The sequence below is a fragment of the Seriola dumerili genome, unplaced genomic scaffold (assembly GCF_002260705.1).
Source record: "Seriola dumerili isolate Sdu_G_001 unplaced genomic scaffold, Sdu_1.0 BDQW01000052.1, whole genome shotgun sequence".
NCBI lineage: Eukaryota > Metazoa > Chordata > Actinopteri > Carangiformes > Carangidae > Seriola > Seriola dumerili.
The window spans coordinates 3,855,507-4,081,986 of NW_019174307.1; the positions used below are offsets into that span (position 1 = coordinate 3,855,507).

A 226,480-nucleotide genomic window follows, 5' to 3' on the forward strand; every position below is an offset into this window, starting at 1 on the left:
AGAAAAACAAAAGTGTCATTTTGCTGCTGACTTTATTTGTACTTGTTTTTGAGTTTTGAATTTAGGATACAGTAATAATTAAGTTATCTTTAAGATGTGCATCCTTCTATTATATTAATTATCAAACACACAGCAAATATCAAACCTTGTCACAACAGTTACTGATAAAAATCTTTTTAAAGCACAGCCCCTGAACCTATTGATTCCTACACAAATCATCATATTTAAGCCTCAATTTAGCCAACCAATACCACTGGGAGGTCACAGGGGTCAGTGAGGGTCACAAAGGTCACTTGCCATTGGGCGATCATCACTATCAGAAGACCAATGGTTTATACAGAACTTTTAATGGTCCATGTTGTATTCTTCTTTTTCTTCTTCTTTTTTTTTTTTCTTTTTTAAATCAAATCGTGTTCCTCAGCATAGCCACATAAACCTTTTCACACATAATTCAGGGTCTCTGGTGTGCATTTACATCAGACAGGTGTACAGTATGTAGAAGAGTCATGGCAACATCTGTGACACCTGTAAGAGCAGTGAAACACTAAAGTGCCTGCCTTGAATACACACAGGGGGACAACATAGAACTGGTTGAAGTATTTCCAAAGAGGACAGGTTTTCTCCCCGAGAATCTGTCTGTTCGATTTAATTCTACCCCACCATTGCTGAGTACTAATACATCTTTGATGCTTTTTTCTTCCTATCTTAGATGGAAACGATGTACCACCACATAACTGACATTAAAAAGTAGAAAATGTTACATCTCATTAATTTGGTCTCCAGAAAAAACGAGAAAACTGAGTAATTTTTAATTTACTGTGACCAAAACTCCCATACCAGGAATTCATCAGCTATACATCACCCATGAACTATGTCCTAAGTGGAATTCTCATTACTGAATTGTTTCCTAAGGGCTCCATTAGTGGCACTAAAATTGCATGTGCTAAAGAAGAATGGGTATGTTGTTGACTCCCCTCGCCTGTTTTACACATCTGACTGGTACACCTGGAGCAGCATGCACACCGCTGAGACGAAAGCTCCGGCTATGAGAAACAACACTGTTGGAAAAACTCAGCCATGGCATGTGGTGTCACCATCTTTGCATGTTGTGTTATATTGACTGATAATGACACTAACAGTCATTTGAAATGACAGAATAATAATTTTGAGGTAGCTGATTAACTGATCATTTACCCACTGATACACCTGATCGATATTTGAAGTTTACATTATGTTACAGCCTAATTACATGGCTTTATGGATGGTTATGTTGGCCTCAACGACTATTAAACACACATAGTGCCCACACAGGATGAAGCCTGTGACTTTGGTGATTCCCTGTGAGGTTGTGAGGGACTGACGAGTGAGGTTGACATGTGAGTGAAATGTCTCAACAATTATTTTTGCCATAGAATCTGATATATGATATAAAGGGAAATATTGTACTTTTTACTTCACTACATTTATTTAACAGCATTAATCCCCAGTTTCTATGCAGATCAAGTTATATACAAAACCTATGATGAACTTATAGATTTAATACAGTTACAGCTTAACCCAAACCCAACAGTAATCAGCTCCATCTCTACCAGCTGTGACATAAAATTCTGCTTACACATTAATGCATAGCTAAAAATAATCCAGTAATACTCTATATGTATGTAGATAATAATTATATCACACTGACAAGTGCCATCTTTCTGCATAACAATAGTTTTACTTTTGATACTTGAAGCTCATTTTACTGCTGATACTTTCACTTAAGTAACACATATTTCATTTGTTAATCAATGCAGTAATTGCTACTTTTAGTTAAGTAAGTCATCGGAATACTTCTTCTAGCACTCGTTATCTATCGAGTTCCTATAGCTCCATGATGACACCGGTTGTAGTTGTTGGGACATGTGGTTGCCTGTGAAAAGACGTAGGGATTCCACGTGTCTTTTGTCCTGTTCAACAGCGACTTCGATGGTTGGCTCGACTAGCACCAGCACTCCATCCATCATGCAATTAGGCACAGCAGCAGTTTAAGACTGGGAATAAAGCTTACGCTGAAGACCTGTACACATGTTATACCCTTCACCGACCCTGGTAATGTGATGAGCACAGCTCTCCAGCCGCACTCACCGTCCTAAAGTAAATTCATGGGGTGTGTGTTGTGAGACACTGGATAAACTTAGTCTCCTGGTATGAATAGAAATATATCCATATCTAAAAGTGATTTTGAGTCATCTAACAGGCAAATAAATTAGGGGAGGGGATTCAGTCCAAAAGTGACATGATGTGTAGGTAAGGGACTGACCCCTTAAAGACCTCACCAGAAAAAACATTGAGGAATTCACCACAAATGAAACCGCAGTGGGAAAGATATAGGTGGTCTTTATGTGACGTTGCCTTTGAGTAGAGAACAGTGATTACAAATACACACAATCCCTCCTCTATGGTGCTGTGTGAGATTATTTGTGGTGAATGACATTTCCACACTAGCTTAAAATGTACAGTAAAATCTGAGTTACAGAACAATTGATAATCACACTTTGTTGTAACACAAGTCCCAAAAAGCAGCACAATAATTTATTTACCATAAATAAGCAATAATTTAAAATAAATAAGTAAATAAATAGATAAATAATAGAGTAGATAGATAGAGGTTGCACTTGAAACAAGCAGTACACAATTAACCTTGCTGCCGTGATTGGAGACAGCACCTGACATGCTAAAACACATTGCACCGATCTGCTTCTCACGCCCATCGTCTCATTTACATGATTAAGGCTCTTTTTAACACATCGACTCGCAGCCTAATGAGCGGGGAGCCCAGAAAACACTTCAGCGCTGCGTGCAGAAGTATGAGTCCTTAGGAAGTCCATTCAGTCTCATGCCAGTGTGCCCCTCTCTCTCTGTTACAAGTGCCATCCATTTGGACAAACAAAGCCAACCCTCTGTCCCTCCCCAGCCCCAGAAACAGCGGCTCTCAATTACCAGTCGACAATAAATTACAATATTAAAAGCCACGGGGGAAGAGGGAGTGGATGGGGTTGAGAAAGCCTGAGGTGTGTGACCCGGTGAGAAGTCTGCAGATGTCGATCGGCTGGCTCTGTCGCGCCCGGCCGCCTGTCTTTGACATGTAGAGAGAGAGACAGAGAGAGAGAGAGAGAGGGACGAAGGAGGAACAAACCTGAACCACCTCCACGCCGACATCTCCGCACTCAGGGTGCCCCATGTTCTTCAGTTAATCCCACTTTATCCAAGAGAGGCGGGCCGTCAGATCTGGGGAGGGGGAGCATGGGGGCAGAGGGAAACAAAAGCAGGACAAACACATAAGTTTTGATACATTTTAATGACTGTTTAACAAGTGCTGAAGGTCTGGGCCTAAAGACTGGGGGCACACTTACCCCTGAAAAGCCCCATAAAGAGGCTTCAGAGCAGATTCCCACAGAATTAGTTAAGTGCAAGGAGGGAGTAAGATGAGGCTTATGGTAAAATGAGGCTTATTTAAGAACAAATGTCTGAAGGAAACACACCTGGGGATGAAAGTCTGCTTAAACTGACATTTGCTCTATGGGATTACTGCGAATAACAATTCATTCTCTCTGTCCACTGAAAACTGATTAGATTGTAATGAACCATTAAAAGCTTTCCTGTAAGTATAAGTTGCAGACTGAAAATGGGTCATTTCACAGTTTCATGGTATAAATGTAAGTCTGTACTTTGTTTTCTATCACAGCATGTTAATAATGCCCATACCTAGCTCATCAGCAGAAACTTTATTATTTTATGTTTTGATGTGTTTATGACCAATGTTTCCTTTAGGGCTTCTTTTCATGTAGACGAGGACTAAATGTGGAATAAAGGTAAAGCACTGAAGCTTGCAGTTTACTATGTTAATGATATTTTAATCAAATAGCATTTATAATATTCTAAATCTGTTATCCATCCCATTGATTTTAAAACACTGTCCTTTCAAACAGTTTACAAAACCCCGCATGAGCTTCAGCAGTAATGAACAATTAATTGATCAGTGATAATATCATAATTAGTGTTCATGTCAGCACATTTTTCTAGTTAGGCCTAATATGATGATTTGTCATTACTCTGATCTCATCTGCATCTAAAGACTCAAACATCAGTTAATGACATTTTAATTATGGGCTATTTAGAGTGATCAGCTCACCACTTGTGTTCCAGATGGCGTTGGTTTGGTTCTTGTAGCCATTCTTCATGCACTCGTCCACATAGGATTTGGGGTCGCAGCCTGACATGAGGATCTCTCTCAGCAGGGCGATGTAGGCTATGGCCAGCCTCAGAGTGTCGATCTTTGACAGCCGCTTCTCGTAGGGAAACGTTGGTACGTGGCAGCGCAGCTCCTCGAAGGCGGAATTGATGCTGAGCATCCTCTTCCTCTCCCGGATGTTGGCGGCGTGCCGCTGCACCTTGTAGGGCTGATGGGACACCAGCCGTCGGGCTCTGCGCTTGGTCACCTCCAGGGGTTCGTCCACGGAGGAGCTCTCCCCCTCAGCGCAAGCGCCCGCCCCCGGAGACTGCACGTCGAGGTCGGTGAACGTCAGCTGTGCGTCCGGGAACATGGACTGACAGCCGAAAGAGGACCAGGGGGACAGCTGGCCTGTGGCTGCAGTGCAGTCCAGCAGGAAGGTGTCCAGCTGCGTCTGAAACTGGAAGTTTTGGTCCATCTGTCCCCAAAATGCAAAATCCGTTGAACCATCGTGGTCGAAGTCAAAGAGTATGTCCTCCATGTTTTAAAAAATAAAATGAAATGATTCTGTATTGACCAGACAGAGAAAATAAACTGTGCTGGAGTGATGGACTTAGTCTATAAAGGCCTCGCTTTTCCCTAATAAACTGGTGACTGCCTACCTGCACGTGCCTGAGTCTCCTCTGTGTGACAGCCTCAGAGACACATCTCCTGGATTAAATACTTCCAGGGCCTCCATGTTTCTCGGCGGGTCGCTCAGGCCAATTCTAAAGACTGAAAGGGAGCTCTTAAGAACACTTTACCCCTCCTTGTGGATCGTTCAATGCTTTAAAAACGAATCACAAAGGAATCAGTTGATCTCCAAACGACAAAAAAGCGGGGGAAACACGTGTCCAATTATAAACTTCCCCCCCAAGTAGTCCCGCTAATATTGACAAAAAACACTCAGTGTTTAGCAGCCATTGGAGGGCTTGCGCCGACCATTATGGCGCAGCAGGCCATGCAAACCCGACGGCCCCTGAATGGGACTGTTTTATCTATTAAAGCTCAGCTGACAACAAACACCACTGTCAGAAACACATGAAAGCTTTTTGTTACTGCAAAATGTAACGAGATTTTAATGGAGACGGAGCATTTTTAATGTTTTTGCCTTTGGGTTTATTCTGGTGTAGACATATTTTTACGCACTGAAGTCAGATACTAAACAGACCTAGAAGATGTAAAATATTCCAGCAGTATCGCCACAACTCGTCCCACATAATGTGGGTCTAGTAGCCACATTAATACGCTCCTAATTTGCAAATGATATGACTGACTAAATGGCAAACCGTGGAGAGGACGCACGCTGTAATTACTCTGGGGTTAATCAAATAGCCAGAGGGAGTTCTTTTCTTCGAGGTTGGATGGAGGGCAGCTCGGGGATGAACTTTAATTCAAGAAGGCTGTATGTTTGCTAACACGTGGTTTTGATTTGACAAAGTCCTTTAGGATGCTAATTTAAAGGTAATCTGTTTGTTGCAGCAAACAGACGGCTGCAGAAGGAGCCTTTATCAGGAGGCAGCAGCTGATTTCACCAGATTTATCCAGAGGATCAACAATGAGACAGGTGAAGCTCGTGGCTGACAGTTAGTGACAAAACCAAACATTCTGTCCTCACAGGTGTTGGAGAGAATCGTACTTTAATTAATTCTAATGCACTTCGAAAGGTAGCACTGTGTGCTGTTGCCAGAAATAAGGTAAATGTTTAATTATTTTTTCTTCTATCATAATCAGATCAGGATCTTGATATAAAGGCACCTCTCCTGGCATGTTGGTCCTATTTCACGCTCATTTCATCGAGGTGTCCAAGTTTAATAAGGCGTTGAAATAATTTATTCCCCCTAAATCGTTGCAGATGTGATTTCTATTGAAAAAACAATTTTTGATGATGACGCACAGACAAGTTAATTGCTTACACTGAATATAAAGGCCACAATCCTGTCGGCATTCTTCTTCGGTGAGTTTGATTTCCCTGTTGAGACTTTAGTATTTGTTTCAGGAAACACATCAAAGTTGTGCCTATTTTCCAGCGGATTGAGTTACAACAGTTAATGAACCTGCAGTTCCAGTGTTGCTCTAACCCTCTCCATCCCACCCTGCAGTTCAATTAACCAGAGGGACTGCTTGAAAGGACGACACCCTGATCAACTGATGCATTGTTATGAAGCATATGAGTAAACTCTGCTGTGTATGTTCAGTTCAAAATGACTGATTTCAAATCAACTTCACTTTCTTTACATTTCTAATCCCGGAAGCCCTCTAATGTCACAGGCCCCATAGTCTAATGAGAGGAAACCAATTAAATTCAATTTATTGAAGCACTACTTTCTGTGCCAAAGAGCTGTTTCCACTATATGAACCAGGTATAAATCCACATGCTTGGTCTAAATAAAGTGTGATATTCTGTTTGAGATCAAAGTTAAAAAAAAAAACTAAAAAAAAAGAACAACACAAAAAGTAGAATTTAAATAATATTGTTATAAAAAAGAAAAGGTTTCTAAGGATCAGCCTTTATAAAATAAGGTAGCTTTCAGTCAGAGTCTCAATGCTGGAAAATGAAAATAATTCAGAAACAAGTGAAATTATCTCATTCCATAAAAACGAGTTTAAGACTCAGGAGCTGCTTTACAGGCTCAGTAGCTCGATGGACAGCTTTTACAGCCCGTCATAGTAAAACCAAATCAGATTGGCTCAGCAGTGCGACCACAGTGTGTTTGCTCGGGCTCTCTAAATAATGAAGAAAAGCAGACAGCCTGTATTGAGAGGTGCGGTCCCTGTCAAGACCTTCTGCCAGTCCTGCCAGTGGCATCTCCCTCCCAGCTGACGGTGTGGGTTTGGTCTGGTCCGGGCTGAAGAGACGCGCCTGTCACATTCAGATCCGCCGTATTGTTTACACAACAATCCAAGAGGGCTGAAGGGTTTAAAAAGAACGGATGACATAATGAATAGGGAGGATAAACTCACTATAAACAGCACTGAGCTGGTTGGTAACGAACTGCGTAGCAGGAAAATGTGCAGTTTTAGCTTTTATATCTCCAGATTGAGAAGTGAAATCTCTTTCTTTCTTTTTTTTTTTTTTTGCTCATGAAAAACTGTTAAATGCCTTATTGTGTGTGATGCTTTAATCCACTGACATGCAGCCTACACTGCGGCTCAAATGTGCTCCTCCGATGGACGTGAAGTAAAATCCCGTCCAGGGCTTCCAGCCCAGAGGACCGGACAGCATGGAAAAGTCAAGTGCGCCTTGGACGCTGCGCAAGGCCACATGCTCGCAATTAGGACTGTGGTTTTGAAGCTGTTTCCCACCTGGGAATTACTGTGTGGAAAACAAGGAAGTTAATGAAACTGTAAATCAAACGCACATCAGAATTGATCCACACCTGCTCTTTCATGTCCTTTATTCTATTATGGTTTTTAATCAGTGACATACTTTTGAGGTTACTGTGGACACTGTATAGGCCCAGCTCATATAGAGCTTGTGTCATTTCCTACAAATTACTGAGCTGTGCTGCTAAGCTCTGATGGAGTTCTCAGAATCAGTGCCAAAATGCATTGCAATACAAACTGCTGCTATGTCCAAGCCTCTCCCTCTCAGTCTCTTTATTTCTCTTTCTGTTTCTGTCTCTTTTTTTTACTTTCTTTCTCTTTGACACGTTCACAATGTCTGTCTCTATTTCTGCCTTATTTTCTGGAACACACACACACACACACACACACACACACACACACACACACACACACACACACACACACACACACACACACACAAACACACACCGTGAAAGTTGTGAACAGCAGACATGAGATAGTCCACTCGCCATCACTGCAACAACAAAAAGAAAGATTAACATTTCAGGGTTCTGTTCAATGGCGCGCATCTTGTTTGTTTGGCTACAGGGCAGATAAACATCTTGGTTCTGAAGGCCTCTGGGATCAGTCTTTGGCTGCTATGAGAGAATGGCATAGCAGCCATAGCAGCCAAGTGTAATCTTCAGCATTGGCCACAAACAGCTCTTTGATCCGCGCTGGGACTGAGCCCATTAGAGTGTCACGGCACATTGAAGCGATATCTCAGAGCAGAAGTTACCCTTGACCACAGATTCGGATTCAGATAGCCCCGGGCCTTTACCTTTAAAGGTAAGCTACAATCAGCATTAATGCAATGAACAGTATGTGCTCAGCATCAAAGGGCACGCCAGTCAACTGAGTGAAAATAATGCAGGAAATGCCTCGACTGATTGCATGTAAATCTCTCTTGAATGTGAAAAAAAAAAAAAAAAAAAAATCATGGATTTGGGGTAACATTAATTTTCTGCATGAAAAAAGTTACTGCACATGCTTAATATGTGTTCTCCTGGATTAAAGTCATTTGTGAGATGTGTATGAAGTGTGCCATCAAGTCAAACTCAGCTATACTTCTACTGGACCTGCCAAAGAAATGAATCTGACTCTAATTCTTTAAGTTAAGAAGCAGCTTACTGGCTCCGTGCCCATTCCTGTCTGCATTTCAGGCCCAGGTCTGGTCTGGAAAAAGCATCATGGTCATAAAGTGGGCCTCAAGCAAACACCCCTCCAGGGGTACCACCCCTCTCACTGGACTTGCTCGACCCTGAGGCTGGATCTCAGCCCTCAGCTTGATAAAAACACATCGGTTTAGTGGTGCGTATATACTGTATGACAACAGGTGGTATTTAGATAATGTGACTTTATGTGCGTGCACGTGTGTATAGCACATCATGGGCTTCCCCTTTACCCCAGGATTATGTTCTTTAATCCCAACCTGTGTGTCTATTAGACAGAGAATTTAGGTGGTTGTCTTTGGGGAATGTGTGAAAGGCCTTTCGGTGGTGAAACCTGTGGAGTACCAGATGACAACATGACCCCCCCGTCCCCCAACTCTAAAAATCACCTGACTGTAAAACATGGAGATTTGTCAGTTTTGTGAAGAGTCATTTTCTTCATCTGAAATGATAAACTTTTAGCATATTTCCAGATCTCCAGGACAATGAAACTCACTCAACTTGTAATAAAAGGCCATTTAAACATTCAGCTCCAATAAGAAAAACGAAAAGAAAAGGGTCAAGGAGTCACATGTTAGATCTATGACATCAGCAACATACTGGAGGCACTGGAGAGCTTAAATAGGCCTTTTCCAACTGTGTGGGCCGCTCTAATATCAACAATGTTGAACCTAATTTCTCTAGTGTAAGAATCGACTCAGCGTGGGGGATCCTGTCATGTTCACATGCATTTTTGAAACGAGTGAAAACATTTTATACCCAAATAAAATTTGAGGTAGTCACTATCAAAACTATACTGGTAATAGTTGGCAATCATAGTCAAGTATGATGTAAGCGCGCCAGCCATAAATCTTTTTCTACCTATGGAAAACGGTGGAAAGAAGACATACTCTGTGATCATGCTTTTAAAGGAGCACTCCAGCAATTTAGTTTTTTACTTCTAAGAAGTTGGGACTTTTAAGAAGCAGCATTTGAAAAAGAACCGTCAAAATCGAAGCAGCAGAGGTTCAGATATCCTGACTTTTAGCCCGAACTATGTGTCATGAGAACAAAACCCTAGATCCTACACTTCCCATGATGCAACTTGATATCTTTCACTAGCGGCTCCCTGCTTTATGCCCACATCTTTTAAACTGTACATCTCAGGTTTTTCATACAGACTTCCTGATATAAGCTTTAAATCTCAAACCTAAACTAAGATAACCCTGATGACATCATCAAGGTTACTGATCTCGGTAAAACGATCACCGTCCAGATGAGCGTTTTAGCTTCGTATCAGAAATAATCTACATCTATACTAACACGCTTGAAAACGCACATCACATGATTATTCTGTTTGATGCCGTTTGTTTTCTTCCGGAGGAGAGTCACGCGATAGGAGCGGTGACCAATCACAGAAGGATATATTGTGATTGATAAGACCCAATCTGCAAACGTGGGCGTCTGCGTCATTGTTTCCAAAAGTCTCAGTTTCTGCCCGTCCAGACTAAAACGGAAGACCAGAGTTTTTTTAAACTAAAACGAGGCCAGCAGCATTTCCAAAAGTCTCTGTTTTGGGGGCCTGATAACTCCGGCCAGGCGTAAACATAGCCAAAGTGATGCTTTTTAAAACTAAAACACATTAGTGTGGATGTAGCCAAAGACTGAGTAGTATCTCTACTGACATTTATGTAGAAAATCAGTGGAATGCCCCTTTAAATCTTTGAGAGGAAGATGAAATCTAAGAACAAAGTAAATGGAGCTGTAATTCAAACATTTTTGTCACAGAGACTCAATCTGTTATCTAACATCTGTCACATGAGGCCTGACAATTACTCACAATCGGTAGCTGTTTATTGGAGGGTTATTTATTTATTATCCACTCATGAAGCTCTGCCTTTTCAATTGTATCTAAATATGTAACTCTGACAGGGATGGACTAGCCAGTGGTGATTTTGTTGTGGAGACTGAGGGTATCTTTTATGGAGACACTCTTGCTGAAACCAGATGTGAATATGCTCCTATTGCGACTCCACTTCCTTGGCGCAAAGAACTATCAGGTCCGTTGAGATACACACACACACACACACACACACACACGCGCGCACACACACGCACACACACACACACACACACACACACACACATGGATGATACTCAGGAGATGGTCTTAACAGGCACGGGGGCGTCTTAGGTCACTGCAGAGACATGCCGGTGGACACACTGCCTCTAAAGACCAGCTGCTAGCTTTGTTCTTCACACCAGTTGTCTTCATCTCTCTTTGTCCTGACCCTGTTGTTCAGGTCAGCAAGGTGTTGCACGTTTTCCCATCTTAATTAAGAGAAAACGACAGAAACCTTTTTTTTTTCCTGTTCAGTCTCAGTGTTTGAGTGGATTTGATTTAGAGCTGAAAAGGAACTGTGTCACTTAGGACATTCACACTTGGGACAATCCTCGGAGAGCATTCACAGGTCGAGTGGTGGGAAGGATATAGTGACCAAAGCAGGCATGAACGAAAATAGCCATGTTAGAGAACAGTGAAGACAAAAGGTGAATAAGTTGTTGAATGCTCAGAGACCAGAGAGACAAAACAAAGAATGCAAACAGGGAGCATCTCTAATGTCACTCTATAGTGAACTGGGTGATTATCTGATAATCCAATTGTCTCTTTTCTCCTGTTCAGATGAATGCCTCCCCTCTGGTGACAGATGCTCCACGCCGACGACTGGACTGCTCCTTCTCTTAATGAAAAGGGAACATAACAAGTGAACTTGTTGTTTACATCTATCTATTACCTTGATATTAAGTGCACATACATCATAGTTGCAGCCATAGTTTAAAACATAACTATCCATAACCATAAACTATTAACTCTGTAAGTTTAAATGCAAATAAAAAACGTAAAAGAGGGAAAAAGGTTTTTCCTCTTGAGTTTGTTTGAATATTATAGTGGCTTTCTATTTTATTATAAAATTAAAATTTGGAATTAAATTAGTTACACAGATGAAATTTTTTGTTGCTTTACAGCTCAACCCGAACCCAGACCTTTAGTTGTGTCGGAAGTAAAACAAATGCGAGACCAACATCAGAGAACGTGTTGCTGTCTAAATACTTGATGAACATGAGCGAGAAGTAATTGCCCTTAAATTAAATCAAGCTTTGCAGGTTGTTGCCACCACCAGAACATTCTTTGTGATAAAACCCCAATACCACTTTAATATTTTGAGATTTTTTTGAAAGAAAATTACTTCCAGTAAAAAAATAAAAAAAATAAAAATGAATTGGCAACAAGATGTTTGTTATATTATGATTCTTGTGATTTCTTTGAGATATCATGGATCACGGCAGCCTCCACGGCAACTCACTCCTGCTATTGAGAGTTTGTATTCACTCACAAGAAGGGTATTCTGATTCCATGTCCTGGACAACATAATAAACATCCCACAATTTTTTAAAATATTCTTTTCCTTTTGACAAATAATCCAGCAATATGGCATTAAAAATATATAGTCCAGGAAGCTGTATTCAGTGCCACAGAGGCAGAGGGTTGCAGATAATGTACAGCTCAACTGGCATATGACAAAAACATCTCAACCAGGAGGAAATTTCAGCTCTTGCCAAGGATATACAGAGAGGAAAGAGAGTGGGTGCGTAACGGAGGAAGGTTAGGCTGTTAAACATATAGAGCTTTTTCAAACATGGCCCATCTGAAAGAGTAATGACGGCTCTATTATTTTCCCCCCAAGTTGTTGGCACGGTCGAGCCAAACCTGCATAACAGGAAGGAATCACAACTGCACCAAGGCGCTCTGGAGAACAAAACTGGTCACTCAGTGGTCAGAGTGTGTAACATTAGAGGTCCACAGCAGCTTGATCAGAGTGGTGACGAGCTTACAGGTAGAGCTAGAAACTGACTAGGGAACAATCACAAAATGATTGACTTGAATTTTTTGAATCATTCACCAAATGCTGGAGAGATGCAGAGGTGGTGATAGAGTTTCCTCATCACAGCAGAAAACGAGACGCGATTCTCCTCTGATTGATTTTCATTCGACTCATTATATGTCTAAATCTGGTTGCTTTCGGCTGAGGCTTACATGATCTACAGCAGGCTTCAGTGTCAGATGGAGTGCACGGTGAGCATTTTTTACATGACCATATAAAAAAAGCTGGTGAATGGAAACTTTTCTAAAACACAAAACACCAGTTTTCTGTGGAGATTATTACCTAATCATCTGTTCATTAGTCAGTGTCTCTACGCACTGTGGATCCAAGTGTTAACAACATACTTAATAACAAAGCTGGAACTGTGGAAATTATGAACTGTGGAAATGATGGAAGACTAGGTGTTTTCAGGTTGGTGATTTTATTTATTGGTGTATCCCGCAGGCTTTCAGCTCTATACAATACAACATTTAACTGAGCATCTGCTACAGTCATTTTCCAAATAGTGCTTACAGTGTCTTTTATTCTACAGAGTGAAATTTGCTTCATAATAACATACAAATATTTGAAAGTCCTTTAAGCATAATTTTATAGATTGACAGCTTATCAAACACCGTGCTATGCAAATGAGGTAAAGCCAGCTCATCTCGTTACTGCTCAAAGGTACAAATGATTCAAAATAATCCCTCCCTAACTTTGCCATGACTGTTTGACCTCAGCCCGATCTACCCCACATTCACTCAGACCTCAAGCCTGCAAGGCACGCAAACATTTCTAATCAACGGCAGTGAATTAATCCAACCTTAAAACAGAGCAAAGTCACACATTGCGGCTCACACCAAAAGCTTCAGCATCTGAAAACAATTTAACGTCTGGTTTCCATGAGAGGCTGATTTGCCAGTTGACAGTTGCAGGGGGGCTGGGGGGGGGCGCCCTACTGCCTGTACCAAATCATACCACCAGACAACACGCATTAGCAATGAGGCATGAGTGATTTTAAATCACAAATTCAAAGGAAACAGGATTGGAAATAAGAGCAGTAACACTGCAAATATTTAGATCCATTTACAGACGTAAGAGGCACATTCCTTGCTGCTACACTACGCTCCCTCCCAAGTGGCCCTACCTCAAAGACCCCATGGGTGTTTCAAAATGGCACCCAAAGAATAAGCTTTGACACTGTCTAAGAGTTTATGTTTGCTCTCCCTGGTCTTGAAATACAGGGCTCATTCTCTTATTTGTTTAAAATTTTTGGGAAATACACTTAGCTTTCTTGCGAAAGCTGGATGTGAAGACAGATACCTCTCTCAAGTTTGTACAGTGAATATGAAGCTACAGCCAACTAGCATAGCTTAGTGCCAAGAATTGAAACAGAGGAAATAGCCTTGGCTCTTTATGAAGCTTACAAAACCAACCCACCAACACCCCAAAAGCTAGCTAATTACCTCATATCTTGTTTGTTCAACCTGTATAAAAACAAGTGTAAACTGAAAATTCATCATTTCACAAGGGGTTATGACAGACTTTTTTTCTTGGCTGAACACACCAATTTCTTAAAGTCTGGTTGCGTCACCAGTTGTGTTAAGTAGTGAGTTTTAGCAGCAGTGGGTGGTGGATAAGATGTTATATTACGCCCTCTAGGCAGCGCTACATCTTCAGGGCTGATTGGAGGCTACAGTGGGTCGCTATCGGAAAGTAACCAGTCGGGCTGGGGGCTAGCTGGTTAGCATGCTAACTTCACTATAAGTAAAGATGTTAACATTAGTGTTGCTTTCCACCTCTGGAGACAGCTCTTGCATTGATAGCAAAACTTACAAACAGCTCCATCAGGATGAAGCTGCCAATTGAACAATGCTCATCATATTGTCGCACCTCTTAGACATAGTAAATACAAGTCTTGAGTACTGTAGGATGTAATATGCCAGTATACCTTTAATGTGGTTATCCGGTTGGGAAAGTTTCTAGATCTTTTCAAAGTTTTCAAATCTCAGACCAGCTTTAGTTAAAATCTGTTTTGTAATTCACATGACTTTCTCTTCCCTAAGCAGCCACCATGCAGGGTCTGTTGAGCAAGGCACTTAACCTCCAACTTTCCACGTGGAGCTGCCCAGGTGTGAACGTCTGCTGTAAAAACTTTAAGCAGGGCGTTACCGATAAGGAGCACATGTGCACAGGGAAGCCCCCGCAGATAAATAAAGTATAATAAAGAAAATGTTAGCTTTGTTAAGGTTTACCTGGATTATGGTACAGATCCAAGTTTCAAATGATTCCACAGAGGTCAGATATAGTCTTCATCCACAGAAAGCCTCCACTCTGTGAGAAGAACAAAGGAAAGTCTCCCATAGAGGTTGTGCAACCACAGTTGACCTCTAACCTCATAGTGCTTGTGGCATGATGCTCTAATTTTACACTGTAAGAAAGAAGGGAGGAACCAGCACATTATGAGCTGAGGACAGTTCTGTTTTATGTCTCATTAAAATCGATTTCTTAAGTGTTTTTACCAGATTTCTCCATTAATGCTGGCACACTATTAGTCCAATGTCAAATGGGGATAAATGGCACTGTGTAGGGATTTTTGTTACATCTTAATTAACAACACTTCATCTAGCAAATCTTACAATCTCCAGTGTGAGGAGTGCAAGAAGAAGGTCTCTCTCCATCCGGGAGTAATGTGCTTTTTCCATTTCAGACAACCCCACCTCCAACACATACACACCCCTTCCCCAGTATAAACGCTTGGATCGCATTGAATGGCTCATGTTGTAGGTGTTGCTATTTTCTAACTGGTTTAACTTCTGCCAAGGACTGAAACCCCCTCATCCTTGAGTAGGCCTAATCTTGGAACATTTCATATAGACAATAGCGAACAAAACTGGAAAAAAAAAAAAAAAAGACACAGAAAACGTGGTCGGTTGGAGCAGAGAAGGAATAAAGACCGGAAAACGAAAAGGTTATAAGAAACAGATTTCTTAACATAAACACCAATCAGTTGACAGGAGCAGAAACAGGAAATTAGATTCCCAGGAGCTGGAAAATGCATCCATGAGAGAAAAATGAGTATCAATGATTCATTGTATTTCGACTGCCACAGTTGGACAAGGAAAGGGGGGAGAGGGAAGAATGAGAAAAATATGAAATAGAGAGGGAAACAAAGTGAGACAGAGACAGAAAAGGAAGACACAGAGAGTAAGGAAACAGGAAAGGAAGAAAGAGTGGGTCAGAAAAGACAATCCAAGGCAACAGGAGTATCAGTATCAACCACCCTCTTTCCCTTCATCTCCTCAGCCACCACCCTCTCTTCATACAGTATGTCCTCCAATCTCTCTTCAAGGACACTGCCAAGAGTCCGAAATCCGAAGTTTGACTTTCCATAGTAGCTAGAGAAGACATAAAAACAAAAAAACAAAAAAAATATTCCAAGGGTAAGTGCCAGTATGGCTTGGCTCAAGCTCACAATTTTTGTTTTTATTTTCTTGTTAATGAAGTTTCTTAATTAATTATTGTACATTAGTGATTCTGATACGACATCCTCTGAGTGATAACACGACTCCGAGAAATCATTAGTTCCAGCACATAAACCTCCTGTAGAACCACAAGTTGTCGTTTTTACACTTTGTACCATTATTGTCCAGATTAAACAAACACGATATAATGTGTTAACTATTGAGCTTTACAGGTGTTTGTAGGTGGCTTTTACTTCGGACAAGCCAGGGCAGCTGTTTCACCCATCAAAAAGCAATAAAACTATATTTTAAAAAGTACTTGAAAACTACTTGAAACGTTTTGATGCTGTTTTGACAGAAGCTCCTTCTCCCTGCTCCCCTCATTTGTCTCCGCTGTCTTGTGGGAGAAATGTTCTTCTGTCTTGTGGAAATGAGCAAAACATTTTTGAAAATACACACATAGCCACTGTAATCGATAGTGTCAGTGGATTTCCTGCTGAGTCACCTGAATCACTGGAGCCATCTAGCCAATTTGATGAGTCACTGCATTCTCGAGGCCAGAGTCATGACATGTCACACAGTGAATTAGAGCGGATACCCAAACCTCCAAATTACTGAATTAACATCAAACGGAATATAAGTGAGCTACAGCAAAAATGGTCAAAAACAAACTTTTTAAATGTTCACTGTGGCTCCTAAGTGAAGCCACAACAACAACAAAAAATGTATTTTCAGTCACTTCACATTATTTGAAGTGAAATATTTTTGGTAAGGGTTTCCCAGTCGCAAAAGCTAACCACTGAAAACACAAAGTTTAATAATAAAACATGAAACCTTTGTTTGACAATAAAACCACCGTGTCTCCTGCTTGAAATGAAACGAAACCAACATCAAGCTTGACAAGAGTTCCTGCAGGGACCCAGTGATGATGGACTGGATGCTCCTACTGTTTTAAAGAACCTAGTCTTGGGGATGTGGAGGGAACAAAGGCACGGGAGCCACAGGGTGGTGGAAGACTGAAGCTCAGGTTGTGACCTGCTTTTCTTGAAGGCCTGACCCCACAGCTGCCCCCTCATAGGCAGGAGGAAGCTCAGCCTTATAACCTGAAGACTTAGCACGAGGTAGACTGGGCCAAACTGGCAAGAATCACAGTGTTTTGGGGGCAATGAAAAATAATTTCCTCCTGAAGATGGGCCTCAGGGGATCCGGCTTGGCCCAAAGTGAAGGAGTGTGAGCTATGCAGGAGGAATTCCAAGGCGGGGTGACTGAGAACGTCAGAGGGAAATGTCAAAGACAGACAGCGGCGTCAGGCTGCTGTATCCCAGACCTGTTTACTCAATACCTGATTAAACTGCACTATGAAGGAATTCAACATCCAGAGTGGAGCATGAGTCAAACAACAGGCACATAAGTCACTAATGTGCAGCACAGAAAGGTCAAATGGGACAATCTTATTTGAAAACCACCTTTTGGAATATATTATGTAAGAGAACTTACTTTTTAATTTCTATGTTATTGATAGAATGCACATTTTCCTCTCTGACCAGCATCATTTATGTATATTTATGGGTAATATGATACTGTTTAAGAGTTTATTAGTTTATGGAAATGTTGTTAGGGAATGGAGTTGATATAAAAAATAAACTCAAAAACAGCGAACACCAATGAGTGGAAACATCATCCTGATTAGTTTGTGAAATCTTCTCTTGAACGGATGATGCCCAGCAGACTTTAATGTCCACAGAGCAACTTCTTATTTTTACAATTCAGTTAGAGACACTTTCGTCGAGGAATCAACCATTTATCGTGAATGGTGGTACAGTTAGAGAAAAGGCTCCTCTCTTTAAATAAGCTCTCAATAATCTGACCAGCAGAGATTAATCCATTACTTAAATCTTAATTAAATTAACAACATCATGAAACTAGAGACCATCTTGTGAAAAACAGGCACGAGCCGTGAAGCCCGTCAACATGCTGATGTTCTGACTCATGAGTACTCATTAGTCATTACTACATTATTACTTGAGTACTCAGTAGTTATTATGGAATTATTACATGAATACTCATAGATTGGACCACACCCATTTTCATTTTCATCTCAGCTATGCACCTGTAAAGTTTCAACTGCATCTTGCACAGTTGTGATGCTATTGCAGTAAAAAAAAAAATGTCTACAGACAGACAGACAGACAGACAGACAGACAGACAGACAGACAGACATGTAACCACCTGCCAAACTACTCAAAACTGCCTCTGTGGTACTTCCCGCTACAGTAAGTGTCTCCATTTTACCATGATGACATACACACACAATGTGACGGCTGGTAATTATCACATAAGGAGGTGTCAGGTTATAATGGCCATGCTGTACACTGTATTAAAATGTTGGGTCATTATTAATCAGCTGGTAGCCAACCAGCTGATGACTGAACCAGTGATTATAAAGCATGAATGGTGCAGCCGATCAAGCACAAAGTCAGTGCTTCACCCAAACTAACGCTGTGCTCCATTTCTATCAGTTTTTAAACACAAATAAATGCACTGAAGAAACAATCATCACAAGACAAACATTTTGGTGTATAACGATAGAATGTTTGAATGTTGAATTTTTGTGATTTTGGGATTGAGCTCATGCGAATTGCACATAGTTTCCATTTTAATATCTTGTATAAGGTCTCTTAAACTGTCACTGACATAACATTATCAAATAGTAAAGGCATGCACCCAACTGTGTATCTCAGCCGTTCCCATTCTTATATTTGTCCCACAGGTTTAAACCACCCCCATTTTCCCAGTTGTATCTGTCTAGATATAGAAAGCTATTGCAAAATTTTTTTAAACAATAGTCAGTGAGGGGTTTCAAGGTACCATATTTGATATAGCTCTATTTTTAAATTCAAGTTATAAAAGGAAAATACCCAAATCACAGTTCTGTGCAGCACCACCATGGCAAAAATTAGACAAAGTGACTTTGGCAGATTCCATCGTCTCCACTGACGTGCTGTTCCGGTATTCTCCTCTTGTTAAATCAGCCGGACATTTGAAGCTTGGAAAAAAGACCATGATGGAAAATCCTCCTTCTTCTTCTGAGAGTCCATCCCTTTGTTTTATGAGGAGACGATGATTGGTATTTTTACAGGGCATCTGATGCCGTTCCCTGAGGTCAGTGATTTCAGCTGTATGGCTTAAAACAAAACTAAAGAAAGACGACAAGGAAAAGAAGATCTGACCTGAAAATGTAGCCGCAAAATGTATTCACAGCTGTTTTCACACAGGAACAGATACATTACCTACATTAGCTGAATTCACACCATCCACTCGACTGACTTTTTTTTCAGACAGGGAGACAAGAAAAACAGCTAAGGTCATGACCTTTACAGAAGCCAGCACTCTACTGTACTTATGTATGAAGTTTTCCACTTTCCCAGGCGTTTGTTTCAAGGTCCAGACTTCAAAGAGCACTTGAAAAGGTAGCGATATCAACCCCAACCCCACATCCACTCCCCATTTACACAGGGGAAAAGTGGAGCAATGTGGTTCATATTATTTGATAAGCATCCCATATTCTCAAAGGTATTTTAATGACCTGCGGTCAGTGCTTTCATGGACCTGGCGCTAACTCTCCAATGACACTTAGGGAGCGTGCACGTGGAAGAGTCTTGACTGAGAAGGGCAAACGAGATCTTTATTACACAGTGACACCCTGGGTGTAGACATGGTTCTGTACGATGGAGAAGAAGAAGATCGGCTTTCCTTTCTCCCTGACCACTGGTATTCATTATGTATCTTCTTTTTCCATCTGTCCGTTTATTTTTCGCTGTCTGGAGATGTCAGGGCGAGCGTGTGTTCTTCCCCTGCCGTGACTGTACAAGTGTGTACTGATGGCTGTCAGGAGGGACAGATTGTGTATTGTTTTAGGCCGTGTGGCATGCCAGCTGTCAGGGATGGCCTTGGCCAAGGTTTTTTTCTTTTCCTCAGACCTCTGTGTTTCTCAGTCATTACAAGTGCAGTCTGTGAGGTCTTTGGCAGTCACGTCAAACCATACACTGATAAGTTTAGGGGTCCCACCATGGAGGGTTTTTCACAACATAAGTGTAAAGATTCATCTGCGCCCCGGTGTCGGCCACCCAAGCTCTGCTGTCAGTACGTGAGGAGTGAGCAGTCAATGACACAACAAGAGGAAAGAGGCTTTAAAAGTCTATTTGTCTCATCTGTCTCACATGCAGATAAAAACTATTCATTGTAATCATGACAATTAAATTTATGCAGATACTGAAGTTCTTTGCCCAACAACAGACAGTTTTTTTTAATAGAGATTTTACATCATGATTGTTAACAGATTGTTCCTATAGACAGTGCATGATGAAGCCAAGCGATCTGAAATAACATCCAGCAGCTTTCAATCTCTTCAAATCATCCCAAACGTTTGTCATCACCGTCATGATGCACCAAAGTGATTGCACAAACACGCAGCGGCACAAATGGGATATGACCAGTAAATTTTTACCATAAAATAAAAGTAAAATAGACATTGACCATCTATGGTGCATTGATTGGAAGTTTCACACCAGCATTTACGCAGCCTTTCATGAAACATTTTGCCACTTTCCACTCTCCCGTCCCGTCCTCTCGCCGGCATACAGCTGCATTGTTTGCCTTCATCAAGCTACACCGCAAAAGCCGAGTCTCACCCTTCAGGGGTTGGAGTTCGGCCTCATTTACCGACATCAGAGTTTGTTTGTGTGGATGAGTTATGGACTTACTCTGCTGGTATGTTCTTTTGTGGTGATTACAAAGGCCTATACAGCGACTGGGAAGCCTCCACTGAACTGTCACACAGCGACTTCTTTGTTTCAGAGAGACTTTCAGGAGGTGGCTCTTTACACAGCAAACACCCCAATCTCCCAACAGCCCCGCTTACCCCCAAACTGTAAACCTGCCAATCCCTGCGGACCCCCTGGCAGCTCAGCAGAATCAAACAAAAAGGCCTGGACCTAAACATGAGGGTTTTGCAGAGATCTGGAACATGTATTTCTCACTCTTGTTCATAGTGTGTATATTTTTTTGGTATAATACTTCTGCAATTCCACATTTTCCTTTCCTCTTGGGAACTGCAAGGCTTGTGGGTGGGGGTGGGGGGTGGAGGGGGTCATGCAAAATCCTAATTTTCTTTTATGTCTTTCAAAACGGAGCGCAGAGTCAGAGCGACAGTGCCCGCTGCTTTCTGTCCTCCGCCTGTCCATAATTTTCTTTCTTCTTTTATGTCAGAGAAAATGTGTTGTGGATTCCCAAGCTGTAACATATTGTAAATTGAGTGTAAAATGACAGAACCATGTGAATTATGAGGATCAATGCATCATGATAAAAATATGCAGTTCGTGCGGAGTGCAGATTTTTTTTTTTTTTTTTTTAAACGCAGAAATCTCAGTTCCAGCCTGAGGGAGATGAAACAGAGGGAGTTCAGGGAAAGAATAGCAGCGCTGGAGCGTTTACCACAACATTTCAACTTTATACTATCAGACCAGATGGTCAGTGTGCCCGCTGCTGAAAGTTTGTGTGTCTTTAATTTTTTTTTTTAATTTTACTTAAATTCAGTATCAATATCACCAGACACTGATTTGACTTTTCAGTGAGGCCAGAGACTTTCTGAGTGACAGACAGACAAGAAGACTACATAAAGGAAGATAATGTTAAAAAGCTTTAACAATAGATCTTAAACAAGAATTTCCTGCCTTCTTACCACAGTCGTAGTTGCAAATACTTATCGTTTGGTTAATCCTACTTCAGATAACAACACAGCAGGTGCCTCAAGGAGTTACCACAGGAAAGTATCTGCAAATCCAAACAGTTTCATGTTTATTTTTCTAGACTGTCCTGAAAGCATCAACCCCATTTATCTGGCATCTGGAGTCTGTATATACATTGGTGAACACACTGAGCATGAATTCGTTTTAGTAACATCAGTTTATTTATATATCATTTGAAGACAAGCTAAGAAAAAAAAGTTTCCGATGTGATGATTAATGCCAGTACATCATAAAAGATTTGATCCTTAAAACTTTGAGGTATTAATATTTTCAGTCAGTTTATTTTCAGTCAGTTTATTAAGGAACCGAGCTAAAACTGAGTCTAATACAACAGTCCTGCAACAAATCACTGTGCTGTCGCTGAACTGAACTGCATCACACAAAGTCTGGTGTTTACCCTCATTTATTTGAATGGGGCGGGAAAAAAAATAGGAACACCTGTCAACATCACATGGTGCAGTTCAATACACCACAGACTACATTCTCCAAAATGATCATACAGTTGAATCAACACCTCTTTGACACAACTGTCTCAACACAAAGTGAACATTTTAACCTTCATGAGGGAGGATTTACTGAAGGACTGTTGTATTAGTTTTAGCTACATGTTCCTAATAAACTGACGACTGAGTGTACACTTGAAATGCAATGAAGCGAGCTAAAACAACTTTACTTATAAATCGGCTGTATAATAGTTTTATTTCTTACTTTTTTCTGCTGTGTTTTTGTATAAAAAGTTAAACAATATATTTTTTACATTCTTGGTCTGTTCTGTTCTGCCTTTTTGTGCACTTTTTCTTGTATTTTGAGTTTCTGGCAGCTTTATACTTAGTTGAATTGATAAAGTGATAAGTCAGCCTAAAAGATAAAAGTTTGGGTTGATAAAAACAGATCATGCATATGCAGTAAGGACGGAATCACAGGTACTGAACAAAAACAAAAATTAATGCATTTTAACTAGAATTAAAATAAAAGTTTCAATCTAATTACTTAGTACATCTTACATACGTGGACACGTGCAGACGCATGAATGTGTACACAAAGGAAAAGACATTTTGAGAATCTAAGTTTATTGTTACTGCTATTTAAAGAAAAAACAGACAAAAACTCCAGTATGTATAACTGTAAGATTGTGACAGCTCATCAGTCATGAGCAGAATTGTACTTGTGCATCTATTATGATACAAACATGAAAATAAACTCACTGCACCGACATTAAATGTTCATGATTTGGTGCTGCAACATATTTTGCATGTTTGAGGCCAGCTGGTTTTCTTTGTTTTCTCTTTTCAGCCTTCCATCAAAAAGAAAACCAGTAAATTAACATGTGAAGTATTAAGTTAAGAATATAAAAGGAAGCGTGACTGGTCAGAGTTATGGATAAGTCTTGACACAGATGTTTGGTGGAAAGCACAGAGAGAGACTGATCAACACTCAGAAGAGTGAGAGACGCACATAAAGAAGCTGGAATATCAGAGCGGGGCATCAATCAAACAGCAGCACGCGCTGACGATGACCCTCTCCATGAGATACAGAGTTCAGCACTCAGCCTTTCTTCCCCTCCGCTCGCCTTTTCTTTTCTTTGATCCCTTCCTTCCCTTTCTGTGCATCGCCCTGTCTGTCTTGTCTTTGACTTTCTTTGTTTCATGCAAAAGCCGCCATGTCCAGAAGGAATAGATTTGCAGGACTGCTTTGATCCTGTTGTTATGATTCTTTTATTTGCCTCAGCCACATCCTTCTCTTCAAGGCAGTCGCCCCACAAGATGCTTTGAATTAGGCCAGAGGATGGGACGCTAGGAGAGGGGAGGAGGTGGGGGTGAGGAGCGAAGGGGTGAGTGATGCTCAGGTCGAGTCCTGGAGGTCCTTAATGTGACCTCGAATGGCCTGTAAGATACAGGAGCAAAAACCATCTTCTGCCTTCTCTTCTTTGTTCTCTTTGTGTAACCACGTGTTTGTACGTACTGGAAGCATCAAGTCATTATTTTGTGAATTTTTGATGATCCACTGATATAATACCTATTTGATTTCTGATTAAAAGCGTTTCTAACTGAAGCTATGTGGACATCCGGAGGATGGGACGGACGTCAAAGCTGACGAATTTACCATCTCCATCGGTAAATGAGCGAAGGGAAATAACATGCTGTGGTGATGAGACTTAGTCATTGTATTGTTTGGATCAAAGATGTCTGAGCCAAAAGGTTTAAATCAGTGAAGTAAACTCCTCTTTTGTGGTCAGTCTTCTCTTCTATCTGCCTCTGGGAGTCAAAGAGGGATGAGGTTGCAACTTTGTTGTGTGTCTGTACCTGTTCCTGTCTCTGTGAGATCCCCAGTGACTTTTGAGCCTTCGTCGTTCATATTTTTTAAAGGGTCCTGTGTTTGTATTCATGCTGTATGTAAGTAATGTTTACTGATAGGGTCACTTCAAGCATGTACACAGTGTATATTTATCCCTCATGTGCACGGAGATTATGAGGGGACTTTTTTATTCTTCCTGTGTGTATTACAGGACACTACAGTTCTTACTCCTGAGGCGCTGTTACGTTTTTAATGAGTTTCTGCGAGACCATCTATGTAGCTGTTCATTTTCTCTTTAAACAGATGTTGAATTAGTGCTTTGTAGACAACATCAGATAATAATGTGTGTGTGTGTGTGTGTGTGTGTGTGTGTGGGGGGGGGGGGGGGGGGATTTGGGGTATCGGTATAAAATGAAGCAGTACAAATCTTGTTAGACTCACCTGCTGTGCGCTGAATCTCTCATGACACATGACGCTATACAATACAAGAGCGCTGGACCGTTCAGTGCCTTGGTTCAACAAGAATCATTTAGACTGGCTTTGGCTAATACAGTATGTGTCTGCCCTGGTCTTCAGGTCAAAAGATGAGATATTAGACGACATACTTGCACCGATACAAACAACAGGCCTCTGACACGGCAAACACTGTATTTTACTATGCAGATACGGATTACAGTGACAGCATTAACACAGATTAAGAGGCCTACTCTGCAATGACATACATTGTGAAACATCTGGAACATCAGGACATTTTCTGAGCTTGCTTGGTCACAGCACTGACCGGACACTCCAGCATTAATTTGACATCGCACATTTATTTTATCCACGTTGTGCTTGCATCCAAACGACAAAGAGAAGAAGAGCTCAGTGCGTCACTCGATCACATGTGAGAGGCGGCGGTCCCGACTCTGAGAAAATCTCTCCGTACAAAGGGGCCCCGGGGATAAAAGATTAGATTTTTGTCAACAAAGACCCCAAATATGTTTGTTGAAATGAGGTGGTTGCTTGATTCTCTCTCTGGTGAAGTGGGCTGGGGTGAGCACAGACAGGGCAGTAAATATAAAACAAAAAGCCGCAGCTAGATGAGGCTTTACAGCCGTGGTGAGTGATGATGAGTGTTTTGCCATGCTATGTGGTGTAGACCTTTTTAAGAAAATCTGCCTCTGGTGCTGTGAAGAATTACATTTTATTTTGTTGTTGTTCTTTTTTTTTTTTTTTTATTTGCAGAGGACCTTGTGTGTATGTTTTGTATTTAGTGGTGTGTTTGTATTTGTTTTATCCCAGCAGGAATATAAATACTCCCAGAGGGATCTCAGACTCAATTTATCAGTTTCACTTTTTAGTCTGGAAAACCAAGTTTGGAACCAAAGGCACACAAAGCATAATGCAGACAAAAATCTCTAATCACACCATCATTTCTCAACAAGTTTGTTTGCACTTCAAACAGGCGTTTCACCATTGTGAGACATTCATTAGCAATTAGTTTGTACTGAAATTCATGTTTGCATCACACACCTCCAATCAGGATTACAATGTCTTACAAGAACCATCCATTTATTTAGAGTTCTATGTAGCTTATAATGTTACTATTATAATACAAGTACACACTTTTAATTTTTTTAAATAAACTACAACATAGTGCTACTGATTGTTACACACAGACAAATACGCTGACCTATCACTCTCCATGTCAGAACAAAATTATTTCATAAAATTTTACTTTATCGTTTTAATTCAAAAATATTGAAAATGTTATTGTAATTTTGGGGATGGTGGTGCCATCCATCTGGAACCACAGTCATTTCAAAATGCCACACACATGTACTGGACGAGCAGTATTTGTGGTGGTGGCAGACGTTAGTGGAGAGGAGAGGAAGTGTGTATGGGCTCAGACCTGCATCCACATGTGGGACACATTTGACAGAGTAAACACACACACACACATGCACACACATGTACATACACATGCTCGAAAAGACTACTGTCCATCAAACACACTGACAGAATAAAAGGAGTTTGCCAAGTTGCTTGTGAACCACCCACACAAATATATACAAACACACACAAGCACACACACACACACACACACACACACACAAACTCCACACCCCAATACTCTTCATATTATATACACATACAGACGTGTTCATCCCATCAACAACTTCCCGGCACACGCAAACACATCGTACCCTTTCATCCTAGAAATGTGGCGGCCATTACCATAGGATGTGGATGTGAGCTGTGATAAACAAAACAGAATCCGCATCTGAAATGTTTATGTGGTGCATTATAAAAAAAACAAAAAACCAAACAAGAGCAGGCCTGTTTCCTACCTCCCTCTTCCTTTCATCACACACCAAATTAAATACACAGAAACAATCAGCAGCAAACCATATTATTGAAGGCCGATTTCTCCAACAAATACACACATCTGAACACCTGCAGCAGACCCACACAGGATACCTTATCCTTTGACTTTAGTTCAATATTTTTTTTTTTTTTTCTGGTAAATTCAGAATCTTAGTCATTTTATAATGAAGTACAAATGAAACATACAAAGATACAGAAATAATGTGCTGCTGCAGGTAAATTGCCTAAACAGTGTTAAATGTGCTTACACTGCTGTTTTCCAGCGTTTGTATGATCTAACCCAGTTCAGTTGGCAATCGGGGCTGATTCTTGATAGAAGCCGCGCTGCAGTTCATTCTTGTAAGAATGAAAATCCTCTCCGACAGTTCATATGCAGACACAGCCTCGATAATCATCGCAGCAAAAACAAAATTAGTTTTGTCCAAACTGTGGCCCAATCAGACAGCCGTCGAGGTCAGACAAATTGTACTGTTGAGTCTTTATTTTATAGGCAAAGATACCAATAAAAATTATGAAATAATAATCAAATAATATTGAATATTAAGATAAAGCCATTTTGCTGTTTGCTGATATTTTTTTGGTTTGTTTGTCTTCTGAGCAAACTGTGAGAACAAAAACATTTCCTCTGGAAATCAAACTCCCTCAACACCTTGTAAGCATTTGTTTTAATGTGTGTTTGAGTTTATAAACCAGCTGCACTTCTTAGGAATTTTCTACTGCTAATTTTGTAATTTCTGACTGGACTTCGATGGTCAAACAAAATAAAACAAAATAAAACAAAACAAAACAAAACAGAACAAAACAAAAATACTGTTGTCCTTGGATGGTAATACTGTAATGTTGATCATGCCTCACTATGGTTCCCAACTATGTTCCCTACAAATGGAAGCTGCCCTACGGTGGAAGCTGTCTCTCTGCTGACACAGTATGTAGTCAAGGCAGATTAGTGTTTTTCTATTTTTAAATGCACGCAGCATTTTGGGAGATGAAGTCACTGTCTGGAAAATAACTAGATAAAGCAACAGAAAAAAGAGTGAGGGTTCATGAACACTAAGAGGTGGTGAGGCAGCATCAGGACCCCTGTGCTCTCCTCTGTTGATGGTTGGTTGTGATTGACAAAGCATCACCAGGGAAGAACAGTCAGCTGTTGTTTTTTGACTCGTCTCAACATTTGCTGTGAATATTGTAACCTCTGGCTCTGACTGGAGGGTCTATGATTCAGGCTAAAGAGCAGGCCCAAAAAATGAAGTGATCTTGGAATTTATTGCTGCACATTTTTTGATATCTTGACATCTGTAATCCTCTTTTATTATGACTCGGAACAACTTGGAACATTCACTTATTGTTTGTTTGTATGAAGTTGGCGCTCTTGAACTATTCTTTGGTGAGATTTTCTGTGGTGTTTTATGTTCTGTTTAGAGTTTAGAGCTCCATGGGTGTCACATGTATGTTTATTTGACATGGGCTGTGCATGCTTATGTACATTGTGTAAGGGTTTTCATTATTTACACGAGGTTTTTGATTTTGTGAGTTTTTTCTCTTGGGCTTTTTGTCAAATTTGTTGTTGTGCAATAGGCCTGAAAAAGCACTTTCACGTTCTCACATTTGACTGTTTATCTAGAAGCGGCTTCCACAACCAGTGTTTCCCACAAGCGCTGGAAAAAACCAGAGGGAAAATGTCAACGCAAAAACATTGTAATGTAAAGATTACAAATGCAAGTGTTGTTTAGTCACATGACCGCAGCACATATTTACATTTTCATCCACTGAGTGTTTCTATTTACACTGGAGGTGGTTCCCTTCATACTGTATTTCCAGCTGCACGGCAGCCGCGAGGCCCCTCGGCTCCCACTTGTGCTCTTGAACTACCACCTGTTCACCTGTTACTGACTCTCTGAGGCTTTTACAGACCTCAGGACTTTTCCACAGAGCAGGCGTGCCGGTGGGTGAGAAAATAAGAGAGGAGGCGTACTGCGGTCAACAACGCGTCCCTCGGTACCTCCTCCAGTGGGCTGATTAAAGAGATGGGGTTGTGCTAATGGCTGCCTGGCTCTCAGACCACAGGAGAGGACACATCACAGATAACTCAACCCAGAGAGGAGCAGAGCAGGACAGATTCTTCCTGTCTAAACCTCCAATTTTAAAGGTCTCCAGTAATAATAATATCAGCAGTGCATCTGCTTTCATATTTGTAGGGGTTAATTGATCTTATTGAAAGATCAAAACTTTTAATGCTATAATTAAAAGGTTTTCATTTTGAATTCAGTGAAACAACTGCAACCATGCAACTAATTGTCAAAGTATGATAAAGTGTCCTGCATGAACCTGTTAATTTAATAAATTACATTATCCAATTAGATGCCATTCTATTAAATGTCTATTTTCAATAGTTGCTTATTTGATTAAATTCTCATTTCATACATTATTGCACTCAAGATAAAACTTTCATTTGGGTGTATTCCTAAACAAACTATAATGAGCCGTCCCAACAGAGGAGGACACACTGAAAGAAAAGAAAATAGAAAGATTCGGGTTCTGCTACACTGAGCACTTACTGATCACGTTAACGCTGGCTCAGTTCACAGTAAGTGTGTTTCCATTTACCAGTTTTTACGCACATTTTCAGTTTGAACAAAAGAACACAAAAACAAAACCTGAGTGGAACAAAAGTCCAGTCCAATTATTGCAATGTTTTTTTTAATGCTTGGCTGCAATTGAGAAGTTGACGTATCGTTAAAAAACGAAATATGACCAAATGTGACGGAAACAGACTTAGTGAATACATCATGATGTACATGAAGCACGTGAGTTAAATGTTCACTGAAGTGTGGCTGGAAACACAGGTCAGTGTGGATCTTCTTTTGCTGATTTTGATCTGTGGTACATTTGGGTAGAAACCTACTGAGCCGGCATGTGTAGCACCAGAACTCTGAAAGTGACGCAGCTAAATGGAATTCGGCAATCATTATTTTTTTTTATTATTTACATGTGTACTTCTGCTACTGTGACATATCAAAGTGTCTGTCCTGAAAATGGCCCATTTTATCTGACAAATACTGATTTGTCAGTGCTGTAAACGACTCTGTGCATCCATTAGCAACGGTCCAGACACATGGTCCACTGTCAGCATTAATTTCAAGTAGTGATTTTAAACATCATTGGAGTTGAAGTGAAATATGTCTTAAGTGTGTGTAGGTGACTGAAATTTGCTGTTTAGCTTTTTGGAGATGTTTTTGAGTCTAATTCAAATGAATATGGGCCGGACGGGCTTGGTAATCTTACTGCAATGCTTTTACCCACCCACCTTTCTAATAACATCCAAATATCATTCCAGACAAACCCTAGTTTAATAGCAGGGTAGATAATTACATCAGTTCCTGTGTATCAGTAAAAACACTGCCCCTGCTTTCTCTTTAATGCCAGACACTTAAATATCCTCTGACTTTAGTCTCAGTGGAAAGTCACAGTACAAAAGATGACTTCTAGAAACATAAATCAAGTTGCTCTCCTCTACACACACACACACACACACACACACACACACACACACACACACATCCACACACCCACACACACACACCACTCGCTGGGACTCTAGAAAAAGCATAGGAAACCAAAAGAGCCGCACACTCCTCCATGGAATTCACTGAGGACAGGATGTTGGCTTCACGGTCACGCAATGCTGCACTCATCCCTACACTCTTTATTCCCAGTACACATTATATCATCATGTAGCTGTATCAAGACCTGAATACTGCCAGAATGGATCAAGACCTTGTTATTTCAATCTGCGTTATGAGTGTGGGTAATAATATGTTCTCTGAGCAGCCATGTTTGTGTCTGCAGAATTATTATCTGACAGACAACACTTTTCCATATTCTGTAAGTAGCAATGCAATTTTCACTTAGTTTAATGCAAAGTGTTTTTCACCTCATGCAATTGTGCATCTGAAGTTATTTTCTTATTCAGGGACATTTAATGCATTAAAAAGACAGCAGGAGAATCAACAGGTTGATGAGTGTGTTTAGAGAGTGCTGAATGTAGTTATGTGTGTGAGTCTGTGTCTGTGTGCTACTCTCTGGTATACTGAGAATAGCCTCAGCTCAAAGAGAAATGCCGATTCATTGTTTTTGACATTACAGTACACACAGACAGACACACACACACACACACACACACACAGCAGTTATTCCAGCCACATTTCTTTCAAGATATAGTCATTTGCTTAAAGACAGTTTCTGATACAGAGGTGCACGCACTGGAAACAAGAGAAAATGTCTCAGACCATATGAAGAATGTTTCACATATTTAAGTAAAACCAGACTTTATGTTTCAGTGTGCAGAGCTCTGTTTTTTTTCTGTTTTCAAAATCGTTTCCCTAAATGTCTTTTTAACTCTTCTTGCTGTTTCCAGCAGATCTGGGAAGCTGCTTATCAGTGGAGGAAATGGTTGATTTGATGTGGTGTTCCACTGAGGCCTTGCAGCTGAACCTGCACAGTGGGACAAACATGCATGCACACACTGTTGGCAGGCTTCTGTTTGAGTATCAGCATCGTATCATTTTTCATTTTCCTTATAGTTTTCACAATGTTTGTTTTTTGCTGGTTGATTTTCAGTCAACATTTTTAGATTTCAATAACTCTCCTTTCAACAAATATTATGATGGCCTCCAGTCACAGACAGATTTTATGAGCATAATTTGTCATAATATGATCAATTATTATTTTGTTATCGGTTGCTTGATAATGGTATTACTATATAGAATACATTCTAATCAATATGTATTATTTCCAAAATACAGATGCAAATGTTTGCGGTATCTGTGTTCCTCTTGTCAGCTGTATGTCTATAATAATGGCAAGCAGTGCAATCAGTATTATGAAAAACTGCAGGTAAAGAAGACGGTAAAGGGAGAGTGAGAGAGAGTAAGAGACAGAGACATGTGTACATGTTCCTGAAACAATAAAGAATTATAGCAAGAAATATAGAGAGAGAAGAGAGTGTAGAGGTGTCAGAGTCTGAAACCACCTTGCCGACAGAATTGTGTCCAAAAAGTTTTGTAAATAAAAACATAATACATCAATAATGCCGAATTCACTCAGCAACTAGTCTGGTGTAAAAGTAAAGGCCTCTAGAAATGTACATTGACAATCATAAGTGAAACATGGTAAAATCTTTGTTGTTTAATCCAAAATGATGGTTCCAGTTCGCACTGTGAGACACATCCACCAGATCTGATGAGGCAGATCAGGAGCTGCTGTTTATTTACTGAACTACTGAAAAGCTCTGACATCATGTAACATCACGTGACTCCGATCAGCACAGCGGCAGGCTTTAATAGACTTACATGGTCATCCGCTGTGGTGGCAAAAGACATCCTGCGGCAAAGTTATGACAGTGCCAGAAACTGACCAAATTCTCAAACTGCTCTACAAAACCAACCAAGTATTAAATCAGGCAGAAGACACTGACTTGCAAAACATTTTGTAAGGGCTATTTCTGAACAAATCTGAGGGGGAAAAACTCACTCACAACAAAACAATGTAGACAAACTAAGTTTTATGGGACACTGCAGCACCGCAAGGTTTGCCCTGCCAACAAATGTGGCCATTTGGAACTTCAAGCACACTGAGACTTTTACTTTGTGCTTCCATGGCCAAGTTAACTACTCCAGCATCTGGATCAGTGTAAAGTATCATTTGGTCCAAGCAGGTTTGGATCAACCATCTGGGGACCTTAGGGCAAAGTTCTTCCCACTCTATGCATTGCATTGGGATCCTGTTGCCTTAGAAGTATGAGAAAGTACAGTGCACACAGAGAACTACATATTGTAGATTTGCCCAGAACCCTAGCTTTGAGGTTTCACTCACCACAATTTTATTAGTGATTATGGACCCTGTGAGCATGGTATTAACAAATAATGATGACATTAAACTAGATTTTGAAGCAGGGTTCCTCCATGCTCCACAAGACAGGGCCTCAGGATTAGATACCACATAAAGGCCCTTATCATTTCCACTTGTATTGTGCTGTGGTGTATACTACCAAACAAATCTCCAGCCGACTAAATTGCTACACCTTGAATCTTAGGGACTCCAGGGGTCCCGGGTGGGCTTCGGGGCAGTTGCCCACTTTGTCAGGTTGATTACTCCAATCCGTGTCTTGGAGAGTACCTCTGTACCTCACACAAAACAAACCTTTTGTTCTTATAGTTTTGTATTATTTAGATGTTCTGTTCTGTCAAACTGCCCCCCTGATGCACAGTAGAGAAAGTGCGTCACTGCCAGCTCCCCCACACCAAGTGATCAACTGATGTTGTTCTCCATCTGACATCTCCTCTCTCAGGGGAGGCAGGCCCCATTTTCCATGCCCACAGGTTCCAGCTCTGGTTTGGGATTCCCAAGGCCTCAGGAAAGCACAGTTTCCAACATTCCCACAGTGGTGGCCACCGAATGACTCTCTTCCTCTTCTCCTCTCTTCTGTTTAACTGGGATTTCTTCTCGCCCATGTTGTTGTCAGTCAGTGGTTTGGGAAGCTGCCCAATGGTTGCTGGTTCGTTTTGTGAGGGGGGGCAAGAAGGAGAGGGAAGATGAGGAGGAGGAAGGGGAGTGGACCCCCCAACCCACCGGCTCCCCACCCCCAACCCACAGCCCCTCAAACCCTACTGTCCACGACAGCTCCACGGCTTTGTTCACCATCCAAGACACCCCCTCCCACTCTTAACCGCAGGATCTTCTCAGTGGCGGAAAATCCTTCCCATGAGCGATTCGGCTCTACGGAAGCAATTAAACATGGGTAGTTTGGTGTAATGGACATTGTCATGTTGCCATTAACTGATCCCCAGTCTCTACGATTCAGATACACAGTATAATTTCAGTACAGTACAATACAAGAAAAAAAAAAGACTCACTTTCTGCTTTGGTGTGTAGCAGAGTAACAGTCTTTTGATTTTTCATGTTCCTTCCAGTTCGGCATGGGAAGACTGCGTTTAGATTGTTAGCAGGTTCATCACATCTGTGAATTTCCATGGTAGAGAGGCAGAAAGTCTTGTGTCATTGTTTAGATCCTCATATAAAACAGTGACTCAGACTGACATGAATAATAACACTGAACACGAACATGGAACTAAAAGCTTATTTCGACACATTGAAATATCAAGAACAGGGTCTACATAGTAGCTCTGTGAGAGCAAGCATAGCAGTGCTTAAAGCTAATGCCCACATGCTAGCATATTGACAATCACAGTAACATGTTTAGCATGTAAGATGTTTCCAGTGTTGACCACTGTAGTGTAGCTTGTTAACAAGTAAACATTTGGTAATTACCACTAAACTCAAAGTACAGTTGGGGCTCATGGGAAAAGTAAACAAAATGAAGTTTTGAATAATGGTGGCGATAGGTGAAAAGTAAGAGACTCACCAAAGTTATTCTAATTTATCCTTAGGGGGATATGAATGTGTGAACCAAGCAGCAACCTTAGGGGCTGAAAAAAGAAGTCAACATAGAAGTGCTAAATACTGCAGTTCCTCAAATGGCCACTTGAGGCTGGCTCCAAATGTGAGTCAATCCCCATAGACTCCAATGTTAAAATGCCCAACTTTACAGCAGAAATAAACATTCTTTACAGCCTGGAACACTAAATATTTTTGTCTCTTTAGCTAATTTACTCCTTCATGACAACTGTGCGGGATGAAATTAAATGATTAAATGTTGATTAAATCGGCATCTAGCACCGAAGTCTCGTCTCCAAACACACCCCACCTCTTCTCCCAATGGTGGTTTAATCAGGAGTTTGGCAGAGTCAGGCACTGCCAAGATGGTGATGGCGGAGCAGCCCACTCTGAGCTTCAATACCACTCTTCAGAAGGCTATATTATTTACAGTTCATGGTGTGGACCAAATTCCGTGGCTGTCCGGTTGTTGATATGGACCAAAGTTGTGGACCAGTGATTATTGACAGAACGACATTACCATATAGTGCCATGCCACTGTCATGGCTAAAACTACACTTTATAAGCATAAATGAACTTTTTTCCAAATATGAAATATCTTAGTGTCATGTTACATGTACAGCTGCTTGATTAAGTGTTGAACTAGCACATTTTTCATCATGCTCTTATTCCAGTGAACATAGCTGTGCTCATAATGAGCTGATGATGCTCCATAAAGCCTAATTAGCAGTACCTGAAGTAAAGTACTATAACAGAAAGAAGCAAGAACAGAACCAGCCATTCATAATGGATCTGTTTTCCACACCAGCTCCACAGTCCACTGCTCATTTCCGATCATCACTGCTAATGAGTGAATATGGATAATATTTGTCCCTTTAAACTTCACACTGGCTGCAGCTGCTTTGAGACTTTTCCTCTCAGTTTCTACAGCCACATTGCTCATGAAAGGCAGACCATACAAGACAAGCTGTAGTACACACGTAATAACTAAACCTCACTCAAATGAGAGGGAACTAATTAAGTATAAGAGCCAAGTTACAGACTGTGACAGCAATTACAGGAGCAATCACTTCACATCCTTCCTGCCCTCGCCACATTTCATGACTACCGGCTCCTTTGGAAAACAGTCAAATTAAGACTCATTAAGCCCCTCTGAGGTTTTTAATTAAGACACACTTTTATAAGTAAAGATTTGTTCAATATTTCCTACTATATACTCCTTAATTATATCAATAAAGCTGAAGGAATTCCTTGTGAGTGTTGCGCCTAAGCACTGATTGAGTAGTTTATAGAGTGAGACGGCCTTAATAGAGGAAAAGTGCTTCCGGACGTGCAGTTGTAATCCACATGTGTTAGGTTAAAGTATGACACAAAAATGAAAAATGATCGATATTTACAGACTCAGCCATCCACACCCATGCTTTCCTGTTCAATTGATCTGTCATGAACTCAGATGGAAAAGGCTGCTTTTCTTGGACCACGAAACGACAAACTCAGCTTCATGTCATGTCTGTGAGTCACGTTAAACGGCTTTATGTTTGAACTAATTCTACGCTTGCTGTGTGGCAATAATGAGAGCTTGAACCTGATCAAGCTCCAATTACACCGGGTGAGAGGCAGAATACCTGTGTGTGCGTGTGTGTGTGTGTGTGTGTGTGTGTGTGTTTGTGTGTGGCAGTGGTAAACACACAGTGATGTAGTCATTGGAGGAAACTAAGAGTTCCGGAAAGCCTCAGGAATGAGATCATTCAAATTAAAGCGCGTGGCAATTACTGAACAGGCTACTCGCCAGTGCAAGTGCAGGAGAGCAGGCAGCCTGATAAAGAGGTAGACACAAAGTGATTGTGGTGGAACTACTTAACAACTTACAGGTGAGTTTTCATCCAAACAAACACAAATTCTACCCTCTCTTTTACTGAAACAGAGTTCATTTATGCTAAACAAACAAAACTAATGCGTTCATGACACTAATACGCACACACATACACACATACACACATACACACACACACCAAGAAAGGTTTATGTGAAAACACCAGATCCACGGAAACAACTTTAATCCACGTCTAAAAGGCTGTGGTCCCATCATGAAGCGAGCTGCACAGCATTTAACATCCCATTGCATGCTGGTCCCCAGTTGAGGCGGAACACTGTGGTGATATTAGCAGAGGTTGTTGAGACTTTGATTGCAGTTTGTGGTGCAAATAAACTTAGGAATGAACAACACCATTCAGCTTTTCCAGGCTCTTCTGAGGAAATAAACCATTTACCATCTCTGTTTCTCTTTTGTTGCAAACGCAAGACCAAAGGAAATCGCTTTGGTGTTTAAATACTGTTAATGTTCATCATGTTTTTGAAGTTTTCAAGTCAAAAGCATTCACCAATAATATATAATTTCCTGATGTTTGGCATTTAGCCTTCAAAAGAGGATTGTGAAAGTGAACCTTATGTGCTTTAAAAAGTGAAAACGTGTCTTGATCCTGTTTTGCTATGAATTTTGTAAGAGTTGGTTTATCTTCTGTATTGATATTTCTCTTTGGAATAAGACTCTCTTTGAAATATCTTTAATAACTTTATAATAAATCTATACACAACAAACACAGCAGGGTGACTTTCTGAATAAACTGTAACATAAAATAAGTTTGACTTGAAAGAGAGGCCTCTCGCAGTGGAAACTCCCCACAGGAAGATAGTGGTTTACCAAACTGTCCAATCTCTGCTTCACTCTGCACTGATGCAAAGGGATTCATACTGTGTTTCTGTGTGTGTTCTGTTAATGAAAGAGTTGCTTTAATGAGATCTGAAGGGATGAGGCTCTTGAGGACACATGCTGAGGTCCACAGCTGGATCCTCTGCACCAAACTGACGGGGGGATAGAAAGAGAGAGAAAGAAAGAAAGAAAGAAAGAAAAGAAGGGAACCAACAAAAAAGACAGACAAAGGCAGAGATGGGAAAGAAAGAGAGAAATGAAAGACAGAGTAAGGGAATGAGAGATACTGGAAGACAGTGAGATGTCTGCCATGCTTGAAAGGAAGACAGTGCCATCTAGAGCCCTCATGTGACAGTTGTGCATTTTGTGCACAAACATTGCACACAAACATGTTACTGTCATTCGCATACACATATTGGATTACAGCGTATCCCATCTCTGACAGGGTAAAGATATATAATTTGGTTGGATGTTTTCATTTATTCAGTATTTAACTCTCAGTAAGTTGTGGGTTTTAATAGAGATTTCAACTGTCAAATAGCAGCCGGAATGCTGTTTCAGAAGCTTCCCCACTTTGAAAAGAAAATAATTTTTTAAACATGTTTGCAGAAAATCTTTATTTCCACCAAGGCTTTTTCAGAAAGCATCCCAGTGCATCTTCTCAGGTCTATGCCAGAACTTTTTTGGATTGAGAGCCCTTATCTCTCCCTGCTGATGTGCCCCCTGCTGCTTCCACTTGGGGTTCCCAGGCTCTGCATTTTCCACGGGGCCAGTTGGGTTTTCACCAAAATGTGGTTTTCTCAACCATCATGACATCTTGGCTCATTTATCAGCTTCACAGCAATAATAAATGTCCTCATCTAGAGCTTCAACAAGATTCTATGTTATTTTATTACTTCCTCTGGAGGATGTCACATGTTCTGGGACAATAAGGAGGATCAGACAGCAGTAAGGCAGCAGGCATACGAGAGGAAATAGACATTTTGCCCTATCAATAAATTTAGTTATTAACTTAGTTAGCAAAACATTAGTGAGTGGTCGGCAAGCGACAATATCAGCTGGATTACAAGATGACTATGAATCTACAGCCATGCTAGTGGTTCTGTGAGACACAGCAGCGCTTTGAGCACAATGCTAAAATCTGCATGCTAACATGTCCACAGTGGTAATATCAATATGCTGATGTTTACCAGGGAGGTATAATGTTCACCATGTTCACCATCTTAGTTTACTATAGCATGCTAGTATTTGCTAATTATCACTAAACACGAAGTACAGCTGAGGCTGATGGGGCCTGGGTATTTGTACCAGATTACATGGCAATCTATCCAATCACTGGTGAGACATTTCATGATGAACCCAAAATATCAACCTTTATGGTTGCAATGATTGTACCAAATGTCTGAAATCCATCCAGTAGTTGTCGAAAATATTTCAGTCTGGACTGAAATGGTGACCCGCTTACCATCAGACCGACATTGCCAACCCTGGAGCGGTGCTGCCAGTGTGACTGAAAAACACATGTAGGCCTACACAGAATTTACTCATGGATATGAAAAAGATTAATCACATTTTATTTCATTGCTTATACTTGGACCTCCCTTCTCACTTGTCTAAGCAATGCCTCCTTGGATCAATTGAAAGTGGTCCAGAATGCTGCTGCAAGGTTTTTGTCCAAATCCTCTAAAAGGTCAGATTAGCATGTGTTGGTTGTTCCTCATTTCAGGCTTAAAACTAAAGGAGACGGCTTTTGAAAATGGCTCTTATATTGTGTCCTTTTTCTGTATTTTATGTCTTGTCTTTTCTTGTGAAGCATTTTGTGATGTCTCATGAACAGGGCCATATCAATAAACTTAATTCACGTGTTTGCTTAGGATGCCATGTTGCTTGTTCAGGACCTGTTGCATAATAAATGACAAAGTGCCATCAGGAAAAAGCAGCTGTCTTTTATGTTGTCTCTGCAAAAGGGTCTTGTACAATGAAAAAACCTTGACCTTGAGATCCTATGCATGAAAAATTCAAAGTTATTTTTAAATATTCAGAAAGGCCACTCTGCTCACCTTTACTGTGCCTGTTTTATTTAGACACCGAGAGAGGAGAAACACATTTTTGGAAACAGAAAGGAAAGCTCTGTTGGGATTCCATCCTCGGTCCAATTGGCAGCTGATGTGTGGATCCAGCATCAGGGCACATTAATCACTTAACTATCCCATGGTATGAACCTGTTAAAGGGAGACATAATGTACTGTATCTGAGGAGATTTCCCCCTTAAGAGCTGATAAACTAATAAAACTAAAGTTTGCTGATGCTTTGCTGGATCAAAAGCCTGCACCATCTGCACGTTATGTTGCCCTGATACAGACAGAGGGGGGACTTTGTCTCACTGGATTTAACCAAACTTAAACTCCAGAGATTCTGTCAATGACATTGCCTGGGATGTTTTGGACTAAAGCAGATCTGGAAGGGGCTGAGAGGAAAGGGGAAAGAATAATGTGCTCATGTTCACTCCAGGAGATGGCTAACAGAACAGGAAGCATGGAAAGTGACCTTGCTTTTGAATAATCTCGCTGTTTTGATGTGGTGCGGGAGTTTTTAATTGATTAAAAAACAACCAGGAGAGAACACATACTGTAAGTATTTACATTTACTGTAAGCAAATAAGGACATTTCAACAGGTTGAACAGTAAAAATATATAAGAAAAAAAAGCTGTGCAACAGATTGCACAATAGAGAACAGACTCACGGAGAGGGCACCTTTCTAACTGATAAATACAAACTTGGTCTATTCATCACGAATAGATTTCATTCACTTTTCAACAGATTGTGAGCATTACAGAGAAAGTTCCCTTAAATGTGCTATAACAGTGTAAGTTTTCTACAAAGTCTCCTTTGTTGTTTTTGATGTTAACACGTACATTAACAGTTCTAACTTGCTGCTTTTGTCTTAGTCAGGATCCAGGACCTTAAAGGTGGGGTAGGCAGAACTCTAGAAAAAAAAAAAAAAAAAAAAAAAAAAAAAAAAAAACAAAACACAAAAACCCAGAATTTGAAAATACAGCCACCCTCCACGTATACACGCGTTTCATACACACAAGCAACACAGTGGTAGCCGTGAGCCTTAGGATACGGTTAGCAGAAGGCTAAACTATTAGTAACATTCGACATAGCCACTCATCATTTGCTTTCATGGTAAATCTATCTTCACAACCAACCACGACCACACATTTAGATATTACAGGAAAATGAAGCTACCAGCCTGTTACCTATCCTGGAGAAGTGCAGCAAGGTCTCTCCCTCTCTGAAACGCTTCACTGATATTGACACATATCCATCTGAAGGGATATGCACACGCATTTGCAACAGGAACTCTCTCTGAGAAGACCTGTGATTGGCCAAAGTCTCAGGTCACGGGCTAGATTTCCTAAGGCCTGAAACCAGAGCCAAGAGGAGATGCAGACATATAGTTTGCCCTCACATCTCTTGAGTTACAATATACTGAAATTAAATTTTTGCCCATTGACGCCAGAAAATTACTGCCCACCCCAGTTTTAAATTGCTCCTTTTACGGCTTTAATAATAAATCTTCACATTTTATTATTTAGGTTTATCGTTAGTATTTCTGGTTTGATCAATCTTGAGGCCATTTTTCCAAAACTCAATGTTAAGGCACACGGCTAAATAATAATCTATCACAACCCAGCATTCAATGTAAACAGAGCAGAGCCCAGCCCTTACATTGCCAGCCTCATCTGTGTGGTTAACGCATCCAAAGAAGTAGAAATAAAATAGCAACAAACTGCGGTACAAACTTAGGAATTCTGGGTTGCACATTTTGCCATCCACTCTGGCTGAGAGTTGGTAAAAGGCTTTAAATTCAGCTTTACATAAAACATATAAATGAGCAATCCAAGGAGCTGGATCTGAATACTGTTCCTCTGCCTCTGAATGAGTCATTTACTACATGGCGTGTTTTTATAGCAAATAAAATGAGATTCTCACTGTGGCTGTTAAGCTGAAACATGCTACTTGAAGTAGGACCAGGACATATCCTGGCGATTTGGGAAGTCACAAGGCAATCATCTACGATATACATGTAGTTTCCACAAGTCAGGACACATTAAAGCTTCTCTCATAAGTTAAGAAGCATTTCAATAAATGATTACAGTTAACCGGAAGATAGAAGTCTTACAGAATTGTTGACTTTAAAGTGCTTAATAAGTGTTTATTATTAGAAAATAATAAGCAATTAGCAAATTTGGTTCACTATCGTGGGGCCTGTCAGTGAGATTGACTGAGGTTTTCTGGATCGGGTCGGATGAGCTCTGTAGAAGATGAGAAGGTGGGTGGTTGTCAGTTCTGGTGAAGCAGGAAGTTCTTGATGGGCTCTGGTAGAGGTAATGAGGGTATGTGGTTTAGACGATTTTTCCCCATCGCTTTGCGGATCCTGATGCGACACAAGTGTGTCAGCCTACGAGGGCATCCTGACAAGAGAGAAAGCAGAGGAAGGATCTCCTTAGCAGCTGCAACAGAGGAGCAGGCTCAGGTAGGCCATGATAACACGGTATCACTTAATTGACTCCGTTTTCCTTTGTCAGCCGTGTTGTTGGTGGTATCAGCTCCTCAGCTTGTATAGTCTTAGCAACGGTGAGAAAATAATGAACTCTATAATGTATGAAATAATCTTACTCTAACATGCGTGCGGGTGCATGAAGTTTCAAATTGAGAAACAGTGTTACTGTTACTATGAGTTACTATGAAAATGTATTTGAGTTGAAATCCTAAAACCAAATGGCAATGAACTGGGAAAGTCTTTGAACAGCTACTGACAATGTGGCAATAGGGCCTTTTTCACAGCAAACATGTCCCCGTCAGTTACAACAGTGTGACAGCCAGCCAACATTCACAATAGCAGCTCTGTGTCTGAAATGACTCCCTTCTTCACTCATTTGCTATCCCCTGTATAATAGACACTCAGCAGTTTACTCTATGATGGGCAGTTAATTCAGATTTTGGACATGTATTATTGAATGCAATATATATATAATGGAGACTCATCCCATTTCTTTTGAGTTACTACATAAATTTACACACAGAATCCAGACACTAAAATAAAATGGCTGACACTAAACACTGGGCACAACGGTGTATAGTAAAGAGGGAGTAAGTTTGGATGCAACCCAGGACCGTGAAACTGAAGCAGCTAAATGGAACTCAGCCAATATTCATTTAATTATTTATCATTTAGTGGCTAGAAAGCTGTGGATGGACAGTTCCTAGGTGTGAATGTTAAGTGGGGCATCACTCAGACAGATTATTTCCTCTGTGCAGTGGCAGAGTGAGACTCAATATCGCCACAGGAGTCAGAAAATGAAGGGGGGCCCACTGATGTACGGTGGTCTAAAGATGGACGGAGGGTGCTCCTGGCTGCTGACTAACCTGTTGCAGAGGCAGTCAAGGGAACTGCATTTAGGGCCACTACGCTCATAAATTCTACTTTCATTAATGGATTTATTTAAAAGCTGTTTAAAAGCTGTTAAAAATGCTTTACTGTATAGTGGAGAGGAGACATTATGGGGTGGTTGAAAAGCAACAATAATACCATCAGGAACTTACTGTATCCGTCCTCACTGATGATTGCATACTCACAGATTTTTTTTTTCCCCATACATTATTTTTTTTTACTCACTCCTCGCCTCCAGGAAGACCCTGAGCGCCTCGGGATCCACCTTCCTACGGTTGGGAGCCTCCAGCTCTGACTCATCCCAGGGAACAAGAGCCGGGTTGGCCCCGTGGTCCAGCAGCAGGTGGATGAAGGCTTCCTCACATCCATGACGCAGCACCGCATCCAGCAGGCAGGAAGCCAGGCCGCGGGTCAGGGCCTCGTGGCAGACAGGCCCGGTGTAGTTGAAGTCAGGCTGCGCGCCGGCCTGGAGCAGCAGCTGGAAACAGTGGAGGTGGTGGTAGGCAGCGCTGATGTAGAGAGGACACACTACCAAAGTGTTGAGGGTGCGGGCACTTAAGAGGAGCCGGGGACCCAGCTGGTGGTCCATGTCTACATCAGCATTGAACCTGGACAGAGAGAGAACCATGGATACAGTTTCACTTCCTTTTTAAAACCTTGATGCCTCCTGGAGAAAACATACTAGTTGATTGTAGAGAAAATGATCTTGAAATAAATACTTTAGAGGGCATTTTTCATTACAAATTGGTGTTTGTGGCAAGAGCCAATATACTGTACAAATGAGTTATGTGTCTTGATAAAAAAAAAAAATAAAAAAATGGGTAAAATTGACATTGTATGTCCCCTCTTGTCAAATATTCAGCATCAGTGTGATTACTGTCCTCTGTGGGTTGCTGATGTTGACTGAAAAGATTTGTTATTGTGCATTCTTTTTTTAAGCCAGGAAATGACCTAACTTCTGCCTGGAGCAATGGAAAACCTTGCATCACACAGCTAGCAGCAGATCAAATGCTGACCTTTACACAATCCACTGCATAAACAATAAAAAAAAAAATATATATATATATATAGTAAAAAAGAAAATAGGATGGGGTGGTTTGGCATGGAGGGCACCAGCCTTCTCAGTAAGAGCTGTCATCAGTTTCTGTCAGTAGTGCGATAGAAGATAAAACAAATCTGATTGATATAAATCACATACTTTCCAGTTGACTGTGTGAAGCTACTCAAGCAACCCATTTATGAGAAGTAACAAAATTCCATTTGAAAGTGCTTGTTTAACACAGCTGCTGATCACCAGTCCAGTACAGCCGGCTCCCTAACCTCACCTGATGAGCTCCCGCAGTACGTCCAGCCGCCCCACCCGTGCAGCGTGGTACAGGGGGGTGCTGCGGTGGTGTCGGCTTCCGTTGGGATCAGCCCCGGCTTCAAGGAGGATCCGGACACACTCCAGGTGACCGTTGACCACGGCTACGTAGAGGGCTGTCTGGCCTTTGACATCAACTAGGTCCACCTCGGCTCCCTGGCCGATCAGATAGGCCACGCAGGCAGCGTGTCCTGCTGTGGCTGCGATCCGCAGAGGGGTGCAGGGCAGACAGCCACAGCACCACACAGACTTCTCATTGATACGCCTGGCACCAAGGGGGCGAAGGGAGTGGTTATTAGCTGTAGCATTGGATCCAGAAATTTTCTATGTTTTTTTTTTTTTTTTTTTTTTTAATAAAATGACCAGACAAAACACAGACAAAAGCAATACCAAAATCTTAAAAATATCATTGCTGTGCAGTCAGTACATATAAAATACTTACTAAAACTACCAGCTAAAATAAACTGCCTTCAGCACTACTGCTTCAGCCGTGTTGAGACAGGCAGGGCAGGGCAAACCCAGTGAGGTACAGCTATCTGACTGGATTAACAGCATGTTGGAAACCATGTGGAAGAGAGATGAGCTAGTGTAATGTGCTGGCTGGGTGTGTGGAGATTGGAAACAATTATGACCTCTGCAAACAGCCACTGTTTGGATGGGGTTTAATGTGAGTGCTGTACTGGGCTCATCCAGACTCTGACTCTGCATCACAGGTTCTAGTACCTTGATGTGGATGGTAGGATGCCACTAACTCAAGTGAAGTGTTTGTGTTTGATTTGAGCTGCAGACACCAACTAAAAGCAGTGAGGACCCAACTGACAGAGTAAGGTGATCGACGCAGAATAAAACCCACGCAGCACAGAAACCTCAAACAACTTAGTGCCACACATGAACACTCTGGATAAAAAGCTGCCACTTCTGCAGTACCACGGATCACACAATGAGCCCCCGAAGGGACAAACACCCCGAGGTCTGGATCTCTTTGTCTACCTAAGGTCCCATCCCTTCATCTGCATCTCTCTTCTGTGTTCCACTGCCTCACCGTCTGAAGTCGTCTTCCTGCAGCAGGTTCCTCAGCGTGTCCAAATCTCCCACATAGGCTGCATTGTGGAGCCGCATGTCGTCCTGCTCCAGAGGTTTGTCGCAGAACTGCTCCTGAAGCCATTCCTTCAGGTTACGGCCTGGTGAGGACACAGATTTAGGAATAGTAATTGCCATTAACATTTTTAATAACGCCTGTACTTTTTTAACAGGAACAAAGATTCAGAAAATGACTTGTGCAGAAAGCAACGACTCATCCTTAAAGAAGCTGATGTCTGCTACATTATTAATGTTTTCCATTTAATGCCTCTAAACTGATACTCCAGCTGCCTCAGCAGAGATCCCCTAAGTGTTGTCAAGTTACAGAGTGCATAAACAAAATCACATTAGGCCTGTATGCTGGTCGAGGATCCTGCAATTGAGGACTATTCTCACTGCATATCATTGTGTTACATAACTGTGAGTGTCCCTGCTGAATGTGGGAAGAAGCAGTAATTCTGGAGTGAATTTATCCCTCATGTTTCTACGAAGCTCCTGGATTCGTCTCATGGACTGCTGGCAGTCCCTGGGCTCCTACTGGGTCCCACAAATAGACAGGAGCTGTACACAGTAACCAAGCAGCTCCTCGTGTGATTGTTGCAGGGCTATAGTGTAAAGTTGCATTATATTTTGCAGTTGTTCCTACAATTGTCTCCACCCTTTGAAAAACAACACATTCATATGGACCACTTCTTGGTTAAAATCAACCAATTATGACACTATAATTTGTTTAAAAATCAGATGAGGTGCTGGAGAGACTGGGACCATGTTACACCTCTGGAACTTGAGATATACATGTTTACTGGATCTACTGGCCACACCTTATTACACCTCATGTAACATTGTTGCTGTGCTCTGGATTTCTATCTGCTGTCCTCGTCCACACTGTGCAGCCTTTGTAAGGACTGATGACTCATCATTGTTGACAGTTCACTCAGACACAGTTACCTGCAGCAGTAGCACTGGGCAGATCAGAAACTGTGATGAGCGGAGGGAAATTGATACTGGGCGGGTCGTCACCATCAGCCTGTGCCTCTGGACCGTCGGCCATGCTCCTGAAATGTCACACCGTCCACCTGAAACTGGTGCTCCGGCTGCAGACCGACACCGTTTCGGGAAACGCGACGATCCAGAAAAGGATGAATCAAAATAAACAAACGTGACTGTGTTGACGACGGCGTCTGCGTCTGCGTCTGCCCCGCCCACTGCGCTACTTCCTGACTGCGACCAGCTGGACGGATTTAAAGGGGAAACGCAGCTTTTAAAGCCTGAGTCTGAACTGAAGCACAGTTCAACAGTTCTGTGGATGCTAACACCTGGTAAAAGACAGAAATATGACAAAAGAATGTATTATTACTGAAAATGTAATATTTCGATTTTTGATGTTTATAACATCATGTTGATCATTATTCTCTGTGACTTTTATTTTGATGTTGTGTCACAGTCTTCTCCACCTGAATACAATTTTGATGGAAAAATACTATAAAAAATTATATGTTTTGATGGCCAAAGGGAAGTCTTTTTTTTTCTCCCGATGCTACAACCCTCAATAAAAAATACAGATGGTCTCACTCAGTGACCTCGGTCCTAATCCTAATAGTAATAACATGCAGTAAGAGGTTATAGGTCATTGTAATTTAAAAACTGATAAGCACAGACAGAAAAAAAATGGAATATTACATAATTTAGAGAAAGTTGCACTCAAAATACCTATTCTAACTCTGTAGCACAATATGATAAGTGTGTGTATATGTGATACTTGAATCAAGCCCTCCTCCTGGGAGGTTATGTTTGAGTCATGAACCCTTTTTGTATTTTGACCTCTAAGGAAGAAGTTCGGACTTAGCACATACTGTGTTTCTATGCTGCTGGTTGCATGAAGACAGTCTGTGTATAGTGTATACCTATAATGAAGTGTGATCCGTCTTTTTGCTGTGGTGAGTCATTTTGGGGGGGGGGGGGGGAAACGTACACCAGAGAGGCATGCAGCCATGGATCTATGCTGCCGGATGACAGATGAATCATAGACACTGAGGGCCTGGTGGTGCTCTAAAAATAAATGGACAGGTCAGCAGTGCCATGTGTCCCCATGTGAACAGGTTGCCTACAGGCCAGCTTGGAAAACACAAGATTGTCTCATGCTGGAGCAGGAAATACACACAATAAATTCCATCTTCGCTGTATTGATAGAACAGATCCCAGTTCTGTGAAGAGTGATTTGCATGTGTAATTTTGAGAGACAAAGTATTACTTATTGTATATTTGTAGCCGGATTACCTTCTTAAGACCTGAGAATACAATATGCAGCTTAGCCGACTGACTGCAACACTCAATAATGACCATGTAATAATTTAATTAAAGGAGAAACTCTGGTGATGTGTTTTATCCACACAAAGTGTAATTAATTTTCAAGATTCAAGTCACACTCATGAATGGACCTTTCACTTTGGCCTAGCGTGAGGATTAGTGGTTGACTGCAGAACACAAAGGTGAAAGTCAAAGGTGTAGTCATTAATTAGCTGCATGAACTACTGTGAAATTCAAAGGCCAAAACCAACTGAGCTTTTTTAATAATATAGAGGCAGTGAGGACCTAAGTCACTTCTTCTTTGTGGAACCCTGTGGTTAGAAGGTAAATGCAGATGAATAATAGAGGACTGTGCTAAAGTCCTTTCTTGATCCACCTGTTGAAACTGGGGCCAGCGTCTTTGCTGGGAAGCAGGTGTCCATGCACTTCTGCAAGGGGCCTTCAGCTAAATCTCCAACTTGCATCACAAATGCTCTGTCCAAATCTCGCTTAATAGCTGTTTAAAGGGGACTAATACGTTTTGTGTGTGTGTTGCAGCTGTTTCGTGGCTTGCCAGGGAAACGTTGCTGCTAATGTTACTTGAGAGCCTTAAAGAAGAAAGTTAAATGTTTTACTTCTGTTCTGTCGGACTGGGCTTCAAAAGAAACGAGTCTCCTTGAGAGTGTGACTTGGCCGCACCAGACGCCACAAGGATATTACATGAAGTTGTCAAAATCACAAAACAGGGTGATTCATCATTTTGCTCATAATGTAACTCAAGCAATGCAGACCTCTCATTAAGTTTCCATTATGAGGCTGACTTCACTGAGTCTGTAACGCTCTCTTTAACTGCTCTCAGCAACGGTCACTTCTTTCAACTGACTCTTAAAAATAAGAAAAGGCAAATATGTATTGCAATGTAACCATTTATTTCACTCCACTACAAAATTATATAATTATTTGAACTATGATACAGTTTCCACATATACATAATGTACAGTTTAAAGAGAAAGTGAGGATATGATACAAGTAGTGTACAGTGAAAATAATCCTTTCATATAACATTTGAACATATTTTCCATGAGTTTTGCTTGTAACATTTTTGAATTCTTTCAACAGGTTAATGTTCTTTGTTTATATGTGACAGACTAAATATAATACTGATATGAACATGGAGTAAAATCAGACTAAATGAAAGTACATTTTGACTGTTGAACCCTTACAGTGAATAGCTCTCAAATGAATAGCATTAATGAAGATATTTCCCACTGAAGAAATCCAGTCCGTCCCTTTTTAAAGATATTTGAGTAAGTTATATTTTTTCCTGTAACCACTAATTCCCACCAACAGTCTAAAATGACAACTTTTTCCAGTTAGAATTTTCCTACATTTCAGACTACTGGCTGTTTGTACTACGCACCATATCTAGCTTTATCTTTTCATTGTTGTCAAAAATGAATAAGGTTTTTACGATCCATTTACAAATTGTTTTTCCCTTAAATATACCAAGCCATGACATTACTAGTATCACATAGCTAACTCATGTTCTTAGCACAGATGTTGTGTCATCTATTCTATTGATAATCCATTGATTTGATGAGGCAATGGAAGTGGAAACATCAGTCTGGGCAGAAAGTAAATATTTTGGTGGTCTATGCAGAGAAGAGAGCAGTCACGGCACAGTATGTTTGATCATCACTTCACATCCAAACAAATGTAACTGGTTTTGATAACTGCAATCGCTGATCATTATTGAAAAAAAAAAAAAAAGTTGATTACATTCATCAATCCAACCAGGATGTCACAGGAAGTGTTTGTTTTTTTAAATTATAAACACTGGCAGTCTGGATCCTCTGGGAGGCAATTCTGCAGTAGAACTAACAGAGGTAGCAACTGCATGTGTACAAGTATTAACAACAATGTAAAATGACATTTGTACTGTTACTTAAATATGGTAACTGCATTTTCATTCAGGGTGAGATAGGCCACTATGGACGGAAACATTTGTATTTGTGTTTCATTCTTTCATTCACAAAACACTGAGATGTTTCCATTCTCTGAGTTTTGAGGAAAACTAGGACAATGGCTACTTTCACTCTCTGCTAATGCAATTATCAGCCTCGTATTGCTTCATATTTTCATATTAGCTACATGTATAAAGCAAATTTTTTAAGCCACAAAATAAACTTGTAAAATAATATATATTTTTTAAAATTTATAAAGATTTGAAAGTTCACACAAAAATTGCCATCTAACCAAACAGTATGTCAAACCCCAAAAACTATGTGTTTGGCAAATTCTACAGTACAAATAAAGAGGACGGACCTCTATGATGGTGGCTATCCTGCATGCTCACTGCACGGAGAATGGATCTATGATTTTTTGTTCCTCAAAGTACATTCAATTAGTGTGTCTATGTCATGTTTTATAAGGTAGGTATACGAGAAAAAATCTAACACTACTTTGCTGCCAGAAAGCTTTTCTAAGAAATCCTAAGGTTCCTCCTCTAATCTAATCAAAGTGCCACGGTGCTTCAAAAATGTAAGAGTGACTGAAATAACATGTACGTCGACTGTGAGTATTGGTTTCTACAAGATGGGATAAAGTTGTTGTTGTAAGCAAAGGAAAAGGTTGCTGAAAACGGAACCCTTTGTTAGGGAGAGTAGCTGGAGGGAAGCAGCTTGAAAACAAAGGTTTGGAAGAAAAACAAAAGATCATTATGAAAAGAAAAAGGTTCCTGGACAAATTCAGACCAAGGTACCACAGTCATGTAACAACCATATCAGTCCACTAAGCCACACAGGACCCTCCACATGAATCCTAAATTTTTCCAGGCAAGACAAAGATAATGTATTCTAACTTTCCTCCTATTTTCAACCAATTGAATGTGCAGCAATTATATTTAATTGCTGTTGTGGAGCTAGTCCAATAGCACTACAGCAGATGTAATAATCATTATAGAAAAGAGCAAATGAACCAGAACACAAGCCTGCTTCTTACTCCATGCAAACTGCTCCTCCTGTGTACAACAGTAACAGTAACAAGTCTTCGTAACTGGGAAATTTCATGTTAGGTATACCACACTCTTTAATTACTAGTTACTTAAAAGAACAAGAAAATACATGACAACTGAGTGTGTGGAATAATCAAGCATTAAAACACAACTATCTAGTCTAACTATCATGAGCTGCGCACTGGCTCATTCCAAAGGCACCATTACCGAACAGGGGTGAAGGATGGGGTTAGGTTAGTGTACAGAGCAGGAAGATCAATTTCATTTATTCATTTATTTATCTGTCAGTCTTAGCAGCTGGTACATCTCCAACTTCACCATCCACTTTATACATTTTATTACCGACTTATGTTAGAATAGAGTCAGACCTCTAAAGCATCGCATGGTGCTTTTATTCACCAACAAATGACAGATGATCCCCCCCTGTTTGTGAAGGACTATGTCTGGGACTATCTCCTGTTCTGACAGGAAAACCTAAAAGTGCAATGTTTGGTCGCATCCCACATTATCTCCAAGGAAAATGGTCTTGCCATTATTCTGAATGGAGATACTGTCTTCAGTGCATTTTTAGAAGTATTTCTCTGTGGACCTTGTTTCTCACTTCAGGTTCTGGAAGAGAAGTTGATTCCTGTCACCATCTTCTGGATCTTCTCTTCATTCTTCAGTATGTTGGACCTCACAGCACAAATCTTGTCCTGCTGGTCCTTGATCAGCTGCTCCAGCTCAGCTAGTTCAACTTTGAGAGGCTCCACTGCCCGGTCTGTCGCTCTGCATGCACACATAAAAACAAAAAGGGAATCATTAACTACTTACATGAATTACCTCAGAATGAGTTGAGACACCGCCCATGGTGACCAGCAAATACAGTGATGGAACACTCATATGTTGTTGATAAGATGTTTTTCTCAAGCAGCACCTCAGAGTTGCTCATCACTTTCAGTTTAAGTATGACAACAAATCAGACAAAATGTAAAATGACATTGTGAAACGAAGAGTTGATATTCCATCCTTCCACCATAGCAAGATAAGACAATTATTTTGCCTTATTTTGAAGGCAGCACTGAATAGAAGTACTGGAATCAGCAAATGTGATAGAAAGTTAGCACCCCTGCATGAGAGTCTGTATACGAACCAATGCTGGAAATAAAAAGACTATATTCAATAACACATTAAAGGACATTGTGTAGGTGCCAACACACCTCTGCTCTTGCAGCAAGGCCTGTGCGTGCTCCTTGTTCTCCCGTCGCCAGGTGTGCAGTTCAGCCTGCATGGCGTCCATGTCTTCCTGGATGTAGTCCATGATCTTACCCAGAGGCAAGGAGCTGCGGCACACCGTTTGGATGGATGAGCGCAGCCGTTCAATCTCCCTCGTCACCATGTCCTGCTCTTTCTTCCGCGCTGCTTCAGAGACCAAGTTCTGGAAGGTGGTATGATGGGCGAGTTGTGGGGGATAAAAACAATGCCATCAACTTACAAAGCATACAAACATCAAATATAATTCTGGGAGGGGAACTACTCATTAATTTCATGAGCATGTTATAGTACATCAAAGTCTTATTGGGTAAAGAAAGCAGCTAAAATGTGTTCTTATAATCTGCTTGTTTTATCACTCAGCACTGTATCTTACAGCTGTAAGAATACACACAAAATCACTTGTGTGTCCCTAGAGCAAACATAATAAACCCTCTTTAGGAATTCTACCTTTGCCAGCAACTAGAGCAAGGCTGCATTTAGTGGTTTAGGATTTCAAGGCTAAAAATGTTAGGCAGGAATTCTACCAACCTAGCTGTATATATAAAGATCAAACGTGTGGCTGAATTGTGTCGGCCAAAGTAGGGGGACTGGCTGACGGGCTGGTGAAGGCTTCCAGTGTATGGTGTGTGGTTGAGGAGGGGTTTGCTGTATCCCAATTACACTCAGTCCCTTGATGGAGAAAAGGAGGGGAAGGTATCAGGGAAGGACCTCCCTTGGCAGGGAGCAAACCGAAGGATGTTTGCTCAGCTGGGATTCGCAAGGCCTCTGAGTGTGTGTGTGTGTGTGTGTGTGTGTGTGTGTGTGTGTGTGTGTGTGTGTGTGTGTGTGTGTAATGCAAAAGCACTCAGTACTGCAACCCCAAAGCCACACACACAAACACCAAGCAGAGGATCAGGCGAAGCATACAGTGGACACACACAGCCCCCACCCGCACTCCTGGTCTTAAAGTCTTGTTTATTTTAGTAACAGGCTGTGGCAGTGGGGTTATTTTACTACAGTATTGAGTAACAACTACTACACTTATTCATCCTTTCAAGTCTTGGCCCAATTTATGCCATTTGGCTCCACAGATGGGAGCACCTGCCTTCATCAGGCAGCAGAAATCATAATTGCGACAGTGTGTAAACTAAATGACAGCTTCCTCTTCAAAACACACAATCTGTCATACAGCCCGCTCCGGTAGGTGCATATAGCATTTTCCTTATCAAGCCATCTCTTAAAACAAACTAAACGACTCAGTAATTACAATTTTAAAAGACAGCTTGACTAGACCAGACCACACTGCAGAAATGACATCAAACACCATTGTTTGCCATCATTTCTTTTCAGGAAGCAAGTACAAATTTCTGACAACCTCACTCTTTGTTACCCGTCTGTGGTGGCTCACGAGTGTGAGGGTTGAAATGCCTTGGCTCAGCGGTCCCCCCACAAGGTGGGTGGCTTTCCACTGGGTGCCGTGAACCCTGCAGCTAGACAAACACTCTACGGCTCATTCGGCCTGCCTGGCTGCGGTTTGCTCTACATAGCCCAGACAGGACCCATGGCTTCGTTCTATTTGCCGTCCTCTTGCTACCTTAGCCCCCCCCCCCTCCTTCTCTGTTGGAAAATAAAAAACTTGGCGTGAAAACATGACCCCTGGTTCGTGTGCACTCTGTCCGGCTGGATATAAATCACTGCTTTATGGAGGTCTCTGTCGGGGTCTACAAGACCTATGTGCTCCTAGTTTTCCTTTTTCTCACCCAGATCACAGAACAATATTTAGATGTGGTGACCACAGAGGAGTAGGAGGTGAGCGAGGAGGAAGGGGGGGCAGGTTTTCCCATTATCTCAGACATGATGAAAGCTCCAGGCAATGGAGAAGACAGAGCCTCTCGCTGATGCTAGACAGGGCAGGTGGACTAACAGGAGGTAGCTAGGTCTGGTGTTTCATACCTACAGTATCATATCGTAGTCTGAGCTATGTCTATCTTCTAAAAGTCCATAAATAAATATTCTAATCTTGTTTTGATCAGCGTTGAAAGATAAAATGTTGGTTCAGTTGAATCTCATGCTTTAACTAAAAACTCAGTGCTTGGCTCTCCTTCAAAGGAGGGACAACAGAATGAAATACTCATGGGCTATAACACTGCAAGGTACACTACAATGTGAAATTCACCCTGTCATCACATGCTTAATTAGCTTAATTAGGAAATACGTGCAAAAATGTGCTTTATGGACTGCTTATAGGGATTTTCTGTGGCAAGAGAAAAACATTCTTCAAAGTATCCTCTGACATGAAAAATAGCTTGCAAGCATGGGACCTGTCAGGGGTGGAGGAACCTCTAGGGTATCATTAACTAGAAAAACAAAAATGTAAACACTAGTTTTACAGATGATAATGAGAAATCAGCTTCTAATAGAGGGCAGCAAGCCTCACTCAGTACTGTTCATTTATCAGCTTCTGGTTGGAATAAGAGGATGAGAGACAAATGTAATGTAAAAACCTCTCACTGGAGCTTTGCCCATAATCAAGACGAATCAATTTAAGATTTGTTAAAGTTAAAGTTGTGATGGCTCAAATGTCAGTTGCTGACGACCATCAAGGTTTATGAACGCACGTGGATTCCTCTCACATCACCACCAACTCAAATGTGAAAAAACAAGTTTTGTCAAAGTATGTTATAGATCAGCGAAGACCACATATAACAACTGCAGAGCTTCTGGGAACAATTCCCTTAGCTACTGGTGCCCATTTGGACACTGACACACACTCTGATGGTTTTTACAGTGTGTTCCTCTGGCAGATCTGAGAGGTGAGCCAGGGAGCGAAGCTTAGGATGAGAATTGGCTCTGGACGTTGTTTATGGGCTTCCTAGCCATTTTTCATAGAAAGCCATTTAAAAGTCTAGCTAGATCATAAAAATAGCTTGGAGTCGGTGAGGTGAGGAGAAAAGCTTATAGCCAATGAGGTTACAGGATGTTGTTGCAAGGTCACTGTAGTCCCTTGGGGAGACAACTGAGAACACCATCCTGGGCTATGGGGTGAACTGAAAGGAAACTTCCTAAGGGACCAATGGCTTTAGTAACTAACAATCTAGAGCTATATTTAAATAAGGTGGCTTGCCATTCAAACATTCTCAGGGAGGGAATAGGTAGCTTTAAGGTTTTTGAAGGCCTCTGATCATGATTTAAATATGTTGTCAAGGTTGAGGTTTGTGGCAGCTTCAGGTAGGTACTCCTCAAAAACTTAACCAAATTCCTAACAAGTCAATATGACCTCTACAAAAGTAATATAACTAATGGAATGCCACAGGGTCATTTCCTTGTGTTTCCACAAAAAACGCTGAATGTTTATGAAGACACAGAGGTCTGCAGAGAGGAGTATTTATTTTCTTGACAATTCTGCAGAGGGAATTCTGGCCCTTCTCCTCCGTGCCTCTCACTCAACAGCCATCCATTTGTGCGCCACAGGGTTTATTTATACATTACAAACGTTCATCAAGGCTAATTTGATGGGGGTAAAGAAAAGGGGGAAAAGAGTACACAAAAATTCTTATGAAAACGCAGCTGCTGCAAGGGGCAGATTCTGTCTAAATAAAAGGAGAAGTATCTTGGAATAATATACAATGCTGCCGAGGGGTCACAAGGAAGGTCATCCCCATAAATATACAGCAAAGGCTTTGGTTGCACACACAGTGGCGGTAAATGGCAAAATACAATCATTTGATTGTTGAAGTATTTCCTTTATTTACATCGGTACAGAAACGGAGCGGTTGCATTAACAATATCAAAATTAATTTAGGAATGACAAAACACAGAAACAACATAAAGGCTGCATTTCCAGAAAATGTACTAAAAGAACATGATGTTGAGTATTAACGTAAGGGAATTTGTGACTTATTCAGAAACTGTGTTTTGATAAACATCAGCGTTTTGAAAAATGAATTTCAGCAGCTGAAATTTCAGACCTGTCATACCACATAGAATGAGGAAGCTCAATATTTACATTTTTGTCCCTGCGTGTTTTACCGTGATTACAAGAAAAAAAACGACTCCATTAAGCTGACCTCTCCACCCTTTCATGTCAGGAAGGAAGTCATTATAGTTCTTTATACAGCTGACGATGCGAAGGCCAGTAATGATGGAGGGGTGGACTGAACTAGTGCTATGTGCAGACATACCTGCTCTAAGCTGCCCCTGCAGACCATACAGGATACCATGAAATGAAGGTTTGAAACCCCTGAAAGCTGAGGAGGCTGCATTAAGAAAATTAGGATAAACTCTACAAGGCTCTGCTCATGTTACACAAAGAGCTCTGCTATTCTGGATGTTTTGCCTGTGTGTGTCGGTGTGTGTATGTTTGGCTGGAACTGAATTAACTTTTGACATAAATTCTTCTTAAGAGAAGTGTTAAGGTGGGTAGAGATATGTAAAAACTATATTTAACACATGTATGTAAAAGGTGGATAAATGCCAGGCCTTTAAATTCCTGTTGAGCTATTTCAGTTTACTGGTGGCGCAGCTACAACGTCAGGTGTGAGTTATGAGGGATGATGTCTGAGACCGCAGTTAGGGAGGGAATAGATGAGGAGCCTTTGTGCATGAGTGACAGTCCAAAATAGTGCATCTATTGGAGTCAGGGTGGTCAGCTAAGAAGGGATGCAGGGAGAGTATGCTTCAGTGGGGAGGACCACCCAAAGCAGACAGTGTACACCACCTCACACCATAGAGTACAGACAAAACTGTAAGCTTCACACTGATTCACATTCCAAATAACGATGAAAGAGCACTGCTCTCTCTGGCTAATAAATAAGCTGACAGAAGGGAATGAGTAATGGCAGCAATGCGTCACCTTGACAAAGCTGGTCTATCATGTCTAATATGAAGTCTACCCCAAAGAGGAGATGAGAAGAAAGGTCTTACTAGAACATCTCAGCCTGTGTGCAATGAAGTTTTTAGTGAAAGCGTCAAAATACAACAAGACTGAAAACCCGAATGACTGAAAAATTGGTTGTGCAGTGTCTGTTTTCTGCAATAACCTGTACACATGTAAGAAAAGAGTGAGAAAAGAAAGATTCCCCTAAAAGTTCCCAAGATGACTGATATTCTGAAACTGTACACAGCACAGAGAAGTCTGCAACAAAAACAAAATCAAGCATACCTAAAACATTGAGCAACCCCAGAAAACAAGCCCATTTTGCTCCAGACATCTTGATGTGTGTATCAGTTGTGTGTGGTCTGTTAGAGGCCATACTTGCCCTGCCTGGTTATCAGCCCTTCAGCTTCATTGAAGGGGAACATTTTTGTGGTTTCAAGGCAGTGCAATTACACCTTTCCACTTCATTTGTTTATATATTTCTTTTGATAATAACCAGTGTTGCACTGGGCATGGTCAAAATGCTTACCCTGGGAAGCTACATTTCCAGAAACAATGGCTGGTAGAACTGATGGGGAGGTTTAACATGGTCTCTTGTGTCAATGAGCTGGAGAGAACTAGGCTGGTACTGCCCTCTAGTGGAGATGGAAAAGATCTACTACTATAAGAGTACCTACCTGGTCTTTAGATTTGGAGGAAGATGGCGATAATTCATAGTCTTTCTTGGTTTCAAGGATCTTTTTCACAAGGCCACCTAAGGTGAGAGAAACAGCAAGAGGAGAAGTGAAAGATCTACTTCATCAAACCACCAGGTGTGAGAGACATCAAAAGGCATTATTATGACTTTCAAAATAAGGGCGAACTAGAAGGAAATGTGACTGCGTACCGTGTTTCTCTTCACTGTCTATTTCTTGTGGACGATCCTGTAAAAGAAAAAAAATGTTCGATAACTATCCCAGACTTACGTTTATCGATGGCATTTAAACAACTCACTGTTCAAGTCACTCACCACCTCCATCTCAGGAGCATCTGAGGGCGGAGGGACAGCCTCCTCCACGAGAAATTGTTCATCTTCATCCTCCTCATCCTCAGATAGCTTCTTCCCTTCCATGATGACAGGTGCTGAGGGCTTGGCACTTGACAGTCTGGAAGAAAGACAAAGATTTTAAAGTAATATGGTTTGTACTGTATGACATATGTCGTCTTGTGGCTAACCGGTTAGACTTGCTCCACTTACTCCATTATTAAACAATTACAAACATTATCTTCATTCAGTGTGCTGATTCCATTTGGTTTAAAAATCTAAGAGATCAATCTGTCCCACTGTCAGGAACCGTCCTGGCCACTATAAATGAGACTTATGACATCAGTGAATATGTGTGGTGAAGTTACCTCTCAGCTGAGTTCACATCAGTGTAACTCTCCTGTCTCTTGACTCGAGGAGGTGCTGGGCGAGCACTGCCAGGCCGTGCTATTCGTCTGTTGCTTTGGGATTAAAGGATTGTACATATTACTGAAAAAAACTGTTAAACTATCAATTTTAAAACTAAATATGTTCACATTTATACAAGTCATTTTTGTTTAGTTTCACAAGCTATGTTATTTCTCTTACAGGACTAATTCTCTGTTAACAGCTCTGTGGGATTTTCCAAATGTCTATTTTGCGACGGCTACGCTGAGTCATTCAGATTTTGGGATAAGAACCATTGCTTGGAACAATAAACTCTCACAGTATTAATAAAACTGCTATAACACAGCTGCCTAACCAATTTTAGCCAATTAGTCAGTTAAATATCAGAACAGTCTCAATTATCCAAATTAAGGCAATTATTCAACTGTGAATTCTACTGGAATTGATCCTGGATTGGTTTGAGAAGCAAAACTACAACAACTTTAAATAAATAAATGCAATAGTATGCAATGCAATAACACTCAAATTAGATTCACTATAATTACTTCATTATTATAATTATACAAATCAACATCGCTCTGACACAGTCTCATCAAAACACTCTGAGCTTCATCAATGTAATATTTATTGCATGAAAACTGTGCAGCATTGCATTATATTGAATATCGTTCAGGTATTGGTCATAGTGTGCACATGTTTATATACATGTTTGACAGTCGAATTAGTTGAAACCACATTTATTTGTATAGTATTTTATGATGATCATATTGTCAACTAGAAATTCATTATGCTTGTTCTTCAAGATTACTCCTAACTATATAGATTTGAAAGAGAAGAAAACTATATCATGCATTTAGCTCTCAGTCAATCATGCAAAGATTTCCATAAGTTTTGGATCCTGTCACAAAAATTAAATAGGTGCTAAGTTGTTTCTACATTTACGAGGGTCTTCCTTGGTGAAACTACAATGGTGCAATGCTTTAAATGTTGCTGTTGCAAAGACTTGTGGGACATTATCTCCTTTCCTTTGGTAAAGGATGGTCCAATGTATCCTATGCTAAAGGAGATAAAAAAGGAAGCACTGAGGCTCCTTTCCTCAGTATTTAGAGAATTCGACCAGTTGTTGTCATGGCTGCCATTTAGATACCTCCGGGTCATTTCACTCAGTTAGGAACCTTCCTAAGCAAAAAAGACTATTATAACCGCAGCCCTTGTCTCCTGCTACTCCTCCATCTGACCACCAGATGTCCTCCCTGTCACTTCTCTAACACGAGGCTTTCCCCACCCACCTACACACCTGTTCCCATTCCCCTCATTAGCTCCCTGCATATGCACCAGCCCTTTTCCACAGTCATGTTCTTTGTAGACTGCTGTCTAGCCATCCTGCCAGTTTGGGTCCTCCCTACCTCTGCTTTGTAAACCAACTGTAACAAACTCATAGTGTTTGCTAAGTGAGTGAAGGTGTTGACTGTACAGACCTGGAAGTCATGTCAGATGGCACCGAGGAGCCTGCAGCATCTCCATTATCCTGAGGGACAGGTCTCTGGGCTAACTGAGCATCTCCATCTGTGAAAGGATCACAATGTCTTGTAGTTAGATCAGTACAATATAGCAAGGATTAGGGCTATCCATAGCATTGTGGATTGTGAGAGTTAAGTGCACTCCTTTGTAACAAATGTATACTAATCTTCTTTTCTCTGGCTTAAATGCTACCACTCTAAAAAAAAAAAAAAAAAACAGCTCCAGCTACTAACACTGGCATGATTTAGCTATATAAGCTTAGCCTTTGCGTCTTTACACTGACCTCCACCTCACACTAAGGATGAATTTGAGTGCTCTGTTGGAAAACCTCCTGCCTTCCTTCATATCCTTGGAAAAGTAACTTAAAACCCACTGAAAGTTGTATCTTTGCTGACCTTCAATACTTTAATTTCACACCTGGATGCAATGATGTACAGCTGTACTTGTGGATCATGTGATATCGCTGTTGGGTGTGGTTACAGGTTCAACAAAGCAAATTTCTGATCACACCAAAGGAAGCTTTTAACCAGAAAGGGCAATAGAGCAGCTTTTTAGCCTGGTGTTTAGTTACACTCCAAGATGTGCTGCTTAGTTGTCAACAGAATGAACAAGTAAACTCAAAAGACAGGACATTCTCATGTGCTCCTTTTGTGGAATAAACTTCCAGTTGCTGTTAGGGAATTTGGCCTGTTGTAATGCAGCTCCCTGTTCTGCTGTGTGCCTCGGTGTCTGGCCCTGGTTTGCCCTTGTTTTCTGTTGTGTGCCTTGCTGTGAACCTGCTGGCTCCTCTTGCTTCCGCCAAGTGGGCAAACTTTGTTCTTTTCTCTTGGATTTAGAATGATGTGAAGACTCACTATCGGACCCATACATAGATTTTATACTTTTGGACTTAACACTGAACTTTTCTGGAATTTCTATAAGCCATTATAACTTTCTGTTTATTTCTACAAATGTCTTTGTGTATTTCCCACATACAGCTCCTATTCTAGAGTTTGGGCTAGGTCAGGAGCCGTTGCAACCTCAGGCCAGTTAAGCCCATTGAGACACTGTATCTGATATTGGGTTTTTCAAATAAACTTGACTGACTTGCTCAGAATATCATTGCCCTTAATCACTTGGTCAGTAACTCATTCACTCACTGAGTGACTGCCCTCAGTTCCTGGCTCATGGAGCAAGAACCCAAAGTAGCATTCTGACATTTTGGGGAAGATATTTCTTTGCTGCTTTACTCTGAGTCAGATGAGAAGATCAAATAATTTTATGCCTTGTGATTACAGTTCAGAGGAAGTTAACATAGCTGCGCTAAGTTAAAAGTCATCACCAAATGTATGGGTTATTTAGCTTATTTATGAGGATGATCAATGTCAGTACTCTCCTTATTTACTGCAGCTTACCATTGCAATCCTAAAAATGCATCTTTGATCAGTGCATGTGTTTAATGTTGACCCCATTTCCACAGAAAAAATTCTTGTGTGAATGTTAAAAACCTTTATATGCTCCTCTGCATGTGGCTGCATAAGAGAGACAGAGGACACTTACCTCCCTCACTGTCAGATTCATCTGTTGAGAGTAAAAACAAGGTATTGTTGGTGTCCTTTCTAGTACATTTACCAAAATTACAGTGATGTCTACTTAATTTCATGCGACATGCAAAGTGTAGAATATGAAAAACAGATGAATCAAGAGGCTGTGTGTCTTTGCAATATTTTTAGAAAAATGTTTTTGTAGAAAACCTTTTCTCGCTGTCATTTCTATGACGCTTTTATTGTCTCTGTCAAATGTAGTCCTGCTGAGTCACCTACCTCCCATAAGGGAACTAGTCAGTGATTTTATAACACAAGTGAAGTGCAAACAGAAAGCAGTCAACTGTCAACATTATATGAGACAACTGTATTAACTATGTGAGATGTGTTATACTATAGGTGATTAATATAGGGTGTTAAGGGGAGAGTGGGTTTGGAGGGTTACCTTGACCTCCAATTTTGGGTCTCCGCCTCTGCCCTTTGGCAGATGAAGGCCGAGGTATTCTAGCTGGACTGTCTGACTGTGAGAGGAGGAGAGACAAGTAGGAAAAAGACACAATTTTAGGATAATAAGCACCAAAAGGCAACACGTCACTTACTAACGCTTGGGATAGTTTGGAGAAACCTTTTTACGTTTGGTTCTCTATTATGCTAACTATGACCATTCATCATTTTCTTTGTTAAGTTTAGGGTACACTGAGTTGCTATTAAGCAGAAATTAACATGCCAAATTATCTTTTAAACCACACATGCAGACATGCAAAATATGAATATTAAGAGTTGTAAAGAAAGAACAGTGAAGTGTGGTTGTAGGGTCAATATACATTATTATTTAAGCCCAATATCAGCTAAACATACTGGGTCAGATATCAGAAAACATACAACATGATTTTACCAGTATATAAATATCTGCATGGAGCAACATTCTAGCATGGTAAACAAGCAGTTTCCTTTTGGAAAAGCAAAATGAAAGAAGGCAAAGTGAGAGACAGAATAGGAATTGGAAGCTTCAACATCAGAAATGTAATAAACTTTTTGCAGAGGCCTCATGCAAAAAAAATATACAGCAATGGAGTTGAATGAGGGTTATATTATTTGTATTTTGTGCCAGAGCAACAAAATATTGTTGGATGGAATAATAAAAACCCTCGCCCACCAAAACATCAACAAAATAAAGCTGAAATGGAGCTGTATATTGTAATATAATTGTGCGAGGTAACCAACTCCTTTCCATGGTTGAAACAGGGCAATTTTATGCTTAACTGAACACTCAAGCCTTGCTAAACATTTCATCTTTGAAATGGCTATCTGAACAAGCAAGTTAGTGAACTCAGTTGTTTTACAGCTGACTTATGGAGCTAAAACATTCAGTATGGCCCATGTCATTAGTAAGTCTGACAGCACACTGGTTGACTTTTGATTTAGCATTGCAAAAGTGATCCAGAGTAAACAGCTGCATTGCTTACACGCAGGGAATTCCCTTGTGGGAGCAGGAAAGCTGTTGAATGCAAAGTGCATGTAATTTTACAAAATAAAGCTGGAAGCATGCAAGTTGCACATGAATGACGACAACTTTAAAGACATTCAAAACGGATAAATAAATATTGGATTCTAATTACACTGACAGATACTCGATGCATCATCTTCTGCAATTAAAAAGTGTTATTGAGCCATCTCTGCTAGTACAGTAAGTTCTCACCTGGTTGTCAACTGCATCTGCAGGCTGTACACAGCAAAGAACACTGCCTTATGTAACGTCACATTTATCAATTATACAGTTAATAAGAGCAAACGAGACCTCACATGCCTTATACACTACAGTCCATTTTAGCACTAAATCAAGCAGCCAGCAAAGCCATTCTAAGACTAAAATGTCTGCAATATACAGGTCTAATTTTCTACTGATTGTCTCTGCGGGGTTGAATACCTTTTCACTTGGGTTTGGTTCCTTGGAAGAATAAGAGGCACAACATTAGAAAATAAATTTGACTTTTTTATAACCTGTATAAAAAGTCAAGTTTAATTTTTCAACTATGTAAACAAATAAAATCAGTGACTAACTCTAAATTTCTTAATTGGCTGATTAAACATACAGGAAACTACACCATACTGTAACTGCAGATGAGAAAATCAAATGAACTCAAAATAAGTGTAATATTAAAAAGTGTGTACTTTTGGCCAAAGGAACTTACAGCTGGCACAGGTTTGGCTGTTTTGCTGGGCTCTTCAGGGCTGGGTTTTTGCTGTGGTTCCTCTGACACTCTGGCCTAAACACAAACATACACATTAAATGTAAATATTGGTATTTTGTTGTCAATATGTATGTGTAAAATGTGTGTGGGCTTAAGAAGTTGTACCTTGCTACTGCCATTCTCTACACTTTTGTTCCTCTCGTCCCCCTCTTTGTGACGCTCTCTTTCTTTCTCCCGCTCTTTGTCTCTCTCTCGTCGTTTTTCCTTGTCTCGTTCCCCTTCTCTGTGGGAATCCCTCTCTCTTGTCTTTTCTCGCTCTTTTTCCCTTTCTCGATCCCTCTCTCTATCCTTCACTTTGTCCCTGTCTTTAACTCGTCCTTTGTCTCTATCCTTGTCTCGCTCCCGGTCTCGGCTCTTGTCTTTGTCACGGTCTTTGCCGCGGTCCTGTTCACTGCGGTGGTGCTTGTCAGAACGCTCCCTGTCCCGGTGGTGCTCTTTCTCCCCATCCCTACGTCGACTTTCCTGCTCCTTGGGCTGGTCTGGGTCCTTCTGGTCCCTGCTCCCACTGCGCTCTGTAATCTTTTTCTTGTCCTGGAATAGAAAATAGCAAAACAAAGGGTGAGGACTTAATGCTAGCCACAGCCACATGCTGAAAAATTCATCATTTAAACATATTTGTTTGTAAATCAACAGTGCAACTTGCAAGGCTTCAGCCTAACACAGAAAATACATTTCACATCATACGTCGGATTGAGCAGTATGTAACTGAGTGGGGCTAAAGACTCTTACCTCTCTATCCAGGTGACGTTCACGTCCTTCCCTATTCTCCTTGTCCTGGGACCTGGAGGTACTAGCCTTGGTCTTCATGTCCACCTTTTCTCCTGCAAGTACTCGCTTCACTGCATCATCACTGGACAGCTAGAGTTTATTTGCAGGAGAGCCATTTAATTTAATACAGCGATAATATTAATGAGTAACATTTACTCTTGTTTCACTGAGTGTTTAACAAGAACGACAGTGTAGCATACATAGGAATGTCTACAAATCATGTCAGAAAGAATCTCCCTTTGTAAAGTGTCATTAAGCAAAACACTAAAACTGGCCCATGGAGGGGGCAAACAAAACTGTTCAAAGGTGCATCACAAAATGACACTGCAGCAATTAGGTAAAAAAAGGTAATGGACATTTCCTTGTTTCTTACAACAGAGGTGGATAACCCAACCTTCTGGTAATATGTTGCCCATATTTGTTTGGATTATGAATTCAACAGTTGGCCCATTCTTACACATCGCCCCTTTTAAGACTTCTCATGTTTTCATTACTTTTGTTTCATACAAGTTGAAAAACCTGAAATACTATCTCTATTACAATTGTAACCATATGGCTTCAAAACAGCAAAGTCATGTTGCATAAAATCTGAGAGGAATACATTTAGATTGTTAAGAACTTTCTGCGTGACATGATATCAAAATACAGCTATCCCCCAGGCACCAGCTCATCTGGTTACACTCCATCTCCAGGGTGCAATTAAAATATTTCAGAGTTCTCCCTGAGGTGGCTAGACAGTTTTGCCAAGAGTATAATATTTTGATGTGAAAGCTGATAAACACAGAATTTCCTTTTTATGTAGAGCCATATATTTGTGTCTCCAGCATAACAGAGACAACAATGTCAATGAATTTGAGAAATTGGAGAAATGGAATTTGAGTCTTTTAAATTTCACAGTCAGCTTTTCAGTGTGTGTGTGTGTTTAATCTTCCAAAAAGACAGACCTTGTTGAGGCAGCACTTGGCGATGGCCTGCAGCAGCTCATTGGTTTTCTCAGGCTCATGGCCAGCTACAATGCGTGCCGGCTTTGCTGCCAGGGGCTCGCCACTCACCAGCATCACGACATCTATGGCTTTCTGGAGGAAGACTATCTTAGAGTCCTTATCCTGCAAAGATAAAAGATGCTGTGATACCCAGGAGAGTGCACAGGAGAGAAACAAGATACCATCTGCTTGTGAGAGTAAAGGACCTCCAATGGGAGTTATTTTCCAATACAGTTTAGAATGATTTAACCCTTGAGAAATGTATATTCAGAGTTCAACCTAATTTACTCCTACCATGCAACAATTCTACATACCATGCATAGTTGATGAGTACTCAGTCCAGTTTAGTCCAATCTGTCCTCACATATAATTTCTGACTATGGTGGGCCCACAGTTTGTTTGCACACTCTGACTCCTCTCCCCTCCTGACCAGGCTACTTAAATTAATGTTATATTTTACTCAGCAAGGTGTGAATCTTAAAAGTAATCTTATACACGTTACAATTGTGACTTAACTCTCAATGTAATCTAGTGTAGTGTAATGGTTAGATTTCTCAAAATGACATCTAACAATTCAAGAGAAAATCTTGAATCTTGAAGTGCCAATGAGTAACAGAAAACCTGGCTTTATAACAAGGACTGCTGCAGACAGGGAGGAGCAAACTAATATCAACTACTCCTTTAATCCAATCCTTGAATTAGGTGTATATTTTGTATACATATTCTGATGGGCAAGCTTTAATCTGTATTGTCAACCATGTATCGTACTTTTCATTTCATTAAATTTTATACTGCTGTGAAACTAAAGATACGTTTTCAACAACATGGACAATAAAGTTCCTACCATTAATACTAAGATTAACATTCTAGTAGACATGTAATAGAACAGACACTATTCCAGGCAAATGACCCGGGTAAGCAGTGCTTCTAGTCTATCAGCCTGCTGCATCTGAGAAGCCTGCCAACTGTGTAACATAAGGATTTGTAGCTGGTGCAACCACCTGGTCTGTAACATCTGATAATTGCCAAGCCTTTGCAGTGTTCCTTTCATGACATTTCTATATAGTAACATGCTCTTGCACAGAGGCCTGTAAAGAATTAAGAAAATACAAAATTGACATAAAATATTATAGGGAATGAGTGGGAGGTAATAAATTAAAATGTTTCAGAAAATTTCAGATAATATATGAAGAGCAGTGCATTATTGTAGAGGCACAACAGTGTGATCTCTAAAAAATATGATGTATGTGACTGTAACATTACATTCAAATCGGAATGGAAGTTCTAATAATCTAATCAACACGTAGGGGCTATTGTATGTTTGTATCGCTGCAGGCTTGATTATTGTGATATTCCTGTCAGGTCTACCCAAAAACAATCTAGCTAAAATTGACTGTCAGTTTTAGTATAGAAAAAAAATCTTTCCTAGTTCATAAAGTACTGCATGATCTTGCACCAAAATACTTGTAAGACATACTTTTAGCAAAAACTTTTGGTGAGCACCTTTTAGCTCTTGTACCTCTGAAGCAACGTGCCCAGCGATCTGAAAGAAGCTTAAGTAGAGTATGTCTACATTTAGCCATTTAAATTTGTCTTTCAACATAAACTTACAACCTAACTGACTATTATCTATAACCATTTTTGCAATTGATAATAATATCTAAGAGGACTTGGAAATGTCATCATTATGTACTATTATGGGTTTCCGTTTTTATCTTTGAATATTTGAATATAAATAATAAATATTTGAATATTTGTGTCAAGGGCAGTAGTTTCAGTAAGAAAGTTGCTTAAATAATAAAATCACATTTTCACAATTGTTAATTGTCCTATAATATCCTGTAAAATACATATGAACAATCACTATGTTTAAGAGATCATTTGATATATCAGATTCACCCAGATTTTGGGTGAATGCCTCTCTCTATTCAATATTTGCCTACACTCATCAATCAACTTGTTGCACCACCAAGATACGACCTATGACAGTGCATAAAGAAACCATTTAAATTGTAAATACAACCATGACGAATTAAATTAGCTTTTAAGTTGTAAAGCTTCTAGTTTGAACACATTTTCTCCTCCTAGCCTATCACCTTCCAATCCAGTATTGATTTGGGGTCAGATCTCAAGCAGCAGACTTGAGTTCTGACACCTTGACAGGCCTCTCAGTCATGTCCTGCCAGATCCTCTCACTCAGAGAGTGTTACACAGGCAGCGTTTAATGTTACCTCCACACACAGACACCCTCAGACTGTCCCATACAACACACAGGTGATCTCCTACACAAGTAAGGCTACTGCTTAGGACATTCTAACATATTTTGTACACAAGAAAGCATATCAATAGAGAGAAATAAATAGGAGAACAAGACTATAATTACTAAAGAATAGGGATATCTGTTTGTGTAGCCGGCGGCCAGGAGGTAGACAAACAAATAGCCAAAAACAGTTTGACCGGGTGGACTGAGTGTAGTCAACTTACCTTAACATTATCTGACTTCATTTCATTCTCTCCATACAGGCCTTTCATAAAACCAGTGGTCCTTATGACCTGAAAGTGGTGAGAAATAAAAGTTCCATGCTTAATCATTAGATAATTTGCAATATTAACCATACAGGTCTGTAGTATATACTTCTATATCAACAGTGAAAATTCAGTTGTTGGACAATCCGATCCTGAAGTCAAACACATTGCTAATCAAAGGAAAGGAGTCACACGTTTCAACACGCTTCCCTTTATCAAATATACATGATGCTAAGGTGAAATATGAGACTGCCCAACAGGGGGAGAGTGAGAATGAGATCTCACTTCTGTTTAGAAAAGTGAAACAGATTTTACTCTGCTTGACATCTAATATCAAAGGATTTGTTGTGTGTAAAAAGAAAGAAAATGTAGTTGAGAAAAAGCAGTGTTGTGTGTGATGCAGTGGTTCCTATGCTATTTTATGTAGCACTTAATGGTAACATTAATATTTACCTATGTTACTTGGCCTACTACTAATACTTTTCTACCAGTGTTTGTGCTGATAAAGTGTCCCTTGTAGGATATCATTATCAACATCAATAGATACCAGTTTATATCAGAAGCAGTCACTAGTTGGTTTCCAAATCTGACCAGATGAGGATATGTTGGTATTAAAAAAGTTTTTGTTTTAACCTTCTTTGTGAACCTGAAGCTTTCCAATGCCCACTTGGTATATCCTGACAACACTCTCAATCTGAATAACAAACCATCTGACCCATCCAGTCCCACAGTCTAAACTGATCCCAACATCCTAGGAATCAGTAGTTTTTCTAGTAAGATTCTCAGTCCTTCCCAAAAGCTTCACGTGTATCTGTAACTTAACCATATACGTGTATGTACCTTAACTTATTTTGCAAGCAGCTTTGAACAGCTAGAATCCAGAACGGTAAAAGTATTTTCTTTATCCACAGTGACTAAGTTAATCAAAGCATAACGTAGTTAAACCTTAGTTTCCACTCTTATCCAGCAGCCCAACTGCGATAAGCTGCTGAACATCCGTGATCTCAACGTGACGGCTTCAAAGAAGCAGACAAATTTAGCCAACTTAGCTCCCACAATCGATTCATCACGGTTAGCTAACCACAATGGACAAAAATTGGTTTGTTGATTCCTGTGCGGGCTCAAGTCGTGCCTAGCAACTAGACGACGCCGTTGACATGGCTAGCTAACCAGTTATCACACGGTATTAACTTAACCGACAACCTGACATCGTATTACTGGTGAACGTTAGCAGTTCTTTGTTTGGTTGATGATTGACCTTGGTGGTTTAACTGCTTGGTCAGCTTTATTCGCGCTACAACAGACAATTTGATAGCTTGAGAAAAGCTCTGAAGGCGTAACGTTTTCTCGAAGTTAATGTTACTAAACTCTCTTGGTTAGCTTAGGGTCATGCTAACGTTGGTGCACTAGCTAGCTAACTGTTTGGCTTATGTGCGTTTTAAATGACACACGTCCTGTTGGAGTTAGCCTTTTTATAATGGGCATAGGCAAAATAGACTCTGATGTTATTTAAACATACGTCAGCTTGCTAACCTAATGTAACATTAGCAGATAAGTCTCACCTCACTGAAGATGTCGTGGAGGTATCGAAACGGGGGCTTGCTTAGCAGTTTCTCCGTGAGAGGCGGTTTCTTAATCACTTTGCCCAGTGTGTCCTGGGTCTTTTTTACCACTGCTGCATTCATCACAGCAGTTGAACGCAAAGCCAAGTAATTTAAGCACAGAAGCGACGGCAAAAACTAGTCCGGAGTGAGAAAACTTGGTTGGCTCTGTCGCCTGGTTGCTATGTCAATATTCTGCAATCCCACAGTGCATCATTACTAAGAACTGCGCCTGCGCTGAGGGTTTACGGTTGCTAAGCGCTGTCTGTGTCCATAGCAACAGCTAACAATCTTTACTGATCTTCAACAAAGCTGTTGTAGTGATAGATAGATAGATAGATAGATAGATAGATAGATAGATAGATAGATAGATAGATAGATGTGTCATGACAAATATTGGGTTCATATTATTGTGATGTGGCTCTCTCTCAGGCACAGTTTCTGGCACATCTGTGTGCAAAGTGCATAGTTAAAAGGAAACAGCTAAATGGCTAAAAATGAATGCCATATAAAAAACTGAAATATGATGAGTATGAAAAGGTGTTTCTGGATATCTGAGTGGTGTTTATAAACCTGTGCTGTCAGATGGAGTGCAGTTAAATTCAAAGTTTGCAGCACTTGACAGTTAACCCAAAGAACTTTCTGAAACAGATGGTCTTGCCTATACAGAGCTCTGATCTCAAAATCATGAAGTCAATCTACGATTACACAAAAGGAGACAGAAGACAGTGAGAGAGCCTGAATCCACAGAAGAAACAACAGCAAATTCTCCAAGATGCTTGGAACAACCTACCTGCGTCAACTGAAAAAGAACTGGTGCTGTTATAAAGGCAAAGGGCAGTCACAGCAAATTTGATTAGGGTGTTTCTGTTTACTGCACTTGGTATGAAGTTAACCGATAGATAAAAACTACTCATGGCGTTTTTATTAAAGGTATTACCACTTTAATTTTAATGCTTGCAACTTACATCAGTCTGTATCACTCTGCCTGTGTTTCAGTGAATGGTTAGCCCTCTTTGTTTATAGCACACTACTTTGATATACCTGTTTGGTGAGTTTAGTTGAAAGAAACATTTGACAAAAGAGAAAGCATATAGAGTGGTGAGTGCAGATTCTTGTTGCTTCATTCTGTCAAGGTAAGACATCTACTCTGTGCAACTTCAAGTGAAATACATGAATTATGAAATACATTTTATATGAAAAATGATAGGCTATATTGTTTTAATAGCTACTGCCTCCTTGTTGTTACTGAAAATGCTGTATAATAAGGGGTTTCCAGAGATTTTAAGTAATTGTTTTAAACCTACTACTTTACACTGATGCCTTTAAAAGTTATGGTGATGGTACACTGTTTTATATCAAATGTTAATAGTTCAATACATAAACAGTGAAGTAAAAGATTTGCATTTTTATTTTCATACCAAAAATACGTGAACATGTAGGAATGACAGCTCACAAAATGAATTTTGTAACATGGCAGCAGCTTGAGCTCTTAATAATGGTGCAGATTTTATATGAAGATGACCTTTCTTTCTTAACTGCTTCATCGACATTGTTGCTTTAAGTACAGTCATTTGAATCGCAGCCTTGTCAAGCTTGTTTGGCGAGTCAGCATTACAGAGGACAATATGAGTAAGAGATATCTGTAAATGGTGCTGTCAGCCAGCAGAGCGATTGCTGCTCTGGGTCAAAAGTCAAAATGTCTTCCAAATGAACACCTTCCTGAATTCCAATTCTTTCTAATCTACCTGCCAACTGTCACTGCAGTTCTCTCAAAGGACAGGAAATGATGCTTCGCTGGGTCTTGCTTGCTTTGTTCTTTGGTATCTGTGCAAGTGCCGGAGACCAGAAAAAAAAGAAAGAGAAGCTCCAGTCCCTGTCAAGAGGTGGGTGATGATCCTTTATTTAAGCACTCACAACTGTAGTTTCCTTCTCAAGAATAATTAGCAAACAAAATTCATAGCTGTCAGTTGGATTTTGTGTCACAACACAAACATATAAAGTCTTGAATTTGAACTTTTCTTAAGAAGGAACTCAGTTAATATAATGAAACCATATTGTTGCTGACTTCATTATTTTTTTCCCTGCAGGATGGGGGGATAATATTAGCTGGGTCAAAAGTTATGAAGAGGGCCTGTCAAAGATGGTCAGTAGGTAAGGCTCTGCACCTTGACAACAGCCCTGAATGTTTCTTTATTCTGTCTGGATATGAGTATTTGGCTGTGAGAACAGAATTTCAATGGGAAACTGAAGTTCACGTCCTCTAATTCTTTGCTACAGCTGCACCCTCAAGGCTGGAGTCTGACAGATGGCATGCATATGAATTACTATCACCCTGCAGAAAGCAGAGCGTATCACTTACAGCTACTGAAAATACTGATTTCTATAATTACTTTGATGAGATGCCTATTATATTTACTGTATGTTAATTTTGCTTTATACATCTGTAAATAGCATACTATTTATATGCATTCTGTGTATTGGCATGGGATTTCACCCTAATTATCCTACTTATAAATCCATGAGGGTGATTAGATGGCTCAGTGTTTAAGGTTGGGGTTAAAATTTTGCATTATGCAGAACTACATCTGTTCAAGTACATTGTGCTCCTCTCATGGAATATAGCTCAATTTCTGTCCCATAAAAGCAAATTATTATTCTATTATTTTTTATCATTACTCTTTTAAAGTTTGGCATGGCAACTTCACTTTCTCAGGGACTATGTTATGCATGACTGCATTCACACCCAACACTGTGCATATTGTTCTGAAGAATGTGTCGACTGTCTCTCTGTGGTTTTCTTCTCACAGTCAGAAGCCTCTGATGGTCATCCATCATCGAGACGACTGCCCGTACAGTCAAGGTGCTGCAGCGACTATGCTTCATTACTTTTTTTTTTTAATGTATAAATATAAGCTTGCACATCCTGCACTGCCCTTCTGACCCAGACTTGGGTTTGGTTTCATGGGGAACAAAACAGGTACATTCCATAATACCTGCCAAGCAGGATACGAAATAGCAAAGAATTATATTCATAAATCACTCAGCTGGCTTCCTGGAAGTAAGCTCAATGGATGTGTCCACCAGGATTTCTTCACACATAAACAATAAAGACCACCTACAGGTCAAAGTCTGGCTTTCATTTTTACCAGCTTTGAGGAAAGAAGCAGAATATTTTGCACCCTCCATTTGAATGCCTCAACATACTGATCATTACTTCGTTAGGTTCACAACTCAGCCAAACTATCTGGGAAGAATTTAAATCATTTAGCTTATTATATTGAGCAACATGAATATCAGACATGGATATTCTGCAGGTCCCACTTATTAAAACTTGTTACTAACTTGCCCGACATCCTCTGTCCAAAAGTACAAAAGTTTGGTGCATGGGCCAAAAGTTTAAAAACACAACCTGTGATAACTGAAAATGCCTCACCCGCTTGCACATGTGCTCTTTTTTCTGTCTAATATGAAATGTTGTAATGAAACTAAACAGAATTATCTCAGCAGCACTGAAGAAGGCGTTTGTTGCTGAAAAGTCCATCCAGAAAATGGCCAAAGAGGATTTCATCATGCTCAACTTGGTGGTAATTAAACAACTGTGGTATATGAAGAAACTCTTTTCCACGGCAATGCAATATGCAACTATAGAAATCAGCACTCAAGGACAGAGTATCAAAATCCTGACTGAGTGAATAATATAAAGGGTCAATGTGATAAAACAGGTTAGCTGTATAGTGGGATTTTAAACTAGTACTTTGTTCTTTGTAGTATATATATACAGTATATATATATGTATAGTCTCTAAGCATTATATTCATTAAATATCATTACTAAATCTATATTCATTGTTTAATTAGTCAAATATTTGGAGGTGAATATTGGACAATATCAAGCATAATTATGTGCAACGAACAGCATCTAAAAATAACCATCTGCTAAATATACACACTATTTGTATTTGTAGTAATGGACAAACTGCTGTTTATATTTTATGTTTTTTTACAGGAAGACAGCAACGACAAGCATCAGGCACCTGACGGATACTATGTTCCTCGAATACTCTTTGTTGGTAAATATTTACATAATGAATCATCATTTGGTCAGTTGAAAACATTTATTTCCTCGATAAGCCTTTAAATTTCGGCAAGACTTGTTCGAATGACAAAATGAACTTCCTGCTGTGTCCTCTGTTTGGTCCAGTTTTTGGCCCTGGGCTGATTTGTATATATTTCTTTGGAATGCTTAAGAATCTCACAGTACTTTTTATGTCTTTTTAGCAGAAGAGGGATTCAAGCATAATCAATGGCATAGATATGGGGCTGATGAGAGGGAAAGGAATACAGATGAACAGACTCTGCAGTTCTGTATTCTTAATGATGGTGTGGAGAGTGTTGGGGAAACTAGGGCTGGATATTCTCTTTTATCTCAGTCCTGAATAGCCACTCTTGCAGCTGTAAGACGTCACCCCGTGGTTTTTCACTATAATTGACACCTGTCGTCTGTTTGCTTTACTCTTTCTTACATTTGCTTGCTCCACCACTTTGTCAATTTCATTGTTTTCACTGCAAGTTGCTTTTAAAGACAGTTCCAGAAACACAAGCGGTTAACTAAATAAACAGCAGCAACAGCAGAACAGCTCTGACAGTCAAATAATCGCTCTCCTCAGCAACCTTTGTCTTTCTACAGATCCGACCATGACTGTGCGCGGAGACATTGCCGGAAAGTACAGCAACCACCTCTACACTTACACGCCTGATGACATGGCACATCGTGAGTGACCATCCACTCTAATGACAGTTTACACCAGTATGAAGACACACTGAACCCACACTGTTCACTGTGTTTTGACAGAAGTGACAGACTTTATTTATGAGGTGGGTCTGACAGAGAGAACAGTTAGCAAGGGGCTTTCACAGGTTTGAGGTTTCAGCAAGAGGAGCTGGGTTTATAACACCAGTGCTCAAACTACTTTAAGTAAATTCTATTTATGTTTCAACACATTAATGTGTCCAATTTGCAGAGTTAAGTTCAATTTACCAAAAAGGAAGCAGGTTGTTTTAATGTAGAGATGATATTAATTAACAAAATAGTCAAACAAATCACTTAAAACAACACTGATCTGGCAACACTGATCAAAACAGTAAATAAATAAAGTGTTTTCCTGTAATATCATTGACCCATGAATGAGAAGTCCTTTCATATGTGTTTGAATTTGAGATGAAAAAGTCTGCATTTTGTGTTACTGAAATTTCTATCCCTATCCCTATGATCATAGTCAGTGCTGGTGTAAACAAACCTTTAACTGGAGCAGAAAACAGTAGCAGCTTAGCTTTAGTTGTTGTTTTGTGTCAGTGTATTAAAAAAAGATGTTTAATATTAATTTGATAATGATGTTTGTTGTCCTGTCAAAACAGTTTTGGTTAAAACAGGAAAACAGAAGAATAAACGGTTTGATTTGGATGACCTGTGTATGATCTTGAAAAGTGAGCAGACTTCATAGTACAAGGCTCCTCTGGGCTTCAGAAAATCTGCAGCTCTCCTTCCAAGATATATTTGTAAAACTGCAGTCACCACTTACTTTGGGCCAAGACACAATAGTAAAAACATCTATTCATACAACGTAGAGTAAGAGTATGTACACTTTGTCAAAATCTGATTCATGCAGCTTGTATAGCCTTTATTTATAAGCTATTCCACTGAGGAAAAGAGAACCTTGGTCTTTATTCATATTTGTCATTTCTTTTTCAACAGTGGCCAAAAACATGAAGAAAGCCAAAGTCCTGCTGCACGCTGAGCTCTAGCATCACTCTGCCGTCTCTCCATCCTCCAGTCATGCTGGGCTGCCTGCTAGGTGTCAGCACTCAAATGTTTACACACTGCTCAGTGATCAATAAAACTAAAATAAATGATCAGGAAGTGAAGCGTATAAGTGTTGTAATTGTGCTAATGACGTCCTGTGGGTATTGAAGGTTGCACAACTTTTGTGTTTTTTAGTTACACTTCAATTCTACTTTATATAATTTAAAAACAAAAAAGCAAACATGATATTCAGTTTTCTTTAAGAATTTAAAGGCTTCACACTGATAACACATTTAGATGTTCTTTTTATGATTGTATTGCCCCAAAGGTTTTAAAGGAATAATTTGTCATTTTAATAAGCAAACTATTGTTTTAAACTGATTTTCTTTTTAGAGTTGACAATGAATTTTACCTCCAGTTGGTCCAGTTGTATTTAGCGTGGGCCTTTTAAAAAAGGAACGTAATGAACCCATTCAGTGGCAGAAGATACAAGATACAAGAAATATCTTTTGGAAGTGAATGTGACCCCCGTGAATCAGGTTTCCACAAGAATTTGATGGACTTCATCAAAAATGCTGCATTGGAATGAAGTGGGGTTTTTTTCCATGTGATAACGACAGGGGAAGAATTTAATCTCATTGTAAAGTAACTGGAGAATGGAATGAATGCCATCTCACAGATAGTGGGGTGTTTTTGCCACTAGGTGGCAGTACAATATAAATGCCTAAAGTCTTATGTGATCAATGACTTTTTTTCCACTGAAATCTTAAAGATTATGCAGGTGAAGTGGGAGATACTTTGTGTTTGATTTTATAAATTATAAAAACTTGATCATATTTAGGATATAAGCACAGTTAATATACCGTATGTAATTATATACTTCACACATCCACTCCACACTGTAATCTCACTTGCATTATTTGGCCAGTACAACATCCTTTTACTGTATATTCCACTGTGTGTTTATCAAACACCTGTTATAAGATGAGCCGCGTCTCTGTTTCTTTTGTTAAATGGTCCTGGCTGACATCTGCAAAAATACCAGTGGTAAACAACTCAGGCTGAGACAGAAGGGAACCGTGCTGCATCGCCACAAATAGCACAGATGCAGTTTTCAGCTGTCAAAGCTAAGGATTAATAAGCTTGTTTTTAATTGTTATGGCTCCACTGTGTGCTCCATTTTTGTGCCGTCCCCTTTTTCAAAGAAAAAAAGCTGTGGAAAGGTACAGACATACAGTACATCAGCAGAAGTTAACGTTTAGCAAGCTTGCAACAGTGTCAACACACACTCAAAACCCCGAGATGCATCCTGAAGATCCATTTATTTTGCATTTCTGTGAATTCAGAGAAAATCAGAAAACAGAGAAACATTTTAAATGGGTCAGTGAGTTTCATTCCTCAATATGATTTTTCCTTAACATCTACTGAAAGAACTGATCACTGAGAAATGATTAAATTATTCACACTTCAGTTGCATTTTTTCTCCTCTCATACAGTCAGCGCTGACATCTGAAGCAATTGTGTGTCTGTTCCTCTCATGTTTTTTAGTTATCTGTCTGTCAGATGGACCCGAGATGATTCTCCAGAAACTCCTGAGAGCTTCCAACTATTTCAACTATTTCCCCCCACTTTTATTTTCTCAAGAAATGGGTTTCATAGGCTTACACTCCTGGGTTTATAACAAATGTGTCTTCTACTCAGAATTTCCTATATCCTGGGTCTGACAATTCCCTATCTGGCTCATTGTGGTGCTGTTTCAGTGCTCTGTGACAGAAATTCTGCTTCCAAAATCCTTTCCCCATTTCATGCCTCCAAAACACTGTCGTATGGCTTTAGGAATATGAAATATCTCTTGCATTACATGACAAAAAATATCAAATTATTTATCATTGGTGGAAAAATTGGGGGGGGGGTGTATTTACACACAGATACCAAGTAGCCTTCCTAAATAAGAGATGTTTGGCTGTAATGTAACTGGTTTCTATATAGTATATATGCACACAAACACATACTCCATGAACATGCACACGTAAAACACTGCAAAAAATGCTAATAGTACATGGATATAAGCAAATACCCACACACACAGTTATACCGTATATTTTACAAACTTACACATATTCTTCTAGCAATGCCAAAACTTTCTCTAGGTTACCTCTCAAACACAAGGTTGCTCCACACTTTGGAGAAATGACTTAAGGACGTCAGCATCGAATTTCAAAGAGCATTTCTTTAGAGACACACAAGGACAGTGTGACGGGAAGAAATACTAAGGTCTGATGTTATACAGGTTTGGGCTGTGTCAAAATCTCAACGAGAAAGAGGTGACACTGAAAATAGTATCCACACAGTTTCAGCTTGATCTGCAATAATTAGAATGGGCTTTAGCATGGATACTTTTATCTTGACCCATTTCAGTAAAGAGAAAATCTAAAAAATTGTGTGAGCACATTATTATTATTATTTTATTATGATTGTAAATACAAAAGTACAACCTTCTAAAATGTTCCAATGAAATAAGAGAATCTAAATCTTCATATTTTTCATTTTCATTTCCTCATTATGCAGCATAGAATTTGAAACCAGTTTTTCTGAGTTCAGTGTGAACAGGAGGTAAAGTTAAAATGTCCTGTGACATGACATTGTAAATACTGTATTTAAATAACTGGGTAGGTTTTTCAGCAGAGCCTTATAAATAAACAACATACAATGCTGCTCCCTTCTGTTTATTAAGGAGGACCGCCCAACCTTTTCATATACAACGCAATGGTGAGTGAGAAAAGTGTCACCTGTGATGAAGCACAGTGCTCTGTGATACATGGATTCAAGAGACTTTAAGGAGGAGGAGAAGCATACATATATACAATATAACCATAATCAAGAGCAGATAGAATTGTAGATTGTACAACAGTCTTTCGACTATAGAAGAGAAACATGATTTGTTACTATACTAAAATCTAAATCTTACCTTCAGTTTGCTTGATAGGTGATCCGAATGGGTCTTAAAAGTGAGTCTGGTATCCAACTAGAGTCCTAAGTATTTATTACATTCAACTGTGTCAATTTTATGACCATGAAGGGTTTGGATATGGGCAGCAGGCTGGATATTCTTTACCTAGAGAATACAGCATACATTTGGTTTTACAAGAATTTAAAAGTGTTAAACGCTGACAATAGATAGCAATCACCAGATCATGAGAAGAGCCAGTGTCATCTGCATAAAAGTGTACATTACAGTTTGGGGTGTCAGAGATGATATTGTGTATGGTATGATATTGTAAAAGAGGACCAAGTATGGACTGTTGCGAAACACCTGTACAAACACTAAGGGGACTTGACTTGGAACAGATGGAAGCTACTGTCTGAGTTCTATCTGAGAGACAGTCATGAAACTATTTAATGGACTCCTCATTACACCAACTGAGCATATTTAATCCACTAGAACATTATAATCGACTGAATCAAATGCTTTAGATAGGTCTATGAAAAGTGCAGCACAATGTTGATGATTGTCCAGGGCTTCAATAATATTGTTAAGTGAATGACTAGATTTGCTTTCTTGCTGAGAGATGAGAGGATTGACACCATTCTCATATACGTCGATTCAGTGGCACACAGTATACATAAGTAAGTAATACATCTGAAATCTCAGAATAATCCAAGCCCTCTTTATTGCATGAAGCTGTCACTTCACATTCATGTTTTGCAACATTACTTTTATAATGTTTTGCAGCATTATAGAACATTATTTATGTCACAGCTTCATTGTACTGTACCTTGCACACAAGACAAAGGTGGAAAAGCATCTTACTCTGGCCCCCTAAACTGAGAGAGGATTACTATATTATAAAAATATGAAAAGCTCAGTAAATCTGCACCTGAATCATTCATTTGCAGATTCAAGGTGAAGGTGTTTTGTTGCAACATGGAAGTGGCATAATAAAACTTAAGACATTTACAGGCACAATCCAAACCCAAACATAAACATTAGCATGGGGCTAGGACCAACATTGCTAGCTCTAACTTTCAAAAGTGGTCGTTTAATTACTTTACTAATGGTTTACCAAAAAATGTTATAAAAACAAAGCATAAAGCCTTGAATTTACTGAAAGAATTGTTACTGAGCATGCTCTCAAAGCACACACACGCACACACACACACACACACACACACACACACACACACACACACACACACACACACACACACACAAACACACACACACACACACACACACCAACACAAACACACACACTGAGGTTCAGAGATCTTCGGTTTGACTTTGGCAGTGGGGCCGTCTATGACAAGGGCACTGGGCTATTAGTCCTCGTTTGCACACTGCTTGGACAATTTAGCTATTCAAATAGAGCCCGCTTACTGGGAAACAGCTCCTTAATGAAGAGATGGCCGAGTAATGTGCCATAAATCTATTCTTTTATTCTTTCCCACACACTCATGAATACACACTGCCCGTATGCATACAGAACCATCATGTACACCTACGCATAAGCGCATACTTAAATGCAGATTTACACACACTCCTCACACACAAGGCAAGAGCGGAATGATATTATAATGTATTCCTTTATGTAATAAAGGAAGTGAGAGCAATTTTGGCCAGGTAAATCAAAAAGGTCAAAATGCAAATGTCAGCTTTTCCTCCTTCCTTTTTAATTATTCTGTCATGTTCAAAGAGCCATCATCAGAGAGGAGCTACTCTGACAAAGGAAGGCCTGAGCTCACAGATAAGCTCAATCAGCGTCTCCTCTTGACGCTTCCTTCTCCATACTTAGCCTATCTACACTCCTCTCACACACACAGCAACACTTAGCATTACCTCAAAGTAAATTACAATGTATCCCTACAACCCTGGTGTCAAAGGGATGCTTTGGCAATTACCAGTCGACTGTGGATGTTGAGTCAATTAATTTTCACTGTGGAGTGTCATCTTGTTAGCTGATTTAAAAAATAAAAAAATAAAAACTCAGACAATACAAGATTAAAGTCCAGTATTGTTAGTTGTGATCATATAGAAGTCACTAACTAACATCTGAAAGCACACGCAAACACATCTATAGAGAAAAACTTAATTAAAATAAAATTTAAAAAAGGGAAAGAAAGGCTAAAATGACTGCCTCCCTCAATTAAATATTTATTTTTGCAACATACTATATAAATTTCACATTAAAGCCACTGGGACTGTTGTTGCTAGTTTTCCTTCACTCCATGAATTATCTTTAATTCATGGGGTTAAAACATTTATTTTACTTCTGATTATAAAATGTTTCAAAATCACAATTGATTAAAGTTTAACTGCTTTTGTACCAAAGGAAAAAAAAACATATTCTTGCCTGCTGAACAATACTGTTTTATGTTGATATGATTGCAGGGCCCCAAGGCCTGAGTGTGTTGCAGTGTGTCCCACTGCAGCTCATTATGTGTGTCTCTCCCTCTCACTGTGTGACAGGCTACATTATTTGGTATTCATTTTCCATCCATTTTCCTATTTTATTGAATAGAGAAATTTTTTATTGCCCCACTTTCAGACGAGAGCTCACAATTGCAAAGTGACTGGCTACAACTTTCTGTAGAGTTTTCCATTACTGTACCTGTCTATGGCGTCTTTGCGAGCAGGTCTGCCAGTTCAGAGTCGTATCTGGTTAAAAATGGTACAGGGTGAGCATGTCATCTTGTTGTTTCATTTGTTTGTTGATTGCTATGTTCATCCAGGTGTACTCTTACTCCAGGTGTACTCTAGCTAGACATTTAGGCAAAGCTTTTGCTCTTACAGGCCTCATGTCTCCCCTCACTTGTTTGTCTTGGATTCAGCGACAATGGGTTTTATGCAGCCTCACACACACACACACACACACACACACACACCACCTGTCTTTCTTTCTCTCTCTCTCTTTCACACACACACACATACTCTCTCTTTCTCTCTCTCATACACACACACACACACACACACAATGCTCACACACACACACACACTCTCTCTTTCTCTCTCACACACACACACACATGCTCACACACACTCACACACACACACACACACACACACACACACACACACAAGGTCACTGAGGTACTCTAGCCAGTGAATAACAGGAGGCTGGAGCCGGCCGAGGTGGAGACTGGTCTTGCGATGTGATTCGCCACATACATCAACTCTGTTGAGCAGAAAATTGAAATGGAAATGTGGGCCTTGAAAGAGTGTGGCTCCCATTTACCCCTGGACTGAAGCTAATGATTTGTCATTTCTCTCAGGGGCACAAGCTGCTGCCCTCACACTCACACTCGCACTGCACCGGAGGGCTCGGCAGCGTCACCGTCACCTACTGTAGGTATCCATGTTTCATGCAAGTTGTATTTCCACATTTGTGCTGTATGTTGTTGCTGTTTATCTCTGACTCGAGTTAAATTTGTGAATACCTTTATTTATAATCAGATCAAACAGGTTTCTCACAGCTTTCATGGAGCATGTCATAGGGGCACCAGGTAGCAGCAGGACTGCTGCCAAAAAAAAGAAGAGAGTCATCTCACATTAGATCACTTTCTGCTCTATGTGTGATCCATTATTCCATCACAGCTTATTCCTCATGTGGACTTGTCACTCTTTATAGTATCTCACCTGACTTCCTAAAGTGTTTCTGGCAGAAAGCCTTCACACATTAGAATACATTTGTGGCCAAAAGAAGGAACAGAACAGTGATGTTACATAACTTTATATGCACCCTGTGAGCACATGGAGAAATTAAAGATGTCCTAGAAGGAAACATGAATGCTTTTAGTCTGATTTACACTGCGGTAGAGGTGCACTTTAGCCTCTTGTGGCCGAAATGAGTATTACAAAAACAAACATTTGGTAAAAGAAGGACAAAAAGTTTTTTCCTCACTTATTTTCAAGAGAGAGAGAGAGAGAGAGAGAGAGAGAGAAAATGAGCTTGGAAAAAAACACCTGTTTTCACAGATGAAAACAAACTTGATGAAACGATCCTGGCAAAAACAAAATAATCACTTGCTTTTCAGGGCTTCTGTACTGAGCTGTTCAATTTAACCAACATTAAAAGTTACAAAACTTAAAATGAAAGATAAGGATAGGTGGTGAAAATGTAAAAAGGGCATCAAACCAGTATTAAATATGTGTAATAATATGGGATAAAGGCCAAGTTAACCTTAAAGATAGAAGATAGATAGAGGTATATGCTTTACTTGACTTCAGTGCAGGTAGCTGTATAGTGACCTTTAAAATCTGAATTAAACAAAAATCAGGCAATTTAACTCCAGTTCCTGCTGAAATTTATTCCATCTGAGTATCTTTTTTTTAGATTAGGAACCCCCTGACCTGCGTATAGACTCAGGAGTGGAAGTCTCTCCTAAATGACAGAGGCAGCCAACCCTGGATCTTAAGAGTGAAGTGTAGAGAATAGTGGCAACACCATCATCCAGTACATAATTAATTTGTTAGATAGATCACCATCTAATCACAGAGAAATGCATTTGTAGGATGTCACCCGCTCAGTCGGTGATACTTGAGTCTGAAATGCTCTCTCTTAGGGAATAATGTTTCTCACATTTTAAAAGATGCTTTTTAAACATTTCCCTCAGTTTGCAGAGTTCACTGTCAAACTCCACCACCTGACATACAGCTAACTGAAATAAGCTATTGAAATATTTGACGCTAATACTTTACACAAGGCATATTTGATGCACAGTGTATGGCAGCTGGCTGTAGCGGGGAAACTGTGTTCAGGGCTGAAGTGTACTGCTTGTATTCCAAAAGATGTGATAATATTAATGTTTATGTAAACATGTACGGCTGTTAAGACTCAGCAGCTGGGTTTCTGAATTATTGAAGAGCAGAGAGTTTCTAACATGTTTTGGTCTGTTGCTGCGTTCGCCTGTCATGACAGTTTGAATCTGCTTTTTCATGAGCTTTCATCATGTCAATGGAGCTATGAGCACAGGGGCTTAGTGTTTAAAGCAAAGCCTGATGTGTGATTTATTATTGATCTGATGGCAGGATCTGCTGGGATACTAAACAGACACAGACACAAACACACTTTCACTGCATTTGGAAAATATTCTCTATTGACTGGAAGACCTCCATGATTTGTACATCTCCTGTTCTGAACTCCAGACTTTTATTTGAACTTAATTCATTGACTGAGTTTGAAGAGTGAAGATTGCTTAAAGGTTAGCGCTCAGTTTGCCTTACCATGAAAGCTGGATCGATAAAAAATGCTAGTAAAAATGATTAAAACATGAGGTCATATTTAACCTCACTAACTTCCTCTCTGACGTCTCTCAGATGAATAAGCAATGAAATATGTTTGTGGTATGAAACTGTTTGTTTTTCATCCTTAACTGAACATAAAGTGTGGAACAAACGCAACTTAAAAGTGTTCCTTACAGGTACTGTAAACACACACACACACAGCAAACTTGATGCCATTACTTTTCTCCCGGTGTGAGCTCAAGATTAAAACCGGCAGTAAAATGCATGAGAAGCTTCTGTCTGAGTAATCCAACCTCACCTTGAGTCTGATTGACACCAAACACGTTTGCAATTTGTATCTGGTAAAATGTTCCTCTCAGCAAGCAGCTCATCTGAACATGGAGAATGACAACCACTAGAAATATATTCATAATATATATTTCAAACTACTATCACTTGTTAAATTAATTAAATAAAAATAATGTTTCACTCAAAGAGGCACGATCCTGAAGTGGCTCTAAAGATGATGACAATATGCAAAGGATGTGTTTGAATAATAATGCAGATAGTTTCTTTATTAAATTGTCTGCACCATTAGAAATCTTTTGTTTCCAATACATCCTTGCTGAACAATCCTATAAAGCATGGCTGATGTATGCTTGAAACCTTCAGGTATAGCATGAACACGAGGCTCTGGGCATCGTCCATGCCTGATTACTGTTGTATTATAACCATATTACCTTTATGTACATCCCACACTGTTGATGTTGTTGATTGTTGCATCATTTCATGTGCAACTGACAACGCCAGTGTGTATTGCCCCTTTTAGGCTCATTCTGTTCTGTTTGTATACATGCATAAGGATGTCCAGTGGTGGAAAGTCAAGCGCTGTACTTAAGTACAACTTATACTGCACTTGAGTTTTTGGGGGAAGTACTGTACTTTTTACTGCACTACATTTCTTTGACAGCTATAGTTATACTTATTGTTACAGACTTAAAATAAAAACTAGAATTACTGCCTCAAGCCAAGTTGCAGGACATATGGTCACAATCTCTTCTTCCTGAGTTACAGCTTTGAATAATATCCAGAAGTCTTTTTGAAGATTATGATGTCACAGTGAAGTTGACCTTTGACCGCCAAAATGTAATCAGTTCGTCCTTGAGTCCAAGTGAACATTTGTGCCAAATCTGAAGAAATACCCTCGAGACGTTACTGAGATATTGTGTTCATGAGAATGGGTTGGACAACCTGTAAACATAATGCGTCTGGCTCTGGCTGTCGTCAGCATGGAGAAATAAATCCCTTATCAATTGACTTAACTGTTTTGAGAGCCAAAGAGGTAAAACTTTCCAATATTGGAGATAATTGAAAAGTTTAGAAATAAGAAGTAATCCAAAATTGTATCTAAAAATCAAGAATAATGTAATAATTACTGTATCAGACTGGCAGAGGTAGAACAAGTACTATTACTTTCAAGTAAAAGAGTCAATGTAAGACCTTCACTTGTATGAAGTATTTAGATATTATTGTATTAGTGCTTTTACTTGAGTAAAGATCAATATCCTCTTTCCACCACTGAGGACATCTAACACTGCTAATCACTGTCCTCCTTGTTGTCATAGCAACTGCTAGTTCAGAAAAGTTGACAGGATGAGGATGCGTTCATCATGTCCTGATGCTTCAGAGTGATTATGGTGAAAGTTTCTGGTAACGCAGCCTGAAAGCATCGAGATGATGATGCACTTCGTTTGCTTTTACCTTTATATTGGATTTGAAAGTGACTGGTCACAAACTCGAGAGAAAATCTGACCACATTTTGTCCTGTGATTGGTCAGAAATGACCAGACGTCCAGTGTGTTCTTCATTCTGTGCACACAAAATACAATAAACACATGTGGACAACAGCCACCAAGTTGATCGTGATTCTTTGTCCCTCTACATCCATTCCTTAGATTCGAGACAGGTAGAGACAGAAACACTCAAACGTCGATAAGAAAGAATCCCAGCCATGTGCAAAAGTAAACTAAGAACTCTTTTATTCTTTTTTGTTCATTTTATATATCTATCTTTATCTGTTTTATTTTTTTTTTTTCTACACGAGTCCTTTAAAAGTTTGTCATCATGCTAGGTGCAGCTTCAGTGTTTGAAGTACATGCAAGGTTGTGGTTTTTGTTGGTGTAGGTTTTCACACATCGGACAACTGGAGAGAGGGAGAACGGAGAGCGGTGGACCCAGAGTGGACAAACACTGAGCGCCACTGGAGTCACCGAACAAAACGAAACAAAAAAATAAAAAATAAACCCACTGCAGACGCAGCTGCGGGGGAGGAGGAGGGGGGCACTGACCATCATTGAGGATTCACAAAGGGTTAAGCAGAAGCAGTTCATTTCTTGCTGTGATAGTTGCCATCCGATCCATAAACGGGGACGGTTTTTCATCATGACATCATCAGTTGACATCTTTAGTGCAGTCAAAAGAAAAACAAAACTCAAGAAGCAGGCAGTCTTTAGGGGGGAAATATGTATATATATATATATCTATATATATATCTATATATATCTATATAAAAACCTCAGACAGCTTCGTGGAGAGAGAAGATACCAGGAGACGAGCAAAGACTGGAGGAGCAAAGGGGGGAAGGAAACTTATTCAGACTCCTGTTTGGGGTGGGCTGACATTAAAGGAGACATCAGGAATATTGCTTGTGACTTTGGTCTGGGTCTATTTGTCAGGGGGCACTGGATCCCACTGCTTACAAGGTTTTTACCTTCAAGTCAAGTCTGGGAGATTCCCTCTTCTTCTCTAATACTGACTCATAAAACAACCAAATATAAGTGAAAAAGGTACATAGAAGACATCACACGTGCCAGCTAGTGGATGCCACTTTTAGCTCAGGCACCTTACAATGCATATCATTTTTTTTTTTTTTTAAAACACGGGTGGCTACAATTGGGATGAAGCCTGTAATAACCCCGGCAGTGTTAGTGCCATGCTTTATGGTGCCCAGTGAGTCACATAGAACCACTAATACCTACTTAGGAACATGAACATCTTCACTATCCCGAAAACAGGGAAAGATCTAAAAACAGTTTTCAAGAGAATGGGATGAATTGATTGTACAGGAACAGAATTAGTCATTTGTGTTGTTCCTTATATACACAAAACTACTATATTGCAGCAATAATGATCGCAGGTCACACAATATACACGTGGCCACCGACAGCAACAGATGCACTAAAGAAGCCTGACAATTCAATTTCCCCCATATTGGATTGAATACACTGTTTTTGTACAAATCAAAAAGTACATTGGTCAGTGGATATACAAAAAAACAAATAAATGTTGATCCCAAAAAAAAAGAAAAAAAAAAAAGTGTAAAATATATTTAAAAAAAACATCTTTGTAAGGAAAACACTGGGACAGAAACACACATGGACATCATCATCTTTGGTGAAGATTCCACAGAGTATGCTTAAAGACGCCTGAGCACACAGAGATTGCACACACACACACACACACACACACACACACACACACATACATGCACACACACACCCACACACACACGCATACATTTTCCTACAGCTTGGAATAGGAATTGACTGCGGTTCACGTGGAAACTGGTCCTCATTAACACATTTAAAACATGAGGACATTGATGCACTCAGGGTGTACAGGTGTCGAACCAAATCACAAAGGTCTTCTCGAGCTACGCAACTAACGTGTTTCTGAAGTAGAAGAGAGGAGGACGAAAAATGACATCACGCTGTGAGACATTTGGTTGTAACCAACTGGCAGAGTTGATCAGGTACTGTGTTAGCATACAACTTTCAGTCTGCTCACACAGGGACTGCATGGTACTTCACTGCTCCTCCAGGTGTTTCCAGAGAGAGAGTTATGTGGAGGGATTACAACATGTTTGCATCTCAGACAATCACTACAGACTGGCATAATGTGGTATCTAGTGAGTGTAACTTCATATACAGTACTGTACGTGGCACTACAGTACACAGACCATGCCTTCTATGGATAGTTCAACTGACGGCTATCATGGATCCCTTCCACAAAGTGACATAGTTACAAGATCTGAGAGGTCTGTTTATACTATCACTATTTTCACTGCAGTGTTATCCCCTATCCTCAAATGCCCAATCTTAAGAAAAACAAACAAAAAAAAAAACTGTCCCGGTCCCTCCCCCCAAAACAAACAAACAATAAGTCACAAGAAATCTAGAAAACAGAGACACAGATTCAAAGCTGCCTGTGGAGGAAGATGCTGGCATTCATTCAAAATCATTCACTGATGGATGCACGGGGCTCTCCACCGCATGTTTTCTGCTCTGCAGGCCTCCCAGTTCAGTTCCCATGCAAAGCCATGGCTTAGATCAAGAAAAAAATACAACGTGCAGCACCTCCCAAAGCTTGTCCCAAGACCCAGGCGAGGGAAGGAGTCAACATGACCCCCCAGTGTTCAAGTATGAAATGAGAGTGGCGTAAAATAACTTACAGAACATATGCATGAATGAATGAATAAGACATTAAAAATAAACAAAAGTTCACTAAACTGCAGTGTCACCTGGCCTGTACTGTATATTCCTTCCAGTCAGTGAATCAAACAGGGCGACAATATTGTGTAACATTTTCATCTTTAATACAGGGGCTAACAACATGTAGTCTCACCTAAGCAACGGACCAAATGACACACATTAAATGTTATAACTATTTTATGTTCTCTTTCTTTTCAGTACTAGATTTACATCCTGAAGATTTATGCATCTTTAAATTAAAGTTCGTCATAGTCGTTGATTTTAGCAAGTATATATATATTTTTTTAGGTCCATACACATTGGATTTACTTGACAAAGATCCTGTGTTTCTAGGCTACATTTCACCCTAAACTGGCTACAATCACTGATCAAGAAAATAGACAAAAACTGTATAATTTCAACTTTCACATGTTAAACATGATGTCTCTGGGAAACATAAACAACTGACTGGTGTAAAAACCATGGATTCCAGTTTTAAAACAGAAAACAAGTAGATGAAAAACACCATCCATTAAAAATAAAAATAAAAAGGAGGAGACACGGTGAGGCTGAGGTCCTCTGAGGAATGAGAATGACGAGCTATGGATGGTTTGTGAAACTACGCACGTTTATTTCCACAAGTACAAAGTGCACGTGCGTGCCGACACATGGGACGGAGGTAAGTGTCTGTGTGGGCGGGCTGTTAATAAGGGGCTCTCTTGCTTTCAGGCCTGGGTCAGGGGGGAAGGAGTGGGGGGTATAGGAATGCATTGGTCCCTTGACTCCCTCAGGAGCTGAGGGTGAACTGGTCTTGCTCAATGGGCTTTTTGACCCACGCCCCCAGGCCGGCCTTGTGGAAGGCCTTGATGAGCGCCTGCTTAGCAGAGTGATACTCTGTCGCTGCCTGCTTGGCTTCATGGTAGGAACTGGGCTTCAGCACCTTGATCCGCAAGATGGATGACAGCTGAAAGGGAAAGAGACAAAGTCATGTCACCAAGTAAAGTAAATATACAGTAAATACACCCAACTGTGCAGCTCCTAATATTGACTGCAGCTCTGTAGCGTCAGCATAAATTCAATCAGCAAGACTGATTCTCCTCACTCTAATTTTAAGGTTAAGTTTTCCAAGATATTAACTTATACCCACAGTCAGTAGTTGATGTTTCAGTTCATCTGACCAATCAGATCTCTGTAGGTAGGTCTGGGAACCAATCATGCTACTACTGGAATTCATGTATGTACTGCTTGACCTCTACAGTCTCTCAATGAAGTACTCAACTATTTTTCCTCAATTCAACTTTTCAAGGAGGTCAGATTATAAACTTAAGGTTTGCTTCCAGCTGCTTAATATGACATGAATCAAATCCGCTATAATGTCAGTGCAGGACGATTGACGTGTTGCAGCTGGATCACACAGTAGCACCTGCAAATGCTTAAATTGTTTTGATGACTGATTCAACAAAAAGTGATTGGATGATGAACCAGCAAAATGTGGCCGAAACTGCAGAAACAAAAAGCAGCACACATGGCGAGTGAACAAGGCCTGGTATCAGACTACTTTACGGTACAGACCAAAATGCTTCACAACAACTGAGCACAGTATCTTTACCTTCGAGTGTAGGCGCACCCAGCGGCTGTAGAGGGCGTGCTTGCAAAGACGTGAAGCGCGGCCCATGTCGTCCTTTCCTGTGGTTGCATTGATGACCTCGAGGGCCTGGTCGCCCACCGTCCAGTTCACACTGAAGTTTGGTGCCTTGCCTGGCTGCCTGGCCTCTGCATTACTTATACCTGAAATGAGAAACACCCAGGGTCAAGCAGTACATCAAGAGAAACTGTTCATGTTGCAAGAATCTTTTCCCAACATTAGGCCAAGAGCCTTCAGACGCTGAAAGTTTGGAGAGAAGGGATTGTTCAGTAATGAGATGATTATCTTCTTTTCCCTTCCTCCAAAGTTACCATGGGAGACCCACAGCAACTAAACCCACTGCTCCCCCGCTGCATGGATGTTTTAAACAATGGATGAGGTATCCAAACATGGAAGCCTATTCCTTCAAATGACAGCTACTCCCACAGCTCCAGTATCTTGAAACAGCACTTTGTTTCTTTTTGTCATTTATTTTGTGTTGCTCAGTGGAGACAAACAGTACCATCCACCCAGGAGGACCCAGCTCGCTCTCTTCCAGCACGTTATGGGACTTCAGCCTCAACTGTATCTCTAGCATAAATGGGAGATATATGGATGCCATAAATCCCTGTGTCTTGCTCTGTGTGTGTATGTGTGTGTGTGAGTGTGCCTATTAAGCTCCTTGGTTCCATTTGACAGCACTTGTGGCAGAAGATGATTTAAAGGGGATGAAATCCTCAGTGCTCTAACACCACAGCCCTTCACAGCTAAAAACTTTCTAAAGCGGAAAAGGTTAATAACCCCTTACTATTATCTCCTTTACCCCCGCCATTTAGAGAGAGCGACCTCAGAGGGGGAGCTGCACGTATATATCCAGGCTCTGTGATACGACGCCTCATGTCATCCCATATGATCTAAACTGGATGCTATCAGAGTTTAGGCTCTGTCCTGCTCTTGATTGTATTTCGGGAACACAACCCCAGCTAACGGTGGTGTTACATATCAGTTAGTGAGGATGCGGCCTTTTAGCTTCTAACCTTTTACAATACAACAAATGTAGCCCTTAATTGTTTATTTAGACCCCTTTTACAAGATTCTCATTTAAAACAAACCAGCTGTGACAGAGTTTTCAATCATGGAGTAAACATTAGCTTAATTAGCTCGCTAGCTACAGCTGATAAAATTTGCCTGTGCCAGCTGTCACTTGAGGAGATAAAATCAGCGGTTGCTGGCTAAAATGAGAATCCTGCTTTTGTCTACTTCTGTCTGACATCACGGATTGATTCAATTACTGAAACAAAATTACTAATAATTTCATTGGATGAATCTGTTGTTGTTGTAACGGAAAAGTGCATATGTGCCATGAGAGAGCAACAGAAACTCAAGGATTCATGATTTTTACTGTTGTCAATGTCTGTAAGAAGTGTAGGGTGAATACTGTTTGGTAAAAGAAAGGGACAGAAAGAGAAACCAAATGTGGTTGGTGCAAAAAGATGTGGGAAAGCTAACATTTCTATTAGGGAAATTCTGAACAACCAGAAGACAAAAACTGAATGCTATCTAAAAATGGAAAGTCAGAAAAAAAATGGAGTCCTGATCTATATGGCCTTTTTAAAAAGGTCAAGCCAATGCTGAAAATTTACACAAAATGATAAAGCTATTCAAATTCCCCAGGAACAAGGTAAATGTCAGCTCATATCAAACAGGAGAAAAAGCAATGACGGTCTTCCTGCTGTGGACTGACCAGCGAGGAGGATAAACATGTTTACTGCTTAGGATTACCATCCTCCTCTTTGCTATTTAGATATCTGGAGTTTGATTATCAAATAATAACAAAGTGATCCCCTCAAAGCATGAAAATGTGAAACACGATCATGCTACTGCTTCAACTTCTCTTGTTAAGTTAAAAATTCAGCACGTTAGAGCAGAAATCTTATCTGATTTTCTTTCTTGTTTCCCCATCTGCTCCACATCAAAGCGGACTCTTACCGCTGAGTAAAGGCCTGTTGAGGGTGAACTGCTGTGGCAGGTCCTCGATATCTGCGATGCGCTGGTACATGGCCCGGGAGAGGTGGTCAGCGTGGTAAAGGCTGCCGAGGATGATGCTGGAGAAGTAGACTGGCTCTGTGAAGTAGCTCATCAAAGAGCCCTGGATGCCCACCACATTCCACCTGCAGAGGGGAAAAAAACACCGACATTAGATAAACTGGAAGTGTTGCCTATTTGTTGGATAGATACCTTTCCCCTGAGAATACACTTCCATTTGTAACAGATCTAACTTCACTCAACAGGGACGCTATCAGTTTTTCAGAAGATAATCAAATAGTCACATAAAACCAAACCTGGCTCACCTTACAACTCTTAATTCACATTCATAAATATCAGAAAAAATCAATTACATTCAAATGAGTTATACCACGTATACCTTGATTCCTGGCAACTGCCTGCGTTAGCTGCCACAATCAGTAAAAAGCTACATTTTCATTCTAGTTATTAGAAAGTGTCAACTCCTTCTCTTATTAATCATGACAACACGCTTCACCAAAAATGCAGACGACGTGTAGAAATGATAGTGATCAGCCTTTAAAGTGTCCTGGAGACACTACGTATGACAAACAAGTTTCGTAAGAATGGGAAGGTTCAGAGACCGAATACACAAAGAAATATGATCATATGTTACGCGTGTAGCGGAAGTGGACACACTCAGCAGCACGAGCAACATATATGAGTATATGACCCGCTACCACACACAAACCTACAGTTGTGTACACTCCAAGGTATCCAGTTTCACATTCTACACACTTCTGTGTATTTCTATGCTGTGTCATTAGCCATCTCTCCCCAGTCATTTTCCCATTGACATGCTCTGTGAAGCATTGCCTGCCCACCTCAGTGGGGGAGGGAGGGGGCGAGAGAGAGGGGTGGGGAGGGGGCGGGGTAGCAGAATGGAGACAGATCGAGTAAAGAAAGCGAGAAAAAGCAAAAGTTTAAGGGATGAATGACTTAAAGGATAAGGCTGGTGTTATTTTATATATTTGTTGTTGTCAATAAATTCCATGAAAAGACCAAAACCAACATCAAGCTTCTCTGTATCTTTTCCTGTCCTGTATCAGGTGTTCGGCCTCAAGCACATACAGTCCTAAGATGTAAATCTTTACATGACCAGTGTGAAGGATTTAAGTTGATCTAGTGGCAGAAAAGGAATATGATATACATAACTATGTTTTCATCAGTAGCTCAGAATGAGCTCTTATCTACCTAGGGAGCAGGTCATCTTCCACAGAGGACGCCAAGTTGCACTGTCATGTTTCTATAGTAACCCAGATTGGACAAACCGAACACTAGCTCTAGAGAGGGCCTTTTACGTTTTTACATACACCTGCACTCTTGGAAAGGGAGGGGTGATGGGAGGGGTATTCACTTGGCAGCAACCTCAGCACTAAATCCTACACACAACAACAGGTCATGAATATATAAATTTATTTTTTAAACTAGAATGGCATTCAGGAGAGTTTATACCGCCGCCCAGGCCAAACAACCCTATATGTCAGACTGATACAGATTGTGATCTGGATCTACACTAAAATGTACAGAGTCATAGATCTCAGCACCATAAATATGTTTGATTTTTTTCACATCAAGATTCATATATTATTTTCACAAAAATGTCCTATCTGGTAATCAATCAGCTAAATCATTTCCTAAAAAAGCTGGATAATGTAGTTTTTAGCAAACATTACTCAAACTGGAGAAAATAATACATTTGTTTGGGACTGTATTCTGCTGCGGAGGAATAAACCTTTTGCTGAAATTACAGTGCCCATGTACATGGTATTGTATAAACATGTTGTCCAGGGTAACGCTGTAGCTCACTGATGTGTTTTTATTCGTTTTTGGACAACAATGGAGCAACGGCATAGAGGAATGAAATATGTGAGGCTTTGGTTTACTGTAGTAGTAGTTAGTACAATCAGGTCATCGTTGGTTTAGGTCTTTTTGTTGGATTGGTTGATAAGGAGAAAAACATTGATCACCACTAACCTTTATCCTTTAGGGAAGGGTACAAACTGATAAAAAAGAAGACACCGACAGTGTAAACAATACCCACTACACAGCAGACAGCTCCCTCATCAAATACACACTTCTCACTCTCTCTTTCACTTCAGGCTGTTTGAAAGTGTGTGAAATTACCAAAATGCACCCAGAACAATGAGGAATATGCAAGCATACTATAAGTCCCCAGGCGACATAGAGGGTCCATTGTTTCCATATGCAATATTCTCTGTGGGTCTGTGTGTGAGCAAGTGTGTGGCATTGTGTGTCAAGCTGAGGGAGGGCAAAATGAAATCTGAATTCATAGCTGCGAGCAGTAAAGCACACACTGAGCACAGTCAAACAGCTTCATAATATTTTGGGCCATGCACAAACAACACACACACACACACACACACACACACACACACACACACACACACACTCACACCTGCAAATTTTGTCATCACATCCCAGCTACAGAAATATATCTGAAAAGACTATGAAGGACACACACAGTGTATAAAAGAACCAGAGACAAGCAAGCGCACACATTTTGAGTTATGTTTTCAGAGGCATTCAATTTCATTCCCGTCAAACATCTCTGTATTTCTTTGTTGTTATTTTATTCAATATCATGCTCTATGCATCTACACACATACAGTACACACACACACACATGCTCACACACACACACACACACACACACACACACAAGAACAAGGTCAGAACAATTCAGAAGTCCCACGTGATCAGCTGTTAAAAAAAAAAAAAAAACGACAAGAGAAAACAGGACAAACAGAGAGAAATAACCCATAAGAGCTTCGCCTGTTTGCTCATTCAAACAGCTGGGAACAACGGACACGAGGCGGAGGACTGCTTGTTCTTGCCGAAGATGCGCGGCTGAGCATGTAATCAAAGGAAGATGAGAGGAGAGAAAACAATATCTAAGGAGAGAGCCCTGAGGGTGTGGTCAAAGTGTCCCGGTCAGTTGTATCAAATAGCAGCCTACAATCACTGACACGGGAACAGAAGCAGATGAGCAACATATATCTGACTTGGCTAATGGCTGTGTCCTAAGATGACGTGAGTAAGTGAGTGAAAGAGCGAAAGAGTGAGAAGCCTCATAATACCAGTCCATTAGCTTCACTGTGAAGGGTTAATTTTCTGGTGCTCTGTATCAACTGTAAAAGTGTCAACTTTAATATATTTCATGTTTGAACTTGTCGTCTGGTAAAGCCTGACCAGAAAAAAAAAAAAAAACCCACATGACTACATGTGCGGTCTCCAACCTATTTTGCCCTCTACTGACTTGGATCCCTCCATTTTGGACAACCACACAAAATTTGAATCACTAGTAGCAGCACTGACACGCTGAAAGTGCAAAACCTCTCACACAGTGCATACAGCACCCACTACACGGCAGACATCTCCCTCATCAAATACACACTCCGCATTCAATCACTGTTCAGGCAAGGTATTGCGATCGAGGAGGAAGAAGAGAAGGAGAAGGAAAAGGGCTCGTGAGAAGAGTTATGGAGAAGTTTTATCGTTCATCACAGGGGAGGCACAGTGTTGCCTTGAACATGGACAGAGACTAAAGACGCTATGATCTGCCTGCAAAAATGGCCCCCGGGACAGAGTATCCATAAATTCAGCTGTCCCTGACACTCCCTGAGGAAAATAAACTTGAAATGACAAAGCGAGGAAATAATGCAATTCATTGCAGTACGACATAACAAGAGTGGCATGGTTCATGGCTAATTATGGTTTAGGTAGAAAGTTCAGGTTTTCTGCAAAATTATATTTAAGACCTTTCTAAAACCACAATTGAATACATTTTTCATGGTCACAGCAGTCACTGAATGACATTATATTGGCTGCTGGCAATATAATGAATAAAATTTAGATAGATACTTTATTGTCATTTCATATCGGGGCACATATTAACCACTCCACTCCTTCCAGTAGCATAAATAAATAATAAAGATAAAATAGTCATAAAAATCATCATAATAAATAGACATTATACATATAACAGCAGCTTGTCCATGGCTTGATGAAAAAAGCTGTTTCTCAGCCTGCTATAATTTATTATTATTTTTAAGAACATTAATTCATTGCTATTGACATTTTTGCCAGTACTTCCCAGCTGTATATATAATAGTTTCTAATAATATAATTTATCAATTAATGTGAACTGGGGCCAGATAAAGCAGCAGAAGAAGGAAGGAAAAATATTCATAACCTCTGACTGACTAAGCATTTGTTTTGAGTGCTTGTTAAAGCATTTCCAGACCTGCAGATACCCAGCAGGTTACACCATGAGAATCAAACACATTTAGTTGCTGCAGATGAAGCAAAATTTGCGTTCTGCTTGAAGAAATAGTTCAACATTTTGGCTAATATTAATTAAGAGTTACCAATTTTTATGCAGATTAAACAAATACTAAACAATAAATTACTGAGCTTTAGAGATGCTGGTGGGTCATTTTTTTGTTTTTTAACCTATGAACAGAGCCAGGTGAGGTGTCTCCACCTATTTCAAGTCTTTATGCCAAGCTAAGATAAGCTAATGGGCTTCATATTTAGCACATACAAACATATGTAACAATACCATTACAAGTAAGGGTTGTTATCTGAACCAAATTACCTTGCGATCTTGTCACTGCAGGACATTGTGAGTAACCTCTCTCCTTGCAGCACCCCGTCCCAGGTCTGGATTGTGTTACTGGACCTCACGGGGATGGTGCCCTCCCCTGACTCAATTTTGGTCCTTAGCTGGCCCCGAGCTTTCCGGTTAGGATGTCTGTCTCCTTGGTCTGAGTGAGACAACACAGTAACAGAGACATAAGGAAGAGACACACATAAAACACTGACTAGCTCTCTGTGTTCAGACAACCTTTCAGACTAATGGTCGGTTTATAAAACTGTTTGACATATAGTACTAACACCTCCGTATCAATATGTAAACATGTAAAAAAATCTCCTCAACATCAGAAAACCGATTACAAGAAAAGAAAACAAAAAAAAATAGCTTCCACACAAGCATGACTTATTATTTTTATTATGTTATCAATGTTTTCTGCTGTTTCACCAGCAGGCGCCATCAATTCAGTGACTAATTGAATGTGGCTGTTTTCTATTCAGTCTGCCATGTGTAACGGAAAACAGTCTGACAAGAGTAAGAGGGAGGTTAATCAGACAGACGGTGTGGGTGGGCTGGGCGGGAGAAAGACTGATAGAGACAGACAGAGAATGACAAAAGCTCTAATTACTGGAGCCTTGTTTAAATGTGCCTCTTATGTGTATTTGGACATTGGAATAAAATTCTAATTAAATGAAACCAAGCATAAGAGGAAAACCTACAAATTCAATTAAATAAAATAAACTTGCAGAAGCTGAATTCCGTACTAAGATGAGACCAAGTTAATAACATGTTGGCTGAGGAGAGGGGGAGAGAGGAGGATGCTCTGCGATCGATGCGAACCTTCCACTCCGGCCTCGTGTGGGGAGAAGATCCTGGCGTCTCCGCAGGGCGAGGTGCTGATGTAGAGGTGGAACTGAACGTTGTCCCTTAACCTGTAGCCCCCCTTGTCACAGTGCATGAATATCGACTTCTGGTGGTCCTCCTTAGTGTTGCTATGACAACAGACAAATGGCATTTTCAATAAGTGGCTGACAAACAGCACTGAAAGTATGCTTACTTTTCTTTTTTTTTCATTGTAGCTCATTTAACTGGGCTTAAAATTAATTAAATTATCAATACAACAACACAACAAAACGCCACAGGCAAAACACTGTACTTTGCTTATAGAAAATAAATTTTACACTGTTTACTGACCTGAGGAAGAACTCCAGCTGAGTGTAGAGGTACCTGATGAGCGAGCGCCGGGCGATTATCTCAGCGTGGCAGTCATTGAGCGCCAGGCCACGGTCACTCATGTACTCACCGTTGATGCATTTGGTTCCCGTGGAGACACAAATGACCTGTGCTTCCTTAACATCTGTCCCTGTTGGGGGGGGGGGCATATTAGTCAATGGATGCAAACCCTCAAAGTACATGCTGTACATGTGGCCTTAAGTCTGCCTTGAGAGGTCAGACTGGAATAATTTGCAACCTGGTTGGAAAGTTGTTCCTGTTGCAAAAACATGATGACCTTAAAGTTGACAAAAGGATTGAAATATCTGACTCAGCTAGTGGCTTACTTTGTCTGTCTGCTGTATGGTGCTGAGCAGGTGGTGTACAGTGGCTGAACAGTGAAACAATAAGCTGAAACTCACCACAAAAGAGTTCTCTGTAGGTTCTTCACTACAAATGACCCATTTTAGGCATTTCAATGTCTAGTTAGTTGAGGTGAAGCAAATTTTATTTACCGGCAGGTAGTTTTTTTTTTATTTTTTAATGTGTCATGTTTGTTCATTTGTTCATCATATGTTTTGCATGTAAAATTTCAAACTAGTGGAGTAGAAGAATATAATGGTAAAATAATAAAGTATCTCAAATTTACAGCTACAGCTAACTACAGCACTTGATAAATGTACTGAAAACAAAACTGTAAGTGTTCAAGACATTAAGGTTATTGCAGATGGTGCAAAATATGTATATACACATTACTCAGAACAGATTATTAGACTGAACACACTGGCTCTCAACCATGAATAGTGTCATCTGCTTTCAGGGCTTGAAACCTGGAACACTTAAAAATTGACTGACAGTGTATTCTCTAAGCATAAAAACACAAACCATCTCTTCCCCTTAAAATCTACCTGTTGTCATGACGACCCCTGCTAGGACTTTCCGTCGTGCATGGGGGGAGGTGAAGTTGTCTGTCAGCTCACTGAACTTATCCACCACCAGGCGAGAGACGGCATCAGCCAGAACCTGGAATCACATACACACAGATAAACACGAGCGCAGACACACACACACACACACAAACGCACGCACACACACACACACACACACACACACACGCACGCACGCACGCACGCACGCACGCGCAAGCAGCCACACAAGCACGAGCCTGTGTCAGATATGTCAGCTTACAAAGCATGTCTGATGTTATCCTCCCTTAGAGCACCATGTACCTGTCACAGTGTTCGCATTCAGCTCCAAACAAGAGTCAGAGCGTTGAAACAGCAACAAGTGAAACTGGGTTGACCCCCTGAGGTATACCTAACCGTCTCTCAAGCAACGCTGTTTGAGTTTGGCATGACAGTTATAATTTACCATCTCCCTCCTGACAGTGAATCACAAAAAGCAAAAACCAAACAAGTAAACCGAAGAAACAGCTGTGAACAAAGTGTTTGTCGACTTCTCACATAATTTAAAATCACAGTTCAAACTCTTGCGGAACCTCGACTGAACTTATCACATCTTTTCTTCTTGTACAGCCAGCTCTTCATGCTGGCTCTTTATCCTCTGCTAATGTGATGGAAAATGACGACAACCAAGAGGAGAGATGACGGCTGGATGACCACTAATTAAAGAGATTAGTCCAATATTACTTCCCTGCTACTTCTGAGTCACCCACTCGTAGCCAGATCATTTGACTTTTGAATGCCAAGGTCGTCTATGGTGTAGAAATGAATGTTAATCTCTAGGGGTGCAAAAAAAGTGACAGAACAGATCACTTGCTTTTGGATAAAAAAACATATATGTCTGGAAAATGTTCCCACCAGGAATGAATAAAAGATTGCATGCCTAGGTATTTCTGAAGCTACACAAGGTTTTTGATGGATTTTATGTTTTAAGCTATAATAAAAAAACAAAAAAAAACAATTTAAACCATGCAACAAAAATAAGTTCTAACAAAGTTAACAAAGTTTTTTGCAACTGCACTGGAATCCAACCATTTTTCCCCATTAGTGCCTTCCCCGATGGAAACGGGCTGTAGAAATTAAACACCAGGCGACAGAGAATTAATACAGCAATTAGTGGGGTCGCTGTCGTTAAAATGGGATGCTTGTCGAATAAATCAGTTGACAAGTGGAGAGAGAGGGAACAGAAAGAAAAAAAAGGCTTTGAGGAGGGGACTGTGGACAGTGTGTCGGGCTGATTAGCTTTGCTGACCGTGTTATCTCTCCTCACACACTGAGGCTCTGACAGTCACCACTACAGTGGCATCTAAAGTGACCACCAGCCTTTGGTCCCTGCAAACCTGGTTTGAATGAGATGTTAATGATAACCTACTAGAACAGCAGAGGTAGACAGGTGGAGGGGTTTGGAGTGGATCTGGAGCAAAAGACAGGTCCTGTTTCCATTTGCTGTTTAGTTGTGGACACATCTTCCATCAGAGCTTACGATGACATAAAAACAATCATTTTCCCTAATGAGTGTTACTCATTAGGGAGAAGGATGTAATTCATCTGAGGTTCGTGCCTTACCAAGTACAACAATTAGCGTGACCTCAGGAGAAATAAGATATGGACCAGGTACTGGCATCATGGTTATCTGGATCCAATGTGTAGTGTCTGAAAAACATTATCTTTAAGAGCTTTAAAGTTTCACCCGCTTGCAAAACCTGTCTCAGTCTTTGTGATTTCATCTACTGTCGCTCTCGACTCTTTTAAATTTTAATTAGTGTTTCAAGTCCAGTGCTGATTGACAAGGCTGAGTAAATGTTCCATTGGCAGCTTTTGTGAAGACAGAATTTGATAACTGGCAATAATGTGTTTGATATGTCTCTACTCAAAAGCAAGATTATAATAGATCTGGGATCACTGGATCTGCTTACTTCTAGTGATTGACAGAAACTGAGCTCATCTGTGTCCTATACTGACTCCTGAAATATCTTCAATAAGGCTTGCATTGTAACTACAAATTCATTGACCAAAGCATATTTAAATATTATGTTATTATTTAACACATAGCCAAATGAAATATTGCTTTGTATATTCTTACTGTGTATATTATAGAACAGTCCTACTTCAATATCCTTCAGGATACCAATGGGGGTACGCCACGGACCTGGAGTGTTTATGAGTAGTAGTATCTTACCTGGGGTAGGTGAAGCTGCAAACCCTCTCGTGGTATGGGTTGCCGGGATGGTGTCTGGTCTAGCTGCATGTTGAAGAGAGCTGAGAGAGCGGCTTGCGCTGCCCGGGCTTTAGCCAGCTTCTTGTTGCGCCCTGAGCCTTCAAACGTCTGTGCATCCACCGTTACTGACATCACAAAATTCTTGGCATGACTCTCCCCGCTCTCTGAGACAAAGTCATATTTGAGGCCTGGCCTGAGCTCATTGAGGATCATGACTGGGTTTTTGCCACTGGAGGGCGAGTTGAATGCCGATGGAGGGGGCAATGGGGCCTGGACAAGGTTGCTGCCAGGTGGCGTGGGCAGTGGGTACTCCCCTAGTGAGTTTAAGGAGCTGCTACCATTGGAGCCGAGATAGAAGGATTCTTCAGGTGCGGCTGGTGTCTCAAAGCCGTTGAAGAGCATATCTGGAAAGTCAGCTTGGTCAGATGTGAAGTCTGTGTTCACTGTCAGTGTTCGACCCATGGCCAGGTGTGCCTCAGAGGCATTGGGGAACTGGACGAAGGAGCGCAGAGCTTTCTCAGCTGCATTCAGTTTAGCCTTCTTCTTTGTTGGGCCCATGCCCTCAAACATCTGTCCATTGACCTCCACAGTCATGACAAAAACCGGTGCATGGACTGGCCCTGTCTGAGACAGCAGTTTGTACTGTAGACCCGGTTTGATTTCGTTCAGCTGCATCAGAGCGTTCTTGGGCAGGACTGGCCCTGGGGTTTTCTTGCGCTTCTTGGCCCGGAACTTGGAGTGTGTGTGACCATTGTTTCCCTCCTCTAGGGGGCGCTTTCGACTGCCCAGGCCACTTCCATTGGGGAGCTGTTCAGCCACTCCCAGCCCGTCTTTGCAGGACACGTTGTCCAGGTTTCGGTTTTCCTTAACGTCGGTGCTGCTCGAACCTGCGGTGCCCAGAAAGAGTAACTTACAACGCCTTCGTTGCAGGATCTTGTAAATGCAAAATTTATAGATTCCTTTATCACTCTTTGGAACTGAACCAATGATTTGTGTTCCTTTATCACAGCAAGAGAAATTGGCTTTTAATTTCATTGAACATCTTGACCTATAGTCTACTGATATTACTGCAAATAGTAGAATATCATCTATGGTGCACTCTCAGAAGTGTACCTTGTCCACCATTCAAAGCACTTCCGAGATTTTTTTGGTACAATGGTTTTTAATTTTGAAATTAAACTCTTAACGTATCTCCATAATTAAAGTTGTAATTATGTAGCTTATTATTCTAATAGTCAGGGTGAAGTAGGAGAAATATATTTTCAAGAAAAACCACTACTGTACACTTTTCAGGTTGCACAGTGTTATGGGTCTCAAACACAAATGCACACGAATACGAGCACACATATCAACACTCAACAAAGACACACAAACACACACGCACACAGAGCTTTTCCTCATCCACTCTGTCAATTTTTAATCTCTTGAGTGCCTACAGAGAAATTAGGTACATTTCTAGTGTTTGCCTTTAAACTGCAGGTTCTGAAATATACTGTACAAGGGGAACACATATCACTGAATCCAGTTAGCAAAGTGGATGGAATATTGGCAAAAATTTTCATTTATAACATCCTTCAGCAAAGGCTTGATAGGTTACTCCTTGCGGTACTCAGGAGAAAGAGAGGCCGCAGTGTGCATGAGTGGGATTGTAGGTTGGGTTGAGGGAGTGCAGGGGAGGAGTGCAGGGGGGAGGAGCTGAGGACCAGGCAAACAGGAGAACACATCAAAGAGGCAGGAGGAGAAGACTCCACCTACTGCAGGATCCTAAAGGCTTGACTGGTGACACGGTGGGAGGTTAAAATGCTGTTTAGCCATTTTTGAAAAGAATGACTGTCATATTTAAAATGAGGAAAATCGGAATTCAAGAACCGTTTCTAATGAGGTGCCATTCATAAGACCCTGTGCCTCTGAGATTCCCCCCCGTGGAGCTTGTCAGAGAACACAGTGTTTTTAGTTGCAATATGTACTGGCATGCTGTTACCATCTGCATACTACAACTGACATGTCTCAAGGCAAAACAAAACAAAAAACCACTTCTTCCTACAATCAAGAACACGAAATGCATATTCTTCAGTTTATGAGCTCTGAAAACATGCGTATCTTTGGTGTGTGCATGCACTCTGCAAATAGTTGTGGGGTTTTGCAAATAAACGTAATGACAAGGGAAAGGGGGGACAGTGTTACTGTGCACAGCAGTAGCCAAGAGGAATTATCTCCTATCAGAATGGTGATAGGTGAAATTTGTGAATTGAACAGTCGACGACCTTCAGCCACCGCAGATACTGTAGCATTAGCTGAGTAATTTTAGCTGTAGCAGAAAAGGGTCTTGGTCAAAAGTTTAAAAAAGGACTTGCACTCTCATTGTAAATGAGCTATTTTAAAATATACAGCATGTAGTACTGTAGCTCATTATTCTTCTCTGCATAGGATAGAATGTATAGAACATTTATCTACAGTAAATTTGGGGATTTCCATTCAATTAAATGCATAACATACTTAAATACACATGTTTAGCTTGTGATTTCCTTAAACAGTTATATTTGTGGGATATAGTGACCAATTTGCCAATCAAAAAAAAAAACTTCGACACAATGAAAATTTTAGCATGCTGCACAGGCAAATACAGTGAATATAATGGCACACAGAAAAAACTGGAGCTCCCTTTCTCCGTTCAAAAATTTATCTTTTCAGGATGACTGACATCCAATAATACTCCAGAGCCTGAGACCAGATCTGAGGACAAAAGCCCTAGAGCAACAGCCATGACACCATGCATCGAATTATGGTAAACACATGCAGTTTTGGGCATCATCATGACAGCACTTGTGTAATCAGCATCCATTCGTAACGCAAAGAAAAAAAAATCCCATATGTTTGAATCTTTCAGTGCTAAAATTCCCTGTGGGGTTGCATGAACCAAATCATACAGACAAAAACAACTTTATTTTAAATGTAACTTGTTTGTTGGGCTTTTGATTCAGGATGATTCATGTGATTAAAGAGTTTCAAGAGCTGCTAAGGTTGTCACATAAAAGTTAAACATTCTTTAATGTTTTCCTCTGGTGTTCCCTTGGTATTAAAGAAACAGGTCTGTGTGAGCTTGGACTGTGTTTTATCTTCAAATATATCTTTTGACTGCCAGTAAAAATGTGAGAAAAAGGCCGCCTGTGAAACACAACAAAGAGTCTTTTGCAACTCTGGTTATCTGACTTAACACATAACAACATGCCTCTCCTCGGAGCGCAAACACCGACTATGACACTACAATAAGAACTGTTCATTTGGATCGCAGGTTAGGGTGCTGCTGGGATGACAGCTACCTTTGAATGTGAGTTCAAAATTGTTAAGGTGAAGAGAAACACATTCAATCATGTCTTTCCGTGCCTTCTGAGGCTCACATACTGAGTTCAAACCAAAATGTCTAATTAAAGTTCAATATGTTGGAGTGGAGAGGATTTTCTAAGGAGAGAAATGGAGATAGAAGGAATCTGTAATATGACCTGAAGCATCTCAGATGTAATGATTAGTTCTTCCCTAAAAAGTTTTGGTAACATCAGCGGTGTGTATTTTTGTGTGTGTATGCACTACTTTGTGTGTTGGTTCAGGTAAGGACAAATGATAGTTAACATCACGCCAATGGAGGGAAAACTACATGAGAATACAATTAACAACACGACAATTATGAACAGTATTTTTTTGTCTTTTTTGTATGTACAAGTTTCATTTGGATTTAGTGTGATTAGTGTTGTATTGCATGTTTTATAAATTGTGGGCTAAGCACTATATTAACGTATACATAGTGTAAGTGGGCAAAATATGTTCACACTGATTACACATCAGAGAAAGACAGGACATACGAGGAAAAACATGCGGGCGGACAAAAAGGAGGGAAACCAAAATACAGGCAGACATTTATAAAACAAATGAGAAAAATCAGAGTTGACTCACTCATATTCTCCTCCTCATCCACATCCATGGTGACGGGTTTGTTCTGACCTGAGAGCAGCCTCGCCCCCACTGCACCTGGGCATCAGAGGACACAAAGGTGCATAATCGACACACATGCACATGAACACATTCCAAGACCTTGAGTGGCTACAGTGATGATAAATTTCTTGCTTGATGCTCTGGCATGCATTCACACAAAAAACATGCACACATTGTGCTGTGTGAATAGCCTGTGGTGTAGGCATATAAATATTCAGAGACTGAGAGATATCAAGGTGAGAGAGGAGGCCTGGGATGACAGGCCTTAATAGCAGGAGCAGTCTATTGTGACTTTAATATCCCTCCGATTAGACCTCATTTCCCACTGAGATATACAGCTAGTGACATGGCCAAGTCACTCCGCTGCCACACACACCTACACACATGACTTATCCCAAGGTGGAGAGAGCGATTAAAGCTCCATTAAGCGATATTTCTCACGCTAACATTGAATGAAATGATTTCCTGCAATCTGAAATGTTGGCTAATTCAGCCAATTACACTGACAATGAACAACCAGCTCTCAGGTTACTTAAGATTTTTTCCATGTTCAGCAACTTCCAGCTGGCTCTGTTTTGCCATTTTATATGGGTGAATCAAAAGCAGCAAATGAGTGGATCATTAACTAAGCCAAACATCTAGCAAGCAGCATTTTTTCCAACCTTCCTGAAACTTTGGTCAGTGGCAAGGTATTACCCAACAATGTCTGGAGGATAGGAATGTTATCTTGGTCATCTCTCTCCTGGAAATCCAGGAGGTCAAAACCAAGTCAGGACTGAATTTAAAGCATTGATTTATAAAGTTGTGGAAACAGTTTCCACAAAAAGCACATGTGAAGCAACTGTGGGGCAGCTGGTCATCCACTAATCGGAAGGTCAGCAGTTCAATTCCTGGCTTTTCCTGTCAAGATGTCAAAGTGTCTACAAAACTTCATCACAGCATCAAACATACTATAATTCAAAACCTGCTTGAGATCCCTGGTAACTACATTACCTACAACACAACTCGACTGTTAAGAGGAGATTCTGGTCTGTTATGCTGTTAGCAGCTAATGTAGCTTCAAACTGAAGCTCTGGTTCAAGCAGAGACGGAGAGCAGGCTACAGAGGTCTGGTATGTTCGCTTCGCTCTCACTTCACACGCCCACAGTTTTTAAACTTTTAGTCTTCATACCCAACTGAAGCTGACTCAAGTAATGTCGGTTGAGGCAATTTATCAACACGCAGCTCCTTCTGGAGCCACAGAAGGCTTTATACAACTTTTTCCTACACATGCAGTAGCTCACATATGCAGTATCCTTTGAGAAAAGGGTCGTGCTCGGAAAAGTTACACCACTGGCTCTTAGCATACTGCTAACGACAGAATTAATAGTTCTAAGAAAGTTTCGACTGCATGACTCCCCACCAACCACTTGAGAAGTCGTAGCGTGACAAAAAATATTGCTAAGAGCAGCGCAGATGAGTGCATACTGATGAAACAGACTAACAGAGTAAGTTAGATGAGAGAGAGACAAAGAGAGAGAGAGAGAGTTAAAGCAGAGAAGAGGGAGAAGGCAGAGAGGCAGACGGCACAAAGAGACAGAGGAGCAGGAGAAAGATGGCATTATGATATAGAACAGATTGTGCTGATTCTTCTCTCTCTCTACCCGCCTTCCATCAGTGCCCCCATTCCTCAGCCAGACACTTTCTTAAGCTAAACTAAATGGGCTAATTAATCTAGGCTAATGGTGGGTGACAGCAAATATGCTAGCACAATTATCACCCTATTAAAGATTCATATTCCAACCCATAATTGAAAATGAAAAGGTGGGGTGAGGGGAGGATGGGGTGGGAGTAGGTCCAACAGAGTGGAAGATGAGAGTAATTTTTCTCAGGTAGCAGAAGCCAGGTGCCCCCGGCCCCCCACACACTCATCCAGCAAATCCACACGCAAGACTAGTTACTTACAAGCTGGTTCTTCTGCAGTGCACGATGCAGCGTGATTTTACGTTTCCAGACTTTTAATCATTGGGATTGATCAATTGTAAATAACTGAATTAAAATCAATAGATCTAAATATAAAACCAAATATAACCAAAACAGCATGGCAGTGGTTTTGTTTATATACTTCTTCTATGTCTAAGTCCCTTAACACACACTGATGTGTAGTGTAATGAGCACGCAATGCAAAAGTACATGTGAGTTTTTATTTTCAGATGAGCCTTGATCATAAATCTGTAAGTATTCTTGAAATCAGGCGGAGTCAGTGGGTAGAGTCCCACAGAGAAATAATAAAGTGAGTGTATGTGTGTACGTGCTTGAGGATGTGTGCTCACTGACATCTAGAAGTAAATGCTTTTGCCGTACTAAAGGGCACTGCCTTGGCAAAAAAAAGAAAGAAAAAAAAAAAGGTCCCTGCATTCTGCTACATAAATGAAAGCTTATAATTTTGTGTTGAGTGAGATTCATTTTCTCTATTAAAAACCATTTTATAATGTTAAAATACACTAGAGTCAATGAGAACATCACTGAGGTGATGATTATGATCATCATGTCTGATCATGATTATTAGGACAGTCCAGGTCAAGTTTAGCCAAGTGCGTATCAAGTTGTCTGATGGATAATAAAAGAAAATTAAATACATATTGCCTATAGAAAAACCTATTAAGGCTAAAAGGCAGAAACATTTTCTCTAATACGGTCCTGATCCCCCCTATTGTAAGATTTGTAAGACGATCATCAAAAATATTCACTGCTGTGTTAAAATGACTAAAATGGTAATTTTAGGTAAATTACTTTTTGGCACCACAGTTTGTATGCTACTTCTGTCGTTACAAACGAAATGGTGTCACTACAACTTCTACAGGCAATTTTTTGTGTATTGGTTGGAGCCATATGGTGGCTATGCAATTTGAATATGAAAGACTGATATCAACCTAATGTTTACTACCGATGTGTTAGCTCAGAATATACCGTGCCATCAACCAAATTTGATGTAGAGGCATCTCATGGTTTGCATTTGGTTTATAAGGGGATATATAACACTTTCAGACCATGTGCCAATAAAATTACCCAAAAATGTGAGATGTTTTTTGATGGTGCTCCAGCATTTCCTTTAAAGATCAGACATTTTTCTTAAAAATTAAAGCCTGTTAAACTAACTTGGACATTTGCATGCATGAAAGGCACTGGTGAAGGGAAGGCAGGATCCTTGATAGATTTTGGTATTGACCATTTTGGAACACACAAAACTGATGCAGAGGATTTAAAGTGAGTCAAAAGAATAAACAGTGAGGGCCGCTACTATCTCCCTCCACATGCATAAACGATACTGCGTCATCAAGTTGTGAGACGGCTTGGTTCCAGGTAATTTTGAGTGGACGCCAAGGGAGGCAGGGAAAAGAGAAAGATGAGAAATAAGATGAAAAACCTCAAATTCAATCTGGCATGGTGAGAGGGACTGAGGGGAAATAAGGTGGTTTTGATTTGTCTCTCATCCCTCGCTTGCGCTGTGACGGAGCGATAGAGCATCGCCACCGTGGAGGGAGCACCAGCAGCGGCTGACTGACGAGAGGAGGTGGGATGGGGGGGTGGGGCGAGGGATGGAAAGGTAAAGGTGAGGGAAGAATAGAGGACAAGAGAGATAGAAAATGCAATCCTATTCCAAGTAAAAGAGAATCATTATCTCCTCTAAAACAGAAGGCGATGGAAAGGACTGCCCTTGGCAGGCTGTGGGGTTCAGACTGTCCAAAACAAACTGCCTATCGAGGCTCATGTAGGAACTCAGATTTGCCATCAAAATAATTTCAGACCACCTTCAAGCCTTAAAACCAGAGGCATAAATAATTTAATAAATAATCTTGCTTGCATGAAGGGCTAACCTTTAATAATTCAAAAAAATTGAAAATGTAAAAAATCTATTTTGGCATGCACCGCATTAGCAGCACCCTCTGCAACTGGAAACGCTACGAGTTCTAAGCAAACTTTAAAGGTAACCTGTCATGGTGCACAAAGCAAAAACACATTGAGTTGAAAGGTCCATTGGTACAAAGACGCAGAATGCATTAGCATACTGGCCAGCATTTTCCTTTGAACTGCATCTTTTCTAAGTGCTCCTGTTACATTCAGCCTGTCTCCAGCAAATGGTCCATGTAAACAACAACATGAAGATCTTTTATCAAATTTTCCATAAAAGTTCTGGTGAATTTCTGGAATCACCATGAACAGCCATCCAGACCTGATGTCAAATGGCAACCCGTTTTTTTTTTTTTTGTTTGTTTTTCAACCTCCTCTGAAATCATGTGCCGTATGAGGTAGTGCTGGCTCTTGTTTCTGGCAGGAGATATCATTCCCTGTTACCTCACTGCCAAGTCACTCACAATCCCTATGTAATCTTAGTGTCTGTCTCTGTGACATGATGGAATTATTTAGGATGCTCACTGTGCTTTAGTCTACCTGCTTTTTCTGGTCTCTGTAGTACCTTTATCTACCTGACCTTTCACTGCAAATTGTGTGGGACAGCTCTTAAAATACTTGGGACGTGGATCTGCCTTTACCAGGAGGGTAGTTTTTACAGAGCGTCCCTCACCTCTGAATAACTGAGTGTCTCCTGTATTTCTTTAGATTGTAGGTGGTCTCTGCACTTATCCTTTTTATTCGGTGGCCAGTCAGCTGGAATTTATGAGGTCAGTTTCCTCCATAAGACACTGGTACTCTAGAGTTTTGGCTTTCATAACATTAAATAGCTTTAAACGATTCTAGATTTTAAAAAACATTTTTGTATGTTTTAATGTTTACCCTAACATGTTCTCGTAAGTCACTTCTTTCTAAAATATGTGACATTTTTTCTGGTATGATTGTCCTCCGTGTATTTATCTCCATGTAAATAACATGTTATCCACAATGATTGCTGTAGCATCGGTGCTGGGTCATCCTCCTGTTTACACACTATGTCCCTTACTCTGGCTCATGTCCTTGACTAACATGCTTAGTGGTACTATTTTCTCCTGACTGTAGCTTTTTCCACTTTTGTGTCTGTTGTTTCTGTGAGCAGCCTCTTATTGTTCGACACACCGTGTCTTTAAAATGACATTAAATTAGCGGTGTGGTTTGTACATTTGCATCTATATTTTTGTTGCACCTGAGCTTTCACCTCTTATTTGTGCCTCCATTTTCCTTAGTTGTTGCATTGTATGCCATTTTAAGCAATTACCAGCTGATGTAACACGTGTGAAGGGCATCATTGAGTCCTGCCCGATTCCCAGTGGGAATTGTAGTATGGCTGTAAACTGCATCACCATCTTGCTTTTGGCTCAAGTGGTAAAAACAAAATGGTTTCACTTGACAGAACAGCTACCACTTGTCACTGCTGATTTTCTATGCTGAAAAGGAAAAGTTCATGTTTAAACTTGTCTTTATTTCCTGTATAATATCAGTGACCCAGGCCACTCTGTAGTACAAACATTTATAAAAGACACTGTATTTTTAAAGAAGGCAATACCTCCAAAAGTCATAGAAGGTGACAGTTGTAATTCGTATCGATGATGACAAGACAATTGTCTCTCTGATGGAATTCAAACTGGTCCTTCAACAAGATGATAGCCTCTGACTGGTCAGACTGTAAACTCAAATTTCTAGTGTCATCTCATGTAAAAGGTTTGCTCTTTCATGCTGTTATACAGACACATGGGAAGGCACTTTGCCTTTGAAAGCACTTATCTCCCTCACTTTTACTTCAGTCTTTAACCTTTCACTCCTGCTATGCGGGGTCCTCTGTAATTGAAAACAAACTAGTCTTAAGAAGAGGCTACAAATACACTACATGTCGGACATTAAATGGTACCATTTGACAGTATCAAAAGGTAGCGTTTCAAAAAAGTTTGATTGCATAAAGTCACAGCTTTTAAATGCAGGCAGAGCCTTTTAATTCAGTTCTTGAGTTGAACAAACTTGCATTTTCCTTTTTTCTTTCTTTTTGATGGATAAAATACATTCAGCGCTTCTTGCCTCCCATAATTTTTCAGTCTGCAGTGTCGGCATAAAGCGTCAGTGGCATCACCTAATGCTTGGGCCCAGTGAGGGAAATCTACGACTGTCATCCAGACTACATTAACAGCATATTAATAGACAAAAGCCTCCCCCTTCAAACTTTCTGCAGCCTGACATGCTGCCGTGTTGACAGGACCAAGACAGGCGCTAAAAACTGTCCCCGCTTAGCTGCTGTCACCAGCAGACAGAGGAAAAACATGCATCACTGAACAGATACAGCCATGTACATGCTTATCTCTATGATATAAATGTTGCTCTCCCTGCTGCTGAAGGAAGCCGAGACGAAAAGATTCCTCAATCCCAACAATCGGATTGTACCTCGAGTAATTCCTGACCTTAATGATTTTCTTACTACTTTTTTTTTTTTTTACCTTTGTTTTTCAATGGTTCACAATTATGTGATGCATACGTGCTGGAATATGTTTTTTAATGGAACATCCTCCCCCTTTTTTCAGTGAGATATGGCTGAATATTGTATCGCCTCAATGCACAGTAATCGATGTGTCCAAGTCTAAATTGTTTACTCTGAAAAAGCGAAGATAAATGTGTTGCTCGTGCAGGTTTTATCACAGTCATAAAGATATCTGTTACAGCAGTGCTATAACAAAAGACAAAACCTAAATGCATACATTTTTTGTTGAAATTTGTTTCATTGTGAAACCTAAGAAAAAATTCTTTTGAAAATTGTTTGCACATCCTCTTATGTTAGTTGTGGGTTGACCAAACCTTCCTACAATCTACCCATGCAGAGTTACCTTTAGCAGTCTAACAAACTGAAAAGCACTGGTATGTTCTTTTTTTTGAAAGATTTATAATTTTATAAGTGGGTTGTAGAATGAGGCTTTGTGAATGAATGACTAAAGATTTCAATGAAAGAAAACATGTTAGATATTATACAAAGCAAGAGGGGCTTTTCAAAAAATTTAGTTATATGGCAAAATCTGAAGTGGCATTGACCTTTACTAACCACACTTTGAATAGCAACTATTATGACAGGAATTAATTAATTATATTAAATACAGTGCATTCACAAAGTGTTCAGACCCCTTCATTTCTTTCACATTTTGTTATGTTACAGCCTCATGAATTCAATACAATTCATTTTTTCCCCTTAACAATCTACACTCAATACTCCATAATGACAAAGTGAAAAGAAGTTTACAAATTCGCTAATTCACTAAAAAGGAAAAACTTAAATGTCACATTGACATAAGTATTCAGACACTTTGCTATGGCACTTTAAATTTAGCTCAGGTTGCTCCCATTTCTCTCTATCCTCTGGGAGGCGTTTCTACACCTTGATTGGAGTCCACCTGCGGTCAGTTCAGTTGACTGGACACACCTGTCTATATAAGGTCTCACAGCTGGAGTTTCCTTGAGCAGAGCCTGTTACATCCATGCTTAGTTCATGTTTGCTGATTGTTATTTTAGGAATTATTTATCTATCTTTTTTACATTTTACCTTTATCTAATGTTATATAGGAGAGTGGCAAACAGGAAATATGTGGAGCGGGATGCAACAAAGGACCCCAAATGTATCCGAACAGGTGACAATGTGGTTGTGTGGAACTTGTGTTATACTGGTGTCCCATGTTTTTTAAGTTACTGGTTGACAGTGTTGACTGTTGTTTCACAGTGGTAATTTTATCATAAAGATAACTGTTTATTTGCCTCAATGAATACTTTTACATTTATTCATATGATAACACTTAACTTTATGCCCATATACAAGTTTGATAAATGGTTTCTAACACACTACTGATGTAGTTTTACACAGACATTATTGTTTATTTAAATATGTGTCTACAACTGTAACTCCTTCTACGGACACTCATAAGTGGAGGCTGGTGTATCCATGGATAATGACTGACATTATAGTAAAAAAAAACAGATGCAATAATATAAAATACATTGTCATAGGAGAAGTTATAGTTGTTAACAAACACTGTACATTAATAAACTCTTAACAATGTCTTTATGGCCGCAGACAACTACATTGTAGTGTGTTATGAGCCATTTATTAAAGACTTATTAAATCTTTAATAAATGCTTATACATAATACTGTTTATGAATGATACATAGTGCGTTACCATTCCACTTCACACCAATGGGAGCTTGTATGAATTTGCTTGTAGAAAAATAATTTATGACTTATTAATTACAGCCTAAATGTACTGTATATAAAAGCCTATTAACTAAACTTCCTATATCTATTAAACCTACCACAACTTTTGAAATGTACACTTTTATGATACAACTATTAGAAAATGTGAAAAAGTTCATGTATTTGCATACAGTGGCTCTTTCCAGCTTTTATTCTATTATTATTTTATCCTATCAATTATATTAAAAGTTAACTCTTTAATTAGAAGTTGCCTAGTTTCAGTCATCATCAGCATCAAATGACACTCAGTCATTTGGAGCAGACGATTTGCATGGCCAACAGACTGTTTAACGGACCGCCGTGGTCTGACAGGCTCTCGGGGGTGGTGTCTTGGTTTGCAGTACAATGCCAGACTTGGTGGGTAATGGACCAACACAGAGGCTCTGCTGGGAGATAAAGAGGGGGAAAATGGGCACTGCCCCCCACACACCCACTGTCACAAGAGCCCCTACAGCACAGCTGATTCAGAGGTCCATGAAGTCAGTTTTGCTCTGTGTGATTTATATTAGCAGAAATGTCCTACAATGAAAATACAAGACTAGCATAAGTAAAGATTTATTTATATAGCACCTTTCAAAACAAATGTTACAAAGTGCTTCATCAACAAAAAGCTTTATATGATAAAAACACGTCCCCAAAAAACAAACAGTAAAAAATGCAAAAACAGCAGTTAAGAAAAGCGAGGGAATATAAGTGGAAAGTTTCTTAAAAATGACAATTGAGCTGCACAATCTAATAGAAAGGTAAAATATTCCAACGTTTAGAGGAAGCAAAACAGTCTGCCTTCATTTTAAGTCGGACATCTTTACAGCACTAATTGGCCGACCTGAGACTCAACAGCAGTTCAGATGTGTGCTCAGGGGTTTCACCATGTGGAGCCTGATAGGTAATAAGCATGATTTCATATCTATTCCTAGAGAGGCCAACACTGGAGTAATGTGCTCTCTGCATTTTGTCTGCATTTCGAACCATCTGCAGAAGAGCTACAGCTCCTTGACTCAAGCAAAGAATTACAATAGTCAAGGTGTCAGGACACAAATGTCATAAATTAGTTTTTCAGCATATTCAAAAGATAGAATATGTCTGATCTTGGAGATATTCCTGCACTGTGAGAAGTGTAATTGGACAAGCCTTTTAACATGCATAGAAAGATATAGACGAGAATCAAAATTAATGCCTCGATTATCACTGTGTGGTTTGATATTCGTGGTCAAAGGTCCCAGGGTTTGCTGCAGGGTCTTTTAAGTGCTCTCAGGGTCTATAATGAGGATCACCGTTTTATCCATGTTCTGTTTTAAATCATTTTGAGACATCCAGCAGCTTGAAAAAATTACTTTTTTCATCTATGATGAAAACAGCTGCGGAATTATATTCTGTCATTTGACTAACTGGTTAAAAAAACTAAATTTTTCAAGTTGAATTGAGAATTACAGAATGGATGTTTAACATGAAGTTTAATAAGAAGCTTGGCTGAATGCATATGCAAAGTTATTGGACTTAAATTTCACCCAAATTTGTCAAAACTGGGGGAAAACGAGCTGTAGATGTGGTGCAGTGAGGAAAGAGGAGAGAATCTGTCTTTTATTGTGTTCCAGCCTTTAATATCTGACAGCCGGTTGTTTATCATCATGGACCGCTGATGGTGAGAGAAGGGAAAGGTGGAGAAAGCAGAGGCAGAGAGTATCAATATGAATTTTTTATTTGATGGGTTTTATGGGAGATTGCATTTCAGAAGGCTGGCAGAGTCAAGGTTCATGGTAGAGTGAGAGGAGAGAGAGTGAGAGGCCAAGTCATAAAGGCTAGAGATAACTGTTTTTCTGCATTAGAAGAACACACACTAACACTTTTGTTTGCAACATACAACACACTATCCCCCATACATGTGGGGGAAAAGCTGTAAATTAAAAGCCCAAAAACACACTGCCTTAAATTTAATCATTCATTTTAGATCTGTTTTTCTGAAACTTTTTCACCAGCACATCCTTATTTTTCTCTCTCTAACATTTACAGTACAGACTCTTTCCTCTCTTTCCTTCTTGTCCTTTTCTTTTTTTCTCCCTCCAACAATTTCACACAAATGCACACACAGACCCAAACATCTTAGGCTGGCTTCAGGTGTGGTCATAAATCATCAGAGTGAGTGGCTATGATTCCCTCCAGCACCAGCAGAGCCAGGGGGAGAGAAGGGGAGGGGGGTGCTCATACCAGGGTTGGTGGGCCAGAGAGGAGGCTGTAGCTAAACGGCTGCCCTCGCTTCCTGTGTCCATCAAGGCCAGATCGAGTCACTGCTCAGCCTCTGGGCACGGCACATGGCAGACGGCCGACACCAGACGCATAAACACTTTTGGATGCACATAAACTCAGACACTCAAAATAAAAAAACAAACAAACACATAAACACAAAAAAATACACAGGTAGCTTTACACAAACTACAAAAAAGTAAAAATTTGTTCTTCAAAGAGGGATCTGTCAGCCAATCAAAGTAACTGTCCTCACCCCGTTATATTTGATGATTTAACAAAGGAAAACTCAACTGATTAACATCTAAAAAAAGTAGTGCAGCCATTTATCAAGGGTAGTTTTTGCTTCCTCATTATGTATTTATTTATTCATGTATTTGTTTTACCAGTTATTGTTCTTACAAACTTTCAAGGGTATTTCCACCCATCAGCCCCATCCATGCATACACATATTTAAACTTAGAGGCATGCACAAACACACCTCCTGACTTCACTGCCTCATGCAATACAATGTTTTGAAGACCAAGCTTTCTATTCATACTCCACCTGATTCATTCCACTCTATTAAGAATGTGAAATACACTGTGAGTAAAAACATTCCTCTCTCACACCTCTAAGTTTATGTGTTTGCGGAGGACCACCACAGGATAAAGATGAGGTAGGTACCAACAATGTCCACCTCCGAGGAAACCAGAGGTAAACATCTGCGTGTAATGGCTTTATATGGTCTGTTTTAAGCTGTGCAGTTGGAAATGGTGTGGAGTTTGACACATGGTAAAATGAATGCCAGAAAGATTAGATAACTGTGTTGAGATCTGGCATAAACCTATCACAAGCTGGTTGGGTAAATCATAATTAACAACATTAACATCTGACATTACATCAGGCGTCTTACTGCTCTAAAATCTACTCTGTTACTGTTTGACATTCAAATCACTATGAAAAAAAGTTCTATCAATTACTTGGCAATGTATTTTTTTCATATCTGAACCCTGACATTTTCATCTTCTGATACTGAGGTCACATTTCAGGTAACACAAAGCATCTAACAAACTGACTTATTTATCAGAGAGGGGGGGGTTTACTCTGGGTCTTTTGGTCGTGTGAGGGCACTGACTGAGCTGTGTTCATTGTTTGATGTATTTCTGTACTGACTTGAGAGAATATGTACCTCAGAGTATTGTTTATACATCAGGCCCCATGTGTTGGATATCAAAGGTAATAAAACAAAACCGACACAAAGAATAATACCCATAAATTTAAATTAATTAAACTGGTGTTCACTTTTCTGATTATTTAATGATGTTTTGCTCTTATCAAGCCGCTGTCTTGTATGGAGCATTTGATTGCCTGGTACTACATCATAGCGTGGTTGGTTCAGCGATTCAAAGAGGTCTGGTGTTGTACCCATTGTTGGCGGTTTCCTCCAGTAAGAAAATCAACTGACCTATCAGAGCTTTGTAGTTAGATGCATGAATTCTGATAAACTGTCTCAAGTGATGTCATTTGAAGTCAGTTCAGTCTGAAGAATATGTAAATTAAAACAAAAGTTCTGCGGGTGTTAGAGAGAATGGAGCTCAGCAGGTTTCTGTAGCCCGCTGCTCATCGTTGTTTAACGCTAGCGGCTTGAAGCTACAGTAGCCGCTACTAGCATAACAGACCCAAATCTCTGACTGACCAGTCAAGTTGCATTGCAGGTAATGCAGGCCAAGTTTTATCAAAGAAACACCTTTAAAAGAAAAAAAAAACAAACAAACAAAAAAAAAACTATCCATTGTGAAACTCACAATGTTATAGGAGTGCAATGCTAAACTGGAGGCATACTTCATATATAGCTAGCTCAATAGCTACATCCATGAAGAACAGTGACAGGAAATTGTCAAAAAGTGTGGATGATATTGATGCTACATCATACGTTGGTGTATGTAAACTTACAAAAGTAATGACTCACAGAAATAATCACCATATTTCTTCAGTTTAAAGCTAACTGCTCCCTGGAAGTACCACTGTCACCCGCCAGCTGGATGGATCCATCACTTGCTACTGATTGGTTAGGACAAAACAAAACAGAGAAATCGGCAAACATGAACAAGATGTCAGGCTGAATTAATGAAGGGAAACATAATAGTCATTCAGTCTGCTTTTCAGGCTTATATAATCAAACAGACAGCCAAATCTAGCAATAAAAATGTGGATTGTGTCTCTACCAGTTGCATAAGGTATCAGGGCTTATCATTACTATTTAGTATTTAATTGGTAAAGATTCAAGCTTCTAATAACGAGAAACAGGCATATTAGTTCTGGTCTAATGTGAAGACTGTTTGACATTAAACCAACTGAGTCACCAGGTTAATCAAAAGCAAAAGCATTTAAAGCAAAACACTGACTCTATAGCTTTCTGGAGAGTGACATGATGAGTGACAAGTGTCGGAATGGCCCACATTCAGAAATAACAAATGACAGAAATTCTCAACTGAACCATCACAGTTGAGTGGCTTTTATAAAAAATAATGTTACTGCTTTCCATTGCCAGAGGAAAAACAACTTATTTTTCCAGGAAGAAAAGTTGAAAAAGAGGAACAACGGGAGAGTTGTGGCGGTGGCAAAAACATAAAGCCAGAGAGCAAAGAGAGAAGAAACAGATCGAACAAGAGTGAGAGTCCAAAATGAGGAATCGAAGATGAAGGGGAGGAGGAGATGAAAGGGAAAGAAGAGGGGGCAAGAAAAGGGAAAGAAAGTGGACAGAGACAAATGGCCAAGGGAAATGACCGGTGCAGGAGAGCCCGCCTATGAGACAGGCCTCTCAGCAGCCCTAACACAGACTGATAGGCCCACCGGGCAGCGCCACCACTCCAATCCATTCCATTCCTGTCTGATTTTTACCTCATTCTAAAAAAAATATCACATTTCAAACCATATCAAGCCCACCTACCAGAATGTGTATTAGGACAATGTAAAGTTACTGCCAGCAGAAATTTGTAGGCTTATTTATAGTTAAACGTTTCATCTTGTTACTATTAGAAAGAGTGTCTTAGGGAGTTTAAGAAATGAGATAATCAATAACAAATCCTTTTTTCCTGTGTCTGTTGATAGTGATACAATACAGAACTGTGACGATTTCTTGCTATGACAGGCATTTACCAAAGTACCAAACAGGTTCTTAGCTTTACTTTTTGTTTTGTGCCATTCTGTGGGCTTCAACAAGAGCAGTACAGGAACCAAACATCACTTTGTACTCTCTATTTACTCCTTCATATTGTTTTTGCTCTGCTGACTCAACTCACTATTTTGAATTATTCCTCAGGTACTTTTATCCAACCTGGAAGCTGTTGGTGTTGGCTGGAAGAGATTAGCTCAAAAGATCTGAAGTGCTGAAACTATTACATTTTGACTCTTTCCACCACTTCTTAAAAAAAACATGCATTTGATAATCCTGCATGTGACAAGATGCTCCAGTTGATATCAGCTGTTAATGATCTATGATCTACAGTCATGTACAATTAAGGCAGGAAGGAAAAAGCTCCGGGGGGTGTAAGGATTTTCCTTTAAAAGACGATCAATGAATAGATGGGTAAATATCACACAAGCAGCAACTAGACTTAAAAGTAAATCAGGTGTAAGAGGAAGAGAAAATAAAGACAGAGAGGGCTACAAGGAGGAATGTGAGGATCTTTGTTAGCTGTCCATGTATGTGGTTAGATAAGTGAGTGCTACTGTCGCCACCCCACAATCCCATTACTTTCCCCAATAAAGGGTTGGCAGCCCAGTGATTACCTCAAGAAAGTGAGAAAGAAGAAGAATCTTAATAGAAATGGGATCTCATTTCTTTTTTCTTTTATAAAGCCAGAACTTTCCCCATCTCTCTCTCTCTCTCTCTCTCTCTCTCTCTTTCTGTTGCTTCCTCAGGTGATGTCTCCAGGCACTGACCAGGTAATGCAGCGTAATGGAGTACACGTGTGGGCTCCCGTGTCCTAATGGAGAAGAGGTCGTGGCAGAAAGGGGAGTGCCTGTCGTACTGCCTGATTGAAACTGATGGGCCAAGGTAAGGGGGCCACAGAGTACGGCCACCCAACATGGCACTCCCTGTCTCATCAGACATACACACACACACTTTCACTCTCACTCTCTCACACACACACGCTTACCTCAGAGTCCATTATTTAATTTGGCCCTTCTAATGACCAGTGAATTAGGCTGCCAGAAGCGATTTGCCTTCTGAGCCCTGCTGCTGGACGTACATGCTTTTCTCCACTCTGCATATTAAGAGGCAGCCATTCAGACACTGACATCCAATGAGCCTCCTCCAATCAGGGAACTTCGCTAGATGAGCTCGGATTAGAGAGGCATCTGAGACAATGAACACTTAATAAAAATGGGATACATGTTCCCAGTTTTAGAAGTATGTTCCATCCCTCTTAGGTTCTACCTCGGACAAATATACCCCCTTGATATTTAGATAGCAAACAGAACACAAAGATGCCTATGCAAATATGATGCCTTTACAGTAAAAACTTGCACTGGCACCACAATAAAAACAGCACCGAAGGAGATGGTCCTCGGCTATAAAATGTTTTAGACCAGATCAAGCAGACAAGTCCCCAGCCAGCTCTTTGTACAAGGCGTTCTATTGCAGAGTGGCTTGGTAACAGAATAAATACCTACAAAATCGGCTCAAACACCAGTATCCCCCTCAGTCTGATATAAAAATGACACAGATAAATTTGATGCAATGGAGCAATATGCTCCTATACAAGGTCAATTTAATACGATTTGATTCAGTTTCAATAAGGATTTAATCTTTTTTTTTTTAAATAAGTAAAGTGCAACTGAAATAAATCAATTATTTCCTCAATTTCTATTTCAAACGTTCAATCAGAAATACCCCAGAGAATGAAGTCGTCTGTCGCAGCCACAGTGAGCAGGGAAATACTGGAGTAGTTTTTTCTTCTTCCGTCTGGTTATTGTTTTCAGCTCCTGTGTCCATGTCATCCTTCTGAATTCAGTATATATAATAGCACAGTATGTAGCCGTCCATGCAAGCACAACAGCTCGTGCCTTCAGTGACAGTTTTGCCTTCATCTGAAGGAAGCCAGGAGCCAGCTGGGAGTAGCATTAGCTGCTAACATTAACTTTCCTCATCTTATGTTGATTAGTCCTCTGGGTGGCTTAATTGTCAGCTGACACCTTTGTATATGAGTAGCATGGTGTGTGGTCGCATCAAGCATGTTTTATGATACCGCTGCTCACCTTCCAGACTGATGATGCAATCCAAAGAATTCATGCAAATGGTGGTCCAACATTTCTTTCAGTGTGGGACGGTTGTGGACGGCTGGATGCAGGTATGTGATTGTGGAATGCAGTGAACCAGCAGGAGATGGGCAGCATATACGCAAACACACACAGGCTACAGACGCAGGAGTGCAGAGAGAGAGAGGGAGGGAGTGAGAGAACTCAGAGAGATCAGGTTCTGACAACCAAATCAATTTTTCTGTGGGTCTGATCGATGTAGCCGAATCTCTTGTATCAGTTTTCCGATATGCAAAAGTTAATCTTTACACGCAGACCTGCCACTGTATCATATAATGAAAACTCCATTATAAAATGCACAAATTGGCACAGGAGTGGAGAATCAAATTAACCTGTAAACTGAGCCTGAGTCACTGACTGGATCCAAGTTGGCATGTCACTCAGCGAGGATGCGTGGCACTTCAGGGCAACTGGAAGCTAGAGCTGCATCTGGTTGCCAATAAATTGGCACCTGCCAAAAGTGCAGTCACAGCCTTGCTGATGCCAAGTGACATAAAGACAGACTGGCATCTACACCAGCCTGTGCTGAACCCCTCAGTACATGCATGGAAAGAAATGATTCACTGCACACTGCGCTCAATCCTGTATCACATCTTGACAGCAACTACACTATACTTCATCTGGGGAAAAGATTTTTAGGATGGCTGTTGAATCTAAGGTGTTAATTAATACATAAATCAATATGACACAGTTTTGGATTTGTATAAGAGGGATTATACGGATGGAGTGGTCACTACACATCATACTGACCCCATCGGCAAACTCTCAGTTAGTCTGTCATGTAGACTCCTGCACTGTGCAGTGAAAACTGTCCCATCATTCTTCATGGAATCCTTAGGTCCAGGTATCAGGTTTAATAATAATAAAACTCCTCTACTTTTGCTTTCTTCCATCTTTTCAAGGTTGTTGGGTGGCTGCCTCTCCTCTTTTCACTAGGAGCTGTAAAATCTATTTGACAGCTCTGATTTATGACACAGCATAGGCACCGAGCGCCTGTGGGGGAAAAGAGTGTATGTTTGAGTGTGTTTGGACGTGTGTGAAAGTGTGGGTGTGTGTGTGTGTGTGCGAGAGGACCACCGCTGCTGTGCTCAATGTTCAAGCACCTACTAGGGCACACAGGTAGGAAACTCCAGATGTGCACACAAATATCCAGGTACACATACTGTACACCTGTGGCTGCGTGGACCGATGCACCAATGTCAACAGAAGTAACAGAGCACAGTAAGACTTACACAATCAGGACAAACCAGCCTAACACATTACATTTCACATGATGTTAAAGCTTCATGATTTACTTCAATTTGACAGTGCCCTGAAAACTGTGGTTCTTCCTAGTTTGACGACAATTTTCCAAAGGGTTAAACAGTGCCGTTTGATTCACCGCCATCTCATACAATCATCGTGTTAAAGCAGCTAGCTGCTTCCCTCAGGTGTGCGCATGCATGTCGTCTTTTTTTCTCTGCAGCTATTAACTTTTGAAATTTGTCAATCACAGAGTCCTCTCTTCTGTCCTCCTGTTCTCCTTGACTAGATGCTCACAGCTAACACTGTTTGTCACATTCAAGGCCAGGTTAGACACAAGGATCCTGCTCCCCAAGGAGAGGGATATGTGTGGATGTACTGAAGGGAGGTGGGGGTATCTGAAAATAAATGCTGGTGCAGGGACATGAACGCATTCATGTAGATTTGTGTGTGCCAGCTCCTCTGACACTGTCATCTGGGGGTTGAATTTCACACCTTGTGCCTTTGCTATTGTCAGGCAGAGAGGCCGTGCTGATGGGCAGCAGGGGAGAGGACAGGATGACACCTCCGCAAAGATGAAGAAGGTCATGACAGCTGACATAGGGAGGGAGAAAGTCTTCATACACCCTGAGAGGACTAATGTCAGGGGTGGGAGGAAAGAGGTAGGGGGAGGACAGATGTACAGTTTGAGTGCTGCACTGCATGACAAAGCAGCAATATGAGCTGTGATTGAGCTCTTTCTGTGGTAAAAAAAAAAAAAAACCTCAAGTTAAAATTAAGCTTCCCTCTGTATGTCTGGCGAGGGTTTCCACGTAACACATTTGTTTGGGAAAATCAAATTTTCATCACCATGTCCTGTTCCATTACCTCAAAAGAAATTCTTCTGCACATATGACATGAAAGCAGCAGAATAACCAGCTGCAAGAGCAAAACATTTCCATATCCATTTGAATCTACACTGACACCGAATCTGCACTAATGAAGTTCATCTCTGCGGTGATGAAGGGAGCCGACACAAATCCCTGCATACATCTCTAGGGCTGTGCAGTGTCTCCCCGCCAGCTAAACACACCTCAGTTTGTGCAGTCTCGCTACAATGCCCCCCCCACCCCCACCCCACCCCGTCAGTCTGTTACAGTCATTAGCAGCATGCTAATCAAGGCTAATTACATTGAGACAGGCAGACACAACTCATTTCTTATCATGACAGAGTGCTGCTGTGTTTGTGGTGCCTGAAAATATTGTGCCACTAAATGAGGCACAGCTCATAATTAAGGTTTTTTTTTGTTGTGAGGTAAATTATGGTGACTGTGTTTTCTATTTGATTTCCATTGTTACTGCAGTCAAATGGTAATCGGTTTGTCTGAGGCTTTTTCACAGGCTGTAAATCTGTTTTTTTTTTTTTTTTTGTGCCTACACGCAGGAGCTAAGATTATTCTAAAGGGAAGAAAAACGGCAAAACCATTAAGAAATTGTATTTAGTATTATGTTATGGATATTATCACGCTAATGATCATTTCTAAATCATTTTAAGACAACCATATATGAATATATTGAAAAGTGTATAGTCGAAAGAGTAAATGAAGGAGAGAAAAGTGGGAGGAGAGCAGGAGGGTTAGGAAGAAAGGAAGAGAGGGAGGAAAGAAAGACTATGTGAGAAAGAAGGGAGGAAGGATGGCAAGTTATCAGAGAGGAGAAAATGTGAAAACGGAGCCTTGTTGTAGTCAAAGTCTCTTCCACTGCGATGGATTGTAGGCAGTGCAGACCCCCCCCACCCCCTCACCCCCTATTCAAGTTGCAAAAGCTCATTTTGGAGATTTTGCTGGCATGGCAGAAAGAGCCTCTGTTCCCCATTTTCCATATTTCATATACGCCCCATTGGAAAGCGTCGTCTGCGAGTGTCATGGCTTGGCACATTTATGAGAGATACATTGTAGAACTTATCACTTGGAAGATATGCTTAAGTTAAGCATTTTGAAAGTCACTGTGCACCGTATGGTAATTCACTTACAAAGCAAAGGTAAGTTATGATGATTTACATGGTCACTGGTTACGCCACCACTCCTACAGTAAAATATACAACTGATAGTTTGCATCGCAGAGTTGCAGGTTATGCTGAAGTAACAATAATACAAGTAAATAAAGCAACGGAAGAAGAAGTAGTATTCATTAGTATTATTCAAGCCAGATGTTAACATGAGATGTAAAGAGCAACAATGGCTCTATTCAGTGGTTTTGTTCAAGAGTCCCAGACAAGTCATGACATCAGTGAATTATCATGTGAGTGTGACAGTGAGTCATCATGAACAAAACCAGGACCCTGAAACTGAAGGAGAAGAATTCAACCTTCCTGAGTTTGAGTATTTACACCTGCGACTTGTGAGAACGACCTCTTTGAAAAAAGGCCTCAATTTCAAGTCTGGTTTGGAGACGGTACCAGTGGAAGAATGTTACTGAATACCTTCTAATTAAGTATAATTTTAAGGTGCTTGAATGTATTAAGGTAGAATATTATGCTACTTGATACTTCTGTTCCAAATATTGTACTTTTTTGCCAGCTGTACTAGTTATTTTGCTGATTCAGATCAGTTTATAGAATATGGCTCAACACTTAACAGCATATAACGTAGTTGAATAAAGGTAAAAAAAAAAAGAAAGAAAAAAGAGTAAAAGTATTTTACCTTTTTTTTTTACCTCCTCAGCACGGCGGACAGCTTCTCTACTGGTTTATATGCTGTGGGGTTACTCAGATGTGCAGTGTGTTAACTGTGAGACTCACAGCGGGGATTTTATTATTATCGGATATTTTAACTGATTACTGACTATTGATCAGCTGGAATTCATACTGTCGGTTAACAGTTAGGTAGTTAATTATGAGCACTAGTTAAAATGTATATCAGTTGTGAAAAAGTCTTAAGGGGGAGAGATTTTTAGACACAGACATCTTGTAGATCAGCTGTCTAAAGTCAGCTAAGTAGCCATGCATGTTGGTGACATCACTGGAGAGGCTATGTTTGGATTTAATGTACAGCTCGCAATACGATCCATACTGCACACACTGCACTCATTCTCCAAATAAGCTCTTTGACATGACATTTTCTTATAAGTTGTGTTGAAGTAATAAAACCCGGTCAAAAGTTTAGATAAATATAAATTCTGTTTAGGGCTCGCTGTGGATTAGTATTTACAGAGAGAAGGCTCTTCAAACAGGTGACCCTGGTCAACCCTATATCGACATGTTGAGTGTCCTTGTGGAAGACACTAATCTACACTTAATGGACTGTCCAGTCCAGTGGTGCGGCACTGACTCTGCCCTCAAGGAAGCGGAGCGAAGAGATTTCCTTGAGTCAGTGTCACATTATTCTACTGATGATTGTATTAAGAAAGTATGTGACCTCATCATCTCAGCTAGCATTAGCCGCTAACCCACTGGGCACTGTGAGCAGCTAAAGTACTAAGCAACTTATCAGGAGGCTTCCAGTGCAAGGCATTAAAGCTGAGTGAGAGTGCAAGCAGAGCAACACTGGTCCTGCTTAGTCATCGCTTCTCTCAGTATGGTGAAAAAGTGCCACTTTCATTCCCATGGTGATAAGGGAGAGTGAAAAAGGCGGGAAACAGACCTGTGTAATGCTGATGGACGTAGTCAGTCTCTGACTGAGCACGGCTGCAGTGTGCGAATCAGGGGCTAGAAATGCTGCATCAGCAGTGGTTGGATTTACTTGGATGAATGGACTCGGCTCAACGAGGCGGCTGGGGGGGAGTTTGGTGGGTGTTGGGTGTCAAAGCAAGTGGCTGAGACATGGCTAATACTGCCAGTGAGCTGTGGCCACCTAAGTAATTACTACCTTTGCTGTTAGGCTAATCCCCAGAGCAGAGCAGCAAACTCAGAAGAGAAAAGCTTAGAGCCTCTGTGGGGCTCCCGTCACTCGACTTCAATTACAGAGAGACAGAGACCTGTCTCACTCAGAGAGAGGGAGTAAAGGACGAGAGAGAGGGTCTTATTTGAAAACCAAGTTATAAGGGTCTCCACTCTATAGATAAATAATTCTGATTAATTAAAAAACGGTTATATCTTAGACCAGGGCGAAGCAGGATGCACAGACATACACGTGTGTTCAATCACAGCAGACTGGGTATATCTCGGACTTCAGTTTTGCACTTTTTTTCAGCACTTTCCACTGAGCACTCACCGCACAATTGAGATAAATGGCTAAAATGTAAACAAGAGGACAAAAACCCCATGCTCTCCTTACACCCATACTGCTACTACTACCATGACTCTCAAGTTATTAATGTTCTCTGATGGTGCGTGCCAGTATCCTGCTGGTTGAGATACATACGCACTCAGTAACTGAAATGTTTGATTCTGGTGGGGACCTTTATTACGTTTCATCCCTATGTTTCCTGTTTATCTCCACTCTCAATAACAGCTAGCAAGCTGAAAAACATGACTTAAAAATGATTTGTGATGGTTTGTTTATGTCAGAAATGTTTGTAAACTAAACACAGGTTTATACTGTCATTTATGGTCATATAACGCTTATTTTTATTCTATAGCTACATTTCTTAAATGATATGAGTGAATACTCATATCATTTAATGACATATACTTTAATATCTTTTTATTGCATATTTCTATGACAAAATATAAAATAAAATATATAAAGAAATTTACATAACAAGGGAAATGGAAAAGACTAATTTTGCGAAGTGCGAGAACAGGAAGTTCATTTCTTGTCAAATATAGACGACTTTAAAATCACTGACATTTCTCTACATACTGAAATCACACACACACACACACACACACACACACACACACACACACACACACACACACACACACACACACACAAAAAACAACACAGGGAAACAACAGATTTCACAGCAGTCTGTCGTTGCTATTAACAACTTGAAACTTGACAAGTTAAACAAATGGTTTTTAAGCACTAAGTGCACAGCTCTCCTCCCTTACCTGTTACTAAATACTACAAAGTCTACAAGAAGCCAGCTCAGCATCACTCTGTGTATGAAGTGCTGCTGTCAGGGGTTACCTTTGCGTTCGGAGCGTTTCTTGCGCCTCCTCTTGAACCTGCGTCGGATCAGGCAGTAATAGGAGCCCAGATTCTGCGCGCCGTTGGTAAGAAGGGCCATGCCTCGGTCAGCACTTGTGTTGTTGTAAAAGGAACTAAACAGCTCTCGGACAGCTCTAAACTACTAGACCAAAATCAAACTTCAGCTGCTGAGATCTCACTGAGAACACTTGCACATGGTCTACCTGTCCCCTCACCTCTCTGCCTCTCTCTCACTTGTCCAGTTTGAATGCCAAACTCCACACACCTGCAGCGTTTCTTTGTTTCTACTTAAGCCCTTCCCTCATATCCAAACTCTCTTTCCCTCCCTCCCTTTCCTCCTCCTCTCACTGTCTCTCTCCTCTGTTGACTCCATGTCTGCCCTATCGGTAGTCAGAGAGGGGATGCGATGGAGTAGAGTGAGAAAAAGAAGGAGGGGACTAGCAGAGGAGAGAGACTCATGTTTTCAGACGGTTGTGAATTGACACAGAGAGCAGAATCAGACTCTTTACCTGCCTCTGACCCCCCCCCCCCTCGAAGTTACTGACATCTCCAACAAGCGAAAACAACTTCACCCCCTCTCACCCCCACGACTTCCTCCGTCTGCTTTTCAGTTCATCACGCATTTCTGTAACTGTAACTGCACAGCTGTGGTGAAGATAGTTTTGCAGTGAAAATATATGTGTGCACTAAACTCAGTTCCAAAATGCTCACACACACACACACACTCACACACACACACACACACACACACACACACACACACACACACAAATATATGGTATGTACACACGTAACATTAAAAAACACATCTTAAAACCTGTTAATATGAATAAAAGTTTTACCCTTGCAATGTTGAAATCAATCTCCACCTTACACTTATTATTATTGTGTTGAGGATTAACTTCTTCTGCTGTATTGTATTCCCCCTCTAACTATGAGGTTTACCAAGAGTGAAAGGATGAGAGGCAACAAAGAAAGAAATACTCTGCCTCCCTCTAGTGGTTACCTTTTGTAATTACATCAGAGGTGGTACCAAACCAATATCTTTCAGGCAGCAAATTTTAAGCCACTAATGCATAAAATGATGCTGGCTGCGACCGATTTATGATTTATGACCAATCATAACCTGTGTTAGTTGTGCTGATTAATATTATACAACAAGTTCATATGAATCCATCATCAAGACATATTGATGTCGGCGAAGAAAGGCAAAAGAAATAACTCAAACAACAGAAGTGGAAAAAGCGGAGAAAAAACACTCACCTTTGGCTCCGGTGTGATGTCTGTGATCGGAAAAACCTGATGGAGAGAAAGACAAAATGTTCCAAGTGAGTAAAAAGCTCTTGGCAAACTGCAGTTACTGTCAGAGACTGACAGTTAGAGAAAACGTTTCAAAGGATGCAGTGGGTGTGCATCCAAACTATTAGTGGTAGTCACAGAGGGCAAAGAAAGGTACTGAAACCGGGTGTATGCTCCATCAATAGTGATTATTCAGCCATGTTTCCACATCGGCTGGTCAGCCACAGACTGAATCAAAAGCTGGTGTTTCTGAACCGGCCACAGTTATTGTTTGAAGTAATAGAACCTTGCAATATATCCTACGTGCTGTTTAAAGCCTTCCCTGAAAGTACGGCGATTGGCAGACACAAAGCCCTTCCTGAGAAATGTGTTGTGGTGTTTTATGTATGTGGCCACTTGTTACAGAAAACAATGATCTCAACCTGACTTCCAAAGAACAGAACAAGAATAAACATCTTACTTAAATGTGTTCCTTACAGAGCAGACAACTTGGTTACTTTTACTACTTTTACTAAGGTGATCTCTTAGTCCTACAGCGTTCCCAGTTTCACCAGCCGACCAGAGTTTTAGAGCAGATAAATATTTACATTAAGGTTAGATTAATGGCACTGCAGTCTGCGGCCTACCACACGGATGCACATGTGACAGGGAGCGATAACGGATGATGATGATGGAAAGTATGTAGTGCGCTGTGAGTCTACTGTATATCTTGCACATTCCAGTCGTGAGGAGCAATCACATAGTATTTTCACCTAAACTTGTTCTGCTTGTTTTGGATTCACTCGAGTAGAGTGGGGTAGAAATGAAACAGTGATTATGAGTTATGGCGATATCACACGGTTTTATTAGAGGGTGTCTGCGTCTATACTGGACCGACAGCGTTGCAGGACTCATGTCCCTCAGTTTTAGGATGATGCATCGTGGCAGGAAAGTCATTCTAAACATGCAGACAACACAACCAAAGAGTTATTAATGGACCACCCACTGTTTCTGTTGTTCTTGACAGGCCAAATCAGTCACTACTTAAGAATTCTGGCTACTGCAAACACTGAAAACTTTGTACATTGTCAAAAGGGCCCAGCTGTGGACTCCATTCACTCAACTTAAGTCGTCTTTAAACAACTGACTTGGGTGACGGTGTTGCAGCAGAGCCAGGCTGGTATAAAGATTGATCCATTTGCATGAGTGTTCTTTGCAAATGAACTAGTGTAACAACTCAATTGATCCTAGAGCAACAAATGCTTTGTGTAGAGAGAGATTAAGAGGCTGGAACCTGATTAACTAAGAAATCTAGCTGTCTCGCAGTCCAAACCGGATTGTAGTGGAAAATCTATTACACTGCTCCACATGTGCCAGTTTGCAATTACTGTATTCTTGTGAGTAAGAAAGATACCTTCATTTGGCAGTGTAACAAAGATGAACTTTTTACATTGATTATACTTCATACGTATTGCAATCCAGATTCTGATTCTGGCCACTGAACCCTCCAAAATGCAAGAAGTAGCTTAAAAATATTACTGGAAGTCCACAGAATGCCAGCTAAAAATAATAGTAAATCTACAGGCGAGTGTGAGAAAAAAAAAAAAACTGCCTTAAAGCTCCATAGCCTCTCTGGTAGATAGAGCAGCTGGGGATAGAGATGATAGTAATGGAATAAGAGACGAGGAGGGGGAGAAGAAATAGAGACATAAAAGCTTGAGAAGAGTAAAGGAAATAAGAGGGGAGGATATAAGAGAAAAATCCTGGAGTGGGAACGGTAAGATAAAGGAATGAGGCAAACCAGGATAGAGACGTGGAAATGAAGAGAGGGAGATGAAGTTGGATGATGTGAGGAAAAGGTAATGTCAGGTTAAGGAAAATGTTCCCGAAGTAGGATCTCAAACCTTGCGGGGTCGTTTAAGGTCAATGAGGCTGTCTTCACCGCCGCCCAACTCCCCCACAGCTCACACTCCCACTGCTCGACATAAAAATGTTCTTAAAAAGCAAATTAGAGGTTTTTTGGGTGGAGGCTTGCCAATTAAGCACATGAAGTTAAACTGAGCAGAAAGAGAGAGAAAGCGAAACAGCAACTGAGAAACGGTCCAACAGAGAGAAAAAAGGCAGATGGTTAGAACAAGAAAAAAAGAGACTGACAACAAGTCGGGGATACGAGTTGAGGGACACAGAAGTCAGCACGAGAAAGGAGATGGTGAGCTCAAATATACTCCAGATGCAAATTCATTCATGCTTCTGTTTTCAAGCCAACTATAACTGTGGCTGGACGAGTCTCACCACAACTGCCTTGGCTGGGTGACTGTTTTTTTGTTTTGCTTTGTTTTACGAAAAAGGGAGAACGGCCACTCCACTTCCCTCAGTATTTTAATTCATAGGGACTGTGCAAAAGGCTGCAGACATGGGAGAATAGAGTCGGTGCATGCTCCACAGAGGCACATGTTGTTCCGCTGGCAGGGATTTTACCCGCTACTCTCTCTCTCTCTCTCTCTCTCTCTCTTGGCATTTTCAACACACACTGAATGGACGAGGGGAAAGAGGCTGTGGTCATGCAGCCAATACTCTGTGGTTATCCGGACTGAATTTAAAGGCATTCCAGACTCAAATAACAACTAAACTCCTGGTGGCCTTTGCAGTGGTTTGACAGAGAAACACAACCATTGACAAAAACAACCTCCTTAACAGCTTCACAGGGAAGAAATCCAGGCTACTGTGGCGAGCCCATCTGTTACTTCATACATGTACTCACAGTCAACTAAAAAGCACAAAGCTCCAAAAATAGACTCAGTGAGAACAGTTTTTTTTATTATTTTTTTTATTTTCAAGCCTTTTCTAAAGCCGACATTTGAATTTAAGAGCCTGTTCAAGGGATGCAGAAATTTTAAGAGCTCAGTGTTACTATAGCTGATGGACTATGATTAAATCATGGTTCACTGATCGTGGCTTTGAAGATTTCACTTTCTAAATTGTGAAATGCACAGGGATATACTGCGATACAGCAAGGGGAGACGGGGTCAGATACTGCAGCATCATTAAAGTGACACGTTGAAGTTCTCACATTTACGCCAAGAAACCCTCAGCTACACCAAAATGCAAGCACGCTCATTAGCATTTATAAGCTTTCCTCATCAAAAATCAGCGACTACACACGAAAAGCCATCAAGCTAACAAGCTGGTCTGACGCAAGCAAAAACAAATTAACAAGCAACGAACATGTGGAGAATAAAATAAAAAACCAAAACAAACCTCAGCGTGTTCTCTTAGTTGCTGATAAAAGACATTCTTTCCTCCTGAAAGACAAAAATGCACCAGTGTTTTTTAGCTGCATGCTGAAGCAGTTATCCCGAGTGGCTGTAGAGACCCAACCAAAAAAACCCTGACGTGTAGGTATAAGCGTGTCCTGCGGTGCCTGAATACCTGAATATGAAGACAGATGAAAAATGTCCAGGCAGGAGTGGAGTTTCATTGCCTTGTGAGGAAGTCACGTTCCTAAAGCAACACTCACTGAACCTCATCTTGTGCACAGAGTTTGGCAAGAGTGTGAGAGGGAGAGGGAGAGATTGTGTGTGAGAGATTAGTAGAGACAGGAGGGGAGAGCCTTTAAGAGCGTTTAAGAGCTGAGGGGGTAGTATGTGTGTGTGTGTGTGTGTGTGTGTGTGTCTGAGTTGTGGTCATATTAGGGGTCTAATAGGTGCGAACCTCCTATTAGCTCTCTGAGGACTGGGGTGGAAGGTGTCGGGTGGATGGGAAATGATACAGGAGCCTCCATGAACTTGACAGAGGTGATTAGTGAGAGTGAGAGTAAACAGTCATTTGAGACCGGGCCGAACAAAACAAAACAAAACAAAAAAAAAACTAAGTCAGAGGTTGATTATGAAAGAGAAGGATTATGAAAGAGAGACAGAAAGCCAGTCAACTGCGCGTGATAAGAGGAGTGCGTGACTATAAACCTCGACTCCCGGTCTTCAGCCAAAAATTAGGCCATTGGCTTGTAACCACTGGCCACACACACAGACACACACACACAAACACAGGCTAGCTAGGGTCCTGATAAGCCATTAAATGCTACCCCTCCCTCTGACCTAGCTTTTTCTCATACATACATACATACACACACACACACACACACACACACACACAGGGACACAGGGACACAGAGACACAGTTTTAATTAATACATCTCTTCATTAAATGTGTGTATGTGATTGTATTGTGACTGACTGTGTGTGTGTGTGTATGTGTGCGTCTATGAGGAAAATTCAAGGGCGACAGTAGCTGGATCACCATGTACTGTTGTTCTTCATTATGAATGTCTGGCAATGTTTTTGTTTTACTGTCACTTGTCCAGCAGAGGGCAGTAATGCTACAGGATAATTAATACTGTGCAGGATGAACACATGGAATCGAGGACGTTTTCATCTGTTTGCATATTCACATCAGATTTTCAACGCGACGCTGTAAATGAACACATATGTAATGCTGCTCTGTCCTTGAACGTATAGGAAGGTCAAATCTCTGCGTGGATGGGATGCGCGTTGCCTTTCTTACGTTGACAGCTGTGGTTATCTGTGTTGCACTGTCCAGCTCCCAGGGGTCAATGTGTGGAGGTGTAAAAATAATAACACATTGGAGTTTAATAGGCATGAGCCTGAGTGGAAGGCGCTGACTATACGAACACATCAGATCAAGCTCTCTCGTACACACAAAGATGAAAACAGGGTTTTTTTAGAACGGCTGCCAGTGCGCTAAAAACTGTCACACTGTTCTGGCAGTTTTCACTTTTGAAATACGAAGCCAACAACCAGCCCACAAGCTCAATGAAATGAACTTGTTCAGGGACATTTTTAAAAAAAAATATTTTCTGTAAGTGTGTGCTATTTGACTGAAAAAGATGTTTTATAACAAGTTTTCAGCAAGGATTTTTAATTAAACCTGATATCTACTGGGGATTTTCAAAGGCACTTGGCTGTATTTCCAACATGGTTCTGTGGTTTGCCAACAGTACTTTCCTGTATTCAGATTCACATTCTGTATTTCTGACATTTCAAAGGAAAGATTCTGTGATGCTGAATGGAAGAATGCTTGGTAGTCAGTGTAAGACCGCATATTTCAGGTGCCGGGTGGAATTCACAATGCGAGAAATGTCAAGTGCTATACAAGCTATACAAGCTATACATTCTACAGTCCTATTTGCTACAGTGCCGGGCTCTAAGGATTTTGTGTTGTCAACACTACTGTGGTTGCGTGAGGTGCATGGTCTCAAGTGGCTGTGTTACTTCATTAATGCTAGAAATGATAAATTTCAGTGTTTGGTATTACAGGGAGCTGCGTTCACCCCCTGCATCAAACACAGTTGCTAGGTGTGGGAAGCCAGTGAGGGATTGACCTTGATACTGCATATGACACCTATTGGTTGGCTGAATCTGCAGGGGACAGTGTGAACTTTCACGTTTGTTGTGGCCTACTGATGAAGCTCCACTGTGGCAGGTGAAGAAGCAGCTGGTGGCTCCACATGTATCAGAGGAACCACCTGGCCTCGACACCCTCACCGACAGTGAGAGTCAGCAGTGACAAAAACTGCACTGCATGGGAAATTGCCAAACCGAAATCAGGAAGAAAGTAAGGGAAAAAGCTGAAGAATAAATGAGCCAATCCTTAGAAGGGCAAAGTTTTTTCTGCCAAACTGTCAGCAAAGACTGTCAATAGGAGATTTGCCAGACAGAACCGAGCTTTAACATAAACAAGGACAAAAATACTGTCTTAATGTGAGAGAATACACAGAAATCAAAACACACATATATACACACACAACCGTCCAAGAATTTTCTATAAACAAACCAGACTGCCATAATAATCTTGTGACTTCTAGTAGCTTCCAAAAACCCAAAGATCAACTTTATTTCAGAAACCCCATTGCTTATTTTACATCATTTATCCGCTGCTATATTTCACTGTTTGTCGCTCTAAACAGGAGCCTGCTTCTGTTCTAAATAAGTGGGCCTGTAAATAGAAATGACTTAATTCTTCCTATGGGAGTTCCCTTTGGTTCCCAAGCCTACCATCAGCTCCCACTGCTGGGTGTGGCCCCCTACTTAACCAACCCTCCAGCCCTGTGCCTGCGACACATCCACTCCACGGCTTGTGGCTTTGGGTTTTTGGCTGGGACCTGACCAGAGGTGGTGTGTTTGTGTGTGTACGTACAGTGTATGTTTGTGCGAGTGTGTGCTCAACGTAGGCACGAGGAAAACAATAGGCGGCTCTGTGTGAGCCCCTCTGGCAAGATATATACCTGAAGGGCAAAGCCAACAAGCTGTGAGGGAGGAAGGGTGGGAGAAGGGCAGCAGACTTAAAGCCACTGCAGGCTTTTGTGACTGTTTATGAAATGCTATACTTTATTTTAACCAATATATTATACCAAGATAAACCAACAGCCTTAAATACATGTCCAGAGAACCACAACAAAAGGCATCACACCCCCTCTAACTCCAATAATTCTCAAGTTCCCTTTGAGATCTGACGAAACGACCTGAGGTGCTCCACCGAATACCAACCACGCTGAGCTATTTTGATTATGTTCCAGTTTTCATGTTGTTCCTCGTTGTCAACTCAGGCTCAGCTGAGCTGCTGCAAGCAACATTTTGACAACAATCTAAGGGAAATCCAAAAAAATAAAAATAAAAAACATAAAAAAAATTTGCATGTTGTCATGGCAACACTGACAAAATCCAAGTTGGGTGCTCAGGTTCCAGTTGCAGGTAGGCTGCGTGGCACTAGGTGTAAATTTGGAACATTCAGATCAATTCACTCAAAAAAAAAAAAAAAAAAAAAAACCTTCTCAGTCTTTTGCTGGTCACAGTGCTGAGCTGTGTTCAGATGAAAAAGATAACAGGTACTACTGATAAAATATCAACACAATTTATGATATTACCTGACACTGTAAATCCAGAAACATTGATAATGGGCAGTGTTTCCTTGAGGACATTTTAATAGTAAATTGATGTGACGATAAACTCTGTGGCAGAGATCCATATATAATGTACTCACATAAGTTAGTTGCTCATAATCTACAACAGAACACCTGCCATGCTGAACTACTGTACATTTCTCCTCACTTCTAATAGTCCTCTCTGTCTTATTATATGTTACAACACAGACGTCAGCAGTTTCTCCTATGACGAATGAGCCTCTTTTCTCAACCAATTTATCTTTCTGCTCCGCTGTGCGCCCTTGTTGACGGCACAACCTTCCATTTCCTGTTAGAAAGAAGATGGGGAAGACTTGAGGCCACAGGGAAAGAAATGAATCTGGTCACAAAGGGGAAGAGGACAAAAAATAGCGGGGTATTTAATTATCAAAGCAAGGGCAGATGTAATGAAGAGGAGTGAGACGAACAGGGACACAGACAGGAACAGACTGAAAGGACATTACAAAAAGTGGAAATACATTGCAATACAAATATATTTTAACTGAATAATCAACTGAATTTGAATTTCAGTCCCAGCATCAGATAGTGACGTATCAGCCTCAGGAAGCCTGCCCTGAAACTGTTGGATCAAATATATAACACACACACACACACACTATAACACACACAGTTACTACAAGGTTTTTACTGCACTGCAATGCGGTGTGACATTGAGGATAATGACTGCACTTGCACACACACACACCCACATGCACACACACATACATATGTGACTGCAGAAAATCACCTCTGAATACACACACAAAAAAAACCCCCTTTAAAACAAAGATCCCGCTATATTGCAGTGAAGAAGACCCCTCGTTATGCTGACTATGCTTGTTTACACTGAACCAAACGAAGCTGGCACAATATCGCCTCAGTGTGTGATTTTAGACAGTATGCTGGCGTCCCAGAACCAGAAGCGTAACGTGTAACACAACAGCTTCTGTGTACCATGCCGGGTCTGTCTTTTACACAGACGTCGATCTGGCCTCGTGACTATCTCGGCTGCAAGCTCAGAGGCAAAGCAACAAAGCTCCAACAACGTTGAAAAGCTTTTTGAGGTCATTTGTTATTGAACTACACGGAGGAGCCATGGGGATGTCGTGACAGGTGAGTGTGAGGGACTGCTGCAGTCTTTGGCCGGCCCTCAGCATGACTATGAGTTCACAGTAATATCATTTCGTCACAGCAAACTCCTCTTTCCTAAAGGTAAAAGAGGTTTGACACTTTTTAAAAATGAACCATATGACCATTCACAAAATAACTTCTATATAGTTTTCTGATCTGCTGAAGTCCCTTATTTACACATCCAGTAGACGAGCCGAGTTCAAATGATTCGAATGATTGTAAGAATCATCAGAACTCATAAATGTTGCTGTTGTCACTGTGTTGACCAGCTGGTCACTAACTTTGTCGTTTGGTGCTGGGCAAGTAGCATATGACTGTTTTTACTTAAAACAACAAGGTTGATCTAAGTGGAGTTGCAGGCTAAAGACAGGGTGCTAAAGATGCTAAATTTGCTCCCTGGAGCTGAGGCAAACTACACGGTCAGGTAATTTCCTGTTGCTTCATCACTACAGGCCAGCGGTCAGGATCCACACCCAGACACCATCCTCCCCGCACCCTGACATATAACCTATAAATTATTGAGAATTATTACATTTTGACAGAGCGTTTCTATTTTAACTGGCACAGGTTTTCTTGCCTTTACAGCACTAGTCACGTGACGCTTCTCAGCCAATCACTGTAACTTAAGTCACTCTGTGAGATACACACACGGTGAGACATCATTGGAGAAATAAGTGGAGAGTGGGATGCATTTTTGTCTAACTGGACCTTCCTGAATTTTTATTCAATACCCCTGCAATAGGCAATCCCTTTTACATTCCACTTACACATTTGATCCATTGTTGATATTACAGTACTAGTAAAGTTAATTCAATTTAGCCAACTGAAATTACTTGATCACCATCGAAACAAACAAACAAAAAAGACAAGTCAACTGTCGGTAGACAGATTGTCTCTGAGGTTGAACTTGCATTCTTTGTATATTTTATTATGTTTAGTTCAGCTCTGTCCAATGGCGATCACTGATGCTGGCTTTTCCAAACTTCCAACCCATCCAGCATAAGCTACATTTTCATTGTTCAAGTAATGATGCTTATACTTCTGCATCAAACCTCTAGCCCCAGTTTGCTGCAAACAGGCCCATGATTTTCAGCTTTTATTCTTTTGAAACAGCGGCAGGATATGAAATGACGGTCTAAACTTGACAGTCCCTGAAAAAACTCATAATTCCAAATGCGTTGTGCACCTTTCAACAACAAAGAACCACACTGTAAAAAAAACTGGGAAAAGTTTGAGGTCATGCTGAAAATAAGCCATAAAACCTCTGCTTCTCCTCCCTCACCTGCTCTAGTGGGACAAAGCAAGCAGCTCTGTGCGAAGGGTCCCCATGCAGGTGTACATCTCACTGTGTGTGTGTGTATCAAAGAGAGTGCAAGTGTGCGTTCCTCTCCTCTATCTGGGTCAACCATCTGGGGAGCTGCCAAGGCCTTGGTAAAGTGGGCAGCTGGCCATCACAGCTGGCTTGCAATCACAAACACAGACACACACACACACACGCGCACACACACGCACGCACACGCGCACAGAGGAAAGTGTAGAGCCACCAGGTAACATCTGCATTGCCACCGCCCAGAGCAAGCATCCAGCACTGCCACCTGAGCTCTCATTAGGTTAGAAGATGAGAAGTGAAAGAGAGGACGTTGTGCGAGAGCTTCTCTGCATAAGGACAAAATGTTTGAGAATTGGTCTGACTGTAATTATGGTGGAATGTGTAAATGCATGTTTATGTATGTTTGCATACGCAGACATGTTCCTCTGACTCTAGGTTCATTCTCATTGGATAGGAATGTGGAGTTCAAGCTAATTAACCACTTCCAAGATGGAGACTAAATCCAGCCTCTCCAACCTCCTTTCTCTTCCAGCCTTTCTGTCGTACAGTGGTGGTTCAGGCTTTCCCACACACACTTCTATTCAGTGGTTACAGATAGATTTACAACAGAGGTACTGGAGAAGTAGGCCACGACATGTTGTGCTCACATTTGTGTGTGTGTGTGTGTGTGTGTGTGTGTGTGTGTGTGTGTGTGTGTGTGTGTGTGTGTGTGTGTCTGACATCGTGAGTGTATGAGATGACACAATCATCAAATCAGGGTATCCAGTAAAGTAGGCTAAAGCTTACACCTGGTAAAATGAGAACAATTTCTGGGAGGCCTTTATCAATATGGCCTGTTCCCGGAGGACCAGCAAATGCTTGCGTGTACACACAAACACACACACTTGTGCTCCATTCAATTTCTGAGGGCAATAAGTGTTCTTAAAAGTTATATTTAACTTTTCGACATTAAAATGAATAAAAATGACTCGACCTCGTGTTGTATATTTTTTTTGAAATGTGTACTTACATTTTCCCAAATGTTTCCAGCAATTCTCAAACCTAGAGAAATAGGTCATTTTAAGCATGTTAACGCTCCGTGTCATTCGGTCTCCTGTCAATGACATCATATCCCCTATGCGCATGTGTGGGTGTTGTGGTTGCCTGCCAGATCAAAATGGACTTTTATCCAGTTTTAAGGCAAATTTCTAAGACACACTTTTTGCACTTTGGTCGTTTTCAACAATATATTTTATCTGGATGAAGGATTTTAGTCACTGGAGGTCTAGATCTGAAGTTATCAGAGAAAAAAAAAAGTCAGGCAAATGTTAGGCAGCTCAGCTCCCAGCCCTGCCAATACATCCTGATCCCACGCTATTTCACAGCATCACCCAACACCGCCTTTTTTTATTGTTTTGATTGAGAGAAGTTACATACTGCGTGTTTAATACTTTTTTGCCTCTTTCGTGGGCCTCACCTTGTAATATGACATATGTTCAACAAGTCCTCCAGTGCATACGAGCATGTCAGTGGTTTGTTCCTACCCCCAAATACGACTCAGAGGAGTGTTTCCTAATATAGCGCCCCTACGGGGGCATGTGTACCGGACCGTGGTTGTCATGGTTACAATAATAAACACACGACTGTACTGAGAGCAACTCTCTAACGCAAACTTTGTCGCTCTTTGTACCACATCACCGCACTTTTCCCTTTCCTCCTGCCATAATTACTACGACCACTAGATGTCACCTAGCAACAAAACATAACTATGTGTCGCAGTACGCTGCTGAACAAACGACCTGTGGGCTCGTTTCTCACAGGACAGTCTTAATATGTTTTTTTGTCTTTAGAATCAATTATAAGGACAAGTGCAGCATTTCCACATGGGACTGGGAGAACTGACTGGAAAAGCCTGTGGCTGTAGTGCAGCCAGTTTAAGGCCAGGTGCAGGATAAAAGTGGACTTGAATCCCAAATGGAAAAATGTAGTCAAACACTTACAAGATAATCTTTTATTACAATCGTGGGCTGCGTCAGGTAATCCCTGTCAAATGGCCTCAGGGAAATTTATAGTAGCTCCAAAGAATTGGGAGATAGAGTCCAGTGAAACGATATCTTTTTTTCCACAGGTGCTGTCTCTAACCACCTGCTGGACCTCCTGGAAAGGGACCGGGTTTCACGAGAGCTGGGACCACCCTCGTTCATATTAATAAAGCCTCGGCCGGTTTCTGTCCTGCGATGTGGCAAAGTTACTACACAGTTTGAGTTGTGCGGTCAATTCACCAACAACTTGGTAACCGCCTCCCTCGCTGGATTCTAACCACTGAGATGTCACAGAGGAAAGCCTGTTTAACCCCAAACTGCTCCAGTATGTCTACTCAACGCTCCTTATTCAGTTATCGGATGACTTCCTCATGTTAATGCGAAACAGAAAGAAAGAAGAGAAAGAAAATAAACTCAAAAAATTAGTCAAGCTGAAGTTTAGCCTTTTTGCATGAGAAGCAAGTAACAATCACACTCGATACCAGTACTGTAAATAAAACAAAGTGACAGCTTCCTGATGTGTTGTTGCTGGTGTCAATGTTCCAGGCCGGAGACCACAGAGCGGGAAGTGAGGCATGGGCAGATGTGCCTGTGGTGCCCAAGCCTCAATCCCTCTGCCAGCCCTCCCTTCCCCCCACCCACCCCCACTCCCTTGCTTTCCACTCTTTTGTTTTTTCTCCCCCTTCTCTCTCAAAGTCTTCTTCTCTCTGCCTGACACACGCCAACACAAACATGCTTGTTTCCTTTTAGTGCTGTGTGTGTAAAGTCTTAAATGATTGATTAAATGTTTTGCTCCCAGCGGCCGGCAGTGGAAGACTACAGCTGCAGCGGGCACCTCTCAGGTGTGAGTGTGTGTACAAAAGGTGAAGCCCTCCACTGATAAATGCATGTTAGAAGAGAGACAAGACTATCTATAAAGAAGATGAAGTTTACAGCCCCCTTAAAACACACATGAGCTGTAGGCAGTGAGTCAGTATCAATAAGATAGGATAGTGGAACATCTTTCTGGGATTGCCATCTGGCCACGGCTGCCTCAGGCCCGCTCTAATATGGACCAGTGAACAAAGCTGGTCTGATTTGCTCACTGGCTGCTTTTTATCTGTCTACATGTCTGTGGAAATTTCTCTTTGCTGTCTGTGTGATCGCCCTGTTGCCTTGGCAATCCCAAAATTGGTGATGTTGACAGCTGCAGTTTCCAAAAACACAAGAGGCCGCAGGGTTTCTCTTAGAGGTAAAAGTGTCTTCAAAACAAGGACTTCTGCAGCGTCAGTGACGGGTTAACTTTCAAGGAAAAAAAAACAAAACAATATCATTTTAGCGCTGTGCCATCCTCCTTTCCAATTTACACAAACTGGAAATCAGTTCTAACTAATGTAACACCACTTCAACATGTCATCCTTAGTCTCTCTTCATCTAGGGGGGATATTTTATAAATAAAGAAAGACCACTGCCCACATAAAAAAAAAGGTCTTTTTGCTCTCATTTCATGTTCTCCGTTTGTTTCGTTGTTGCGCTCTGAGAAAGATTTAAAGCCATTATACTGCAGCACTGCATTTGACATCTCCTTTCACCAGGCAAAGGCCATGGTTACATAAGGGTTACTATTTTAGATTTCAGGCAGTACTGCATCCATAATAGCCACTTTTAAAGTACACTTAAAAAAAAAACGGCTGAGAGAAAATTATCAAGTTTTATTGTCCATATATTCTTTTTTTAATTTGTTTTTTTTCCTTATTGATTTGTCCTGTCAAATTCCTTATCTCCATATTGTTATTATTTCTTTTGTTGCCTGTTTTATTCAGCATGCTGTATTTCTGACACGTGAAAAATGCTCAAGGAAATTGCCTTGCTTTTTAATTAATAACTGCAAGGCATCGTCATCCGGTTTTATGTAGAGCTGTGAGCTGTGAGCCGAAGGACTAATGATTCAATGTGGTACCAACATGCTGACTCAGGAGGGTTTCAATGTCATTTGCCCATTCGGTCATTCAAGGTAAAAACAGAGACAGAAATAGACAGAATGAGGGGGCAGATAAACAGAGGAGACGATGAGGAAGGCAGAGAGCTTATGATAGAGTGGAAATGGCACTGGGAGCAAATGTAAATGTGAGATTGAGTGCTTTCAGGATGCAGAGAGAGAGAAAGGTGAAACCAACTGAAAAACAATCTACTGCCATCTACGCCTTTTCAATCCTTTGCTTGTTTGTTCACAATGAAAGAATGGAACTTGAAAGCAGAGGCTCATTATCACTGAACACTTAAAATCCTGACCTACAGCGTCTACTACTGTCGGGTTTAACGACCAGACAAAGTGGTCATTGATATTAAAAACACACACACACACACACACACACACACACACACACACACACACACACACACACACACACACACACACACAAAAAAAGTATGTTGTTAAAGGATGCTGTTACCAAGGATTTCAGTGCCAGTGGCTCCCAGGCTGGAGGGGGGAGGGGGAGGGCTGTGAAGGCTTAAAGATCCTCTGTGGACAATTCTCGTAAGCAAACAAAGTTATGTTTACATTCATAGTTTTTCACCAAAATGCATCGTGTGTATTCTTCAGGCCTGACAAATGTGTTGGATCTTTTTTTTTTTTTCATGAAACATTTGCATTTGCATTTTTTGAATATTTATAATAGTGCATTGTTTACATCCATGTGTGCTAGGCTGCAGTTTTCCTTCACGACTTTGTTGTTATCACAGTTACTACATTTCTTGGCACGGTGCCACCGCTAACTGCTAATCAGCAGAATCACATGGAACCGGCAGTAGGGGTGTATATCATTACCCGATTGTGCAAACAAACAAAATAGGCACCCACTTGTAAAAACATTGCGTCATAGTGCTAGTATTGGTTATAAAAAAAAAAAAAAAAAAAAAAAAGGGTGCCTTTATTGTGAAGGCTATGTTTGGTCTGGAAGAGAAGACTGGCCCAAGCATAACAGGTACAAAAGCAAAGGAAACATGATGAGGATCAATTAAGACTCTTTTGGGCAAAATATGTGTTTAGTTGCTGATTATCAAACATCAGACTTAAAACAGCACTTGTTTTGGGTTTTTTACTTTATAACGCAAACATAGATTGTGATCAGTCAATTAATCACTGTCAACTACTGAGCTGAAACAGACAGATGGTGACTCATCTGTGTGATACAGTGCCTGCATCTTTTCCCCGAAGGTCAATCTTTCATAAAAATGTAATAATTTCTTGATGCGAGTGGGTAGGCCTTTATTGAGGGCTGCTGTTCAGTGTAAACGGCCTATGAATGTTTTGAGATCTGCGAATTGCACCTTAAAAAGCTACATTAGATTTGCAATGGAGAAGCTCGTCCTTCTTAGCAGCGTCTCTAGAGATTCGCCCCATTTGCTCCAAAATCCGGTTTGTCAGGCATGGACGCTTCACCACAGACAGGAAACAACACATTAGAACTTCAGAGAAAAATGCAAACCTCCTGAGCTGAGCTTCTGGGCTCACCTAGGCTCACCCTTTTTGCTTCCTCCTCGTCTTTTTGGTGCAAAGTGATCAGGCCTGGTTCCTCATTTTATGTTACAATAATTCAGGTGTTTGTTCTAGGAGTTTCTCTACAGTAAAACCATGTATATTTGTCAAATGTCTTGTGTCTCATCATCTTCTCAATGTGCACATGCCAGCGTACTGATTCTGAAAATTTCATTTTATCCCAATTTGAATACAAGTCACATTCAATGGTTTGACAGAACAATCAATTAGCCAAACTTTCTCCATCATTTCCGTTTAAGCACATCATCACTTCACTTATGACAGTCTAATCAATTCAAACAGGCCCTCGCTTGGCTTTTGGCGCTCATGTGCATGTGTGAGAGTTTAGTTGATTGTGTGTGTGTGTGTGTGTGTGTGTGTGTGTGTGTGTGTGTGTTTGTGTGTGTGGTTCTGGGGGTATTTGTGGCACAGAGCAGCAGCAGATGTGAGAGGTAATTTGGAGCCCCGTGAGATGCTCTCTGATGTGTTACAAAGCATTATGGGTAGATTTGCTGTCATTGAACTTGAGTGGACTTCAATGACACAATGTTCTGTTCTCTCCTAACACACACACAAACACAAACACATGCAAACAAACACATACACACACACACACACACACACACACACACAAACACAAACACACACACACACACACACACACACACACACACACTTCTTGTTTTAGCTAGCCTTGACCTTCTGCCGCACATTTTTTGTGATGGTGAGACTCACCTTTACTGAGGCGAAAAACAAAGCTTTGTTCCAGATGCAGGACCATGAATGAAGTACTCAGAGGCTTTATTTTGAAAAGAAGTCACTTATACAAGCGGCAAAGTAATGTGTTCACTGCTTTGGTGTGCACTCATTTACTTACACTCCAAATCCCAAATTCTGAATGAAAACTGACGTCGAGGTTGAACTGCATGTACATACTGTACACTGTGTCACAGGCTGGCACTGGTGTGGTAAAACGCTCAGGGCCATGTTTATATAACTAGTTTCCGAACATGATGGGTCACACTCATGCTGCAATGATGACACAATATAAAAAGAGACAGGGAGAGAGAGAGATTGAGAGAGAGAGAGAGAGAGAGAGAGAGAGAGAGAGAGGGGGAAAAAGTGAAGTTGAAATGCTTAAACACTGACTAGCTGAACAAGGTAGGATTCATAGCATAAATGTCCTCAGGCCAGAGGAGAGGGCATGATACACCGTTGATACCACCACACACAAAAGGTGCTTGTAATTAAAATGGAGCGTGAGAGAGGGGGGGGCGTAGTGGAGTTGAAATGAAATGACATAATGGGACAAACTAACATCTAAAAAAGGTGGGAAGTGGCAGAGACAAGCAGAGGCAAACAGACTGTTGGCAGCAGCATTTTTGACATGAGCAGACAATGAGGTCATGGGCTGCCAAGGCAGTTTTTTGTTGTTGTGGTTCTTGTTACCGCTCACCCAGGGCCTTCGACGGCACCCAACCGTAGCATAGCTTTAGCCTTATTGATAATGGCTTACCCCAGGATGTTTGGTAGTGCTCATTTGATACCTACTACGTCTGCTCTGATGTGTTTTTTTTCCCCCATCTTCTCTCTCTCCACTTCTCTATCACCTACGCAGACACTAAGGTAATGATGTTTACTCCAAACAATATAGAGCAATGCACACACAAAAACACACCAGCTCCGAGTCGGGGGAGATAGGAAACGGGGGCGGGAGGGAGCGAGCAAGAGAGAAAAAGATGCAGTCATCTGCAGTGTTAGGAGGAGGCAGAAAAGTGATTCCCTCCGCTGAGACAACTGTCCACTCGCTACAAAAACCTTCCCCAGTGAAGAGACACAAGATCAACTCCATCCTTATATATGTATCATAATCATATTTACGTCAACAGTCAACCAAGAGTGCATAATGTAATCTGACTGCTTAGAAGTGCACTAAAACATGCCAGCAAATGTCTGTCATTTTCTGCATGCAACATTCAAGAAGAAGCCATTTGTCGTTCTATCACATAAATTTTTCATATATTGACCGAGCAGTCACAAATGGGCCGGCATTCAACTGCATCACGACATGAAAAGTACACTACATATGTTTTGAAGTGAGCCAAAAAAAAAAAAAAAACTGTAGGGGCAGGCATGCTCTGGTTGGCATCTCTTGCAGAAGAAGAAAATGTTCTGCGTTATTTTAGGTGTCCACTCGAAAGTTTAACTCTCATCACCAAACAGCCTTTCTTAATGCAGTGGTAATATATTATAAGAATGTCTTGAGCCAATCTCCAAAATCAACATCAGAGTTGATCAAGGCATTTTATGGAGCTGTAACAGCTACATAAAGCAGGAATCATTTTGAGCTTTTGTTTATAGTGACCCATTAAGCTCCGGGTAAAATAGCTGTCAAATCTCCCCCATAGTGCTCTCTTAGAAACCCCAGAGCATTTTTCTAATGTGCAGCACCGCTAGTGCGGAGCAACATGAACAAATAAACTGCAGGAGGCAGTTTCAATTAATGCTAACCACAGCCAGCAGAGTGAGCAGAGCTGCTCTGAGTAACAAAATAGCTGCTCTACTGCCTTTACCTCTATTTCAGCAATTTTGTAGATGCAGAAGCCTCTTAAAGGGTTACATCAGGTTATTTGACGTGGGGTTGTGTAAGGTGCCTGTACATACTCAGTGTATTACCTGCGGTAGATCCAGATTGGTGCACGCACCGTTTAGAGAAGCACCCAGGAATACCGAGACAGAAGCTGAGCGCCGTGCTGCTGTGGACGGGGTCAGCCGCGAAAAACGCGTTTTAACCACAAAGAAAACATTATCAGTTATATCACATTTTCACCGCTTTATCTTTATCCAACTGTTGCTGTCCAACTGTTGAACTACTGTATCACTACGCACAAGCACACCTAGGGCGCACACATCACGCCACAGATCATCTGTTTGAGTCAATGTGCGTAGTAATGCGGTAGTTTAACGGTTGAGGGAATGAAGGAACTTCATTTAAAGCTTACACTTCGACTGATATTTGCTTTTTGGTTGGGCATTTTCTTAAGTGTTTTTTCTGCTCACCCTGTCCAGAGCACTGTCACTCAGCTCACTACTCATCTGTTTCTCCTGAGAGCGCACCGATCTGAATCTACTGCAGGTAACACACTGACTAACCCCATGTCAAATAACCCAAACTATCACTTTAAGTGCTGCTGTTGCCGGAATACTGCATCTGAACTTCAGTATTTTCGTTCATACTGGAAATGAAAAGAGGCTGTTCAACTCCCATCAAAACCGTCATGCAACAACACAAGACTTTCCTCTCTTAAAACACTACCAGAGACCATAATAGTAGTTTCTTATTTCAGAGGTGAAAAGAAAAAAAAAAAATCATATTTCTGCTGTAGAAGTCGAAAGGTTTTTCTCAGTATCCAGATTTAGCTTTGCAGCAGTTTGATAAATAAAGCAAACACATGGTTTAAAGCCCAACTAGATGTCAAGAGCAGCGGAGAATAATCTGACCACGAACCTTCTGTTCATCATGAAAACAAACTGAATCTTCACATATATATTTTATTTGTTTGCAGCCTTTAGGTTGCTGTAAATAGAAGACCTGAACGAGCAGGGGAGCCCACAACATCCCACCTCCTGCCAACACACACAAAGCTGATAATGAGTGAGTCATCAGTGCTAATTTACTGTGCTAATTTTATCAGCGAACTTCACAGGTTTGAAGAAACCTTGCTATGGCAGAATGGATGAACAGCATGGAGCATAACACCAACATGGTCACACTGTCAAAGAACTGCCATGTCGCGTGTGCACGGCTACATGGACACCCTTTTATGTAACATACATATTTTTGTTATCACACCCCAACTGACCAATATATCACATGGGACACAGCGCTTCCACTTCTAGTCTACTGCTGCAACAGTAATCGCTGAAGGGATATGCCACTCTTAATACAACACTGACAGGCTTTAAAATATGACAGAGTGTGAGTGCTGAGGTTTTTATTACCGCTGAACTCACCGACTCTTCCTGCTATCCACATTAATCCTGAAATAATGAACTTTGCAATTAAAAACTTGACACATTGGTAACCGTTGTGTCCAAGCAGTATGGCTCTCGCTGCAGTGCCAGCCGACCAGCTGGAGCATTTGGAAAATACAGTGTGTGTGTGTGTGTGCGTGTGTGTGTGTGTGTCTGTAGCACTATGTCGATTTGGCATAGCTATTCCACTTATTTCAGTTCTTATATAATGGAGATCATTCCAGAAAAATGTGACCGCAAACTAATGCCATGACGCAGTGATGTTGAAAGGGCCCAATGCCGCAGGGAGAAAACAACATCGCTACACATCCACAAATGTTATTCACTCAGTGGAGCCAATTAAATACACACACAAGCATACACTTGTAGCAGTCCAAACACAGACTGCTGAACAACAAATGCATCTTTTAAAAAAAAAAATCACTGCAGATGGATCTCTAGCACTTTTAAAAGGTTTCCTTACTTGTTATTTATCTGGGTTTTTATCCAGGCGTTCACTCTGACTGCGGTTCAGACACAGATTGATTATTCTAGTTTATGAAGGTAAAAAAAAACCCCAAAAAAACAAAAAACAAACCTGAAGGCACATTTCCACACAGGATCAGAGACTTCAGGTCATGTCTAGAGGACAGACTCAGTCAAGTCAAGTCATTAACTGACATTTAGAGTGAAATAATAAAGTTTGAATAGTGTTTTTAATTAAAAAATAGACACCATACTGTTCTATTTTAAAAGGCGTTTTCTCATCACTGTAGGTAACTGACACACCAATTTCACTTATGTCAAAACCTGGTTTTCAAGCTGGATAATCATAACAAAATTTAATATCAACCACAGCTGATTCATTGCATTGGAAATCTGTTTTCCAACACTAGCATTATTGAGGTAGGCAGTGTTTGTGTGTGAGATAGAGAGACAGTGAGAGAATAACAGTGGGGGACAGTGAATCACATGTTTTGAGGCACTGTGTGTTTCAACATCACCTACGGAGAGCAATCTGTCATGGTGTTAGGCTGCGGTTTTCCCTGCCAATCTGAATCTAAGGTGCACAAATCTGGAAAAATACAGTGTCTTCTTCACCTGAAATCACCAGCTGAAAAGCTAAGTAAAAAAAAAACTAAAAACTCAAAATTTATCAGCAATAAAAAATACCGCCTTCATTCCTAACCTCAGTACACTCAGGGCTTTCACAGCTAAGGCATTACTTGTCCTGGACCACATGCTTATCGTGGCAAGTGGCATGTTTGCAAACTTCAGAAAGATTTAGCTGTGTAACTGAGATAACTGAAGTCAGCTCATGATTTAATCATTCTTCTCTACTTGTGTTACTGTTACACTATATTATACCATTTACCATTATCCTGTAATTGCTACTTGTGGCCACAGTGGCCCTTTTTCAGAAAAAGTTACATAATTTGACTTCAATATCAATACTCCAGACCTGACAGTTGGTGAAGTCATTGAAAGTCTTTCCTATTCAAAGAGTCACCATCTTGGTTTGTGGGTTAAGGACAACCTCATGTCACTATTCTTCACAAGCACAAATAGCACACTTCCTGGAAATAAAGCAACACATTCTCTTTGCTTCAGAGAGCACAGATATTGGCTGCAGCTGATTCCATGGAACAGACTAGTGAACCAGAATGAAGAGGATGAAGATGAAGATACGGTGGCTTTAGAAAGTATTCAGACTCCTTCAATTTGTTGTGCTGTAGGTTTAATTGTAAATGGATAAAATTCCAATTTTTTTCCGCATTAATCTACACTACATACATAACAGGCAATACGGCCCTTCGTCAGGGAGGTGACCGAGAACCAAGTGATCACTCTAACGGTTTCAGAAGCTCTCTGTAGAGATAGGATAACCTGCTGGAAGGACGACCATCTCTGCCACTCTCCATCAATCAGGCTTTTACGGTAGAGCAGCTACACGCAAGCCAGAGTCACATGAAAGCTGTCATTTAGAGAACTCTTTGGGCAGAACTCTAAGCACTACGTCTGGTGAACATCGCTTCTCTAACATCATCCCTATGGTGAAGCATGGTGGTGGCAGCATCATGCTGTGGGGGCTTCTCAGCAGCAGGGACAGGGAGACTGGGCAGAATCAAGTGAAGGATGAATGTAGCCAAATACAGAGAGGTCCCCGAGGAAAAATCTCACAAAATCTGAGACCGGGAGGACTGTTCACCATTCTGCACAACAATGACCTGGACGATGCTGCAGTGTCTTCAGTCTCTGACTGTCTTTGAGTGGCCCGTCCAATGTCCAGACTTGAACCCCTGTGGAGAGACCTGAAGATGGCAGTTCACAGACACTTCCCTTCCAATGGGAGGGAGCTTGAGAAGATCTGCCATGAAGAATGTGATAAACTGTCCAAATCCAGGTGTGCAAAGAGACTTGCCCAAGAAGACTCTAATTGCTGCCAAATGCAATTAGTTAGTTAATTAGTTAGTTAGTTAGTTAGTTAGTTAGTTAGTTAGTTAGTTGCCTAATTAAGGTTCTCAATCCTTTTGCAAATGCGAGACCTCGGTTTTTGATTTCTATTAAATTTGCTGAAATTTCTAAAAATCTGCTTTGACTTTTATTATTATGGTCATTATTATAGAGTTTCGATTGATGGGCAAAAATGGCAATTTATCCATCTGCTGGTTAATAAGCTCTCTAGACAAATTTATTTCGACGCTTATGTTTCTCTGACTGATTCCAAAGAGAACAGAGGGAAGACTTCAAAACCAAGCAATTATTTCATATAGCATTATTTTATCTGATTCTATTCATGCATATTCATGCTTGGTGCCACTGTACTGTATCTGGTTTAATATTGTGTACACCACTAATACAAGCCTCAAATTCAATTAACAGAGAATAATTGGAATTGCAGTAAAATAAATGTCCATATTTAAGATTGTTTTGCGATAGAACCAGTGCATACTGACTAATGGGTCCATCTGTCCACAGCTCTTATGAAAGCTGTGATAGAGAGGAGGAGACAAGGTCAGGTTTACCACCACAGCCCTGCCACTGTGAGGGCTGTGGCACCTGTGTAATCTACCTTAGCCCTCCTGTCCATTTACCTGCTCCTCCATTCTGCTTGGCTACCCCTGCTCCCTGACTGAAAGGTTGTGCTGTGTGGTGGTAGGGGGTGCTTAGCTTATTGAAAACCTGGAGTGCACACAAACAGCTCATGCATGCACAATGTCTGATATACACTCCATCTCTATTAATATTTGAAATCCTGCAGCTCAATCTCTTATCACTCCCTCTCTCCCCTCCCTCTGCTACTCTGAGAGCAGCTCCATACAATCCATCTTGTTTGTATTGACTGCTCCCTCAGTGAGGCAGGGGGTACTCAGTGATTCATTGAAGTGTAAAGTTAAAACCTCTGTCATCATCTGTGGTTGCAAAATGCTATCTAAAGCCCAATTTAGACAAGATTTATATTCCAGGGGTTGGTGGGTGGTAAAATATTAGCCGTGCTGCTTTGTGGTGACGACAAGGGCTGGAGGTTCACCTTGCAGTGAGGTATAGTGGGACAGGTGCAAAAACACTGTCATTTTCACAGGCTCCTCCTTAGGTTAGAAACGGATAAAAAATAAATAAATAAAAAAATAAAAAAATAATGCAAACAAGGTGATGACTCGGGAGAAGGCATCTGCTGCCGGTTATCAGCAAAGTAGGTTTGTAGCAGATCAGAAGTGACAACCAGCAAATCTTGACGACACTGTGTGTAAAATTTGCATGCAGACAGAGGCATGCAGCGACAGAGAGACTTATTCCCCTCTCACAAGGATGAGCATGTTGTCAAATTCGACCGACAAGCTTCAGTCCGTCCGACGACCAAATGCAGGCATTCAAGGAAACAGTGAGATACAAAAGGAACAGTGTGTGTGGGAAATCTGTACTTACACAGTGGCACACTAAACCACATGTGTAAAAGCCTGTACTGCCAATCACACATAACAGTCAAATTTCTACCTGCTAACTGATTTTGTATTACATAACAAAGAAAAAGTAGGTTTTTAATATTGATGACTGATCACATAAAGATTGATTTTTATATGGAATGTTTATAAAGATTGCTTGGACAGGAGTGATTTTTAAAATCACCAGCTGTAATTGTGCAGATGACAAACACATGCACATTTAATTAGCTTTCTCACTTGCTAAAATATAGTCCCATAGATCCTGTCAGCAATAATCAGGGTTGCTTTAAAATACATCAACGGTCAGGACAGTCATGTCCCAGCATGAAATGAATAAATAAAAATGAATAAATAATCAACTTCTGCGTGTCAACAACTGTCTTTACCTCGCAAACTAAACTTCCTCTCTGACTATGTTTTACAACATGAACCCTCCCGGCCTCTCAGGTCATCTGCTTTCTGCTGAAATAAAACTAAACACGGAGAAGCAGCATTTAGTTTCTCTGCACCGAACAGCTGAAACAAAATTTCCAAGAATCTGACCACCTTTACAGGAAGGTTAAAAAAAAAAAATCTATTCTTCCGCCTTTGACCAAATCTGAAGCACTCACCATTATCTACCTTTCTTTTGTTTTCATTTCAATCCCAGCTTTTTCATTTGTGTTTCAAAGCTGTTTTTCATATTCAGTGCTTCTATGTGCTGCATGTAAAGCACTTTGAATGGTCTTTGGGTGATAAATGTGCTCAATAAATAATCCATTGTCTACAGATAACTCAGATATAAAATGCAGTGGTGTCCCTGTACACAGCGCATGGTGATTGGCCTGAAACGTTAGTAACATCGACAATGAAGTTACTGGACACTGATGAAAGCTTTGGCCAAAATGTCTGTGTGAGTTACACTCCTCTGTGCGTCATTTGAGGAGAGCAATGAAAAAATAAAATTGCGGTGCCTTGAAGTTGGGCTTTCCAGCCCTTTTGCTTTGGTGTTTACACCACTCAGTTTCTTCTGATGTTCATGGCTGTTTGAACACACACACACACACACACACACACACACACACATACACACACCGATTCTCTCAGGAGTTTAGTGATAATGAGATGAGTGTTATTATTTTTTTTTAGGCCTGAGCCAGCTCCACTTTAAAACCAATTCAACTTGTTCTTCTCTATTGCAGTTAAACACCATCATTTACACACACAGAAACACATAAACATGAGAATGCAAAATGTACAGTCACATACACACACACACACACACACACACCTCAACAAATACACAACCATTCTTTCTTCATCATACACACACGCTCCCTCACAGCCTCCCTATATCTAGAGAGCTAATTATAGCTTGCCCATTAATCAGCGACAGCTGTAATTATACTAATTCAAGTGTGTAATCTGATCAAGGTGAGGAAGATCAAATCACAGCCTTTCTCTCCTGTAAAGGCTTTAAGGGGGTTCAGTAATGGTGGTGACAGCAGAGACATTGTAAAGAAAATTGGTTTAGACCAAAACAATCTGATTTGACTCGGTATGGTGGCTGATTAACGGGGCAAATCAAGCACATGTGTAAATAAAACTATCTATTGTCTGCGAACCACTGTGGCTGCTAAATTGCTTTTATTAATTCAACAATAAGGATATTTTTAGAATCGAAATTAAACTGTGAGGAATGGTTGGCAACCTACAGAGCCACAGTGACAACTGGGGCTTGGTGTTTTGAGTATTTTTGGATTCACTGTTCATTTTTGGAGTGTTTATTTTCTCCAACAGTCAGGAGTTTCCAGTGTTTTATAGATGAATAGATTGTAGTTTACCCCTATCTACAACATTTGTCTAGTCGGAGACCCCCAACAAAATAAGAATCAACAACATGTTTGTACTGATTCAGTGTTTGATATAAAAGGAAAAAACACTGAATCAAACACAGGCAGATGATGTTCTCTACAGAACAAAGAACTTCGTAGAAGAAGTTTGAAATTTGAGTGACATGCAGCGCAGGTTTTCCCTGTCACCTTGTCTGTTTCTTCCTCATGTTTATATTAGATCTCAGGACACAGTGTCAAGTGGAAGAAAACTCTAAATGCCATATCCTTATTAATTTTGGTCCAAACTAGACTTGATGCCAGTGTGACGCTAAATGAGCCTGACACGCAGCTCACCCACACGCTCTGTTTTATCTGTGCTGAGGTAATGCGATATTCCTCCGTCTGTTATGTGGTCTGTGTTAGCCGAGAAGCTGTCTGCCGTTGTGCAGTGATCATATGTGAATTTCAGGTCAGCTCTGTGCGCACACACCCCTCTGTGCTCTGTGTGTGGCTGAATGAGGAGAGGCTTTTGTGTTGACTTTAAATTAATGCTTAGAACGACAGATAATCTACGCAGACGTGCATGATGGGTTTGTATTACTGTGAGGTGCTTCCATAAACAGCTCGGGACTCTTTTATCCGCCTGTCTGTAATTATTGTGTGAATTGGATGTCAGATCAGATGAGCTGATCTGAGGTAGAACTTCATGCCAAGCTGGTGTTAATTAGCATTCGGGGATAATTTAACCCTGATATACAAAACCTGAAGAGGGAAAAATAGTCCTAAAACACCTATGAAACATGGCCTTGTATTATTTTGGTACACTTTGGTACACCTGATGTATAGAAATTACACCACTGAGCTCAGATGACAATACACATAAACACACAAAACAATAAGGCAGATACAAAATTTTCCAATAAGACTAAAGAAACATAGTCTCCATTCTATAGTTTGTCCACAGAGCACAGGCAAATTCATTGTTCAACTGTAAAATGTGTCGCTCGGTAAGTATTTGATTTCAGACAGAGGTAGAGAGAAGCAGGCACTAATCTCTTGCCAGTGACCGTTGATTTTGCCGGCTGAAATAACAACTGTTGCTGACAGATTTCCTTAGCTGCGGCTAGGTTTAAAACAAGAACCATGTAAAAAGGGTCAAGAAATATTAAATTTCTTGGCTACATACATGACATCATGCTGAAAGACTGACGGTAAAGCTACATGCCTCTGACAAAAAGAGAAGAGGTGGGATTGATCTTGACTGTATCTACTTTCAAACAGGGTGTTAAACGAGGAAAAAGGCTTTGAGTACGAGGGCTAGTGTTGTAAATTGGAAATGCAACATTATTTTGGATAATGAGTTTGGCTGGGCGAAACTTTAAAAGCCCAGTGGAGTAGGACGGCCATTAACGTTCATCCTGAACAATCAAGAAGGACTGGTTCGCATGCAGTAGAGGAGGAATACAATGGATGTCCTGAACTGTTTTTATCATTACCACAAAATAATGCAAAGTAGTTAGATACTGATGTACTGTTTGGTCTTCTACGTTAGCCTTAACAATTTGCAGCTTACATTAGGGTATGCAGTAAACACACTATTCAGTCCATTTTGCTCTAAGTTCTCCAAGTGCTTTTGCTGCACTTGTGGTTTTGGAAAGATGATAAAAATAAATAAATAAAAAAGACACCACCCTCGAAACTCTTTATATAACCAGTGTCTTTCTAACTAGAGCCCCACGCACATCACTTCAGCATGTGGAGAAATCCAGAGCTTAACAGGGCTGAACAAGTTAACAGCGTTTCAGCTATGAGTCGACAGTCAGTTCCTTAATAATCAAACTTACGGGATCCTACTGAAAAATGTTAGTAATGTTCTGCGTTTATGTTGAAAAGAAATGAATACCAGCCAGTTTAAGTGGCATCCGTATGAGCCTTAGAAATCCAGCATCAGTCAGGCTCTATTGGACACTCTGCTTCACACATAATCAAAATGCCACAAGTGTATAATCATACCCACACTGACTATGTATACAACATGTCAGCGATGAGGAACAACACAGAGGATCATCACTTATTCCAGAAGTACACAGAGCTGATCTTACAGCACAGATACGTAAACACAACCCTGCCATTGTAGTAATATGAAGTTTAATCACTGTTCCAGATGCACCGAGTCCCATCTGCAGTTTGTACAGCGTAAAGCAGATGTCACCGAGACAGTAAGCAGACTGACTCTGCTGGGTCGGGTCTACGCTATCAGCGATAGCGGTCGCTATTGCAGCTTCCCTTCAATGACTACATTGTTTTTGCATCTGGTCACTGCTCCCACTTTCAGGTTCCAAAACAAACGTGGGCTTTGATACCAGATCTGTCTCATCTCCTGACTGCTCACAGGCCCAGATGGAGGGAAAACAGTGTACATGTACTATAATACACTTTTGTATGACAGCTAGGCCGGCATTGGAAAAAAAAAAAAAAATAACTGTGAGAGAAAGTGAGAAAAAGATCAACAGTGTGTGGGTGCCGAGTGTGAAAGAGCGCAGGTACATTCCAGATGGATTTCTTCACATGTAAATACATGATAATCAGCGTGATGCAGTGCTGTGAACCGCACTGACTGCTGGATCATACAGAACATATGCTGCTACAGCATCTGAAGAGAGAGAGGCCAAAACACAGGAACATGATTCTGTTGCAAAACAAAGTTTGTTTTAAGATATTTTAGTATGCTGATGTTGATTTTCACATTAGACCAAATCACTGCACTCAGAAAAGAGCTTTCCAAAAGCAACTTTAGAGCCAAATGATTTATGAGGATTAAATATAAGAAGAGAGGATAGATTTTTACAATGAATTGATCTTAAAACAGAAGCCGAACGAAGGCATTCCAATCTCTTTTAAGGCAATAAAAGTCACGCCGCTCAATCTCTTGTTTCACCTTTAACCTGTTCCTTTTGTTCACATGGATTTTTGGAGATCATATTAACTTTATCTGCTGGTGCACACCTCACAAGCTGCTCTGGGTGAAGGCATCAGCCTGAATGTAAAAACATCTCCCACTCTCTTCTAACCTTGTCGGCAGTGCTTGGACTCCTGGGGGAAAACTTCCGGAGGTGATCGATTTCATCCGCTAGCTGGACAACGGAGACCACACTTGCTTTCTGCTTGTAATTTGAGAACCTAGAAACCCACGGCCATCTGGTCAGAGCCCCCCTTAGACTGGTGTGGGCAGTGGACAGAGGTTTTCAAAGTGTGAGGTGAGAGTGAGGGAGAAACGTGAGGCAACCACACATAGTCACGTGAAAAAGGGAACAGGTGCACACCGGCGCTCTGAAAACCACAGTCAGGTAAGTTTGCACTTATCAACACAGTCTGCAGTTGGTTCATGTTTATTTGAATTATGGCTGTTTAAACCCCTTAGTGCCAAATTGCTGCAATTTGTGAAAAAAACTGCATTCGCTGAGTAATAAATCAGTCCAATCTGAACACATGACACACACATATTTGGATTCAGTGTGACACACATTTAGAAGGATGCCACTACCTCCAACGTCAATGGCGAATAAGCAGCCATAAATCCAATTAGAAAACATCAAATCGACACATGCTCATAACTCGAGAACTTGTCTGAGAATCATTAGAGTTTCATGTTTTCTTCACTATCACACAAATCCAGTGACAGCTGACTGTGCATGTATGGGTGAACTGTAAACAGGAACTGATATTAGCGAAACTCGGCATTCTTTTAATGCTGCCAATTTGCCAAAATATAAAGAAAACAAGGGTCAAGATGTAGCCCACAGCTAATTACCTGACTCTGTGGTTGTCTCCATTTTGTCTGATAGGGGCCCCCAGAGTCCAACTTCACAAAACCTCTAGTGTGTAAGATAAATTGCATGTTATCATTAATTGGCAAATATTTCAAAAAATTTAGAAGCATTAAGATAAATTACTGAACATGATATTATTCCGATAATCATTTCAAGGGGCTGGAACTGAATAAATGCTTCAGCAACAGAATCCTGAGCAATGTGGGGGGCAGTGTTAATGGCCCTTCACTACTGCGGGTCAGCCCAGCAAGTTTGGCCATCAAAATTTCAACAAAACCTCAACACTGCAGAGCAGCGTGTTAGCTGAGACATTAAATATATAAGCAGTATTGGTGCAATATTTTAAAAAGCCTCAGCCTGGAGTGTCTATGTGTGTGTTTGTGTCTTCAGACAGGGAAAATGAAGAATTCAACCCAAATCGTGATTCTGACCTTCACAAAGTATACAATCTCTCAGTTTTATACTTCACATTGATTTTTGTGACACCACAACACACAATGTTAAATTATATTATATTATATTATAAGTCCCAGTTGTGGGATCAAAGGTCATTTTTTCCTATTTCATTGGTGTACTGCTTGGATGCAGAATTTTTTTTTAGCCAACATCAAAGATGAGATATGGTTGGCATACTTCCTGGAGGCAAAAAGATGAAATCATTGGAGGCAGCCACCTTTGCAGCAACAACAAGAAAAAGTGATTGAATACGCTGTGTTATTATTGTACGCGGATCTCATCTTCTATCACTTAGTGAAGACCTGGCACCGCGTCATGCAATGCATCATTGCCATCGACATATCTACAGCAAAGCCACCAAGACAAAATGTACTCAAGAATGTGTGACGGTGCAAAAGTGTTTATCTCAAAATGCATAAAAGCTCCACAGAAAGTTGTTGAGGGAACAGAAAACAATTTCTCAGTTTTCCTCACCTGATTTTTTTTTCTTGCTGGTCCTGGTCCTGAAAATGATACTGTGCACCACAAAATGTAATCTACCTTTTTACACCTTGTAATGCTGTCTTTCAATAAAAATAAAAAAAAGAACAACAAATCAAAACCCGTTGAGCACCAAAAATCCACTAAATTCCACATAAAAATAACAGCAGTGCCACAAACTTGTCTAATGCCCGTCTCACTCCACTACCCTGCAGCAGCACATCACGCTCTGGCCGGACGAGTGTCGGCTGTCTTGCCTACGCTGCACTAAATATTCATTACAATAATGGAGGTGAGGTGGAAGCAGGAGGGCACAAAGCTGCAGGTTGTGTTTCCCACCACACAGGCTACAGAAATGTTGCTGCCATAAACGCTCGCAAGTGTCAGCGCACACACACACACGGAGAACGGGACATTGGCTAAAAATTTTGCATTACCAATAATGGAAATTAACAGCAGGTTTTGGCCCGCAGGAAGGGCTGTTTGACAATGTAAGCAAACAAATATGTGCTTACGTTGCCAAGTGCAAAATATGTGTTGTGTGTGTGTTTGGGGCTGATACAGAAGCTAATGCTGGCCATGCTGTCTGTGGGTTAAGAGTGTCTGCTCCTTACTGGAGTAGAGGATGAGGGAGCTAGTATGTTGGAGACAGGCAGAGCTGACAACATTGTTTTATGCCTTTCTGTGTTTTTTCTCCACCTTTACCCTGGTAGGAATAAAAAATAAAGACCTCATGAAGACAGCATGGTGCCATCAAGCGAGTGCCACTGGGTACAGCCCCCCAACTGCGGTGATCAGAATCTTCTCAAGGCGGCCCTCCTCCTCCACCTGACAGTTCTTCCCCCCAGCACCCAGCAGGAAAATGGAGACTATTTAAGAGGAGTGCAAGGAGGGCAGTAAATGTCTCCTCTTGTCAATAACACCACCTGTGTTTGAGCTTTCCCTGGCTCTCCGCATTGAGAATAACTGCTCCGTGCTACTTAAAATGTTCAACAAAAAAAAAGACAGTAGTGTCATCTTAAAGGGATACAGAGTTGCACTTACATAAAGTTTTGTTTTTTAATTATTTCAATTTTAAAAAGAATGGTCAAAACTGATGCAGCATATGCCAAGACATCCTGATTTAGATCATAGAGGTCTATCTCCAAAAACACTGGATCCAACACTTCCCATAATGCCACATGGTAAACACCCACATCTTTCAAACTTTACAGTCAAAGTGAAAAAAAGCAGTTTTCAGCTAAAACTCAAAAAACTCGACTCTATGCTGAGATGACCCTGATTACATTATTTTCTCCAGAGCCACAGGCTCCATTTTCACAGGCTGCCTTACACTCCCAGGGATGAGTAAACCGATGTGTGTGAAAGTGTGAATGAGTGAGGAAGGGACCTGGGAACATACTGCATGTACTGTATATAAATGTATTTCACTATAATTAATCATCCTAATACAACAGAGCATGCTTTTTGAGATTCAATTGAACTGGGGGTAAATGGAGGAGACAGGCAGAGAGAGACAAAAAGGGATGGAGGAAGAGTCGAGGATCCCCTGATATTTGAGCTATTCTAAAAATAGCCACACTGGAGCTGAGATATGAGTTGTACTCCTGAAAGACCTCCGAGAGCAAAGAGAGAAACAGAGAGCAAAAACCGCATATTTCCACTCCATTGTGAGGCTGAACACTCGGGAGGTGACGCGAGTTGGCATCTGGCCCATGTATAAGTTACACCACTGTTTATGAACTCTGTCTCGCAAATGAACATGAGCCCTCTTCATGTATGAGTGATAGGTAATGTTACCCCTCGCTTGTCCGTCGGTCACTGGAGTAACTCCAGGGTTGAAAAAGTCATGTCATCAGCAGACTCTGACTTTGGTACAAAGCTGAATTTGTCACAGTTATCAATGGCTTTCTGTTGACATGACTTGATGCTGCTGATCGAAGAGGGACAAACAGGAATGGGTGGTCCTGATGCTGATGGGTGGTGTTTTTGCAACAATGTCGCCTTTAAACACCTTTAGCATGTTTGTTTTTTTTTTTTTTTACGTACTGTCCTTGTGCTTCCTTATTCAATCATACTCCCAAAAATAAGTCACATTGTGCGTGAGTGCCAGCTAAAGGTCTTAAATGTGACAGTTCTGAACTCACCGTTCCACTGAGTAATCAGAAGGGTTTATGTGCCGATCCTCTGCAGCCCCGTAAATACCACACACAGATCCTGCGGGAAGAAAAAGTAAATCATTAATACATCTGTGATGAGGCTCTGCACATAAAGTACTGTGGACTAGTTTATATAAGGTCACTTTGTTATCTCAAAAATAAATCTTAAATAATAACTAAATAAATAGAAATATCTGAGTTGATTGGATTTCTTCCTTCAAACATGCCATCAAAAGTATTTAATATAATTCAATAGGAGTCTGGTTTAGGGTGATCCTGTGTAAGATAATCTACACCCAGTCAATATGGACGCCCTGCTTTTAACTGTAGTGATGAAATAAGGCTTGACCAGTGTTACAGAACCTCTGCAGGCAGTCAGTAAGACGTCATCACAGGAGAAGAAGAAACCGCCGGCCAACACCCTCCTGACCCTGCCCGAGGCAGCTTGACTCCAAACCAGCACCCACCACATCAACACCACAACACAACAGCTCTCAAAACAGAGTGGCAGCAAACGGCCAAGACATCGACAGAGGCGTGAGAACAGCGAACAGATGCCGCCCCATCGTCCAATCACGTTAGTGTCTGTGATCCCATTGTTACGAGCACAAGGACAGAGGGATAGCTCGAAAACAGAAAATGGAGGTGACAGTGGCAAGGTTTGGTCTGAACTGAACCTGAGTGGCAGGCTTCTAAATAAATTAAGATCAAGTAACTTGTCTCACATTGCCCAAGTAACCTGCCCTTCAACTGTGACAAACAGAGAAAAGAGAAAAAGATACAAGTGCAGGCATCACAGGAGCTGCATCAGGAGCACATCTAATGCCGATACCAGGTATTAAACATGAGCAACTGAAGATCATGTACCTGTATAATCATATATGTACAATGAAAAGCAAATTAGATTCTTTGAAGTGTAGAGTGCTGCAGACAACATGGTATCCAGCTTGGGCATATGGGTAACTAGGTTTGAAAAAAGGACACTCTATCTCCCGCACCCTCCAATGTCCTGTGTGTGTATGTTTGTGTGTTTGTCTCCATCATCTGTATTCAAGACATCCACCAAGGTGCTCTCCAACTCTCTGAGCTGCCACGAGGATCCCCTGCACAGGAGTCACCTTCCACAAAGTTAGCCTCAATTAACATATTTTTACATGCAACATATGTGTGTTGCTATGCATTTATAGCTTTCCTATAAAAACAAAAGTTTAGAAACAGTGACCAAAAGCATGCAGGTCAATCAGTGTTCAACACATTCTTACAAATCATGAATTCAAACATCACGCCTGTGAGAAGCTTCGTGTTAGGCCTGCTGAACACCAGCCTACAAATCAAACACACTATTCCATGCTCTTTATATTTACAACAATATATCTAAGCTGTATCTGGCCCACAAGTCCCAGCACTGAAGTAATGCAGATAAAACACTTTTTTTTTTTTAACATTAATGACCTTCGGTGAATGCAAAATATCAATAAGGGAGGGATGTCCTTACATTCACTAACCCCATACAGCAATGTACCTGCTTTGATATGACTTCATTTTTTAATGATTTTCCAGTGGCTAAATACAGGGATGTTAATAACAAGAAGTCAGCAATGAAAGTGGATCATTTGCGTACTGACCGTGCATAAGTTCTGGCTGCTTTTTTGGTTAATATCGTGTAAGGTTTGTTACATAAGTCAGCTCTGGGAGTTGCTATGACTCACCTTGTGTTTTCTCACTCTCGTGTTTTGCGACTAAGTAAATGCAACAGAGGAGGAGGAGGACAGACCACACTAGTACTTAAGCTGCCTCATCTCTAAGGGCACAAGTGTACGCTACTGCTAATTTAGCCGAAGTGAATGCATCAATTGGAGTTTAAGAACATTCAAGCACCACTACCATCTGCTCTTGGGGTTTCCGTATTCTGCCTCCTCCACTAACTATCGAGAGCTGAGGGTGGGAAAAAAAACTTGAGGGCTAATGGTGACAGCGGAGGTTGGAGGTCGCTTGCGCTTAAATTGCGAGGATGTGAAGTGAAACACAAGCCCATAACGAAATGAAATCTCATTACAACACTGCATCAAGAAGCACTGTCCTGCTGATATGTAGAGGATAATTTGTATCACAGAAATGACCCGCGCCCCCCCCCCCATCAGCAGTAGCAACCAATCTGCATTATGCGGTTCATCCTGACAGCCATTTTCACTGTGATGCTAAGTCTGTTATAAAATTCACAGCAGCTGCGAATCTTATTGAAAACAGCTCCTGATTCAGTGTTTTATTTTATTTATTTTTTTTGCACAGACTGTATTTTTACTAGCAAATGCTGCAGTTTCACATGAGCAGCCAAACACGGTGGCAGATGTCAATCGTGATAAATTAAAGATAACAACTGGTAAACAACTTAATGATAATGAATCAACAACAAAACGCTGAGGCGGCTGATTTCTAAACAAGCTTTTGCACGTCATGTAGCGTCTTACAGAATATTTTGAAACCCGAAGACAAAACAGTTTTCAAGTGTTGACTGCTGGTAAATGGAGTCTGCCCTAAGCTAATCCAAACTTTCAACACAAGTGTAAAGCGAGAGGAAGTTCCCACTGCGTTTCTGACATCAGGCTGAAACCCAAAACAGTGCTCAATGATCTGTGTCTCTTCCTTTCAGTTAGTTAAGGAGAGGTGATTTTGGTATTAATACAGGGCTGTAATATTAGTCAATCAACAATGATAGATCTCCATTCTCAGGTCAGACTATGGTTAAGCCTCTCTCATCCACTTTTTCTGTAGGGTTCAGATAATATAAAAATCCCTGTGTCTCAATAAGATAAAACCTAATGAAAACGTATTATTCAAGGTTTCGTTCTGACAAAAACGTTGGCAGAACCAACTGATAAAAATGCTGTCAGTGTTACACTCCTCTCCTCCGACTGTCTTTGTGACAGAGCAATTCAGTGAAGGAAGAGAATCTCTCGCCCCTGAAGTATTCTCTGTATCTCATTCATATGTATCCAGTAACATTCATTTTTTAGGTTACGGTCTTTTTTTCCCCCATTTCTACAAAGTTGAAGTGAATATGAACATCGAGAGAATTTGTAAAGACTTGCTATTGCTCTTATGTCAAAATAAAATGAGCACACAGACAGACACCAACTGATAACTGAAAGAAAAGCTAATCAATAAATATTTCTGCAAAGGTATTCAAGGTAATTCTAATTGACCAGTGTTGGTTCTATGAAGCCTAATTCATTTCTGATCTTCTGTCTATGATACGTGATTGCACTCAGGGTACACCAGCTATCAAAAAAGTGCCCTTATTTAAAACAGTGGAGCTTGATCTTAAAGGTTCAATATTGTATAAAATGAGATTTCCATGTGTTTGATTATAAATCAGGTCTATGTTCCACATAATATTGTGAAAGTATCAAAGTGCTCAGTCCACAGAGAAATGCACACAGCCTGTATTCAGACACTGAGCCTTAAAACCAGCCGTCAGGACTTCTGGAACCTTGTGATGTCACAACAAAGCAGTCACCGCAATCAGCCATGTCCCGAGCCCCGCCCACCTGGACCCACCATCCAACCTTTCAGGATTTGGTTTCTCTGAGTGTTTACCTGAAATACCCGAAATCTGCTATATTTTCATTGGATCACTCAAAACAGTCAGCCAATCAGATGGCTCAGAGCCTCTCTTCCATTGGCTCATCGACCTGTTGGTACTAAAGCTCCAGAGAGAAGCCTGAGAGAGGATGTGTAAACTACACTGAGATGGTTTTTGGTTCTTAAAACCACAAATATATCTTCTTTTGGATCAACACTTCAAATAAAACACCAGAAATGTGTAAAATATGGGACCTTTAACAGGCAGCGTTGCTGGAGGTTACAGTTACTAATGATTGATAATTGTAAACTCTGTTTCCAGTGCCAGTGACGGTTATCAATCACTGTTAGGATGTATTTGATTGTTCTTTGTTTTGTCTCCTGTATTAGCAGTTTTGTTTTTTCCAGCCTTCAAATCTCTGAGATATGCTTCTGAATTTGACATCTTCTTCTTCAATCAATTAATAAACTACATCAAGATTTTTTTAGTATCTAAATGACAGACTTAAAATTCTGTTCGCATATCATCGCAGGTGAAAGTGACAGGGCAGATGATGCTGTGACGATGACAGATGACTGCAACGAACTTCAGCACGCTTCCGCATCATTATGCAGATGGTGTGACAGCTGATGGCTTTTTGAGCCTGGTGGCTGCCAAAAAGCCTTCACTTTTGAAAACTGAAGTCAGGGATTAGGATGGAAGTCACATACTGGGGAAGTTTGTGAAGGGAGGAGGGAATGACTCATTCTCGCTCACTCCAAACGCTGCTACAAGGGTATCGCTGAGGAATTAACATCTCGTCAGTCCAATGGAAATGCTCAGCGGCCAAGAGAAGAGCAGCTGTGTTGGTTGTGAAGACGGACGTACCTTCCCTGGTTAATAAAGTTTTTGTGAGAGATGTTGCAGGATACGATCCCTCCATCCTTTGAATTATAGGTGATCAAAGCTGCCCTGTTAATGTCAAAATGTGACATGAGCGCAACACTGATGCAACACTGGTTTGAAATTTGATGTGTCAAGTGAGAGTTATAATGAAGTACTTTGTGAAGAATCCTGAGGCTGGCATAAACTGCAGATTAAAAACGCTCATGCATGTTTTGTGTATATTAGTAGCCAATGTAGTTAACTTGCCAGTGCCTATCCTAGTTCTTTCTGCTTTCTGACCATCTACCCACATTCTTTCTTTTCGCCGACCCATCTCTTTTTCTTGCTTGCTCAAAAAAAAAAAAAAAAAAAAAAAACTTTTTTCTCCTCTGACACCTCTGTTGACAGCTTTGTGCATCTTGCCAGTGCACAAAGCAACCAAAGAAACATTTCAGCCCAACACCCACAAGGAGCTACAGTGGGTTCAGTTTCAGCTGATACTTGACTAAATGCCAAAAGAAGACATAAACAATTTTTAGGGCCAATAGTGAAAAGTATGTCTGAACAAGGAATCACTTATGTATTATACCACAGCATATAACACCTTAGAAATCATTTTATTGTTTAATAAGGTGGTGAAAATGTCTCTTTCGTAACATAATTACACATAATTTATTCTGATTTAATTATTTTTGGTACACTGGTTTTGATCACATGCTCAGCCTTCACTGAGAATTACAACCATTCGGAGTGGACTGTTGTATTGAGCACAGAAAACAGATACAAAAAAGAAACATTTAACATGTAACTCTGAAAGAAGAAATGAAACATTGATTCTTTTACAAATGAAAAGTTGAACTCAAAAGCAACAGAATCCAGTTTACTCTTTTCAATACACTCACCAGTATCTTATAGCAGCTAATGTTAAAAAGCTTTTTTATATATGTTTGTCACTGAGTTAGTTTATTATCTTTATGAATCTTCTGTCCTTATGCTATTGTTATATTACATTTTAGCATTTACTATTATCCTGTAAATGCCACTTGTTCAGCAAAGTTAAGATATCTTTAAAATGAGTGTAAAACATAAACTAAATAAATAAGAAATCTTTGACACATCTATTATTCAGAAGTTGTTTTTTTTTTTTATTCAAAAAAGTGAAGCAAAAACTGTTACTCTCTTTACACAAGCCACTAATGTATCTGAACACCGTTCACACAAACATCCTCCACTTCACGATCTTTGGTTTATAACAGCTACTGATGTCAGACTATTTACGTATTGTCACTACAATAACAGCACAGCTCTTCTTTGAAGCACAACTGCTTATTCCACCTACAGTGGCACACCTCGATATTTAAGAGCAACTCTTGACATCACTACAAAAGGCTAAATGTCGGTCGCTACAGGGAAACACAGAGACTTCATAAATAATTGTCACTCTTATAAAGAGGAATTATGTCTGAGAGCCTCTTTGCATAACTCGGTCTGACACGGGCTACACATACTGTAGACACACAAACGCACAGACACGCCATCAGGCTGATTAACCCTCCGGCTTTAGTACACAGTATAGATTATGAGTCACAACCACTCATTAGAAGGGGACTAAACAGAGCGGCTGCATTAAAAGAGGTCATCCTCGTTTAACTGACTCCATCACATGCATTGTGACCCCACGGTGTTACCGTGGGCAAAAACTGAGTGTGTGTCTGTGCGTGTGTATAAGTGTCTTTAACTGCTAATGGTATCGACAAGACCTATGTATTTTGCTTTCAGCCTGGGCCATAAACTTTTCTAAAAATATCTGGATATCAGCAGTCAGGCATGCGCTGTAGTTTTACTTCATCTTTGTTTACTGCAGCGTCTGTTGGCTCAGTAGCTTTACTTTGCTTCAGCAGTGACTGTATGCTACAATATAGGCAACAGTGGTGGTGGTGAGGCATAAACACACACACATACTAGTGTACATACACACACAGACACACGAAACTCCACTTCAATTAAATAACTGATTGAGATCTGCTCTCTATCACTGTGTAATATGCCCAAGTTAATGTGGAGATGAAAACAAGATTTTATGTGAATGTGGCTGCTGTCAGTCTGGTTGTGTGGTGACTGTAATGGTGACACTGTGAATATAGATATATATAGTATAGTATATAATAAAGAAAAGCAAGAATCTTAAACATTTCCAAATTAACAATATTCACCATCTCAGTTTAGTGTGTTAACAAGCTAATATTTGGTAATTACTGTTAAACACACAGAACAGCTGAGGCTGATGTGAACATGAGTTTTGCAAGTATTTGGTCATAAACCAAAGAATTGGACAAATTAACATTTTGACTTGGTGGTACTAGATGAAAAATTAAAGGATTCATTAGGAGGGGGATGCGACTTTTTCCATTAAATTTCATCGCAATCAATTCAACAGTTGTTGAGATGTTTAACTCAAAACAAAAATAGTGTCAAGAGATCACCAGAGTCGGTAATGAGTGTCTGTAAAAAAGAAAAATCAATCCACCCAATATTTGAGATATTTCAGTGTTTAAGTAAAAATGTTGACTTGCTGGTGGCACTAGACAAAACACTAAAATTAGCACGTCTTTTAAAATGGGGTGATTGACTCATTTTACAGCGCCAGCAGAGTTTGCCTTTCTGTTCAGACTGACGACACAGACAGAAAACTGCAGGGAGCAACGTCATTACATGCACAACACACACACACACACACACACAGACGCAGGGGAGAAGGAGTGAGCTAGCTAGCTGCCGTGCAGACTGGTAAAATGGATCCATCACGTCTCCACCTCGGGTTGGTGGCGGGGCCTCCGTGTGAGACACTTCAGTCGGCGATTGTCTGTTTTTGAAACTTATTTGGGGGGGGGTTGTGCTCACTCCATGAGTCCACCAGTCCAGTGTAGCTGCAGGAGTTTCTGGTTCAACAGCTCCGTGCTGGGCAGGTGACAGGTGTGTTTATAGTGTCTGTGCTCTGAAAGACGACACAGCACGGAAAAGGGGTGAAATTAGCGTGTTCACCCGGGTGTTGTGTTTTTACATCACAGCCAATCAGAGCCAGAGCTGATAAACAGCTGCGACTACTGCAGATGTTAGTGGGTCTTAGCAGGACTTAGCAGAGCAGTGTAAAAAGTTCTCAATACTGCCATCCCTACGGCCATGCTACTAGCATGACAGGTAAAAATCAAAACAATGAAAAATTACACTGCTTGTCTTTTTAAAACTCGTACTTTCCTTTTGAAATTGATTCAGACTCAAAGTGAAGTCTCTGAACATAGTATACACTTGGCAAAAAAAACAAAAAAAAACAGATGGGTTCAGTTAGTTAGCGACCTCTGTGGCCCAGAGGGTTTATCACTCCCTCTTCCTGGACTGGTACCATGTGTAAACACAGACAAATGAGGTCCTGACCTGAATTAAAAGTAAAACAGACCAATGAGGTTCAAACCTGGGCTTAATCTATTAGTGTGTCTGAGTAAACGTTCACATCACAATGAACAAAACAAAAATGCGCTTAAAGCAAGGTAACAGGGAAGAGTTTGAACCTTTCCATCCATGACTCCATGCCGTTCAGTGCACTGCTAACACATCAAACACTCAGGGACTAAGTTTCCCTTTACAATGGCTTTTATTTGGACACATTTTATTCAGAGTCATCGCTTTTTCCAGATGACACAACCCTCTAGAGTGTACGTTACTCATGTCACTATGACAACCCGTCAAACTGTATTCATAAAGCTGTGTGACAGCAGTGGACTGAGTATCTCAAGCTGGATATTTGCGGAGTGTAGTTCGTGGTGAACAGGTGAGCTCGCCTCAGAGAGAGAGGCAGAGGCGATGATATCCAGAGAGCGGAGACGGGGCAGAGCAGGAGGAGAGGTACACCATAAGCACTGAGGGTACAGAGTCCTGTGCAGCAGACTGTGACAAATAATACTTGCGTAATGCATTCAAGCTGAAAAACTAATTAAGGGGACACTTTTCTCTCCCTTCCTCTTTCTTTACCTTCTCTCCATTTTCGTGTGCCTATATTGGCACATTTGTATGCAATTCCAACTTGTTTAAGAATCTGGAGAAGAATATGGGCTCATACAGGATGAAAGGGTGCGCACATCCACTGTTGTCAACATGAAGAGTTGTTATCCTTACTTTTCTCCCATCCATACCCACTTACCTGAGGCAGGTTTGCCTTTAATGTGATCAAATGCAAATGCGCAACAGTTACTTTTATTGTCAGTGGTTGTTAAAATGCTTAACTTTGGGTGGCTGCCAAATGCCAGGAGCATCAGTTTGGATTGAACTGTTTACTAAAGTTATAGGTCAGCACAAATGTCAGAGTAGAGGGCAGAGGTTGGAGCCTGTTTTTCCAACAGGGACAGTCCGACAATACCGATGCCAAAGCAGATGCAGGCACGGATATGGACATTTTGGGGGAATGAATGAAGGAAATCTAATGCAAACCCGCATCCTCTGAAATTACACAACCACATACCACTCTTATCATCGTCATATCAATCCCAATACCAAACTGCATCATCCTCAGCAACGAGAGCAGGGCATGTTCTCTGACAAGACAGTTGGTGTGGATTAGTGGTTTTCAAACTGGGGGACGGACCCTCCTGGAAACAATAAACCAAACAAGTGCACTCTGATGCACGCAAGACTATCAAGATTAAGGTTTGCAAGCTTTATTCAGACAGAACAACATGTACAAAATGGGCAGTTTTGAAAGTGAAGAGATGAAAAACTGGTGATGGTCATCTATTATATAAACAGGCCGATCTTGCTCTATCATAACTGGAGAGTTTGTGTCTTTTGTGTCTAAAAACCCTGGAAGTATTGGGGAGTTTAACATTTCTTAACTGGAAAACTTCACTTACATATTAATTTCTTATTGGTTCATAAAATTTTATTGCTTTATCTCCACAGATGTGCACGCATTTATTTTGTTGCCTTCCAAAGGAGGGAATGACAAAAAAAAAAAAAAAAAGAAAAAAAGCTTGAGAGCAACCAGTGCAGCAGCAGCAGCAGCTCAGTCTGGCTGCTGGCTGTTGCTGCTGATCAACATACATCATCATCAGATTTTTTTTTTTTTTTTTTTGATCCACTTGAGAAAAGTGAAAGAACAAGCCGTTAGTGCAACACTCACTGATTATCACAGTAAAATTGAAGGCCGAACCAAAACACTGAGTTAAAAGACACTGAAAAGCTGCTTAAAGCTGGAGAGTCGGGTTCTAGCTGTCCACTGTAAAAATATAAAAATATTGATTACATCTGTTTTAAGGTTAATATAATAAAACCTTTATTAGATAGGGAACTCCATGTGTGATTATGGAAGTGACTGTGGCAAATCAAGCGACTGATTATTCTAATTATGTATTTGCTCAGATATTCAAGGCCTTGAGAGGGAAATTTAATCATCTACACGCAAAGCTGGGAGCTGGGTAATAGTGTTAAACATGGTGCCAACTGAACATATGGAAACCAGTAAGAGAGAGAGCGGGGAGCTGTGTTGTGGCCTGGCTGTAGTGACGCATGTCTGGGAGGCTGACTATTTTCAGTCTCCTTAACAGCTTCCTTTTACAACTCAACCCCACCCTTTGCCGTACTTGCCAAGCACGCTGGCCACCAGTTAGAGTAGGGTCCCGCACCCAGTCAACAACAGACCCTTTGTCATTACTAACAGCTTTAAAGTGATTTCACAGGACACAAAATAGAAACAGACTGTGTGTAAAGCAGTTAAGAAGGTGAGATTACAACCTGTGCATGGAGTCCACCCCTGAACGTGAAGGTTCACTGTGGGAATGGAGGTGAAGAAGGCGGTTGGTAGAACAGAAACAAAAACGGGAACCAACAGCAACAACTACAAATGAGTGGATCTGATCAGATTGATGTGGACTTAATAAGAGATTTAGGCTTGGAGATATTTTATGTGTGTGTGTTCATGTCCACACTCTCACCCTGCAGAGATAATTCCCTTAAAGCAAGTGTAATGCAGCGGGTTTTCCTGAGCCATCAGCTTTTTTTTTTTTGCTTTTTTCTTCCTCTTTTCTTTCTTCCTTTCTCATTCATTTGATGTGCTTCCTCCTAATCTTCCCTGGGCTGTCGACCTCACAGAGACAGAGGACACACTCAACCATTCAGCCGTAGCTACTCATTCACATAGCAGAAAAAGCTTTCCTTGTTCAGTGTGCTTAAGTGTTTGCCTCTGTCTGTCTGTGTGTGTGTGTGTATGTGTGTGTGTGTATTTTAACAGTATAATTTTCTGCGTGATATCAGAGTCACCAGCTGCAGAGGGAAGATTTTCTACATCCAATCCATTGTGGTACTGAATTACAATTCTGTAACTGAGTGCGGTACACTACTCAGCTATATTTTTGCTGCCCATGAATAGGAAGTCAGGGATTCAGCAAAGAGCGTTGATGATTCAGTAGCTTAAAGGGGAATGTCGCCCTTTTTTCATCAGAAAATGTGTTTCCTTCAGCCCCTCTAGGAACTGCCCAGCCCGGCTTGAGTCATGACTTCTCGGATGCTCCCTTTTCAGTGCAGCACAACATCAGTGGGAAATATGAACGCAAACTGAGACCTTAGAGCTAAATAATTCTTAAGTTCCATTTTTTTGCCGAAGAAAAAAGCTCCTGCATCTCACACAGTTCTGCCAATATTCTGTTTAGCAAGTATTTCCCCATTACACTGCATCCGCAGAGAAAAAACAGCCGTCTCCTGCCATCGCCATGGTAGCGTTTATTTTTAGATTGTTTACCCCAAATTTTGCATCCTTTAGTGTCTGAACTTGGAAATCTGTGAAACGGAGCCCCTTCTGCCTGAGTCCTGAGCATTTAGTCATTCCCTTGCCGCCGCATTTTTGTTTGTTGTCACTGTTCTGATTGATGTACCATATGTGCACTCATTTTCATCCCCTGCCATAAAGTGTAGCTAAAAGCAGATGAAAATTGGTGGCTGTTTGTGAAACTAAATAAGCCTTTGCAAAACAGTCATCAGGAATTATTCAAGTCATCTGACAAGATCTCAGTTGGTTTGATTTTGCCAGATTTATGTCTGTTTATGATGAAACAAACGACTTACCTATAAGTGAAAGTCTGAGCAGCATTAAATGTAAAAGCAAAGCAGTCGTGTAACCAGTGGTTAATGTCTCAAGACTAGCAGGCAAACTCCAGATCAGAAAGGTCAATCAGCAAAGCTTTGTTGCCCTTGAATTAAAACACTTCACACTAACAGCTACAGAGGAGCATCTGAAGCTAAGAGAAATAAATCTTTTACTAAGAGGTTCTATGAAGAAAAAGTGCATAGCTGTATGAAGGGAGCTGCTGAGAAAGAGCATGCAAATGGTATGAGAATGTCTCAAACCCCTCTCCTATTATGGCCATGGGCTTTTATAAATCCCAGCATGCGATGATAAAATGCATTGTTCCTCCAAGTGCTTTCAAAGTCCAGTCAGCCGTGTCTGAGATATCACTTGTGACACATGGACAAACAGTGGAGAACACCCTTGGGCAAATTGGTGTAATTGTGAAAATGCCAGGACAGAGTGGCAAAAAAAAAAAAAGCTATCATTCCCCACAGGTTTAATTAAAATATGATCAATAAGATAACGTGTCCTAAAAAATGGAAGCAAAGGAAAACAATTTAATTTAAAGTTTAAAAATGATGACAGGCTGTTGTCATGAAGAAAAAAAAAATAAAATGCTGTGATGAGACAACTATGTGGCCTATAAATGAAACGGCAAGTGACCAAGCCCTCGGAGGAAAAACACACCACAGTGCCAAGCGCTATTTGTCATTTATGTCCGGCAACCATAATCAAGGCATGTTCCCCAGCTGTGAGGTTGACACAGGGACAACCATTCAATCGTAATTACAATCCAACAATGTGTAGTGCCTTGAGTGTAAACACACACATAATAATTAAATCAATTAATATCAGTTAGTGAATTGCACTGTACGGCCTCAGCCAGGAGCCAATCATGTAGCTAACTTTAATTTGTACCTCAAAGCAACATTTGTGCTCTTATCCCCATTAAAAGAACATGTATAACGTGCCTGCGAATGGTATCAATAAACCGAAGCTATTTGGATTAGGCTACAGGGATTCATGAGCCAACTCTATAGGCTATGTCTGGATGAATGAGATTCTCAGAGGACAATTCAAATGAAGCCACACTTGACTGTCTATTGTTTCTTGCTGAGCCATTACAAGAGGCAAGCCCGGTTAACAAGGTAGTGCGAAACAGAATTACAAATTGAGCTGCTGGATGGATGCCCGCAACACAAATGCATGCAAGTACTGCATGCACTTGAATTAAACGTTATTGTAAGATACAGGCTAGTTTGCTATATTTTACTGCATCTTCCAATAGCAGAGCATCAGCACACTTCATTTCCATGTTTTTCAAAAAGAAAAGAAACTAAAAAGCAGTAATGTTTAAAGCTGTATTGCGGGTAGTTCCTTTGCAATATGAGGAATAAAAACTCACATAAATGAACAATGAACCTGATTTATAATCACCGCTTGACCGCTGCAGCAAAGGAAACTGCATCTGTGATTTAACATCTGGAAGAAGCAGGTGTGAACATTGCCACTCTGATGAAGACTGCAGGGTTTTTTTGGACACAAAATGCAAAGGGACTGAAGCTCTCTGTTCAGCACTGCGGCATCAGAAAACATGCCAAACATGAACAACAGCATTGTTTTTTTCCACATGATCTCATAACTGTTCCTCGGCTGTGTTCCAGGTGTGTTGTTCTAACATACTGCAGCTTACAGCAGTTCTGGTTAATTGTAAAACCATTGCAGCATCCGAATATATTTATTGGTTTCTTCAACTAATATTTCGAGTTCAGGGACAGAGAGCACACTTCCTTTTGGGGACACATTTAAAACAGTCCTATATTAGGTCTTAATTAGCAGCACTGAATGCAAATCAACTGAACTAGAGCTGTGCTTATTTCCATATTCAGTCCTAGGATTGTAAATACCACTCTGAACTGCAAACGTGGTTGCATAAAATATTGCAGCTGTGATGTATGAACCCGCCACGTGTCTATATGCTTGCCTGACAAGCTCTTTGCTTCACAGCATAAGGTGCACGAGTCTTCGGACTGCTTACCTGCATCAACATGGTCTGCGGTTGGAGCGGCTACAGCTGCTGTGACACAAAGCTTATGGGGGCAAGAAAAGTTATTTGAAAACCATAAGCACCCCATTGCAATTTGTGTCATCTTCATCTCGTCATGTCTAACCACACAATCATGATACAAATATTTTTAGATCCTGTGACTTACTTATTTTGAGGATATTGTTATCTCCATTATGTCCATTATGAATAAACATCCATAAATTAGAAATCACAGAAAAAAAAGATGCTCCTTCTAACTCCAGAATCTGTCTGAGAGTCACATTTTTAAGATTCCCAGTTGTCTGTAGATCCATGGGTACACTGTAAACATGAACTGCTAATAGCTAATTCACTTTTAACGGTGCAAATTTGCTGAAATGTAAACAAATATAGGCTCCAAAATATATATACCCCAAAGCCCCCAAACTATTACAACTATAGTATCAAAACTTAGAGTATGACTGGTTAGGATCAAGTTATTTCATGTTGCACAATAAATAATTTCTGAAAGTTGGAACATCAAACTCAACAAATGAGAGCAGCGTGTTGAAGAGGACTAAGTAGGACCTGGACCAGGAACAAAGTGTGCTGCCTTGTTGATATATAAGACCTTCATCATGTGTTACTTTCTTCATCCCGTCCTCTGCTCATTTAACCAATAAACTAACTCATGTGGCTTTCCCAACATTACATGACACAGTTATGGTTTCTGGTGCTACAAGAGAGAAAAAGGGCATCATACTTTCTTCTAACATTCCTTCACTCTAATAGCAGTGCTAACGATGCCAAATTTCAACAAAGCAGTGGTTTCTGTAAAAGTTGCCTCAAGGACAAAAATCACGCCAACATCGCGCACAGAGATGCACGGCCACACCTCTCTGAGTCAGAGTGAAAGTGCTCACTGATGACAGAGGTCATAAAACTGTCACTGAGCAATCAGTCAGAAGCTTTTGTCTTGGAGTTTATGATGGCGACACTGAAAGGGTCATGTTTGACCGCAAGGGTTGGGGGTAGGGGTTGGGGGGGTTGCATTTGTACGAAATTGCAGAAATGCACACATGCATACACACACACACACATGCACGCACGCACGCACACAGAGACCCAGTTCATTGCCGGGCTAACCACAATCCAATTCATCTGTGCCACAAAGCGATCAAACATTGGCCTCATAAATCATAAAAGCTGTCATCATTGTCTGTGCCCCTGTTAGTTGCCCACAGACTACAAACGAGTGGAGGGAAAATTAATATTATAAGAGTCATTGAGCTGTGGACACGAGTCAGACCTTAACCAGCGTCACCGAGATAAATATTTCATCCTCTGTGGACTTTCCACCAATACAGCAGAGCTTCACTCCATTCAGACACGTGTCAGAGGTCTGGAAAAATGATGTACATGCCAAAGGTCAAAAGTGCAAATCTAAAACTGTGTGTATTGACCTTGAGGGAGAAAAAAAAAAATCCATGTTTATTGATCCGTAACTTCCAACATTTTACAGAATGTTATGCCGAGGGCTGATTAGTATAGATTGATAATATCAAGAATTAATATAAGAATTACTCCATGTGGCTCAGTCATAGATGATAGACTAGGCTTTATTTCTCTAGACCCATTCTCCCACTATTGTGTAAAAATCAGTCATTTAAAAAATGTTCTGCAGGGTCATACAGAAGCCAAGCAGCCAACGTGACCTTTTCCCTTGAAACTTTCTCCAGCTTGTCCTGGGGGATCTCCGTGACCTGAGTGTTGTCATCTCTCCATGAACATATATGCATGAGTCAGTTCTTTTTTTTTCTTCTGCTCAGGTCATTGAGGCTAGTCCTTGAACACACATGCACATAGCACGGTCTCAGTGACAAGCACACAGACAGGGCCGGTAAAGACACTGACAGGGATGGTAAAACCTTTATGGATTTTTGACCGATGCAGTAGGATCGGCCCATCGGCCATTCTGACTGTAGCTGTTCTTGTTCTACAGGGTGGACGCCAGCTGCGCTTTGCACAACCTGAGACTGAGGGGTCGACGAAGCATTTGAATCAACAGATGTCGCTGGTGAGCTTCCGACCATTATATCTAGGTTTTCAACCGAGCCGCCCCAAATTCCCTGATGCTTAGGTCCGCCGGGCCGCCGGGCTTGGAATACACTGGCAGAAACCCTGCACAAGAGTATAAACAAATCAGTGGACTGCACGTGTCATCAGTCTTTTCCTCTTTTTCTTTTAGTTTTCACAAACAAATTAAAGAGGAAAAATGAGAATCAGTGAGGCTCAGTGTTACTAAAGGCGTAATCGACCTGTCTTTCCATATTTATTAGCATGTTTCTGAATGTTTTAATCTACACAGCGCATCTCTATCACACACACACACTCACTCATACACCGATTGTACGTCAGGGGCAATTTGGGGTTCAGTATCTGGGCCAAGGACACTTCAACATGAACGATTTACCGACCTTGTGATTAGTGACGATCATTTCTACCTCCTGAACCGCAGCCACCCGTTATTACTGTTACTGTAACTTTTTGGGAGCTGTTGGTGATACACTTCCATGTTGTACTGAGCTTTATGATCTATCTGTTCGAATCTGTTCCGAGCTTTAGTCTAACATCCAAACCAGGCAGATGAATAGATGCTCATTTAGCGGCGCAGGAATTAGATGCAGCAGCTTTTTGTCTGAATCACAAATGTTTCCTCAGATTCAATGGTCACAACCCACGACCGAACGGCACACTCAAAGCAAAATAATGTTTGGCACGAAATCCTCATCATCTTATAAAAATAATTACAAATCTGTGGGTGTGGTACTAAACAGTAAGGTCTGTCTTCCACTGTCTGTCTATGCAGCATGAGGTCACGATGTTGAACTATTGAAGCAGTGACACATGGAGGAGATGGGAAGAACAAGATGATTAAGGCCTGCCAGAGGCGCAGGTTAAGCTAGAACGCTATGCCCTTGCCATCTACATTAGGAGTCATCCTCCATGTAGAAAGGTCTCAGATGATTCAGATGGTTCTCCTCAGATGGTTCAAGTTCAGCAGTGAAGACAGGGTCAAATAGACGGCAAAAGGCTTCAGTTCAACTGCAGTTAATATAAGATACAAGAGATACAAGATACAAGTATTTGAATTTACAACATGCCATTCTGAAAGAAAGATGTACTTCAATATAATTGTGCAGTACAATGAGTCAACACCATATTTGATGAATTCCAAGGAATACTAAAGTAATGTCTAATTTAGTGGGTGGGGAAATATGTTTGGGCTTGCCAGGCAAAACTGGTGGTTCCCCTTAAAAAAAAACAAAAAAAACAATAAATCTTAAAAATCATACATACATGGAGAAGAAACGCACAGTTCATAATTAACATTTAAAAGAATTATTGTAGCCAGTGCCAAAATGCAGGAGGTATTTCAAAACAGAAGAAACTCCCATCTTGCTGCACATGAAATCCGTTACAGGAAGGCTGACAACAACCTCGTGTGAGCTGTATCTGACATTGCAAAAGCCCATTTGATGAGCTTGCAGATTTTTGTTCCCTTAATGGCTTTTCTTTATATTTTGGTGTTTTTTTTTTTCGCCATTTCAAGCTCCCTAACCAAAAGGTCATTTGTTATTATGCTTGGGTGGATTTTATATCTTGGTTGCAGTCCAGCCCACATACATAATAATACAAATGATTGTGCGTTTCTAATTATTTTATTAATTACTAATTAATAACATGTAATTATAGTACTATTTTATGTTTTAGCTGTGTATGAAACTGAATTTCGTAGTCCTTATCAGCTTCCAGTGTTGTGCTGACCTCATTCAGCTTAGCTTAACTTGTAGCTGCTATTAACAAGCTTTCTTTTAAGAATCCAGACTAACTGATGAGTGGCACTTCATTTACATGCAGTGCATTATCAAAACTGTGTTCCCGAGATGTTTCTTTAGTAAAGTTACTCACTGGCTGCAGCTAAAAAACACACACTACGTCACCCAGGTCAGGGCCTGAGCGGTAAGGCTCGGCTTGGAGCAGCAGCAATCACATGACGAGAACCTAAGCTCAAATAACAAAATATCAATACACTAAAATAACAAATAATATCAAATAAGAACTTAAAAAATAAATTACAGCAGGGAAGACTGTGCAAAACTGCAAAACATAAAAATAAAAAAATTAACTGCATATGGTTGGATATTATCGAATACCGGCCCAAGCCTTTACATGCCAACAAAAGCAACATGTATATCCGGACTGAACTTTAAATATCAGAAGACTAATAAAATATTATCACTTTTGACTAAGTACTATTATTACCAACAAGTTATTAATACTGGGTTCAGTGAGGATCTCCTCACATAGCCCCCTTATTTATGCTTCAACAACCTTGGACAGCTGTTCTGCATCTAACTTGTTTTGAACTTTGTGAAACTTCAGCATTAGTTTTCTTTTGGTACAACTCGTCCTTATATCTCAGGCCTTGTTCTATTTGACCTATTTTTTTTACAGGCACAAGGACTGAACAGTATGTATTAAGATGCAGGTGGTAGATGATGATAAAATGGTTAACTTCTGTTAATTCAATCTTACCTCTGGACAATGGAGGATAGATTTGAGAGAACAGGACTTGCTCTAGTTTTCTAGGGCTTGTTGTTAAATCTAAAACGTACAATTTATCTTAAAAAACAAGTCATATGAAAAGATGATATGATTTCTTCAGCAATTCAAATAGGTTCTTACTGGTGCTAACAATCAACCAAACAAAGCTTTGTTGGCTGTTGTCTAGCTACCTATCTACATCAATGAAAAACAGTAACAGAAACATAACCACAAATATGCAGCTGTGAAAAATGTTAACTGATCCTAGCAACAGGCATCTGACTCTGGTGTCAAATGAAGATGAGTTATGACTGGGACAAAAACCTGAAGACGAGCTGAAACCCAGAAAAACACACACAAAGACTGTTTCCGCCAACTTGCAGCACCAACTTGTTCTTTAGCTTTAAAATGTCAGGAAGAAGCATAAACCTTATGAGTGAGTAAATACACTGGGTCATACACATACCCACTGTAGTAAGTAGTCAGTAACGACTTAATTTCAAGAGGCAGACGATCCCACAAATCCAGCAATAGCACCACTTGTAGGGTGTTCTTGTCCCAAGACAAACAACGATAGCAGCCAGCATCTTGCATTATCGATATGCAGTGAAATTCTGTGCTGAGAAGGCCAAAATTACGATGGATAGGTGATTGGTTAGGGCAAAATAGCAACTCCTCCACAACAGAAATCAGCTAACGCGATGACAGACCAAATCAATAAAGTGAAATGAGATGGTTGTCCAATCCAATCACACTATGATTTGTTGACTATTCATCTCAACCCTTCATAAGCAACCATCACAACACACAGCAAAACATTATTTTTTTCAGTTTACACTCTCTTTAACAATATTGCATTAAATTAAGGTGTTACCGTTATAATTTAATATCTTTTTTTACTTAGTATAGTGACAAGCAATAAAAACTCAGTTCTTGTATAAAAACTAATTAAATATATAAATATATATATATATATACATACACACACATACTGTACATATATACATTCTTCAGCCATTCAACTCTGCCTACTATAATTCCTGGCAGTGAAGGAGACACTCTATATACAAGGTGGATGAGCTGAATATCATCTTCAGATTAGTTCCAAAATTCAGGAGGGATTACCTGGCATCAGCCCAGTCAACTCAGGACATTCAAGCATGCAAGGAACTGTCGGCACTGAGCAGGACTGTATTCTCTGCTTCCTGTGCAGATCAGGTTTCTAATTCTGACAGCTCACAAACAGCAAACTACAAACCAGTGTGAGCATCAGGAATGCAAGCCCATCAAAATGAACTGAAAAACAGGTCACACACCTCTCCTCAGATATGCATTGTTTCTTCGCTTAGACATTTCTGGTAACACTGCCTACCTGTTTACTGTTGCATGTTATTTATTTGACTCGGGCTCATATGAGAAATGTATTTTAAATATACTTTTAATATATGAATCTTTTCTGTGAGTTTGCTCCAAGGACAATAGAACAATCCAAAAACGGCCTTTGCTTTATTGCCAGGTTTTGTAACAACTACCAGAAAAAGAAGTCCAACTACTACAAACAACAATCTTTGCAACACTTTGCTTCTCCATTCTTGGCACACAACTACAACAATGCAAGCAGTGGATGGATGGCTGGGGGTGCCTGATGTTCCCTCTCTTCAAAGCCGATCTCTCCAAATCAGTGAGTAGCAGTAAATCCAAACCACTGTTTGGAAACATCTCGAGTGCTCCTTTGCCTCATGCAGTCTCCACGTATGAAAGCCAGCTCTGATTTACTACCAGCCAGAGCCGCAATTTACAGTTCTTAAAGCCCTGAAAGATGCTGTTGCAGTGACAACACTTGATACTCAATGGCACAAAGTCCCCCGAGAAAATCTCATTTCTTTTCTTTCTAAAAAGGCAAGTGGCCTTCAATCACTGAAAGGCTGGTGCCCACTTGCACAGCTAAATTAAAATCAGTGGGTTTCTGTGGGTTTAGTCAAATACTCATCAAAACATATTTGCCAGAAACGTGTGAGTTATTACATATAAAACCTGCTTGATATTGTGAAACCTTGCTGATCTTGTCACTATGGCCTGTAAAAAGTTATCTGTTTGTCACAGGTATGTGTATGCCTGATTCCTCACTGTTGATTTTTTAATTTCATTTTCTTATTTGTTTGTTTGTTTGCTTTTCTTAAGTTGAATTTACGTTCCTCGTTTTAACTAGGAAGCCAATAGCTAAAGGTGTGAATTTTGTATTGGGTAACACAGATCCAAAATTTTCTTTTTTTCAACAAGCATTTTTACTCCAAATAATCTGCATCTTTTATGTGTCATCCAGTGATGTTAACTGCTTTTCCAGAGCACCCACTGCTCGTGTGTCGAGGTGTACATTGTGTTCAACAACGGCTTCACAGGAAAATTTTTATAGCAGGCATCTGACCTCCAGATTAGCTGACCCAGAGTGGAAATTTGTTGGATGACCCAGTAATAAAACACCTTGTCACAGTGTCACCTTGACTTTATGCCTCCTGCGGTATGAGCTCTATAAGGGCCTGGCTGTTAATTGGTCTGTGCTTTGGTTTATGCATGCGTACGCTGTTCCGCTTGAGAAAATCGTCAGTGAAGTCACCCTTGAACGCTCGTTCTCAAGTAGCACATGTAATCCGTGGATCCTCTGTCTTGATCTCCTGATCAGGATTAAAAATGATTAAAAAAAAAAAAAGAAGAAAAAAAAAGCTAAACTAAAATTAAAGGGATTGGTTGTCACAGGAAAGATGAGCAAGCGATTAAATGAAAACACTGGCGTGGGGCTGTCTGCTTTTGCACACCCTCTTCCCTGTACAACTGGAATCTGGATCAAAAGCCTTTCATAACCTTGAGAGGGGATTTTCCTCCGCTGCCATCACCTAATGGATAGTTTCAGTGTAAAAAAAAAACTATGTTACATGTATATAATGAGTGTGTTTCCCCTCGCAACAATTTATGGGCAGCCCATCCAATCAGATTGCTTTCTCCATTTATTACACTGCGCCAAGACAAAGAGGAGAAGCTAGGCTCAAAACACTACAACAAAGTGGTAAAAGATTATATGTAGTCTTGATCCTATAGATGGTAGTTTTTTCTTAAAGGCCATGAACTTCCACAAATGTAACAACTACACTATTGTAACTCATTCTTGTTTACTACATGAATGCTCCCATTAATGAAGTTGCCTTTGGTTATGTTGACTGCATCTGTCTGGACGCCTCCAGAGTGCAATATCTCTGACCTAAGCAGCTTCTTGTTGTCACACACATCCTCATTAAATAAAATAGCACTCAAGCCATCTATAAACTGGAGACCCGATTACCAAGTTAAAACAGCTGGTGAACTGCAGACGTTTCATCGTCCACTGTCCTTAAAGAATGAAATACAGAGGTTCGATAAAAGGGGGAGGTCTTTGTCTGCTGCCGTTCCATCAGTGTTAGACACCATTCAAGAGGTTTTTTCTATCCCCCACAATTAGCCCACATACAGCGAGAAAAATAAATTCAAACACAGTCAGTCAATACGCATTGAATAACAATTAGTTTGCAAGCGCAGACTTTTGCCAACGTGCGTTCGCTTGTACTTGCAACAACAACAAACCGTTTGAAGTAGTTTGCCTTGTGATCCAGCAGGAGGAACTCCAAAACTTCACTATCAGCTTAACTTATGGCATGATCTATTGATCAGTAAAGAAGACAGCTAGTGCTGCAAAACTAGCAAAATCCTCCTGAGTGGACAATCGCAATACCAAAGCACCTGAGAAGCAGCGAGTCCAAGTATTTTGAGTTCTACATCGTTGACGGCAAAGTAACTAACTAAAGGTGCTGATCCTATGCAAACAGCAAACCAATGTTGCATCATCAGCTGTAACTCTCAAAAGATAATTGTTTAGAGAGGCCAACGATATATCACTGACAATCCTTTTCAAATGTATTTTTAATATTATATCTATGCATAGAGAAATATATGTTTCAGACTGTGTCATATTAAGGCAGTTTAAATTCAACAGAAAATATCTAATCATGCTCACCTAGCAAATCTTATTAGGTCATTACATATCCTGATTTCGTAATTTTACATATGCTGCGTTTGTGTGATATAATTTTAAATCTTACCAGGTTACATTATTAGTAGACAGCACATTGTTTTTAGTGATATTTTTAGCTTTGTCAGTTGGTTCAATGAGCTACACAACAGTTATACCAGCAGTTGCTAGTCGTAAATATGTATTAACCACTAGTCTCTATGTAAACACTCTTCTTTGTGGTATAACCTGTTTTAAATTAGTGATGTGTAAATCTCTATTTACATTATAACTAGTCTAAGCTGAAGTTATAAAAAGCTGGTGAAAGCCGCTCCTGTCTGCGAACATTTAATAGCCTACAAATGGACATTGCACATTACATGCTGACACCTATCCAAAAAACAGCTACCACATGCTTAGAGCCTGTAGCATCCTGCTATGACTCCTTCCTTTCATGTACACTTTTCCAAATTTCATAGTACTGTTACACTGTGCTGATGTGCCAGGCAGCTACAGTGTTACATGCGGGAGCACAGTCTGCAAGAAAGGACACTTCTTACTTGGAGCAAGCACATCCATCCATCAGGTTTTTGTAACTCATCCCTGTGGCACTCTGGCTTTACCCTTCACCTCTTGCTCTATGTGGAAGATTATATAATGCCCACGGTTTTAACTCAGACTCTGTGTGGCATTAGACATATGCATCAGCAGACCTGACAGTATGAGAGGGAAGACTTCAGACTTGCAAGGTCATACTAGAGGACGAGGAGACAGATCGGGGAGCGTAACAAAAAGAGCAGCACAAGGGCAACAGGAATAGAGACTGACTGCAAAAGACGGGGGAACTAGCTGGAAAGGGAGAATGAATCAACAAAACTGTGCTGTCAGCATCCCCGGGGCCAGCAGGGAGCATTAAGTGAGTTGACATGGGCCACTGAGTCTCCCCCTTTTTGCCTTCCTTCTCTCCTCCCTTCCATTTCTCCCTTTGTCTTTCTCTCTCATCCATATGGCAGATTCCACCTCTTCCCCTCCCCCTGCCCTGCTGCGCACTCTATTGAAATGGCCTCTCTCCCACACACAAACCCTCGCTTGCTTGCACAAGCATCCCACATCCCCTGAGCCATGTCTTATTTACGGTTCGATTACGGCCGACCACCCTCCAGGACGAACGTCCTCCTCCGCCTCCTCTCTGCCTTGTGCCCAGATGTTGTTCAAATAATTAGGGGAAAACCTGTTTTGTCCACTGGGGTCATAACAACATCTGTGGCGAATGCAGCAAGAAAGCTGCAGCAGCAGCATCATCATAATCATCACAGCACTGGTGTCGGAAGAGGAGAGAAGGATGAAGCCTGACGTGCATATATGACCAGTGGCAAGCACAGCTATTCATTTAAGACACATAGGAACATTTTTAGAAGTCGCTAGAGACAGAAATGCACCTCGAACAGCACAAATGCCACTGTATATACAGTAAACAAATCCCTGTGCAATACATAAGTTAAGAGCAGAGGGCTCTGCAGTGAGTGCACACACACACACACACACACACCTCCGCAGAACAAGGTAATAAAGTTGTGTGCCAATGATTGAACAGAACCCCTGGGAGGCACAACACAGCACTATCCCTGCTACAGAGGTGAGTAATGGGACTGCTACATCCTCCTTGCAAAAACCACTAGCGCTGCCTGCCTGCCTGCTGACGCATTCCACCAGAGTCTGCAACACACTCGCCCTGCAAAAGCTCCCCTCTGTGTGATACAAACAGCTCCTTCATATAGGCTGGTGAATGTAGCAGCAAGCCTTAATGTGACACGCTTTTGATGAATATTATGAGGTCTATTTACTGCATAGACTGTGGGTGTACCATCAGGTCAGGTATTACGGGCGCTGAACAACCTTTTGACAGTTGCTGAGGGTATTCACAAAGTACAACATGGCATATTATGACTAATACAGCAGAGCGAGAGGTATGATTTGAAATTCATGGTATAAGGATTTATCTAATGAAACTTAAGAAGGTCGTATTTCATCACTTTGTCTACATCTGTGGGAACGTCAAAGCCAAGTTTCTCAATAAATATCTGAACCAGTTGAGATGTTTTGCAGTCTTTCTCGACACATCAGGAGCAAAACTAATGACTATTTTGATTAGCTGGACTCATAACTATATTATTTTGGTCTATACAATGAGGGAATATTGAATGTCAAAAATGTCTGTCACAATTTCCATCAGTTCAAAAGTCAAAGATAGTCACACGTTAGTCACACGACTAAGAAAACCAACACGCATTCAAATTTTAGAAAATCAAACTAGTAAATTTTTGGCATTTTTGCCTTTAGCAAACAATTTATTCTTATAATTGATTAACTGTTATGCTTATACATTGATGGAAAATAGTGAAAAATATCCATCAACTCTTGTAGCCCAAAGTGAAGTTTGAAAATTGCTTGTTTTATTCAATCAAGAGTCTAAAATCCCAAATATATTCAGCTATTACAAAGGAAAGCCTTAAATCTTCACATCCGAAAATCTGTAAATGGGAATTTTTGTAATTTTTGGTAAAAAAAAAAAAAAATGTCAATAAAGTCAAAAATGACTTCAAGCTAACTTATCAATTATCAAAATAGTTGCAAATTAATTTTCTGTCGATGGACTAATCAATTACATGACTAATTGTTGCAATTGTAATTCATACTTCACACAGAAGTCTAGAAAACAGTGTAGCTTCCTTGTGTGATGTCTTTTTTTCCATAGGCTCTCTGTGGTCTTATGGTTTAGCTGCAAATAGTAAAATTTTGGAAAAAACAAAATGCCTGAAAAATGGCTTAAACTCAAGATTAAAATGACGCTTTGTCCACGAGAGGTGAAGAGACAGTGTCACATAGCTGTGGATGGGAAATGTACGGTGGCCGACCATCAAATCCAAACAAAGAGCTTTGTGTTCACCAGGGGAAGTTGCAACAAAAAGCTGCTCACAGTGCAACACAAAAAACAAAACCGCCCAAAAAGCAAGTGGCACACATTCCTTTACTAAGAATAAGCACTTCTGGCTGAAGTGTGGATGTGCAGTTTTAGTCCACAGCTCTATTTCTTTTTCAACGCCCTTCTCTGTATTCTTTCCACAAAACACTTTAAGCAGCAGAGAAATATCTAACCCCTGCCCATTTAAGTAATGGTTGTTTATTTAAAAAGTATACTCATTGTAAATCTCTTCAGACAAGTGGATCAGCAAACTGCCAAAAATGTATTTTAAATGGAAGTGTACAGAGAAGCAGCCATCTGCCCTGCTGGTCCCAAACAGTGTTAGTGAATGTGTTGTTCCCAGACTTTCAAATGCCCCTTGCTGTTACACTGCCATTTAAAGGCAGCAGAACACCTCGTGTGTGTGTGTGTGTGTGTGTGTGTGTGTGTGTGTGTGTGTGTGCGTGTGTGTGTGCATGTGTGTGTGCGTGTGTGAGGGAGGGGTCATTGTTTAGATCCTGTCTGCCTCACAGAACTCCCACTGCACTGTGTCTATTCAGGTCATCAGGTTGGGTTACAACACAGCTCAATCGCCTCACCTAATTGAAAGACAATCACCCTTGTAAATGCATTGTGTCTGCAGTGAGTACTATTTTTAGCACAATGGGCTATACACAATATTATTTTGCCTCTGCAATAGAAATAATGCTCGACTATATTACTGTCCGATGAGTTCATAACAGCCTTTTCTCTGTTGTTTTCATTTTACAAGATGGGTATAATATGGTATAATACATGTCATAAGTGGTGAAATACCATAAATTTAGTAAGCACTAACAAATAGAGGCAGGTCGCTAACAGCAGTGGCTCGCAGCACAGAGTCGGTCCACGCTCACTTTGCTGCACTTTGCTGAAAATGGCCTTTCTGTTGCTGTACTAATGGAATTACTGCTGTGGAAATGGACATAATTCTGAGTTTATCAAGGAAACAGGTTAACATAGGGGGAGGCCATTGAGGTAAACAGGGGAATCTGAGCGTTTACAAAATTTGTTTTCTTGTCTTTCCGGAGTCCTTTTTTCCCCCTACCTGTTCAAAAGAGCTTCTTTTACCTTCATCAAAGCTGAAATTCAAAGTTTCCATCTACTTGTTGGATTCAGGCTGAATGTTGAAAGCCATTTTTTTCTTGCCACTAGTCTACCTTCCCACAAAAAAGTAGATGCTGACTCTATGCTTCTGTCCTGTGGGATAAGAGTGTAATTTAATATTCACTAATACTCTCCAGGAAACTCACTTAAGAAAAAACTAAAGCTATGTGCAAACGTACACAAAGGTATTTGCAGGCTTAATCACATACCACAATTCAAGGTGTTGATGGAAATGTAAGCCTCTTAATGAGAAAAAAAATAGTTAATGAAAAGTTCAACACCATGCAGTGAAGACTTGAAAAGTGTAAAATTTGGGAGAGGTGCTAAAAACTCACACCTGCCTCTGGTGCAGCAGAACATCCTAATTTAGGAACATCTTTCATCACCACTTGGTCTGAGTGAGAGTGTGTGTTGCCTGCAGAGAAAAACTCTCAACCCTGGGAATAACAAGGAGCATGTGTGTCTGAGTGTGTGAGTATGTGTATGTGTGTGTGTGTGTGTGTGTGTGGGTACGTCAGTGGAGAGAGGTCTCGTAGGCATACAAAAACTGACAGAAGGAAAAAGCTAAGGTGACACTATGGGAGCCTCCTGACAAAGAAATAAAACACTGATGAGTCATGTGATTCACAAATAACACCGACATTATCAGCGTAGCTGAAGAAGCACCGGCGCAGGAAATAAAGAGGACTATCAGTGTGAAAGAGTCTCATTTGACTACATGTGATGAACTCTGATGTGATCTTACTAGAGACACATTTGTCAGATGAGCAGTCAGAGGCCGAGAGCCAGAACTGAACTGACAACATAACAGGGGCTCACCCAAAACCGCTCAACGGCAAGGCCACCCTGGGAGTGTCAGACTGTAATTATATCTTTATGAAAATTCTTCTTTTATCACAAATGGATGTGATTTCACAAGCATCACACATGATTTGAACACATGCAGTTATGTGACTTTCAAAGCTGCCATTCATGTAGAGCCCACAGCAGAAAACCGTGCAGAGTGGCTCAAGACATAAAAAGACAAGACTCCTTATTCGTGAGGTGTCAAATCCTTATCTACAACAGCAACCTAAACAGGATTCAGTGTACTAAAATGACTATAAATATATTAGGAGAGACGTTTCTAATAGCGAGGTATACTGTTTAGTTGCGGCTGTGGTACTCAGAGTGCTGCTTTTGCAACATTTACACCACACTGAACAAATGACAACGAGCCAGAACAGTGGTGCTACAGCACAGCAGACCTGAACCACAACTGTCATAACCTGGAAAAACAAACACACAGAGCAACTTCTCTCACACAGACACATGCACACAATCTGCGGCCCTTACTCACGAGATGTGCAAAGGAAGTCAAGGCAGAAAAGAAGGCTCATGCAACCAACCAGGGATGGGAGTCTTTTACAATTTAGATTTTTGATTCTCGAGTCATGTTTTAATCCAAATATCAAATCTCAACTGTAATTGGCATATTTCAGCGTGGTCAAAAGTGGTGAACCAAACTACATTTGATCTTTCACGGTGCTCTGATCATTCAGACAGGCTTGCAGGCGATGAGCACGTATCCAAGAATTTCAAGGTAAGAAAACCACACATTCTGAATGGGGCAATATTTAACAAGAATTAACGAATAACAGCAATAAAACTAGTCATTATCATGTGGGTAGAACTAAAAATGCTTAGAGAGTGGGGGCTTTTGCTGTGTCACTTAATTGTTCTGTGAGGATTCTTATAAACATGAACTAATCAGTAACCGGCAAATGATCAGCCGACTGTGAAGACATTAAAACCAGTCATCAGTATCCATTCATATTAGACTGGTGTATTACTTAGGAAGAAACACCTCACTGTAACTGACTGAAAGAAAACCACAAAAAAGCCGTGTGCATAAGCAAAATACCAAATATATATACAATCCATCCAGATGCAAACCTCAGTTTTCTTTTTTTTTGTTTCTTTTAATGGACACATACATAGGCATTGACGGATAAAATCTCATATTTTGTTATGATGGTTTTGCTCAAATGACCTGCAACTTTTGACACGCAGTGACAGAAAACAGAGCACATTCCACTGTGACGTACATGGATTTTCCAACACTGAAAAAACAATACTGTCATTATCTGTGGCAGATGCGGGCAGCATGCCGAAAAAAAAATTCCAGCAACTGGAACACTTGTCTTAATTATTCTCAGAATGAATGAACGCACATTACTTTAATATCATAACCAGCCAAGCAAGATTTCTTTTGTGCTGCATGCTGTCAGTTTTTTTTTTTGTGACGGATCCGACTCTTGCCTGCTATTGACTGATCTTGTGCGATCATATATGTAAAGCCTAAATGAAAACTTGAAAACCTCCAAACCTATCCAATTACACAGAGCACTTCATAGAGAAACTCCAAAAACTGAGCACATGTTTTGACGACTGTTTCTGCAAACACATGGAGCTGCACCTCTCCTGCATCACTACAGCACTGACACAAATTGCCCAGGGGTAGAACAAATCCTGACCTGTTTTATAGAAACAAAGGGATCAAATTAAAATGTTCCTACTGAGTGAGCAGAGTACACAAATATGCCCCCATGGGCTGGCAGCACCTGCTACGCTCTGCTCCCAGCAAAACCCCCCCCCATAACTTCTCTGAACCATGTTTAGTCCAAGTGCAGCATCTCTATCAGTTCAAAAAACACCTGACCAGAGAGACAGAAACTAACTCCCCCAACCCCACGGTGTGCAGGCCTGCCCTGGATGCTACTGGAGTTTAGACCAACGTCGACTTCAGCAGCTCTGTCCAGCTGTTGGTTGGATTTATACTCCTGCAACTCGTATTCTGTACAGTGAAAACATACTGTTTAGCATTTAAGAGTATGTAAGTATGTAAGTTAAGCAGGCAAATGGAGTTATGTTAGAAGTAAGTAATAGTTTGATCTTTTGCCTGGAACATGCAGCTTTTGCTTCAGTCTTTTAGCATGATATGTGTGGCGGTGTAAAGTCCATGTTCAAGACCCCTTTGACAACGTTGTTGTTCAAATACAAGTCATCTGGGAACATTAAAAAAAAATACAGCCGGAGATGGAAAATCACAGAGCTGACATTAACCTAATTAGCTAGCTAGCTACAATTGATCAAATCTGCCATAGACAGTTGTCAGCCAGGTGGATTGACGCTGGCTGGCTAGAAATGAGAAGTTTGCTTTTGTTTACAATTGTCTGAAATCAAGGACCAATGGTTTGGAAAATTGCTTAGAATTTTGAGTGGTAAACCTGCTGGTGTTACTGTGAACTACTGCATACGTGATAAAACTGCATCTCGCACCAGACCACGTGTTTCAGATTGATCACTATATATTTTTTGTGAAAGCAGTGACGGACTGACTGTTAGGTGACCCTGCTGTTAGGTGACTGTGCTTGAGGAGCTTATGTTTGGCCCAAATGTTATCTAACTGTGGCTGATGACAAATACACTGTACAGGTACTTTACTAGTGGTGTTGAAGGGCTTAAAAGGGGTCTTAAGGGAGTCCTCTACTAGCCCCACTTAGATACTTATCAGTATCTATAATCGGCTGCATAAAAAATAGGTTTTGCTGAATTCTGTAACTTCATACCCATAATAGCATAAGGAAGCTTGGTGCTGGAAAGGTTGTTCTTTCAGAAAGGGCATTTAGCCAGAAGGTATTGTGGTTAATTGAGGAAGTCTATCTGAGAATGCAGAGGCTCGACCTCTTCACCCTGAGTCAGTGCGGCACAGATGAAGCCAGTCTGCTGGCTAAACCTGAGCGTCATTAACCCTTTCAAACAGGAGCGTTGAGGCAAGCTCCTCAGGACAACACACTAAAAGGCTCTACTCTATTTTTCTTAATCTTGCTCCTCCTTGTCATTCTATATATAGCCATATCACCAAGGGCTCTGTGCAGAGCTCCATAGAATATGGAGGACAAGAAGGATACAGAGACGGTTGATGAATATGAAAAAAGACAGGCAAGTGGAGGGGATGGCAACTTGGTTCATTCATTTATTCTGGGACAAACTCTCCTCGCACATTCAAAAGTTTAAAAGAACTATTTGTTGTTCAAGGGCAGAGGATTTACTGTCAGACTGTACCTTCTGTAAAAGCACAAGGCCAAGGAGTAGAGCCTATGAAACAAGAAAAGAGCGTTTTCACAGCTACTCCATGTGGCCTGCATTATTGATGGGCTTAGCCTAATCCACAGTGAATACATGTACCGCCACATCATGACACAATCCATGTTTTCGGGGGTGATACGCACACAGTGAACTGCCATGACGTGAACCTTTGTGCGGATGTTTGTTCTTGCGCATATGCTCACAAAGCCTATACTGACAGACATGGCAGTCAACTATAGTCATACCCAACGGCGAAGCAGCTTTTTTCTGCTGTGTGCCTGAGATCAACAGAGAGCTCATGTGAAGGCATTGACAGTTACACTTCTGTCTCAAGTACAGGTATGCGCATCAAAGTAAATAGCAGGGGCATCCTCCCTGCACGCTTTCAAACACTGTATTTCAACTCTTTAGTAAATAGATGGCGTGAATGCAATGTGAATGCAATGCAAAGCAATGTTGCTCTGTGTGTAAGGTCAAAATAAGACATGTATACAATTGTATTTTAAGAATTTAACACAGATATTTGTTATTTTCAAGGTAGGGATAAACTATTGAATTTCACACAAACATTAAGTTTCACATATACTGACTATATCCTGTATCAATTTCATATTAGTAATTTGCTACAGTTATTTCAAAGGTGCTAATTTCTCATTAAGCTCAACTTTTAGACTTAATCGTCCACAAAATGAAGGAGAGCAGTTGCGGAGGTGAAAACAGATATTAACTTGGGAAAACAGAGCAACAATAAGCAGAGATCTCTGTAGGACTATCTATGTTTTCATAAGTTTCCTGTGTCCCTAATGAGTTCAAGTAATGACCACTAAATTTGTTTCTGGTCCTGGCAACACTTATGCTGTGTAAGGCTAACAATATCAACCATTCCCATGACTACTACTGCTGCTTTCCCATCCAACAAAGTACCAATGAGAAAGCTTACACCATTGCATTTAACCCCCAGCTACTCTAGTGGAGCGGCTCTGTGGTCACAAAGTTATGGTTGGAGTAGGAAGCCCGTAGTTATGAATGAGTGCAGCTATTTCAACATGAAGAGCAGCAGAGAGAGAGAGAGAGAGAGCATGAACATAAATAAACATTCTGACCTATCTACAACCCAAATACTTTTTATGTTGCATTATTATCCTGCAACACACCATAGTTTTATTTAGTCATTATATTTCATTCACATCACCTAAAAGCGGTGACTCCTCTCTCAGTGCTGCTTTGCAACGGCATTCAGAGTGAGACTCAAAAACAGCAGCATTTGGTATCATAAGCAGCACACACACTCGGTTTATAACCCAGCAGGAACACTATTCTCAAATCCCAGAGACTGTAGCACTTTCTTAATCTGAAAAACTCTTCTGCGGCAACATATCAGCCTATAATATAGCATTTCTTCTCAGTGTAACGGACTATTTTTAGCGGCTGAAGAAAAATTTAAATAAACACTCTTCTACATACATGGTCAAAGTGTAACCCCAGACTAGCCTGTCTGAAACCCCACAATAACCCGCAGGCTAGCCTGCGTACCATTTCTGCCAGTGAGTGGTACAATCAACTATGGCCGAGTGTGTTCCTGGTGGTTGCATGGAGGCCTCGTCCTGCCCTTTTCTGTTGCTGCTAACATGTGAGTGTGTGTGTGTGTGTGTGTGTGTGTGTGTGTGTACGGCATTGACTGTAATGTCACATTCACGCTCTGATGCTAACCTTGTCTGGCATATGCATTAGCCCTTTTCTTCTGTTTTCACTGAGAACTCCTCTGCAGTGAACGTAAAAAGAGGCTACAAAATTCCTTAAACTGTCCTCACACTCAGGCCTTACACGCAGACTGACCTCACATTCACATCACATTTACATACACACACAGTCTTTACACCCTCACTGCAGCGCATACCCCAACATCTACACTTGTGTGTGTTATAATCTTAATGTATACGGCATGAATAAATGGTCGAAACCTGCGGCTTCCTGCTCACCACAATTTGGTGACAGGGGTGATGGGGCGGCATTGATGTGCCCCCCCCACCCCCACCCCCGAGGGAAGTGCAGAATGTCTCAGTCACGCAAGCTGGAGTCATGCTGCTGTATTTGCACAAACCCCTACACTGCACCACCATCACACCGTTCTCCAAAATTACAGCCAGTTGTGCTGCACTGAGGCATGCTCTTCGCTGGGCCAAACTATCTGATACAGGTGAATCCTCTATTTCGGCTTCTAATGCTATATCTTATATTGAAAAATCTCAGACCGCTTTAGCAGGAGGTCAGTGCCTTCTCTGTCTAGTCTGGCAATTTGATGTAACCCCATAGATAAGTATGAAGAAAGAGGTCTGATTCCCATGTGATGAACAAATGATGAGAGTGCATGAGACTGGAAGGTGGAATGGGTAAATGCATCTGAACATTAAGTGTTTTTTTTGATCTTTGTTTGCTTCTTTTTTTTTCTGAAATGCAAAGTGCACTTAACATAGCATGCCTTGCAGGTCAAGAGAAACTTTGAGTTGCTTTAGTACATTCTGTACCGGCGAAATGGCACGACAGACAGAAAATGAGTCTCGCTACAAAATGCAAAATGTTCTCCACAGATATCGGCTGACATGCTCCTCTTCTCTAAATAGACTTTTACACGAAAATGGTGGTTGATTAAAAATAAAATAAAAATAGCCTTGTTCAAATGTTGGTGCAATTTCTTAAATGAGATTCTTATTGTAAGGCTTTTGGTTGTGTGCAGTACTTCCCAGGCAGAAATATATCTGGTCTTAAGACTCTACAAACAACAATATCCATGTAGCAAATACAGTAAATACTAAAGCATCAAAGAAGTGCGTTAGTCTTTACATCAAAACTATCATTTCACATTTGGAACTAGTATGAAAAAATGTCAAACAACATCCAGTCCTTCATAAATCTAAAGCTCAAGCTATGGCTTCTTAGCAGCATAAAGGGAGCACCAAGCCTTGGAGAAGCTCTGCTCAAACCATCATTATATCTGTGCAGTTCACCATAGATAAATTTATACCCTTGACCCTTTACTTTCCAGTGGTTCAGCAGAACAGCAGAAACACAACTGCCTTACAGCCTAAGAATAATGTAAAAACACATAAGTGTGAGTACATGACTTGAATGCTAACATGCACGGACAGATGTTTAATATCACCTCGTTCTTGCCTCTCCGCGAGTCACTGTCACACTGAACAGCAGCTCCTAGTTAGTAACCGTAGCCTTGAGCAAACGTTATCTATTACAGTTTGTTTTACACGGACTGATTAATTGATTGAAACTGGCCGCTCATGCAAAATTAAATCAAAAATCAATTTCAATTCTAATTTGTAGTGGGTGGGGAACAACAGCATTGTGGGATGATTTCTGACAGTCCCAGTGAAATGTGCAGCAGCAAGGTCATCTGTGGCCTCAGTGTTTTGTGGCAAAGAAATGGTGAAATTGACTTGACTGCATGGTACACAAACTGTTTTCATATTGTGCTTTTCAAGCCGAGTGGCACAAAGTGCTTTACAAAGTCGCTCATTCACCCACACATCCAGAGTCATCACTGTCACTTCAGAATTCACAGAGAGGAACAAAAACAAATCAAAGTGTGATCAAAGAACAATGATGGTTACCATCAACAAATGTGTGGCTGGTGTTGTTTTCACTGTGTGTGTGTGTGTGTGTGTGTGTGTGTGTGTGTGTGTGTGTGTGTGTTCATGGAGACAATGTAGCTCTAACTACCACAGAGGCGGTTTTGAGTAATTTGGCAGGTGTTTATTTGTCTGAGGACAGATTTTGTCAACATGATAGTGTCACAACCATGAAAGATACAGTCACAAAACTTTACAGTGTGTGTAGCTGGTTCGACGTGGGTATAGTACTCATGGAATAACGTAGTAATGACTACTGCGTACTCTTAGTAATTTACAAAAACATCTTTAGGTGTTGTGGATTTAATGCTCAAAAACCCATCTAATCTACTACATCAAGACAGTTTGATTAGATTTGAATGACAGGGATCAAACAACCCATCAGTCGTCATCAGAGCCTGCAGATCACATGTTGCTTAATTTCATGTGTCCACTTGGGTCATCAGGTCGAGTAGTGTCTCATTTCACTGGCACGGGTCTTCGGTCTGTGTGCCAATGGATCTAAATGGACATATATATTGGATATTAATTATTTGGAACATCGTCTATCGTCTGTCGCCCAGTTGGCTACAGACTGTTTTATCATTGGGGAAGGAGGTTGAAATACAACTCGCATCATTTATATAAATATGTCTCCGACGCACATAAACCAATTATTTTAGTTTCTATGACTTTGTTCTCACGACATCATCATTATTAACATTGTGCTGCTCTTTTCCACCGTGGCAACTTAACAGATTAAATTTAATGATAGCACATCATGCTGCTGCCGGTGTTTGTGTTTTCTCTCTGTTAGGGTCTTGTTTTTGTCGACCGCATTTTGGTTCAGGTTTAATTATCCTCAGGTTATGCCTGGCTGTGCTTGGATTCCCCTCAGATCAGGTCTCTCTTTTTGAAAATTATTTTATGCACATCGGGTTCAGGTAGGTTTTCCGAAGGTTATCTTTGTAGGGCCTTTAAACCAGTTGCTTCAAAGCTAAAACACAGGAAAATGTGGCTACAGTTTGGGTAATAACTTTACCCAGGGCTGGGACCACTGCAGATATTAGAAATAAAGGCTTTTAATCTGGGTAATAACTTTACCCAAACTGTCACCTGCAAATATGTGTTTCAACCTGGTTCAGCTTTAACCAATTATACTTTCAGCATTCACTTCTACTTTCAAAAGAATATGTTCAGGCTGGGGATCTGTTTAAAACCTTTCTGAGCGATCACACTACGTGTTCCATTAAAACTGGATGTACAGCTGTGGCTTCACAGTTTCACCGTGTGCGTGACTCCTATGTGTCCCCTCCACTCAACGGATCTTCTCTTAAGGGCTGGGACCACTGCAGATAATAGAGATAGAGGCCTTTTAATCTCTAATCTGATTACACATTATGACCAACCCCTTGCTTTTTCAATTGTTTGTGGTGAAGTTCACGTATATCCTTTCCTCTTAATACTGACTCTAATAACAACAAGGGGAATTTTGCTATTGGGCAACTCAAAACAGAAGAGACAGGAAGGTGGGGAGAAGGCTAAGTGTCACACAGGACTGACGGGTTGATGCAACAGCATGAAATACGAGCTGATGTTTACTTATATCGATAACTAAGTGAGAGAGAAGAAAACAGGATGCCTGCTGTGTTTCAGGAAAAGTACACAGGACAAAGGATGAATGGTAGCTAGCCAAAAATGGCAGGGAAGTGGCCACTGATAAGGAGAACAAGGGAAGTCAAGAGACGGTTCCTCGATTAAGAAATGTGTCCATTCAAATAGTTCTTGTGCTTTTAGATAGAAACTATGTGAAGGAATGTTCCTGCTTGTAACGAGAACGTTGTTAACTCTAGCACCGTGTGTCACCAGCAGAAAGACAGCTTGTTTTCATCCACATTCCTGTTTATGGTATTGTTCATGACACATTGTATAATCACTCTTAAGCTACGGGAAGTCAAATTAACTAACTCGGTCCTACCAGCCTCATGATAAGACCAGACTGACGTCTGTTTTTGCAGCATTAACACTGTCCTGCTGAGGAACGCAAATATATTCAGGAAGACATCCAGAGTGAAGGCAGCAAGAGCAATTTTGTTTCATCCAACCTTTGCAGTCAAATATTTTGCTTGCAAACAAGCACTGGGCAGTCTGGCAGGTGCTCTTATCGGCAAGGGGACAACTTGCCCAAATTTGGTGCTTGGCAGGTGTTCATTTGGTCTGCGAACACCTCGATTCCTGACAGCGTGACAATCATTAAAACACCAAACTAGCTCAGAGACACTAAGAAGGAAAAGCAGAGTTAAACAAACTGTCAAACAAGGTCGACTGTCAGTTTTAGAGGTCATGTTTAGGTCGTCAATCACGGTTTTTATGTGGGCCTACATCTCCTGAAGGTGAGCACTTGCATCAGGGTAACAGAGTAATAGGGTGTTTATCCAGCAGCTTATCACAATGATGACTGACGCTGAGCCCATGTGGTTTTCTTCAAATGTGCATCCTCATCAGCCTGCAAATCCTAAGGAAATGCATTGTCTTTTAATAGTGCTTTATCCCCATGATGTTGCAATGGTGTATGCATCAGGGCTCAAACAACAATGTCCTCAGGGCAGGGAACATACAGATCTATGACAGAAGCTGCTATGTCCACATGGGGCTGTGTGAAGGTTATGGCTCCCATTTTTTTTTTTCCTCCAGTTATGCATTACAGGAGCGTTAAAGGAGAGCGGGCTTTCCTTTCCTCTGATAGACAGCAACAATTTATAAGCATGAGTAGAAGCTTCCTCTGCTGCTGCTGCCGCTGCATGGGTCCACTAACACAGAGCCAGTGCAGCATCTCAGCTGCATGCAGCTTTCCTTAGCGGGCACAATGCAGCAACGCTGAGTGAACTTCCCTCTCACACACACTTACACACACACACACACAAAAACACACACACTCACAACCACAGAGACACACAGCCAGTTTGGAACGGTACCCTCAGTGCCCGGTCTAAGCTATTTTCCCCTCTTTAAACTTGTCACCTCAGCAAGTGGAACAGTGCTGCCGCAGTTCTGTGGAATGTACAGTTAGGTCCAGGGCAGCCGGCCCCTCATATTAGCTTTGATCAGTATTTGCTAAGGTTGCCCCGGACGGTGTTTTGTTTTAGCTGACTACTGCAACCGGATTTTGCAAAACCTCAATTACTCCCTTTACCTCAGCAAATCAGCAAAATTGCTTTTTCCCCCACACAGCTGCAAATAGATTCAATCATTCCGCATAATTTCTTTAAATGAAAACAAGTGTTTGTCAGCGAAATGCTTCTTCTGCATTTGTTGTTCTGCAAAATAATCCAACTATGCTGCATTGTTTAAGGGAAAATGTGAGTCTTTGTTACGTGTTTGAGCCAAGTCTCACAGCCCACCACACACTTAGCTTTAGGAACAGGATACCTTCAAAGAGAAACACCACTCCACTCAAAGGTAGAGCTGATACCATCACAAATTAGGAGACTTTTCACGAGTACACACAAAGAGGTGTTTCTGTTATTTAGACCACCCTCACTGAAATAAATGAGGCGGACAAAATAACAAACACCTGCTTGTATAATGCATTACAATTCAACAGCACCACAAACCTCAGCCTCCAAAAAAGACCATAAAGTTGAATCAACACCTCTCTGAAACATAAACCCTCATGAGGGTATGATTTAGGTTAGTTTTAGCTAGGTGTACCAAATACATTGCCAACTGAGTGTACGTCAAATACGTATGATAAGATGCTTTAAAACGAGCACTTGGGGTCCTCCCTAAGACTTTCATCCATTCAAGTTCCAGGGATTCCCTTCTTTAAAACCCCAAATCTACCCCTGCGCCCAGCACACCACTACTGAAGACACGCAGTGAAACGAAGATGTTGAAATTAAATGGTAACTTGCCAGCATAAACACCAGAATAAACACTGGGACTTTTGTAATATGTGAAAGCCTGTTTGGGCTGTGGCTAACAGGCATCTGTCCCTTCAAGGCGAACACTCTCAGCCTTGTTGTTGCTGCCAATGAGTGTGTTACGGGAAATTGCCCTGTTTGAGTATGTGAGTGTGTGCACACACGTGGCTCATTGCCAAAGTTGGTGGACGCATTTCATTGCCATTCATTTATTTATTGTACATCATCGTATTAGTCGAACTTGTTAGTGCAATAATTACTTTAAAGCATTTTCCCTTTTATTTTGTACAAAAATTCATGGCAATACCAAACCTTGTTAATAAGTCCTTCATAAGACGCAGAGGAGATCAGTTTTTTTGTGCCTTTAAATGTATTGTTACTATCAGGTTACAGTATCTCAATGCAACACCAGAGATACACAGAAGAACGTTATAACTTTACACACTTTCTTTTTGAATGCTGCAGAGTTTGTGCTGAGCAGAGCTGCACCGATAGATCGACTGATATCAGCTTGTACATTTCAAATACATATCAGTGTCGGTGTAACTGTGAGCCGACACACGACACAAAATTTCAGCACAGAAATGCAGAAGATATGTCATTTATCAAAAATGTTTGTTATGTGCATCTGTTAAAGTCTCAAATATTGATATTGGTATCAGTCTAGCTGCTGAGCTAAAGTTCTGACAACAGCTGTTACAAAGCTTCTCCTAGGTCCTCATCTGTCTGGCTGCTGCATCGTATTATCTGTGCACAATGTGATGCATTGTATGCATGATAGATAAAAGAAGTTGTTCACGCTATTAGTGGCTGGATAATAAATGGATCAGTGCCTTCTTATGGACACTGGATTCTTTCGCTGACAGATGATGGTGATGAAGGATTTTACTTAAACACTGCATCAAAAAGAAAGTCTGCAGAGAAATCTGGAAGCAGCATGTAGAAGGTAGCACCAACTACTGACTTAAAATGTATTCTTTCATGTTAAGAAGTTCTTTATCGCAAGAAAAAGTTTGATAATAGTTTAAACTAGTAGAGTATGATAATTATAACTGCATAAATTCTATAAATGCTGATCAATAAATTATGGCAATAAATTACCATGACACAATACTCAAACTGTCTGGTGGCTCCATCTGCCTTGCAGGTGAGCAATGGGTTAATACGAAACAGTTCAATAACATACCTGAGAAAGATGTGCACACAGAATTACACTGAAAAGTAATTCTGGCTACTTATCTCACATGAGATAGACATGCAATATTGTCAGAGCAGCCACACTTTGAAGTGGAATGTGTGAATTTTCAATCTCTGCATTCATCTTTTGCAGAAATTGTATGCACAATTACAGCAATATCACATTTCACCTTTGATTTCACTTTTGCTTCCCTTTAAATTCTGGAACAGGGAGTTCAGATTAAGTGTTACTGACTTTTGAATGATCCAGTTGTTTCCTTTTTTGATTCTCTCCTCCTTGTCCAACATGGAATTTGCAACCGTGTGTGTCCACAGACAAGAGCAGATTTGAATACTGCAACACATACCTGCATAACACTTCACTGTGCTGCCGCAGCTAGCATAGCGTTATTATTACTGTATCTCTGTGAATTGTACATGATGCGGTCCCGGGTAGACCTCGACAGGCACCACTGACAGGGTAAAGCTGAGGTAAGATGACAGCCATAAATCCCACAGTCGCGCTGCATAGACACACGGCAATTTCACAGCGCTCAAGTAAATATTTTGTTTAACCAGTGATGTGATGAAAGATGTTTTGACCGGTGAGTCCCCATGTCTGCGCTGTTCTAGAGGATTACCAACCTGATATTACATAAACACAACCGGAACCCAAATCATATTAGCAACCCCGTTTATTTCATCCTCCGCAGTCCCAAAATAACACGCAAAAAGGCTACTCACCGTTCGTGCGGTACCGGAGAGTTAGGATTTCCGGACGCGTTGAAATCTTCTCCGACACTTCACTTGAAAACACAGCCGTCTGTTTTCCTCCGCGTCGTCGCTGCTGTTGGAGAAAAATGAACACAGGCTCGGAGCGGTTGTACGGTCGCATGTACTGCAGTGTTCACAGCAGTCTGCTGTCGGCCCCCTTCTTCTTCATGACGCTTTGTCGTGGTTGGTAAAGGGAACGGTGCATTACCGCCGCCGTGTGGCGTGGAGTCAGTACAGCTCGGTCAATTCAGGACTGGTCTCCCGTTGTAGGTCTTGCGCGTCTCGCTCAGCGACTAGTGTCAAGTCACCGTCAGATAAGTTGACCTCCGCTCAGGATTTTCAAAATAAAACCAAAAGGCATGTAAAGAGAGAGTAAACGGTGATAATAAAACAAAATGTGGGATTCAAGGACACACGTTTCAAACTGTTGTGATGGTTGTGGCATATTCTCACAAAAAGCTATCAAATATCTATTTTATTCTTAAAATCTGATCATCATAAAGCACCTAACATGGAAAATAAAGGTGATGTTGCGATCATGCCTAGAAAATCCGGTACAAAATAAAAGACAACAGAGGGTTCAGTGTCACATTTAAACTGCAGTTATTTGTTCTAATTATTCATTTACATGTAATGTGGTTTGAATATTTCACACCATAAACTTTCATTGTTGCTTGACCTGCATTTTTCTTTTTATATTGACTTTTAACTTTATTACGGGCACTAACTATTCCATATTTTAAGCATATAAAAGGAAATAATATAAAAGGTTAAAAGACAGAGAATAATGCAGTTGGAAATGATAGGCTACTAGCTGCTGCCACTGTGTTTCGACAGTAAATACACCCAAAATAGGCATTTAGTTTAGCACTTAAATATAACAACAAAAGACAAGCTCTCAGTTAAAATATATAAATATTTATAAATTTGAGAGTAGACACAGTTGAGTTTCTTTCATTTTTATATGAAAAAATAAATTATATACAGTAAACATATTATTTCATTTTAAAATTAACAAAACTGTGAAATCTGAAAACAATAAATTAGAGGATTCACAGTAGGAGAAATGATAAGAAATTCTATTAAAATAAAAAAAAGTTATCGAAGGGTTTGCCATAAATCTTTTGAACCTTATTGCATATTCATAAAATCAAAATGTATAGTCACAAGGAGGTTATATGGGGCGCACAGTTGCATGAACTTTGTCATTATTTCTATAGAATTTACATGTTTTTATGAGATATGTAGGACATGTAGGACCAAACTATATTTAGATAAATGAAATACATAAACGATTTATGTTGTTGACAATAGTTTCATCTGGAAAAAAAGCAAGTGCAACAAAAACCAATTTGAGTAAAACAGCCTGCGAATAAATGGGCTGCATAACTTTAATCTAGATGTTAGAGAGGTATTTGTGGTTATAATGCAGAAAGGTGTATCCAAGAAAAACTTGAAGAGGCTTTGCTTCAACATGATAGTCACAATAAGAGAAACAGAAGAGAGTAAATTAGTCGTTGTTGTTGTTACATTTAAATCTGAATGAAAAAACATTAAAGAAACATCATCCATCATGTTTTTCCCATGCTGAGTAACTCAGTCCCTAACGGTGTCAGTTCTCTCTTTTCACTGTTATTAATAACCTGCCTGACAACATCAATCCCAGATCATTACTATTATAATAATCTACTTATGAATCCTAGCTCCAGATGACAACCAAAACATGATTTATTGTTCAATTTTCATAGCCTATCTAAAGACTCACAACAGTATCAACAGGTGTGGGTGGATTTTTACCAGATGCCACTTTCCTTGCTCCTTTTAGTCAAAAACACCTTGACTGTAGATTCAATACTTCAATATAATGTCATGCTTGTGAGCAAAATTCAGAGTTAAACTATGCATCCCTGTTGACATTTCAGGGACACATATCAGATTTGCATTGTTTCATTTTATGTGCAGTGGCTTCAGAAAGTATCCAGATCCCTTCACTTAGGCCTGTATGTCAGAATACTTTCATATACTGGCAGTGGCTGACACAGTGTTAGTGGCTGTGCAAATGCAAACACTCGCTCTGTGTACTGACAAGGTTTCCGTGACCTGTGAAGGGGCAGTGTGTATCAAGATAGTTTAGGTTGGAAGAAATATAGGAGAGACTCAGCCGCACATCTGAGCCTCAGTCAGACCCGGATCAGGAGTCTGTTGTGCACCAAAATCACTGACCAGCAGACGCCTCAGAACGGTGAGCGTGGTTGGAATCTTTGATTTGTTTATGTTGTTTGTTAGCTTGTAACTGGCAGTGGCTGACACAGTGTTAGTGGTTGTGCTAATGCTAACTCTCACTGTCTGTACTGACAAGGTTTTGGGTGTATTTTGCCCCCCCCCCCATCCCCACAAGTTGATGGGATTGGTTCCTGAGTTTTGTGACGTATAACCCTGGCCGTCTGAATCCTTTTTTTTTATGCACTGCAGTTCCAAGGTGGAAATACTCATGACAGTGACTGCTTCTTCCACTCCTGATACGTCTTGTACTATGTGAAAAACAATCCATATAGACATGTTAACAAGGTTAAAGACTTGATTTTCATTAGAGCGAGTGTTAAAAAACTCCTGGCATTGTTTTTTTTTTTCTCTCTCTCTCGTATTAAGGCCTATCACTGTGATAAGCCAATGAGAGGAATGTGGAGCTTTCTAAATGTTTTCCCTGCTTTCAGTTCAGTCCTGAATGTTCGATCATTATCAGCTCTGAGGACTCATTATTTGGCCTCCGTATTGTTATGGAGCCGGATGTGGGCTGCCAACATTTTGGAGATTTTCAAGAGGGCCACTTGAAAAGTTGGAAAAGGTTGGAAACTGCTGCCCTAGATATATATATGGCCAGAAACACAACTCCATAATGTAAATCCATAAGTAATGGTAGAGTAAATAAGAAGCTGTTTGCTATGCACCATATAAACTTAAAAGGTGATGTCAGTGTTGTGTTCGCTTATTGCTTCTGCTGTCCCCAAGTGGACAAAACATTTTTTTTAAATCATCTCTTGCAGGTTTCAGGTAGGACGACATCAACTGTTGAAAAACATCCAAAAGTTATAATTATTCAATTTTATTTGCAAGAAATTATGACAGAAGAAAATGAAATATAAAGTAATTGTCTTTAGTTGGTGACTGCTGGTAATAGTGGAGTGTTTTTGCATATTGTGTCTGACAGCTCTTCCATCGTGGAGATCAGCAGGGTTGTCTCTCTTTGGGGTTTTTCAGTTGTTTGGCAAGGTGTCACTCCAATTGTGACAGCCTTATGGAGAGGGACATGTGCCACGACATATGCCGCGATAATGTCAAATGAACTTTCTAAAGTCACGGGAACTTTGCTTGACAAAAGCAAACAATGTGGGCCAGGTCTCTTTTTTGAAAATACATGAAGAAAGAGTTTTAAAACAATCAAGTGCCCGTGTACTTGATATTACATGCTATCAATGTTTTGTAAGGTAAACAGTGAAATCCTTTTCTACTTAAACTGATGCAAATGTCAAATGTCAACTACAATTTCAACGTGGAAAAATGCACTTCTAGTGAGTCAGCAGAGCTTACATTTAAACAAATACATTGCAATGAAGAAAGAGAAGCTTAGAGATTCAGAGTAGAACATTATAGTAATTTACAGCAAACAGTGTTTCCTCTGGCCATCCCACTGATTTGGACAAAAGTTTTCCTGATGAATTGATCAACGTAAGACTGACCTGAAAGACAGAACATGCCTCCAATCAAAGCTGCAAAGAGTTTCCCCATGTCCTAATGGTCTGGACTCAATTTTATCATAAAACTATAAAAAATATTGAAAAAGTAGCTGTTGGATTAAGAAGATGATGGCCAACACAAATAATATGGAGTTTTAGCCAACAGCTTAAAATGAAGAATCTTTAAAATGTAGAAATCCTGAACCATCTATTTGTTAAACACATTTAGGTAAAGGTTATCTATATTATCAAAGTTAGACATGGTCCAGAAACTGTCAAAGTTTCAAATTATTATTTTGGAACCAGTTTTGAGTGTAGATGCTGATAATATCCTGTCTTTCTTTAGTTTGCTAAAGGGTTAGGAGAGAAGACAGTTTTCCTCTTAACAGTGTCTGGAGTTTCATGGTCTTTCTCCTTCTCGTCTGAAACCTGAATACTTTTACTCTGAAAATCAAAAATTACAACTTTTTTTTTATCATGCAGCTCAAAATTGTCAAAGGTGACTCAGCTGCCTTTAACCTTATTACGATGAATCTTTTGTTTATTGCAGATTCTTAATCTGAGTCCTATTTGACAGGTTAAACATATATGATATTATACATATTCTTCTTTTATTCTTCCTTATTCAATCTATTTTGGGCCGACAAATAAAGTCACAGATAAATATGCAAACAAAAAAAAAAAATGCAAATAATGATAGTAATGAGAAGTTTTGGATTTTATAGTTGTATTCATTTAATTCCTAAATAAAAGAAAAACAGCAATCCAAAAGTGACCATCCAGAATGCATTGAGGGAAAAGTGCAAAGATATTTAGCAAAAATGTAACAGTTTGCTTCACAAGAATATGCACATGTACATAATTAAACACTGTACAATTGCCTAGAGCTTCAGCCAAAAGTAGAAAATGTAAATATGCAAAATTATGCACTTATATGCAAAAGTCTTATTTCAAAGTACAAGAGTTCAAAGAGGAATTCGGGTTAACACCTAAAATCTTGTGGGCAGAGATTAAAAATACAACAGAAGATGCTGATTTGAATTTAATATAATGTAAGCTTTCTGTTATACATAGGCATACCAAGGAAAAATTTCAGATTAAAATTTGCAATGGATATTCATTTATTGAGCATTATTGTAGGACTTTGAGTTCAAGGTCATTTAATTTTAAAAGTAACATGAGCCAGAATCCTGTTCCTAATTTTGGTCAGTTTGAAACCATAAATCAGAGGATTCATGATGGGAGGTATGACAAGAAATTCTATTGCAACAAAGTTTTGAAGGTTTCGAGGTAAATCTTTTGAACCAAATCTCATACTCATAACATCAAAAAGAATGGTCAAAAGAAAAGTGAGTAAAGAGAATAAATGTGGCACACATGTTTGCATGAACTTTGCCCTGTTTTCTATAGAATTCACACATGTTTTAATGAGATACATGTAGGACCAAACTATAAAAAAACCATGACATACATAAATGATTATTGTAATGTATGCAACTATGTTGTTAATAATAGTTTGAGTTGGAAAACAAGCAAGTGTAACTATAATCCAATTCACACAGAAGAGTCTGGTAACATATGGACTGCACAGCTTTAATCTAGATGTCAGAAAAATATTCACAGCCATAATGCAGAAAGGCGTTAACCAAGAGAAACACACTAATTTGAAGAGCCTTTGCTTGGACATGATAGAGTGGTACTCCAGTGGTCGACATATGGCCACATATCTGTCATATGCCATTACTGCAAGAATAGACAGATCACTGCAGGCAAAAGAGTACATGACTAAAGCCTGAACAAGGCACCCAGAGTAAGAGATGATGTGAAGAGGAGAGAGCAGATCCCAGAGAAATTTGGGGTAGAAACCTGTTGTCCCATAAAGTCCATTCATGCAGAAAGTGCACAACAGAATATACATTGGTTCATGGAGGTTTTTATCCAAGATGATGGTCGCAATAAGACAAATGTTGACCAGCAAAATCATACAATAACAAAGTAAAGTGAGAGTGAAGAGAGTAAACTGATGGTTCCTTGTTTCATTCAAACCTGAGAGAAAAAACATTGTTATTAGAGATACATTATCCATCATGTTAGAAAACTTGTGTGAAGGATTTGTCAGTCCCTAATAAGTGTCTGGTCTTCTCATTGTTCTTAGTATCCTGTCTGACGGCATGAGCTGGGAATTCAAACCAGCAAATCAACGTTCTGCAGTTTATTGTGTGACCAATAATAAAATAAACATACAATAACTATAAGATAACACAACATATAATAAATGTATAACCCAAAGATAACCTTAATTTTTTTTAGGCTTGCTGTTATTTCCAAATATATCATTTTCATTGCTTGAACAACATGAGTTCTTAAGCACAGTTAGGACATGAAAGTGTATTAAGACTTTCTGTTAGGATCAGGACCTTTGTGGTCCTTTTTCTTTCCTTGTTCTCTGTTGTTTTCCCCTCCCTCTTGTTTTTGTTTGTCCCCAGTTTGCCTCTGTGTCTGTCTGTGTGTGTCAGCTGGGCGTGGCTACCTGCATCCTGCTGTGACCAATCTCCATACTCACCTGCTCCACATCATGCAAACAACTCTACAACCAGCTGCAGTATCTAAGAACCAGTTCTACTCACCATTCTCCACCAGGTCGTTCGAGTGGTATAAATGCCACGTCCAAACACTGTTGCAAACTTCTTGCTTTGCTCTGCTTTTTGGACTTTTTTGGTAATCCTGTTTGTTTCCCTGTGCTCCAGATCTACAACCTTGCCGCCTGCCACGCTCAGCCCAGCCTCAGCCCAGCCTCAGCCCAGCCTCAGCCCAGCCTCAGCCCCACCTGCTTGGATTCTGTTTATGTGCACAACCTCCGCCATTATCTGCCATACTATCTACAGTCTCTCACCACCATCGCCATCCCCGCTACTATTCCCCACAATCTACATAATTTATAATAAAAGACTTGCTTTACCACCGCTCTGTGTTCTGCTCTGTGGGTTCACCTCAGTTTCACAGTCATAGCTGACTACCATTAAAATAATGCAGCCCCAGGGGTCAGTTTAACAGAGATATTTCAGAATGGTCTGTCGTGTTAGGCCAGTCTTAATTTTGCTCTACAAGTTCTGCTGTTTCTCAAAGAAACCACACGTTTCCATGGTTACATCGTACTAACTCAGCGTTGTGTAATTAATGGGCTCAGATCTTGGGGGTTGCTCGGATGGGTTTTGCTGCCCCAGATGTGTAATTTTGACTGGTAATTATTTTAATTAAAGATATTTTTAATCAGGCACATTTTAAGACATCTTTACAATTAATGGATATCTCATACTATTATATTCCTAGTAAAAATACATTTGTTATGACAAGAAAAAATTACATTGAAGATATTCTTGAATCTCAAAGATCATGAATTGAATAGATAAATTAAAAATAAACAAAAAACAAGAACAAAAACCTTAAACTCCTCAATTCTTAATTATAGTGCTTCTATTGCTCAGTCCTTTCCTCTTACCAATTTAAGCAACCTCCTGGGCACTCATATATTTACGAGCATTTTTAAGTCAAAAGAGGTTAAACAGTTTTTATTCTTTAGTTTGTGAGTCAGAGTGAAAGAGAAAGATTTTTACTTTTGTCTTTCAGTTGGGTTCAAAATTGTACCTTTAGCAGTCATGAATATGGGCCCACGTCTTCACTCTACAGAATATGTTCCTACTCTGTTATGTTTTCTATCAAACATTACAAACACGACTTTGTTTGTGAAATGCCAATTTTCAATAATTATATAAAAACCTTCTTAAAGTAATTAATGTTGTTGCATGATTTTTGCTGTTTTGTTATTGGAAATTAGGCTTGAATTTAAGAATGTGTGACACTGAATAAGTCTTAAATCTAACTTGCAGGCCTGATAGTCTTTATTAGATCAAAGATGACCCATTGAATTACTGGGAAATCCAGGCTGGCTAAAAAAGGCCTTATATTGCAGAAATACAGTAGCAGACATATTTATTCCTTTATTTCAATTTAAAGCTTATAATTAGCAATTATAGCAACACCATATAAATCAACAGATGTTTTTTTACATGACAATATTCTTATCGAACAAAATATCAAGAATGACAACAGTGAGGTATTTATGTTGTCCCTCAGTATTTCATAATAGCTGGCCAATTTGATACAAATGCAATACAAAGCGTTGGCCAGTAGATGTCACCATGCTGACTGTAACAACTGCTTCAAACCATTAGCAACGCTTCATCATGGTTCAGTGCCACACACACGCACACACCAAGCTTTAACAAATACTACACCAAATGAGCCACATATCTGGGAGTCATATCTCTATACTGTAAATGACAGACAACAACAGGAGAGGACAGGGCCGTGATGGAGACTGTGACAAACCAGTGAAATGCAGCCAATGAGGCAAAGTACTTAGAATAATAAGCCTCCTAAACATTGCCACAATTTGGTGGGAAAAAAATGATGGCAGGCTGGGGCAGAGTGAAGGCCAGAACATCCTAAGCAAGACTGATCGTTGTGTCATCCAAAAATGTCCAGAATAAAGAGTCCACTCACATGATTATTTCTGCTTTGGTACACTGTTGTAATTCATTTTCCAGTGAAAGGTTGTTTTTTTTCCTTGGAATTTGACAGCAGAAACTGTATACAACACAGATTAATTTATTTCAATTTATTCTTTCCCTTTCTGTTCAGAAACAAGCATATAAATGACATCAGATTGTGCAATAATGCAAAATATTAATTTACTTTTTTTTAAATAAATTAATATGACATAAAAGAACAAAGTAGGCCTATCTGCTTTTAATGCATTATCTGAGATATGCACACAAATATTCAACATTATGAATAGTTGGCTAGACCATCACATACGTGGGAATCATGTAAATATGCAAAAAGAAAGTCATAATACAATGTCCATATTTTAGAGAGGTGTCATATTATTGTCATCATGTTAGAGTAGTGCCAAATAAAAAAAAGCATCCTAAACCTTGAGGATAGAGAACACCCTATGCACATTAATGCAAATTTCATTGTAATAAAATGAAAACTTTCAGTTAAAAGGACATCCCTCAAAACACACCAAACTAATGTTTGCTGAATCTGCCAAACCTCCATTCTTTAGTCTGAGGATATTACATGTAACTATAACTTCAGTTCCTAACAGCCAGCAGCTGGTTGATCACTGCATAAGTAAAGGAAGCACATTAGAAACAGGACTTATATTTATAATTTGGTCTTTAAAGTGATAACATTCAGAATCCTGTTCCTAATTTTGGTCAGTTTGAAACCATAAATCAGAGGATTCATGATGGGAGGTATGACAAGAAATTCTATTGCAACAAAGTTTTGAAGGTTTTGAGGTAAATCCTTTGAACCAAATCTCATACTCATAACATCAAAAACTATTGTAGCAAGAAAAGTGAGTAAAGAGAATAAATGTGGCACACATGTTTGCATGAACTTTGCCCTGTTTTCTATAGAATTCACACATGTTTTAATGAGATACATGTAGGACCAAACTATAAAACAACCATGACATACATAAATGATTATTGTAATGTATGCAACTATGTTGTTAATAATAGTTTGTGCTGGAAAACAAGCAAGTGTAACTATAACCCAATTCACACAGAAGAGTCTGGCAATATATGGACTGCACAGCTTTAATCTAGATGTTAGAGAAATGTTTGTGGCTATAATGCAGAAAGGTGTTAACCAAGAGAAACACACTAATTTGAAGAGCCTTTGCTTGGACATGATAGAGTGGTACTCCAGTGGTCGACATATGGCCACATATCTGTCATATGCCATTACTGCAAGAATAGACAGATCACTGCAGGCAAAAGAGTACATGACTAAAGCCTGAACAAGGCACCCAGAGTAAGAGATGATGTGAAGAGGAGAGAGCAGATCCCAGAGAAATTTGGGGTAGAAACCTGTTGTCCCATAAAGTCCATTCATGCAGAAAGTGCACAACAGAATATACATTGGTTCATGGAGGTTTTTATCCAAGATGATGGTCGCAATAAGACAAATGTTGACCAGCAAAATCACACAATAACACAGTAAAGTGAGAGTGAAGAGAGTAAACTGATGGTTCCTTGTTTCATTCAAACCTGAGAGATACAATATTCTTATTACAGAGACATTATCCATGATGGGTAGAAAAGTTTACTTTATATTTTCCCCTTTGTAGTGTACCACCATGATTAACATGGTGTCCACCCCTTCATCTCACAGTACTAATATCTTGTCTGAAGACAGCAGTGCACGAGCTGGGAATTCAAACCAACCAATCAGTGGTCTGGAAGTGTTTCAATCTGTAAGAACTACTGTATACAATATTAACAAGATAATACATGAAGTTACTTGGAGAGTCTCCACCAATGTTGAAAATGTTTTGTTGTATCCGTCCTAGAGTTGTACACAGGCCTAAAACTGAGGCCAGAACCCAGCCAATACACGGCCCTGTCCTGCCTGACCCGACTGAACCTGCCTGGAAGAAGATAATCCCTCAGCTGCTGCTGCTCCAGACCAGAATTTCTGGCTCTCTGTTTTTTTTTTTACCTGAACACTGGTGAATTTTGACTCCTCTCCCATTGGTAGTATTTATTTCCATTCAACTAAATCCTGCGACTTTGTAGTATGACATCATACCGTTGGGTGGAGATAGTTGTGTTATTTGAAAGATGTAATCAAGTGAATTCATGTTTTTTCATGTTTGTTGCGGTGAGGCTTGACTCAGCGGTATCGCTGGGGAATTGCTTGGTTGTGGTAGATATGTGATTATGGAATAATAGGGCCTAAAAGTTCAGCCAAGCCCAGAGGTATATGACAGGATTAAATCGCCCTTCCCGCCTGCCAGATGAGAACATCTCAGCAGCTCACAGCCCGGAGAACAGTCTTATCTTGGCAAGCCCTTTGGTAATTTAACACTGGCTCTGATGCCCATAGTGTTTTGATATATTTCCAAGGCTAATTCCTTTTGGAAGATAAAAACAGTTGAAAAAAAAAAAAAAAACATTTCTCACTGCCAGTTTATAAAGGTAAAGTCACATACATGGGCAACATGTTTTGCTGGACAGTTTAAGATGCGGTTGCCAACATTCAAGGAGCCTACCAGCTGGTGTCAGAGATTTCTCCTGATACAGTTGAGAATCTATTCGACAGAGCTCACTGTGTCCAGTTTCATGAGGGCTGTTTTCTTCAGTGGAAAACATTCCCATGAAAGTTGAAGGCAGTGAATTGTGTGTATTATCTGGTTATTCCTGTATTAAATGCTTTAATGTCACGTGTGATGCTTTCCTGTTCCTGTTCGAGCATCACAAATTAAATTCCATAGTCTGACCAATGTGTTGGGGATAATCAATGGTTATAAATGATCAATTAAGTAATAGTTATGTACCTACTTAAAGGCTAATAGCCTAAATTGTTACAGTGTCCATCTTGTTTACAGTTGCTGACCTGCGCAAATTATGACTAATCAGTTGAAAATGCTCCTTGATGTCATATAGATGTCAGTGCATGTTTTGAACATTCCTGCAGCATTGGCAGAAACACTCAGGTCACAGTAGCAATAAAGTCACAGGTCACAGCGGCACTGGTTGCAGTCAGAACTGTAAGAATTATTGTTATTTAAATTATTGCAAAGTGTAGGAAAGAATAGAGAAAAATAAAAATCATTATCATCTCAAATATCAACACATCTGAGTGTACATTTTATGTTTTAGTAAATACACTGCCATTTTATATTTGCAGATCTTTGTTATTTGGAACAATCAAGTAACAGCCATGTGAAAATGCTCAACTTATCCGACTTATACTTCTTAGGAAAATCATTACAGATAGGGCTTTCTTACATAATTGTTACATTGCTGAAAATTCCTGTAAACACACTAAACACACTAAACACACTGATGGGTTAAGGATTAGAATATAATGTGTACAGCTTTTCATTATAGTTTGATCAAACGGAGAAATCACACATGATTAACCCTCAGTTGCTTATACAAGACAGTCACCCAGTAGAGAACTTCCAGATCCTAACAAGAGTCACAAGTTCAAAATCAATTTCAGCATTTACAGTAAACACAAGAAACCATAAACTGGTCACAAGCTGATCACAAGGACGGAATAATCAGGAGCCCCTCAGCAGGAATATACTATACATCCGTAAAGTGTGTGACAAGCATGTCGTTTTTAGATCAATACATTTACAAAGCATGAATGGCAGAGTAAAGCATGTTTTTATTTTAAATTCATGATAATTTAGCCATCACATATTTTTTACTTAACATCAAATCTGTTTGGAACCTTGAATGCACCATTCTGTCATCACATAACAAGTAAACACAGAATAATACAGTGTGTTTTTACTGCTGAAGATATAAGAGAAATGAAAAGACTATCACTGGCACTGCTGTGATATTCTGCATTAAGAATAATCTCCCTGTTTAATTATTTCAACTATCAAAAATCTTTATAAATGAATCTACTTTCCATCACATTTCAATTTTCAGATGTACAGACTGCACTGATTTCTTTCCCAATGTTTATGGCTCAGTTTGAGAGTTCACCTTTAATGTGGAAATTCATTCTTTCACATCTTTCCTTTTAATGTAAACTAAATTCAAGAATTTGTTGCGGATCTTGGTCAGTTTGAATCCATATATAAATGGATTCATAGCCGGAGGAATAAGTAGAAATTCCATTGCCATAAAATTATTGAGATTCTGAGATAAATCAAGTGACCCAAATCTCATGTACAATAAATCTAAAAGGACAGTTGTTGTAAAAGTGATGAGAGAGATTAAATGTGGCAAGCACGTCTGCATGAACTTCCCCCGCTTCTCTTTGGATGATATGGCTGTTCTTATCAGATACAAGTATGACCAAAAAATAAACACAAAAATGCCAAAATAAAACAAAACATTAAAATATGAAACTGCAGCGTTTGCTTTGGGTGGTGAGCAAGTAAGAGTCGTTATCATCCAGTTAACACAATAGATTCTGTTTATGTGTGAGCCACATAACCTTGATCCTAATAATGTTGCCGTGTTCATAAACATACAATAAAGCGGTAAGAGCCAGGAGAAAAGCACAAAAATGGAGATTCTCTGCTTTGTCATAACTGAGTGGTAGACTAGGGGTCGACATATAGCCACATATCTGTCATAAGCCATCAGGGCTAAGATGGAGAAATCTCCGCAAACAGATGAGTGTATTACAAAACCCTGTAGCATGCATCCAGCGTAAGAAATGACATGAGATGTTAGAAGATCCAGGAGGAATTTGGGGTAAAAACCGGCAGTTCCATACAATGCATTGAAGCATAGATTACACAAGAAGATATACATTGGCTCCTGGAGGTTTTTATCCACAATGATAGCAACAATAATAGCAATATTTCCCAACAGAATCATTATGTACCACAGTAAAGTCAGAAAGAAGAGGGTAATTCTTTGTTCCAATGTAAAATTTAAACCTGAAAGAGTAAAGAGCGTGTCAGCTGAAACATTTTCCATCACCTGTAAGTTTTGGAATAAAAGCTTCACCTGTTTCACCACGTAAATGACAGCAGCACACCAGCTGCCTAAGTACTGGAGTGGAGAACTGCTCTGTTTGACCGTGTGCAGTGACTGTTCCTTGGTAAATCCTTTTTCCAAAACCAACAATAGCGCCTTGGGTTCTAATCCAGCCAATCACTGGGATGACAAAACTGTTGTAGGAGGGACCAAGAAATAGCTGACTCCCCCCTTGTTGTCATTATATAATTTGCACTCTAATTACAAAAGAAACTAATAGTATTAATAATAATAATATTTTATTTTTCAAGCACTTTTCAAGATATCCAAGGATGAATTAATACTAGATAATAATTTTTTTAAAAAACATGATAAAAGCAGAACAGTTTTGAGTAACTTCTTGAAGATGGACAGGATGTGCTTGGGGATAGAGTTCCAGAGGGAGGGGGCCACCAAAGGAGAAAGCCTTGTCACCCGAGGTCTGGTGCCTCGTCCTGGATGGCCGGGACAAGAGGCTGGCATCAGGTTTTTCAAGTGGAAAAAGGCAGTTTTTGTGGGTTCTGAATGAAACACTATAACACCATGCAGCTGCCAAGGAAGCTGGCACTCTGGGATTGACCACTGACATAAAGAGACATTGAGAGGCCCCTGAATAGTAGCGTGAGACTTTTCAGTCTCTAAATAAAGTATAGCCTCTCTTATAGAAGAAGTAAAAACATCGGGAATGGCAATGAGTCACCAAGGAGAGGATGCCAGTGACCTGTCTGTCCAAAAGCAACAACCAGTTCGTGAGCATCCAGCTCATGACAAAACAGGCAGGACATTTCCACCCCTTATCCAGACCACCCAGTGACCAGCTAATGCCCAACCACATAAGTATCTGAAAGTACTGCCATCTCCATTCCACATGCAGTGACCAAGGGTTGCTCAGCAATCCACTGAGGGTTGTTATCTATGTGGGGAGCCAAGCTACATCACACAATATAACCTGCCCCCCCCCCCCCCCCCCCCCCCCCCCCCCCCATGATACCCACCAAGCCAAGCACACACACTGTACCTTCACTGCACACTTAACAGCACCCATACACCTCCAGAGACTGTGTTGAAGTGTCCAAGAGCAAGATGCTAAAGTGCTCCAGATGTTGCATCATCAGTGGTCAGTAGACTAAAAAAACGCGATATAAATTCACAATCCACAGCATTGCCCTCAGCCCCAGTGTCTTCAACATCAGCAGTTCCAAACCTCTTTTCTCTGACACACCCCCACAGCCTTAACCAACAAGCTTGTGGACGCTGCCACTGGTATTTGTCCACTGTTCCACATCACTTGTTGTTCTACAGTTAGTAATTATGAGTGAAAGCAGTTGGAGCACCTGTGATATTGTGTGCACAACGGATAAGATGCTGCTAATCACGCCTGATTGTTGAAAGAAAGATTGTTGAAGAGAGCGTGAGTTGGAAAAGATTAGCGAGTGCACTACCCTCTAATCTTTATGGCAGGGCAAACATGACACTTTCATTACACACGGTCCATGTTGGCGATTATTTCTCCATGATTACAAAGAACTGCTCACACTGTTCAACACAAAAGGCTTCATTTTAGAGCCAAGGGAGGGTGTTTCACTTGTCTCAGGCAGTTTAAATCAATGGAAACTAAGTCTTAAGAGTTGAGTACTGAGATTAGACATCTCAAAACCAGGTTTCTTTCTGGTGCATCACTTGGTGGAACTCTCAAAAATTTTCGAATAAACATACCAGGTATGTGATACAGTGATACAGCAGAAGTAGAACTTAATTTGCAATTAATTAATTCATGTTCAAGTTTCCTCTATTATTCACACTTAATTTACACCTGTTCAGTTTGCACCCTTATCCCTTTAAATTATTACTTGCATGCACAATCTACATCAAAAATATATAGACTCAAAGTGCTGAATAACTATATGTCAATATATCTTATGAAATAAATTATCTTATGAAAACTTTGAGATAAAATATATAACATAATCATGAAACTTTGAGATAATATATAATTATGAATTAATTATAATTTCAAATCAGCCCATTACTTTTAAATGTTATTTTATCTCTGTCTTTATGTTTCTTTTCACAATAAATGATACATAGCCTACATTTATAATCAAATACAATATATTCACATTAGATAAGTTTAGTGCAGGTAATTTTTCTTAATCATAGTCGTTTGCATTTCAAAGTGTCCATTATCTAAAGACTTTTTTAAGTCATACAATAATGCCACGTTTCATCACAAACTGTCCATCAGTTAAGAGTGTATGAAAAATATTCAACCCTTTGGAGTTTTTTTTATGTTATATTTGGTTACAACACTGAACACAGTGGATGTTTTTTTTTCAAATTGATTAACAGGAAAAACACCTTAATGCCACTTTATACAAACTGATTTAAATCACAGATTAAAACAAAGCAAATAAAATAAAATATTTGTTTGCAAAAGTATCTCTGCCCTTTATTACACCATCATTGCTGCAGCCAGGTGTGTGAGTCAGAATTTGTAGGGTAATGAGAGCTCAGTCTACACTAGGTCAGACCAGTGCAGGGAAATGATACTAGTCTTATTTCTGAGGTTTAGTCTGTTTGTCAGGTTTTGAGCATGATAACATTCTGAACATAAGTTTTCTAATTTCTGGTAACTTCAGGCCATAAACAAGAGGATTCAGAATTGGAGGAATCACAACAAACTCAAGTGACAGAATTATACCTAGGAATGGATTCAGCTCTTCAAGATTAATTCTGCTGAGGGCAACATCACAGAACACAGTAATGGAATAATTGACAAATGTAACAATGTGCGGCAGACAGCTTTGTATGACTTTGCTTTTGAACTCTAAGGAGCGTTTTCTACAGACCAGGAAAATCCGTGCATATGTATACAGGACAAAAGCCAGGGGCAGAAAGACGGTGCTTGTGGACACAAGCATGCCAATAAGGTTATTGAGCACAGTGGGGACACATGACAGTTTTACTACAGGCCAGTTTGCACAGAACACCTTTGGGATCTTATTGCCACACAAGGGAAGTATGGAGGCCAGATAAACACAGACTGCAACAGAGAAGGCTGGATAGATCCATGCTAAGGCGATCAACTTAGAGACCATCTTAGAGGTTATTTTGTTGTGGTAATGTAAAGGCTGACATACTGCAACATACCGATCATATGCCATAATGCCTAAAATGGTGAGCTCATAGGAAGCATAGGTGTAAATGACATAGATCTGAGTGAAACAAGCCGATCGTGGGATCAAATGAGTATCAGACAGGAGGTCTCTGAGAAATCTGAAGAAGAAGCCGGCAGAGCCGTACAGAGAGTTAATAGAAAGGCACATAATAAAAATATACATGGGCTCATGTAAAGTTTTCTCTTGTGATATTACCAGTATTATGACAAGGTTAGCGGAGATAATAAAAGCATACAGCAGGAAACACAAGACAAATGTTGGGTAGCGGTAGCTGCCAATGTTCACAAACATGGTGAGGTTAAAATAAGGGGGGTATGTATTGTTTTCCATTTACCCCATAGACAATAAAAAAGGTAGGACAATTCTACAGTTGGATCCTGTCAGTAGTTACAATGCAGCTGCCTGTCCCTGGTAGCTGTGTAGTCACTGGTCAACTGAGGCAGGTACTGTGTGTTGAAGAGCACTGAAACAAACGAGAAAACAGAGAGATTTCCAAAGTGATAAATTATGTGAGGTGATTATGAGTAAGAAATATGTATTTGTAATAATTCCTAATATCAATAATAAGTAAGAGAGTAAGTTAAACCAGAATGGCTGGAGTCTCAGTTATATTTCCTATATGAACAGAGTGTTTTTTAGGTCTCACCACTCCTTCTTCATGCTGTCTGTGTGTGGTCTGTGGCACAGCAGGTGACCGCTGTGGTTTCTCAGAAGCAGCTGAGAACCTATTTAACTTGTCACACATACTGTAATTACATCACCACAGTCATCGCTCCATGGGGGATCTGGAATGGAACGTTTCAGATTGCACACTATCACACAGTTTTGATATTCACTTTCCCCCCTGACATGAACCTGGCTTTGATGGAGAAGCTGCAAAAAACAGTTTTAAGGATAACTCTTGAGTGTACCTCTATATATATTTCCAACAAACTTTACTGACAATACATCAGTATTATATATATATCTGTGTCTCAGGGACAGTGATGAGCAGCACCTCAGCCAAAGGAAGTGGACTAATTTAATTATTATTGTTTATTCATCATTAACTGTTATCAACAATGAGCTAATAGACACATTAATTACCCCTAGGGATATCTGTCTATCTACCTATCTATCTATCTATCTATCTATCTATCTATCTATCTATCTATCTGATATCTAATATCATGGTCAATTTTAGTCTCACCTTACAGATATTGGGTAGGGCCTCTGTATGTTCGTGAAACAGCCTCAGTTCTTGGTGGTGTGGATTCCACCAAATTTTGGAAACTTTATTTCAAGATTCTGCTCCATGTTGACATGACTGCATCACATCATTTCAACAGATTTGTCAGGTCTTTTAAGGTCTTGGGTAGACAGACTTTACCTGTTTGTAGGTTTGGTGTTGGTTTTGATCAAAATGGATTCCACTGATTTTCATGGAATTTGCTGAAAGTAAGAAATAAATTGTATATTGCCAACCTCATCCTTCAATAGAGTATAATCAGACTTAAATAAGTAATACACCTCAAGGTGCAACCTGGACACATCATCAGTGATGCTCCCGGGATCATAGGGTGTTTCGGGTCTCAGTCAGACACCCTCACCCGGGCGATCCAGCCGGGGGTGATCAGTCCCCCGACTTGTGTCCAGGTAGCGCACTACGCCACGCCTCCCCCCTCTTCAACCAGAGCCAACGTGAAGCTTTTTCAGATGCTTCCAGGATGTTTTTGATGGCTCTTCGCCTGTGCAGTCCACAAATCCCAAGGAGCCCCAGGACCCAGTGTAAGGACTTGCCTGCAAAACCCCTGCAGCCCACCTCAATAGGCTTGCAGCGGGCCTTCCACCCATTCCACCGGCACTCAGCCACAAGATCTGCATACTTTGCCCTCTTCCTCTCCTGAGCTTCCTCCATTCTGTCCTCCCAGGGGACAGTTAGCTCAAGGAGCACCACCGGCTTGCTTGCTGGCTACAGACATCAAGACCATGACTGGTCGGAGTGTCGTGGCTATGATGATGACTGGGAATCGCCACTGCCTCCCTAGGTCAACCAGGAGCTGCCAGTCCCTCGCTGTTGTGAGCAAGCCCCCCTGAGTCTTCTTGGAGGGTTGAGGTTTCTCCCCTGCTCGGACAAAGGCAATCGTACTCTTGGTCGGGTGCTGCCGCTTGCTGATGTTGATGCCAGTGCAGATGATGTCTGCTATTGCCCGCAGGACCTGGTTGTGGCACCAACGATACCTGCCATCTCCCAAGGCCTTTGAACAACAGCTGAGGATGTGTTCTAGTGATCCTCTTTTCTGACAAAGCTGGCACACAGGTGAGTCTGTGAGGCCCCAGGTGAACAGGTTAGCAGGGCTTGGGAGGACATCATAGAATGATTGGACCAAGAACTTAAACTGGTGTGGCTCCGCCTTCCAGAGTTCGGTCCAGGTGATCTTACGGCCAGCTACGTGCTCCCACTTGGTCCAGGCCCCCTGCTTGCTCATGCCCACCACTCTGCTGAAGCGAGCCTCCTCCACCTCGGCGCGCACCTCCTCCTGGATAAGCTTTCGTCTTTCCTTTCCTCTGGCTCTGCTGTAGCTTGGTTTTGGGTTGCTTCCCAGCCCAGCCCGACCAGTAGCCACAGTTCCCACCAGGGTGCTGTGCCGCAGCCTTGCCTCTGCTCGCTCTACTGCATCCTGGGCATGCCACTTCCTTCCTGTTCTGACCTCCACACCAGACTTAAATAATTAGTCTGCGGACGAATATGTTGAGGAAACAAATACACACATCCATCCAATACTGACAGACTGAAAACACTGACAATTAATACTGATAAAGTTTCTCACTGAGGTAAACTAGCTCTTAAGTTTCAGCATGATATTCACACAAATACGTACCATGAATGTGTGTTTTAATTTTTGGATATGTACAGTAGTGTGCAAGCATTGTTCGTCAAACAACACAGGTAGGCTCACAGGCATAAAGAAGATTTCAGTAAAACAAACAAAATACTGATTTAGTCTCCAGTTTCAGAAATGCTCATCACATCATATTTTTAACTAATTATCAAACAATTGTTTATGGACTATAAAATATTAGTGCAAAGTGTTCAACAATAACTTCTGTTCACTCTTGTGTACCAATCTGAATTATTCAGAGGAATCTGAAGAACAACAGACTATTATGAAACACACATGATGTAATCTTTTGTACATCTTTAAGACTATAATACACTTTTCAAAACAACTGCCCATACACACACATGAACCACGAGTGATGTAAGGTTATTGTAATGACTTTTATTAGTCCCTCCACAGTCCTTCGTGCCCACCACTAAAAGTAATCTCTAGTGTATCTTCAGCAGGTGTGGCCTGAGGAATGAGTGCTACTGTTAGCCTGAAATAAGTTTTAGTGGAAGAAAAAACATGCAAGAAATGCAATTGTATGGGGTTCATTTGGGTTTGGCTCAACACCACCAATGTAATGTTTGATGATGTCAATACTTTAATGAGAGCCCATGGGATAGGATACTGTATGCTTTATTTTTCAAAGGTTATGAATGTAACTGACACTTAAATTGGAAATGGTCAACAGGTCATTATCTCCATCATCCCTCGAGAGCAATTAAATACACGTTGCTACCGCGGAGGGCCATCCTGGGTAACCAAACACAAAACAAAGATGTTTTTCAGTTTAGCAAATGGCCAAGAGAGTGAACAACAAACTTTAATAAACATACAAGTGTAACTAACAATAGATTTAGTCACTGATTTGGAGAGAGATTGTTAAAAGACAGTAGTACTGTATTTAATCAAATATTGACCAGGACCTTTGTTTACCTCAACTCCAAAATGTAAGAGACTTTCATTTTAAACATGCTTTTATTTCTAATTCCCATGGTCATAGTGGCATTTTAGTACCAAGCCTCAATGTTAATGCAAATTCAACACTTCCTTTGATCAATTCAAATTGAAAGCGCTCTGGCGTTTCAGTGGACAGAAAACCTTTATTTCTTTGGGCTTTTTTTTGCTGTAGTGAGCGTAATGTCAAATTGCTGGCAATGCTGTTGTAATATGCTATTCAAATCTGCTCATTTCTTTAGCAGTTACTGATGGCTTCTCTCCCTTCCACTCTCATGCTCTCTCTTGCTTGATGTTCAAATCATTTTGAAAGAGCAATGGCCAATGGAGAAACTCCAATGCAGTCACATGGCATTTGGTTGAACAATGGTGTAAATTTGGTCAGTCAGTCAATCAGTCAGTCAGGAACATTAGCCAATAAAGGGCTGGCGCTGCTGAAGTGGTCCAGCCAAAAAGCTATAGTGATGGCTGTGAGTTCAATTGTACACCTGCAGTACTCAAGTCTAACAGCAGGAGTCTGGTGTGCTGAGTAAGAGAAGAAGAGTTTGATCAATCATATCGCTGTGTTCAGTTTCCCGAATGGCAAGCAGGGATAATTGACAAATGTCAATCACGTAAACACACTGCAGATCCATAGCAATGTTGGTAGATGTGGGTAGTTGACATTGTGAGATGAGTTAAGTTATCGCAGACCTTCCAAACCTATCAAACTATTTAATGTTGATAACGTTAGCTGAACATTTTAAGCTAGCTAGCTACCAAACATTTAAATTGGAAAAGTAACGTTAAGATATATTGTCCATGTGTCGCAAATGTTAAACTTGACTTTTCACAGTACTGTGCCGCAGACGTATCGATTCCTTTAAAGTTACCAGGATGTGTGTGCGCATGTGCACATGTGCGTGCATGTATGTGCATCTACCTGCACACCTTACATTTGAAATAAATGTAATGATATATGAGGAGGACATTAACAGGGAGAGACTAACAGTGTTAAGCTTCTGTACCTGAAAATTAAAAAGCATTTGTTACAATATCCAAAATAAATTATGTCAATTTATATTAAATATTTGAATGAAATTCACTTATGTTTGTATAAGCACTCCTATCATGCAATGGAATATGAATCATGAAAACAATGCTTTTAAGCAGCTGTACTGAAACTTTTGACGCTCACCTGTTTACTATAGCACATGCCCACAAACAGCTGACTACTCTTAAATGTAAATATGTCCTTTCATTAGAGTTTTTCTTGAGAATATAATTGTATTGTATTTTTTTCATAGCCGATTCATATGTTGAAGAATTTGATATGTTGGTGAGCAGTGGAGCGACTGTGTGCAAAGCGAAGTGGTGTGGAAGCATGTGAACTAAGCATTACACTATTATGGTACTCAAAATATTTTCCCAAGATTGGCAGGTCTGACATTGCCACCTCAGAGCAACACTGATGGCATGGTTAAAAACTTAATCCTGAATTAAGAACTAGACTACTGTAAATTAACAATTTTTATTTTTTACTTTGAAAACGCTGAGAAGCTAATATGCATACCCTTTTGCTAAGTTTATTTTCCTACACATAATCATCATCATTCACAAATCATAAATGATAAATATAAGATAATAATCTAGTCAAGGATGTATCTTGAGGAGAGCACATTAGACATGTCTGTGAATTCATGTATGATAATTGTTGATAACTGTTTACTAAAAGAAACCAAACGGTGTCATAAAATACAGTAAAAATTTGTGATATGTAAGCAACACACTGTTTTGTCATGAATTGAAGTATGTGTGGTGATTGTGACAGTGCTAAAAAGAGAAGTAGTGTAACTGTTTTATATTTGCTGGTGGTGAGGCTGTACACACTCAAACTAAAATCACATTCCTGATGATTTTTTGCCACCTGAAAATGTAGAATATGATTCATCCTCATGTCGGTTTGCAGCTGTTAAAATACCACCTGCAGGTATTCTTTGGTCATGAAGGAGTTAAGCGAAAGGCCCAGTGTCACAGTTCTCAGGAAATGGAGCCTAGATTATGACTCAGCAGATGTAGAAATAGAGTCTTTTACTTAGAAAAAACAAGGATACAAAAATCTAAGCAGGCAATGAAAATCCCCAAAAAACTCATGCAAGGTCCAAAACTGGATCGGGATCAAACCAGGCAGGCACAGAGCAGAGTGCTGGAAAGCTGAGGCACATGACACAAAGACAAATTGGCAGAGAGCAAGTGGAAATGGTCGGGTACAAGTTACAAGTAAGCAGGTGAGTGGGGAAGCAGGTCAGATGATTCCACTAGCAGGAATGTATGGCAGGTGGGAGTGGCTGTGTCGGAAATGACAGCACAGTTAGAACATTTCTGAATGTCTCTGTGATGTATTGTCAGCATGTCTGCAGCTCAGTTAACAAGACTCCTGGTATCAAATGCAGCCTTCAACTTGTAAGAATAATTGTTCTACAAATAACAGCTCTTTCTTACATACATGTCTCTTTTTACAGTTTTACTCTGTAACTTAACTCTGTTTAACTACAGTGATTATTTCCCTGTCTGCCTGTTAGGTATTAAAGAGACCTAACTACACTGCAGGAAGTGGGTGAAGAGTTAAATCTTGGCAAGAGTGCAGAGTGATCGAGTGTTCGGGCAGAAAACAGCTTAAACAAAGGATGTAGCAAGGAGATAAGTAAGCAGGTAAGCAAGATAAGAGAGGAGATACAGAATATAGAGGCTAAAAGAGGCTAAAAGCTAAGGAACAAAACCAATGCGGACAAGAGAGTGAAGGAAAATAAAGAGGAGTTTGACAAAGGAGAGTGCTGGAACAGAGGTTGGAGAAGGCAAATTAACAACAGATCAGAAAGAGAAGAGTGAAACACCACCATGACATACCGCCTGTTTGAAGGGAAGGATCATGCCTCCATCTACCAAAGGTATCGCTTCACGCCTCCAGATGAGCTCAAGAATATAATTCTTCAGTACCTAGATAAAAAGGTAAGCCATGGCCAAATACAGTCAATGTACAATACACTCTGTTATCATAGTGCATATAGAGCCCTTTAACGGGGCATTTTGCCGTTTTGCTGTAAAAATGTGAGTTTATGACGAAAATAAATGAATGAATGATTGAATATATTGACAACAAGTGCTGCATATCTGTTAACATCCTCAGAAGGGACAGCCACATGTGCTGGCAGTGGATCTGGGATGTGGAACAGGCCAGAATTCTCGGCTACTGGCACCACACTTCAGACAAATGGTGGGCATTGACGTCAGTGAGTGCCAGCTGGAGGAGGCCAAAGCCGTGCCGGGGTATCCGAACATCACATACAGGTGAGTTGGAGTGTGTGAGTTTTTTTTGTGAGAATGTAAATTCACTTTATTTTTCTTGCCAAGAGTTGGATGAGAGGATCTGTACCACTCTGGTATTCTTCTGTTAAATATGAAGCTGGAGCCAGCAGCTCATTAGTTTAGCTTAGCATAAAGAGTGGAAGTGAGCAGCTAGTCTGTCACTGTATAACAGTAATAAAATCTGCCTGACAGCACCTCTATGACGTGATTACTCCCAGCCAAGAAATAGTCCTGCATATAACCCCCTCTGTAAAACCACAAGTTGTTGTTTTTACGCATCATTTTTACATGGACCAACTAAATAAAATAAATATATAAATAATAAATAAATTAAATGATCCATTATGGGTTATTTAGTGATCTTTAGAGGTGCTAGTAGGCAGACTTTATTGGCCAGAATCTGGCTAGCTGTTTCCCACAGTTTCCAGCCTTTATGCTAAGTGCTCTATGCTTCAGTATATAAATGATGTAAAATAATGGATCAAATACTTCATATAACCACTGGTACTAGTGCGATGAGTAAACTGTTGTCAGGTCTGCCTTCTCACTGCCCAGTATTTGGAGTTACAGGGTTGATCTGTCTGTCGCTCGTGCAGGAAGGGGACAGCAGAGGAGCTTCCATTTGCAGATGGCTCTGTAGACTTGCTGACAGCGGCATCAGCAGCCCACTGGTTTGATCGGTCGAGGTTCCTGGCTGAGGCAAGTCGGGTTCTGAAACCACGGGGCTGCATGGCTCTGCTGGGCTTCAGTGATACTGCCACCAGATTTCACTATCAGAACTGTGGAGAACGACTCAGCCGCATCTATGAAGAGGTGGGTGTAGAGGTGTTAAACCTTAACAGCAGCACCAACCTTTTGTTTTTACACATTGACTGGCATTATCACCAGTGTCTAAACATGGAGTTATTAACAGACTGAAAAGGAGGGGCCACATAAATATAACAACTTTAATCTGGGCTTAGTAGGAGTAATTTCACATTTTTGTAAAATACACATATTTGCTTTTTTTCTGAATGAGTAGTTGGAGTCACCACATGGTTAGCATAGCTTAGCATAACGACTGGAAGCAGGGGGAATCAGGTAACCGGGCTCTATCCTCTGTTCAAAAAAATGTTTCAACACCTCTAAAGCTCAATTAATCAATTAACATGTCTTGTTTTCCATCACACTGGAGGGCAAAATGTACTGTTTATATTCTCATAAGAATAAATTAAAAAAGTAAAATTGAATTACTCAGATAATTTAATTTTTATAAATTTGGAAGCTAATGCTTTAGCACCTAACACACTTTCACTGAAGTACATTTTAGCCTGGTGTGAGGCACTGACTGAATAAATGAATGTATGAAAATAGCACAGTTTCCAAAATGGAAAAGTTATTCATAAAAGTAATGATGGCTACTTCAATTCCTACTATCATTAATCAACACAACAACATACACATGAACTTATCAAGCTGCAGTTTATACAGCTTTTAACTTTTTTTTTTTTTTTTTTAACATGTGCTTGTTTTACTTACTGTTTGTTAATGTATGTGTATATGACTTGGATTATTTTTTACAGACACAATACACACAGTATGCAATACAATCTCAGAACATGCAGTCATGGATTAATACTTAAACATTTACATATATATTCACTTCCACCAGGTGAAGCAGGTGCTGAGGCCGTACACTAGCAGCCCAGTAGCTGTGTCTGATGGGAAGCTGGAGGAGCTGTACTCTGCCATCCCTTTTCCAGACAAACAGAGGTAATTATTACACTGTCTGCTGTCCTTACAAAGACCGTTACAATATGAAGCAACCTGTTATCCCCTTGCTTATGACTGAGGTGTTACACACTAACCTTGTTCTTTAAAATACAGATGCACTTATTGTTTTTTTTCTGTGTAATAACACACCAATGTACCGTATTGATACAACAGGATTGAGGGTATTCGAGTGAAGTCTGTCATCCCGGTGAGGAACGTGGTGGGATTTGTTGAGTCCTGGTCCATGTTCCAAGCTTACAGGAAGACAGACGCTCAGACTGCTCATGACCTGCTGCTCAACACTCAGAAGAGGTAACATACACACACACACACACACACACACACACACACAAACACACACAAACATATTCAGAGAGAGATACTTATAATTATTATAATCCAATATTCACCCTTCAGTAATCCGTTTTGGGAATGATAACTGTCTTAATGTTTTCCTGTGGTGCTCTACTGAGTTGTGAGCTAAATAATCAGCCCCTGCACTCCTTCACAGGTTTCTGGAGGAGATGGGAGTCACGTCTCCTGACACTGAAATAGAGTGGGAGCAGGAGTATTTCTGTGTCCTGGCATCAAAACCACAATGATCAACACTATAGCACAGGATGTATATTTAGAGAGGGAGAGAGTGTGTGTGTGTGTGTGTGTGTGTGTGTGTGTGTGTGTGTGTGTGTAAGAGATGTCCCAATTTACAATTTATGAACATTCAAAACATAAAATTTTTGATGCATGAAAGACTGTGCTTGTTGAATGTGGATATTCATCATTTTTTCACAGTAGAGCTCCAATTTTGTCATTTTGTTGTAGCCTGATGCAGATTTTGCAACAAAAGGCTTATAGTCTAATCCTTAACACACTGTCTTTCTCACAGGAAAGACTTTTAAGACCAGTTTACAGTGGATCTACTTGTATGTTTAGATATTTGTCAATAGATCACCTACTAATGACTTTATATCCTGCCTATAGTGTATTTTACAAGTTTTTTAAAATACAAAGTACGTTTCATTTTGCAGTGAAACCACTTTTTAAAACATTTCTCAATCCCTCAGCTGATCCCTCTCAGGCTTAAATGCACACTGAGAGTTTACATAACTCAGCAACATAATTTCTTTTGAAATTTAACATGCCTACCACAGTTGTTGCACAGAAGGGTGCTTAGATGCTTTGGTTTAAATGAGAAGTCCAGTTTTTTTAGCCAAGCTCTTAAAAACATGGCATAGCTGGTGGCCCATTTATTTGTTATAACTGCCTGAGTGTGCTTTCTTTATTCTGTGCTATCTCTCAGTAGGTTGAAGGCAGCTTTGCTCTGCCGACAGTTTGTGTTTTTTGTACTTAGTGCAATGTGAATAAAGCTGAAGTACTTAACGCTTGTGGTAGAGCTCTATACAGTAATTAAAAAGAGAAACAAATCTGCACTGTAAAAATGAAGTCATACTGTATGTTCATTAGTGAGTGGTGAAAAGTAATACTGTCCTTTTTACCCCACTGCATTTATCTGACATCTACAGACTCTACGCACCTTCCAGATGAAGGTTTTAACCTGTAATCATCTGAAATATTATTTACTAAATGAAACCAATATTATGTAGAATGGGTTAAAATTGTTGAACATAAAATGCAGCTTACATGTTAATATTACATCCAAATCCAGCAGTTTATTATATTATAATTTTTCACTGACAGAGACCATTTTGGTTTCATAAAGGATATTTTTACTTTCATACATTTTGCTGATAATGATTTTATTTATTTTGAATGTTGTACTTTTATTATTAGTATTTTAAAACACTGCAAATACAATGTACAAGTGAACCACGGGGATCTGTCATTTGCTATTAAGGAGACGTTTTCTGTAAATCATTTGGTCCATTTTGGGCAATTCTGAAAAACTTAACTCTCAATTGATAAAGGTTTTGCATGAAGATCCCGTAGATCTGTCACACAAAAGTAAAACAACAAATATCCAACAAGTATTGTATTCTAATTTAGTACAGGTGCGTTATCAGATATAAAGAAGAGATAACATTTTCCTTTTCCTACACTTAAATGGATTAGTAATAACAGAATGTTGTGCAATAAAATCAGGGGTTTTGCTGCTGTGGCCTCGCTTGGTCTGGTGTGACCAGTAGCTCGCTTGCTAGTTGTTGTTGACAATCTTTAGATAGATATTGCTCTGTAAGTGACA

The 226,480-nt window shown here is 40.4% G+C and overlaps 9 protein-coding genes and 1 pseudogene across 10 annotated transcripts; 2 read left to right on the top strand and 8 right to left on the bottom strand.

Moving 5' to 3' along the window:
- Positions 1–39,396: 39,396 nt before the first annotated feature.
- asb1 (ankyrin repeat and SOCS box containing 1) lies at positions 39,397–45,862 on the bottom strand. Its single transcript, XM_022740795.1, has 5 exons — positions 45,625–45,862; positions 44,639–44,777; positions 43,559–43,861; positions 42,459–42,841; positions 39,397–41,253 (listed from the first exon to the last, which is right to left on the bottom strand). The coding sequence occupies exons 1-5, from the start codon at positions 45,725–45,727 to the stop codon at positions 41,123–41,125; spliced, it is 1,059 nt and encodes a 352-aa protein (XP_022596516.1). The 5' UTR covers positions 45,728–45,862; the 3' UTR covers positions 39,397–41,122.
- A 2,031-nt stretch (positions 45,863–47,893) lies between these two features.
- Positions 47,894–68,831, bottom strand: traf3ip1 (TRAF3 interacting protein 1). 2 transcript variants are annotated; one of them, XM_022741274.1, is made up of 16 exons: positions 68,631–68,831; positions 67,027–67,095; positions 64,504–64,665; positions 63,521–63,649; positions 62,897–63,322; positions 62,732–62,806; positions 62,467–62,487; positions 60,985–61,060; positions 60,556–60,576; positions 58,974–59,061; positions 57,477–57,569; positions 57,094–57,229; positions 56,971–57,007; positions 56,762–56,838; positions 51,175–51,392; positions 47,894–50,743 (listed from the first exon to the last, which is right to left on the bottom strand). In XM_022741274.1, exons 1-16 carry the CDS (start codon positions 68,751–68,753, stop codon positions 50,578–50,580), a joined length of 1,917 nt encoding a protein of 638 aa, XP_022596995.1. In that variant the 5' UTR covers positions 68,754–68,831; the 3' UTR covers positions 47,894–50,577. The 2 variants fall into 2 exon arrangements, with proteins under 2 accessions (XP_022596995.1, XP_022596996.1); XM_022741275.1 differs by lacking the exon at positions 62,467–62,487.
- Positions 68,832–69,746: 915 nt separating this feature from the next.
- Positions 69,747–74,588, top strand: LOC111218700 (anterior gradient protein 2-A-like). Its single transcript, XM_022741114.1, has 8 exons — positions 69,747–69,805; positions 70,437–70,555; positions 70,760–70,823; positions 71,480–71,532; positions 72,180–72,256; positions 72,678–72,741; positions 73,359–73,442; positions 74,424–74,588. Exons 2-8 carry the CDS (start codon positions 70,456–70,458, stop codon positions 74,471–74,473), a joined length of 492 nt encoding a protein of 163 aa, XP_022596835.1. The 5' UTR covers positions 69,747–69,805; positions 70,437–70,455; the 3' UTR covers positions 74,474–74,588.
- Positions 74,589–86,121: 11,533 nt separating this feature from the next.
- LOC111218474 (double-stranded RNA-specific editase 1-like) lies at positions 86,122–198,998 on the bottom strand. Its single transcript, XM_022740800.1, has 12 exons — positions 198,845–198,998; positions 158,903–158,972; positions 127,225–127,260; positions 103,868–103,942; positions 99,881–100,806; positions 97,648–97,762; positions 96,722–96,890; positions 96,368–96,519; positions 95,531–95,699; positions 90,835–91,016; positions 88,831–89,009; positions 86,122–88,185 (listed from the first exon to the last, which is right to left on the bottom strand). Exons 4-12 carry the CDS (start codon positions 103,893–103,895, stop codon positions 88,009–88,011), a joined length of 2,097 nt encoding a protein of 698 aa, XP_022596521.1. The 5' UTR covers positions 103,896–103,942; positions 127,225–127,260; positions 158,903–158,972; positions 198,845–198,998; the 3' UTR covers positions 86,122–88,008.
- Positions 198,999–203,764: 4,766 nt separating this feature from the next.
- On the bottom strand, positions 203,765–204,697 carry LOC111218821 (olfactory receptor 142-like). The gene has a single exon (XM_022741298.1). The coding sequence runs from the start codon at positions 204,695–204,697 to the stop codon at positions 203,765–203,767; it is 933 nt and encodes a 310-aa protein (XP_022597019.1).
- Positions 204,698–207,840: 3,143 nt separating this feature from the next.
- On the bottom strand, positions 207,841–208,776 carry LOC111218640 (olfactory receptor 11H6-like). The gene has a single exon (XM_022741039.1). The coding sequence runs from the start codon at positions 208,771–208,773 to the stop codon at positions 207,841–207,843; it is 933 nt and encodes a 310-aa protein (XP_022596760.1). The 5' UTR covers positions 208,774–208,776.
- Positions 208,777–211,208: 2,432 nt separating this feature from the next.
- On the bottom strand, positions 211,209–212,159 carry LOC111218822 (olfactory receptor 49-like). Its single transcript, XM_022741299.1, has one exon. It carries the CDS (start codon positions 212,139–212,141, stop codon positions 211,209–211,211), a length of 933 nt encoding a protein of 310 aa, XP_022597020.1. The 5' UTR covers positions 212,142–212,159.
- A 2,576-nt stretch (positions 212,160–214,735) lies between these two features.
- LOC111218737 (olfactory receptor 142-like) lies at positions 214,736–215,689 on the bottom strand. The gene has a single exon (XM_022741177.1). It carries the CDS (start codon positions 215,687–215,689, stop codon positions 214,736–214,738), a length of 954 nt encoding a protein of 317 aa, XP_022596898.1.
- Positions 215,690–216,934: 1,245 nt separating this feature from the next.
- On the bottom strand, positions 216,935–220,378 carry LOC111218823 (annotated as a pseudogene).
- Positions 220,379–221,554: 1,176 nt separating this feature from the next.
- LOC111218885 (putative methyltransferase DDB_G0268948) lies at positions 221,555–226,473 on the top strand. The gene is made up of 7 exons (XM_022741369.1): positions 221,555–221,625; positions 221,745–222,171; positions 222,350–222,510; positions 223,125–223,341; positions 224,180–224,280; positions 224,455–224,592; positions 224,792–226,473. The coding sequence occupies exons 2-7, from the start codon at positions 222,061–222,063 to the stop codon at positions 224,880–224,882; spliced, it is 819 nt and encodes a 272-aa protein (XP_022597090.1). The 5' UTR covers positions 221,555–221,625; positions 221,745–222,060; the 3' UTR covers positions 224,883–226,473.
- The last annotated feature ends 7 nt before the right edge of the window (positions 226,474–226,480 follow it).

Excerpts from the sequence above, each read along its gene's own strand:
- LOC111218640 (XM_022741039.1), bottom strand. The coding sequence starts at position 208,773 with ATGGATAATGTCTCTGTAATAAGAATATTGTATCTCTCAGGTTTGAAT.
- LOC111218821 (XM_022741298.1), bottom strand. The coding sequence starts at position 204,697 with ATGATGGATAATGTATCTCTAATAACAATGTTTTTTCTCTCAGGTTTG.
- LOC111218885 (XM_022741369.1), top strand. The coding sequence starts at position 222,061 with ATGACATACCGCCTGTTTGAAGGGAAGGATCATGCCTCCATCTACCAA. Across the intron at positions 222,511-223,124 it reads TATCCGAACATCACATACAG|GAAGGGGACAGCAGAGGAGC; the intron begins GTGAGTTGGAGT and ends TCGCTCGTGCAG. Across the intron at positions 223,342-224,179 it reads TCAGCCGCATCTATGAAGAG|GTGAAGCAGGTGCTGAGGCC; the intron begins GTGGGTGTAGAG and ends CACTTCCACCAG.
- LOC111218700 (XM_022741114.1), top strand. The coding sequence starts at position 70,456 with ATGATGCTTCGCTGGGTCTTGCTTGCTTTGTTCTTTGGTATCTGTGCA. Across the intron at positions 70,824-71,479 it reads CTGTCAAAGATGGTCAGTAG|TCAGAAGCCTCTGATGGTCA; the intron begins GTAAGGCTCTGC and ends TTCTTCTCACAG. Across the intron at positions 73,443-74,423 it reads GCCTGATGACATGGCACATC|TGGCCAAAAACATGAAGAAA; the intron begins GTGAGTGACCAT and ends CTTTTTCAACAG.
- asb1 (XM_022740795.1), bottom strand. The coding sequence starts at position 45,727 with ATGGCCGACGGTCCAGAGGCACAGGCTGATGGTGACGACCCGCCCAGT. Across the intron at positions 43,862-44,638 it reads CAGGAAGACGACTTCAGACG|GCGTATCAATGAGAAGTCTG; the intron begins GTGAGGCAGTGG and ends CCTTGGTGCCAG. Across the intron at positions 41,254-42,458 it reads GGTCTTCCTGGAGGCGAGGA|GATGCCCTCGTAGGCTGACA; the intron begins GTGAGTAAAAAA and ends CTCTCTTGTCAG.
- LOC111218737 (XM_022741177.1), bottom strand. The coding sequence starts at position 215,689 with ATGGAAAACAATACATACCCCCCTTATTTTAACCTCACCATGTTTGTG.
- traf3ip1 (XM_022741274.1), bottom strand. The coding sequence starts at position 68,753 with ATGAATGCAGCAGTGGTAAAAAAGACCCAGGACACACTGGGCAAAGTG. Across the intron at positions 61,061-62,466 it reads AACCAAACCCAAGTGAAAAG|TCAGACAGTCCAGCTAGAAT; the intron begins GTATTCAACCCC and ends CTCCTCTCACAG. Across the intron at positions 50,744-51,174 it reads GCCTTGCTGCAAGAGCAGAG|AGCGACAGACCGGGCAGTGG; the intron begins GTGTGTTGGCAC and ends GTGTGCATGCAG.
- LOC111218822 (XM_022741299.1), bottom strand. The coding sequence starts at position 212,141 with ATGGAAAATGTTTCAGCTGACACGCTCTTTACTCTTTCAGGTTTAAAT.
- LOC111218474 (XM_022740800.1), bottom strand. The coding sequence starts at position 103,895 with ATGGATGTGGATGAGGAGGAGAATATGA. Across the intron at positions 96,891-97,647 it reads AGGGGTCGTCATGACAACAG|GGACAGATGTTAAGGAAGCA; the intron begins GTAGATTTTAAG and ends CCCCCCCAACAG. Across the intron at positions 88,186-88,830 it reads GGGTGCGCCTACACTCGAAG|CTGTCATCCATCTTGCGGAT; the intron begins GTAAAGATACTG and ends TTTCCCTTTCAG.